General features: G+C 41.7%; 1 protein-coding gene across 1 annotated transcript; it reads left to right on the forward strand.

Annotated features, from left to right (window-relative positions):
• Positions 1-1,638: 1,638 nt before the first annotated feature.
• LOC140187005 (mucin-6-like) lies at positions 1,639-167,377 on the forward strand. Its single transcript, XM_072241866.1, has 37 exons — positions 1,639-1,891; positions 72,298-72,366; positions 73,465-73,693; positions 75,601-75,718; positions 76,736-76,814; positions 76,964-77,055; positions 78,751-78,946; positions 81,120-81,240; positions 81,344-81,482; positions 81,617-81,709; positions 81,796-81,868; positions 81,957-82,094; positions 86,734-86,889; positions 90,493-90,587; positions 92,583-92,709; positions 94,440-94,686; positions 94,769-94,848; positions 94,931-95,016; positions 96,167-96,324; positions 96,890-97,028; positions 98,965-99,069; positions 105,994-106,182; positions 109,702-109,941; positions 110,036-110,192; positions 113,862-113,987; positions 114,351-114,461; positions 119,889-119,939; positions 121,282-121,341; positions 134,277-134,336; positions 144,320-144,376; positions 154,645-155,054; positions 158,794-158,965; positions 159,241-159,473; positions 161,188-161,371; positions 161,481-161,685; positions 164,584-164,759; positions 167,304-167,377. The coding sequence occupies exons 1-37, from the start codon at positions 1,639-1,641 to the stop codon at positions 167,375-167,377; spliced, it is 5,298 nt and encodes a 1,765-aa protein (XP_072097967.1).
• Positions 167,378-212,571: the final 45,194 nt, after the last annotated feature.

The raw sequence follows: 212,571 nt of genomic DNA on the forward strand, positions 1-212,571 counted from the left end.
ATTCTGAAATCTGATGGCAGAGTGGAAGAAGGTGCTCCTGAATTGTTGAGTGCAGGTCTACAGGTTCCTGTATCTCATCCCTGATGGTAGTAATGAGAAGAGGGGGTATCCTGGATGGTGAGGGTCTTCCATGATGGATGCCATCTTCTTGAGGCACTGCCTATCGAAGATGTACGTGATGGTGGTGATTCTGCCCATGAAGGAGCTGGCTGCGTCTATAACCATCTGTAGCCACTTGCTGTCCAGTGCATTTGTTGCATTAGTGTCTCCATATTGGGCTGTGTCTACCGTACATTTATAGTAATCTACAGGCATCTTAGGGAACATACTTAATCTCCTCAAGCCCCTAACGCACTAGAGCAGCTGGCTTGCCTTCTTCATGATTGCATCAATGTGTTGAGCCGAGATCAGATCCTCTCAGATGCTTACACCCAGGAACTTAAAGCTGCTCATCCTTTCCGCTGCTGACCCCTCAAAGAAGATGCATGTTCTCCATCCTGAAATTGACAATCAATTTCTTGGTCTTGCTGATGTTGAGTGTAAGATTATGTTACAATATAAATCCTTGAGGTGCACCTGCATTGATTGCCAGTGACGTGATGTACAACAAAAGATGTTATTGCCAACCTGCACTGACTGTGGTCTCCTAATGAGGAGGTTGAGGATCCAGTTCCGGAGGGAGGAACAATGGCCAGGGTTTAGAAGCTTGGTGGCTAATACTGGGGTGTGATTGTATTGAACACCATGATCCAAAGCATTTGCTGTAGACCTGTCGTGGTAGTAGATGAAATGCAATGAGTCCAGGTCCTTTCTCAGGCAGGAGTTAATTCTAGCCATAACCAACCTCTTGAAGCACTTTATTATAGTAGATGTGTGGTACTACCAATTGATAGGCATTGAGGCAGCTCACCCTACTCTTCTTGGGCAGTGGTATGATTGCTGCCCCTTTGAAGCAGGTGGGACTCTCCATCTGCAGCAGTGAGAGGATGACGATGTCCTTGAAAATTTCAAGCAGTTGGGCGGCACAAGTCTTCAGCACCAAGCCAGGCGCTCTGTCATGGCCAGATGTCTCGCGAGGATGTTCCAAGACAGACGTCACAAAGTTGCCAGATACTGTGGGGATTTGCACAGATATAGTGTTATTCTCCCTTTCAAAACATGACTTTAAATTGATCGGGGGAGTGAAGCATCACAGGCAGTTCTGCTGTTAGGTTTCTCCTTATGAGAAGCAGTGGCATGCAAACCCTGCCACACCTGTTGCGCATCTGATTTTATCTCTAATTTCATATGGAATCACCTTTTTGCTGACTGTATTTCATGGTGCTCAGCTCCTCCGGTGCTACACACACAAATGTTGGAGGAATTCAGCAGGCCAGGCAGCATCTATGGAAAAGCGTAAATGGTCGACGATTTGGGCCGAGACCCTTCATCAGGACACCAGTGCCTGTTTGACTAGTTCCTGTGTTGGAAAATCTTGATCTGAGGTCCTTAAAGGCACATCATCTGCTTTTCAGTTCTGCTGCCATGTTCCAGATTGAAAAGGAGAGAACACAAAACCTGGGACAAGTCATTAGTTTGATGTGGCCAGGTGTTTCAGAGCCAAAAGAATAGAAGACCACAGCTTTGACCACAGTCATAATGCTCGCATCAACAACACCTTGGCAGGAGTTGGGACTTGTGCACTTGGGGAAAGGTAGTGATATTCTGCTACTCCATCTAAGACAGTTGAAATCTTCAAGTGGAACCGATGGACTAAGGAAGCGCAAGAGTTATATCAACATAAGCACTGATAGATCTTTTAACGTGGATCTGAAAGAATCACTTTCAGACAATTCCTGTTGTGAGCGCCACTCCGTGAAATTCTTTTTTATATATGCTGGTCCTTATCCAGGTAATTCAACTTTACTGTTCCTTTTGCTGTCATGTAAACCTTCATCTTTTGAGACACATCCAGTCCATTTCATGAGACTTCTTGGTGTTGAAATGATCCAAGTGGCTTCCCAAATCATGTTAGCAACTCAGAAACGTCCATCAGAAGCGATTGTATTTCTTCCATAGAGAGATACATTTGCAAACCTGAACAGTGACACTACCTGGTGACATTGAAAACACAAAATAATCTGCAGATGCTGGGGTCAAAGCAACACTCACAACGCGCTGGAGGAACTCAGCAGGTCGGGCAGCATCCATGGAAAAGATTGGTCGACGTTTCGGGCCGGAACCCTTCGTCAGGACTGCAGGGGGAAGGGGCAGAGGCCCTATAAAGAAGGTGGGGGAGGGTGGGAAGGAGAAGGCTGGTAGGTTCCAGGTGAAGAACCGGTAAGGGGAAAGATAAAGCGGTGGGGGAGGGGAAGCAGGGAGGTGATAGGCAGGAAAGGTGAAGAAGGAATAGGGGAAAACACAAAGGGTAGTAGAAGAAGTCGGAACCAAGAGGGAGGTGGTAGGCAACTGGGGGAGGAGACAGAGTGACATAGGGATAGGGGAAGGGAGGGGGAGGGAATTACCGGAAGTTGGAGAATTCTATATTCATACCAAGGGGCTGGAGACTACCTAGACGGTATATGAGGTGTTGCTCCTCCAACCTGAGTTTAGCCTCATCATGGCAGTAGAGGAGGCCATGTATGGACATATCTGAATGGGATTGGGAAGCAGAGCTGAAGTGGGTGGCTACTGGGAGATCCTGTCTGTCTTGGCGGATGGAGCGGAGGTGCTCGACGAAGCGATCCCCCAATCTGCGTTGGGTTTCACCGATGTTGAGGAGGCCGCACTGGGAGCACCAGATGCAATAGATGACCCCAACAGACTCACAAGTGAAGTGTTGCCTCACTTGGAAGTACTGTTTGGGGCCCTGAATGGTGGCAAGAGAGGAAGTGTAGGGACATGTGTAGCACTTGCACTTACAGGGATAAGTGCCGGGTGGGAGATCCGTGGGGATGGACGTGCGGATAAGTGAGTCGCGGAGGGATCGATCCCTGCGGAAGGCGGAGAGGGGTGGAGAGGGAAAGATGTGCTTAGTGGTGGGGTCCTATTGAAGGTGGCGGAAGTTGCGGAGGATAATGTGTTGGATCCGGAGGCTAGTGGGGCAGTAGGTGAGGACAAGGGAACTCTGTCCCTGTTGTGGTGGCGGGAGGATGGGGTGAGAGCCAAAGTGCGGGAAATGGAGGAGATGCGGGTGAGGGCATCATTGATCACCGTAGAAGGGAAACCACGATTCTTAAAGAGAGAGGACATTTGAGATGTCCTGGAATGGAAAACCTCATCCTCGGACCAGATGTGGCGGAGATGGAGGAACTGGGAATAGGGAATGGCATTTTTGCATGTAGTGGGGTGGGAAGAGGTACAGTCGAGGTAGTTATGAGAGAAAGTGGGCTTGTAGAAGATGTCAGTAGACAGTCTGTCTCCAGAGATGGAGACTGAGAGATCGAGAAAGGGGAGGGAAGTGTCCGAGATAGACCAAGTGAATTTGAGGGCTGGGTGGAAGTTAGAGGTAAAATCGATGAAATTGACGAGCTAAGCATGGGTGCAGGAAGCAGCACCAATGTAGTTGTCAATGTACCGAAGGAAAAGTTGGAGAGCAGTACCAGAATAGGTTTGGAGCACAGACTGTTCCACATAACCAACGAAGAGGCAGGCATAGCTAGGGCCCATGTGAGTCGAGGACCCCGACCCCTCGGACCTCGACTTCTCAGGCCTTCAGCAGGCTGAAGACCCATCCACCTCTGACTCTGACCCCGACCCAGAACCACGGCCTCCTGGACATGGGCACCAGCCCCCGGCGGGTCATAGACTCACTCGCCTCCGACTCCGACCTCAGCTCTGGGGCCCTGCAGGCTACAGGCTCCGCCACCCCCAGCTCCGGATCCAGCTCGGACCGAGATCCCGACCTTCTCTGGACTAGGACCGCTCTTACTGCCACTGGGTCTTACTGCCCGTCTGATTCCCCCACTAACCTCTTTCCTCCCCGCGACTCCCAACCTTCCCTCTACCCCTCATCACCCCTCCATTCCTCTGATCCCTCATCCTCCCCTAACCCCGCTTTCCCTGAACATCCCAACCCCCCTCTCCCTCCTGAGACCTCCCACTCTTCACCCTCCTCCGACCCCAGACCCAACCATTGCCGAATCTTTACCATCCCCCTGACCTTCCCCTCTCTGAGACAGAACGTTCTGTCCTTAGCAAGGGCCTCACTTTTGTCCCCCTCCGTCCATAACTCAGTGAGTTCCGTGCCTGCCATGACGCTGAACTCTTCTTCCGTCGCTTACATCTCCGAGCCTACTTCTTTGGCAAGGATTCCCCTCCCGCTACAGATCACCCCTTCTCCTGTCTTCAACCCTCCTCCTCCTCCTGGACACCCCGCCCAGGCCTTCTAGCTGTACTCGATCTTTTTATCTCCAACTGTCACCGAGACATCAACCGTCTCAACTTCCCCGCTCCTCTCTCCTGTTCCAACCTCACTTCCTCTAAATGCACTGTCCTCCACTCTCTCCGCACTAATCCCAACCTCACCATTAAACTCGCTGACAAAGGTGGTGCTGTAGTAGTCTGGCGGACGGACCTCTACCTCACTGAGGCCAATGGCAGCTCTCTGACACCTCCTCTTACTTACCCCTGGAACAGGACCCCACCAAAAAACATCAAGTCATTGTCTCCCATACCGTCACTGCCCTTATCAACTCCGGAGACCTTCCATCCTCAGCCACTAAACTCATAATTCCCACATCTCGTACCGCTTGGTTTTACCTCCTCCCCAAAATCCACAAGCCTGACTGTCCTGGCAGACCCATAGTTTCTGTCTGCTCCTGTCCCACCGAACTTGTATCTGCCTACCTGGACTCCATTTTGTCACCCATAGTTCAGTCTCTCCCACCTACATCCTCGATACATCCCATGCCCTCCACCTCTTCAATAACTTCCAGTTCCCCGGTCCCAATCGCTTCATTTTCACTATGGATGTCCAATCCCTATACACCTCCATTCCCCATGAAGAAGGCTTCAAAGCCCTCCGCTACTTTCTGGATAATAGACCTCACCAATTCCCCACAACCACTACCCTCCTCCGGTTGGCGGAACTGGTTCTCACACTCAATAACTTCTCTTTTGGCTCTTCCCACTTTCTTCAGACCAAGGGTGTAGCTATGGGAACTCGCATGGGCCCTAGCTATGCCTACCTCTTCGTTGGTTATGTGGAACAGTCTGTGCTCCAAACCTATTCTGGTACTGCTCCCCAACTTTTCCTTTGGTACATTGACGACTACATTGGTGCTGCTTCCTGCGCCCATGCTGAGCTCGTCAATTTCATCAACTTTACTTCTAACTTCCACCCAGCCCTCACATTCACTTGGTCTATCTCGGACACTTCCCTCCCCTTTCTCGATCTCTCAGTCTCCATCTCTGGAGACAGACTGTCCACTGACATCTTCTACAAGCCCACTGACTCTCATAACTACCTCAACTATACCTCTTCCCACCCCACCACATGCAAAAATGCCATTCCCTATTCCCAGTTCCTCTGTCTCCGCTGCATCTGGTCCGAGGATGAGGTTTTCCATTCCAGGACATCTCAAATGTCCTCTTTCTTTAAGGATCGTGGTTTCCCTTCTGCTGTCATCAATGATGCCCTCACCTGCATCTCCTCCATTTCCTGTACCTCGGCTCTCACCCTATCCTCCCGCCACCACAACAGGGACAGAGTTCCCCTTGTCCTCACCTACCACCCCACTAGCCTCCGGATCCAACACATTATCCTCTGCAACTTCTGCCACCTTCAACAGGACCCCACCACTAAGCACATCTTTCCCTCTCCACCCCTCTCCGCCTTCCGCAGGGATCGGTCCCTCCCCACGGATCTCCCACCTGGCACTTATCCCTGTAAGCGTAAGTGCTACACCTGTCCCTACACCTCCTCTCTTACCACCATTAAGGGTCCCAAACAGTACTTCCAAGTGAGGCAACACTTCACTTGTGAGTCTGTTGGGGTCACCTATTGCATCCGGTGCTCCCGGTGTGGCCTCCTCTACATCGGTGAAACCCGATGCAGATTGGGGGACTGCTTCGTCGAGTACCTCCACTCTGTCCACCACAACAGACAGGATCTCCCGGTAGCCACCCACTTCAACTCTGCTTCCCACTCCCATTCAGATATGTCCATACATGGCCTCCTCTACTGCCATGATGAGGCTAAACTCAGGTTGGAGGAGCAACACCTCATATACAGTCTAGGTGGTCTCCAGCCCCTTGATATGAACATAGAATTCTCCAACTTCCGGTAATTCCCTCCCCCTCCCTTCCCCTATCCCTATGTCACTCTGCCTTCTCCCCCAGCTGCCTACCATCTCCCTCTTGGTTCCGACTTCTTCTACTATCCATTGTGTTTTCCCCTATTCCTTCTTTGCCTTTCCTGCCTATCACCTTCCTGCTTCCCCTCCCCCACCCCTTTACCTTTCCCCTTACTGGTTTTTCACCTGGAACCTACCAGCCTTCTCCTTCCCACCCTCCCCCCACCTTCTTTATAGGGCCTCTGCCCCTTCCCCCTACAGTCCTGACGAAGGGTTCTGGCCCGAAACGTCGACTGATCTTTTCCACAGATGCTGCCCGACCTGCTGAGTTCCTCCAGTGCGTTGCGAGTGTTGCTGGTGACATTGACATTGTTCCATTTGTTGTGAGGAACCAGGCATCTAGATTTTCTGTACTTAGAGTCATAGAAAAGTACAGCACATAAGTAGGCCCTTTGACCCATCTAGTCCCTGCTGAACTATCTAAACTGGTTACTCCCATTGACCTGCTTGGGGACCATAGCCCTCCCTATCCCTACAATCAATGTGCCTATCCAAACTTCTCTTATACATTGAAATTGAGCTGGCAATAGAGTCTTTACTGTGATCATAATCCTCCAAAATATTTGTCATGGCCTTGAAAAAACAGGTGGACATGACATCTGCAGCCCTTGAATTATGTTCCAATCCCAAATCAGTATTACATCAAGGTAGACACAAGAGATTCTGCAGATGCTGAAAATCTTGATGAACACACACAAAGTGTTGGATGAACTCAGTAGAATAAGCAACATCTATGGAGAAGAATAAACAGTCGATGTTTAGGTCCAAAACCCTTCATCAGAACTGGAGAGGAAGGGGGAAGAAGCCAGAACAAAGGTGTGGGGTGGCAGGTAATGGGTGAAGCCAAGTGAGGGAGAAGGTATTGGGGGTAGAGGAGGAAGGATGAAGTAAGAAGCTAAGAGATGGAAGAGGTAACGGTCTGAAGAAGTAAGAATCAGAAAAGGTAGGACAGTGGATCATGGAAGGAGGAGGAGAATCAGAGGGAGGTGATGGACAGTTGAGCAGAAGAGAAGGGATAAGAGGGGAGCCAGAATGGGGAATAAAAAAAGATAGGAGGAGAAAGTACCTTAAGTTATAGATATTCATGCCATCAGGTTGGAGGCTACCCAGACAGAATTTGAAGTGTTGCTCCTCCAACCTGACAGTGCCCTCAACATGGATGCCATCGGCCAACATGTTGGAATGAGAATGGGAAACCTCACCTATTGTGGCCAACAGAGTGGTGATGCTCAAAGAAACGGTCTCCCCATCTACGTCAGGTCTCATCAATGTAGAGGAGGCTGTACTGGGAGCACAGATGCAGTAGATGAACAGGACAGACTCGCAGATGAAGTGCCACCTCAGCTGGAATGACTGTTTGGGGCCCTGAACGATAGTGTGGGAGGAGGTGAAGGGGCAGATGAAATGCTTCTTCTGCATTCTAACTGGCTGCATCACCGTCTGGTGTTCAGGGTTGGTGGCAACTGTACAGGATCGAAAGAAGCTCCAGAAATTTGTGAACTCATTCAGCTCCAATATGGACACTAGCCTCTGCAGAGCATCTTCAAGGAACGATTCCTCAAAAAGGCAGCATCCGTCATTAAGGACTCTCATCTCCCGAGACGTGCTCTCTTCTTATTATTACCATCAGGGGGGAGGTATCGGAGCCTGAAAGCACACACTCAATGATTCAGTAACAGCTTCTTCCTCTCTGCCATTAGAATTCTGAATGGACATTGACCCCATGAACACTACCTCACTATTTTTTTTGCATTACTAATTTTATTTAACTATAAACTGTAATTCAGTTTTTATTATTATGCATTATTATAATGTATAGTTTTAATAATTATAATAATAGTTATAATAATCATAATAATTGTCATAATAATTGTCATTTATATCAGTTTTAATAATAGTTTTTATTGTTATGTATTTCAACGTATTGCTGCCGCAGAAGCAAAATATTTCGTGACATAGGCAGGTGATATTAAACCTGATTCTGAATTTGATGAAATAGATCTGATAAGCTGCACTGGTGTGGGAAGCAGCTCCAATGCAGTTGTCAGCATAGTGTATAAAGAATTGTGGAGCATTACCTTTGTAGGTTTGGAACATGGACTGTTCCATGTAGTCGATGAAAAGGCAGGCATAGCTGGGGCCCTTGGGGGTACCCATGGATACACCTTGGGTTAGCAGAAAATGGGTGGAGCCAGAAGAGAAGTTGTTGAAGGTGAGAACCAGTTCTGCCAGATCGAGAAGGTGGTGGCACAAGGGAATTGTTTAGATCTGTTGTCCAGAAAGAAGCAAAGGGTTTAAAGGCTTTTTCTGATGGGGGATAGAAATGTATGGGGCTTACTACATCTCTATTGCTGTATTTTGTTCTTAATGCCAAGATACAGTCAGATCAATAGATAGCTTTGTGCTGAGTCAATATCTTCAAGCTCTAAAAGAATGCTTTTCTTACAAATGTATTTGTTTATATCGGGTCCCCTCCTTTTACCAGCCTAAGTTTCCACAAATAACGCACAATATATAAAGATATGGCCATAATAAATAATGGCAAACAAGAGAAAATCTGCAGATCCTGGAAATCAAAGTAATACACACAAAATTTTGGAGGAACTCAGTTGGTCAGGCAGCACCTAACATAACCTATTTGGAAAAAGTTAAGGGTTGTTGCATAGCATGACATATAATAATGAAATGCTCACCAATCTACTTTGAATTGGTTGCTATGTGATTCTGAGTTATCAACGAATTTTTGAAGAAAGCACAGAAAAATATGTGAGGCTCCCAGCCCAAAACGTTGACTGTACCTCTTCCTATAGATGCTGCCTGGCCTGCTGCGTTCACCAGCAACTTTTATGTGTGTTGCTTGAAATTCCAGCATCTGCAGATTTCCTCCTGTTTGAGGCTCCCTTAAATAGCATTGGTACCCAAAGGTGAATTAAAATACCACAATTTCCTACAGACATAGGAATATATTATAATGGAAGAAAATGTAAAAGAATCAGCAACTTAGATCAGTGTTTGATTTACTTCTTTATGTGGAATTGCTTGCATGAATCCCATTGTTGACCCATTAACTTTATTCTTTGAATCTGCCTTGCTGCTACGTCTCCAACAGTATTTTTTTGCCTCACCCCTGTCAGTACTTGTAGTTGCTCACCTGACACAATGATTAGACCACTTTGGATTCATCTCCTCTCTAGACAAAAGGCAACTATCTCTTGAAGTTGTTCCACCCTGTGTTAATATTAGACATTGCTTAGAGTCACATTATTGCTATCAGAAATACGAGGGGTGATTGATAAGTTTGTGGCCTAAGGTAGAATGAGTCAGTTTTAGAAAACCAAGCACATTTATTTTTCAACATAGTCCTCTCCTACACACTTAGTCCAGCAGTCGTGGAGCATACGGATCCCTTCTTTGTAGAAGTGGTCCACGGCAGGGGTGATTGATAAGTTTGTGGCCTAGGGTAGAAGGAGGTGAGTTATTAACTTCAAACATTCTGCATTAACACTCAAAGAGTTGAACTGCACGTGCATGTAAGGAGAGCTGTATAACTCATCTCCTTCCACCTTAGGGCACAAACTTATCAATCACTCCTGCTGTGGACCACCTGGAGGTCCAAGACGCTCTCGTTACATGCATGTGCAGTTCAACTCTTTGAGTGATAATGCAGAAAGTTTGAAGTTAATAACTCACCTCCTTCTACCCTAGGCCACGAACTTATCAATCATCCTTGCTGTGGACCACTTTCTGGAGGTCCAAGACACTGACTTCTACAAAGCAGGGATCCGTATGCTCCACAACCGCTGGTCTAAGTGTGTAAATATAGGGAAAATAAATGTGCTAGGTTTTCTAAAATCGACTTCTTCTACCTTAGGCCATGAACTTATCAATCATCCCTGGTATCTTTTGTTGGAATAGATCATTCATGATTAAAGTAATGGTTATATATTATGCTGGTGGGACTGTTTGTCCCATCAGGGAAGAGGCCACACAACATCCACATCAGGACCACTAGACTACTTCCCCCAAGCTGTTAGGCTGATGCCACACATTTTAATTCCACGTCCCACTCCCATTCTGACATGTCTATCCACGGCCTCCTCTACTGTAAAGATGAAGCCACACTCAGGTTGGAGGAACAACACTTTATATTCCGTCTGGGTAGCCTCCAACCTGATGGCATGAACATTGACTTCTCTAACTTCCGCTAATGCCCCACCTCCCCCTCGTACCCCATCCGTGATTTATTTATATACAAACATTCTTTCTCTCTCTCTCCTTTTTCTCCCAAACACAAAATAATCTGCAGATTATTTCTCCCTTTTTCTCCCTCTGTCCCTCTCACTATACCTCTTGTGCATCCTCTGGGTTTTTCCCTCCCTCCCCCTTTTCTTTCTCACTGGGCCTCCTGTCTCATGATCCTCTCATATCCCTTTTGCCAATCACCTGTCCAGCTCTTGGCTCCATCCCTCCCCCTCCTGTCTTCTCCTATCATTTTGGATCTCCCCTCCCCCTCTCAAATCTCTTACTAGCTCTTCTTTCAGTTAGTCCTGACGAAGGGTCTCGGCCCGAAACGTCGACTGTACCTCTTCCTAGAGATGCTGCCTGGCCTGCTGCGTTCACCAGCAACTTTGATGTGTGTTGGCTGATCAATATCTCCACCCATTACCCAACTCCACTACTACATACAGTACACACAAACTAGCGCTTCAACTAGGTGCAATCAGTCTATTTATAAAATTGTTACTTTTTTATATTTAATGAGTTTTTCATTTTTATTGTGTTTTTATACTGCAACAGATCCGGAATAACAATCACTTTTTTTCCCTTTACACTCATGTACTGCAGAATGACAATAAACAATCCTGAATCTTGAATCTTGAAAATATTAGAACATTTACCAAACCAGGGGGACATATTCTTTTGGAAGACCTTTCTCAATAATCTTACCTTAAGCACCTAAAAGACTTGTGTTTAAATATGACCTGGTTTTATTCTTGAGTCTAGACTCTGGATTGTGGAGCTTGCAATTGCCCAGCCAACATGACCAATGTTTGACAAAACAGTAATTCAAGAGCCCCATTTGAACAAATGAGGGAGATACTCACTCATTGTGAACTCATTTGTCATATCAGGTCCCTTGTGGGCTTTATAGTCCTAATGAAGTTATTCAGCAGCCTGATGTGTGTTTATCGGCTATTACCCATTCTACCTATAAAAGAGAGGTAGAAGAGTAATGCATTACTATTCTCTGTCTACAGGTGTCGTACTTTACCTATTTGCCTCACTTATCTTTCTTCTGGACTGCTGGGAGATATATAAACATATCTGTTATGGTAGTAGGGCATAGAAATACTGACTTGGAGAACATACCTGTTCTCATATCTACTAATTTGTAATTCAACATAATATTCCTGCAAATTGAGAAATGCATTCTCATTGTGTGCATCCATGTGAATAGCCATATTTTTTGTCTAAAGAGCAAAGAGTTGTCATACAAGGAAACAACGACAATTTTTCATTTTATCTTAATGTTGATGGTGTGGATCTCTGTCAACAGTAGGTCAATATAACTAGTTTTAACTACTACCTTGGGGAGTACAGAAAAAGTCCGATTCTAGGAAACCGGGTCACAGTGACCTCATAAATATAATTGCACTGTTTTATGAATCGATGGTAAAATGTGCTCCAGAAAGCAGAGATTATTCACCACTTCCTGATAAGGCTCCTTACACCAAAATATATGAAATCGAGCAGGTCACATGGCTCCTTCGGTCTTGGTTAACAATTCAATCTGATCATGACTGACGTTTTATCTCACATCTTCACTCAAGCCTGTTCCCATATCCCTTATGATTCCCAGATGTGTCCTGCTATACTACAACAGGGAATTGTTAAAATATTCCTTTTCCCTATTGTTGCCATAACTTTGGAAATTCTGGGCAGTTTTTCAGTCTTGGTCTCATACATGACACATGCTTGGTCTAAGTGTTACGTTTATTCTGTTTTGCAAATTGTATTCCATTTCTAAAATTTTTGTAAGTTTGATACCTGTCATATTTTGGATGAACTTCTGGTTTTTCACAATGAGTTTTTTCAAACAAGCCAGAAAGATTTCAGCAGGCAGTGAATAACTTGGAGAGTTTCTGGTGAGTTCGTATTGGTGCGCAGAAATAGCCAGTACCACAATGTGCTCCTCAGATCAATTTAAATGAAAAATGTATGTGGTGGAAAGTTAATGGTTTACAGCAAGTTCCGCAAAATATGTGGTACTCTTTCAAAGTCTTCTGCACTTCCCAAGGAAAGGAACATTTGTGAAGTTTATTTCATTGGTCTTGAAAGGAACCAAAAACTCTTTCTCTTAAGCCCTCCTCAGGCAGATCCCCATTAGGTAATAACTTGACCCCAATTTTTCTCTGAGTCTCCCTCTATCCCTGGTAGAGGATTCTGAATCCCCATACTCAGCACCCATCTGACCTTCTGCACCTTCTGATCTGCTAACCTGGCTCATGGTTGGTCTTCCGCCGAACCTTCTCATTACCTTCCCTGCTGTCGATCATTGACCATCCTACCCAACCTTCTCCCCTGCACCGAACATTGACGTTATTCCTACCTCCTCACCCTGCACTGTCCAGGGAATCATCCCTTCTATTAATAGGCTTGACCTCTTTATTGTTGCTACCTATCAAATATCCTTGTCCCACACTTTCTGACCGATCCTCCTCACTCCTAACCTTTTGCCTCTCTGCTTTCAAATACCTAGACACAGAGACGAATTAGCTGTCAGAAGGGTGAGGTAAATTGCTAAATTATATTGGTAAATTGGTTTACTATTGTCAAATGCACTAAGGTATAGTGAAAAAGACATTGTTTTTCATGCCAGCCATACAGATCATTCCATCACATCAGTGCATTGAGGTAGTATGAACAAAAAGCAATAACAGAATGCAGAATTAAGTATTATTGTTGCAGTGAAGGTACAACGTAGGTAGACAAAATGACGTAACACCATGACAAGGTAGATTGTGGGGTCAGAAGTCCATCTTATTGTACCGTACAAGGGAACTGTCAATCGAGCCAGGTGTACTTTCAGGCTTTTGTATCTCCTACCTGATAGTGTGGACTTTTAGAAACTATAAATTACAAGAAGTATATATATAAAAATTATGTTATATTTAATAAGTAGTGCAAAAAGAGAGAGGGAAAATACTGAGGTAGTGCTCATTCAGAAAGGTCAAGGGTGGGTGGGTCTTTGATTATATTGGCTGCTGTACTGAGGCAGTGAGAAGTAGAGACAGGGTCTGTAGAGGGGCCGGTGTTTTTGCTGTCGTGCAGAGCTGTGCCCACAATTCTGTGCAGTTTCTTGCAGCTGTGGGCAAAGCAATTGTCATGTCAATTTGTGATATTTCCGGATAGGATCTTTCTATGACGCATCCATAAAAATTGGTGAAGCTCAAAGGGGACATAACAAATTTCTTTAGCCTGCTGAGGAAGTAGGGCTCTTCTTTGGCCATGGCATCTACCTGGTTGGATCAGGACAGGCTGTTGGTGATGTTCACTCCAAGGAACTTGAAGCTTTCAATTTTCTTAACGTCGTCAGAACCATGTGTACCATCCCACTTCCTGCTCTTTTGCTTTGCTGACATTGAAGGAAAGGTTTTTGCGGTAATTATTGCTTGTAGTTGAAATGGGATATGGGGTAGGGAGTGGGAAGCTGACGATGAATTGGTCTGGCAAGTAAGAGAAACTGGAAGCTGATCTTGAATAAAACATAAAGTTTTGGAGATAGGCAGCCGGTCAGGCAGCATCTGTGGAGAGAGAAACAGAGTCAGTGTTTAAAGTTGATGACCTTTCATCAAAATTGGTTTTCTTCCCAAGCCTCTCTAGGACGATGTAAATTCTATCCAGTGCACAAGATGGACTTCCTGTACTGCAAGCAGCCAGGAATTCTGGGTCAGGACTGCTAACTCTTTATAATTTTCCAGATGAACACATGAGAGCCATTCAAAATATTAAGGGCTTGGATGAGGTGGAATTTGTGAAATGTGTCCAGGAAAGTTTCCTGAGTCAATACATAGAGATCACTACTTGGGACAGTGCAATACTGCATCTTCCCTTAGGAACAAGGCAGGGCATGTTACAGTCACGGAGTCTGGGCCCTCTTGAAGTAGCTTGTTGATTGGGAGGGGTGTGGCCCAGAGGAACGTTCTTGGGTCCTAGATCAACATATCCTGACAAGTCTTTCATTTGGGACTTCCAGTGGGCACAGGTCAATGGCGCCTTGGGAGCAGCATCTAGGTCACAACTGCAGACACTGCTGCGGAGTCTGGGTGTTCTTGCTAGTGGGCAGCTGAAAGAAGACGGCAATCACGCAAATGAGAATGCACAAATTCCAGGCAATTATGGCTTCTTTGTAATTGTATTTAACCCTCTTCCTTTTGTTTCAGTCTTGTTAAGTCTTGATCGAAGCATAGTGACGATAACACTCCCTGCTTACCTTAGTCCACATTCCAGGCAAAAAGATTAGTGACTTCGATAGATGCTGTAAAAGGAATAGTATTCATTTAGTTCTAGGTTACTGCTTTCAAGCCTTGGTGGCAACTTTATTTTTTAGTTAGTTTGAGAGTTTTTAGTTAGCCGCCCTGTTGACCTAGTGTTGATTATTTCCCCAGTTCAGTAGAGTTCTTATTAAAGTCCAGTGAACTGTTCACTCCCTGTCTGTGTCTTTCCCTCTGCACTTGCACCATCACTGAACTCTTGTTGGGACAAGTTAGTGAAGTTACGGTCTGGGGGCACTTTGGTTCTAGCGACCATTATTCTCTTAGTTTTAAGGTAGCTATGGAAAAGGACAGGTCCACTTTTAAACAGAAGCAGGGCTAATTTGGTGGAAATTAGGCAAGATCAATCAAGTGTTGACTGGATGGGCCTGTATGAAGGGAAAAGAACAAGCGTCAAATGGGAGGCTTTTCAGAGTGTGATATCAGATGTCCTGGAGCCCGCTACTGTACCCCTGTTAGGGTGAAGGGTGAATGCGGTAGGTTTCGGGAAATTTGTCTGTTGAGAGATAATGAAATTTTGTTCAAGAAAATGAAGGAAGCATACGTTAGGAACCTGAAGGGTAACTTTTTCACACCAGGAGGGTGGTGAGTACATGGAATGATCCCCAGTGAAAGTGGTTGTACAGGCTGTACAATAGTATCATTCAAGAAACACTTGGATGATATGTGGAGGAGCAGAACTTAGGGGAATATGAGCCAAATGAAGGAAACTAGGGCCAGTTGAGTGAACGCTGTGGTTAGCAAGGACTCGTTGAGTGGAAGAGGGTATAATCTTGTTGTTTTGTTCTATGACTCCATGAGACCTTCACAGTTTGAAGGATGTGCCAAAACGTAAGAAGGAGAAAGGCATTTTATTAAGGCACAAAAATCACGTGAATTGCTTCCTGCCGGATTTTGTTGCCAATGAGTTTTTTGCAATGTTAATCACAATACAAAGAGAGGTGGGTTGGAGTCTAGTTATGTTCAGAGGTATGTAGTGTGTGGACTTGATGTTTTGCGATTTTAATGAATTGTGACTCAGGTGCATATTTTGTTTCAGATGCCAGATTACAATTGAATAAACTTGCAGTTTGCAGGTTGATTATCTGAATGGTTGAGTCTACTACATGATCCATGGCTGCTTATAATGTTGTGGTTCATAATGACAACCCTCAGACTGCATCTATTGTATTTTCAGTTTTATACAAATGATGCGTCATGAATGGAAAATATCCTTAATATGTAATGGTTCATTGGACATGGACTATGTGAGTTTCACACCCACTCACCTGCCTATCATACCCACAAATAAGCTCCATTTAAAGGGTTATGAAAGATAGATGATAACAGTCTTTTCCATTGGGTGGGGGAGACCAAAAGTAGAGGGCATACATTTAAGATGGGGAGGGAAGATTGATAAGGGACCTATGGGGCACCTTTCTCATACAGGAGTGCTGAGCGTATAAGAACAAGCTGCCAGAGGAAGTGGCACAATCTCGATTTCTCTTTCTGGTTAAAAAGAAAATTTCCTCCCCCTCCCCTCTTCTATTCTCCAATCTGGCTCTTACCTCTTCTCACCTGCCTATCACTTCTCCTGGGTCCCCTCCTCCTAATCTCCTGCCCTATCAGATTCCTTCTTCTTCAACTCTTTACCTTTCTCACCTGCCCAACTTCACCTATCACCTTCCAGCTAGACCTCACCTTTTTGTTCTGATACCTTACCCTTTCCTTTTCAGTCCTGAAGAAGGGCCCCAGTTCGAAACGTCAACTGTTTATTTATTTCCATAGGTGCTGTCTGACCTGTTGAGTTCCTCCAGCATTTTGTGCGTGTTGCTTCATCTAAACAAGGTATGAGGCACCAAGTCCTTGTCCCATTTTATACATAAGATCCAAGCTGCCTGTATTTGATTTCACTGGTAACTTAGCAACCAGCTGCTAGAGAGTTTACTTAGCAACTGCAGAAAAATTAACCATCAGAAAATTGGTCTGAGCATGTCTGGGTGTAATCCACTCGAGCATGTCCTATGCTCTTTCAGAGTTAAAAGTGCTTTGGATTCAGATTAACCTTTTGTCATATGCACCATGTTACAATGAAATTGCTTGCTCACAATAAGCACACAGTGCAAACATTATACATGGTAATAACAAATACAATAGATACTGTGACAAACACAAAACAGAATGGTGTCAAGATTATTGTCAATCTGAAAGTACTGCAAAATTAAATACTAAGTGAAAATTGCAGAATAACTAAGTGAGGTAGAATTAAGAGCCTGAGAATGAAGCAGCACCACTAGGAAGGTGATGTGAAAGAGACGATTGTTTCAGAAGTCCAATAGCAGTGTGGAAGAAACAGTTCTTAAGTCTGATTATCTGGACTTTCAAGAGTCAGGATCTTTGGATATGACCCAAGTGCGGGGGGTGGGGGGAGGGAGGGAGAGAGAGAGAGAGAGAGAGAGAGAGAGAGAGAGAGACTGAAGTGGGTCAATAGATCAGTGACTTTAATGTGAACTGTTGCAGAATTTAAAGGAAAAGAAAAACACTAAATGCTCGGTCAACAGGGCCGTTAACTAAAACTTGCAAACTGAAAGTTAAACGCTAACACTGCAATTGGAGGCAATAACTAAGTACAAATGAACATAACTTTCTCCTTTACAGCGTCAGTGAAACAGTAGTCCCCTTTCCCGGGACGAGTAAGTGGGTAAGCAGGAAAGGTAAACGTTGCTGTGCTTTTGGTCAAGTCTTGATAAGGCTACAACAAAATGGAGGGAGTTAAATCCCATCATAATGAAACAGTGAGCTATCTGACGAGTACAAGTGCTGAACCTGTTGCACAGCCCACCTGTGGAGGCACGCAGACTTTGCAGCTGAGTCCGTGGCTATGACAGGGCTCTCCCTCTCGAGGTGCCACAGACCTGTGTCTGCTGCAAGTCCTGGATGAGAGATTTGGCCAGGATGCCACAGGCCAGTATCCAAGTACGTCCCTCAGGACCATACCCACGAGATACTGGACCTTGTCCTGCACCCAGCGGGATGCCAGGAGGCACTACGAAGTATAGACCAGGGAACCATCCACCAAGAGGGGAGGAGGGGGAGATGGAGTGACTGGAGCCGGTGAGGAGGTAGTAATTGGTTTGAGCTGGGAAGCATGGGTCACTGGGCAGATATGGCCAGTACCCTGAGGTCGATCATTCAGGGCATTGACATTGATCTTTTCTCTCAATTTCTGAGTTGGAACTCCCCATCTTTGAGCCAAAGAGATGTAAATGAGATTCCCAGCTGCCCTGGAGTCAATAAACGCCCGAGGTTCATGGGTACAAGACGTCCACGACAAGGAAGCTAGGAGCATCATTCCGTGGGGGGAAGCCGATTGCAGGGTAGAGCCAACCCATCAGGACTCCTCCCCTTGCTGACAGTATCCTCTTTTACTGAAAGCTTAGGACATGATGCCTGGAAATGTCCTGCATCCCCACAATAGAGGCAGTAACCAGCTCTCCTGCACCGATCTTGTTCTTCCTGAGATAGGTGGAGGTGGATGTGGCCCTCTTGCATAGGCTCTTTCTTGGACTGAGTGCTGGGTGGCGAGGGAGAGGGTGGAGACAGACTGTGAGTCAGCCAGTAGGATGTTTGGGCCATTCTTTTCCCTGTGCCACTCAGTTACCCAGTCATCAGCTCAAATAGCCAGATTAATCAGGTCATCCAAACTGTCCTGCTTGTTGTGCACTGTGATCGTGCGCCGGACCCCTGCACTCAGTCTGTGCTGGAAGGCAGTGATGAGGGATCCCTCATTCCATCCAGTCTTTAGCACAAGACTTGCTGTAAAAACGTTCAGATGTGGCCAACGTGAACGGAGAGGGAGATACTGAAGTGGTCAATAGTTCACCAACTTCAATGAGAACTGTTGCAGAATTTAAACAAAAAGAAAAACAATAAATGCTCTGCCCACAGGGCCGTTAACTAAAACTCACAGACTGAGAGTTAAGTGCCAACACTGCAGCTGGAAGCAATAACTATATACTAACTGAATACCGCTCCTTTACAGTGTCAGTCGAAACGGTGGTCCTCTTCCCCGGACAACTGAGAGAGTAAGCAGGGAGAGTAAATGTTGCTGTGATTTTGGTCAAGTCTAAGCAAGGTTACAACAAAAAGAAGGGAGTTAAATATCACCATAATGAAACAGTGATTAGCTGGAGTCTGCATACTCATGATCACGAGTGCAATTGCTGAACCTGCTGCGCAGCCCGCCTGCAAGGATGCGTAGACTTCTACGCATCAAGCTCCTGTATCCTTTTCCGGATGGCAGTAGAGAAAAATGAAATAGACAGTATGATAGGCATTCTTGGCAATACTAGCTGCCTTCCAGTAAATATAATACATACAATTACAAAGTTAATAATTAGGATGGAAAGTAAATTGAATCCCATATTATGTAATTGTTGGCCATGCAGTGGTAGCTGTATGTGCTCCACAGGGACAGATTGAGATTACTTCATAAAAGTAATCTGGCTCTTTAAAATGCTAGAACCACTGTTTGGATGCATACACAAAATTATCTCCATAAATCTCCAGCGTCATAGAACACAGAGAAGTAGCCGCCGAAATAGGTCAGCAGGCTTCTCAAGCTTGCCCCATCCAACACAATCATGGTCGATCTACCCTGGTTCATCTCCCTCCTAATGCCACTCCCACATAGCCCTCAGTTCATCGATCTGTCAAAAAAAACTACCTGCCTCCGCTGTAAACACCTGCAGTGATCTGTACTGTGACAATGATTTCCAGAGATTTACCATCATCTGCAAGAAAGAATTTCTACTGAGCTTTAATATTAATCTAACATTGATCACTCAGTAAAAAATCTATGCTGTGCAACAAAGCTATTCATTGTTCATAATTCTGTTGAGTAAAAGACACCTTCTCAGTTATCAAATCTGTTTAAATGTTTAATGGCTTTGCTGACAGAGGGAATAAAACAAGACACGCTTGATGTAGTTCACAAGTTTCTAAACCACTTGTCACTTATAAGGCCGTCAAACAGTTAAAGTTCAAAATAAATTTAGTTCACTATGTACAACTTGAGATTCCTTTTCTTATGGGTATCCTTAATAAATAGATAATAGAGTAATATTCACAATAGAATCCATGAAAAACCACTCCAACTTGAACGTTCAACCGGTGTGCAACAGACAACTGTGCAAATAAATAAATAAATAAATAAGCAATAATTATCGACAACATGAGAGTCCTTGAAATTGAGTCCATTGGTTGTGGGAACATTTCAATGATGGGGCAAGTGAAGTTGAATGAAGTTATCCCCCTCAATTCAAGAGGCTAATGGTTGAGAGGGAATAACTGTTTCTGAACCTCAGGACTCACACAACCAAGTTCAAGAACAGTTACTACTCCTCAGCCATCAGGCTCTTGAACAAAAAAGCATAACTACACTCATCTAGTGAGATGTTCCCACAACTAATCTTACTTTAAGGACTCTTTATCTAGTTATTTCATGGTTTCGTTATTTATTGTGATTTATTTTTACTTGCATTTGCAGTTTGCTGTCTTCTAGGCTCTGGATCTTTCATTGATCCTATTTACAGTTACTATTCTATAGGTTTGCTGAGTATGCTGCAGAAAAAGGAATCTAAGGGTTGTGTGTGGTGACATGTATGTACTCTAATAATAAATTTTACTTTGAACTTTTCTACATTTTTCTTCCTGATGGCAGCAGCGAGAAGAATGCCTTCTGGTGGGTGATTGGAAATGTCACTCCACTCTCTAAGAAGGAAGGAAGGCAAAAGAAAGGAAATTATAGGACAATTAGCCTAATCTCAGTGGTTGGCAAAGTGTTGGAGTCTATTATTGAGGATGAGGTTTTGAAGTACTTGGAGACCAATGATAAAATAAGTCAAGGTCAGCATAGTTTCTGTAAAAGGAAATCTTGCGTGACAAATGTTAGAGTTTTTTGAGGAAGTAACAAGCAGGGTGGACAAAGGAGAGGCAGTGGATGTCATTTACTTGGATTCTCAGAAGGCATTTGATAAGGTGCCACACATGAGGCTGCTCAACAAGATAAAATCTCAATGGCATTACAGGAAAGATACTGGTATGGATAGGGACTGGCTGACAAGCAGGAGGCATTGAGTGGGAATAAAAGGGACCTTTTCTGCTTGGCTGCTGATGACTAATGGTGTTCCTCAAGGGTCGGTATTGGGACCGCTACTTTTCACACTGTTTGTCAGTGATTTAGATAATGGAATTGATGGCTTTGTGATAAAGTTTGCAGATGATGCAAAGAAAGGTGGAGGGGTAGGTAGTACTGAGGAAGCAATGCGATTGCAGCAGGACTTAGTCAAATTGGAAGAATGGGCAAAAAGTGGCAAATAGAATACAGTGTTGGGAAATGTATGATAATGCATTTTGGTAAAAGGAACAATAGTGCTGACTATTATCTAAATGGGGAGAAGGTTCAAACAGCAGAGGTGCAGAGGGTCTTAGGAGTCCTCGTGCAAGACTCTCACAAGGTTAATTTACAGGTTGAGTCTGTGGTAAAGAAGGCAAATGCAATGTTGGCATTTATTTCAAGGGGAATAAATATAAAAGCAAGGAGATAATGTTGAGCCTTTATAAGACACAAGTCAGGTTGGACTTAGAGTATTGTTAACGGTTTTGGGCCCCATGTCTCAGAAAGGATGCTTTGTCATTGGACAGAGTCCAGAAGAGGTTCACAAGGTTGATTCCGGGAATGAAGGGGTTAATATATGAGGAGTGTTTGGCAGCTTTGGGCCTGTACTCACTGGAATTTAGAAGAATGCTAGGGGGGTGGGAACTGATTGAAACCTACCGAATGTTGACAGGACTAGACGGGGGGATGTAGAGAGGATGTTTCCTATGGTGGAGATATCCAGAACTAGAGGGCATAGCCTCAAGATTGAGGGATGACCCTTTAGAACAGAGGTAAGGAGGAATTTTTTTTAGCTAGAGAGTAGTAGATCTGTGGAATACTCTGCTACAGACTGTGATGAACGCCACGTCGGTGCATATATTTAAGGCGGAAGTTGATCATTTTCTGATCACTCAGGGCATCAAAGGATATGGCGAGAAGGTAGGTGTATGAGGTTGAGTGCTCAATGGTGGGGAGGACTTTACCCATGATGGACAGGGTCCTAACCAGGCAACACACACACAAAATGCTGGAGGAACTCAACAGGCCAGGTGGCATCTATGGAAAAAAAGTACAGTCAACATTTCGGGCTGAGCCCCTTCGGTACAGTACTTTTGTAGGACAACATGGAATCTTTCTGTTTCTGAAAGTTTTAGGGCATCCTGTACTGGAACTTCCAAGAGCTTGCTGATACAGGTGTTCCCCGCTTTTTGAACGTTCGCTTTACGAAACCTCACTATTACGAAAGACCTACATTAATTACCTGTTTTCGCTAACAAAAGGTGTTTTCACTGTTACGAAAAAAGCAGCGCACACCCCGAGCAGCCGCTGCTCCCCTGGATTCGGAACTGCATTCTAGCCGGCATTGTTTAAACGCGTGCTTGTAAGCAGCCGTTAGCAAGATGAGTTCTAAGGTATCGGAAAAGCCTAAAAGAGCTCGTAAGTGTGTTACATTTAGCATAAAACTAGACATAATTAAGCATTTCAATCGTGGTGAACAAAGCAAGGACAAAGTGAGTTTGACTTGTGGAAGTTGATGAAGATGATGTTGAAGAGGTTTTGGCATCCCATGACCAAGAACTGATAGATGAAGAGCTGATGCAATTGGAAGAGGAAAGGATAACCAGATAGCCAGAGACTCATTCCACCGAGATGCAACACAGAGCGTCATAGGAAGTCATTCCTGCCTGTGGCCATCAAACTTTACAACTCCTCCCTTGGAGGGTCAGACACCCTGAGCCAATAGGCTGGTCCTGGACTTATTTCCTGGCATAATTTACATATTACTATTTAACTATTTATGGTTTTATTACTATTTAATTATTTATGGTGCAACTGTAACGAAAACCAATTTCCCCTGGGATCAATAAAGTATGACTATGACTATGACTATGACTAACAATCGAAACCGAATGCAGTAGCGAACAGACCGAAAGTGAAGTTGTCCAGGAACTGAACGTGAAGCAACTGCGTGAGATTTTTGCTGCAATGATAAAGTACGACTTTAATTTTAATTTTGAAAGGGTATGTCAGTTGAGGGTATATTTGAGTGCTTACAAAGAACTGTATGATAGAAAAATGCGCGAGGCTAGCAGTCAAGCATACTGTTATTTTTCAAGCCTTCCACATCAGCCACAGCAGACGACGAACCTCAACCTTCGACATCGAGGCAGGCAGGCATAGAAGAAGATGACCTGCCTGCCCTGATGGAAACAGACGACGATGAGATGACACCCCAGTGTCCCATCACCCCAATTGCTGATTGTGTTGCCTCTGATCTGGGCCGACATCTACGTGCCGGGCGGCACCTAATTAATTAGCTTGTTTATTTCGGCTTTTTTCGTAAAGATGTGCTGGGTGCGTCCTGGCCACCACTGTACCCCTGCATGCTTCGCAGATCGGTATCGGTTTGCTGCCCAGAGGGTGAGGGCCACTGCACCACCCCAACCTCTGACGACTCAGCCTAACGCACCATCATCAGACAGCTTGGCGCTGTCTTCCCAATTCCGGTAAGTGATACTATACCGTAAGTACATTATTTCTACTTTATATAGGCTGTGTATTTTTATGCGTTATTTGGTAGGATTTGGCAGCTTCATAGCTTAAAGGTTACTGGAGAGTGTTTCTGCTGAGAGCACTTGTGCCGTGTTTTTGCCGAGAGCGCTTATGTGAGATTTTCGCTACGGAGAACAGCGCAAGCAATGATTGTAGAGAAGTATTTCTACTTTATATAGGCTGTGTATTTATCATATCATTCCTGCTTTTACTATATGTTACTGTTATTTTCAGTTTTATGTGTTATTTGGCATGATTTAGTAGGTTACTTTTGGGTCTGCGAACCTCACAAATTTTTCCCATATAAATAAGTGGTAATTGCTTCTTCGCTTTACGATGTTCCGGCTTACGAACTGTTTCATAGGAACGCTCTACCTTCGGATGGTGGAGAGAAACCTGTATTGCAACAACACCGACCCACTCTCCTGGACTGGGCACATTACTCATTTACTCACAGTCCTGACAACCAACATCAAACCCAGCGCTGCTGTCAAGGAAACCCTAGTGGTGCATTATGTCATTCATGCATTTTGCTAATGAACACAATTATACTTAAACAGTTACACTTAACTAATAAATGTACATAAAATAAGCTATTTGACCTTGAAATTCCGCATGTAGAAACATTTGAAGTGGTAGTTTCACGAGACTCATGGGGAAATGTGAGAATCTTGAGTTATAGGGTTTCCGTTACGGGGTTACTAAATGATTGAAGGTCACTTTAAAATTCTTGTTATGTTGGGCGAAGCCTGCTGTGTGATCCTTGCCACTTAAAAAAGGTTTTTGAATGATGCTTTAAATAGTGGAAGTGCAGATTTGTCCCTGAGTAGCAGATCAAAGTTCAAACTAAGATTTATTAACAGAGTACATATATGTCACCAAATTCAACCCTGACATTTTTCTTCTGTGGGCATACTTCACAAATCTAACTGTAAACTGTAAACAGCAGGAACTGTTAACTGTAAACAAACTGTGTAAATGTAGATATAAATAAATAGCAATAAATAACGAGCATGAAATAACAATATAACAGAGTCCTTAAATAAGTGTAGTTATCCCCTTTTGTTGAAGAACCTGATAGCTGAGGGGTAGTAACTGTTCTTGAACCTGGTGGTGGGAGAACTGAGGCACCTGCTGCTTTTCTACGGTAACATTTCATGCAGACGTGCTCGATGGTTTGGAGAGTTTGACCCGTAACATACTGGGCCAAATCCACTACCTTTTGTGTATTTTCCGCTCAAAGGCATTGATATTCTCATACCAGGCTATAATGCAGCCAGTCAGCACACTTTTCACCACACATCGATGGAAGTTTGCCAAGGTTTTTGATGATATGTCAAATCTTCACAGGCTCCCGAGGAAGTGGAGGTGCTGTCGTGTTTTCTTTGCAATCACAGTTACATGATGGGTTCAGGATAGGTCCAACGAAATGGGTGACAGGGATGAGTTCATGTCCCTAACATGAAAACCGAGACACTGATTGCCAGCATTAGGGCACCCCAGAATTACAGTCTCTGCCCATGTGTTACTAACAGATTGGCATAACCACAATGTCTCAATTTTGCCCAAACTGGCAAAATATCTGAATCCGGGTGTTGTGTGATTTGGGGTGGAAACTGCAAGTGGTGGTGTTCTCCTGTACCTGTTGCTCTTGCCCTTCTTGACAGGTTCAGGAGGTGGTGAGATGAGTAACTGTTCCATTTTGTAAGTGGCAGCCATTATATGTTGGGAGGGAAGACAATGAACTGTTTAGGATAACGTTAAGTGTAGGCTAATGTAACTGCTGCAAGTTACTCTTGAGTATTGAACCCACTGCTGAGTTTGCAAGTCACTCAATTATCTGGTCAGGTTTGGGTGTTTTCTGAATTCCTTATAACAAGCAGGCAGCATGAACTTATAGTCAAACATAAATTATTTGCACAATATTCTAGATTTCAGGCCTAACTGATGCACCCAATATTATAAGATGAATATATAACACTGAAGTGTGAAGTAAACAGCATGACCTTTGTAAAGAAGATATGTTTGCAATTCAAGTGAATGAATATAATAGCAGAAACAATGTATTCTGAAAACAAAATGTATAATTGAGGATTGAACCCCCTTGGTTCAGTTCCTTCCCACCTACATCCACAATACTTCTCACCCTCTTGATCTTCCCAGTAACTTTCAATTTCTGGCGCTGACTAGTTGGAGGCAACATCAGATGTACGACAACTCTGGCAGGGCTTGCAAGACATTACTTCCTATAAAGCGAAACCCAATAGCATGAATGGCAGTGATGCTTTTCTACCAGATGAACTCAACACTTCCTTTACCCGCTTTGAAAGGGAGAATATAACTACAACTGTGAAGATCCCTGCTGCACCTGATGACCCTGTGATCTCTGTCTCAAAGGCTGATGTTGGGCTGTCTCTAAAGAGTGTGAACCCTCACAAGGTGGAAGGTCCCGATGGGGTACCTGGTAATGGCTCTGAAAACTTGTGCCAACCAATTGGCGGGAGTATTCAAGGACATTTTCAACCTTTCACTGCTACGGGTGGAAGATCCCACTTGCTTCAAAAAGGCAACAATTATACCAGTGCCTAAGAAGAATAATGTCGGCTGCCTTATTGACTAATGCTTTGAGAGGTTGGTCATGATTAGACTGAACTCCTGCCTCAGCAAGGGCCTGGACCCAATTCAATTTGCCTATCGCCACAATAGGTCAATGGCAGATGCAATCTCAATGGCCCTTCACACTGCTTTAGACCGTGGACAACACAACCACCTATGTCAGGATGCTGTTCATCAACTATGGCTCAGCATTTAATAACAGCACCGGATCTCAAGAGAGAGAATTTGTAGAATGTCTGCAAGATGGATTTTTAGAACAGCTTGTTGTTGAGCCCACTAGGGGATCGGCTGTACTGGATTGGGTATTGTGTAATGAACCGGAGGTGATTGGAGAGATTGAGGTGAAGGAACCATTAGGAGGCAGTGATCATAACATGATTGAGTTCACTGTGAAAATAGAAAAAGAGAAGCTGAAATCTGATGTGTCGGTGTTTCAGTGGAGTAAAGGAAATTACAGTGGCATGAGAGAGGAACTGGCCAAAGTTGACTGGAAAGAGACACTGGCGGGAAAGACGGCAGAGCAGCAGTGGCTGGAGTTTATGCGAGAAATGAGGAGTGTGCAAGACAGGTATATTCCAAAAAAGGAGAAATTTTTGAGTGGAAAAAGGATGCAACCGTGGTTGACAAGAGAAGTCAAAGCCAAAGTTAAAGCTAAGGAGAGGGCATACAAGGAAGCAAAAATTAGTGGGAAGACAGAGGATTGGGAAGTCTTTAAAACCTTACAAAAAGAAACTAAGAAGGTCATTAAGAGAGAAAAGATTAACTATGAAAGGAAACTAGCAAATAATATCAAAGAGGATACTAAAAGCTTTTTCAAGTATATAAAGAGTAAAAGACAGGTGAGAGTAGATATAGGACCGATAAAAAATGATACTGGAGAAATTGTAATAGGAGATGAGGAGATGGCAGAGGAACTGAACAAGTATTTTGCATCAGTCTTCACTGAGGAAGACAGCAGGATACCGGACACTCAAGGGTGGCAGGGAAGAGAAGTGTGCGCAGTCACAATTACGACAGAGAAAGTACTCATGAAGCTGAATAGGCTAAAGGTCGATAATTCTCCTGGACCAGATGGAATGCACCCTTGTGTTCTGAAGGAAGTAGCTGTGGAGATTGCGGAGGCATTAGCGATGATCTTTCAAAAGTTGATAGATTCTGGCATGGTTCCGGAAGACTGGAAGATTGCAAATGTCACTCCACTATTTAAGAAGGGGGCAAGGAAGCAAAAAGGAAATTATAGACCTGTTAGCTTGACGTCGGTGGTTGGGAAGTTGCTGGAGTCGATTGTCAAGGATGAGGTTATAGAGTACCTGGAGGCATATGACAAGATAGGCAGAACTCAGCATGGATTCCTTAAAGGAAAATCCTGCCTGACAAACCTATTACAATTTTTTGAGGAAATTACCAGTAGACTAGACAAGGGAGATGCAGTGGATGTTGTATATTTGGATTTTCAGAAGGCCTTTGACAAGGTGCCACACATGAGGCTGCTTAACAAGATAAGAGCCCATGGAATTACAGGAAAGTTACATACGTGGATAGAGCGTTGGCTGATTGGCAGGAAACAGAGAGTGGGAATAAAGGGATCCTATTCTGGTTGGCTGCCGGTTACCAGTGGTGTTCCACAGGGATCAGTGTTGGGGCCGCTTCTTTTTATATTGTGCATCAACGATTTGGATTATGGAATAGCTGGTTTTGTGGCTAAGTTTGCTGACGATACGAAGATAGGTGGAGGGGCTGGTAGTGCTGAGGAAACGGAGAGTCTGCAGAGAGACTTGGATCGATTGGAAGAATGGGCAGAGAAGTGGCAAATGAAGTACAATGTTGGAAAGTGTATGGTTATGCACTTTGGCAGAAAAAATAAATGGGCAGACTGTTATTTAAATGGGGAAAGAACTCAAAGTTCTGAGATTTAACGGGACTTGGGAGTCCTCGTACAGGATTCCCTTAAAGTTAACCTCCAGGTTGAGTCGGTAGTGAAGAAGGCGAATACAATGTTGGCATTCATTTCTAGAGGAATAGAGTATAGGAGCAGGGATGTGATGTTGAGGCTCTATAAGGTGCTGGTGAGACCTCACTTGGAGTACTGTGGGCAGATTTGGTCTCTTTATTTAAGAAAGGATGTGCTGACATTGGAGAGGGTACAGAGAAGATTCACTAGAATGATTCCGGGAATGAGAGGGTTAACATATGAGGAATGTTTGTCCGCTGTTGGACTGTATTCCTTGGAGTTTAGAAGAATGAGGGGAGACTTCATAGAAACATTTCGAATGTTAAAAAGCATGGACAGAGTGGATGTGACAAAGTTGTTTCCCATGATGGGGGAGTCTAGTACGAGAGGGCATGACTTCAGGATTGAAGGGCGCCCTTTCAGAACAGAAATGCGAAAAAATTTTTTTAGTCAGAGGGTGGTGAATCTATGGAATTTGTTGCCACGGGCAGCAGTGGAGGCCAAGTCATTGCGTGTATTTAAGGCAGAGATTGATAGGTATCTGAGTAGCCAGGGCATCAAAGGTTATTGTGAGAAGGCGGGGCAGTGGGACTAAATAGGATAAAATGGATCAGCTCATGATAAAATGGCGGAGCAGACTCGATGGGCCGAATGGCCTACTTCTGCTCCTTTGTCTTATGGTCTTATGGTATGGTCTTCTCACAATCCTGATTGAGAAGTTATAGAACCTGGGCCTCTGTACCTCCTTTTGCAATTAGATCCTCAACTTCCTAACCGGAAGACCACAATCTGTGCAGATTGGTGATAACACCTCGTCCTTGCTGACAACCAACACTGGTGCACCTCAGAGGTGTGTGCTTAGCCCACTGCTCTACTCTCTCTATACTCATGATTGTGTGGCTAGACATAGCTCAAATACCATCTATAAATTTGCTAATGATACAATCATTGTTGGTAGAATCTCAGGTGGTGACAAGAGGGCGTACAGAAGAGATATGCCAACCAGTAGAGTTGTACTGCAGCAACAACCTGGCACTCAACGTCAGTAAGATGAAAGAGCTGATTGTGGACTTCAGGAAGGGTAACATGAAGGAACACATACCAATCCTCATAGAGGGATCAAAAGTGGAGAGAATGAGCAGTTACAAGTTCCTGGGTGACAAGATCTCTGAGGACCTGGTCCCAACATATCGATGCAGTTATAAAGAAGACAAGACAGCTACTATATTTCATTAGGAGTTTGAAGAGATTTGGTATGTCAACAAATACACTCAAAAGCTTCTATAGATGTACCATGGCAAGCATTCTGATAGGCGGCATCACTGTCTGGTATGGGGCGGGGGCTACTGCACAGGACCGAAAGAAGCTGCAGGGGGTTATAAATTTAGTCACCCCATCTTGGGTACTAGCCTACAAAGTACCCACGACATCTTCAAGGCAGCGTCCATTATTAACAACCTCCAGCACCTAAGGTATGCCCTTTTCTCACTGTTACCATCAGGTAGGAGGTACAGAAGCCTGAAGGCACACACTCAGCAATTCAGGAACAGACATAGACTTAGACATAGACATACTTTATTGATCCCGAGGGAAATTGGGTTTTGTTACAGCTGTACCAACCAAGAATAGAGCAGAAATATAGCAATTCAAAAACCACAAACAATCAAACAACAATATGCAAACTGTGCCAAGTGGAAATAAGTCCAGGACCAACCTATTGGGTCAGGGTGTCTGACCCTCCACGGTAGGAGGTGCAAAGTTCGATGGCCACAGGCAGGAACAACCTCCCATGATGCCCAGTGTTGCATCTTGGTGGAATATGGCCGGAGTCCAACAGCAAAAAGTTCAATATCCGGGCTACAAACAGGTTCCTCGATCGTAATATGACCAGGATTGCACCATCCGTTGTTAACCAGAACAGCAAGCCCCCTCTCCTTTACGCTTACCGCTCTCAGTGCACTTCTGGTCAGCCCGAACAGTCTGGAACCCCTCCATAGAAACGTTTTGGTCGGGTATGTCCTCGTGCAGCCACGTTTCTTCTCCTTTGCCATCCGATTCCTAAATAGACATTGAACCCGTGAACACTACCTCAGTTTTTTAATATATATTATTTCTGGTTTTTTTGCATGATTTTTAAGCTGTTCAATATACATATACTGTGATTTATTTATTTATTCATTTACTTATTATTATTGTTGTTATTTATTTATTTATTTATTTATTTCTTCTTCTTCTTCTTCTGTATTATGTACTGCATTGAACTGCTGCTGCTAAGTTAACAAATTTCACGACACATGCCGGTGATAATAAACCTGATTCTGATTTTCATCTTGGATGTCCAGTCCCTTTACACTTCTATCTCCTGTCCAGAAGGTCTCAAAGCTTTCTGCTTCTTTTTTGACTAAAGAACCAACCTATTCCCTTCCACCACCCTCCTCCATCTGGCAGAAAGGGTCCTCAGCCTCAACAATTTTTCCCTTGGCTTCTCCCACTTTTTCCAAACTCAAGAGGTAGCCATGTGTACCCACATGGGCTCAGTTATGCCTGCCTTTTTGTTGGCTATGTAGAACAGTCCCTGTTTCAAGCCTTCTCTGTTAATACTCCCCAATATCCCTCCCGCGCACTGATGACTGCATTGTTGCTGCTTCATGCATCCATGCTGAGCTCATCAACTTTGTCACCCTGCCCTTAAATTCACTGGTCCATGTCTAACACCTTCCTCCCCTTTCTCGATCTCGCTGTCTCCATCTCTGGAGACAAGCTATCAACTGGCATCTTTTATAAACTTACCAATTCCCATGGTTATCTTGATTATAGCTCTTCCCACCCTATCTCCTGGAAAAATGCTGTTCCCTTTATCCAGTTCCTTCGGCTCCACCACATCTGTTTCCAGGGCATCGGAGGTGTCCTCCTTCTCCAAAGAATGGGGTTTCCTTTCCTCCACTATTGATGCTGCCTTCATGTGGATCTCCTCCATTTCCCGAACATCTGTACTCACCTCATCTTCCTGCCGCCTTAATAGTGATAGTTCCTCTTGTCCTTACGTTCCATCCCATGTGCCTCTGCCTCCAACACATCATTCTCTCAACTTCTGCCTTCTCCAGAGTGATCCTACCACTAAGCATATCTTTACTGTCACCTCAATCCCGCACCCCTCCCCCCCCACATTTTCCACATAGATCGCTCCTTCCATGATTTCCTTGACCACTCGTCCCTCGCCACTCATCTCCGTCCTGGCACTTAATCCTGCAAAATGGCCTAAGTGCTACACCTGCCCATTCACCTCCTCCCTCAGCTCCACTCAGGGCTCTAGATGAGACAACTCTTCACCTGCGAATCTGCTGGGGTGGCCTATTGTGTCCGGTGCTCCTGATGTGGCCTCCTCTACATTCTCATTCATATTTAATTACCTAGATCGCTATCCCAATGCACTTCTACTAGCTTTAGAAAAGAGATAATTCAAAACACACGGCGAAGCCTATGTCAAAATTGCTGGTGAATGCAGCAGGCCGGGCAGCATCTCTAGGAAGAGGTACAGTCAACGTTTCGGGCCGAGACCCTTCGTCAGGTCTCAGCCCAAAACGTCGACTGTACCTCTTCCTAGAGATGCTGCCTGGCCTGCTGCGTTCACCAGCAACCTTGATGTGCGTTGCTTGAATTTCCGGCATCTGCGGAATTCCTCGTGTTGGCGAAGCCTATTCACTTTTTGCCCTTCACTTCCTCTTGTATACAGGCTCTCTTTCAATCAAAGGCTCAATTTAAAAGCTGTTCCTTTTAATTCCAAATCTAGACAAGTTTTTTTTTAACCAGAGTAATCATCTGTTGCCAAATAAGCTTCAGATTCTGCACCCTTCCAGTTCTAACAATCTTGGCCCTGTATTGGCTTAATCCCTTATTGGTGTCTTGATCATAAACTCTGGAATTCCCTCTTTAAATTTCTCTGCCTTGGGACCTTCCTTTTCCCACTTAAGCTGCATTCCAAAACTTATCTCTTTGACTGAACAGTTTATCTATCCCAGTTTCTCTGTATCATTGTTTGATAAGATTACTGGAGAATATGTTTTTGTGTCATGCTATATTGCAATATAAATGGGTTATTTTTCTTCTTGCTCTTGGGATGTACACGTCTGCTGTCAATCAAGCTCTTTGCCCGTTCCACATGAATTTATCAACCTTATCAAAATTACGCTGGTAAGTCAGCACAGTAAGGAATTTCTTTGAACTGCTCTTTAAAATAAATACACATTGAATGTGATTGGTTCAGAGTAAATAAATAGCATTGAGGAGATTGAAGATCGAGAACGTCATCTCCTGTTCTTGATATTTATTGCTTATTTGTTTATTTTTTTTCCTTTTGTATGTATTTGCAGAGTGTGTTGATTTTTGCACATTGGTCATTTACCTGCCTTACATTGATTCCAGTGTTGATTTTGGAATCACTGAGCACACCCACAAGAAAACGAATGTCAGGGTTGTATATGGTGACAGTGATTTGATGATAATAAATTTACTTCAAACTTTAAAAAAGAAGATATATCATTTATGTTTCAGTAATGATCGTCAGAGGAACGGACCCAGGTACAGAGTAAACTCAGGATTTGATAGTAGAAATTAACTTTGAAGATTTATTCGGAGAATAATACAAGGAATAATCAAACTGAGAGCTCGCTTACTTGGCATTAGAGCACGCATAACTTGAATCCAGGACCCAGTGATGAGCACTAGTCCAGAATAACCTTAAATAGTACATTAAACACAGGAAATCCGTACGGGTTGAAATCTAAAACTAATTGCTTAAGAACAAGATGCATAAGGAAACTGTATTCACATTAATGAGTGTCACAAAAGACACAGTGACCGCTTAATAATAAATGCGGTCAGTAAACAACTCTAATGAACTCAGATGAATGACGTTCAGGTGCATGGGGACCTGTCGCTACCGGGTGCCCCTCGCTGGTCTGAAGAGTTCATAAAATTTTCACATTGGCACCAGATTTTTTAAACCACCAACTACATTGTTTTGTTGCCCCAAGAATCTTGGTAGCTATGCATACCAGGGGTACTAGCTTGTTGCCATGCTGAATTAAAACTACCTGATACCATTGAATTGGATGATAGGTGTCTGAGCTGACCTGACTGAAACAAGGAATGCCCTAAAATATTTATATTTGCCAAGGTTATTCAAAAAATATATTCACAAGCAAGGAAGCACAATGTTTCTACCACACCTTTCAATTTGTAAAGAAAAAGAAAAGCATTCATGCACAGCCGAGGAGCCCCAGTGATAATTTGATATAATCTTAATTTTAGCTCACGAGATACTTTCCATTCTATGCTTCTGAGAGTAGTTGTCATACTCGATGAATCATCATGTCTGTAAAAAAAACCCTTGCTGCGACACCAGACCACAGATCAGGTAGAATAGACAAGAGAACAGTACAACACAGCACAGACCCTTTGGCCCACAATGTTGAGGTAGCATTTTAACCTATTCTAAGGTCAATCTAACCCCTCCCTCCCACTTCGCTCTCCCTCCATTTTTTTTCATCCTTGTGCCTATCTAAGAGTCTCTTAAATGTCCATAAGGGTCTGAGATACTGAAGCAGAATTAGGCCATTCAGCCCATTGAATCTGCTTTTCATTTGAACATGACTAATTATCAACCCTATTCTACCCATAACCTTTGATACCCTTACTAATCATGAAACTATCACCTTAACTACACCCAATGACTTGGCCTTCACAGCTGACTATGTCGATGAATTTCATGGATTCACTACCCTCTGGCTAATGGCTGGATAATGGACTACCTGACTGGCAGACCACAGTTTGTGCGGCTTCAGAGATGTTTGTCAGACATGGCTGTATGCAGCACTGGGGCCCCATAGGGGACTGTACTGGTTTCCTTCCTGTTTACTCCTTATACCTTGGACTTTAGATATAACACTGACTCATGTCATCTGCAGAAGTTCTCTGATAACTCAGCAGTAGTTGATGTATAAAGGGAGGACAGGAGGATGAATACAGGGCCCTGGTGGAAGACTTTGTCAAATGGTGCAAGCTGAATCATTTGCAGCTCAACATCTGTAAGACATAGGAGATGGTGATGGACTTTAGGAAGACCAAGCCTGCACTACTTTCTGTTACTATTGATGGTGAGGATGTAGATGTGCTGAGGCTGTGTACAAGAAGGGCCAGAGTCACCTCTACTTTCTGAGGAAACTGAGGTCCTTTGGAGTATGCAGGCCTCTCTTTCCCATATTCTACCAGTCTGTTGTTGCCAGTACAATCTTCTATGCAGTGGTGTGCTGGGGCAATGGCATCAACATGGGTGATGCCAATAGGTTCAATAAACTGATTAGAAAGGCTGGCTCTGTTATAGGAGTCAAACTAGACATATTGGAGGTTGGTATAGAGCAAAGGGCCCTCTGGAAAATCCTGGCAATTTAGGACAATGTTTCTCACCCCCCTGCATGCCACCTTGGCTGATCAGAGGAGCATTTTCAGTTAAAATCTAAGACAACTGCACTGCTTCAAACAGTGCTATATGAGGTCATTCCTACCTTCAGCCATCAGGTTCTATAATGAGTCAACCTATTGCTGGGGAAGTGATCTTGTAATCTTTGAGTTATAAATCTTGTATATCTTATTTTTAAGGTAACTTATTTTTGATCTTTCTTGCTTCTCTTCTAATATTCGTATATCTATGCACTCGTAATTCTTCCGTGACACTGTAATTTCCTTTGGGGTCAATAAAGTATCTATCTATCTAGCTAAAGAAATTCCAGCACATCTCTGTTTGAATGGGACATCCTTCTATTCTGAGGCTGTGCCCTCTGGTCCCAAACTCTGCCAATAATGGAAATAATCCTCCCCACATCCACTCTATCTAGGCCTTTCAATATTCAGTAGGTTTCAATGAGATCCACATTCATTCTTCTAAAATCCAGCGAGTACAGGCCCAGAACCATCAAAAACTCCTCGTTCATTAAACTTTTCATTCCCAGGATCATTCCTGTGAACATCCTCTGGATTCTCCCCAGTGCCAGCACATCCTTCCTTTGATAAGGGGCCCAAAATTGCTCAAAATACTCCAAGTACATCTGATCAATGCCTTATACAACCTCAGCATTACATCCTTGTTCTTATATTCCAGTCCTTTTGAAATAATTGCAAAATTGTATATGCCTTCCTCACTTACTCAACCTGCAGTCACCCTTTAGGATAATGGTCGCCAACCGGTCGATCACGATCAACCAGTCGATCTTTGAGACTTTCCCAGTAGATCCTGAAAAAAATGAAAACTAAATACATAAATACTGTTGTAATGTGAGCATTATAAAAATAAGTAATACTAATTAGGAAAATTTTAATACAGCAGTACTTCCGCTACTGAAAGCTGTTTGTAAAGAGAGATTGCTTCCGGCTTGCGGGATGTTAGTTCCGTTCTTTCTGCCCAGTGCGCATGTGTATAGCTCCCCCGCCATGCACCGCGGTAGAAAAGACTGGAAGTAAAACCCCGCAACCTGGAAATGTTTGTACTATCATAATTAGTATTACTTATTTTTATAATGCTCACATTACAACACCTTTAAATCTATGTTTCATTATTTAATTTTATTTCAACACGAAAAATAAATGAATAAAAATTGACTGTTGCACTCAGTGTGATGGCTGGGGCTGAATACTTTCTGCTAGTTCCCTGAAATTTGGCTCATAACTGCAGACAACCAGTTTGAGACAGCCTGTGAGGTGTCTGTCAGTAAGTAGGGTTGCCAACTGTCCCGTATTAGCCGGGACATCCCATATATTGGGCTAAATTGGTTTGTCCCATATGGGACCACCCTTGTCCTGTATTTCCCCCGCTAAGGTAGAGTGTTCCGATGAAACCATTCATAAACCAAAATGGCGTAAAGCGAAGAAGCAATTACCATTAATTTATATGGGAAAAATTATTGAGCATTCTCAGACCCAAAAAATAGCCTATCAAATCATACCAAATAACACATAAAACCTAAAATAACACTAACATACAGTAAAAGCAGGAATGATATGATAAATACACAGCTTATATAAAGTAGGAATAATGTATGTACAGTGTAGTTTCACTTAACAGATTTGGGAAGATTAAGCCAAAACCAATTTGTAGAAAAAAATTGGCATGTACACGCATGCGCACACAGGTGCCCACGCAAAGCTTCATGGCCATGGTAGTCTTCCTCGGGGTAAACACAAGTGTCCTGTATTTGACTACTACTTTTGTCCCTTATTTGGGAGTGAGAAAGTTGGCAACCCTATCAGCAAGACAGCTCCTGTATTTAGATTTCATAATTTTCATCTGTTGCAGCACAGCACCCTCGCAAACCTGCTGACAGACTGAATATTTGAATGGACAGTTTCCTTTGTTGGACTGAATGTTGAATCGGCCACGTTTTTCAGGTATTTTGTTTTGGTAAACTGTTACTGAGACATTTGTATAAGTTTCAGAGGTAGGCAAGATAATGACACCACTGTTTTTTGTTTCCTAGTTCTTTTACATTTGGGGAATGTTGGAATTTAAAGGGGGATAAGTGTTGTAATGTGAGCATTATAAAGATAAGTTAATATCATTTAGGATAATGGTAATATAGCAATACTCCCGCTACGGAAAGCTGTTTGTAAACAGAGGTTGTTTCCAGGGTTGCGAGGTTTTACTTCTGGTCTTTTCTGTGCATGTGTGTATAAGCCCCTCCACCGCATTGGTTTTGCCGTCCCAGATAAAGTTGTTCCTTTGGACATGAAGTTGTTGATTGGTCCTTTTTCAAAGTAGAAGTTACTACAAAAGGTATGAAGTATTGTAATATTCTTAAAGAAAGATAGCTATGGCCTGTTTGATATGCTAGTTACAGTGTTTTCTTGGTTGAATTAATTTGAAGGTTTGACAAAAACATTTTATGTAATTCAAAAACAATTAGCTCAAATAAAAGGCCTCAAATTGGAAATACAATCTGAGTTGTTCTTTTCTCTAAGTGATTTAGTGGGTAGATATTGCCTTTCACTAAGGCCGAAGTAGAGGATCTTGGGCTTAAAAAGGTTGGCGACCACTACTTTAAGGAATCCTGCACAAGGACTCCCAAATCGTTTTTCACCTCTGCTTTCTGAATTTGCGCCATACTTAGAAAATGCTGTATGCCTTTATTCCTTCTACAAAACTGCATGACTACACACTTCCCTATACTCTATTCCATCTGCCACTTCTTGCTCATTCTCCTTATCTGTCTAAGTCCTCTTGCAAACTCCCTTGTTCCTCGACACTACCTGCCCCTCCACTGATCATTGTATGGACTGCAAACTTGGCCACAAAGACATCAATTCCATCATCCAAATCATTATCATATAACATTAAATGTAGTGGACCCAGACCAATCTCTGCACAACACCACTACTCACTGGAAGCCAACCAGAAAAAGTCCCCTTTAGTCCCATTCTTTGCCTCCTGCTTGTCAGTCAATCTTCTATCCATGCTTATGTCTTGCCTATAATACCATGGGCTCTTATTTTGTTTCACAGCCTTATGTGCTGCACTTTGTCAAGTGCCTTCCGAAATTCCAAGTAAACCACATCCATTGGTCCTTTGCCTATCCTGCTTGTTATTTCCTCAAAAAAATTCCAAGAGATTTGTCAGGCAAGATTTAACCTAAGGAAACCTTGCTGACTAGCCCTAATGTACGTATCTATGTCCTTAATGTCTCTACCATCAGCCCTGGCAGTGTGTTCCATAGGCTTACCACTGTTAGTGTATATAGCCGATCTCTATCATCTCCCTATACTACCCTCCAATCTATATCTCTTGTAATTTAAGACATTCATATCAAGTTGCCCCTTATCCTCCTTTGCTCTAAAGCAATGGTTCCCAACCTGGGGTCCATAGAGCCGTTGGTTAATGGTAAGGGTACATGGCATAAAAAAGGTTGGGATTCCCTGCTCTAAAGGAAAAAAATCCTAGCTTTCTCAGCCTTTCCTTGTAAAACATATTTCCTAATTCAGACAGCATACTGGTATATCTCCTCCGCACACTCTCTAAAGCTTCCACATCCTTTCAATTATGAGGTGACCAGAACTAAACACATTACTCCAAGTGTGGTCTATCCAGAGATTTATAGAGCTGGAATGTTAGGACATAGCTCCTGAACTCAGTACCTTGACTATTGAAAGCCAACACTCCATATACCCTCTTATCCACCCTATCAACTTGTGTGACACCTTTGAGGGATGTATGGACCTGGTCCCACTAACCTTCTACCCTGCCTTCAAGTTTGACCTTCCAAAGTGTATCATTGGACTGAACTCCCCATCTGCCACTTCTCAGCCCAGCTCTGCTTACTGTCAATGTCCTGTTGTAACCTATGACAACCTTCTATAGTAGCAACAACACCACCAATCTTCATGTCATCTACAGACTTATGAACCTACTCTTACATTTCCTCATCCAAGTCATACATAAAAATCACAAAGAGCAGTGGTCCCAGAACAGAACCCTGCTGAAGACCACTAGAAACAGACCTCCAGGTACAATACATACCATCTACTACCACCCCCAGCCTTCTGTCAGCAGCCAAGTTTCCACGGACCCCATGCCTCTTGACTTCCTGAATGAATCTACCATGGGGAACCTTGTCCAACACCTTACTAAAATGCTTGTATGCCACATCCACTAATCTACCTTCATCAATTTGATTTGTCACTTCCTCAAAGAACTCAATCAGGCTCCTGCAGCACAATCTGTCCCTCACAAAGCCACGCTTACTATCCCCAATCAAATATGCTTCTCCAAATACTCATTGCCTCTAAGAATCCTCTCAATTTGCCCACCACTCATGTAAAACTCCCTAGACTATAATCCCAAGATTATCTGTAAAACCAACATACTGGAATACACTACGCACTAGATTACATGAAGAAATGGAGAACTGTGCCCCTGTAGTTGACAAACTGAAAACATTCAGTGTGGTGGATTTATGGGTGAAAAAATATGTTGAGAGTTGGAGATATTAAAAGGTATGCAACACATACACACAAAATGCTGGAGGAATTCATTAGGCCAGGCAGCATCCATAAAAATAAGAGCACACCCTCCAATAGGTCTCGGCCTGAAACGTCCACTGTATTCTTTTCCATAGATGCTGCCTGGCCTGCTGAGTTCCTTCAGCATGTTGTGTCTGTTGCTTGGATTTCCAGCATTTGCAGATATGATCTTGTTAGGTATTGAAAGGTGTACTTAGATTTGCTGCTCTTGAGAAGTTACAAAACCTTGTTTTACAATGAAGGCATGTCCTGAGAGTGAAACTCAGGACAATGATCCTTTCAGCTAAGTACTTCCATTCACACCTCATAAACTTGTCCTTGTAGGAACGTTGTGTATCACAAGAAAAGATCGCCCCTGCCTTCCCTTGATTTCCTTTGTTAAAACCCCCATGGAGGTATGTAGAGCTATTAAGGTATTGCAGTCTGTCCTGATGAAGGGTCTCAGCCTGAAAGGTCAACTGTTTACTCTTTTCCATAGATGCTGCCTGGCTTGCCTGCTGATTTCCTCCAGCATTTTGTGTACATTGCTTTGGATTTTCAGCATCGGCAGATTTTGTCGTGTTTGTGCTGTCCGTTCTTTCAGCTTTCAAGAATCGTAGAACAATACATTAAGCTCTCTTTGCAAAAATTAATTTTACAAAAGATGGTCAAGTGATTCTGGAAATGCACGGGCTTCCTTTTATCTCAGTAAAAACAATAGTACACTTAATGGTTGGCCTGTCCTCCCCGATGAATGTGCCTTGAATCTACGGCGCTTAATTAAATTGGACAGTTAATCATTTCACTTTAAGTGCGGCTTGGTTACTTACTTTCAGAAGGTATGGAAACTTCTGTAGTTTCTTACTACAGGATAAATAGGCCAATTGTACATTACAACATATTTTAATAAATCATTCATTGGTCTTTCAATGATTTTTCCAGTGAAAGTGTTTGCAGTATAAACCATTTTGAAATGTTTATGCAGAGTATACTTACTTCTTTCTGGCTGACATTAATCGTGCACGCTTGAAAGAAATTCTCTCTGTTTGTCTCCAAACCATAGAAAGACCCGTGAGGCATAAATAGGTGTAAAGAAAATTCCAACAGAAGTATTTTGCTTTTGACAGAATGATTCACTTGCAAATAATGGGAATGACAAACTATGTGCCTTTCAGTGCCTATGAACACACCTTGTGAACTTTTGCGCAATACTATGAAATTCCTTTTATTGTAAGTTTGAGTCAGAGGACAATACAACACAAATAAGTCATTAGGCCCATTGTGCCTGAGTGTGAACATGAAAATCTGGTAATTCTGTCAAGCACAGAAAACCTTGCCTTTGGGAGAATAGGACATCCACAATTCATCAGTGTGAACAAATTCAAACTTTTGAGTATTAGTATGTCAGAATTAGGCTTGACTTTATTATTACTGATATATGTTGTGACTTTCAGAATCAGAATCAGATTTAGTATCACCGACATTTGTCATGGAACTCATTAACTTTACGACGGCAGTACAATGAAATACATGATGAATAAATTTAAAGAAAAAACTAAATTAAGTAGAAATAGGTCTATTAAATAGTTAACTTAAAATAAGTGGTGCAAATAAAAAGAAATAAAAAAGTAGTGAGGTAGTGTTAAGGGGTTGAATGTCCATTTAGAAATTGGATGGCAGAGGGGAAGAAGCTGTTTCTGAATCACTGAGTGTGTGCCTTCAGGCTTCTGTACCTCCTTCCTGATGGTAACAGTGTGAAGAGGGCATGTCCTGGGTGGTGGGGATTCTTAATGATGGACGCTGCCTTCCTAAGGCACCACTTCTTGAAGAAGTCTTAGGTCAAAATCAGAATCAGGTTTATTATCTCCCGCATGTGATGTGAAATTTGTTAACTTAGCAGCAGCAGTTCAATGCAATACGTAATCTAGCAGACAGAGAGAGAAAAAAATAATAAATAAAATAAAACATAATAATAAATAAACAAGTAAATCAATTGTGTATATTGACTAGATTATTAAAAATGTGGAAAATCAGAAATATTGTATATTAAAAAAAGTGAGGTAGTGTCCAAAGCTTCAAAATCCATTCAGGAATCAGATGGCAGAGGGGAAAAAGCTGTTCCTGAATCACTGAGTGTGTGCCTTCAGGCTTCTGTACCTCCTACCTGATGGTAACAGTAAGAAAAGGGCATGCCCTGGGTGCTGGAAGTCTTTAATAATGGACGCTGTCTTTCTGAGACGCTCAGGGGCGGCGCTAAGGTGGTGCTCGCTGGTGCTATAGCCCCAGCAGAAATTGCAATAGCACCACCATTGCACCACCAAGAAATTAACTGCAGCTGCTTTGCTTTCTCTGTATAGTTTTGAATACAGCTTGTTTCTCCAGTTGATCTAGTGAAACAGCACCCCCAATTACCATAGCACCCACGTAGCAATAAAGTTATAAACTCTCTCAGATCCACTGTACACTTCTGCGTATTCGTCCGTTGTCAATGTCTTGCTGTTGCGGTCCTCAGATCAGTTAAGCTGCTCTAAGGTCACTTAAGGTGGTGACATCACTCACTCTCACTCACGCCAGAGATTGATAGTATACATCCAGGCGCAGATCCGTGGTCTCGCGAGACTAACGGAAGCTGCACGCACACATTGTGCTTTTACAAGCGAGTGTGGGCCTGGCAAATGCATTATTTTGGCTGGCGTGAAAAATGGATCGATTTTTAATCAGAAAACGACCTCAGCCAGAGGAATCAGTGGTGTCTCAGCCTGAGCCTGTCTTAATTGAAAGTGACATGCAGAAAGAAGTAAGTGGGGATGAGGACGACAGCAGTTCATCGAAGGAGCGTGAGGGCGAAGCAGAGGAACAAGAAATGGAGCAGGATTCGAAAGAGAACGTGGATGAAGCTGCTCTTAGTGCGAGTGGAAATACTGTTAGCGATGTTAGCCAGCAGCCTGAGGAAGGACCCCGTCAGCCAGCATTGGAAGAGTACCCTTCGCAACGGTTTGGCAATCAGCAAAGGAGTATTCATAGCTGGTTTGACCTGTACTCCTGGTTGGAATATTCAATCGCAAAAGATGCTACATTCTGCTTCGCATGCAGGCATTTCCTGTGTGGAGGACATGGGTTCCATTCTGAGTCTACCTTCACTGTCACCGGTTACCGCACCTGGCGGAAAGCTACAACACCTTTCAAAATCCACCATGTAAGTGCAGCTCATAAGTTTGCTATGGAGGCATGGGCCAAATTCAGATTGAGAAAACAAGACGGTTCAAGATTGGGAAACATGCTTGATAAGGGTCATGCAAAGATTGTCCAAGAAAATCATGAGTATATGTGAGCAGTGGTTGAGTCTCTACACTATACTGCGTGCCAAGGCATTGCCCAGCGAGGACACCGGGAGAATGATGGATCTGGCAATAGGGGAAATTTTGTTGAGTTGCTCAGTGTAATTGGGAAGTTTGATAAGACTGTAGCTAAAAAGAAAAATAGAAGACAATCCTGGAAATGCAAAAAACACCCATCACGATATCCAAAATGAAATTATGAGTATTATGGCAGATATGGTCAGACGTCTAAATAAGTGCATAAATCAAGGAGGCTGGATATTTTGCCAGCGTGGTGGATGAAAGTAAAGACTTGAGTAAAAAGGAGCAAGTATCAGTGGTGGTGCGGTATTTGAATAACGAAACAGTGCTTGAAGAATTCTTGCACTTCTCTCCAGCAGAAGGGTTGGACGCAGAGTCGCTTCTTAAAAGCATTGAACAGACACTCGCCCAGTGTGTTATTGATAAGAACGCGTGTATAGGTCAGTGTTATGATGGGGTGGCAGTGATGTCCAGGTGCAATAACGGGGTACAAGAGAGGTTCAGGAAAGAGGTCCTGCAGGCATTATATATACACTGCCATGCTCACAGACTTAACCTTGTTTTAGTGGATATTGTGAGCAATGTACAACAAGCGGGCGGGTGAGTTTTTTGAAACTGTGCAGCTGCTTTACAACTTCTTTTCAAACTCTGTTGCCCACGATCTTTTCATGAAGAAACAGAGAGAACTGGAATCAACTGCACAGTCCGTGGAGTTGAAGAAATTGTCAGATACACATTGGGCATGGCAGTATACAGCTTTGTGGGCTATAAGGAAATCACTCCCTGCCATTCTAGCTACACTACAGGATATTATGGGTCAACCAAATGCACGGAGGAAAATGGAGGCCAGAGCTTTAAATGGACTGATTGACGAGCTGTTTGCTTTACTTCTCATTCTGTTTGAGGATTTATTCCGAGTCACCAAGTTCATGTCAGACCAGCTACAATCTCCCAGTTTGGAGCTTTCATCCGCTGTGGACTTGGCTCAGTCTGTTTTCGATGCACTCTCAGCAAAACGGGGAGAGGGATCATGGAGTGAAATTCAGACAAGAGCTAGGGACCTGTGCGTCAAGGCTGGTATACAGAGCAGAATACATGAAAGGAGACAGGCCCAGCCACCCCGTTGCCTACATGATTTTGTTGTTGAGGCCCAAACTGAACGCACACCTGTCACATCCTCTGATGACCTTTGCAACCACTGTTTCTATCCAGTTATAGACAGACTTCTGACTGAAATAAAAAGACGGTTCTCAATTGAGACTGGGGATGTTCTGACTGGAGTCTCAGCATTGAGTCCCAAACACAAGTTCTTCCTAGACAAGAATTGTCTTTGGCCAATGGCCCAATACAATGGAGTGACTGAAGTGAACCTGACTGCAGAGCTACATCAGGTTCGGCGTCTGCTGGAAACAAAACAAAAGCAAGGACAGACAGTGAATGACACAGTGGAATTTCTAGCTCTAATGAGACCCTACCACGATGCATTTATAGATTTATACAAACTAATCTGCATATCACTGACTCTGCCTGTTACATCTGCCTCATGCGAACGGAGTTTCTCTTGCCTCAGACGCGTCAAAAACTACCTAAGGAATCGCAGCAGTGATGCTCGGAACAGCAACTTGGCCCTGTTGGCCATAAACAGCCGGAGGACCAAAGCACTTGACATCCAGAAAATCACTGATGCTTTCGCCACCAATCACAACAACAGACGGATTGTGCTTCTCTGAAAACATCAATGGTGAGTGCAGTTGATTTTTTAAAAATTTAGGCTAAGACTAATGCTGATTATTATTATTATTTTGTGGTGGATACCCCATAGTCCTTATGTTTCCTGCAGATCCTAAAATATTACATTTACTGTTATTAAGCCTACTTGTTTTGCTTAGACTTCCAAGCGGTGATTCTGTTGATTTTTGTTTTAAATTCAATATTTGAATTAATTGAGGTATTGCATGGTCAGAGTACGATTTGTCCAACTCCTGGTAAAGCCTTGCATCTGTTGTTTGCCTTATTTGACTTTAATAATGGTATATCTTTTGGCATTGCTATCTACGTAATGCGAATAGCAGTGGGTTCATCTTGTGTTTTTCAGTTGAAAAGCATGCATTTGACGCTGATTGCAGGATTGGTGCATGATTCACGTTGTCCGCTGTTGCTCAGATGCTCTGTTTGATTTTTTTATTTATGCTCCGTGTAGCCCAGGTTGTCTCTGATGCTGTTGACACTGCAACAGTTCACTTCTATATTAGATCTATCAATTGCTTTTGCTTGTGAATCAATAGAGGCATTTACAGTAGGCACATAATGCTTGAAACTGACTTTTTAACGCCACACGTCTGGCCTTGCGAATACAGTGTATCCCTCAGCACCATTACTGAATCATTCAGCCCCTCCGTAGCACCAGCAAGAAAAAATCTCTGGTGCCGCCACTGGAGACACTGCTCCCTAAACATGTCCTGGGTACTTTGTAGGCTGGTGCCCAAGATGGAGCTGACTAGATTTTAAACCTTCTGTAGCTTCTTTTGGTCCTGTGCAGTAGCCACTCCATACCAGACGGTGAAGCAGCCTGTCAGAATGCTCTCCTTGGTACAACTATAGAAGTTTTTGAGTGTATTTGTTGACATGCCAAAACGCTTCAAACTCCTAATAAAGTATAACCGCGGTCTTGCCTACTTTATGACTACCTCAATGTGCTGGGACCAGGTTAGGTCCTCAGAGATCTTGACACCCAGGAACTTGAAGCTACTCACTCTCCCCACTTCTGATCCCTCTATGAGGATTGGTATGTGTTCCTTCGTCTTACCCCTCCTGAAGTCCACAATCAGTTCTTTCATCTTACTGACGTTGAGTGCCAATTTGTTGCTGCGACACCACTCCACTAGTTGGCATATCTCACTCCTGTATGCCCTCTTGTCACCACCTGAGATTCTACAACAATGGTTGTATCGTCAGCAAATTTGTAGTTGGTATTTGAGCTATGCCTATCCACACGGTCATGTGTATATACAGAGTAGAGCAGTGGGCTAAGCACACACCCCTGAGGTGCGCCAGTGTTGACCATCAGCAAGGAGGATATGTTATCACCAATCCTCCCAGACTGTGGTCTTCTGGCTAGGAAGTCGAGGATTCAATTACAGTGGGTGGTACAGAGGCCCAGGTTCTGCAACTTTTCAATCAGGATTGTGGGAATGATGGTATTAAATGCTGAGCTATAGTCGAAGAACAGCATCCTGACGCAGGTGTTTGTGTTGCCTTGGTGGTCTAAAGCCGAGTGAGGAGCCATGGAGATTGCATCTGCTGTTGACCTATTGTGTCGATAGGCAGATTGCAATGGGTCCAGGTCCTTGCTGAGGCAGGAGTTCAGTTTTGTCATGAATAACCTCCAAAGCATTTCATCACTGTAGATGTGATTGCTACCGGGTGATAGTCATTAAGGCAGCCCACCTTATTTTTCTCAGGCACTGGTATAATTGTTGCCTTTTTGAAGAAAGTGGGAACTTCTGCCTGTAACAGTGAGAGGTTGAAAATGTCCTTGAGTACTCCCGCCAGTTGGTTGGCACAGGTTTTCAGAGCCTTACCAGGTACTCATTTGGGACCTTCCGCCTTGTGAGGGTTCACTCTCTTTAAAGACAGTCTAACATTGGCCTCTGACAGAGATCACAGGATTGTCAGGTGCAGCAGGGATCTTCACAACTATAGTTGTGTTCTCCTTTTCAAAGCGTACATAGAAGGCGTTAGGTTCATCTGGTAGTGAAGCATCGCCGCCATTCATACTATTGGGTTTTGCTTTGTAGGAAGTCATGTTTTGCAGTCCTTGCCAAAGTTGCTGTGCATCTGATATTGCCTCCAACCTCATTCGAAATTATCTCTTTGCCCTTGAAATAGCCCTTCGCAAATCATACCAGGTTTTCTGGTACAGGCCTGGGTTGCAAGACTTGAATGCCACAGATCTAGCCTTCAGCAGATGATGTACCTCCTGGTTCATCCGCGGCTTTTGGTTTGGGAATGTACAGTAAGTCTTTGTAGGCACACACTCATCCACACAGGTTTTAATGAAGTCAGTAACAACTGCAGCATATTCATCCGGGTTTGAAGAAGAATCCCTGAATACAGTCCAGTTCTCTGATTCAAAGCAGTCCTGCAGGTGCTCCTGTGCTTCTCTTGTCCAAACCTTCTTGGTCCCCACTGCTGGTGTTGCAGTCTCCAGTCTCTGCCTATACTCAGGGAGTAGAAATACAGCTAGGTGATCAGACTTCCCGAAGTGAGGGCATGGAATAGCATGGTAGGCATTCGTGATAGTATTATAACAGTGGTCCAGTATGGTCCAGTGTGTTGTTTCCCCTGGTACTGCAAGTTATCTGTTGATGGTAATTGCTTAGTGAGTTTTTCAGACTGGCCTGGTTAAAATCTCCCAAAACAATGCTGAAGATGTTAGGGTGCGCTGTTTCGTGCATGTTGACCCCATTGCTCAGATCATCTAAAGCCTGCTGGACATTGGCCTGAGGTGGAATGTAAACTGCTACCAGAATAACCCCAGAGAAGTCCCATGGTACAAAGGCTCATACCCTGAATGGAGCTGACTAATTTTACAAGCTTCTGCAACTTATTTTAATCTTGCGCAGTAACCCTCCCCCACACCCCATACCAGATGGTGATGCAGTCAGAGCCAGTCAGAATGGTCTCCATGGCACATTTGTAGAATTTTCTGAGTGCTTTAGTTGACAAAACAAATCTCCTGAAGCTCCTAATGAAACATAGCTGCTGTCTTGCCTTCTTTATAGCTGCATCGATATGTCGCTTCCAGGTTAGGCCCTCAGAGATATTGAAACCCAGGAGCTTGAAGTTGCCACTCTGTCCACTTCTGATCCCTCTATGAGGATTGGTTTCTGTTCCCTCGTTGTATCTTTCCTAAAGTCCACAGTCAGCTCTTGGGTCTTGCTGACATTGAGTGCAAGATTGTTGCTGCGACACCATTCAGCTAACTGACTTTGTGGTAGAAGTACTGTGCAAGATGTAAACATCATCAAGAGTTACACTAAGTAAACAGTGCAAAAGAGGAATATCAAGGTAGAGTTCATGATTTCATGGACCACTCAGAAGCCTGATGACGATGGAATAGAAGCTGTTCCTAAAACCTTGAGTGTTGGTCTTCAGGTTCCTGATGGATGCAATGAGTAAAGTGCATGTCCAGATGGTGAGGGTCTTTAATGATGAATACTGACTTCCCGAGGAACTCCCTTTTGAAGATGCTCTTAATGGTGAGGAGGACTGTGCTCATGATGGAGCTTGCTGATCTACAACCCTCTGCAGCCGTTATCAATCCTGCACATTGGAGGCTTTATACCAGGTGGTGATGCAACCAATCAAATGCTCTCCACCACACATCTATAGAAACCTAATAAAGTCTTGGGTGACATACAAAATCTGCTCAAAGTTCTTGTAAAATACAGCCACTGGTGAGCCTTCCTCAGGATTGCTTCAACGTGTTGGACCCAGGATAGATACTTGGCGATATTGATGCCCGGGAATTTTTTTAAAGAAGAAAAAAGATTATCTTTATTTGTCACTTCTGGGGTGCCTAGGGGTGACTGGTGTAGCAGCAGAACTCTCAATAGATACGATTAAATACTCTCGTTTCAGCCTGATACAGCCAAGATGCACAACTGCTTCCAAGGTCAGTACAGTCAACAAAGCTGTCTTAATGTGTTTAAATGAACTATTGCTCCTTAAAACTGACAGAAAAAATACTGATTGTGGACAGGTTTGTCTTCATAGGATTCCATTCAGGAAGCATGGCTGCAGGTCGGGGATGCATGTGCATTTAAGGAAACACAATACCAACTATCTTGCTGGCAAACGTGCAGTCTCCGGTGAATAAAATCAATGATGTCAGAGCTAGGGTGCTGAATCAGAGGGACATTAGGACCGTGTGTGTCCTTTGTTTCACAGAATTCTGGTTAACCCCTCCCATACCGGATACAGCGATTCAGATCGATGGGTTTACTATACACTTTAAGGATAGATCTATAAAGTCTCTCAAAAACAGAGATGGAGGAGTATGTCTCATGATGAACTCTTCTTGGTTCACAACATATCAGTGCTGTCCCAATTCTGCTCATCAGACCTGGAATATCGAGCAGTAAACTGCCATCCTTTTTACCTACCATGGGAGTTCTCTGGGGTTATTTTGGCAGCAGTTTACATTCCACCTCAGGCCAGTGTCAACCAGGCTTTAAATGATCTGAGCAATGGGATCAACATGCATGAAACAGCACATCCTAATGCCTTCACTATCATTTTGGGGGATTTTAATCAGGCCAGTCTGAAAAATCACTAAGCAATTACCATCAACACATCACTTGCAATACTGGAGGAAGCAACACACTGAACCATTGCTACACCACCATCAAGAATGCCTACTGTGCTATTCCACGCCCTCACTTCGGGAAGTCTGGACACCTGGCTGTACTTCTACTCCCTGAGTATGGACAGAAACTGGAGACTGCAACAACAGTAATGAGGACCATGAAGGTTTGGACAAGGGAAGCACAGGAGCACCTACAGGACTGCTTTGAATCAGAGAACTGTACTGTATTCAGGGATTCATCTTCGAACCTGGGTGAGTATGCTGCAGTTGTTACCGACTTCATTAAAACCTGTGTGGATGAGTGTGTGCCTACAAAGACATACCGTACATTCCCAAACCATAAGTCATGGATGAACCAGGAGGTACATCACCTGCTGAAGGCTAGGTCTGTGGCATTCAAGTCTTGCAACCCAGGCCTGTACCAGAAAACCTGGTATGATTTGTGGAGGGATATTTCAAGGGCAAAGAGACAATTTTGAACAAGGTTGGAGGCCGCATCGGATTTACGACAGCTCTGGCAGGGTCTGCAAGACATGACTTCCTTCAAAGCGAACCCCAATAGCATGAATGGCAGCGATGCTTCACTACCAGATGAACTCAATGCCTTCTATGCATGCTTTGAAAGGGAGAATATAAATAGAGCTGTGAAGATCCCTGCTGCGCCCGATGACCTGGTGATCTCTGTCTCAGAGGCCGATGTTAGGCTGCCTTTAAAGAGAGTGAACCCTCACAAGGCAGAAGGTCCCGATGGAGTATCTGGTAAGGCTCTGAAAACCTGTGCCAACCAACTGGTGGGAGTATTCAAGGACATTTTCAACCTCTCACTGCTATGGGCGGAAGTTCCCACTTGCTTCAAAAAGGCAACAATTATACCAGTGCCTAAGAAGAATAAGGTGAGCTGCCTTCATGGCTATCACCGGTAGCACTCACACCGACAATGATTAAATGCTTTGAGAGGTTGGTCATGACTAGACTGAATTCTTGCCTCAGCAAGGACCTGGACCCATTGCAATTTGCCTGTCATCACAATAAGTCAATGGCAGATGCAATCTCAATGGCTCTTCACATGGCTTTAGATCACCTGGACAACACAAACACCTATGTCAGGATGCTGTTCATCGACTATATCTCAGCATTTAATACTGTCATTCCCACAATCCTGATTGAGAAGTTACAGAAGCTGGGCCTCTGTACCTCCCTCTGCAATTGGATCCTCGACTTCCTAATCGGAAGGCCACAATCTGTGTGGATTGGTGATAACATCTCCTCCTCGCTGACAATCAATATTGGTGCTCCTCAGGGGTGTGTGCTTAGTCCGCTGCTCTACTCTCTCTATATCCATGACCATGTGGCTAGGCATAGCTCAAATACCATCTATAAATTTGCTAACAATACCACCACTGTTGGTAGAATCCCAGGTGGTAACGGGAGGGCGTACAGGAGTGAGATATGCCAACCAGTGGAATGGTGCCGCAGCAACAACCTGGCACTCAAAGTCAGTAAAACGAAAGAGCTGATTGTGGACTTCAGGAAGGGTACGACAAAGGAACACATACCAATCCTCATAGAGGGATCAGAAGTGGAGAGAGTGAGCAGCTTCAAGTTCCTGGGTGTCAAGATCTCTGAGGATCTAACCTGGTCACAACGTATTGATACAGTTATAAAGAAGGCAAGACAGGGACTATACTTCATTAGGAGTTTGAAAAGATTTGGTATGTCAACAAATACACTCAAAAACTTCTATAGATGTGCCATGGAGAACATTCTGACAGGCTGCATCACTGTCTGGTATGGAGGGGCTACTGCACAGGACCGAAAGAAGCTGCAGAGAGTTGTAAATTTAGTCAGCTCCATCTTGGGTACTTGCCTACTAAGTACCCAGGACATCTTCAGGGAGTGGTGTCTCAGAAAGGCAGAGACCATTGTTAACAACCTCCAGCACCCAGGACATGCCCTTTTTTCACTGTTACCATCAGGTAGGAGATACAGAAGCCTGAAGGCTCACACTCAGTGATTCAGGAACAGCTTCTTCCCCTCGGCCATCCGATTCCTAAATGGACATTGAACCCTTGAATACCACCTCAATTTTTAAATACATATTATTTCCGTTTTTTGCACGATTTTTAATCTATTCAATACACATATACTGCAATTGATTGCTTTATTTATTTACTTATTATTATTTTTTTTCTTCAATATTATGTATTGCATTGAACTGCTGCTGCTAAGTTAACAAATTTCGCAACACATGCCGGTGATGATAAACCTGGTTCTGATTCTGATTCACCTGTTCATCAAAACATTGAAACCTGTTGTCAATGACCAACACAATCTGAGGATATGCTGTGGGCAGCCCACAACTGTTGCCATACTTCTGGTGCCAACATAACACGCTTAAATTTTACTAATCTTAATCCGCGTGTCTTTGGAATATGGGAGGAAACCAGAGCCTCTGGGGAAAACCCCATGAAGTCATGGGAAGGACGTGCAAGCACCTTAAAGGCGGCGGCAAAATTGAACCCAGGCCGCTGGTGATGCAATAGCTTTACACTAACCTGAAGCTGCTCATTCACTGTTGACCCCTCAATGAGCAATGGTGCTTGTTCTCCCATATTCCCCTTCCTGAAGTCCACAATCAATTCATTGGTCTTGCTGACATTGATGTTGCAACACCACTCAACCAGCTGATCTGTCTCACTCCTGTACACTTCCTCATTGACATCTGAGATGACAGATGAGTCATCGGTGAAGCTAGAGATGACGTTTGAGCTGCGCCTCGCTATCTGGACATGAGGGAAGAGAAGTGCACTGGTGTTGATTATTATTGAGAAGGAGATGTTATTTCCAATCTGCACTGATTAAGGTCTTCTGATGAGGAAGTCATAGATTCATTTGCAGAGGGTGGTACAGAGGCCCATGTTTTGAAGCTTCTTGATTAATACTGAGGGGATGATAGTGCTGAACACCGAATTGATAAAGATCGCACTGACATCTGTATTGCTATTGCCTTGGTTTTCCAAAGCCAAGTGGAGAACCAATGAGATGGCATCCGCTGTAGATCTGTTGTGGGGATAGGCAAACTGCAGCGAATCCAGGTCCTTGCCCGGACAGGAGTTGATTCTAACTATGACCTACCTCTCAAAGCACTTCATCGCGGTAAACCTGAGTGCTACCGGGCAATAGTCGTTGAGGCAGTTTGCCCTGCTGTCTTGGGCATTAGAATGATTGATATCCTTTTGAGGCAGGTGGAAGCATATTGATGTAGCTGTGAGCGATTGAAGATGTTCTTGAACACTCCAGCCAGTTGGTTGGCACAAGTTTTCAGAGCCCTGCTAGGTACCATTAGACTTGACGCCTTGTGAGTGTTCACCAACTTGAAAGATATTCTGACAACGTTTTCCAAGACAGAGATCACAGGGTCATCAGAAGCTGTGGGAATTCACACAGGTTTAGTTTTACTCTCCCTTTCAAAGTGTGCCTAAAAGCTGATGAGCACACCGGCAGTGAAGCATGGCTGCCACTTATGCTGTTAAGTTTTGCCTTATAGGAAGTAATGTCATGCAGGCCCTGTCACAGCTGGATATGATTGTGTCTCTAACTTTACACAGAATTTCTATTGCATAATCGCAAACAATAGATAATGAGTGTCTTTCAGAGTAGGTTAACATTGTGTTCATTTTTAACTGACACACACTAAAAGGCAGAAGTGAATGGAAAGTGCCTCCAAGCAGTCCAATCAGCACAGTTGTTAATAACATAAAAGAGGGAGATGTTTCCTTGTATTGCCAGAGGAAATGTAAAGAGTTTAGAAAGAATTCCAGACATATTCATTTGTGTCTTTGATACTGCTTTTACTCCATTACATAGGTGATCTGATTCCTGCAGTTCTCACAACTATGTTATCTCCTTCATTTTTCATCAGAGATTTGCCATGAAGTGATGTTAGTCATTTGTTGATGTACTGAGTAATATGAAAGCTTGGGGACCTGAACAATTGCTTTAAACTACACCTGAGCTTGTGCAATATGCTGTGTCTTCTCCCTCTTCTCCCTCTTTAGCAAACCACATTGAATGAAATGTCATGACTGCACTTGTTCCTTTTTGAGGAAGATTACAAGCCCAACTTTCATAAACCTTAAACCAATTTACCACAAATCAGCCAGCTCCATTCTTAGAGGACAATGACAGAGCAACTCTTCATTCTGAAGTTTCTCATGTCCCCATGCTGATTGGTTGGATGAATGAAGCACAAAGATGGTGATTGATTTTAATAGTGGTTGTGACATGGATGAACCGATCAATTGGTGGGGCTAAAGGTCATGTCTAAAACCATGATTTTATGGGTGAGCTGCAAAATGCAATGACCGTGGAAAAGATCAGTCAACGTTTCAGGCCGGAACCCTTTGTCAGGATTGTAGAGGGAAGGGGCAGAGGCTCTATAAAGAAGGTGGGGGGAGGCCCTATAAAGGAGGTGTTGTGCCTCCCTCCACCTTCTTTATGGAGCCTCTGCCCCTTCCCTCTACAGTCCTGACGAAGGGTTCCGGCTCGAAACGTTGACTGATCTTTTCCACGGATGTTGCCCGACCTGCTGAGTTCCTCCAGCGTGTTGTGAGTATTGCTTTGACCCCAGCATCTGCTGATCATTTTGTGTTTACAAAATGCAATGAAATTTCAGTTTTTCAACAAGAAGTAAACATGACTCCCCAGAGTACTTAAAAGTCTTACAGTGATCACTGCCTGCCTATTCCAAAAATATACCCCAGATAGATATGACATGCAAAATTTTCAACAAAAGAACAAGGTAAAAGAAAATTCCTACACAGACAACATGCTACCTGATTCTGCAAAGTTTATTGACCCTTACTGAAAGAAGAATATTTGCACCACACCTTTCCTATTATATCAATAAATAGGTGAAAAATGTAAACACCTTTTATTTTGCACAGCATGTTTCAGTAGAGCATACGTATCTGGAATAACCAGTAAGATGCATGGTCCTGCAACCTGTTCAATGATCATTGAAACTTAACCAGCATAGAAAATATCACACAAAATGCCGGAGGAAATCAACAGACGAGGCAGTATCTATGGAAAAAGTAAATGGCCAACATTTTGGGCCGAGACCCTTCATCAAGACATGAGCCAACTGTTCACTCTTTTGCATCAATGCTGGTTGGCCTGTTGAGTTTCTCCAGAATTTTATATGTGTTGCTTTGGATTTCCAGCATCTGCAGGTTTTCTCATGTTTGGGATAGAAAATACCACGAGATTCTGCAGATGCTGGAAGTCCTGATGAAGGTTCTCTGCCTGAAAAACCTGTTTATTCCCTTTCATAGATATTGCCTGATTTGTTGTGTTCTTCCAGCATTTTGTGTATGTTACCCTACCTATTGTGTGTTTATGAAGTTACCTACTGTGTTGTTAACTCTTGTGGCCAAACTTCCAGCCAAAAGAAAAGGAAAGAAATATAAAAGAGACGTGTGCAAATTTAGAGGCTGCTGCACTGTCGGCCGAGATAGTCAGACAAATCCATGCTGATGGAGGTAAATGATCCATTTTTGAATTTCTGTGTTTCTGTGGTATCCTAACATTATTCATTGACTAAATCACTTGAGTGGATCTTTGATGTGTTAACTTACTGTCGTTTGTGAAGGGACGTCCCCAACGATACAAGATGACTACACTTCAAAGTACGTCATTAGTTGGAAAGCATTTTGGGAAATACTTAGATTATTATGGAAGAGGGTGTATACATTTTGTTTACATGGTTACATTTTGTTTTATGTGTATTATTAAATGGTAGGAAGTTGTCTTTTAAGATTGTTTTTTTCAAGTTTGGAGTCTTTGAACATTTTCTCAATCTAGTCACCTCCACTGATTATTTGAACAGTCAAGGTGAACCTATTCCAAAAGGTATTAAGTCAATTCATGATAATTTAAAAAATCTTTATATTTAGAGATACAGCACAGAACAGGCCCCAGACTATAGCCATCCATACCCCTACTACCCATGTACCTATCAAAACTTCTCTTAAACTTTTAAGTTGAGCTTTTTTACACCAGTTGCTCTGGCAGCCTGTTCCGCACTCTCACGACCCTCTGAGTAAAGAAATTTCATCTCATGTTCCCCTTAAACTTTTCACCTTTCACCCTTAACACCTCTAGTTGTAGGCCCACCCAATCTCAGTAAAAAAAAAGTCTGCTTGCATTTACCCCTCATAATTTTGTATACCTCTATCAAATCTCCTCTCAGTCTTCTACGTTCCAAGGAATAAAGTCCTAACCTAGTCAATCTTTCCTTGTAACACAAGTCCTCCAGTTCCAGCAACATTCTTGTAATTTTTCTCTGTACTCTTTCAACATTATTCACATCTTGCTGTGCCCCCTTCCAGCTCTGCTTCCCTTCCTAATGAGCTCAATTACTTCTACGTTCACTTTGACCGAGAGAACAAGGAGGTCACCCTCAAAGCAGATCTCCCACCTGGTGAACTGACTCTCTTACTTTCCACTTCCGACATGTGCACCACCCTGAGCAGGATGAATGTATGGAAGGCAGCTGGTCCGGATGGAATTCCTGGCCGTGTGCTCAGAGTCTGCGCGGGGCAGTTGGCCGGGGTCTTCATGGACATTTTTAATCTGTTGCTGGCCCAGGCAGTTGTCCCCACAAGCTTCAAGATTGCCACTATCATGCCAGTGCTGAAGCATTCCACTGCCATGGGCCTGAATAACTTCCACCCAGTTGCACTCACCCCATCATTGCAAAGTGCTTTGAGAGACTGGTTCTATCACCTCTTCCGTACTCCCTTTTCACCTGTACATGGTTCTAACTCCATAATCAAGTTCGCAGATGACACCACGGTGGTTGGCCTGATCAGAGGAGATGACGAGATGGCCTACAGCACCTGGCTGCGTGGTGTGCCGATAACAACCTGGCCCTTAACACCCAGAAGACCAAAGAGATCATTGTGGACTTCAGGCATGCTAGGAGCCACACTCACGTCCCCATCTACATCAATGGATCTGTAGTGGAGCGTGTATCAAGCTTCAAATTCCTTGGTGTCCACATCTCCGAGGATCTTACCCGGTCCCTAAACTCCTCCATCCTGATCAAAAAGGCGCAACAGCACCTTTATTTCCTGTGGAACATCAAGAAAGCTCACCTCTGTCCCAGGATACTGAGGGACTTTTACCGCTGTACCATTGAGAGCATACTCACCAACTACATCTCAGTGTGGTATGGCAATTGTCCCGTATCAGACCGCAAAGCACTCCAGTGTGTGGTGAAAACTGCCCAGTGGATTATCGGCACCCAATTGCCCACCATTGAGAACATCTACCATAAATGCTGCCTGGGCAGGGCGAAGAGCATTATCAAGGATGCATCTCACCCTAACCATGGACTTTTTACTCTCCTCCCATCCGGTAGGCGCTACAGGAGCCTCCGCTCCCGCACCAGCAGGCACAGGAAGAGCTTCTTCCCTGAGGCTGTGACCCTGCTGAACCTCACATCACAGCGCTAAGGAGTATTGCACCCGTATTGTACTGTCTCAGTACTTTTATATTGGTGTGCCGTAGCACTTACTTTTTATTCACAGTTATTTTGTAAATAACACTAATCTTTGCATTTCTGGTTAGATGCTAACTGCATTTCATTGGCTTTGTATCTGTACTCAGCACAATGACAATAAAGTTTAATCTAATCTAATCTTTCCTGTAGGTAAGTGACCAAAACAGCACATAATACTCCAAGTTAGGCCTCACCAAATCTTATAGAATTTCAACATAACATCCCATCTCCTGTACTCAGTAATTTGCTTTATGAAGGCTAGTATGTCAAAAGCTTTCTTTATGACCCCATTTACCTGTATCACAACTTTCAATGAATTATGGACCTGTATTCCCAGATCCTTTCTACCGCATTCCTCAGTGCCCTGCTATTCACTGTGTAAGACTTACCTGCATTGGTTTCTACCAAAGTGCAACACCTCACACTTGTCTGCATTAAATTCCATCTGCCATTTTCCTAGTTTGTCCAGATCCCACTGGAAGCTCTGATAGTCTTTCTTACTTTCCATACACCTTTAATCTTGGTGTCACCCGTAAATTGGCTGATCTAGTTTACCACATTATCGTCCAGATTGTTGATAGCGATGACAAACTATAACAGACACAGCACCAGTCTCTGTGGCACTCCACTAGTCACAGAAGCAACCATCTACTACCACTTCCTGGCTTCTCCTACAAAGCCAATGTCCAATCTATTTTACAGCCACATCTTCAATGCCCAGTGACTAAACTTTCCTGACCAACCTCCCATGCGGGACCTCATCAAATGCCTTGCGAAAGCCCATGCCGACAACATCCACTGCCTTGTTTCAGCAACTTCCCTGGTAACTTCCTCGGAAAAACTCTATAAGATTGATTAGAAATGACCTACCGTGCTTAAAACCATGCAGACCCGAATCAGTCTCTGTCTATCTAAATATTTGTATATCTGGTCCCTTAGAATACCTTCCAATAACTTTCCCACAGCCTAATCACAAGGTAATTTACAATGATCAAATAACCTACTAACCGGTATATCTTTGGAGTGTGGGAGGAAATCGGAGCACCTGGAGGAATCCCAAATCAAATGTCTTCCAGACTCCATTGGAATTGAACTTGAAATCCATGCACTGAGCTGTAATATTGTCACGCTAACCACGATTATATAACGCTACTATAATGTAGTATAAATCTAATTGAATATAAAATGTAATATAAATCTAATATAAACTTAATAAGTATAAATCTGAAATCATAAAATAATACAGGTGCAGTTATGCAAAACATATTAGTAATTGCTGCCAACCAAAGTACTTTCTGAAACACAGTCTGAAGAATGAAATTCATTATTGAGAACCGGTTACATCTGGAATATTTGCAATAATCAATCTGTAGACCTTTAACTCCCCCAAGTCATTCATGTTGGAGCAACAAAAAAAATCTCTCATCATTCATTTCCAGCTATTCCTCCCTGCTCAGGGCCTATTGAACATTAACAATGAGAGCCTTGCACACATTGTATAATAAGGTGAATTACTCAAGGAGTTGGTAAACATGATGTTCAGCTTTATTCATTTTGATTGGCTGAACTGCAGAAGGCAAATCAACAAGTTGAAAGAGTGAATTGCTACCCTGGGTCAGTAGGGCTGTACACTACGATTGTTTTGGGATATCGAAGAACTGCTAGGCTTATGAAGAAAACCACCTAATTATCTTTCAATTAATTGCTTTGAGTAAAAAGGCCAGCTGCTTCCTTTACAGGCAGACACGTCAAACAATCCTATAAATAATAGCTCCAGCAAGCTGATCCAGGGGATACTTTCTGATATTTTTCTTCAACTTTTTAAAATGTTTGTGGGTAACCTAGCAACATTTACTCTTATTACTCATGCACAATTGTCATTGACAATGTAATGATCAATAAACTAATTGTCTGGAACGAAATGCCCTTGCCTGATGTCTCAGGGGTGGGTGTGCCCGCACCTGCACCTGCACCATCCCCTGCCCCTGGCACTCCTTTTCTGCCACTTGTCCCACACCCCGCCTGTGGCTCTACACCCTCACTATTCCCCACATCTTTTGCTCCCAGCAGATGTACAATCTTGCTCTCCACTCCATGTTGACAAATAGAGTACCGCGCAAATGTCTTAGGCAGCCCAGCTATGAAAGTCCTTTGCACAGCATTTTATTTACATAGAGTTAGCCACAGATCAACGTTGATTTTACGAAAAGGCACAGCAGAAGGGAAAGGCAGATTGATTAGTTCTGTCTTCATTTCCTGAAAGTTATAATGTTTGACGACGATATGTGAAACCTCATTGATTAGTGAAATTCAGAGTTTCAGTTTTATGTTTTGGAGGTTCAAAGGTTTACTTTATTGTCAAAGCATGCATGTAAAATACATCCCTAATATTCCTCTTCTTCAGATAGCCATGAAATGCAGAAAAACCATAGGAGTTGTTGAAAAGAAAAGCCATCACACCCCCCCCACTGACATGAAAAATAAAAAGAAACAAACTTGCAAACTCCAAAACCTCCAAATGTTCACACTGAAGAAGAAGAGAGCATTGGGAAGCACTTGCTTAGTTCTCGCTTTTGAGTTAATATATGTATGTGAGCTTCAGTGCTGCCACAGTTAAAGTCTATTTCCCAAAGGAATGAAGTTCAACTTCCTTTATTACAAAAAATCTGTCATTTCTGTATATACTTTCTTCACTCAGAGAGTGGTAGGAGTGTGGAACGAGCTGCCATCTGACGTGGTAAATGTGGGCTCACTCTTAAGCTTTAAGAAGAAATTGGATAGGTACATGGGTGGGAGAGGTCTGGAGGGTTATAGACTGAATGCAGGTCAATGGGACTAGCAAAATAATGTTTCAGCACAGACTAGAAGGGCTGAATGGCCTGTTTTCTGTGCTGTAGTGTTCTATGGGTCTAATAAATAAGTAATTTTTATGATCAGATAGTTATATCAGTGACACTGGCTAGAAGGAGACCATTCAGCCCATCCATACTTGGCAACTCCAGGAAGAGTAGTCCATTCTCCCTCACCTTAACCTGTAACCAGTTATCCCTCCCATGTTGATCAGCTCCCCCTTTGATTCATGCCACACACAAGGAGTAAATTTTGGGAAGCAATTAACCTAAAAGGATGCCTTGAGGCTGTGGGAGGAAGCTGGATGGAAGAACAAACGAACAAGCTCCACGAGGATAGCACCAGAAGGCATGTTCAAACTTAGGGCCCTGGAGTTGTGAGACTAACCGTTCAAGTAATACATTGTCCAAGCTTACAGGTGATGTGGAAGAACCTGCTGTTCAAGTATGAAGCTGTCATCGTGCCTTTGCACAGAAAGCCCAGAGAATTTCTATTCTGTTTTCTTAATCTATTAACCACAACTATTTTGTTGGTACAATCCCAACAAATCTACCCACTCTCTTAACAACATGAATAGGCAAAATAATTATAGGAAAGCACGAGTGATTCAAAGGCATCAACCTGTAGGTTTGTTAATGGTGCCCTAAACTAGCTTCACACTGCTGAATGAACAGTCGGCCATCTGTGATTAAGAAAGGACTATAGGTGAATGTCAGCGTCATGAAGATGACAATCAATATTGCAAGCTGATTGGCTCCAAACCTACTAACTTTGGACCTTGTGGTGGACAGCTGCTGCTGCACGTTTGCTGATGTCTCTCCATTATGACATCTTGTTCTGTGGACATCATGTTTGAACTCTGAGGAATCGTAAGAGAAGGTGCAATAGAGTAAATGGCTTTGATATACAGTAGGATAACGACATACAGAAAGACTTTGGACTGCAAGTCCACAGCTCTCAAAAAGTGGCAAAATAAGGAGATATCATCAACGTTATGTGCTGTGTCGTAAGATGTGGGCAATCATGGTGCATATGATTATGATTGTTCTTGGCAAATTTTTCTACTGAAGCGGTTTGCCGTTGCTGCCTTCTGGGCAGTGTCTTTACGAGACAGGTGACCCCAGCCATTATTAGTACTCCATCCTACCATCCAAATAAGTAGATAGGGTGGTGAAAAAAACATTTGGTGTGCTTAATTTTGTAGGCCGAATCACTGAATATAAGAGTTGAGATATCATGTTGCAGATGTGTAAAGCATTAGTTAGACTGCTCTTTGGCCATTGTGTTCAGTTCTGGTCACCACACTACAGGACGTGTATGGTAGCAATAGAGAGAATACAGAAGTGATTCAACAGGATGTTGCCTGGAATGGAGGCCTGTAGTAATAAGGAGAGATTAAATTAGCTGGGCTTATTCTCATTGGAATGTAGGAGGCTGAGGGGTGACTTTATTGAGGTTTATAAAATTATTAGTGGAATATATAGGATAGATAGTCAGAATTGTTTTCCCATGGCAGGGGAGTCTAGAACTCGAGGGAATGGGTTTTAGGTGATGGAGAAATTATTAAGAGATCTGAGGGATAAGCTTTTCACTGAGAGTCTGGTAGTTATCTGGACAATCTGGTAGTGGCAGATTCAATTGCAAAGTTTAAAAGGTATTTTGACAGGGAGACAGGAAAGGTGTGGAGGAATACAAGCCTAATACAGACAAATAGTGTTAGTGTAGATAGGTATCACTGCCAGCACGGACGAGGTAGTCTAAAAGGGACAGTGCTGTGCTGATCAATTCTATGATTCTTTGACTTCTCAACTCAGCTGCCCCTTTGTTGTGGGGTTGTACCTTCGGAATAGGGCTGTGATCTGAAATAGGTTGAAAGTGAGGAGTTTGCAATTAAGGAGCCCATTATGTCCAAAGCAGAGTCATTGGCCAATTCCAGTACCAGCTTTGGTTCCTTGTTCTGTGAGTTCACGATACATCAAGCAGTAGCCAGTTAATGTTTTAAGTGAAGTTCTAATGTGATCCCAAGAATTGTAAACTTTCTTTCTGCCCCTTTAACGGCATTTACTACTTGTCTTGCTACATTAATAGAGCTATGGAGATGAATGGTAAATGGAGTGAACCAACGTTAACTAATGACAACAGCAGTATAAAGTGAAATGGAGCAAAATCTGGACTGAGGGAGCTTGGTGGAAGGACTGTGGGCTTAACCCCAAGAGATCGGAGAGGTACATCGATGCATCCGGCTCTCGAAGGAGCAATGCAACCAAAGCCTCGGGTTTTCCCAGGCCGTAGTGAAAGAATTCTGCTGTATTTTATGGACACTACACCCACAGGCCTGGACAGTTCTGCCTGTGGGGGTATAGGTTACTCCCACCCTTTGCTCTCTGGATCAATCCATGTAGAAACTTCTCATCTATGCCAAGTAATTTGGACACCCGGATTTGCCAGGACTGCAGTTGACCCACAGGTTCAGAGAGTGACAGACTATATTCAAATGGTACTCCGAAGTGCCAGATTCAGATTCACAGTTCTTTATCACATGTACATTGAAACACAGAGTGAAATATGACATTTGCATTAACAAGAAATACATCTAAGGAGCCTGCAAGTGTCGCCAAACATTCTGGTGCCAACATAGCAAATCCAAAATGCTCGACAAAACAACACAGAACACAACAAAACAGAATATACCAAACAACAAAGCAACAATAGTGAAACAAGCCTCGTACCCACCCACCCACCCTGCACATGCACAGTCCTCTAATCCCAGAACAGGTTGTCTTCAGCCTCCAGCCCCCAGTGGACTCACTGGGCCCTGTCTTCCCCAATGGACTCACTGAGATTCGCAGACACATGTTAAACTTGAGCTCTTCAAGATCCATAAAAGCTAGTCTTTCCTCATTGTGTAGATGAAATCCTGATGAAGGGTCTCAGCCTGAATCCTCTCTGTTTATTCCCCTCCATAGATGCTGCCTGACCTGCTAAATTATTGCAGCATTTTGTGTGTTGCTCATTGTGCAGATGGTGTTTCACATCAGCAGTAAACACAGCTGGCACAGGGCACTTCCATCTTCAGCAGGCTCTGAACATACCATCATTTAGTCACGGTTTAGTACGTAAAGATCGTCTCCCCCAGCAGTTGAACTGAACTAGTTTAAAACCATGTTGGCCTCATCTGGAGTCCGAGCTATCTGTCTAATTTTCAAAGGGCAGTTAAGAGTTAATCACACCTATGGTTCTGGAATCCCATATTTGTCAAATTGGGAAGGGCAGCACATTTCCTTTTTTGAAGGGCATAAGTGAATCAATAGCTTTTTAATTCCAAGACGCCTGGATTAATTGCTCAGTTGCTTAGCTGCCACTGCTCCATTCACATCTCTAGCTGTGTAAAGATTAGGGTGTCTTCCATGTATGTGTGCTGCTGAAAACCCAGGTCATCCTCTGTTGCTTCCTGGTTGAGTCCACACCTGTTGACATGGGGTTGGCTGCTGTTGTAGTGTGAACAAAGTCACTGGAGAGATGCTGCTGGTCGATGTGAAGTAGTCTTTTATTTGGCAAAATGGGACACAACAGGCATCATATTGAGACCCTTTCGGAGGAAGAGGCCTGTTTGACCCAACATCACGTGACGTTTTGTATGCTAAAAATCAAAGGACAATTCTACAGGTATATTTACAATATCTACAGTGCTTCCTTTAAATTACATACAACTTTCACACCTCCTTCTTCGCACCCACACTACTGAAACCCAAAATGAATGTTAATCAACACTGTCTGGTTTTTCAATTAGCTGCAGTTCACAGCTCCAGGAACCTATTGTCCAGAGATGCTTTTCAAATTTAATCTACAGTCCATGTTCAGGTGTAAAGATTGGTTGCTGAAGTAATGCTAGGCACCCTAGGCCCAGAATATGCTCTAACACCTGCCACTTCCCCAGTGGAAAGGATGGACCTCAAGATCCATATAAAAATGTTTGAGCTTGAACTCCCATGTTTCTAGATATTTCATGCAGGTTTTCACTGGGCTTGACATTGTTCCAAGCACCTCATCATGCATTTGCACCAGCCTTTCTTCCCACTGAAATCTACATCTCACACCTCAGGAGGTTAAAGAGGTTTGGCTTGTCACTGAACACTCTAAAAAACTTCTACATATGCACACTAACCTAATCACGGAACAATTTTCAACATCTAATTAATCAACCCCATATGTCTTTGGACTGTGGGAGGAAACCAGAGCACTCAGAGAGAACCCACGCATTCCACAGGGAGAATGTACAGAGACTCCCTATCTGGATTGAACTTTGAGATCGAATTGTAAGCTGTGATAGTGTTGCACTAACTAACCGCTACCCTATGATTGGGTTGGGCGGTGGTTGATCAGATATGAGTTTACCACCAACTGTAGTGAACCTCCACTGCTCACGGGCTTAATAACAGCCAAACTAAGATCATAAGCATTCTTTCCTCCAATTAACAGCAATTGGCCTTGGGAGGGAGCATACTCAGTTGTCAATGCAGTTGCTCATTGTGAGAAATTTCCTCATATTGGAGGGAGGGTGAAGAGTGTGAGTGGTTGGCCTTCTCTCTACATGTGAATGAGGTGGCAGCCCACCAGCGTGCAAAATTTGTGCAAGTTGAAGCACCTATAAGTGCTTATGTTGGTAGCTGGGATGTTGGCACTCTCACTAATCCTCACATAAACATCATATTGAACACCTCATACTTACCTTTCAGGTCGTTTTTTTAAAATTTCCTCTACATCTTGTGTGTTAGGTGGGGAATGGGGGGGGGGCGGGAGTGTGAGTGGAGACTTGTGCTTAGCTGGCGTGCAAGATCAGTGCCTGAGTGTGGATGTTTCTGTTGACTATGTCTAAATTTTCATCCAAAATCCTGGAATACTCTCTTGTCCCTGTATGTGGCTGTTTGAGGTTTTGTTTGAGATACTGTACAATAAGTCTAAATGTGTGATTCAGTGGCCAGCTTCATTATCAGAACACAAACTTGATGACAGGCCTTGTATTTGTCAAATTACCCAATTGTAATGTGGAGTGAAGGGAAAATCGATATTGTTCATGTTTCCAATGTGCATATGACCCTGCAAGCGAACATCCTTTCTGTAAAGCAATGGGAGACATAAGCATGGTTCTCTCAAGCAGCACCATTCAAGTTGAGAAGATTGTTTGATGACATAGGTTTAGAGCTTCTCACCTGTAATATTTGGTGAGTTTTGAAAGTGACTGTAATCACGGGGGACTTTAGAGCAAATTCCAGGCCATTCTCACTGAAGGTTGAGCATGCGGACACACAAAATCAGACCTACGCACAGACCATATTGGAGCCTGTACTTACCGCCTGAAACGTCTCAGAAACAGATCACTTTGGAAGACATTTGATTACCTGCAGACCAATCAACACAAATTGGAGGTACAAAGCATTTTAAATTTGAAATATGGCCTAAAACATTACATTTCGGTTCCTAGCAAAGCTTTTACCATTGGGGGAGGATTTGGACTTTTTGGAAGAGAATGTTAAGAGGAGGAGAAAATGATGGATGAAGTTACTTCGTTTGTGTGGAGTCTCACATTCTTGTCACATGGGGCTTTATAGTACAAGGATTGAAGCATGCTGTCTCCACATAACTCTTCTGAAGTGTACTACTCATAAGGGTATATAAATACTATCATAGAAGCACCAATTGCTCTATTTTCCTGAATTTCCTGTGTCTGTACAGTGTTGGTGCTCTAACACTCCTATTCGGTAGGGAACTCCTGATATCTTGGCCAATATTAAAGAACAAACAGACTAATTTGATACTCTGGGTGGGATGAAATGTCTATTTCCACCCCTTAGTTACTGTGCATTTTATCTCTCAATATAAACATATCTGTGGAATGTGAAGTATTTATTTTGTTTTTTGCATTTGCATCTGAAAAAAGCAAGACAATTCCAATTTAGGAATCACGAGGAGGGTTAGGTTAATCTTGTTGTTAAGTCATTGGTTAAGTCTCCATTGTCCCAGTCTCTTATATTCATTGCTCGTATGTTACTCAGTAGGATGTGGCCATTGATGGAGGTTGGAAGGGTTAATTTAGAAATCCACTTGTAAGCAGCAGAATTTAACAATGAATTAACCATGGATAGAAAGTGGTTCTATATCTGTGTGTAAACTGTAAAATAAATTAATGTAACTGGTACTTAACTTCTTGAGGCGTTTTGTTTTGCTGTCCTTTGCAAGAAAGAATCATACATGTTTAAGAAATTGGAATGCTTCGGAACTCAAAAGGTTAACTTCACCATAACGGTCAAAATATTCAGCAAGCGAGAGATTTCAACTTCCTTGTTCTATTCAAATGAGCTAAGGAGAGCAGCTATATAAGTGGATGTCAGAAAGATTCTCTCCACTAGAATGACCTGAGTGCCTAGTACAATGTCAAAGTTTGTGTTGATTGTCCTCTGGGCTTTATCCTTCCACAGAGGTAAGAGAGTTTCACACAGTGAACTATTTAAAATGTTATGCTTTATATGTGTATGTGTGATTTTAGATTTTGTTAGCTTTTAATATGTGATTCAAAACGTAAAAGTACTTCTGTGCAAAAATACTTCAATATTTGTTAGTTGCATGAATGAGGATGCAGTCACTGGGGGAAGCCCACAAGCACTTAGGGTGATGATTCCCAGCTCGGCTAGCTCTATCTCCATAATCCACAAGTGGCTCAACTTGACTCTCACATGAGATGTCTGCTCAGGTTTCAATGGGCAGCATCCTTAGGTCACACGTTAATTTTTCCCACTGAAGCTAACTATACACGCAAATACTGGAGAGAGAATATTGTCCTGAGATTGAATAGAAACATTCAAGGTGCATTAATTAGATCATACACGGTGCCCAGTGGTAGTTTAGTTCAAGGACCCGGTGCAGCAGGATCCAGGAATCCACTGAGTACATATCTTACACCATTGAACAGGCTAGAAACTCTAGAAGGCTATTTTTTTATGTAGTTTATCACTGGTGTGCGCACGCGCACACACACACACACACACACACACACACAAAATTCAGCTGTAGATACAAATTCTGGGGTGGAAGGGATGGATTATGGATGGGTGATATTGCAGTATGAGGTGACTCATTGTGGTATCTAATGGGGTTATCTGGAACACCTGGGATCAATGGGACAGTTGGACAGGAGATCAGGAGGAGAGTGAGCATCCAGAAGACTGGCACAAGGGTCAGTTAGAAAAAACAATGGGTTTCTGTAGGATGAATCTCAGGAGTTAGGAAAGAGGTTGAAAAGCAGTGTAATCTCTTGATTTTTCTGTGCTACGTGCAAGTGAGGGGAACAACAGGAGGATAAGACTGATGAATGTGTGGCTGAAAATTTGGTGCAAGGGGCAGGTTTCAATGTTTTGGTTCACTGGGATTCCTTCTAGCATAGAGATGATCTACAACAGAAGGATGGGTTGTACTTTCACTGAAAAGTCCAATATACTGGCGGGCAGATTTGCCAGTGTTATTGGGAGGGTTTAAGCAGGATCGGCATGGGTTGGCACCAAAGCAGAAGTGTGGCAGATGAGGGGATGGAAGTTGAGTCAGAATTCAATAATAGTAATGTCAATAGAGAAGAGAGCAGAGTAATTCTACAAGGTACCCAAGATGATTATGAGAAACCAGAAAAGAAATTGCAGGAGCCCTGGCTGAGACATTTACATAATTGTTAACGATGAGGGAAGTGCCAGAAGACTGGAGGGTGGCTAATAGTGTGTTCTTTTTAAAGAATATTTGCAAAGAAAATCCTGGCACTATAAATAAGCCTAATATCTAATGTACTGACAGGTAAGATAGACAAGAATTTGGAAAACAGAAGAGTTGATAAAGATAGTCAGCATGGCTTCGTGCACAGGAATTTGATTGAGCTTTCTGAAGAAGCAATCAAGGAGGCTGATGAAGACAGGGTGGTAGACATGCCCATATAACCAGTAATATATTTTTAAAATCATGAGTGTTATAGAGATGGACAATGCACACTGTCTTTTACTCAGGGTTGGAGAATCAAGACTGAGGGCAAAGATTTAAGGTGAGGAGTGAGAAATTTAACAGGAACCTGAGTGTCAACTTTTTCACCCAGAGGGTGGTCATATATGGAAAGAGCTGCCAGAAGAAGTGGTTGAGGCAGCTACATTTAGAGGATAGGAAAGGTTTAAAGGGATATGGGCCAAAATGGGTAAAAGAGACTAACTAGGGAATTATGGTTTACATGGATGATTGGGCCAATGGATCAGTTTCCATGTTGTATGACTCTACATCTCTATGACTTTGAAATACTGTCTACTGGCTTACAAGTCAAAGGAATTTTCTACTATTTTCTATGCCCTCTGAATTTTGGCCCTTCAGTTGAAGGAAATCCATTCTCACCACTTAATCCATCTGTTCCCAATACAATTTTATATACCTTAACTAGAAGAATCTTATTTCCCAGAGAAAACAGCACTGGGTCTTTCCTCCCTGAACAAAGATTTCCAGTCCTATCAACAGCTCTGCAAATCTCCTCAGCGCAACCTTCAGTACAGCTGTCTGGACTACTCATAATGTACTTAATCAGTTTTCATTATCTTCTCAGGATAAACATTTCAATAAGTTCTGTAATCATTTCACCCGAGATAAATTTGAGTGAAAAGTTAAATATTAAAAAATTAATCTAATTTCTCATAATCTTGACAGCATGCAACATGGATATTTACACAGATGCTTCTTCAATATATTCTGATTTAGCTGATTATTTGTTGGAATAATCCCATAATAATTATGTTGCCTAATTCTCTGCTAACAGTAGAGACCTTTTGTTTGAATAATTACGCAGTTTTATTTAAAAATGTGAAAGGACTACTCCCTAGAGAATACCATTCCAACATCTAACTGTTCTTCATGCATACACATTTCATCCCACTTCTCTCAAGTTAAGAATTTAAAAATATGAAAAAATAAACTTTATACCTGAACAGTCACTAAGACAATACAACCGGAAGCAATATTTTCTCAAGGCTGAAGATAGCCCAGCATTTATGAGTACACTGCTCAATGTTAACTTCATATTCAAGAACAAGCTTATTTCTGTTTAATATCAGTCGATGCTGGTGAACAGAAGAAAATGGAGAGCAGTAGCTATCACATCTGGAAGGCTTGAGCTTTCATTTCCATGTTAGAAGAGTGCATTTATCACAAGTTTTCTTCCACTGAAAGCTACTTCTCCACTTCAACAGCTCACCAGATATACTGACAAACAGAAATGTCATTCTGAAATGACCTGTTATGACATTTCCAGAATGAAATTTTAACCAACAAAATATTTTAACTGTAGTTTGACATTTTAGAGCAGTATATGGAGGGATGCTGTTTTAGTCAGTCAGTGAAGCTTCCTGAATAGAAGGTTGTATGTTTTGAGGTATGTCACTTACATTTCTAGATTGTAAAACTCTGTGCTTCACTATAGCAGATTGTCAGGAGCTATGCAATGTCGAACTTGCTTGACAGCCTGATTCACTTCACCATCTATCCCTTTGAAACCTAATACCTGAAATATTTGTTCCCATTATTTCCAGCCCACACCCAGCCGCTGAACATAAGAATAGGAGCAGGAATGGGTCCTCTGGCCTCTTGAGCCTGCTTCACCATTCAGTGAAATGATGGCTGATCGGACAATGGACTTAGCCCCACCTGCCTGGCTCTTCTGCGTAACCCTGCTATTTAAAAATCTATCTGACTGTGTTTTCAGTATATTTAATGATTGAGCCCCTACTGCTTCCCTGGGAGGAGAATTCCACAGATTTATTATTCTCTGGCAAAAGCAGATTCTCCTCATCTCCATCCTAAACTTATTCCCCAGAATTTGAAATTATGTCCCCCCGCTCTAGTCTTACTTGCTAGTGGAAGCAACTTAGCAGCCCCTAACTTATCTATCCCATTCATAATTTTACATGTTCCCATAAGATCCTTTGTATGGTAACTTGTTATTTTTTGTTCTTTTTACTTTTCTAATATTTATATTTGTGCACTTGTAATGCTACTATGACACTGCAAATTCCTTTGGGATCAAGAAACCATCTATCTATTTAACTAATTCTTCTGAATTCCAGCAAGTTTGGTCCTAGGTGACTCAATCTCCCCTTATAGGCTAATCCCCTCATCTGTGGAATGAACCTGGTGAACCTCCTCACTGCCTCAATAGCCAGTATAACCTTCTTCAAGTAAGGAGACCAGAGATGCACGCAGTACTGCAGGTGTGGCCTCACCAGTACCCTGTACAGTTGCAGCATTACCTCCCTGCTCTTAAATTCCATCTCCCTAACAATGAAGCAAACATTCCATTTGCCTTCTTGATAACCTGTTGTACCTGCAAGCCAAGCTTTTGTGATTCATTCACAAGCACTCCCAAGTCCCTCTGCACAACAGCATGCTGCAATCTTTCACCATTTCAGCAATAATGTGACTTTTATTTTTTCCTTCTGAAGTGGATCTACCATCTGCCAGACCCTTGCTCACTCACCCAAATTATCTATTTCTCTCTGCAGACTCTCCACATCCTCTACACAATTTGTTTTTCCACTCAGTTTAGTGTCATCAGCGAATTTAGATATGCTACACATAGTACCCTCTTCCAAATCATTAACGTATATAGTGAATAGTTGTTTGCCTAGCAGTACTTCTCTCACTACTGAATGCCAACCAGAGAAATACCTACTTATCCCAACTCTCTGCCTTCTATTGGTTAACCAATCCCCTATCTATGCTAACACATTACTCCTAACGCCACGCATCCTTATTTTATGGATGTATTTTATGTGGCATTTTATTGAACACCTTTTGGAAATACAGGTATACAATTTTGACCTGATCCCCTCTATCCACTGCACTCATTATATACTCATTATAAACTGTCAAGATGCAAAATTAAACTCTTCAAATCTCAAAGTGCTAATATGTGATCAGTAAAATATTAATTCATTTATCCCTTCTGTTCTGTATCTTTTTATCCCATCTAAGAATCTTGAGAGCCTGAGATACCACTTTGTATCATATAGATTTGTAAGATAGTGTGTTTCATTTCCAGATATTCATGGGAAAATTAAAAAGCTTTTCTATGATATATTTAACTTATTAGTATGTTTCAAAGCTTTTCATAGGAATGCCATCAGATAAGATTGGTCAATGGGCATTGGGAAAGTAACCAAGGGTTTGGTCAAAGAAATGCGTTTTAAAGAGGGAGCTTAGCAGCAGATGAATTTCGGAGTTTATGACTTGGACAGTTGATGCCGTTTCTATTAAAGATAGAGTGAAGAAAACCAGCATTGAGCCGAAGGTCAGATTTAGAGAATTTCAGATAAAGACTTAAGACTGGCTCAAGGTCGGAAACCAGTGTTATAGGGAATAGGTGTCTCTTCTCATTTCTCTCTCTGATCTTATTAACCCCGTGCCAATTTGTACATAGCCAAGATATCAATATGGAAATTATTACCTTTTTCTTCCTTTGTGTTAATTTATCCATAGTCGCTCAACTTCCCTCACCAGAACCATTTTTCTTGTTTGTCCTACCACATGGATCATGACAATTGAATCTTTCCCCTCGATCCTGGGCACTAGGCAGACAACACAACCATCGGGACTTTTGATCCTGGTGACAGAGAATTGTGTCTATTCCCCTAATTACCAATGACTACACCATCCCCAAATTACAACTAGATTTCTCTTGAATGACTCTCTGAACCATGGTGTCACAGTTAGGATGCTCATCCTTACTACAGCCCCCACTCTCATCCTCATAGGGAGCAGCAATGTCAGAGCTGTTGGGCAAGCTCAAGGACCGAGGCTACTCTAGCACTACCTTTTGAATCTCCTATCTGCTTCACCCACAGTAAAGCCCTCTTTTCGCTGGTCACAGACCTAATTTGAAGTAGTTAATCTAATGACTGTCCCCTGAAACAGCGTCCAGTTAATTTCTCCTTCCATGATGCATGGCAGTGTTTGAAGCTCAGATTCCAGGTCATCAATTTTGATCCTGAGTCCCTCAAGCAGATGTGCTACACTTGCTACAGATGTGATCACCAGGAATCACAATAGGGTCCACCAATTCTCACATCATGTAACTACAACACACTGCCTGGTCCTGCTTCCCTAATTTCCTTAATTTGCTGTAATTTGGAATGTTTTTAGTTAATTACTATATTTAAAGAAAATCTTTACCTGTTCTTACCTGCTACTCACCTGTGCCTCTTTGCCAAAGTCTCAGATATTAGACTCCTCCACTGGCCTACTCACACAATGGTCAATCCAAAATGGCCTCCAGGATCTTGGGTTCTGTTTCTTGAGTCAAACTCTGTCCACTCAAACAATGACCAGTCCCTCAATGGCCACTCCGCTTAAACCTCATTTCTTTTATTGGCCTAAGTGAAACTCACACACTACTAGATTTGCTCTTTTCAATGATTCATGTTCTCATAGAGATCTCCAAAGGCATAATTTTAAGATGAGAGGTAAGAGTTTTAAAGAAGATCTGAAGGGTAAGTTTTTTTTTTACATAGAGCTGTTGATATTGTGGGGGGGAGTAGGAAGGGCATTGGAGTTCTAATGTTTTTACTGTCACTCATTCTTTGGGACACTCTTCTGTTTTCACGGATGTCTGCGAAGAACAAGAATTTCAGGATGTATTATTGTGTACATTCTCTGATATTAAACAGAACTATTGAACTATTGAAATCTGGAAAGTGCTGCCAGTAGAATCAGATACAATTACTAGGTTTAAGAGTCCTATAAACAATTATGCACGGCATAGAAGGATATGTCCTAACAGGCAATCAGAATTAGTGAAGATGGGCATGGATATGGTGGACCAAGGGCCTGTTTCTGTATTCAACAACACTATGACTCTTAAACTAAGCCAAATCTAATCTTACTTTTTGAACCAGGTTTGGAAGGTTTATCTTCAGAACTAGTTGCTAGATCTTTGGAGGAAACATCAACAGCCAGAGACAAAGGTAAATACACATTTGTCATCTCAGAGATGTATGAACCCTTTTTCCCCCCAAAGAAGAATAGTATAATGTTTGTTATTGCTTGGAAATGGCATGGTTGTCCTCATTGAGAAACTAATTAGAAACCTCCCAGAATCAGAATCAGGTTTAATATCACCAGCATATGTCACAGAATTTGTTAACTTAACAACTGCAGTACACTGCAACTAATGATAATACAAAGAAAAAATAAATGTCAATTACAGTAAGTATATATATATTAATTAGTTAAATTAAAAATAGTGCAAAACAGAAACAATATTTAAAAAAAGTGAGTTAGTGTTCACGAGTTCAGTGCCAATTTAGGAATTGGATGGCAGAGGGGAAGAAGCTGTTCCTGAATTGCTGAGTGTGTGCCTTCAGGCTTCTGTGTCTCCTTTCTGACAGTAACAATGAGAAGAGGGCATGTCCTGGGTGATGGGGGTCCTTAATCATGGGCACCGCCTTTCTGAGGCATTGCTCCTTGAAGATGTCTTGGATACTCCGGAGGGTAGTACCCAAGATGGAGCTGACTAATTTTACAACTTTCTGTAGCCTCTTTCAATCCTGTGCCATAGCACCCCACCTCCCCCACCCCCCCCACCCCGCAACATACCAAATGGTGATGCAGCCTGTCAGGATGCTCTCCACGTACATCTGTGGAAGTTTTTGAGTTTAACATAACACAACAAATACTTACATTCTTGCGTTGCCAAGAGTGACAAGGTGCCGAGATGAGAGGAGCAGTGGTGTTGGAGGAAGCACAGGAGCGAGGCAGGAATTGCAGAACACTTTGTAGTCCCGAATCCAGACAGGAGAAACAAAGCCATGCTGTGAGGGGAGGGGAAGGTCTATCTGGTGGTAACGTTGCACTATAAATCCAATAGAATGATTAACCAGAGTTATCACCTCATTGTCTGGTGTGACCACTAGCAAAATCATTCATATTTTAAGCTTAGCAACTGATTCTTTCACTGCAGTATTGAGTTACTCTGCTCTCTCTGGACTTTCTCAACAAAGATGGAACAGATACAAGGCCATTTCCCTCACTCATCATCTCTTGCTGTTCCAACCTTCATTCAGGGCTTTGCAGCACTTGGGGAAGCGGAGCATTCAGGACCTTTGATAACTCATTTTACTATTTTACATCAACCTGCAACTACATTCTGAGTCGCCATTGCAAGGGTGTCACAGAAGATTTTAACATCCAAATCCGCCGAGGGCCCGCTGGTAACTTGGAGCACGTATTCATCCAGATAGAAGGTGTCAGTGTTCTTATAGTGAAAGCAACAATCACCGTACAAAATGTGTTGTAAGTTTTGTCAGCATCTGTTTTTAAATTACTGTGTTTTGCTGTTCTTCATCTCATTTACCAACTAGCCATTTACTGTTTCAACCCATTTGCATTAGTGGTTATATTAAATTAGCTTTCTGGGGAAAAGAACCATGAAATTATAAAACAGAACTGACATCTCTGTCCACCAGCTTTTGTCGGAGCTATTGAATTCATGGCACTCCCCTGCTCTTCCTTCATAGCTAACTCTTGTTTTGAGTGGTTTCTAATGCTCTTAACCATTCTGCTGTTGAATCTGCTTTCATCACTTTTCACTATATTCCAGTTCACAACCTACGATGTGAGGAACATTTTCTCATGCTGTCTCATCTTCTGCCACTCACTTCCTTCATGGAAACAGTTTCTCCTAGCTTATTCTATCAAAATAATTTGCAGTTTTCAAAACCTGTTAATATTCTCTGTTCTATTGTACATTATTCTCTTTATAAAATCAAAGGCTCCACATATTTAAAAGCCTTTCACCAATGCTTGCAGCAGACTTGTGCATATACTGTACCTCAGTGTGTACATATTACTCAGTTTACATATTACTATTTAATTATTTATGGTTTTATTACTGTTTAATTATTTATGGTGCAACTGTAACGAAAACCAATTTCCCCCGAGATCAATAAAGTATGACTATGACTTTGACTATCTGTCTTTTTGCTCCCTTTAAAATTTTACCTTTTAGCTTGTATTGTCTTTTTCATTGTTTCCACTAAAATGTACCACACCACACTTCAATGCATTAAATTTCATCTGTTACATGTCTGCCTATTTCTCCAGTTCTTGAGTACAAATCAAACAAGTCACTTTACCTCCAATTCTTTGGGAACATCACCATACTATCCACTAGTAGCTTCACCAATATCCTGATTTAAGTTCCTTAACCAATTTTGTATTCACGTCTCAATGCCCTGGTAAATCACTTTGCCCCCTTTTTTCTTTTATTTATTTTTAAATTTATTTTATGGTGTATACAGCATGGAACAGGGCCTTCCAGCCCTTCAAGCCATGACTCACAGCAACACCTAATTTAACCCTAGCCTAATCACAGGACAATTTACAACATCCAACCTACCAACCAATATATCGTTGGACTGTGGGAGGAAACTGGAGCACCTGGAGGAAACCCACATGGTCATGGGGAGAATATACAAACTCCTTCCAGATATAGGTGGGAAATGAACCCAGGTCACTCACACTAAAAGGTGTTGTGCTAACCACTATGCTACTGTGCCATCCCAGAGAGATTTCCTCTGACTTGTCTATTCTCGATTTTTATTATTGTTTATCTTAATTACATAATTTATTCATTTTGACAAACATAATGGATAAGAAGCAAGCTTTACATGAATCAAATATTATATGGAAATATTATCTTTTATAAAAATTACTTCAGTGCCTTTAGACAAACATGCTTCTTTTACAATGACAAAGTTACCTTGAGTGATCAAGTATCATTAATTGCAGACAAGAGAAAATCAGCAGATGCTGGAAATCTGAGCAACACACACAAAATGCTGGAGGAACTCAGCAGGGCAGGCAGCATCTATGGAAAAAAGTTATACTTTATGATATAATATTATTCAAACAGCACCTACTCAAATAAAAACTTAAACCTCAGCAGAATTCTTGCATCTTACCCGTCCTGTTCATCTGGTTTGCTGATGTTCTTTAGAGAAAGAAACCTGCTGCTTTTAACCTGGCCAGACTTACATTTGATGTCAGGGCAACGCTAAAGTGCTGAGCTGTGCTGATGTGCTCTGGTTTTTAGGCAATTTGAAGACATCTTCAATCATCCAAAACTGAAATTTAAGATGTGTATCATCCTGTTTTATCTTAAAGTAACAATTTCATTCAACATTATCTTTCTTTCCTAGAGTAAGCCTGCCGTATAACAATAAAGTAATTAACATCTATAAACATGGAGTTAACACCAGACTTTCAAACAGGAAGCATACTATTTCAGTAAACTGGAATGATGATGATGCATTATGGGTAAGTGAGCTTTATTTAATACTTTCATTCCTAATTTTAGTTTTTTTTTAAATATTTATTTATCCTGTGACATAAATATTGGGATCTTCTTCAACTGGAAAACAATTACTTTCTTTTGATAAGAAATACAGATTATTACATGGCAACACACACAAAATGCTGGAGGAACTCAACAGGCCCGCAGCATCTTTGGAAAAGAGCAGGCAGCTGACAGTTTGGGCCAAGACCCTTCATCAGGATTGGAAATGAAGGGGGAAGGAGTCAGCTTATTATTACAGATGACTACATTCTATATACCAAATATTTTCATAGTCTGGATTGATTCTGGTTAACAGGTTTTGAATGAAGTAACAGATATTTTGGATGCATTTCTTAGTCAGATCCCTTAGGTGCATCCAAGTGTGTGCTGGCTCAATCTTTGAGAAGGCTGCTCTATTTTAGGCACCAAAGTGCTAAATACAGTAGATTTTGTCTAAATCTGTCCTGTTGATTAATATAACTATGAGTTTTGGTGTTTATTGTTTGTGACTTCCATCCAGAATCATTGACTGTTTCCAGACAAGTAGTGTGATAAACAGAAGTTTTGCTGCTCGAGGAAGGGAATACATTATAATGTCCGGCAAGTTTCAGGCACAGAATGCGTGAAGGCTAATTCATCTTGAAATGGGGAAACTTTTACGTCTTAGCTTAGAATGTCTTTGTACATCTATTAAAATGCTTTTGTTTCTGACCTGGGAAATAAAACATAATTCTATTTCGATTATGACCATCAAGTGTTCTCAGATCAAACTAAAATGGAAACCAGAGCTCTTACTGTCTGGATTGGTTCAGAGGTCTTTCAATTAGTAGTATTTTCCACTTCTTTATCAATCAACCTATTTATATTTGATTAAGATTGTCAACCTCATAGAAATAAGGACTTCAGAGATGGAAGTCAATAGTTTCTACAATTTGAAAATGTCAAACCATGCTGCTTCAAACATTTGTCTAACAATATGAATTTACTTTCATTTCTAGGTAAATGTTGATGAGAAGTATCAAGGACAATTGTGCGGTCTTTGTGGGAAGTTTGACAAAAAAGGCAGCTCTGTTTATGGTAAAACCTATAAAAATGGTTACCTTTCTCGCTAGAAGTGTTTTTATTAGTATAACTCTCCAAATTGTAATCTAACAATCTCGATATAATTGCTGACTATTTTGGTTGGTTTGTTTTAAAACCATGACTTCATTTTTAAAAAAATCTAGATTTGACATTCTTGGACAACAATAAAATGGATGTTCTGGGTCACGTATGTTACACTACCATGCCTTCGGAGTCAACATGTAATGAAAGCTCTGTAAGTTTATAACAAGTAACTTGATTTAAAAAACAGATGTTATGGTCAGCTGTATATGTTTCACTGTTGCCAACATTAGTGTATACCTCTCATTTCTCTCCTTGCCCACTGACCTCTGAACAGTTGGAAAATACTTTGACACCTGACAGTCACATTCTCTGGTTACACCATTTGTCTGATCTGTAAAAAAATGATCATTAAGAAATGAGTATTCCAAAACTGTTAAAATTAATCAAACAATTAAATATTTTTACATTTACTTCAAAATCAAAATTAATTTTTAAAAAATTAAGTAATACTTCACGTTTAGTGTCACTTGCAGATCACCTTCTCCATTGAAATGAATTGAGCAACGGTTGCGATTCTGGGTCTAGTTTGGAACAGACTCAACAGCAGACCCTGTCATTTGGCATTTGAAGCAATCATGAGACGCTCGCTTTGGGAAACCACCTTCTTTGAGTGACCAACATATTTAGAACTTGGCACCACCTATTTGTAGAAATGCTTGATGTTTTGTGCTGGGCTATCACTATTTCTGCGCAAGTTCTGCACCATTGCTGCTAGTCATAGTCATACTTTATTGATCCCAGGGGGAAATTGGTTAAGCAAGATAGATAGGAAAATAAACAATTGCCTGCTTTTGTAATGCTAATTCCAGCTGATCATGAAGTGATGATATGAACTTTACTTTCAGAAGATCTCCCCTCTTTCACATGTGGAGTTTTCTGCTACCTCTGTCTTAGGGCCAACAACTGAAGCAGAATTTATTGTTAATGCATTCTGCCTTAGCTGTGCTAGGTATCCACAATATGACCTTGCAGTCATGTTCAAATTCCTAGTTTAAACACCTGCGCAAGGGAAGTGCTGTAGGAAAATATTTAAACACATTGAGATTTAAAGACCCGGATTTCCAGGGTGAGTAATTCCATTGTATATAGCAGAGCTGTGCTCATCCATGCTGCTCTCACGCCTGCCAGAGTTTACATTATCACTTGGCAGCATGACCTCATTTCATGAGTATATTGGGGCAGGGGAGAGGGGTACTGGAACTTGGGACTTGCCTTGCCTGCATTAGTGCAGGCTGCCCTCTCATTTACAGGAGTTTCACAGCTCCCTCTTCACTCTGACATTTGGCACTTTGTCAAGTGTGATTGTGGCTCTAAAAGCTCAAAACCTTGCTATCCACATTAACAACCCCAAGTCAGAAGACATTACTGTACTCTCACCGCAACACGACACCTCACCTTACCAACATCACTTGCACCCAGTAAGTCTTTTTGATCTAATTCCCCCACGGATGATTGACCAGACAGTGCTCTGAAAATGAATTCTGTCCTTCATGTTATTAAATATTAAGAACAGATGGGCACTTATCTTGCTGGAATTTACTGTGAAATTTTGTAACTCCAAAACATAGAAACAATTGCAAGAAAAAGGCAGGAGTTCGGGAGAACAGGTCTTGATTTGTTCTTTACATCAGTGAAATGCGCACGTATGAGGTGGTGGTGGCGTGATAACATATACCATGCATGTACTTTTACATATAACCCGTGATAAATTATTTAAACAACAGAGAATGCTTAATCATGCAACATTACTCAAATATTGCTGAAATATTAAATACACAACACTTAAAAATCAATTGGATTTTGTTTTATTAAAATTATTTCTTTCATTCTAATTTTTCATCCTTAGGAATGTCTGCCAATTATATCATTCTTTGCATCTTATGTTGAGAACTATTCGCAAGATTACTACAAGATGTGTCAGGCAGATGTCTGCAGCTGTAAAAAGACAAACTGCCAGTGTGATTCTTTTGAAGAAGTAGTACGACAATGTAATAAAGCAAAAGATGCAAAGTGGAAGACCTGGAGGGAAGAGACAAAGTGTTGTAAGTATTTTTCAACCGGCAGTTTTGAGTGGATGTGGTGTTATTTTATAACTCAATGGCATTTTGTATGATGGAGGAAGTAAAAATAGCAACTTTCCCTTTTCAGCACCACCCACATGCCCGAAAAGTCAGATTTATCAGGAGTGTGATTCTGCCTGCATTCCAACTTGTACTGATCCAAATCCTCAAAGGCAATGCGATCAGTGTGTGAGTACGTGTGTCTGTCCGGAAGGTGAGATAGTACCAATTATATTATTTTTCTGATATTATACTGTCAGTTTATTTTACCCATTTTTTACTTTGGAAGGGTCTAAGAAATCTAAACTTGTTTAGATTGGAGGAGGGCAACAGCTCAAAAAATAGGGAAGGGAATCGATGGTGTGAAACCACGTCTTTAGTTCAAAGCAGGAATCTAAAATCCAAAGGAACAATGAATGAAAGAGAAGTCAGTGCCAACATAAGTCGAAGTCTGGAAAACCTTCAGATACACAGCAACATGAATGTTGATATAATATCAGATGATTTCTCAACTAGTGTTCTCAGGTTTACTGGAACAGTACATCATTGCCAGGACCTATTTGGACAGAGAATAAGGAGGCATATTGGTTCTATTGCTAGACTTTTATTTAGAGGTGTGAGGTTGTTGATCTGAAATTGAGAGTTCAAATCTCCTGATTAAGATGGGAAAATTATATTCATAATAAAAATCTTGGCTGTTGGTATTTGTAATTGTGTCTATAAAACAGATAGATTACCGTAAGGCTTGCTGGTTTACAAATGTCCTTTTGGAAAGGAAATCTGCTGACCTTATCTGACGTGGACAAAATATGACCATAGACCCTCATAGAGTGGCCTTATTGTAGCAAAACAGGAGGCCATAGACTGACATGTTGGAACGGGAATAGAGGTAAGATCTAAAATGATTGGGCTCTGGGAAATTCTGCTTTTGGTGGGTGGAGTGGAGGTGCCCGACAGAGCAGTCCGTCAACTTACGTCAGGTCTCATTAATGTAGAGGAGGCCACATCAGGAGCACCAGATACAATAGACGACCTCAACAGATTCACAGGTGAAGCGTTGCCCCACCTGGAAGGACTTGTTTGGGGTGTTGAATTGAGAAGAGGGAGGAGGTGAACGGGCAGGTGAAGCATTTCTGTCACTTGCATGGAGATATACCAGGAGAGAGACTACTGGGGAAGGATGAATGGACAAGGGAATCATGGAGGGAATGATCCCTGCTGAAATCAGAGAGTTCGGGGAGGGGGTGGTGTTGGAGGTAAAGATAGGTTTGGTGGTAGGATCCCATTGAAGATAATGGAGGTTGCAGGGAATGATGTGTTGGATGCGGAGGCTCATAGGATGGTAGGTGTGGACAAGGGGAGCTCTATCCTTGTTAAGGCGATGGAAAGATAGGGTGAGTGTGGATGTCTGGGAAATGGAGCAGTGTGAGTGAGGGCAGGATCAATGGAAGAGGAAGGGAAACTCCATTCTTTGAAGAAGGAGGACATCTTTGATGTCCTAGAACAGAAAGCTTTATCCTGAGAACAGATGCAGCTGAGATCAAGCTGTGTTGCCATTTTCAGGGAGCTGTGGTCTTGGTATCCATTTACATTTGTCCCCCTAATACTCAGGCATTTACTTTTTATGTCATACTAGAACTTGACTTCCCAAAGTGCATTACCTCATACTTGCCTGGTGATTCAGGCTGCAAGTATTACTTACATACACAATAAGCAACATCGTTTCCTACTACTCTGCTGATAAAATTTCAATGTCAATTTCACTGGACGTTCAACCAGTTTTGCCAACTGGTTGACAGCTCAAGTTGATGGGGCCTTTCATTGATTCTGTTATGGTTATTAACCTATGGATTTTTTGAGTATGCCCACAAAAAATGAATCTCGGAGATGTATATGGTGACATATATGTACTTTGATAATACATTTACTGTGAACTTTGAACTTTAAAGATTGGCACTAATCTTTGCACTAATTTGTCTGACTTTGTTTATTTTCTATAGATAGCACTTACAAGAACAATATTTCATTTTCAACATTATCTATGTTAAAGTAAAGCCAGAATGGACCTGTTATAAATTCTGTCACTTTGAATGAAACCTATGTACTCTATCTTAGTGTAAAATAGTGCTCATAAATATTTATATTTTAAATTAAGGCCATCTTCTTGATAACATAAGGGGTAATAACAGATGCATCGTCAAAAGTGAATGTCCTTGTGAGTACGGTGAACAGTTTTATCAATCAGGAGACATCAAGAATACAACTTGCCAGTCATGGTATGATTTGATGATTATAGATGACTTTTGTACAGCTGTAATTTCTGTTATTTTTCTTGCAACATTCATTGTTTTAAATTGTTGATCTATCGTCTCTTTGCAGCATTTGCAAAAGTGGAAGCTGGTCATGTTCTTCTCGTAGTTGTCCTGGCACATGTGCAATTGAAGAAGCAACTTATTTTACAACATTTGACAACAGATACTATAGTATAACGGGAGATTGTTCATACTATGCTGTGGTTGTATGTGAGATTGTATCATCTTAACTATCTTGAAATAAATTTGTTATCTTATAATGCTAAACATAATCATATCTCTTCTGGAATTCTCAAGTTTAAAATTCTAGTTCATTAACTTTGTTCCCCACCTGAAACAGACAGACAACTGGACCGTCATGGTTGAGATTCGCCAGTGTCAAGCAGCTTTTAAACAGACTTGTTTACAGCGTGTGACGCTAGCTACAAATCAAGTGAGAATTTGTCAAACATGTTTGTTTTGTTTGTATTTTATTTCAGTCCACATGTATAACGATACACATGCATAATTCTCTTATAGATGTCTTATGTGTTCAGTAATGATGGCAAGGTATATTTTAATGGGCAAGCAATTGGAATTCCAGTGAAAACAGGTAAAGATTACCTTCTTTTGTTCTATAAGGGTGGCTAAATGCTTCATTAAAAAGTTGAGCTGAAGCATTTATTTTTCTCTTTAAACAGGTGAAATAATAATATTTCAGCAGTCTTCTATGTACATTCAAGTTGCAACAACATTTGGACTGAAGATGCAAGTGCAGATAGCACCTCTTATGCAGCTTTATATCTCACTGCCTGTGAATGCAAAAGGAACCACAAGAGGTAGGGCCGAAATGCAGTAAATTGGACAAAGGCACATTTCCTACATCAAAGCACATCTGCGATCTGGCGAGTTTCCACTGGTAGTTACTGTTATGGCTTTTCTTTTCTCTCTGAATGAGATTCCTATACTACTTACAGAGTTATTCTGCTTCTGATTTCTTTGCTCACTACTAAACTTACAAGTCTATAACTATACACAACAAACTTTCAAATCCTCCATGCTATTTGCATTGGCTGGTCAAACACAATTATATATTTCTGGTTGCAAATTATAACCCGTGTTTAAGCTGCAAGTTTCTGTTATTGACATCTTATTGAAAATCCTCCTATAATATTCTGCTTCTGGACTATTAAACCTTATCTGCAGCTTCCATCTTCTTGCCTCAGGTCCTTCATAAAATAAGATTAACACTAGCTTTGTTTGTCATCTGCGCATTGAAACCTACGGTGAAATACATCAAAATCAAATCAGCAAGGAATGTGCTAGGCAACCCACCAGCATCGCCACCCTTCCACCGCTAACACAACATGCACAGAATTCACTACCGTTGCTGTGCATCTTTGGAACCTGGCAGGAAACTGGAGCACCTGGAGAGAACCCATTCTGTCACAGGGAGAATGTGCAAACTCCTTACGGCCAGTGGAGGAATCAGAACTCAATCTTATAAATGTACACAAGTGTGCCTCCTTGTTTCCTGCCTCCATAATCATGATAACAAAACCAAGTCCACTAAGTCTGATTCACTAGGGGAAGTACCTCTCTTATTCCTCAATAACTTACAACAGATGACGATCAACCTTCGATTTATAGTTAACTATTTACTTACAAATCAGTATTAACATTGAATACTCTTGCGGGGGAGGGGGGAGTGTGGGAGGGCTAAGTGACCTTTCAGAAACCAGCACAAGTAGCTGGGTTAATGGCACTGTGCCTGGCTCTGAGACAAGGAAGGGAATAATGAAGTCAGGCAGAGAGATAGTGATAGGGGCATTCAATACTAATGGGTGCAGATAGGCATTTCTGTCATTGCCATTGTATGCCATGTCATATGACGTGGGCGATCGTGGTCACATGACTGTCATAAGGAGGTGGCTGGGAACAGACCCAAGTGCAAGACACAGACACTGAAGTACTAGGGACAGGACTAGGATACAGGCTGAGGGCAAGGACATGGACACGAAAACCGGGAACCCGGAACAGGACTGGACAAGAGAGCTCGGAGCCTGGGCTTGGACTCCGAGGGAGAGACTGGACAAGGACCCAGTACCTGGGTCTTGCCTCTGGCTCGGACCCCAGAACTAGGCAAGGATGAGGCTTGGCAGGCAGGCAGGCCGAGGCTGGAGTCTTCAGGCTTGAGGCTAGAGGCGAGGCTTGGCAGGAGGCAGGAGGCTGAAGTCTTCAGGCTTGAGGCTAGAGGTGAGGCTTGGCAGGAGGCTGGAGTCTTCAGGTTTGAGGCTAGAGGCGAGGCTTGGCAGGAGGAAGGAGGCTGGAGTCTTCAGGCTTGAGGCTAGAGGTGAGGTTTGGCAGGAGGCTGGAGTCTTCAGGTTTGAGGCTAGAGGCGAGGCTTGGCAGGAGGAAGGAGGCTGGAGTCTTCAGGCTTGAGGCTAGAGAGGAGGCTTGGCAGGAGGCAGGAGGCTGGAGTCTTCAGGCTTGAGGCTAGAGGCTAGAGACGAGGCATGGCAGGAGGCTGGGGTCTTCAGGCTTGAGGCTAGATGCTAGAGACTTGAGGCGAGGCTTGGCAGGAGGCAGGAGGATGGAGTCTTCAGGCTTGAGGCTAGAGGCTAGAGACCTGAGGCGAGGCTTGGCAGGAGGCAGGAGGATGGAGTCTTCAGGCTTGAGGCTCCTCCTGGGCAGGGCGTGGATCACCACCAGACGGAGGCAAGGGACAGGAAGGGACAGAATCAACCACAGGTAACGGCAAGATGGCCTGGCTTACCTGGGCGGAGGCAAGGGACGGGAAGGGAGCTAGGTACAGGGTGGCTCCAGGACAAGACTGCAGGCAAGATGAGGGGAGAGTTACCAACAAGACAAGGCAAGGCTTCAGGCAATGCAAGGTGAGACGAGAACTTCAGGTGAGGTGAGAGTTACCGGCAAGACAAGGCAGGACTTCAGGCGAGGAAACAGAAGGCAGAGGAAGGGATCCAAGGAGTAAGGACAAGAAAAATCCAGCAGCCACACCCTGGTCTCTGAAGGTATTTATGTAGCCAGCCCCAACGAGCATCAGCTGCCTCAATTAGAGCTCAATAAGAACAGAAACAGGGTAGACAGGAAAACCTGGAGCAAGGGTCGATGGACCAGACTGTGAACCAGAATACAGACTTGACGGACCGGACCATGACAATGACATTTTTTCTGCAGAAGTGGTTTGCCATTTCCTTCTTCTGGGCGGTGCCTTTACAAGACGGGTGACTCCAGCCATTACCAATACTCTTCAGAGATTGTCTGCCTGGCATCGGTGGTCACATAACCAGGACTTGTGATATGCATCGGCTGCTCATACGTCCGTCCACCACCTGCTCCCATGGCTTCATGTGACCTTGACTGGGTGGGGGGGGGGGTTGTTGCTAAGCAGGTGCTACACCTTGCTCGAGGGTGACCTGCAGCTAGCAAGGGAAGAAGTGCCTTATACCTCCTTTGGTAGAGACGTACCTCTACACTGCCACCCATGGCATTTCTGTGGCTGCCACCAAGACTTCAGGATGCTGTGTTGCCTGACAGGTGCAATGGTTAGGAATGTCTTGCACTGTGTAAGGAACATTCTGAAAGGAGAGGATGAATAGCCAGAGATTATGGTCCATAGATACCAATGACATAAGCAAGAGCAGGGACAACATCCTGCACAGGGATTTTAGGGAGTTAAGTAGATAGGCTGAGTTTCATCAGTCCAAGCATTGATTATTGGAGAGGGAATTCTACACTTCAGTTGTACAGGATGTTAGAAAGGCTATGGTTTTTTGAGTACAGTTTTGGTCACCCTATTTAGGAGCCTCATTAAGCTGGTGCGGGTTTGCCGGTATTGTAGTGGATACATCCCAGTCCATCATGGGTAATACACACCCCTCCACCACTGAGCACATCTACACAGAGTGTTGTTGCAGGAAAGCAGCATCCATCATCAGGGACCCCCACCACCCAGATCATGCTCTCCTCTCGCTGCTGCCATTAGGAAGAAGTACAGCTGCCTCAGGACTCACACCACCAGGTTCAGGAACAGTTTTAAACTCCTCAACCATCAGGCTCTTGATACAGAGGGGATAGCTTCACTCAACTTCACTTGTCCCATCTCTGAACTGTTCCCACAACAAATGGACTCACTTTCAAAGATTCTTTATCTCATGTTCTCAGTAGTTATTGCTTATTTATTTATTATTATTGTTATTATTATTTCCTTTTGTATTTGTAGTTTGTTCTTTTTGCACACTGGTTGTCCGCCCTGTTGGTACAGTCTTTCGGTAATTCTATTATCGCTATTGGATTTGTTGAGTATGCCCCCCAAAAAAATTAATCTCCGGGTTATATATGGTGACCTATATGTACAGTACTTTGACAATTAATCTACTTTGAACTTTGAGAGCCTGAGTTATTAAGGGAGGTTGGGCAGGCTGGGACTTCATTCCTTGGAGCATAGGAGACTGAGTGGTGATCTTGTAGAGGTGTATAAAATCAAGAGGTGCATATAGTGTATGCACACTGTCTTCTTCCCAGGGAACGGGACTCAAAAGTGAGAGGCCATAGGTTTAAGGTGGGAGGGGAAGATTTAAAAGGGACCTGAAGGGCATTTTCTTCACACAGAGGGTGGTGCATATATGGAATGAGCTGCAAGAGAAAGTAGTTGAGGCAGTTACAATAACGTCATTTGAAAGGCGTTTGGATAAGTATGTGTATAGCGAAAGGTTAGAGGGATATGAACCAAAGGTAGGCAAGTGGGTTTAGTTTAGGTGGCCATCTTGTTCAGTGTGAATGAGTTGGGCCTAAAGACCTGTTTCCACACTATTATTTTATGATTCTGTTGTAACTTGAACAAAGTCACCGGAGAAACGCAGCTGGCAGTTATAAAGTAGTCTTTTTATTTGATACACACGCTCACAAGTAGGCTGACAGACTTTTGGAGTCACGCACGTGCGCGCGAGGAAAAGGGACTACAGCACATTTTTAAATGTTAAAGAACCAAGGTAACAGGAAATTTCAATAATTGCAATTCCCTCATAATGCTTCTTTTGAGTTACATGTAACAGTTTCAAATGCCTGGATCTTCCCACCAACACACCCAAAGCAAGTGTTAATTACTATCATATTCATGCAGTGGGGCGTTGATTGGATTCATGCATATACAGTTAATTAAGCACCTGTTTCCTAGTCTGTCTAGTCAGCACTTTACTTCTCTGTACTGCATTTTAAATTTAATCTACAATCCATATTCAGATCTGAAGTCAATATTCCCTATATGTTTTAACTCCCAAGTATGCTCTAACAACAGAATGATCACAATATGAACACATCTATGTATTCAGAAAAAAACAGCACATAGATTGACCCAAGATATTGGATGATGTTTGAACCAGGTCAATGCTTTTTTCTTTAGAATATCGAGTGTACAAGCCATGTTATCTTCTCACCTGTATGGTCCTTTTCCTTCAGGTTTATGTGGCACTTTCAATGGTGAAGCAGAAGATGACTTTCTGTCTGAACAAGGCATTGTGGAGAGCACACCTATTACATTTGCTAATTCCTGGAAGACAGAAGATCATTGCCTCGAACCAACAATACCAGCCCCCTGTGTCAGCTCAGAAAATGGTAAAAAGCTCACAGTAATATTTCTTCTAAATACCCGTTTTAGATTGTGGTATGCTTTTATTTTCTAAGTTATTAAAATAAATCATATAACATCCAAGGGAAAAATCTTTACACTTTGTTCTTAAGTATGTCCTTTTACCTTTGACTTTGGAGAAACAACATGTAACCTAATACCATAAAGGTCTTCCTGCCTGCTTGGGCTCTCTAATTTTAACTAATGCAATATATAACAATACATAATTTAAGGCACAGAGTGGAAAACTACCTGCACTTTTTCATTCACTGTCTAAAGATCAGCAATATCATCATAGAAGGTATTTAAATTGCTCAGATTGGACATGTATGGAGAGTTCTCTAAAACAAAGGCCAATGCACGTTGCTGGAACAACATAAAGTTGCCATAGTTGGTGGTAGCAAGAATGCATGAATTCAAGAATATAATTTGCTGCATTCATGGAAATATTTATTTGCAGTGTTTCATGGGAATGATAATTAAGATATAGAATATTTCATCACAAGAACACAGCAGAGCAGAAACAATCTCTGTTAAATTGAGACAGATTTGGAAAAATATCAAACTCAATTAAAGTACGCCTTAACATCCTTCAGTAATCTGCAGTGCCAAGTGGACTATTTTGACCAAATCATTTTTTCAAAACAGAGATAATTGGAGGCAGGGCATGCACGTTGAGAGTAGGAATATTATTGGAGATGAGTAGAGAACTGGGTGAATTGGATGTCAGGGGCATTGGAAGCAGTAGTAATTAGTGGGGATGTCACTTCTAAATGTTCATGTGCATCCAGAAGGAACTCATTGTCCTCTTGAAAAGGAAATTGATATTTGATGGATAGGAAATAAGCAATCCAGAATTGATTTTTCCCTCGTGGGCTCAATCACAAGTGGCTCTAAAAAGTCATCATGTAGGCGTTCTAAAAACTCCTTCTATTGGGACCCAGAACCAACCTGATTTTCCCAATCTACCTGTATATTGAAATCCCCCATGATTGTCACAGCATTGTCCTTTTTACACATCTTTTCTATCTCCCATTGTAATTTGTAGCTCACATCCTGGCAACTGTTCGAAGGTCTATATATAACTCTCTTCAGGGTTTTTTATTACTCATTCAGTTTTTTAATTCTACCCATGAGGCTTCTACATCTTCTCATCCTTTGTCACCTCTGTCTAAAGATTTAATTTCATTTTGTACCTACAGAGCCACCTTACCTTCTCTGCCTTCTGCCTGTCCTTTCAATACAATGCATATCCTTGGATGTTACGCTCCCAACTATGATCTTCCTTCAGCCACAACATCATACCTGCCAATCTCTAACTGCACTACAAGATCACTAACCTTATTTTGTATATTGTGTGCTTTTAAATAATACCTTCAGTCCTATATTCATAATCCTTTTCAATTTTGCCCCATGTTACAGGAAGTTAAATTCTTATCGTTTTCTAAAGAACACACTGCATCCACTTGTATACCAACTACCCTGTCCTCTGCCCTATCACTCTGGCTCTCAGTTGCCTGCCAAATTAGTTTAAACCATCTCAAATAGCTCTAGCAAACCTGTGTACAAGGATATTATTCTCCCCCAAGTTCAGGTGTAACCCATGCCTTTTGTGCAGGTCATACCTTCCCCAGAAGAGATCCCGATGATCCAGAAATCTGAAACACTGCCCCTGCACCAAGTCCTCAGCTATGCAATCATCTGCCAAATCATCTTATTCTTGCCTTCACTGGCGTATGCCACGAGCAACATAGTTTGCTACCCTTGAGCTCTTGCTTTTCAGATTTCAACACAGCAACACCCTATATTCTCTCTTCAGGACCTTATCCCCCTTCCTGCCCATGACGTTGGTACCAATATTTACCATGACTTCTAGCTTCTCTCCCTCCCCCCATGGAATATTGAGGACATCTCAGACCCTGACACCTGGGAGGCAACATACCATCCAGTGTCTCTTTCACATCCTCAGAATCTCCTTTATGCTTCTCTAACTATGAATCCCCTATCATCACCTCTGAAAGCCTCTTCTCCCCCCTTCACTTCGAAACCACAGAGCCAGACTCGGTGTCACAGACATGGCTGCTGTAGCTTTTCCCTGCTGGGCCAACCCCCCAGACTTGTTCTTGAGGGGAACGGCCACAGGAGTACTCTGTACTACCTGCCTATTTCTATTCCCTGTCCTGACAGTCACACAGCTATCTGCCTCCTTCAATTTACAGGTGGCTACCTTCCGTCAGCTCATATCTATCATCTCCTCATTCTCCTGTAAGAGCCGACTATCTTCCAGCAGCAGCTTCAGTTCCCTAACAGTTTGAAGGAGCAGCAGCTCGATGTACTTCATGCAGATGTAATTATCAGGGAGACTGGAGATCTCCCAGAGTTCTCATGTCTCACACAAAAAATATACCACTGACCCTGGACTCATTCTCACCGCACTAGCTATGTACTAACAAATAATGAAAGATAAAAACTTACCAAAAATTTATTTTGGCCTTTGCCTCTTCTCGCGAAAGCCTCTTGAGCCTGACCATTCCAACAGTGCTCACTCAAACATTGGCCACCCCCACAATTGTTACTCCACTTACACCTTTAATGGCCTTTGCTAAATGGCTTAATGGATCATTACGATTGAAACCTACTGAAAAGTGCTAATAGGCTCCAAGTCCTTTTTAAACCTTGCGCTCTCTCACCAATTGCTTGCGATGATTGAAGCTTACTGAGTACAGCCTGCAGTAGCTGCAGATCCTCAGGATAAATCAATCAGCATTATTATCTCAAATAGGTATTAAATTACTTCTCCAAAAACTAGTCAAATATTTGTAAGCATCTCCACCAATTCTTCCATACATGATCACACCTTCGCTGACAATCCTTTTAATATATCATTGTAAAAATCTCACATTTTTAGAAATTTAGCACGATTTTCACTAATATTCCACCTTGCATTTTTTTTGTTTTTATATGTCATCTACATTCTCTTATATCTCTCTAAAGCATGTATCGAGTATGTTTGCTTCATAGATCTCACTGATCTGGAATGTATTAAAGTTGCATCCTGTCCATTTAGTCATTACATAACCATGGTTTGCTGCTTGATCTGCTATCTAGCAAACTGAATACTCTGTTTTCATCTGAGTCTAACTCTTGTATCTCTTTAGCAACACACACAAAGTGCTGGAGGAACTCAGCCCATCAGGCAGCATCTATGAAAATAAATAGTCAACATATTGGGCCAAGATGCTTCTTCGGGACTGGAAAGAAAAGGGGAAGATGCTAGAATAAAAAGGTGGATGGGGAGAGGTAGGTGCTAGGTAAAGCCTTCTTCTCCAGCCCACCCACCTGGCTTCAGCTATCACCTTCCAGCTAGATTCCTTCCCCTCCTCCCCACCCTTTTTATCCTGGCATCTTTCCCCTTCCTTTTCAGTCCTGAAGAAGGGTCTCGGCCTGAAACATCGACTGTCTATTCATTCCCATAGATGCTGCCTGACACACTGAGTTCATCCAGCATTTTGTGTGTATTGCTTTGGATTTACAGCATCTGCAGACTTTATTCATCTTTATTCATATCATTCTATAAAATTTGATTACAGAAAACTACGCCAAGTTACATTGCTCTCCGTTAAAAGACCCAGCAGGTGCTTTCTCCATTTGCCATTCCACAGTGGATTACTTGAAATATTATCAGGTAAGAGTTCTGAGCAAACGTTACAACTTGTCTTTCATAATCCTGTTGTAGCATTTCACCTGAATTCGAAGATGGTGAATTTGAACTTGGGTCAGAAAACTGGGTTTAACATTAATCTTAATAATTCACTGTGGTACTGAAGTAGTACTTATGTGCTAAAGGTGCCACTATTTAGTTAAGGACACACCTACCCTATTGATGAAAACAAAAGGGTACTTGGAGACACAAGAGAGACTGTAGGTACTTGAAATCTGAAGCAATGCACACAAAGTGCTGGAGGAACTCAGCAGATCAGGCAATATCTATGGAGGGAAATGAACAGTCGATGTTTGGGGCTGAGAACTTTCATCGGGATTGGCCTGCTGAGTTCTTTCAGAGTTTGTGTGTGTTGATACCAAAGAGAACTTGCTGCTCTGTCCAATCCAGAGACTATGACCAATGTCACTAAATCAAAGAGTCTGATCATTTGCAATAGAGTTTGTGAGAGTTTATTGAGCACTCTTTCCCGAGCACATTTTCTGCAAAGCAACACTTGATTGATCTGAAATAATTTGGAATGTCCTGAGGCCTTAAGCGCTAAATTTTTAAACATTATTTAAAAGCATTATCCCTCCCTGTTACTGCAGTCTCTGTTAATGATCGAAAATCAACTCACCAGATCATCTGCGCAAAGATCAAATCTACTTTCTGCATCAAATATGAAATTTCTGCAGGGATTATTCCCTGTGTAACTCCCTTGTCCATTTGTCCCTCCCCACTGATCTCGCTCCTGGCACTTACCATTGCAAGTGGAACAAGTGCTACACCTGCCCATACACCTCCTCCCTCACTACCATTCAGGGCCCCAAACAGTCCTTCCAGGCGAGGTGACACTTCACCTGTGAGCCTTTTGGGGCCATATACTGTGTTCAGTGCTCTTGGTGTGGCCTTCTGTATATTGGTGAGACCTGACGCAGATTGAGAGACCGCTTCACCGAGCAACACGCTCTGTCCGCCAGAAAAAGCAGAATCTCCCAGTGGTCACCCATTTTAATTCCACTTCCCAATCTCATTCCAACATGTCAGTCCTCTACTATCGTGATAAGGCCACACTCAGGTTGGAGGAGCAACACTTTGTATACCGTCTGCGTAGCCTCCAATCTGATGGTATGAACATCAATTTCTCGAACTTCACCATTCCCTATTCCCATTCCCCTCTCACCTTATCTCTTTCCCTGCCTATTGCCTCCCTCTGGTGCTCCTCCTCTTTTTCTTTCTTCTGTCCTCTCCCATCAGATTACCCCTTCTCCAGCCCTGTATCTCTTTCACCAATCAAATTCTCAGCTCTTTACTTCACCTCTCCACCCTCCCAGTTTCACCTATCACCTACCACTTTGTACTTCTTCCTCCCCTCCCCACACATTCTTATTCCGACTTCTCATCTTTGTTTCTAGTCTGATGGAGGGTCTCGTCCCGAAACGTCGACTGTTTTAACTTTTTTCCATAGATGCTGCCTGGCCTGCTGAGTTCCTTCAGCATTTTGTGTGTGTTGCTTGGACTTCCACCATCTGCAGATTTTCTCTTGTTTGAGATCAAATCTATTGAACACTACAGGCCCACCTTACAACGACCTGATTTCGGCACCGCCTATATTTACGAACGAGCATTTGGGAGACCAGCAAGATGAATTGGTCGGTTACTGCAGGGCAGCAGGCATCTTTTGAGAACTTGGTTCACTATCTCATTTCTGACTTGTGATCTGTTCAAGATACAGAAAGTCACAGGGACACAATGCTGTCATTCCCAAAGAGATGATCAAGAATAATAAATAGATTTCCATAAAAAAACAGTACTTATAAACCTGCAATATAGTAATTTGTTTTAAAATTCTTTCTAGATTTGTTTTTGTACATTATTAAATGACATTGAACAAATCTGCTGTGGATATATAATAATTACATTACAGACAGCATTTTCAAAGAAACCTCACAAACGTTATCCATAATATTTATTTAGATGTGTGTGGCTGCTACCTGTGCCTGTGAGAACATCAACGACTGCCTGTGTGCAGCATTGGGAGCCTATGTCCATGAGTGTGCTGCTAATGGTGTCATCGTGAAAAACTGGACAAGAGACATTTGCAGTAAGTTTTGTCATTTGTTGCTTTTCAGTAAAATAAATTAAGAAGAATTGAATTGAGCTTGTCAGGTAAGGGGATATTTCTTGTCCTACACCTATAATTAATGGACTTGAATGTAATGCAAAATGTGTTCTGAGCACCAACTTGTCTGCATCTGCCTGACCAATACAATAATTGCTCTCTGACATCTTCAGTTAGTCAGTGCTAATCTAGGTCACAGGGACAATGCATCAGCTATAAATCATTTTACCGTCCACTAAAAGCAGCCTCAGTCAATGTTAGGAATTGGCCTAGATATGGGAGCTGATGAGTGTCAGCCTCCATCACACCAATTGTAGACTATCCAAGAGGTTCTCTGCTAGGCTATGGGGAGGTGGGGGGAGAGAATTTCCAGATATCGAATCCACTCCTATTCTTCTGTACTTCAATCTTTTATCCCTGATTCCACCTGGTTAATTCAACTTCAATAATAATTTTAACGCCTTATTTACACCATTGGTAATCCAGTGGAGAGTTTAGTTAAAGGCTGATGTGGATTCTTTTGCCTCCTATCTACCCATGCATCCATTCCTCTGAATGAAGTGGTAGCCGTGTTTACCCTATCATACTGTACATTTCATATATGAACAAACTTTCATCGATAATAAAATCTGTATATAGAGAGACCAATAAAGATTATTTTATCTTTGTTCATTAAATGGGCTGGCAAATCCTCCAGGAATGTTTCTTCAAATGTTTTTATTTCTGGATTTCACTACATGTTAGTGTGAATTGACAGCAAAGAAAACTAGGTGCATGAAGTATCATTTCAGAACAAGTCAACACATTTTCTGATGTAAAATATCACAAAGTTGCTACTAATGTCTTTTTAAGTTCCAGTTGCATAGGATTAACTATTTGAAGCATTAAAATTTCTCTCCAGTATCATACTTCAAAGATTCAACGATTCAAAGCTTTGAATCCTTGAAGAATTAAAATGTCGTGAAATGTTAATGGATTGTAACTGTGATTGTGAAATGAAGACAAAATTATTTGAAAAGGATCTTGTACTTTCCTGGTGGACAATATATAATGAATAAACGCTTCTCGGGCTTCTAGCCGAGTAGAGGTATTGATTATAATTGATGTTTTGAACACAAACTCTGCCACCTTCATCATGGGTGATGCCTAATGATTTAGCTCACAGCCAAGGTGTAAGGATTTATAATTTTAAAGGCTTTATTTCTTTTATTTCAATACAGATTGCTTTTTGTGTGCTAAAATAACTGGAAGGGTCAAATAATTAAAATATAGAAGTCAATTTCAGTAAAGTTTAGTATATATATATCTATAAGGACAGCTTCCCCCCATCTACAAACGTTTGTATTTTCCCACTAGTTTGCTGAGATTTACATTGAGATGTATTTGAAGTCTCATTTTAAAGTTATCATTTTAGTGATCTTGATTTCCTCTGAAACTTAGCTCTATTACATCATTCCCTTTATCAATTAAACCATTTGACCTTTTGAACCTCAAACCAATCAACCTCCTCTTTTGTTTTTGCAAGCCCATTATTTCTCCGTTTCTTGTGGCAAATTGCCACAAATCAAATACTTTGTAATTTCTGTCCCCCGATTTACCATCAGCTCTGATCACTTTCTTGTAGAAGAGTTTATAATTTTACAGGAGAAAAGAGATTTGTTGGATTTTATCATAACATACAATTCCGATGAAGGTATTGGTTACTTTTGCAGGAAAAATATGCGTCAACACTCAGGTCTTTGAAAATGACATGAGAGTCTGTAACCGTACCTGTAGATCACTAGCAGAGTATGATTACACGTGTGAAGTCAAGGATGTTCCTGTGTTTGGCTGTGGCTGTGCTGAAGGAAGGTACATGAATAGCGCTGGAACGTGCATTGATAAATCAGATTGCCCTTGTTATGCTGGTGAACTGGTTATCAATAAAGGACAAAGTACAACAATAAATGGTAGAAATTGGTAAGTACCCTCAGAAAATTCTACAGACATTCATTAAACAACTAAATATCTGTCATAATATTATACTCTTTTTCTCCTTCAGTGAGTGTGAAAATGGGAAATTTTATTGTACTGCTGAACAACCAGTAGATGGAGCAACCAGTTCTAGAGCAACCAACAAAGGTGAGTAACTGCTTTATTTTTATTCCAGTGTGATTAGCATGAACAAGTAGAATGTTGTTTTTAAATACGTTTTCTTACCTAGAATGTCCGAATGGAAAACTGTACAATGATTGCTCCCAGACGTCTGGAGGAAAACAGAGGTCATGCAGAACTCTGAATATGAATACTGTGAGTGATCCTCCTCTCTTTACCCTTCTATATTTTTTGGACTTTAATTTACAGCAATTAGGACTGAATAATTGCTGTAAGTTGTTTATCTGGCAAGTTTTGCAGTTCTAAAGTACTTTATGCCAACAAGATGTAATCTGGAAGTAAATCAGTGTAAATTGGCGGATTGATTCCACAACTGCATGAGACTGGCTGCAGCTCAGTTCAGGGTCTCATATTTCCTGAGCTTTGCAAATGCAGTGAAACTTATGTTTGAAAATCAAATTAGAACAGTTCTCTGGAGGTAAGGCAAACATTCCAGTTTCAAGGAATCTAAGTTTTGTAGCCGTACTCCTCCAAGGATGTTTAACAGCATCTCTGTGTCTGGGCAGAGTTCTGTCTGCCTTTGACTCTACAATGGTTCAATTAAAATCATCAATATATAAATCCAATTCCATAAATTCAACTAAATTCACTGATGGATACAAATAACTTTGCTCACTATAAAAATTACATCTTCTTCCTCATAAAAATAATGACTTTGCCAGAAACCTTGCAGATTGAAGCCATGGAAATCTGCACTGTTTGCTTCTCAAAGCACCTAATTACATGGACCACCCTCATTAGGTCACCCTTAGTGTGGAGGAGCGTCAACTTAAATTCCATTTGGGTAGCCTTCAACCTGATGGCATGAATATTGATTTCTCTTTCCAGTAAACAAGTTTCCTCCCCCCTTCCCCCACCTTCAACTCCCTCTCCATCTCCCTTCCTCTGTTCCCCACTCTAACTCTTACCTCCTCTTACCTGCATATTATTTCCCTGGTTCCCCTCCTCCCCTCCTCCTTCCCTTTCTCCTATGGTCCATACTCCTCTCCTATCAAATTCCTTCTTCTCCAGCCCTTGACCTTTTCCACCCACCTAGCTTCACTTATCACCTTCCAGCTAGCCTCTTTGCTCCCCCTCCCCCCACCTTTTTTTATTCTGGCATCTTCCCTCTTCTTTCTCAGCCTTGAAGAAGGGTCTCAACCAGAAACATCGACTGTTTATTCATTTCCATGGATGCTGCCCGACCTGCTAAGTTCCCCCAGCATTTTGTGTGTGTTGTTTTGGAAATTTTTTCCAGCAACTGCAGAATTCCTTGTATTTATAACTATATGAAAACTTGATTTAGGTAAAGACAAATCACTCATGTACTGCTGGCTGTGTCTGTCCTGATGATCTTGTGGAAGACGAGAATGGAAGATGCATCCCTGCTGAGCAGTGTCCCTGTCTGTTTGGAGGAGAAAATTATCCTTCTGGAAAAATAATTGACACAAACTGCAAACAATGGTGAGTCAAAAATTATTCAAAATTTAGAGAGAAAATCACACAACTATTTTGAGATTGTCCAAGGAGCAAATATCTGATTCCGTATCCACTCTCCTGACTCCATTCTGCTTGTGGCAATAACAAATAAAAGTTCTCTGGTGCCAAAAATGTTGTAAAGATCAGCAGTAGGTCGAATCACAAGCTGAAATACCCAGTTCTTGGCTGGGTTTAAAAATAACAATTCATAATTGGATTTTCAAAATATTGAAAAGATGGGTGGCATGGGTGGCAGGTTAATTAGTCATGATTAGGCTAGGGTTAAATCGAAGGTTGCTGGGCAGCGGGGCTCCAAGAGCTGGAAGGGCCTTCTCTGTGCTGTATCTCAATCAATAAGAGAAATAAATCTATTCCATTGAGGTGGAGCATTGCTACACTGCAACAGTGAAGCAAAACAGGTGGATTTATGTAATAGGCTCCAAAAGTAGGGCTACCATTGGCTGACAGAAACATTTTCCATATATTCAGCAGCCAATATTATAATACTTAGTTTATCAAAATATTATTTCTTATGTTTATTCTATTACAGTACATGTGAAACTGGAAAATGGAAATGCACTGCAAACAAATGTCTAAAGACCTGCCAGGTGTATGGAGATGGTCAATATATAACCTTTGATGGAAAAAGATACATGTTTGATGGCAGTTGTGAATACGTGCTTGTTCAGGTAAACAAGAATAAATGTGACTGGAAATGCTGTTTTAATGATCAATTGCATCTATTAAAACTATTTAAGTGCTTCTCTTGAACTATTGAAATAATTTGTAGATTAGATTAGATCAGTTGATATGCATTAAGCATTTCATCTATGTACAGATTTGCTTTTACTTCTCAACCCAGTGGCAACGTATTCATTAGACTAATATTTTCAATTTAGTTAATTTCTTGGTGACATCTTCTTAACTTGTACTTCTCTCCATTGATTTTGAGTTTGGAGTGTCAAGGTAGAAATAAGCCACGCACATGGGATTTAAGACAAAGTGAAAGTTTACCAGACAACCTATTCACAGGCTCTTTGCAAGAACTGCCTGATAATGGAAAAGAATCTGGCATACATGACGAATAAACTCTTCTTGGGCTTTCAGATATCGATTGTAATGAACGTTTCAATGACAGACTCTGCCATCTTCATCAGGACAGGATGCACGGTTGAAACCCACTTCAAGGAGCACAGGAGGTCTATACATTTGGGTTACCTGTACAAAACAGTGGTAGCAGAACATTGTACAATTGACTTTGATGGCACAAAAATACTGTGCCATGCTAATGACTTTTGGGATTGCCTGGTAAAGGAAGTCTTTGAAATAAAACTAGAGGAGAAGAATTTTAACAAAGACGAAGGTCTTACTCTAAGAACTAGAATTTGATTGCAAACAAGGTGAGAGGGTGGAAACCTGATTCGATGAGGACTATCCAATCAGGAGGAGCAGACTATGGGGTTATAAGTACCACCAGACTAGACATGCATTATCCCTGATGAAGATGGCAGAGTAAGTCATCAAAACATTGGTTATAATCGATACCTGTAGCCGGCTGGAAACCTGAGCCATACTTTTTTGTTCATTTGCTCATCTCTTCCATGCAACCTCTTCATCTCTTCTCCCATTGTATTCTTCTGTCCCTCTGGTTTTCACACTGTGTTCTGCAAGTCATTCTTCCTGTTCTGCTTATTTTACCCTGCTGGTTAATGAACTAAACGGGTTTCACTTCTCCAGGTGATTCCAGTGATATTGACTGGAAATCTTGGCTTGCTGAGAATTTGCATTTGATTTCCCATTTTAACTGTAGACCAGACAACTTGTGCTGGATGAGATAAAATTTGAAGAAATGAATGAGCAGATACTGGTAGAGTACAGGGTACAAAGTTACTAATAACAGTTCACATTTGTACGTTGGGGAAAAATGGGCAAAAATTGCAAAGAAGATTCAGATTTTTGACTTTTTCTATCTAGGCAATAAACACAAACTGCTGAAGGAACTCAGCAGGTCACGCAGGATCTATGGAAAGGATTAAACAGTTGACATTTCAGGCCGGGACCCTTCATCAGGACTGGAAAAAAAGATGAGAAGTTAGAGTAAGAAGGTGGGGGGAGGGGACCTTGTACTTCTTCCTCCCTCCCCCCGCCAACTTCTTACTCTGACTTCTCATCTGCTTTGAAACATCAACTGTTTATTCATTTCCAGAGATGCTGCCTGGCTTGTTGAGTTCCTCCAGCATTTTGTATGTGTGCCTTGGATTTCCAGCATCTGTAGATTTCTTTGTGTTTATGATTTTCTTTGTGTGTTTTTTTTGTTTTTCAACATTCCAGTAAATCCTTGGCAATTTAGCAAGGTGAGGGGCCACTGGGTATAAAAATAACATTGTGGTAACATATTCTTAATACTTATTTCTTCAACTTAGTTCATTTTTTGGTGATATCTTCTCAGTGTCCTTCTCTCCATTGATCTACATGGGATCAAACTGATGTGCAAATGCTATTGGTTAAAATAAGGCTTTTGGGGAAACTATTCACTTCAGAAGCAAAACACTCATTTCTATGGTTCCTAGCAAACAGGCATGAAAGCCTTTCTTCTTGAATATTTACTTGTATCTTTCTGTTTAGGACTACTGCAATCAAGGAGAAGGAATATTCCAAATTTTAACAGAAAGTGTTCCATGTTGTGAAAATGGTGTGACGTGCTCAAGAAACATCAAAGTTTTATTTGCGGTCTGTATCTTTAAATTTAACTTTGAATAATTCATACCCATATATTTGTGTCTAAAAAGTCATGAGGCTGTGACGAAAAAGATGTCAATAGATCTGTGGGGTTTGAAGTTTTCATAGAAACATAGAAAACCTACAGCACAATACAAGCCCTTTGGCCCACAAAGTTGTGCTGAACATGTCCCTACCTTAGAAATTACTAGGTTTACCCATAGTCCTCCATTTTTCTAAGCTCCATGTACCTATCCAAAAGTCTCTTAAAAGACCTTATCATATCTGCCTCCACCACCGTTGCCGGCAGCCCATTCCACACAATCACCACTCTCTGCGTAAAAAAAACTTACCCCTGACATCTCCTCTGCACCTTAAACCTGTGCCCTCTTGTGGCAGCCATTTCAGCCCTGGGAAAAAGCCTCTGACTATCCACACGATCAATACCTCTCATCATCTTATACACCTCTATCAGACACCTCTCATTCTCCGTTACTCCAAGGAGAAAATGCCAAGTTCACTCAACCGGTTTTCATAAGGCGCGCACCCCAATCCAGGCAACATCCTTGTAAATCTCCTCTGCACCCTTTCTATGGTTTCCACATCCTTCCTATAGTGAGGCGACCAGAACTGAGCACAGCACTCCAAGTGGGGACTGACCAGGGTCCTATATAGCTGCAACATTACCTCTCGGCTTCTAAATTCAATTCCACGATTGATGAAGGCCAATACTCTGTAAGCCTTCTTAACCACAGAGTCAACCTGCACAGCTGCTTTGAGTGTCCTATGGACTCGGACCTCAAGATCCCTCTGATCCTCCACACTGCCAAGAGTCTTACCATTAATACTATATTCTGCCATCATATTTGACCTACCAAAATGAACCACCTCACACTTATCTGGGTTGAAATCCACCTGCCACTTCTCAGTTTTGCATCCTATCAATGTCCCGCTGTAACCTCTGACAGCCCTCCACACTATCCACAACACCCCCAACCTTTGTGTCATCAGCAAACTTACTAACCCATCTCTCCACTTCCTTATCCAGGTCGTTTATAAAAATCACAAAGAATAAGGGTCCCAGAACAGATCCCTGAGTCACACCACTGGTCACTGACCTCCATGCAGAATATGACCCGTCTACAACCACTCTTTGCCTTCTGTGGGCAAACCAGCTCTGGATCCACAAAGCAATGTCCCCTTGGATCCCATGCCTCCTTACTTTCTCAATAAGCCTCGCATGGGGTACCTTATCAAATGCCTTACTGAAATCCATATACACTACATCTACTACTCTTCCTTCATCAATGTGTTTAGTCACATCCTCAAAAAACTCAAATAGGCTCGTAAGGCATGACCTGCCCTTGACAAAGCTATGCTGACTGTGCCTAATCATATTATACCTCTCCAAATGTTCATAAATCCTGCCTCTCAGGATTTTCTCCATCAACTTATCAACCACTGAAGTAAGACTCACTGGTCTATAATTTCCTGGGCTAATTCTACTTCCTTTCTTGAATAAAGGGAAAAATATCCACAACCCTCCAATCCTCCGGAACCTCTCCTATCCCCATTGATGATGCAAAGATCATCGCCAGAGGCTCAGCAATCTCCTCCCTTGCCTCCCACAGTAGTCTGGGGTATATCTCATCCTATCCCAGTGACTTATCCAACTTGACAGTCATCACTACAATCACCAAGATCCTTTTCCATAGTGAATACTGAAGTAAAGTATTCATTAAGTACCTCTGCTATTTCCTCTGGTTCCATACACACTTTCCCACTGTCACACTTGATAGGTCCTATTCTTTCACGTCTTATCCTCTTGCTCTTCACATACTTGTAGAATGCCTTGGGGTTTTCCTTAATCCTGCCCACCAAGGCCTTCTCATGACCCCTTCTGGCTCTCCTAATTTCCTTCTTAAGCTCCTTCCTGTTAGCCTTATAACCTTCTAGATCTCTAACATTACCTAGCTCTCTGAACCTTTCGTAAGCTTTTTTTATCTTCTTGACTAGATTCACTACAGCCTTTGTACACCACGGTTCCTGTACCCTACCATCCTTTCCCTGTCTCTTTGGAACGTACCTATGCAGAACTCCACACAAGTATCCCCTGAACATTTGCCACATTTCTTCCGTACCTTTCCCTGAGAACATCTGTTCCCAATTTAAGCTTCCAAGTTCCTGCCTGATAGCCTCATAATTCCCCTTACTCCAATTAAACACTTTTCTAACTTGTCTGTTCCTAACTCTGTCCAACGTTATTGTAAAGGAGATAGAATTATGATCACCATCTCCAAAATGCTCTCCCACTGAGAGATTTGACAACTGACCAGGTTCATTTCCCAATACCAGATCAAGTACAACTTCTCCTTTTGTAGGCTTATCTACATATTGTGTCAAGAAACCTTCCTGAACACACCTAACAAACTCCACCCCATCTAAACCCCTTGCTCTAGGGAGAAGCCAATCGATATTTGGGAAATTAAAATCTCCCACCACGGCAACTCTGTTATTATTACACCTTCCCAGGATCTGTTTCCCTATCTGCTCCTCAATATCCCTGTTACTACCGAGTGGCCTATAAAAAACACCCAGTAGCATTATTGACCCCTTCCTGTTCCTAACCTCCACTCATAGAGACTCCGTAGACAATCCCTCCGTGACGTCCATCTTTTCTGCAGCTGTGACATTATCTCTGATCAACAGTGCCACGCCCCCACCTCTTTTGCCTCCCTCCTTGTCTTTTCTGAAACATCTAAAACCCGGCACTTGAAGTAACCATTCCTGTCCCTGAGCCATCCAAGTCTCTGTAATGGCCACCACATCATAGCTCCAAGTACTGATCCACGCTCTAAGCTCATCTGCTTTGTTCACAATACTCCTTGCGTTAAAATAGCACCTGGGATTGACAAGTGATATGGAACCTTTTAGTCAAGAGGGATAAAGAAAACTATTTAAGGTTAGGAAGCAAGGATCAAACAGGGCCACAAACAGGGCCGCATTGGTCTGAGTGCGTCCCTTCTCTATCATCTGCCTACTGCCTATCCTCTCTGTCTCCAAGCTTTCTCTATTTGTGAGCCAAATGCCTCTTCCCCAGTCTCTTCAGTTTGGTTCCCACCCCCCAACAATTCTAGTTTAAACTCTCCCCAGTAGCCTTAGCAAACCTCCCCACCAGGATATTGGTCCCCCTATTGGTCACACCTGCCCCAAAAGAGGTTCCAATGATCTAGAAATCTGAATCCCTGCCCCCTGCTCCAATCCCTCAGCCAGGAATTTATCCTCCACCTCATTCTATTCCTATACTCAGTGTTACGTGGCACAGGCAGTATATCCCGAGATTAATACCTTTGTGGTCCTGCTTCTCAACTTCCTTACTAACTCCCTATAGTCTTTTTTCAGGACCTCTTCCCTTTTCCTACCTATGTCATTGGTACCAATATGTATCATGACCTCTGGCTGTTCTCCTTCCTACTGCAGGATATCGAGGTATAATATGATTAGGACCCTGGCACCTGGGAGGCAAACTACCATCCAAGTTTCTTTCCTTTGTCCACAGAATCACATGTCTGACCCCCTAACTATAGAGTCCCCTATCACTGCTGCCTTTCTCTTCCTTTCCCTACCCTTCTGAGCCACAGGGCCGGACTCTAAGCCAGAGGCACGGCCACTGTTGCTTCTTCCAGGTAGGCTGTCCCCCTCAACAGTACTCAAACAAGAGTACTTATTGTTCAGGGGTATAGCCACAGGGGTAGTCTCTAGTACCTGACTCTTCCCCTTCCCTCTCCTGACTGTTACCCACTTGTCTGTCCCCTGTGGCCCTGCTGTGACCACCTGCCTTTAACTCCTTGCTATCACCTCCTCGCTCTCCCTGACCAGATGAAGGTCATCGGGCTGCAACTCCAGTTCTCTAATGTGGTCCCTTGGGAGCTGCAGCTCAACACACCGGGTGCAGATATGGCCGTCCGGGAGGCTGGGAGACTCCAGAACTTCTCACATTTGACACCGAGCACAGAACACTGGCCTCACACTCATACTTCCACCTTTCCGCAATTAACACACGTAAACCTACCTCGCCTCGTCCCGTTACCGCCAAAGCCCTATTACTCTGCTACCCTCTCATTCTACTGCCCGCTGGATATGGCAGTCTTCTTTTTAACTTTTCCCACTCTACTAGTTGACGTCACGTGCCTGCGCAGTCTTGCCTCTCTTTATCCCTGAGTAGAAAAATGCCTCCTCTCCGAAAATCCTTAGCTGTTCCTCTCGCAGCCTTCTTGCTTCGAATCTAGTTGGGTGCAAATGTTACTGAAGTTCTTTACTGCTTATCACACTTGTACAACTGTCACAAGCTAAAATTCAGAAGGATCCTTTTCATTTTAAAAGAGTAAATGGTTGCAGTCTGTTGAGAAAACAATTGCAGTCACACCTCTCAAGAAATACCCATCATATCACCCCCAAAAATTAACTTTGTAGCATGTTGCTTTCCAAACCAATCAATTATTTCCTTGATCATTCTAATGCTCATTTGCTACATAATGATCAGAATTATTATCACTGTCATTTCTGATATGAAATTTGTTGCTTTGCCGCAGCAGTGTAGTGCAAAGACATAAAAATCAGAGAATTACAAAAACAATAAACTGTGCTAAATAAGGATGAATGAGGTAGTGTTCATTGGCCATTCAGAAAACTCATGGTGGAGGGGAAGATGCTATTTCGAATCGATGAGTGTGGGTCTTCAGGCTCCAGTACCTCTTAAAGATGTCCTCAATGGTGGGGAGGGTTGTGCCCATGATGGGACTGGTTGAGTTTACCACACTCTGTGATGCTGTGCATCGGCCCACCATGCCAGTCTGTGATGCAACCAAACAGAATGCTCGCCACTGGACTTCCATGGAAATTTGCAAGTCTTATGCGACATGCCAACTTGCCTCAAACTCCTAATGAAGTGAGCCACTGATGGACGCTATTCAGGATTGCATCAGGTACTAGGCCCAGGACAGATCTTCTGAGATTTTGACACCCAAGAGCTTAAATCTGCTCACCCTTTCTACCGCTAACCCCTCAATGAGGACTGCTGTGTTCTCTTGACTTCCCCTTCCTGAGGTCTGCAATCACTTCCTTGGTCTTGCTGAACTTAAATGCAAGGCAATTGTTGTGACACCACTCAACCAGCCAATCAATCTCTCCCCTGTATGCTTCCTTGTTGCCATCTGCAATTTTCCAACAACAGTGATGTCATCAATGAATTTATAGATGGCATTTCAGCTGTGCATAGCCACACAGTCATGAGTGTAGAGAGAATAGAGCGCTCATCTTGAAGTTGCCCCGGTGTTGATTGTCAGTGAAGAGGAGATATTACTGATCCTTACTGATTGTGGTTCCCTGATGAGGAAAATGAGGATCTAATTGCAAAGGGTGGGACAGAGGTTCATGTTTAGAAGCTTGAAGATTAGTACTAAGGGAATGATGGTATTGAATTCCAAGTTATAATTGATAAACAGCAGCCTGTCATATGTTTTGTTGTTATCTTAGTTCTCCAAAACAGAGGAGAGCCAGTGAGCTTGTGTTTGCCTTTTGCAGCTGTAGGCGAATTTCATTTGGTCTAGGTCTTTGCTCAAGCAGAACTTACTCCTGCCAGCACCACCCTCAGGAAGCACTTCATTATGGTAGATATGAGTGCTTCTAGTTAATAGTCGCTGAGGCAGCTCGCCCTACTCTTCAAGGCACCAGTGTAATTGCTGCCCTGATTGCAGCGGGAACCTCCAACTGCAGCAGTGAGAGGCAGAAGATGTCGTTGAACACCCCAGCCAGTGCACTTCTTTTTCTTCAGTCCCGATGAGGGCTCTTGGCCCGAAACGTTGACTATATTCTTTTTCCATAGATACTGCCTGCCCTGCTGAGTTCCTCCAGCATCTTGTGTGTGTTGCCTGAGTTCCCCCAGCATCTGAGTTCCACCATTCTCTTGTTTGTGATTGGCCAGTACATGTTTTCAGTACCTAGCCAGGTGCACTGACAGGGCTTGGCACCTTGTGTGAGGACTCACCCTCTTGATAAATTATATGATAAAACCTTGGAAAAAAAACATAAACCTAGACATGTTAGAATAGCCTCCATTAGATTTTCAGGTTACGCCAAATTCAGTAATACCTCGCAGCATTGTGAACTCTGATGAATTAGAATTCCTGCTGGACTGCTGATCAAGAAACAGTGTTTCTGAATAGAAATACTGTCTACTCTGTTTGGTCAGAGTGGTGCAATCTGAAAAATATTCTGAAATTCAGTTATGTATTTCTGTATGTACCCAATTGAAGCAGGAACATTTGAGAAGTTTGAGGCATTTGTGCTTGATACAATTAATGCAAAATCGCCTATTCACAACAGACTCTTCAGCCTTTCGTCATCCATGCTCTGCTATTGAGTCAAGGAATTTTTTTAGAACATCCACCCTGGTGAATCCTCCACTGTGTCCCCAGACTGCAGTCCTCTCCTCCTCGTCCGGTAGACTTGAACTTGTCTTGGCATTCATGCACTTCTTGTAGGTTCAATGACAGCTTCCCCTCCAGCTGGCTAGATGATCTACAATTTGCCTTTGCATATTGACTACAGAACCTAGGATTGTGAAAAGGCACAAGCTATAATATTCCAATGTGCTTAAGAAACTGCAGAGAGAAATAAAGACATAATGAAGAGAAAACTAAATCAATAAGAATTGCAAACGTATGGAAAGATTTCACCTCCCCCAAATGAAATGGATCAGAAAAGACAGCATAACAGGTGTGAGGAGGATCTGTATTCTTTGTAAATTGTACGACAGTACATGAACAATGCTAGTTATGAAAAAATGCGAGTACTTTTGTGTTAGAATCATCTTAATTTGTACATCATTGTTAGCACGCCAAGAATGGATTGTGACTTCTTATCTCTTATCTTCAGGAAGTAGAGTTTCTTCTTATAGATGGAAGAGTGATAAGGAGAGATAGGTCTCGTCAAGCCCAGTGCCAAGATCATTCTTACTCATTTCACACTGTTGGACTCTATTTAATCCTTTCTTTTTCAAATGGAATCACTGTGATATGGGATAAACACACAAGGCTTTCGATAGCATTGGACACAAGATGGAAGGTAAACAGTGGAGATTAGATATTAGACTTTTCATTATTTTAATATGTTTAACAATAAATAAATAAATATATTATGAACCTAATCACTTGCCAAAGTAAGTATGTGTTGTATACTACAATAAGTTTTATTACAGCATTTTATTTATAATAATCTTAAAACAACACATAGCATATAAATACAGCAAGTAATCTTGCTTGTTCTTGATATAGTTGTGCATTGGTTACTGAACCAACTTAAGACCATGTCATAACTTATAGAATATATGTTTTTGAAAATTGTAGCAAAAATAGATATAACTCCTTTTTGAAATATAAAACAAAAAGTGCACTTGCTGAAATTTAGCTAATAAGAAACCATCTCCAGAAATATGAATTGTTTCCCTTCCTTAAATGTTGGCTGACCTAAAGATTTAAATCATTTTTTGTTTTCATTTATGACTCTTTTTGTAGGGCCAATTGACTTTAAATTTCAAAGCTAATTTAATATAAAAAGAATTTTGATAATTCATTTTAAATTTATTCTCTTTAAACAGGCAAAGTTGCAGGATTTGGGGAGAAAATGCAGTTCTTGACAGTGTAAAGGTTCAAAGTACATTTTGTTATCAAAGTACATATATGTCACATTTTTCAACCCTGAGATCCATTTTCTTGTGGGCATACTCAGCAAATCTATAGAATAGTAACTAGTAACCAGTGTTCTAAAGGCTTTTCTCAACCAAAAAAGGAGAGCCTTTAGATCAGGAGACAGGGAGGGATTCACATATGTGCAGGGGGAGCTAAAGGAGAAGATGAAGGTGGCTAAGGAGGAATACAGGAGAGAGCAGGGGAAAAAGTTTGGGCAGAGTAGCACATGGGAGGTGTGGAGAGGCATGAAGAACATCACCTAGCTGTAGAGCACTCGAATGCAGCTGTAAATGGGTTAATGAGTTAAACCAATTCTTCAATAGGTTTGACAATCGCCCTCCTATTCAGACCCCTTTCAACATACCAGCCCAGGTGCTGAGGCATCTAATGCTCCGTTGGCACCAACACCTCCCCTCCTCTCTCCCACCTCCTCCAGTTCAACACATGGATGAACAACACAGGCTACTACTGCCTACATCCCCTCTTTGCCCTGCCCCCACCATCCACACCTCCACACCTCCACATACCAACTGCTATTGTCCTGATCTTCACCTCCCCCAATCCCCACCTTCCAACAAATCCTCAGTCAGCATGGACTCACCTTCACTGCTGAGCAGTCTCTGGGGAAAGCCAAACATGGCAAAGCATTGGGGACCGGATGGTGTGAACCTCAGTTTACTGAAGGAGTGTGCTGAGCAGCTGTGTGGAGTTCTCCAGGCATCTTCAAACTGAGTCTCAGCCTGGAAAGGGTCCCAACTGTGTGGAAAATATCATGTGTGGTCCCTGTCAGGAAGGGCCAACCAAAAGTCTTGAATGACTACTGGCCAGTGGCCCTGACCTCACACATCATGAAGGCCCTAGAGAGACTGGTTCTGGCTCATCTCTGACCCCTGGTCAAATCAGCCCTCGATCCTCTGCAGTTTGCCGACCAGGAGCACACTGGAGTTGACAATGCTGTCATCTACCTGCTGAACAGAGCCTATTCCCATCTGGATAAGCAGGATGACACTGTGAGGATCATGTTTTTTGATTTCTCAAGTGCCTTCAATACCACACAGCCCTCATTGCTGGGGGAAAATCTCTGTTCATTGCAGGTTGGCACTTCCATTGCATCCTGGGTAGTGGACTGCTGACTGTATGTGCTGCTTCAGAGCTGTGTGTCAGACATGGCTATAAGTAGCACTGGGGCCCCACAGGGGACTGCGTTGACTCCTGTCCTGCTTACCCTATATACCTCGGAATTTAGATACAACACTGAGTCATGTCATCAGCAGAAATGCTCCAATGACCCAGCAATAATTGGGTGTATAAAGGGAGGACGGGAGGATGAATACAGGGCTCTGGTGGAGGACTTGCCAAATGGAGCAAACCGTATCATCTGCAGCTCAACATTAGTAAGTCAAAAGGGATGTTGATGGACTTAAGCCTGCACTGTTCCCTGTTACTACTGATGGTGAGGATGTAATGTGGTGAGGACCTACAACTACCTTCAGGTGCACCTGTATGTCAGACTTGAGTGGAACACCAGCACTGAGGCTGTGTACAAGAAGGGCCAGAGTTGCCTCTACTTCCTGAGGAGACTGAGGTCCTTTGGAGTATGCAGACCTCTCCTTCACATTTTCGACTAGCCTGTTGTTGTCTTTACAGTCTTCTACGTGGTGGTGTGCGGGAACAATGACATCAACATGGGTGATGCTAACAAACCGAATAAACCAATTGGAAATGTTGGCTCTGTTATACGAGTCAAACGGGACACACTGGAGACTGTGGTAGAACAAAGGACCCTGTAGAAGATCCTGGAAATTCTGTACAATGTTTCTCTCCCTCTACATACCACCTTGGCTGAACAGAGGAACATTTTTAGTAATAGACTAAGACAATTGCGCTGTTCCAAAGAGCGCTATATGAAGTCATTCTTGTCCTTGGCCATTATAATGAGTCAACCAATAGCCAGGGAATTGATGACCCCCTCCTGTTAAGACTATTTGAGGAATTTTTTTTTCTTTCTTGCTTCTCTTCTAATATTGTATATCTGTGCATTTGTAATGCCACTGCGACACTATAATTTCCTTTGGGATCAATGAAGTATCTATCTATCTATCTATCTATCTGTAACAGGATCAGTGAAAGATCAGCCAGGGTGCAGAAGACAACAAATTGTGCAAATGGACATAAATAAATAGGAATAAATAACGAGAACATGAGATAATGAGATGAAGAGTCCTTGAAAGTAAGGTCATTGGTTTTGGGAACATCTCAATGATGGGGCAAGTGAAGTTGAGTGTAGTTATCCCCTTTTGTTCAAGAGACTGATGGCTGAGGGGCAGGAACTGTTCTTGAATCTGGTGGTGGGTGTCCTGAGGCACTTATGCCTTGTACCCAATGGCAGCAGCAAGTAGAGAGTATGACCTGGGTGCTGGGGACCCTGATGACGGATGCTGCTTTCCTATGATAGCGTCTCATGTTGTTGTGCTCACCAGTTGGGAGGCCATTACCCATGATGTACTAGGGGGAATCCACTACTTTTTGTAGGATTTTCTGGTCAATGCATAGGTGTTTCCATACCAGGCCGTGATGCAACCAGTTAATATACTCTCTCTGCTACACATCTACAGTAGAGACAGAGAAGTTGTGAAATACATAACTGTAGTAATCCAAGGTGATCATTGCCAGGAGGGGAACTCATGTGACAATATGAAATGTGTTTTTTTTTTTTGGTCACCGCATAAAATTCCATTTGAGCTCTCCTGGGCAATTTAAATTCAATGTGGCTCTAGTGAAAAGTATCATTCCTTTTGTTATTTCTTTGTTTTCTCTAGAATTTATAGCTGCACATTAGAATTACCATGTAGAACTTCAGAGTCAAAACAATGTAGTGATGTATTTTCACTTACAGAACAAAGTATGCGGTCTGTGTGGAAATTTCAATGAGGATATCGCAGATGACCTAACAACAAAGGAAAATTCTTTGGTGACTAACATCGCAAGGTTTGGAAACAGTTGGAAATCTTCACTGCCTTGTTCATATACATTAAATCAGACATTTCCCTGTGACAGAAACCCATACTGCCTAACATGGGCTCAGCGGAGGTGTAACATACTGAAGGAGGATGTTTTTCGAAAATGCCACAAAATGGTGAGAAATATTATTTTGAAATAAATAAATTTAAATCCTTGTTAAGCTGTTTGCAAAACCTTTTTTTTAATACTGTGATGATGCACTTTATTAGGTAGACCCAATCCTATACTATGAAGCTTGTGTCCAAGAGGCTTGTGCCTGTGACATGGAAGGCAAATATCTTGGTTTCTGCACTGCTGTAGCTGTGTATGCAGAAGCTTGTACTAAAGCTGGAATTTGTATTAATTGGAGAACGCCAGACCTGTGTCGTAAGTAATAAGCGCTGTTACAATAACTGAGAAGTAATTATTAGATATACTGGTTCAATGCATGCACATTGATTACACATTGCAAATTCTGTTCTGGAATTTCTTTGAGAAGTGATTATATAAAGGACACTGAAGGAAAATTGCTGGCAGCTGTACATCATTTTACTTTAGAGACCTACTTCTCTCCTTTGTAACAGGGGTGCAGCTAATACTCTCTCAATGATGAGTTATTACTGGAAAGTAGGGACTGGACATTCTTGTGTGTAAGTGGGAGCCAAAGAGGAAAAGAGAATTTCTCCAGTTATCACAAAAACTTGGATCACTTCCCCAATGGGTTCCTTCATGTACATCAGATAGCATAAAACAATGCCTCAGATTTTATAGTCAACAGGAGAGAAGGAGCATCAGGAGCCATTCATTATACTTGCACTTGCTCTGGGACTTTCCCTGGAGTTTTGCACTATGGTTGACAATGATTTGATAACCATTACAGCTGTTTAAAGTTATACTGGGATCTGGGTAAGCAGACAAAAATCACCACGTGTCTTTAAAGTAATCAGATTAAGAATTCCCCTTCATGACATTGAGATGAAATCAGAAAGTCTCATTCAACATAAAATCCTGTACAGAAATCAAACACAAAGGATGGGATTGGAATAAGGGACAGGTTTAAAAATCAAAATTGTCTTTACATCTCTAACTGGAGCAAAAGCTTGGTGGAGGCCAAATAAACTTTATTTCCAGTGCTACTTATGCATAGGCTCTGTTTCTCATGAGTTTTCTGGCTATCCAATGGATAAACAACACCAATACTCTTGGCAAGAGAAACAGTTAATATTTCAAATAGAAGACTTTTCATCTGCAAAAGGTGATCCCTCAAAATGTACTAATTTCTCATTGGCTATTTCATTTGCTTTAAAATACTATTCAATTTGTTCAGTATACAAAATCCGGTTATCTCTTGTGCAATCAAACATGTCAATCATTCCGATGTAGCCAGCTATTTCTATTCTTTTTAAAATAATATTATCATCACCTGGTACTTACTGTTTATGAACCCATGAATTTGTTCATTTTCTATCTTTTCTTTTAAACTCAAATCACTTTCTTCCTCTTGCAAAGAAAACAAAACTTGTTGCACTGTTTTAATTTTACTTGACTGTTTCTTGCTGCACTTTTTAAAAAACACAAATATCTCACTGTTCTTCAATGGGTAGGTATTCATCTCAGGTTTGTTTAAGAATTCCTCAGTGCCACTGTTATGTTCAGTAACTCCAAAATGAATTGGAAGTACTGGAGAACTTGTATGCTTTGTTTTTACTTTAAGCAAGGCCCACATATATGATGTATGCCATATATGTACTTTTATATAGAACCCATAATTAATTAATTAAACAAAAAAGAATGCTTAATCAAACAATATATTTAGAGTATTACTCAAATATTAGTGAACTATTAAATACACAACACCAACCTGTATATACATGTTTCTTTTTGTAATTTGTCATTTTAAAAGTTATGTATTGCATAATTCAGACAGCTGGGGCTCATCAGCCATACTTGGCAGCTCATCTAGGAGAGGGAAAACTCTGATCTCAAACCTGCGCTGCTTTGCGGCTCTAGCCATTCATGGGGAAGGTGCTGGGAAAAATCTGGACCTGGAGTCCCTAAGGCAGTCCTTCATCGAGTCCCACATTTGGCAACTCCTGAGACACCGCTTGTGTCAAACTGTATCAGTCTCCGCCGTTCCTTTGTTGCAACGAATAAGGCGAACCCAAGCGCAGGACACAGGCACGGAGGATATGTTAGGATGCAGATGCAGGCTTGAGCATTGAATGGCAAACAGGAGAGAGTACAGGAAGGCAGGAGATAGGCAGAACTGATCTTGACATGGAGCGACTGAGTTTTATGGGTAAACCTCGGAACTGGAGTAGAACTTAGAAAACTTATCCTGACACGAAGAGAGAGTTTCACAGGTAATTCTCGGTACTGAAGCAAAACTTAGAACACACAATCCTAAGCAGCTGGGAAACGTTAATTACCACACAGGCAAAACCAATGATCTGGCAACTAGTGGGTGAAAAGCTGGGGTTCTTATGCTGCAGGTCTTGATGAAAACCACATGTGCTGTCTTCAAAGGGAATTAGGAGAAAATGGGGAATTAACGGTCCGAACCGTGGCACAATCAAAGGGAATTGGGAGAAAATGGGGAATTAATGGTTGGGACTGTGACATGCTTTGGATTCATCAGCTGTGTGGAGAGGGGAGCCTACAGCATGGGCAACAGCTTGCTCTCCATATCGCACTGCCCTGATTGGCATACTGGCTTGCATATCGTGTAGACAACAACGATGCAATATCCAAGGTTGATCCCACCCAATGGAGGGCCTCATCACTGCAATGGTATTGCTGTCACAGAACAACAGGTTTCCTGACATATGCCACTGATATTTGGGTGGCAGGGTGGAGATACGTCTCTACCAAAGGAGGTGTAAGGTGCTCCTTCCTTCCACTAGCCTGCAGGTTACTCTTGGACAAGGTGTAGCATCTGCTTGACACCTCCCCTCCCCCCCCCACCCCTGGATCAGGGTCACATGAAGCCATGGGAGTAGGTGGTGGATGGCTGTATGAGCAGCTGGTGCATATCACAAATCCTGGTTATGCGACCACTGGCCTCAGGCAGACAATCTCTGAAAAGTATTGACAATGGCTGGGTCACCTGTATGGTAAAGACATTGCCCAGAAGAAGGCAATGCCAAGCAAGTCCTGTAGAAAAATTTGCCAAGAACCGTCGTCGTCATGATCGCCCACGTCATGTGACACAGCACATAACAAATGAGCCTGTGATAATAAACCTGATTCTGATTCTGATCAGGACTGGGAGGGAGACAAAAGAAGCAGGTAAAAATGCAGGGAGGGCTGGGGAAGGGAAATGTCCCTGATGTGAGGATAAGCTGTAAACAGGGTTATCAAGTCAGTGAGAGAATGGGAGCAGTCACAGACAAAAGAAGCTGCGAGTTGCGAAATGTAAAGCACTAAAACGTGCCCAGGTGGTCAGGCCCACTCTCAGAGAGAGAGGAAAAGGAACAATAGGAGGAGAGAAAACAAGCATAGCTAATGTCACAGATGGAAGAATATCAGACAGAGAAATCAAATTAATTAAAGCTGTAGAATTCAACACAGATCCCAGCAATTTACAACGTGCTCAGGCAGAAGATGAGATGATGTTCCATAAGATTTCATTACTGTTACTATAAAAGATTCTGTGGGTTTGGAGACCAGAAATCCATGTCGAGAGTTGGGTCTCATTTTAATAGTTTTGGAGAGCACAGGCCAAAAGGAGATCTCCTCAACATTGGAGAAACGAAACACAGATTGGGTCACGATTTTGCTGAGCACCCATGTTGAGTCCGTAGAGTCAGCTCTGGGCTTCCTGTTGTCTGCCATCCCACTCCCACTCTGATTTGTTGTGAATGTTGTTAGTTTTTATAGCAGCGCACTATTATTCATGTCTCTACCTATTGTTCTTATCACAAGATTCAAGCTATAGGCTGACTATTGGCAACAGAAGAGTAAATCCACCAATCATGTGTAACATATTTCATGGATTATAAAATTTGAAACAACTCCCAGATAGTAATACAGAACTATTCCTGTTTTACATTGCAGCTGTGTACTGTGACTATTATAACTCCCCCAGTGACTGCAGTTGGCATTATTATCCCTGTGGAACAACAATGACAAAAACATGCTCTGGCCACTCCACTGGAAAGAACTATTCTGCATTTCTTGAAGGTTGTGCTTGAACTTTGCCATTATTAGTCTTTATTTGCCCTATAGATTTTAAGATTGATTTTGTAAATGGTAATTATCTTGACTTAATATTTATATAGTTTTTACATACATAAGATATTGCACTTATGCAGTAGAATTTTCTTTGTTAACCTCTGGTAGGCATTTGAGATACTTTAGAAATCATAGTTTTAGAAAGTCTGTTGGAGACATGGCAAGATAAGATAAAATAATATGGACTGTTTTATATATAAATGACAATGAAATAGCTTAAAATATGATGCAGCTGTTGGAATGTTTATTAAACCAAAGTGCTAATCTGTCTGGTCAATGCTCTATTCTTATCATCTCTTCTATTTACTGCAGGTTGTTATGCAAGATGTTCTGAGAATGCTCCTTATCTGGATGAAAACAAAATGAAATGTGTTAACTTATCTGACTGTACTTGTTATTATAATGGAAAAATCTTGCAGCCAGGCAATAAAACAAGGAATGATTGTGAAGAATGGTATCTATAAAAGCATCTTCTATTCTATGTTTTTGTTGATATCAGCAATGTGTTATTATTTTTTACAAAATGGTTTACCTATAAAAAGCTACTGTATTTCAGGGAAATGTTTACAGTTGCCATTACTGTCACTATAAAAGATCTTGTAAGATTGGAGACCAGAAATAGATGCCAAGAGTTGTATTCCTTCCCTGTAAGAATTGTTAACAAGAGTAGTGAATTTCCTAAGACCACTAGTGGTGTTTGATAACGATGAAAAGGACAGCTTTGTCTGCCACACAGAGTACAATGGGGAGGGGAATATTGCAGGGATGACATGGGATGGTTGGTTGGTTGGTGGGTGGTGTTGTAAGACTGCAGATGAGGCACTTCTGCATGTATAACTTTCATCTGAAGCTAATAACAAACGGAAACTAATTATCTTGTTTACTTTTTAATTAGGTTACTCATTTATTTCTAGAAGTTTTGAAATAAGCATGTAATGAAATTTGCATTGCAGCAGCATTAAAGTTTGCTTTCATGACAACAGACATTGCCAAAAATAGTAACAAACTGTCAAAGCAAAATTTTGGGTGGTAATTAGATGCTGAATAAGCAAGAGCCATATTATCCAATTCTTTCAATAATCTAAATCAATCTTTTGCAGTGAATGCAAGAATGGAAAAATCACGTGTAGAGGTTTGTAAATATTATTTTAATTACTTACCTAAATAATAGATACTGTTGCAGCATTCTTATACCACTGTGTTGATGGCATACATATGGGACAGCCACCACACAGACAAGACCTGGCATACATATGGGACAGCCACCTATGTTGTGAAGTCATTGGTACTGCTTGGATTGTATGAAATGATGCCAAGAAGAATCATGGTTATGGAAAGATCATGATCGGCCACGCCATCCGACATTACAGGTGACGAATGAGCCTGTGATATTGACCCTGATCCTGGTTCTGATCAGGACTGCCAGGGAGACAAAAGAAGCATGTGAAGGTGCAGGGAGGGCTGGGGAAGGGAAATGTCCTTGGTGTGAGGACAAGCTGTAAACGAGGTTATCACGTAGGTGAGTGAATGAGAGCAGTCTGAGTGAGAACGTAGACAAAAGAAGCCGCGAGTTGTGAAATGTAAAGCAGAAAAATGTGTCCAGATGCTGAGGTCCACCCCCAGAGAGAGAGGAAAAGAAACAATCGGAGGAGAGTAAACAAACGTGGCTAATGTCACAAATGGAAGAATAACAGACAGACATATCTGGTTAATTGAGCTTTAGAAGGATCATCTCAAAATTTTTAATTTCTTTTGAGATCCAGGCCTGATTTGCTCACAGATAAGAGGCACTGAAAAAGATAAACATAACCAAGCTGTTTGTCAATCATTAAACAATAGCTAAAAGATCAATTTAGGGCTGCCTTCCCCATGGTACTCTAAGACTTTTGAATGGTCAAGCTGCCCAAAGGATGTTTCTTAAGAAGGCCCCTGAAAGTTGATATTGCAGAGGTAAGCCTATTTTTATAAACTGCCTTCATATAGGGCTTGGCAAAGCAGGAGTCCTTGGCACCTCTGTGGCATAATGGCCACCTGCACTAGCTCCCTCCATTCAGTCCTATTCTGCAGCATAGCTGGGGTAGATGTTGGTGAGGTAGCTGAGCCACACCAATTCCCTAGAGTCCAGAAAATAAACAATATGAAAACCATGGGTTAATCTTTAAATTATTATAGTCAATCACCTGTTACATACCAACCACATCCCTTCTTTGCTTTGCCAAGATGGAGTCAGAGATCACATCCCAATGCTGCCTTGTCGGGTGGATTATGGGAATTCAAAAACAATGGATTTGTGATTTTCTCATTTAAGATTTTTCAGTAATGATTATTAATGTTGAATAATGAAAATTATCTTCCAATATGCTATTAAAATTATTAGAGTAAAGATTAGTGCTTGAGAATTTTTATAGCTACAGTTTGTCCTTGTAAATCAGGCCAGTGTGGTGAATTTTCTTAGTGAACATTGGATGGTAAAATTTCCAATTAACCTTACAAGCAAATTTACCTAAATATCTACTAATTCTTATTTTAAGGCATTTGTTAGTCTTGCGAGACCACGGATCTGCGCCTGGAAAGTCTTCACTCTCCAGGGCGCAGTCCTGAGCAAGGTTGTATGGAAGATCAGCAGCTGCCCATGCTGCAAGTCTCCCCTCTCCACGACACCAATGTTGTCCAAGGGAAGGGCATTAGGACCCATACGGCTTGGCACCAGTGTCGTCGCAGAGACACTGTGACTTAATGTGATTAAGTGCCTTGCTCAAAGACACAACACGTTGCCTCGGCTGGGGCTCGACTCACGACTTTCAGGTCGCTAGTTCCTTAACCACTTGGCCACATGCCCACAATTCTTATTAACCTGGAGCTAATGTTAAGGGCATTAAACAGCTCTGTTCTCTCTATTGAAATAATTTTACGGACTAGAGTGGACTGTAAGGAAATAGATTTTAGTTGTACAACTTCGGTGCTTGGCTGCATGCAGCAGATAATTCTTTAAAGCTAAAGCAAGCTCAAAATACCAGTTTGCAATGATGTTGGTTAAAGTGTTCCTTTTGCTTTATAGAAATAGTATTAACAGAGAAACCAACTACAACCACACCGACCACTATTGGTACACCTGATAAGTGACAGCAATTTATACCTTGTATCAAATTGTCTCTAGAATTGCATTTTCTCCCGATTTGGATTAGCCCTTGACAATCCACAGCACTGTGCAAAAGTCCTAGGCACATATATATACTTGGGTACCTAAGACTTTTGCATAGTACTTTAGTAAATTAATGTATAGCGCTGTACTGCTGCCGCAAAACAAAACAGATTTCATGACATATATGAGAGATGATAAACTGTCCTCAAGTTAGGACAAGAGCGTACATCATCAGAAAACCTGTCTACTTAAAGGGCCAAAGCAGCTTCCACTATCTGCGTGATGATTCAGTAACCGGCAGTATATGTCACGAGGCAGCAGGGGGTTGGGTCAGTGACGTAGTTTTCTCAGGTCCCTTCAGGGGCTGAAACATGGCTGGTGAGAGAGCACTGATTTTCAGTGGAAGGACGCTGCGGTACCTTGAGATATTGTGTTGCGGTGCTCTGGATCTTGAAGGCCGAGCTGTGGTTCAATAATGGAATTATTGGCAGGCAGAACCGTGTTAGCATCTTATTTACTTTACACTGAAGATAAAAAGCTTGATGACGCTTCGCAATTCCCACACCAGTTTTGGTGAATTCCCAAATATAGCCATCCTGACTTTGGAGCAGAAATGGATCAGTCTTAGGGCTAGACCATAAAAGCTTGATGTGGTGTTTTTATTCTCTAGAAATAATAACATCAACAGGGCTGCTATCTACAACTGCAATTAAAAAATACATGGTTGTGTACTTCAAGAGCTGTGATCTGCAGGGATTTAAACCTAGTACTGGAGGCAGGATTAGGCTGCCTGGCTCTTTGACTCACTCCTTAACATAACATGGCAAATAGCCTTATGCCCCTTTTTTTTATATATATTGTTCCACATCTCATTGCTTCTCTGTATCCCAGTCAGGTATAAGGGTCAGGACATTCAAGTGCAGGACTTCAAGTAGTGTTATAAGGAGGCCCTACTCCTGACATACTCTAACCATTATACTGGGCCCTAACTGTCTTTGACAATCAGCTTTACACACTGAGAGTAATATGTAAAAGAAAAAGAAGTTAAATAAAGCCTTCTAAAAACATTTAAAACTAATTGAAGTATTGTCCAAGCAAAATTTTAATCCCAGTTTTCTTTTTTTCCCACCTGCTCCCCATTGAAATCAATATGCAGAGGCAAATTCTTTTCCTTATCTGGAGACCTGGTAATGCACAGAATTGTCCTGTGATTAGGCTAATGTTAAATAGGTGGGTTGCTGGGCCGCTTATTGGGCCTGAAGGGCCTATCATAACTAAAATCTGATCTTTATTTTGCAAATGTGTTTGTGATTGCCATAAAATTTATAACAGCTGTTATGCCCTTGCTTGACAATCTACTGAAGATTGTAAGAAATTCTTTATCAAAGGAAAGCTAATACTTTAAAGTCTATTCTCACTGCAAATGAATGTGCAAATATGGTGATAGAAGTTCCTGCAGTAAATATTTAATTGATAGGATCTTTCATCAACCCTGGATACGTCTGTGCAGGTCAGCCCTGGAAGGATAAGAAAACTGAACATCTTCAATGGGACCTCCTCCCACACTCCACTTTCTGCAGGGATTGCTCCCTCTGTGACTCCCTTGTTCACTTGACCCTCTCCGCTAATTTCCCTCCTGGCACATGTTTCTGCAAGTGACCAAAATGCTACACCTGCCCAATTACCTCCTCCCTTACCGCCATTCAGGCCCCCAAACAGTCCTTTCAGGTGAGGCAACACTTCACCTGCAAATCTGCTGGGGTCATCTACTGTATTCAGTGCTACTGACTTGGCCTCCTCTACACTGGTGAAATCCGTCATAACCTGGGGGCCCGATTTGTCAAGCAATTCCACTTCATCTGCCAAGAGTGGAATTTCTTGGTGGCGAACCACTTTAATTCCCACTCCTGTTCTGACATGTCAGTCCATGGCCTCCTCTTGTGCAACCTCAGGATGGAGGAGCAACACCTCATATTCCGTCTAGGTAGACGCCAATCTACTGGCATAAGCATCGATTTCTCCGTTTGGTAAGTTTTTCCCTCCCCCTTCCCTCTTCCTCTATTCCCTGCTCTGGCCTCTTATTTCTTCTCCTCACCTGCCTTTCACCTCCCCCTGGTGCTCCTCCTTCTTCCCTTTCTCCTCTGTCCACTCTACTCTTCTATCAGATTCCTTCTTCATCAGCCCTTTACCTTTCCCACCCACCTGGCTTCACCTATCATCTTCTAGCTAGTCCTCCTCTCCCCCCCATCACCTTTTTATTTTGGCATTTTCCTCCTTCCTTTCCAGTCCTGAAGAAGGGTCACGGCCTGAAACATCGACTGTTTATCCATCTCCATAGATGCTGCCTGACCTGCTGAGTTCCTCCAACATTTTGCCTGTGTTGCTAAGAAAACTGACACTTGTATACATGCCAGGAATGCTGCCAGCTCCTTGTCTAATGCTAAGGTATATCTGGATGTATGTTAAATGAACCTCACTGTTAGAAGGAGTGTGAATATTACCAGTAACATTCCCACCAGTCAATATTAGCAAAATTAGCAATATTAGCCTGTATACTCGGTCCAGTTGTATTCTTCCCTCAGGGAAACAGTTCAGATGTGCAAATGCTAAGAAAGAAATCTATAAGTGATATTGATGCATTTTTGTGTTTGACTACATGTACCTAAGAACTAAGTATTTAATTAATTTGAATTAATTTCTTTGAGCAGAAACAACCGAGAAATCAACCACTGCGTCTGCAACTACCAGCTACAAATTGGGTAAGTGAGAGGAATTTATACTTTGCAACAGGTTTGTCTCCACATTATTTTTGTCTCTGTGTGTTTATCCTTAAATAGGAACCTAATTATGTTATATCTAAAGTTTATCTTCTGAACTGCCTTTGAAGCCTTCATATAATTGCTACTAATGGAAAGCTTTCAGGAAATTTTGATCCCGGCAAAGTTTGAACCACAATCATTAAATATGAATCATAAAATAACAGCAAGAGGATACATTGATTACTGAAGATTGATCTATTTTAGCTTATTCAAAATTTCTAGACCTTAATTTGTAGTCAGAATCAGCTTTAATATCAGTGGCGTATGTCATGAAATTTGTTGTTCTGCATTGCAATATGTCATGAAGATTGTAACTTACAGTGATAAGTATGTATAAAATTAAAGAAGTGTTGCAAAAAGAGAAAAGAAATAGTGAGATAGTGCTTGTACATTCAATGTCCATTCAGAAATCTGATGGTGGACAGGAAGAAGCTGTTCCTGAATTGTTGGGTGTGTTACTTCAGGCTCCAGTACCACCTCCTTGATGATAGCAATGAGAAGAGGGCATGTCCTGAGTGATGGGGGTCCTTAATGATGGATGTCATCTTCTTAAGGCATCTCTCCTTGAAGATGTCCTGGATGCTGGGGAGGCTAGTGCTCATGATGGAGCTGGCTGAATTTACAAATTTCTGCAGCTTATTTCGATCTTGTCCAGTAGCCCCCCACACACCCCATACCAGATCCATGGTACATCTGTAGAAATTTGATGAAATACCAAAGACACCCGGTTATGGATCTTCAAATGCTTGTTCAAGTATATTTGCAATGCAATGAGGGATAAAGCCTCTCTTAACCTTTCAGGCAGAGAATTCCAGACACATGTTAATCTTTGTTGGGGAAAGGCGATAGGCAGAAGGAGATAACTGATCTCCCAGGGGATAGGGCTGTGGAGACAGAAAGGAGGAGGGCAGGTCAGGAAAGTGATGAGCTTGTAGGGAGAGATGGAGAAGAAAGTTGGGGAGAGGAGGCCCATGGGTTGAAGGGGAGAAACACAGGAAAGACGCTGGGAGAGGATAGAGAATATTTAAGTTTGTGGGGTTTACCAAAATTAGAGAACTGATGTTCATGTCATTGGACTATAATCTCAAAAAATGGAAAATAAGGGCGGCCATTCCTCAAATATTTATCTGGCTTTACCCTGGCAATTGAGGAACCTGTGGACTGATATATCGGAGTGGGATTGGAATGGAGAGCCAAATTGGCTAACACCTGGGATTTCTAGATGGTTGTTGTGAACAGAACACAAGTTATAATTAAATGTTTGTTTTTCCCTGCAATACAGAAACCACGTCACCGGCAGAAGAACTGATTATGACAACATCCACCAACAGCAATATACCTGGTGAGTGAATGCAGTTTTTAACGTTGCACCGTGTGTGGCAAATCAGGAATTGGACACCAATCGACAAATTAATTTACATAAAGCTTCACAACCAAATTCTTGACACATGTCCAAAAAAAGAAGCTCCAAGTGTAAATAAAATGTTCCAGTTATCTGAAATAATTTACTGTTAGTACCGAGGATGTATATCAGTATCAGATAATAAGGGAGGGTAATCCAGTCAATCCATTGACTCTATCATGTGGATTCAATTGTAGATCTCTGACTGTTACTCATTGTTTCTAGTGGTGGTTTAGGCGCCTAACTATTTGTTTTGTTGACCAGGAGAATATCAACATACTTCCCATCCATCCCTCTCACTGCATCTTAAATCGACTGCAGCTCCTCTTCTCTCTTTCCCAGTTAAGGTGAATGGATCTTGACTTGAAATATTAAGCTTTTTCTCTTTCTGCACATGTTCTCTGACCTGCTAAGTTTTTCCAAAATTTTCTGTTCTTTTTTTCAAATTTCTTACTTATAACATCTGTAGATTTTAACAATTTAATTAAACCTGAGGATTGGGAAAAATTCAGATTTCAGCAAAGAAGGATCAGGAAATCGTACAGGAAAGGAAAAGTAGCATGTGAGATTATTTTAGTAGCAGCTTCAACAGATGGTTTTAAAAAAACTTCCTTGATACCTCCAAAAGAAAAGCTTTTTCGGAATCCTTTCAGGTTGAGGTAGGAGATATCATACGGAGACACAAAGAAATGACAAGTAAATTAAAGAAATATTACACATATTTCTTAACAGAACTAAGAACCCAGACTGCATGTTGTGACCTTTATTGCAAGGTTTTCAGTACAACCATAATTATGTCTAGTGGCACCTAAAAAATTTGTGGAGAGGCCCACTTCCCTACCTGAACAAATGTACTGGGGGTAATGTCAACAAAGAATCACCAGGTTCATTTCTGCTATGATTGGGGAGTGGGGCAATTTGTCCCCTGGATAAGACCTGTATGGTCTTGAGTTCAGAAGAATGAGGGATGATTTCAAAGAAACAAACAGAACTCTTATAGGATTTAACACAATTGATAAAACGATGAACCTTCGTATTGGAGGCATTGAGAAACAGAACTGAGGCATCACTACTTCAAAGTAAAGCATTGATTATTCAGAACTGAGGTGGAAAGAAAGGTCACATAAAGGTTGTAAATCTTTAGAATTCTTCCTTCGTAGGTGCTGTAGGTACTCAGTCATTACGTGTACTTAATGCATGTGTCGATAAATTTTTAGTTATGAAGAGATGTGGGTTTAGTGCAAGGAAGTGGTGCTGAAGTTAAAGATATTACCTAATGGTGGAGTGGGGATGAGGTGACAAATGTCCTTCCCCTACTTCTCATTAACACGAGAAATTCTGCAGATGCTGGAAATCCAAAGCAACAGCCGCAAAATGCTGGAGGAACTCAGCAGGTCAGACAGCATCTATAGAAATGAGTAAACAGTCAGCTTTTCAGGCCGAGACTCTTCTTCAGGACTGGAAAGGAATGGGGAAGACACCAGAATGAAAAGGGTGTGGGGTTAGGGGAAGGAGGATAGTTAGAAGGTGATAGATGAAGCCAGGTGGGTTTTGCTTTCAATGCAACATTTCTTCTCTCTTCTATCAGTTACCCTTTCTTCATTGTTTACTCTTAAAGTACATTCTGTATATCCGTTGGTACAGAAGGGGGAAGTTGAAAGGTGAAGTGAGGGGAAGTTACTTGCACAGGTTCCTGAAAAGGGTTACCAGGGGCAGTTGTAGAAGCAGACAGATAGGTGTAGTTTAGGGGGGTGTTATGACACTAGAGGGTGAAGGGAATGGTGGGATATGAACGATACACAGGAGGAGGACATTTAGTATAAATTGGCATCAGGAGTGGCACAAAATCATGGGCTAAGTATCCTACCCACTGCTCTACTGTCCTTGTCTCTCTCTCTGGGTAGAACTTTAACTTACAGGGCAACTTTAACAAACTTTGTTGCTGACATTGTATTTAGTGGGTTTGGATTTGCAATAGGAATTAAACACTGTTGAGATCTGTGTCATTTTGAATGGCTATCAGATTGGAGGCTTCCAGGACTGTTTAGTACTTCAGGATGTGGTGGAACGATTCTTGACTGATGGAGATTGTTGTTAGATGAACGATAGACGTAACGAATTGAACATGGCTGAAATCCAGTGATGCTGTTCAGATATCACATATAGAAAATCTAAATGTCGAGTTGTTCAAATAATGCATTTAGAAGATCTGCTGATTACACCTAAGAATGGAACTTCTTGTCCTATTTTACATCAATCCTTGGGGCTACATCTTTTGCATTGCCTTGCAGGGTTACCTCCAGATTTTTTCTAAAATGTACAAGCCCCTCCCCCATCATCTGTGAGTACAATGTATATCTTCTCATTCAACCCTAGTACATCAAGACCCAACACAATATCCAGCTACTTTGCAGCACTTTTATCCCTAAGCTTTGCTGATTTCCCAGAAAGCCTTCATCAGGGGAACTCCAGGCATTTTGCTGGTCCCTCTCAAAGGAACTTTTGAGCTTTATGCTGTGGAGTTTAGCCTCATCTGGAATGAGCTTCACCCAACATTTAACTCTGCTGATCCATTAGTCTACGACCCAATCACTTGCCACAGAATTGCAGCCAAAATGAGACTACTTAGTAACCAGCACAATGTTGGTCTGCTTGTTTCAGTCTTGTTTACACAAGAACTCTGTGTTCTAACTCATTTTTCAGACAGCAGCAGACTAAAACTTTCACTGATATGACCAGATATTCCTTTCTAATAGTATGTTTTAGTAATAATCTAGTACAGAATACTATGTTGCAAATGCCAGGCAATTAGTTGAGAATTATATTTCTCAGTCTGGTTCACGTGCATTTGTTACCTGTTGGCTGATTGCTCAGTGATGTCCATGAGTTGCCAAAAACAATATTCACGATATGTATCTGTAGAAAGTTATGTCCAAATAATAAGGGTTATTCTTCTGCTTATTTTGATTAAAAAGCATATTCTCAGCTTTGAAAATGGTTGTCATTTACTGCTGAGGCAGTGGACCCCGATAGTGAGCAAGTCGATGTGGTCAGTAGCGTCAGGAGTGGAGCCATGGCGACCCGCCTTCAAAGACAAGGTCCAGAGTGTCTGCAGTTTGGGAGCCACACATTTTCACAGCAAAGGCACAATTAACCAGGTTATCACAACATTACAGAGGCTGATTATGGGTGGTCAAGTGTCTGTGTTGTTGGGAGCAGAAAACTTCATCTGGAAGAGGTGTGTGGGACCTGGCTTTGAACAGCTTCATGGGGAGGGGTTAGGTGACTGTAGTCCTTTTTAGACCCAATGATATCATGATGCCATAGGCCTGTACAAATGAGCTTTGAAATTAGCATCATGAGAGAAAAGGCACCTTCGGAAGAAAGGCAAGTAGCTTAATGTCATCTCATTACAGCGCTGTCCTGGAAAGCTTAGTGGTCACAACAGCTCCTAGTGCTGGTTCCTCCAATGTATGTCTTCCCTTGTAATCCTCCAAAAGATGGTTTTGCACAGGAAATAATGAACAGCATTTGTGTGTGTTGCACAGGAAATGATGTAACATGGAGACAATACCAGACCCACAAGTGCAGTCCATAACAGGAAGTGTCCCCTGTTGTGAACCAGCAGCTATCATTACCGTAGGAATGCATCAGCACTTATAACATGGATTTCACTGGGAAATGTGGTTGCTTAAGGGAAAACTGAGATACAGGTAGTTTTCTGGAAACACAACTCCTCCCTAATGCTGGGATTACTTGTAATTCCCCAGGGCAATCTCACTTACAACGCACTAGGCACCAACTGCTGCATCCACAATGCAACTCCATTTTCAGAAGTGCAGGCTGAACAGAATAGCTCACTTGGGCTGGCGCAGTCTCATCTTGGCAGTTGTATAACAGGAGAATTCTGGATACTATGATCATGATCAGTAAAAGGTAGCATGTCATTTGGGTCTGCTGTTGGGTCTGGGAGGTTTAGCCCTTGGGAACATTGGGTGTCGACAAAAATAACTGCAGCGCTGGTGACACCTACACCCTGAAAATGAAAAGTTGAACCGAGAGACATGGTGTGCATTAGAACTATCTGAGACATCTTATCTGATATATAGAAACAACCTCAACTACTGAGGCGCTGTCTTTCTCAGATATGCCTTTCTAATAATTGCTTCAAAGATGATTGCAACTGTGAGCTTTCTGTTGTAAATCATAGACTACTTTTAAAGGGTTGTATTTCTGGGGCTGTTTTAAACAAGAAAGCACAAAGCAGGAAAGTGAATCCAGTTAATGGAATACAGTATTTAGGAATGTGTATGGTGAGCACAAACAGTCTCATGATTAGAGAGGCTGCAGAGACTGCAGATGCTGGACTCCGGGGGCAACAACCTCCTGAAGAAACTCTGCAGTTGAGTGGAGTCTGGGGGAGGAAAGGAGCTGTTGATGTTTCAGTTCAAAACACTGAAACCTGAGCCTGGATGCAGAATTTCAACCTGAATCATCAGTAAGTCTTCTCCTCCACAGATACTGCTCAACCTGCTGAGTTTCTCCAGCAGATTGCTTGTTGCTCATGATGACGTGCTTCCAGAACGTGAAGTGAGAAGGTGTACTGCTTAGAATTTGCTTCCACAGAACACTTTAGAGGTCAAATCACTGAATATATTTAATAGAACAGACAGACTTCTTGTCTCAAAAGTGTCCAGAGGGAATGGGGAGACCAGCCCTTATCATGTTGAATGGTAGAGCAGACACAAAGGGCTGAAAGGCCTATGCCCACTCTTATTTCCCACGTTTCCAGGTGATACAGACGATGATTTCTTTCTGCTTGGAAATGTGGACTTCTTCCTCTCTGGTAAATGGCAGATGGAATTTAATGCATAGAAGTGTGAGGTGTTGCACTTACAAAGGTCAAGTGAGTGTAAGACTTACGCAGGGGACAGTAGGTCACTGAGGAGTACAGCAGAAAAGGGGGATCTGGGAATCCAGTTATATAATTCCTTGAAAATGGCATCACAGTTTTATGGGGTTGTAAAGAGGGGCTTAGACATATTGGCCTTCATAAATCAAAGTATTGAGTACAGTAGATGGAACATTATGCTGAAGTTGTATAAGATGTTGGTGAGGCCTAATTTGGAGTATCATATGCAGTTCTGGTCACTCACCTGTAGGAAAGATATCAGTAAGACTGAACGTGTATGAAGAAAATTTACAAGGTTGTTGCCTGGACTGAAGCTCCTAAGTTATAGAGAAAGGTTGACCAGGTAAGGACTTTATTCTCTGGAGTGTAGGATAATGAGGAGAGGTTTAATTAAGTTAAAGTTAAAGTCTGTCCCGAGCCTTGTGGCCCATCAGGCCGGTGTTTTTGCCGGTTTGTGTGGTGTGAAGCGACTGAGCGTTCGAGACTCCCCCGCCTCCCCCCCAGATAAGATGCCAGTCTATCACAAGGTTAACCCCCAGCATTTGCCAGTACCCATTTTCAGCTGGGTGGACTGGAGCAGTGTGTGGTTAAGTACCTTGATCAAAGACACAACACATTGCCTTGGCCGAGACTCGAATCTACGACCTTCAGATCGTGATCCCAATCCCTAACCACTTGGCCATGTGCCACACGAGAGATTTAATAGAGGTATACAAAATTGGATGACATAGATTGGGTAAATGCAAGCAGGTGTTTAACACTGAGGTTGAGTGAGATTAGATCTCGTTTCTACCCATTTCTACCTCCTACCCAAGATCCACAACCTGCCTGTCCAGGTAGACCCATTGTTTCTGCTTGTTCCTGCCCCACCAAACGTAAATCTGCATAGCTAGACTCTGTTTTGTCCACCCTGGTTCAGGCCCTTACTACCTACATCCATGATACTTCACACACTCTGGATCTTTTCAATGACTTCAAGTTCCCTGGCCCCAGTTGTTTCATTTCCACCGTGGATAGCCACTCCTTATACACCTCATCCCCTATTGGGTGGGCCTTAAGGCTCTCCACTTCTTTCTTGACAACAGACCCATGCTGCTCCCCTCCACCACCGTTATCCTCTGCCTGGCAGAACTGGTCCTCACTCCTTTGGCTCCTCCCATTTCCTTCAAACCAAAGGTTTAACCATGGGCACTTGCATAGGTCCCAGCTGTGCCTTCCTTTTTGTTGGCTACGTGGAACAGTCTATGTTCCAAGCCTATGCTGCTATCACTCCCCGAATTTTCCTACTCTACATCAATAGGTGCATTGCTTCCTCTTCCTATAGTCATAGTCATACTTTATTAATCCCGGGGGAAATTGGTTTTTGTTACAGTTGCTCCATAAATAATAAATAGTAATAGAACCATAATTAGTTAAATAGTAATATGTAAATTACGCCAGTAAATTATGAAATAAGTCCAGGACCAGCCTATTGGCTCAGGATGTCTGACCCTCCAGGGGAGGAGTTGTAAAGTTTGATGGCCACAAGCAGGAATGACTTCCTATGACGCTCTGTGCTGCATCTTGGTGGAATGAGTCTCTGGCTGAATGTACTTCTGTGCCCACCCAGTACATTATGTAGTGGATGGGAGACATTGACCAAGATGGCATGCAACTTAGGACAGCATCCTCTTTTCAGACACCACCGTGAGAGAGTCCAGTTCCATCCTCACAACATCACTGGCCTTACGAATGAGTTTGTTGATTCTGTTGGTGTCTGCCACCTTCAGTGTGCTGCCCCAGCACACAACAGCAAACATGATAGCACTGGCCACCACAGACTCGTAGAACATCCTCAGCATCGTTCGGCAGATGTTAAAGGACCTCAGTTTCCTCAGGAAATAGAGACGGCTCTGACCCTTCTTGTAGACAGCCTCAGTGTTCTTTGACCAGTCCAGTTTATTGTCAATTTGTATCCCCAGGTATTTGTAATCCTTCACCACGTCCACACTGACCCCCTGAATGGAAACAGGGGTCACCGGTACCTTAGCTCTCCTCAGGTCTACCACCAGCTCCTTAGTCTTTTTCACATTAAGCTGCACCCATGCTGAGATCGTCAACTTCATCAACTTTGCCTTCAGCTTCTGCTTTGCCCTCAAATGTACCTGGTCCATTTCTGATACCTCCCTCCCCTTTCTTGATCTCTCTGTCTCTTTCTCTGGAGACAGCTTATCTACTGATATCTTTTATAAAACTGCTGATTCTCACAGCTACCTGGACTGTACCTCTTCCCACTCTCTCAGTTTCTCCATCTTCATCTCATCTTCTCTCAGGATGAGGCTTTCCATTCCAGAACTAATGAGATGTCCTTCCTCTTCAAAGAAAGGAGCTTTCCTTCCTCCACTAACAACGCTGCCGTCACTCACACCTCTTCCATTTTGCACATGTTTTCCCTCACCCAATCCTCCCACCACCCCTGCAGGGATAGGGTTCCTCATCCTCAACTACCACCCCACCATCCTCCGCGTCCAGCACGTAATTCTCCACAACTATCGCCATCTCTATGGGATCCCATCACCAAGCACATCTTTCATTCTTGTCCTTTCATCGGTCCCCACTGATCTCCCTCCTGGTACTTATCCTTGCAAACGGAACAAGTGCCATAGCTGCCCCTACACCTCCTCTCTCACTACCATTCAGGACCTCAAACATTTCTTCCAGGTGAGGTGGCACTCCATCTATGATTCAGTTGCGGTCATATACTGTATCCAGTGCTCCCTATGTGGCCTCCTGTATATCGGTGAGATCCGACATAGATTGGGAGATTGCTCTGCTGATCGCTTACACTCCGCCCACCAGAAAAAGCGGGATCTCCCTGTAGCCACCCATTTTAATTCTACTTCCCACTCACATTCCGACATATCACCCTATGACCTCCTCTACTGCTGCATTGAGGCCGCATTCAAGTTGCGGGAGCAACACCTATACTCTGTCTGAGTAGCCTCCGTATGAATATTGATTTCTTGAATTTCCAGTAATTGCCCCCTCCCCACCTTTATCATTCCCCATTTCCATTTCCCCCTCTCACCTTATCTCCCTACCTGCCCACCACCTCCCTCTGGTGCTCCTTCCCCATCCCTTTCTTCCATGGTCTTCTACCCTCTCCTATCAGAATCCCCCTTCTCCAGCCCCTTATCTCTTTCACCAGTCAGATTCCCAGCCCTGCACTTCACCTCTCCCACTTTCCTAGCTTCATCTATCACATACCACCTTGTACTTCTTCCTTCCCTACCCTTCCCACCTTCTTGTTCTAACGTCTGATCTGTTTTTTTTTCCCCAGTCCTGATGAAGGGTCTTAGTTCTGGCCTGTTGAGTTCCTCCGGCATTCTGTGTGTGTTGCTAGGACTAGGGGTCATGGGTTATGTCAAAGGTGAAATGCTTAAGGGGAACATAAAGAGGAACTTCTTCACTCAGAGGGTGGTGTGAGTGTGCAATGAGCTGCCAGTGGAAGTGGTGGATCCAGGTTTATTTCCAACATTTGAGAGAAGTTTGGGTAAGTACATGGATGGGAGGTTTATGGAGGGCTCTGGGACAGGAGGTATCAATGGGACTAGGCAGAATAATAGCTCAGCATGAACTAGATGGGCCGAAGTGTTCCATGACTCTCTGTAGCTGAAATGTAAGCCTTTGAATGATGCGAACTCATAGGATCTCACCATCTCCTATTTTTTTTGCTCTTTGGAAACAACTCCACAAATAGAAATATTGGCCACACATTATCTACCACCACCCACATAGCAGGTACATAATAGTGGGCTTCTAACTCTTACACGTTCAGCCTCCAAGGGTGCCTGATTTATTACTACTTTCAATGAGCAGGTAATAAAATATGGCTATGATTCTGTGTCAGATTATTCTCTGTAATTGATTGCTTTGGAAAGAATGATATCATTAGAGCAAAGTGGAAGTTAAAGGGCTGTATTTAGGAATTCTCATTGCTACCATGACATTGAATGGAATGGGATGCAAGTTGGGAATTGAATGGGAGTGCAGCAAGTTTTAAAATGCCCATTTATTCCAATGAACAAGTTTCCCATATGATCCTTCAATACACAAAGCTCTGAACGAGTATTGCGTCCTCAAGAAATTTCAGTCTATATTAGGAAACTGTAGGATGTGAGGTTCGTTGTACTATTTTAAAAGTGTGATAAAATTGGGTATTGATTCTGACTGAAACTGAATGTTGGCAGGTGAATGCCAGGGATGTGGTGAAATGAGCAACACCTCAAGCTGGCAGTGCATTTTGTACAATATCACTCAATTCTAACCCTCTGTCTCGACTGATACCCTCATTGATGCTCCAGCTGAACTTGGCTATTCCATTAGACACTTGGTTGACCACACTTGTTGCTTCGCCTGCAGTATTGTGATTATCCAGAATTCTCCTGCTTGGTTTTCTAAATTACATAAGGTGACAGCGTGAAGATGTCCTGGATCCTACGAAGGCTAGTGTCCATGATGGAGCTGTCTATGTTTATAAATCTCTGTAGTTTATTCTGCTCCTGTGCAGTCTCTCCTCCCCACTCCCCATTACCAGATGCTGCTACAACCAGTTAGAATGCTTTCCATGGTACATCTGCAGAAATTTGCCAGTGTCATTGGTGACATACCAGATCTCCCCAAATTCCCAAAGAAATATAGCTGCTGTTGTGCCTTCTTTGTAGCTGCATCAATATGATACCCAGGAACTTGAAATTTCTTACTCTCTACACTTCTGGTCCCTCTATGAGGACTGGTATGTGTTCCCTCATCTTACCCTTTTGGAAGTCCACAATTAGTTCTTTGGCCACTATATGAGTACAACCATCAATTTATTTGTCATTTTAAGCGTGGCTAGATATAGCAGGAAAAATAAATCAATAAAATAATACAAACTCTTGGAACCTCCAGCAAGAAGTGTTAGAGTATTCATTATATTCTGCAATGCAGAATTGACTTCACCATCAGAGATGCTGACAGTAGCCATATCCACTACCAGCTACATAGCAGCCAAAGACTGCCATTTATACTTGCACTAAGTTGGTTTCCAAAAATGTTTATTTGTTCTGTTCACTCTGTATGGAACAAGTAACAAATTGGAACTTTAACAATTAAATCTCAACTTTATTCCATTTGGTTTTGCATTCATAGGCATCATCTTGTATCTTCTTAAATAGGTTTCAGAAAATGACTTTCCTCTTACCTCATTATTTGGAACAATTAATACAAATTTATCAGCAAACGAACAATTGCTTGCAATACATGTTAATTTCCACCACTAAGTACCTGATACCTGCCCTGAAGATTTGAAGTTTTCAGGCATTAATCGGATTATTTCTGAATAGCCGGTATCCTGTGCAAGCATGGGGAGATGAATCTTGAGCAGTGCTAGATCTCTGTGGGATTTGTGGAGCACTTGGTTGTTTGAACTCTTATCACCAGAGACCATTGGTCATTGAATGCTGGGGTGCAGTGAACTGGGCTGTGCCAAAGTTAAGAATTGACTTTGGACTACCCTTCCGACGTCAGTATGTACATGCGGTTTGACTGTACATCCACACCAAAGCCCTTTGCCCTTTACATCTCTCCTGCCATGGATACCCATGAGACTACAGATGCTAGAATCTGGAGCAAGAAACAAAATATTGTACAGAATCTGGAGCAAGCAACAAAATATTGTACAGCATCTGACCCACTGAGATCCTCCAGCATCTTGTTTGCTACCTCTCCTGACATGCTTCCCTGCATTTCACTCTTCTGGGATCTCTAAACACTCCAAACATTCTTCAGCCATTATGTTGACCACACCTCTTTCTAAAATAAACCTATAACTTCCCTCTTTGATAGTTTGACCTAGTCCTGACATTCCCCTCCAACTGCACCCCATCCCTCCCATTGCACCTCTAAGTTCAGCCTTCCCCAAGGAACCACTCCTGTACTTTAACTCATGTTAGTGCCAAACTGTTGATAATATTCTTAACTACCCATGTTAATCATTATTGTTAGCGGTTCTATCTGGGCAGTTCAGAAAATTACCAAGAGTGCCACAGAGGGAAGCTGCTAGATTGTTCACATCTGAAAATGCAGCAGAAGAGGCCAGAACTGAAAATAGTGCATGGGGAGATGGATTGGATTAGAATAACAAACTGAAAAATGAAGGAACGTGCAATGACAGGAGAATGGGATCCAAGAACAGCAAGGAAAGTGCTGGGCTTGAGGCAATGTAACAACTTAATTAAACCGCTGATCATTAACTTATTAGACCAGAACTTACTGTCATCAGTAAACTGCCTATACATCCAGTTGGCTCAGGTAAATGGGACAGTAACAACCTGCAAGGTTAAGCCAGCTGTACTTGTAATGGAAAAGTGCAAAGTAGGTAGAGTGTGTGCGTGTGTATGTATGCTTGGAGAGACAGGACAATTAAATGTGATATCTCCCAAAAATAATCTAAAACCCACTGTCAGCTAGCTAAACACTTTCTCCGGAATATCAAAAGAATAATTATTTCTGTGTATTAAATACATAAAAGACATTTTAAAAGAAAGAAGTACTATCTTAAAATATTGAAACTAATAAGAATTTCAAAATATATACTGTATATTCAAATATATATTTGAATATATATTGTGGCTCAGAAGGGTAGGGAAAGGAAGAGGATGGCAGCAGTGACAGGGGACTCTATAGTTAGGGGATCAGACAGGCGATTGTGTGGATGCAGGAAAGAAGCGCAGATGGCAGTTTGCCTCCCAGGTGCCAGGTGCCAGATGTTTCTGATCATGTCCACAATATCCTGAAGTGGGAAGGAGAACATCCCGAGGTTGTGGTACATATTGATACCAATGATATAGGTAGGAAAAGGGAGGAGGTCCTGATAGCAGACTACGGGGAGTTAGGAAGGAAGTTGAGAAGCAGGGCCTCAAAGGTAATCTTCTTGGGATTACTGCCTGTGCCATGTGACAGTGAGTGTAGGAATAGAGTGAGGTGGAGGATAAATGCATGGCTGAGGGATTGGAGCAGGGGGCAGGGATTTAGATTTCTGGATCATTGGGACCTCTTTTGGGGCAGGACTGACCTGTACAAAAAGGACGGGTTGCATTTGAATCCCAGGGGGACCAATATCCTGTTGGAGAGGTTTGCTAAGGCTGTTGGGGAGAGTTTAAACTAGAATTGCTGGGGGGTGGGAATCGAACTGAAGAGATGGTGGAAGAGGCGGTTGGTTCACAAACAGAGAAAGCTTGGAGACAGTGCGAGAGAGAGGATAGGCAGGTTGATAGAGAAGAGACGTGCTCAGACCGATGGTTTGAGATGTGTCAATTTTAATGCAAGGAGTATTATGAACAACACGGGTGAGCTTAGAGCATGGATCAGTACTTGGTGCTATAATGTTGTGGCCATTACAGAGACTTGGATGACAGGCCAAATGGCCTGCTTTTACTGCTGGTCCTTTCAATCTTTCGCTCAACACAATACTGATTTCACTCCCCAATCTCATCCTTTTTTTCTTCCTTGTTTATTATTACAGTACATGCTTCTCTGGATGATATTTTTAAGCTTCTGGGGCAACTTATATAAAAGCTTTTTTTTGCCGTCATTATAGAAAATGAGTTGGGATGCAAGTGAATTTGACATTTTGTTCATTCACTGACAATAATTATTTCTGCATTATATACATTAAAAATCTGTTTGAAAGCCCAAATCCTGTTTTAAATTTACCTTAAGCATTAAGAATTTTGAAAGTAAATATTTCAAATATAAGAACTTTTATTTCTAGAATAAAGAGAAACCAGAAAACCTGTTTTTTTTGTAGATTTTTCTCAAAAAATTTAATTATGTAATTGATTATACAGAACAGAATTATGTGTTCAAGCATTTTATAGATTTGTAAGATAGCCATGGTCACAGTTTAAGCAGTGTAAACAGAGTAAGTCTTTCTCTTCTATAGAAACAATGTTGCCTCCAGAGACACCAACAACAACTTCATCAACCACCAGCCGCATCCCAGGTAAGCAATACATTACACCAGGTATGTCTCCTAATGAGCACTGGACTCTAACTCCACATGGTCCATCATCGATTATTCAACTGGAATAGATGTCAGCTTTTTTTTTTAACATTGAAGCATTTTCTACTTTATGCAGTGTGTAACCCACTGAATGTAATGGAGGAATCTCAACCCCTTTATTTATCCAGTTTTTACTGCTTACTTAGATGGAATGTGATATGGTATAGAAAGTACAGATAAAAATAAAGAAATTCTGGAAACTCTAAGGTTCTTCAACCTGAAGCATTATCTCAACCTGCAGCCTAATCTGTCGAGTATTTTCAACATTTTCTGTTTTTTAAAAAAAATTTCTGACATTTGCAGCTTTTATGTTTTGTATTTTGAACAATAGATTGATAGCCATAGAATGCTGTAAATTGACCTGTGCCTATGTCATGTGGTCATTTGGAACTGAATTTATTGACCTTGACATGATATCAGTGAACTTGTTTTAAACACTGCAGATTGGCCTCTAGCAATACATCCAAGGAGTGAACAGGGTTGCTGGCTATGACAATGTGGTGATCACTATCACTGGCTGGCAGTTCAGAGTTGCTGAAATGTGTATCACTATCACATCAGAATCAGGTTTAATATCACAGGCATATGTTGTAAAATTTGTTGTTATGTAGCAGCAGTACAATGCAATAGATAAAAACTGTAAATTACAGTAAATATATATTCATTAAAACCCAATGCCCCTCTTGTGGTTTTTCAAAGTCTTCATCCAGATGATTGGCAATTATCTATGCACTGTTGTAGCTGAAATACGTATTTGTCCTGATGAACAGTGACATCAACAAAGGTGTTCACTGCATACAACAACAACCTAACTGAAAACCACCTCCAATTTATACCTTCCACATGTCCTGTTGTTCCTTTTCACGCTTTTTACAAGCTCAATGGTCACCCCAGCACCAATGGAAAACGTGCAAGGGGCTGGCTGGATTCGAACTTGGCACCATTTACCTCTAAGTCCGATGCTGATGCCACTACACCACCGTCTTAACATGTCTATGGATTACTAATTCCATCTGATCTATCAGTAACCTGGTAACAAAGTGCTGCCTTCAGTTTTCAGTGTTAGATATTTCATTCAAATTGTACTACTTGAGTATGTCTTTCGCTCCAATTGAAACCTTGCATGTTATTGGGCAATGCCCTTTGTGTGAGATTTAATAGGATGGAGTGCAAATCAGGAATTCTGCCACCTGTTGACATTATTTTGCAAGATGCATTAACTTCTTTGACTATATTCAAAGATTCAAAGTACATTTATTATCAAAGTATGTATGCACATACAACCCTGAGATTTGTCTTATCCGCAGACAGCCATGAAACAAAGAAGAACCATGGAACCAACCTGTTTAAAAAAAAATCAAACGTCAACCTCCTCCCCCACACATAAAAAAGTCTCGCGCAAATGGCAACAAAAAAAAAGCAAAAATTACAGAACATAAAACACAAAATCAACTGGCGTATTTCAGTTCAATTCAGCTCAGTGTTCAAAAGTCACCCAGAAAAGTAACAAAAAAGAGCAAACAGAACTCGAGCTAGAAACAAGAACACATCATTAAAACTGAATTAGAGCCAAAATCTACAATCCGTGTTGATTAAACCTTGCACCAACAGCATCAGGGGAGTGAGATTACTCTAACATAAGGACTCTCACTCAGCGACAGCAAGTGAGAGGCTGGTTCCCTGTAAAAGGAAGTTCCAAGCAAGATGGGTGTTTTAATTAGAGTGAAAAAGCAGGTTCTGGTTTCTGATACAATTGTCCTTCGTGATGCACACAAAGCATGAAATTTAGATTGAGAAATAACAGTGATACAGGTTCAACCATCATACAGGTTCAACTATAAATCCTTATCTGATTGTTGCATATCATTGTGTTATCAAGTGCTCAACACTTTTTGTTCTGATTACCACTGGATAAACTTGTCAAGTGGTGTCGGTCTTGTCGGTTCTTTTCCAGATTTTCACCTCCTCTGATCAGATCCCTTCCCAACACCTCTGCCACCATGATGTAAATTTATCCTCTATCCTTCAGATGAGAGATGAAATATATTCCTCATCCAAAGTGGATACCTGTAACAAGTTGACAAAAGGAAAAGAGGACAGGTCATTACAAGTTATAATCAGTGATCCAAAGACAACTTAATTGCTGCACTTGTTATCCTTCATCTTCCTCGCCATTCAATGCTTTCTTCAAACACACGTGCTAATAATTTCCACATGTCCTGTAATAGGTAACTTTAGTTTTCAGCCGCACCTCAGATGAAAGCTTATCATATCTTTTGTAACATCATTCCCGATTTTTTAAAGTTCTTTTCTCTGTTCACCTCTCATTCACCCATTCTCCTGTGCCTCCTGCATTGCACTCTGTTAGGAAATCTTCTGTCCCAAAGCCCCTTTGTATTATTCTCCACAGAGTCGGGGGTTCCCAGCCTGGGGTCTGAGGACCCCTTGCTTAACGGTGTTAGTCCACGGCATAAAAAAGGTTAGGAACCCCAGGTTGCTTCCTCCTTAACTGAACATGCAGCTCCTCTGACACCTAAAGGGACAATTATACATTTGTTCCCACATCCTGCTGGGCAGGAACTCAGCTGGTCCATTGTCTTCTCAGCACTGGTTAGGATCAAAGCTGGGTCACTGGAGCTATATGGAAGCAGCACGATAGTATTCAGAGGAGATGATCTGATTGACATAAGCAAGTAATAGAAGTTCTCATGGGCCTTGACACATTAGATGAAGGGATGATATTTCCCATGGCTGAAGTATTCAGAACCAAGCACCGTGCCTTTAAAATAAAGGATTACCTGTTTGGACTGAGATGGGAAGTAATTTCTTCACCCAAGAGGTAGTGATAGTCATTGAACAATGCTGAACTGCACTAAAATGAATAGTACTGGCCTCCTGATTTAACGTTCAATATTTTGTGAGTAGTTGACTCGCTTTTTGCCATTCGCACAGTTTGTTCTTTTTTCACGCGTTGGGTGTTTGATGTTTTCTTTGAACGGATTCCATACTTTTTCTTTATTTCGTGGCTGCCTTGGGGAGGACAAATCCCAGAGTTGTATTCTGTATACATACTTTGATAATAAATGTACCTTGAATCTTTGAATCTTTAGTCAAGACAAAGATCAATAGGTTCTTGATTATTAGGGATTGAAAGGATATAGCATACAGGAAAGTGATGCTGAAGTGAAAGATTGGCCATGATTGTACAACAACCAAGAGGACAAAAGGCATTTATACTCAGTGGGTCCAATAAAGATCACGTAAAGCTGAATCGGCTTTATTACTTGGCTGTATGCAACTGGAAGCAGTTTAAAACCTTGCACGTGGCCTGTCTCTGGGATGTACAATTTCCTTCGTTTGTGCTCTCTGTCACTGATCAGGTTTCAAAATACGGCCCTGGTTCTGTGTCAAATTATACTTTCCTAATGCTTGCTTTGAAAACAATAGCAGTATTGTTTTAACTTAAAAAGGGTTTTAGAGCCTTTTTCAAGATGATATTGAGTAGAATGGGATACAATTCATGGTTTGCATGGAAGTGACGGTAGTGCTTAAAATGCCTATTAACTTTTTGGGTGGCAGGGTGGAGATATGCCTCTACCAAAGGAGGGGTAAGGCACTTCTTCCCTTCACTAGCCTGCAGGTCACCCATGGGCAAGGTGTAGCACCTGCTCAGCTCTCCCGATCAGGGTTGCATAAAGCCATAGGAGCAGGCGGTGGATGGTCATATGAGAAGCGGATGCATATCACAAGTCCTGGTTGTGTGACCATAGACGTCAGGCAGACAATCTCTGAAGAGTATTGATAATGGCTGAGGTCACCGGTCTTGTAAAGACACTGCCCAGAAGAAGGCAATGGCAAAACACTTCTGTAGAAACATTTCCCAAGAACAATTGTGGTCATAGTTAGAGAAAAGTTTAAGAAGAGAAGTATGATTGGGGTCTTCCCCACAGGCAACAATCCAATTAAGTCAGATGGAAGCCCATGATCTCCCATGTTGTACAAAATGCCAAATAATGATGATGATGATTAACTTTAATGTCCTTGTTAATATGCATGTTACTCTTACTTGCAAGCAAATAAGCAGTGTCTTTATGGATCAGCATCATTAGATAGGAAACTGTGGGATTTGAGGCCTGTTGTTAGAGGATGCTAATTTTACTAGTTGAGACAGAATCTCGGTGGTTGAATGTCAGGGACATGGTGAAGTGAGCAATGCCCAGGGATGGTTGTGCACTGTGTTCAATATGATATTTGAAGATGCATTTACTGATATTGACTTCCTTGTTGAGATCATTCAACAATTTTTGCCGCAGCCACCAAATCCCTGGGTGGGTGGTGCTGACTTTGACATTCATTCTTTTATTACCTTTCTTAAACAATTCCTCAGGATCAAGGATGACTTACTTTCACTCTGGTTGTGTGGGTTCTGAACTAAGTGATAAGGCCAGTATGGAAACCACAGGCAATTGATAGGGGCCCTCTAACAGGGTGGGCAGATAAAGCTTCCTAGGTCATGTGTTTCTTTAGCTGATTATACAAGGTATCTGTGTGTCCCAATTTATAGTCTCGAGGTTATCAGTATCATTCCAAATACTCTTTCTCTCAGGTGATCATGCACCAGGAAGTCAGTGATATTGATATTGCTGATAATTGATATTGAAGTCAGAATGATGAGTAAATTCGATATGCTTGACACCTGTTTTGAGACCAATGAATTTTAGCTTCTTGGGAACTCCATTTGATTGTTAACTGCCTCCCCAGTACTGGAGCAATTAGGAACTGGAATAAACACCAGTACTGCTGGCGATACCCACAGTGTAAATTAATTTAATTCAATTCATTAACTTTGTACAGAATGAAGGGCCCTATCTGCATTATAACCATCCAAGTTGCTCTTTTCCTGCTCTACAGAAACAACAGCAGAGATAATGACTACAGCATCAACTGATAAGTGACAACTCTATAACTCATGTTCTCAGTATTACTTATTTTCTATTTTTTGTATTTCCACAGTCGACTCCTTTTGCACAGTAATTGTTTGTCAGTCTTTTTTCTATGTAGTTTTTCAATCGATTCAATCGTATTTCTTTGTTCTACTGTGAATACCTGCAAGAAAATGAATTTCAAAGTAACATATGGTGACATACTGTATAAGTACCTTTCATAATAAATTTATTTTGAATTTGAATCTGACATTAATGCACAATTATGGAAATCTCCACATGAATGTTATTTGCTTCCTTCACATGATAAGTCTTTGAATAGGTGTAAATTGCAACATACACAAAATGCTGGGGGATCTCAGCAGGACAGGCAGCATCTATGGAAAAGAGTAAAGTCATTGTTTCAGGTCAACGCTCTTCATCCAGACCATTCATGAGCCCTGCTGCATTCCTCCAGCATCTTGTGTGTGTGTTGCTTGGATTTCCAGCATCGGCAGATTTTCTCGTGTACGTATAAAATGCAGCTTTTTTTTTTGTCCCTTCTTAAATAATTCTTCCAAATGATTTGCATTAGACGTGCTTTCCTCTGTTACACTCTGCCTTATCCTGTCCTCAACTTCAAGTTAGTTGATTGCAGGTTTTAACCTTGCAAGACCAATCTCCACAGGTGTATTGTTTTATAAATTTCTGCACACTAAAGTGAGCAGGCAACAAAATACAACTTTCATGGTCTGACCTCAAGAATTTCTTTATAATTAATTTTTTTGTAAATGCTTTTACTCAGGTTGTTTGCAATATGCATAACTTCAATCCTCACATTCCTGACTAGGGAAGCTTCAAGCAAGCCATTCTTTCATTGTGTGGTTGCAAGCTATCAGATGTGAGGCATGATAAATATGTGAGGGTGAGGTAAAGCATATTGGTACTGAACAGAAATCCTGATTGACAAAGTTTGTTGGAGCATGTAATGGATTATTTTACAGCCATTACATGCTCCAATGAACTTTGTCAATCAGCATTTATGCAGTGGATAGGATGGCCTGGGGTAACTACTAGAGCTGCTGTCTCCTAGCTTCAGCATTCGGAATAATCCTGACCTCTGGTGCTGTCTGTATGGAGTTTGCATGTTCTCTCTGTGACCACATGGGTTCCCTTTGGGCCCTTGTTGGCACGGTAGCATAGTGGTTAGCACAGCGCGTTACAGTACAGGAGACCCAGGTTCAATTCCCGCTGCTGCCTTTAAGGAGTTTGTATATTCTTTCCCTGACTGTGTGGGTTTCCTCTGGGTGCTCTGGTTTCCTCCCACAGTCCAAAGACCTACCAGTTGGTAGGTTAATTGGTCATTTTAAATTGTCACATGATTAGGCCAAGATTAAATCAGGGGTTGCTGGGCAGCATGGCTCAAAGGCCCAGATTCCTCACAGGCTCTCAATCAATCAGTCAATCAATCAATCAATCACCTCCTACAGCACAAGGAGATAGTACATTAGCTGGCCACTGTAAATTGTTCTAGTGTGTAAAGAAGTTGTAGAATTGGTGGTCGGAGGTGGGGTGGTGTGTGGGATGCTGATGGAAACATAGGACAAATATAAATGGATTATGGTAGAATTATTGAAGAAATGAGTACTGAATGATTGGTGTGGACTCTGCGTGCTGGAGGGCCTGTTTATATGCAGAATATTTCCATGAAACCATTGCTGAATGCACGATAAAGTAGGGCCTAGAACTTGAAGCTGCGTTCACCGACCTTGACCTCTTTGTGAGACCATTGATCTTCTGACAACCGTATTAACCTTTTAACCGTGTGCAGTGCCCAGTCACTGTTTGGGGCAGCATGGTAGTGTAGTGATTAGTGCAACGTCTTACGGTACAGGTGACCAGGTTCAATTCCCATCGCTGCCTGTAAGAAGTTTGTACCTTCTCCCTGTGACTGCGTGGGTTTTCTCTGGGTGCTCTGGTTTCCTCTCACAGTCAAAAGAAGTACCGGTTGGTTAGGTTACTGGCAATTGGTTATTATAAATTGTCCCCTGGTTAGGCTGGGATTTGTGACAAGAATACACATAGATAAGATGTTAGCTGTCCTCTGTGATCAGCAGTTGGTCTGCCACCTGTCTTCAAGAGAGAGATAAGGAACACAATGAAACAGCATCTGGAGATGTGTAATGAAGGGACGGGAGAGAGAGAGAGCTGTCTGGAGTGGCTCCCCCTTTGAACCCTGAACTGTTTGAAGTGATGGACAGGCGATACCCCAGCAGGGGGATAAAAAGGGACAGGTTCGCTAAGGCAGGACACGACACCCGAGGTAACGAGACCCTGGAAGCGGTGCGCCTCTCACGAGTCGGTGGGAAGTACCGGACAACGCACAGGGTGGAAAGGTACGATCAGCGGGAACCCAGTGTGTGTCCGCCCTTGCTTGGGTGCCGGGTTCACTGCAGAGGATCGACCGCATCTGGAAGAGGGGTCACAGTCGGTGACCTCAGGTGACGTCACCAAGGACCTGCCCAAAAGCTGCTTGTGAGCAATTATCGCCGGTCTGTGAGTGGAAGCCGTTTCTGAATGATCAGTCGTTCCCGTTCTCTCTCTCTCTCTCTCTCCCCCCACGTTGTCCATCGCCATGGCAACGATTACTGCGAACTGAACTACTAAATTGGACTGAACTTTGTGTCACTTTGAAAATGGTCATTTATCCCTAGACAACGATAGAGCTTGATTGATGCTGTCATCTTAATTCTGTGCACATATGTGGTTATCATTGCTGAACTGTTGCATTTATTATCCTTTCGATTACTGTGTTGCTTGTTTCTTTAATAAAACTTTCTTAGTTCTAGTAATCCAGACTCCAACTGAGTGATCCATTTCTGCTGGTTTGGCAACCCAGTTACGGGGTACGTAACAGATTAAATTAGGGTGGGTGCCGTGGCTGGAAGAACTTATTCTGCACTGTATCTCAATTAAAAAAGGGAAAAAAAAATCTTGAGCTAAAGTTAATGATGTAGCTTCATATTTAAGCCAAGACAAGTCGCTTTTTATTGCCATTTCGACCATAAACTGCTGGTACAGTACACAGTAAAAATGAAACAACATTCTTCCAGGAGCAAGAAATAAATAAATGAAAATGAATGAAAAACACATTAACTTAAATGAGGCATGGCAAGACATGTGACATGTTGCAACTCTAGTGTCTGGGGGGTGCACAAATCATAATTGATGAGCTGGAAACTGAATTTTTGACAGTGAAGTGCATCAGGAAATGAGAAAGTTTCCTGGACAATTTGATCTAAGACGCAGATGGACTTAGATGATGTGCTGCAGAAACGCTCATTCAAGAGGAACAGCAGGGCAGATATGGAGTTAGCGCTGGTCGGGAGTCAGCATTGGATGAGCATAGGAGGAGTCTCAGTCCTTGTAATTATCACTTCATCACTAGATGGCCCAGAGCAAACAGGCACCTCCTCATTGATTCAAATAGGAGAACACTAAATTGACTATGATGCTAATATTTATTTGGGTTTAAGTTTAAATAATTTCAATTCTTTTTTAAAATAGTTTTGACTATCTCTTGGTTTTTGCCAATTTTAGAAACATAGAAACATAGAAAATCTACAGTACAGTACAGGCCCTTCGGCCCACAAAGCTGTGACGAACCTGTCCTTACCTTAGAAATTACCTGGGGTTACCCATAGCCCTCTACTTTTCTGAGCTTCATGTACAGTACCTGTCCAGGAGTCTCTTAGAAGACGCATCGTATCTGCCTCCACCACTGTCACTGGCAGCCCATTTCACGCACTCACCACTCTCTGCATAAAAAAACTTACCCCTGACATCACCTCTGTACCTACTTCCAAGCACCTTAAAACTGTGCCCTCTCGTGTTAGCCATTTCAGCCCTGGGAAAAAGCCTCTGACTATCCACACGATCAATGTCTCTCATCATCTTACACACCTCTATCAGGTCACCTCTCATCCTCCGTCGCTCCAAGGAAAAAAGGCCGAGTTCACTCAACCTATTCTCACAAGCCATGCCCCCCAATCCAGGCAACATCTTTGTAAATCTCCTCTGCATTCTTTCTATGGTTTCCACATTTTCTAAGTTGTAATGGATGACAGAACAAGTTATCACAGCTGCTCTCTGAGTGGGACTGCTATAGGTCCCCTCAAGGAGCCACCTATACTGCAGAAGGCTCTGTCGCTGTGCAGGGTCTGGGTGCTGGAAAATGGATGGATTCTTTCAGCAAATTAATGTTGTGGACCTCTGCAAGATAACAGTAACCTAATGTGTTCAGATGCTGAAAATCTGAAGCAGCACACACAAAATGCTGGAGGAACTCGGCAGGTCAGGCAGCATCTATTGAAATGAATAGATAGTCAACATTTTGGACCGAGACCCTTCTTCAGGACTGAGAAGGAAGGGGGAATGTGCCAGAGTAAAAGGATTGGAGGAGGGGAAGGAGGCTTGCTAGAAGGTGAAAGGAGAAGCCAGGTGGGTGGGAAAGGTCAAGGGCTGGAGATGAAGGAATCTGATAGGAGAGGAGAGTGGACCATAGGAGAAATGGAAGGAGGAGAGGACCGAGGTATAGGTGATAGGCAGGTGTGAAGAGGTAAAAGTTCAGAATGGGGAATAGGGGAAGTGGGGGCGAGGGAAATTATGTTTTCTGGGAAGAGAAATCGATATTCACGCCATCAGGTTGGAGGCTACGCAGACAGAATATAAGATGTTGCTCCTCCAGTAAGCTACTATTGTGGCTCATTGGTGATTATTCTGAACAAATAGTACTTTGAAATTAACACTGTCAAATATATTCAAGAGCTCCAGGATCTCTGCATTGAAATAATTTCTACAGAGTCAGGTTGTGGTTTAGCGATCTCACCTTTACAATTCTCCATTCAGTTTCTAAAGTGGTGTCTTCAAAACTGCAGGAGACAAGTAGAACCTTATTAGGGATCAAAAGGCATTGAAATGTTTTTTTTTCTTGCTCCATAGAAACAACAACGACAGAGGTATTGACCAGTTCCACAGCAACCACCAACTATGTACTTGGTAAGTGAAAGTAAAATTATATCATGCAAAGATACGAAGGCCTGAAAGCGTGATCACCAGGCTCAAGGATAGCTATTATCCTGCAGTTTTAAAACTATTGAATACTTCCCAAGTACAGATGGATTCTTGGCCTCACAATCTACCTCGTTATGACCTTTCATCTTATGCCTACCTGCACTGCACTTTCTCTATAAATGTAACACTAAATTCTGCATTCCATTATTCTCTTACCTTTTACTATCTCAACGTACCGCGGTGATAAATTGATCTGTATGCACAGTAATACAAGTTTTTCACTGTGCCCCAGTACATGTAACAATATTAAACCGTTTTACCAATTTAGTTTAATTTTGCAAAGCCTGTTTCTACTCATGCAAACTTACACTGGTCATTAAGTAATAAAATAGGTCTTTAATTTAATTTTTATTTTATTTGATAGGTCATTCTAAATAGGTCTAAATGTTGCCACCTTGTATTTGCTTATAGAATTTTTCTTGCTGATTCAACTATTAGTAGAACAGGGCCGAAATCATGAATATCCTTTCTCATAGTTCTGATTTATATCCAGAACTGAGAATGGTATGATCCTCATGAAGAACACACCTTCAGTATTTAAAAATATTTGTCCTTCAGTATTAACAACATTGCTATATTATAGAGTCATAGAATACTACAGCACAGAAACAGGGCCTTCAGCCCATCTAGTCCATACTAAACCATTGAAACTGCCTTGTCCCATCGACTTGCACCTAGAACATATCCCTTCATATCCCTCTCATCAAGGAATCAATGATACTATTTTCCTCCATCATCACTGTTGTTTCAGCCCATCAATTATTTTTCACTGTTCTGAATGCAAATATAGCAATTTTATTTTGTTTAATGGAGTTGGTTGGCTTCAAAACAGCAGATTCCTTCACTGAGCTTCAATTTTTCATCCACTTTCCAACACATGAAAAGAGGTTGAGCAGGTTGGATCAATACAATATCAACCACCAGCAACACACCTGGTACATGACTGCCGTTTGTATCTTGCACTGTCTACTTACACATTTAACCATATAACCATATAACAATTACAGCACGGAAACAGGCCATCTCAGCCCTTCTAGTCTGTGCCGAACTCTTACACTCACCTAGTCCCACTGACCTGCACTCAGCCCATAACCCTCCATTCCCTTCCTCTCCATATAGCTGTCCAATTTAACTTTAAGCGACAACATCGAACCTGCCTCAACCACTTCTGCTGGAAGCTCGTTCCACATTGCGACCACTCTTTGAGTAAAGAAATTCCGCCTCATGTTACCCCTAAACTTTTGACCTTTAACTCTCAACTCATGTCCTCTTGTTTGAATCTCCCCACTCTCAATGGAAAAAAGCCTAACCATGTCAACTCTATCTATCCCCCTCATAATTTTAAATACCTCTATCAAGTACCCCTTCGACCTTCTACGCTCCAAAGAATAAAGACCCAACTTGTTCAACCTTTCTCTGTAACTTAGGTGATGAAACCCAGGTAACATTCTAGTAAACCTTCTCTGTACTCTCTCTATTTTGTTGACATCTTTCCTATAATTTGGTGACCAAAACTGTACACAATACTCCAAATCTGGCCTCACCAATGGCTTGTACAGTTTCAACATTACATCCCAACTCCTATACTCAATGCTCTGATTTATAAAGGCCAGCATACCAATAGCTTTCTTCACCACCCTATCCACATGAGATTCCACCTTCAGGGAACTATGCACCGTTATTCCTAGATCCCTCTGTTCTACTGCATTCTTCAATGCCCTACCATTTAATATGTATGTCCTATTTTGATTAGTCCTACCAAAATGTAGCACCTCACATTTATCAGCAATAAACTCCATCTGCCATCTTTCAGCCTACTCTCCTAACTCGCCTAAATCTCTGCAAGCTTTGAAAACCTACTTCATTATCCACAACTCCACCTATCTTAGTATCATCTGCATACTTACTCATCCAATTTACCACCCCATCATCCAGATCATTAATAGATATGACAAGTACATTGGATCCAGTACAGATCCCTGAGGCACACTATTTGCATTATTTCTTTACACTATGGTGATTTTGAATTAAGGATTGAAAAAAGTGCCATCTTAGATTCCATCATCTTGGCTTTCATTTCAGAATTGAGGTATAATTGTATTAGCCGGCTGTGAGAAAGTATCTCTCAAAGTTATATGGAATTGTCACCAGGTTAAAATGCTATTAAGTCTTTACCACCATCCTGCTTAATTGAATTTCCCGATGAAACTCAAGGGTCTCTAAATAATCACGTTTGTTTGGGGTATGTTTGTTGTGTTTAGAATGCTAATTGGTGAAAGTTTGATAGCTACTAAAAATTGATGCAAGAACTGAAATACAGTGCATGGCTGCATGACAATTTCATGTTGCCTGGACATTTCATAGGGTAGCAAATTCAGTCAGCAATATTAATACAATTCATTGATAATCTGGAAGACAATATGATGAGTGGTTGGCGTCATTAAAATTTAACCTGTCAGGCTTAAAACAGTGCAGAATGCTGTTAATTTAACTGATTTCATAGCTCAGCAAAAAATCTGCATTCACATCAGTTATCAACCACACACCTGGTAAGTGACAGTGATTTACGTTCTACACCAAACCAGCTTGCACAAGTGCACAATTTATCATTATGTGCTTTGTAATTGTGTGCAGAAAAAAATTACTTATCAAGAATCCACTTCTATATTTCTGAAATTGTTTCATTTAACACTTTTGTTTTAAATTGCAGGTCATTATGTTGTTACTTATGAATCAGCTGTTGAAAAATTGTATTTCCAACAGAATGTTTAGTAAATTTGATAGAGTCAGGAACTGGATACCCATTGACAGAATATCCTTCTGTGAACTCTCATTTCCATACCACAATTGAATGTGTTTGCGTCTAGCAAGTAAACCTCCAAGAGTGAAGTGTACATTATGACCTAATTTCAATTACATTCTTTGAGATATTTAAATACTAATTACCCTAAAATCTTCTCAGGCAATGAAAGGTATCTGTGCAGACGAACAACACACAATCTGCGTCCTTTAGTCCTTGGGGCTATTGCTCTGTCGGAATGTGGATGTACGAGGGGTGATTGATAAGTTCGTGGCCTAAGGTACAAGGAGTCAATTTTAGAAAACCTAGCACATTTATTTTTCAACATAGTCCCCTCCTACATTTACACACTTAGTCCAGTGGTTGTGGAGCATATGGATCCCTTCTTTGTAGAAGTCGGCGTCTTGGATCTCCAGAAAGTGGTCCACAGCAGGGGTGATTGATAAGTTCGTGGCCTAAGGTAGAAGGAGATGAGTTATTAACTTCAAACTTGCTGCATAATCACTCAAGGAGTTGAACTGCACGTGCATGTAATGACAGCTGTATAACTCATCTCCTTCTACCTTAGGCCATGAACTTATCAGTCACCTCTGCTGTGGACACTTTCTGGAGGTCCAAGATGCCGACTTCTACAAAGAAGGGATCCATATGCTCCACAACCACTGGACTAAGTGTGTAAATGTAGGAGGGGACTATGTTGAAAAATAAATGTGCTAGGTTTTCTAAAATTGACTCCTTCTACCTTAGGCCACAAACTTATCAATCACCCCTCGTGTGTTTTGGGGTGATTTAAAACATTTAAAACATTTAAAACATTTTGATATCTATTGGAAAATACATTTGAAACACCTGGAGACATGAATTCTAAGTATATAATTCCATGTGAATTTTAGCACTGTAGGCAGTTGAAAATCATCGTCAAGATCCTTCTGAAAGGTCAGTCGCCCTACTTTCATTCACAGGTTCTCCTTCATCCACTCCAGGAAAGTTATCCAGCCTGATCTCCCTTTATCAGTCCATGTTGATTCTAACTTGTTACTGCTTACCAAATGCTGTGCTGTTATTTCTATGCATTTTTGCATTTTCCCCACTACTGATAGCAGGTCTATAATTCCTGTTTTCTCTTCTTCCTTTTTAACATTAGTTACTGTCAATCAGGAACTGATCTAAAGAACGTTCGAAGAAGACCACTAATCCATCCAATCAAGGGTCTCAGCCCAAAACATCGACTGTTTATTCCCATCCATAGATGCTGCCTGATCTGCTGAGCTCCTCCAGCACATTATGTGTATTGCTCTAGATTTCCAGCATCTGTAGTACCTCTTGTGCCACTGGTCCATCCACTGTTTTTAGGGGCGCTTACTCAAGTGCTCTGTGTGCAGACCACTGGATCAATGGATTTGTTGGTGTTCAATTCCATTAATTACCCTAATATTATTTCCCTTCTAATACTGATTTTCTTCAGTTCCTCCCTCTCACTAGATGCTAGAATACCTAACATTCTGGGAGGATACTTACATTATCCTGAATGCAGATAGACCCAACACAGCTGTTCATTTGTTCCATCGTTTCTTTGTTCCTCGTTAAATCTTACCCTGTTTCTGACTGAAAGGGTCTTCATTCATTTATCTTTACTCATCCTTTTTGCACATCCTGACTTGCACATGAGTTTGATTAAAGTGAGGGAGAGTAGAGCAGGTCGTCAACCTCACCCTCTCATCCTAGTCAATGTGGATCCAGTGGCAACACAAGAGTCAAGACGACTGGAGATAGGTCAGGATGCAGTCGATGACCAGGGCAACCTACATGTCTTGCTGTGCTCTTCGCGCTCCACGATGTATGCTGGGAAACACCTTCCTGCTCATTGAACCAGCTGGTGATTTCCTCCGCACAGTACGCCAAACCTAGTCTTCACTTGCTTTGGGTAGGCAAGGCCAAAGTCACCGAGGGTTCATAAAAACCCTGATGCCTACTCCTAATTATGCAAAAAATATCCTTTTTGCATACTAATGCAATAAAATGTCACTTAAGCTTAGTGTTCTATAACCATAATTATAGGATAATTAGAATTTATCTCGTGATTGTTTAGAATACATTTTCCTTTTAGCATCCTCTGGGCTAACATGGAGTTCCGCCACTGGAAATCAATATGCTTTCTATGCTCATTTCCAGAAAGTCGATGATAATTATGTTAGGTGGCTTGTTATTTAATCCTATTCCCACTGATATTACGAACAGCAGTAAACATGTGTCTGAATAGAGAATAGTGGGTGAAATGCAGTTTGTGATTAACTGGACCTCCCACCAGCACTGTATGCTCATGAGAGATCTGTGCTGGACAGACGTGCTTACTTTGACCCTTAGCTTACATAAATGCCAGGATTGTTTCTTGGATGTTTTCAAAACCACCTTATCCAGGTGGCGATGAACAACATTTTGATCATTGACACAGAGAAGATATCTTTCCCTTACTTTTAGCACTTTACCCTGACCTTGCAACGGATGTAACGTTTCCTATTAATCTTCGCCATCCAGGAATGAAACCAGTCCTTTCAGGTGAGGCAAAGGTTCACATTCATCCCCTCCAACCTTTTCTATTGCATGTGCTGCTCCTGATGTGCCTCCTCTGTATCAGTGGGACCAAACACGGACTCTGCGATCATTTCATAGAATATCTACGCAGTCCACAATGGCTGTCCTGAACTCCCAGTTCCAGACCTTTTCAACTCTCCTTCTCATTCCCACACTGACCTGTCCATCATTGCCAGGATGGAGCCAAATGCAAACTGGATGAGCAACACCTTACATTCCGTCTGGTAGTCTAGAACCTAATTGCATCAATATTGAGTTTTCCAGTTTTAGGTAACCCTCCCCCACCATCACACACACACACACACACACACACATTTTTCTTGTTTCTCCCTAGCTCTTCCCTTCTCCTTCGGATTCTGATCCCTCAGTCCTCCCCTTTTTGTTCCCCTTTGCACCATCTCCCAGTCCGCCCTCCAGCTCTCTTTGTCCCCTTCCCGCTCCTGGCTCCATCTTCTCACATAGGTTTACCCCCTCCCTCATCTGGTTCCAGCTGTTGTTCACCTCTCACTTCTCCCCTAATGGGCCCTGGTCTTACCTCCTTTATTTATCCAAATCCAGCTCTGATAGCACTTTGTGTCCCTCTTTATCTCCCAGGAACTTTCTGAAAAGACCTTCTTACCTGGGTTGACCACACACAATTTGTACACTGTCTTTGCCTGGATATTAACCCTTGCCTTGCTGTGACTTCCACAACCTCGTCTCTCCACTCTTAGCCCTGATGCAGGCTTTTGACCAAAACACCAACAATTTCTTACCTCCCACTGATATTGCTCAACCCTCTGAATTCTTCCAGCGGATTACTGTTCTGGACTCCAGCATCTGCTGTTTCTGGTGTCTCCTGTTTCTTTTTTTTTCGGTCTAAATGATCGTCATGTATTAAATTGTTGAGGCTACCCAGGACATTATAACCAGATGAACAGACTGCCACACACCTTGTTGTGCACTCACTGTAGTAAGGAGGATATGTTGCATAGTGAGATGCTGCTATCTGCTGGATATGTTTTAGTTTAAGTTGTTATTCGCAATGAGACAAAAACTCCAGATTAAATTAGCTTAAATTTGTGACAGAGAAAGCACGCTTGTGAAGGACAGAATAATCTCTGAGTAATGGTGATTGACAGACCTGGATTGTCCAGCAAATAGCTTCACAGATTTGTTGTGTTTTTAGCTCTTGTTAGAAACAGAAGTAATACAACCACGTCAAGTACCAGCTTTGTGCTGATACCGTTCCTGCAGGTCTATTATTTCCCAGCTTCAAAGTAAGAATACATGAATTTCCTTGATCTATTTAAGAATTTGTTCCTGATTTGTGTCAGCAATCATTACGTTGGAAAATTATTAGGCAACTTTACATGCAATTACTGCAATTAAAATCAGGATTGTGGCCGCATTATTTGGTGAGATCCTGCAATCTCTAGTGATTTGGTTAAATTTTGTGGCTTATATTTCATGCACAGGGACAAATGGGCTCTAGAAATTCTCATAACTTTCTAAAATATATTGGATGGCACTTTCTCTAGGTATCAAAATATTTTTTTCTCAGAATGCTAACAGTGATGATGTAAACAATAATCTCGTCCATACGGATGCGGGGCAGATGAAAATGCAGTCATTTAGCTGAGCCAGTTTAAAAGAAGTGGAAAACACTATGTTACAGACATCAGTTACTTGTATGGAAATTGACTTATTTAGTAATTTTAGGGAAAAAAAAATTTAGATAGAATTCAGGTAAAATCTTCCTAAAATGGATGTGTAAGCAGAGTCTTTGAATTTTTGGAAGGTAGAATAGGATAGATATTTGATAAGAAAGGCACTAAATAATCTTTCCTGCAGTGTGCATCCACCCTTTGCTCTAACCTCCTTTATCTCCCTGCAGCCTTTACATCCACCCATCCTTTCTCTGTCCCATCCTTCCTGAGAATTGCTGCAGGCATCCCTCTCCATTTCTTTCCTTTGGGTCCCTAATTGTCCCCTCTGTAACTTCTCTGCAATCGCTCAAATCCATTTCAAGTCTTGTTTTGCTCTGCGGTCCTGAGTAAAATCTCACGGAAGTATGTTGTTCACATTGAATTGAAACATGGAGTAATTTTTCAAGTGTTTTGGTGGAATCTCAAGTTGCTGATCTGGATGAAGACAGCTCCTGTCCGCACGGATCCCCATAAGGAACACACCAGGAATGGATAGTCTTCCCACAGCACACTGGGAACTTCACCTTGTCAGCTAACCCTCTACTAACGTCTACCCTTTCTGGGCTACACTTCCCTGAGATCAGAAATCTACCCTGATATCTTTACGCTGTCCCTAAAGTGTTCATTTTTAAACCATTAGACATAAAGCTGGATGTTGTGTTGAGAATATTGATGAATAATATTGTGTAAATAGGACAACAACTTCTGCAGTTCACCTGCACGGTTAAAAACGGAATAATTAAGTTACTGGGCCAACTCCTCTAAACGTTTCTCTACCCAGTATTTTGCTGATAAATCCATATAAATGTAGGGTGTCAGATTAAAATAAGTCGGGTTTATTGTCACAAGTACAGTGAGGTACAGTTACAATGAAATCTTGCTTGTAGCAGCATAACAGACAACATATGGAACATAAAGTATACAAGACAGTGAAGAAAAAGACTTTGTAAAATAAGACATAATACAAACATAAACCCCACAAACAGGTAGTGTTCCGTAGCTGGGATAGTATATTGCTGTAATTATCCACTATTAAATATTAAATAAACAAGGCAGAATTAAATTCATATATTCAAGTGGAAATCACTTTATAATGGCACAATGAGGAATAATTATTTCTGAACAAGCTGCTTGACACTAAGAATTGAATGTCACAAGTTTCTCATTCCTTTCTGTTATAGTTATTCTATCATGGATTTATTGAATATGCCTGCAAGAAAATGAATCTCTAGGTTGTGTCTGGTGACATATATGTACTTTGATAATAAATTTTCTTTGAGCTTTAGAATTTAATTTTAATTGCAGGTCTTTTGTACTTTTTTTTGCTTCTTTTATCTGTTTATAAGTAATGCCATTTTTTCTGTTTTAATTCCTTTACATAAACTGTCGTCTCTGCACATCGCAATGAGGAATCTTCACTCTGATTGACTAGAGTCATGTTGATTCTTTACCTACTCATGCACACCACGGATCTCTGGTAGTAGATAGTGTAATGGAGTAAAAACTTGTGGAAAGCAAGTTACTATAAAAGCCCCCGGAAATCTATAAGATTCATAATCAGCCATCCTTATGACTTGGGAGTTGAAATTGGGCAGCTGGCAATGGGGCCTTCCCAACATCAAGCAAAGAGATGATCTCTCCATTTTGGCTCAGAGTTTTGTTTGTAATCTGGTCAGTAAGCAACCAGCATGAAATGATAACTCAAAGGCAGGAAGGTGGGGAGGTTACATTTGACTGGAAAGCAGTTTTACCTTAAAGAAGAGCACCAAACTTTACCATTGATTTTCAGAATGCACAGGAGAGGAACAAATGTGTATGGCTCAAAGTCCATTGTCATCTGTAAAATCAACCGGTTAATTCAAGATGCATCCATGAAATTATTACTTGAAAGTCTTTTGAAATTTTTGGCTTCACTTTCTTATGTCCACAGCTAATTGATAATTATGTGCTCTTTCAGGAAGTCATACAACAATAATAACAAATGGGAGCCAACCAGATAACACAAACACTACTGGTAATGGCTACTGTTTCACATATGAGTAAGGTCATTTGTTGTAATTTTAAGTATTTGGGCAATTTCACTTAATCAGCTCTACTGACGATGCAATGAGGTCCCGGAAGGTTGTTGCCATGTCTCTCTTCCAACAGGCATCTAATTGGCTGGTGATAATGTTTCTTTGATTGCAATTAACTTTTCAGTTTTCTATTTAACTCCTGACCACTCCCCTGCAGGAAACACTATGAGTGTTTATGTGGATGAGCTGACATCAGATGTGTAAAGTTCAAGCAGATTGGTTCATTATGAAAGAAGGTCAAATTTGCTGGTCCCTTCTACTTCAAATGGTCCAAATGCTCAAGTTAAAGTCAGGAGAATGTATACAGTATACAACTTGATCTAGAGTCCATCAAAGATTCCAGTCCATATCATAGCACTTCAGTATCTCAAATGAACCAAATCTGAAAGGTTACAGGGAGAAAGCAGGAGAATGGATTTGGAAGGGGTAATAAATCAGTTATGATTGAATGGCAGAGCAGACGTGTTGAGCCAATTGGCCTAATATTGCTCCTAAATCTGAGGGTCTTATAGTCTAAAACATGCCTACCTCTGAAACTATTGTCCTCATTGTGCAACAGCAGGTGAGTATTTAAGCTCAATGCATCACTGAATCATTTAAAATATTCCAGAATTCAAAGCACAGCTTTAGATTCTTTGCACCTTGCTTAGTCATGTACAGTCTGTGAATGTTTATGTCAATGCTCCATCCCAACCCAACAGCATCCCATTTCTGCAGTCTTAGGAGAAAAGAAACTTCAAAACCAAATGAAATTTCTGCTGCCTCTAACATGCTCCTGACATAGTGGAGTACACTTGGCAATTTCCTGATCTTTCAGCAGTGTGCAATTCTGTTCTGTGAATTTAGTCACTTTAAGAATTGTACTGAGACTGCCTGATTTATGTATCATCCTGACATACAGCGAGAAATGAGCCATCTCTATCTAGATTAGACTCAGAACAGGTTCTGAAGTGAAAAACAGGATTCCATGCATCACAATATTCTACTGTGTGCATATACCAGTGAGGAAGTTGAAAGGCTCTTATTTTTATTTTGCAGAACCGTTTTGCAATGGAGTATGGTCACGCTGGATTAATAAAAATACACCATCATTTCCTGACAGAATCGATGTTGAACTATTGGAAGAATTGCCATCAGATGCATGTCCTTCCGCCTCCTACAACATCAGTAACATTCATTGCGAAGCTGTCAGGTTCCCAAACCAACCAATAAATAAATCAGGGGACATTGTGACTTGTGATTTACAGAAAGGACTTGTATGCCATATTACTAAGGATAGTTTCCCCCTGTGTCTGGACTATAGAATAAGGGTGTGCTGTGAGCTGATACAAACCATGCCTACAACTGCTGCACCTCTAACAACTTCCACAATTGATGAGCCCAAAGTGAGCCAGGTCACAATCGTACCTCCGGAATCATGTTGGTGCAATTCTAACCCACCACGGAAGGTAAGGAAGTTTGACTTGATTCTTGGAACATTGATAATGTATTGGTGTCATTCAGCATGACTAATCAAACTTAGCCACGGTACCAGCCAGCAGGTGGTGTAGTGGTGTTAGCACCGGATTTCGAGGTGAATGGCCCCGGGTTTGAATCTGGTCGGTTCCTTGCACTGCGTGCTTCCGTCTGTGTGGCTTGAGCGTTGCATTACCAATGCGGCCTGTTTAAACAAAACAGACAAAAGCGAAGGAAATGCCATAAAATACCACCTGATGCAACACAAGGCATGAAAAGGAACAACAAAAATGAGTCACGGTAATCATCACCAGTATATACAACACATTTAAGTTGGAAGTTCTCAATCATTGCTGAATTTCCTCATTTTCAAAAATTACATTAAATTACTCTTAACATTTTTGAAAAGTCCCTGCAGAAACTGAATATGTCACCAGGTTCGGACCAAGGTGGAGTGAGAGACACTGAAGTGGGTTGAAACGTAGCCTATACTGCGACGGAAAAGAACAACTAAGAATAAAATGAATACCGCTAGTCTTCAGAGTCAGTTGACTCAACAGTCCAGTTTCTCAGGCAAGGCTGAATGCAAGCAGGCAATGAAGCATTGCAGTGTCCAAGTCTCGACAAATACTATGACGGAATGAGTGGAGTTAAATACCATCACAATGAAATAATAATTAGCTGACATGTGCATATTCACAAGCGCAATTGCCATATCTACTGTGCTGCTGAATCTGTGGTTGTGACAGGGACCCCCCCTCTCTAGGCGCAGCCCCTGAGGCACCACAGACCTGTATCCACTGGAAGTCCAAATGAGTGACTTATCTAAGATGTCCTTCAGTGATGCTGGTAGACAAGTGCCATGGTGTGCATTGCCAATATCGGAGCCTAAGACTTCCATGTAGAGACAGAAACGAGCTTATACAGAGGTAGCTCGATCAAGTGACACTATGAGACGAATCATTCTCAAAATGAGGACTCTCTGATTGGAGCTCATCGAGCACCTGCTTCAAGAATAAAACTAACATAGAATCTCCGAGCCTATCAAAGTAAACTTTACAAACTTAAGCAGAAAGCACCAGGAAACGGCATTACAAAGAGCGAGTCACTCGAGAAAAAGACAAGAAGCTTTAAAACCATAATAACTGTTAAGCAACAATTAACCAACTTAGGTGCTCTAAAAACCTCAGAGACCAAATGCTGTCTGATGCCCTGCACAGGCCGGAAGAAGTCAGTACAGGACACCCCTCCCTATAAGCTGGCACTTGATGGTCCTGGAAGGCTTGAAAACTCAAGATCTATGGAAGGCTCGGGAGACCTGGGGAACTTGAGAGGGAGGCATGGGGAATTAGAGAGGCAGGGAGACTCGGGGATCCAGAGAGACTGAGAGACCTGGGAACCCCAACAGACAGAGAGACCAGGGAACCTCGAGTGAGATCAAGAAACCTCAGGCGGGGCCGAGAGGGTGGCTTGGGAGTCCTCGAGATGGGGAGGACATTGAAAAACTCTGCTAGCGATGGTGGTGGAGGCAGTTTCAATAGGGTCTTTTAAGAGACTCTTAGACAGGTAGATGGAACTTAGAAAAATAGAGGACCATGCGGTAGGGAAATTCTAGGCAGTTTCTAGAGTAGGTTACATAGTTGGCACAACATTGTGGGCCTGTAATGTGCTGTAGATGTCTATATTCTATGGAATCCAATAGATTCCCAAACTGGTGCACGGACAGAGAATCTGTACAGCTCTGGGGAAATCCAAATCTTCTGAATTCATGTGGAACTATAGCTTTTCTGCCCATGATGCAGAACTCCTGCAGTGCTGCCTCCACAAGGCTCCGTTAATGTACACTGATATTTTTACGTAGCACTCTGCAGGTGTTAATCTGAAACTTAGCTGTAATACGTAGAGAACATGGCATGTCTTCCTAACCTTGGTCCTGGTCCTCTGTATTCATTACCCTTATCATTAGAGAAAAATATACTTTTTAATTTCCCATTAAAGCGGGGGTTCTCAATTTGGTGTCCACGATCCCCTTGGTTAATGTTAGGGGTCTATGAAATAAAGAAGGTTGGGAACCCCTGCATTAAAGTATCCATGTGTCAATGTTGTAGCAATCAAATAATCAGTCACTTATAACATGTTCAAAATGCTGGAGGAACTCAGCAGGCCAGGCAGTATCTATGGAAAAGAGTACAGTTGACTTTTCAGGCCTAGACCCTTCTGCAGGACTGGAGAAAAATAGATGAGGGGTTGGAGTTAAAAAATGGGGGCTGGGGGGTTGGAAGGGAGAAACACAAGGTGATAATAGAATCTCCTCCACCAATCCCCATCTACGTTTCCCTCTCTCACCTTATCTCCTCACTGACCCATTGCCTCCCTCTTTTCTTTCTTCCATGGCCTTCTCTCCTCTTCTATTAGATTCCCCCTTCTCCAATCCCGCATCTCTTTCACCAATCAACTTCCCAGCTCTTTACTTCACCCCGTCCCCCTCCCAGTTTCACCTATCGCTTTGTGTTTTTTCCCTCCTCTCCTCCCACCTTTTAATTCTGTCTCCTATCTTTTTTCTCCAGTCCTGCTGAAGGGTGTCAGCCCAAAACGTCGACTGTATTCTTTTCCATAGATGCTGCCTGGCCTGCTGAGTTGCTCCAGCATTTTTTGTTTGTTACTGGGATTTCCAGCATCTGGAGATTTTTTCTTCTTAATCATTCATTGGTAATTCTATACCTCTTACTCAAAAGGACTATTGTTGCCAAGGCAGATTCTAGCTATCAGATTTGTTGTCCTTTGTTTTCTCATAACAATTAAAATGTCATCTTTACAGTGCCCCTAAATGTTAGACATTGATTTGCTGTCTAAGTACACAACATTGTGGATGCTTGATTATATTTAGATTTTAAAGAGGATGACAGGATATGAGGCTAGTGCAGGAAAGTGGTGCAAAAGTATGAGATCAATTATATGATTACTGAATAGCCTTTCTTTCCTACCCCTCCACTCTTCTTCTGTTCCGTACTCTGGCCTTTTACCTCTTCACACTTGCCTGTCACTTACCCCTGTGTCCCATCCTCCTTCCCTTTCTCCTATGGTCCACTCTCCTCTCCTATCTGATTCCTTCTTCTCCAAGCCTTGACCTTTCCCACCCGCTTGGCTTCACCTATCACCTTCTAGCTATCCTGCTTCTCCTCCTATTACCTTTTTATTCTGGAATCTTCCCCCTTCCTTCCCAGTCCTGATGAAGGGTCCTGGCCCGAAACATCGACTGTTTATTCATTTCCATGGATGCTGCCTGACCTGTTGAGTTCCTCCAGCATCTTGGGTGTGTTGGTCTAGATTTCCAGCATCTGCAGACTTTATTGTGTTTACAACTGTTTCCACATTACATTCTTGGATTGTTTTTCTTGCATCATCTTGGTTCAGCAGCACATTGCACCTGTAAAGCAACATTCGTGATTGAATGAGGGAAATAATCAGATTTAAATGCAAGCAACACACACAAAATGTCGGAGTAACTTAGAAGGCCAGGCAGCATCTCCAGAAAAGAGCAAACAGTTAATGTTTCAGGCCAAGACTCTTCATCAGGACCGGAAAAACAGATGAGAAGTTAGAGCAAGAAGGTGGGGGGGGGGAGGGGAGGAAAAAGTACAAGGTTCTGCATTCCCCAAGATTCCCAAGACCTTCCAATCCAGATATTAACTCAACAAGTTTTACTTATTTTATAAATACTATTTTTTCTAGTGCTTGGACTCGTGGAATGAAAACTGCACAAAAGTTACTTGTATTGAAGGAAATCGGTATGAAAGGATTCCTATTGTCTGTCCAAAGCGAGATAAACCGACATGTAAAAATGGTATCGAGCCTGTGAAAGTTAGCAGTGAAGATGGATGTTGTGAAGAATGGGAATGTAACTGTAAGTATCCCTGATCAGTTCAAATTGATGCCACATTGAAATTGCCTTCAGTACTGGGGAGGGCTCTCAGCTTTGGTTGGGCAATAAAGCAGATGTTAATGGGTTGTCATCTATGCTGCACCAATTTTATTTTGTTGGAACTTGCAAGGTGTTAGTGAGGAGTAAATGATCCCATCCTGCCTGTTTTGCAATCCCGCCGCATTCCCTGCAAGGTGGAAGATCCACCCCCTGGCACTGATGACTTTTTTTGATATATTGTTCTCATTCATTTTTAGGTGAATGTCTAGTATGGGGAGATCCACATTATCAGACATTTGGTGGTGCGAGATATGACTTCTTTGAAAATTGCACATATACACTTGTGGAAGAAATAGTTCCAAAGTACAATTTGTCGATCCTGTTGGATAATTATTTTTGTCTCTCCTTTGTAAAAAACTCTTGTCCAAGGGGCCTAATTATCTATTACAAAGAAAATGTTGTCCGTATTTCAACTGGGGTCAAATATTTGGTGAGTTCCTCTGTACATACTGTATGTGTTGCTTATGTTCTAAGTTAGAAACATGAAGACAAGTGTGGGCAATTTGGTTCCTCTATCTTGATCCAAACCCAAGCATATCAAAGCTGATCTGTTAACTAACTTAATTTATCCACATTTCCCTCACCTCCCTCAAATCAATACTTGTAGTTAATAAAACTCCATCAACTTTGGAATAAGACTTCATGACTGATTTCACATCAATAGCCAATTAGATGGTCCAAACTTTTATCACATTCTATGTGCAAATATATTTTCTAAACTCACTCCTGAAAAGTCTGACTTGATTTTTCTACCGACACTAGACACTCCATCTGTCTGATTGGGAACAGAACAGTGAAATTTATGTAATTACTTGTCATAATTTAGCCTCCTGGAGTCTAAGTATCAATTTGATAAATATATAATGCGTCAATGTATCTTTCCGAATCCCAAGTGACTGGAAATGCTCACAGTGCTCCAGATGTGGTCTAGCCAAGGCATAGTGTTCATTTTTAAAATTCCTTTTTTTTGGGATGTGGTCATTGTTGTAGCTCTTCTCAACACTGGCAAACTTAGCCTCCACATGGAGAGAAACTTGCTTACTTATGTTCATTTTGGGTTCCACTTGGTTCACTGAGCTTCAGACCATATTATGACCTCAGCCCACAGATGAGGTGAGAGTGAGTGACTTTAATGTTTGGGTGGCCCAGACAAATTGATAGAAAAAATTATGTCAAGAACTGAGAATCTACTTGAGGATGACTTCTTTATGAATCCTCATAATTTTTCGACCATTTGCAAGGCATAGTGAAGGATATATACTGCTCCAACAGTATATAAAATCAACAGGACATTGTCCTGTTGGTACCCAATACACCGCCTTTACTATTCACAACACCAGGCAGTGTGTACCATGTACAAATGTACAGAAGTAACTTCCCAAAATCCATCCCAAACCTGTACCCAGCCATGATGGCTATGCTGTTAAATATAAGTTTCCTCCGAGTTGCACATCGTCAATACTTGAAATAGATCTCTGTTACTTCATTGTCAAAGTCCTGAAACATGCTTCTACCCAACATTGAGCAAACACCTTTGGCCCATGAAACACAGCAGCTCATTAAGATTATTGCCACCTTCTTGATAACCAAAGTTCATCTTACCTTGCAGATTAATGTAAAATATCAAATGTGATTCACCTGCCTTGAAATTTATATACTAAAGCTGGCACAGTAGCGTTGTGGTTAGCATAACACTTTACAGTGACAGTGACTCAGGTGCAATCCCCATCGCCGCTTGTGAGGAGTTTGGAGGTTCTCTGCGCGGGTTTCCTCCGGGTGCTCCGGTTTCTTCCCACAGAACAAAGATGTACTCGTTGGTAGGTTAATTGGTCATTGTAAATTTCCTATGCTTAGGCTAGGGTTAAACCGGCAGTTGCTGGGCAACAGAGTCGAAGGTCCAGAAGGGCCTATTCCACACTATATCTCAATAAATAAGTAAATATTCTAATCATAACCATATAATTTTTGAGCACATTACCTCCAGAGCTGTTTTATAAACTGTTTAAAGTGGCCAATGTAATAATCTTCTTGTCAGAAGTGATTTTGTAGTGGATATTAATTGTATAACATGTCACTAATAGATATATAAAACGTACAATAGCCCTTGGGATAGATTTTGACTTATTATATTTTTCTTTTTACAGTTAACAGTTGACGGATATAATGTGAGCCTTCCCTATTCTTCAAAAACATTGCACATTACTGAACTGGACACCAACACACACATTTATATTCCTGACATTCGAACAACAATTATTGCTTTCCGCTTTGGCTTCGAGATCACAGTGCCTGAAAAATACTTCTTAAATAACACCAGAGGCCAATGTGGTATGGACTCTAAGACTGTATATAGTCATATAAAATTATGAATTGCAATATTAATTTTGGTAGTGATTTGGATTTTGTTTAGAACTTAAAGCACTTCTTCCTATTTTAGGATCTTGCTCCTCGAACAAATGCATGAGAAAAAATGGCAAGGTTGAGTCTTTGGACTGTTGTAGTGAAACTGCATATGATTGGATAGTTTATGATCCCAGTAAACCTCACTGTCAATCAGCTCCTACTGATGTGCCTTGCACTTCAGCTCCTCCTAAAAAACCATGCAAAAATAAGAGTTCAATCTGTGACATCATTCGAGAAGAGTAAGTATCTGGACTCATGCCATTTATTTTCTTTCAGAATAAGTGACTATGATGATGCATGTCATCTACATTTTCTCTCTGTTCCTCTCTCTACCTACCTAGAGATCAGTGAGTATAATTCTAAGTCACAGGCAACAGTATAGTATCTACATTGCTGAGCTGAAGGAATGTTGCATTTCGGATAAGACTTTTCTCTTATTTTCACTCATTCATGCCATGCATTCAGCTGCTTTGATACTAGGACTTAGAATTTTTTTTACCCAAGGCCTTGCATCTTTCAATCTCTTCTTTAGAAGTTACTTACAAGTTACTACTTTAATCTTTTTAGTTATCTGTTTTTAAGTTATCTCCTGTTGCTCAGAATAATTTTATTTGGTAAAATCCTTGTGAAGTATTACAAGATACTAACTGTAATTGTGGTATATAATTGCAGGATGTTATTGTAGTTTGCTACAAATGGGTATTATTCCTATTGCCTATGCAGCGTAGGTCCCTAATAGCTGTTGTCAAATTGGGTTCAAAGGTTCATTTTATTATCAAAGTACAACTGAGATTTGTCTTCTCCAGATAGCCATAAAATAAGGAAAAAAACTTATGTCATTGAAAGAAAGACATCAATCCCTCCCACATGAAAAGAAACAAAAACTTGTAAACGCCAGCCCCTACCACTCCACCCCTCCCTTGCACAAACTAACAGATCACCTACATGGAGAAACAATAACAAACCCCAAAGTCCCAACCCAACCCACCAATCGGCAACAAGAAAGAATGGGCAAGAGCACGAAATAAAAACGTAGAACTATATAGAAGAAAATATAGAAGAGGCCATATGAATCACAGTCCAATCCACAAATCTCAGAATTTTGATAACACCTCCAAGAGCATTGGGACCCAGCTCCGAGGGCAGAGACTCGAACCCAGCAGCTTCTTGGAGAACCACTCGGTCTCCTCTGCGTTTGCCTCTACTGAGCTGCTTTTAAAACCTTCAGCAAAGATGTAAATCTGAAGCTGCCACTACATACAGCTGCCCCTGGCTCTATGACTAAACTCCTCTTCACTGTGCAACCCCTGGAGATTTGTATTACCACCTCTAACAGTCGGCATGGTGCCTCCGATTTGCTTTATCTTGTGGAACAAGTGAACGGTCACTGGGGTTCGAGTTGAGGTCCTAAGCTCATCTATATACCACAAATAAGGCAATTTGGCCAATTTCCTCATGCATGTGAAGAGTTCATTGTACCCGAAACCCTCCTGGCGCAGAAATTGATGCAATTTTTGAGCTAAGTCTTTAGAAATATGCAAGCTGTGAAACAAATTAGTCATAGTAGTAATAGTCATACTTTATTAATCCCGGGGGAAATTGGTTTTTGTTACAGTTGCTCCATAAATAATAAATAGTAATAGAACCATAAATAGTTAAATAGTAATATGTAAATTATGCCAGTAAATTATGAAATAAGTCCAGGACCAGCCTATTGGCTCAGGATGTCTGACCCTTCAAGGGAGGAGCTGTAAAGTTTGATGGCCACAGGCAGGAATGACTTCCTATGATGCTCAGCGCTGCATCTCGGTGGAATGAGTCTCTGGCTGAATGTACTCCTGTGCCCACCCAGTACATTATGTAGTGGATGGGAGACATTGACCAAGATGGCATGCGACTTAGACAGCATCCTCTTTTCAGACACCACCGTGAGAGAGTCCAGTTCCATCCCCACAACATCACTGGCTTTACGAATGAGTTTGTTGATTCTGTTGGTGTCTGCCACCTTCAGCCTGCTGCCCCAGCACACAACAGCAAACATGATAGCACTGGCCACCACAGACTCGTAGAACATCCTCAGCATTGTCCGGCAGATGTTAAAGGACCTCAGTCTCCTCAGGAAATAGAGACGGCTCTGGCCCTTCTTGTAGACAGCCTCAGTGTTCTTTGAGCAGTCCAGTTTATTGTCAATTCATATCCCCAGGTATTTGTAATCCTCCACCATGTCCACACTGACCCCCTGGATGGAAACAGGTAATTAATAGGTAGATTATCAAAAATCTGCTAAAAAACTGCATATAGCTTATAAATCTGAGATAAATCTAGAAACATATTTCAATCTAATTTATAGGCTGAGCAAATTATAGATCAGTAACATATAGCCAAAGAACTAAATACATAAATTAAAATTGCTATCAATTTAAAAAAATCTCAATGTTCAAGACTGTATATCCTAAATTGATTAACTTAAGCTAAGCATTTTAGGAACAGCTTCTTCCCCTCTGCCATCAGATTTCTGAATGGCCTATGAACACTACCTCAGTACTTCCTCTCTTTTCACAAAACTTGATTTTTAAAATATTTATTTCCTATTGTAACTATGGTAGTTTTTTTAATGTATTGCACAGTACTGCTGCTGTAAAACAACAAATTTCATGACGTATATAATTTTAATTGATGGGGTTTGAGGACTGCACTCTGTAGATCATAGTATGATGTGTTTATGGTTTCTGGTTGCTGCTTCTCGTTGCCATTTCCTGTGACATTGATTAGCTCTGCGGCCTGCGGTCAACGAACAACACAATGCTTGATTGAACTGAACTGAGTTAAACATTCCTTGAATTTTTCGTTGACTTTTCCGTTGTTTTATATTCTGTGTTTATCGTATGGTGTGTTTTTGCTGTTTGCACCATTTGTTCTTTTTTTTTGTGCATTGTTTTTCTTTGAACGGATTTCATGGTTTTCTTTGTTTCGTGGCGGTCTGTGAGAAGAGAAATCTCAGGGTCGTATACTGCAGGCATACTTTGACAATAAATGTACTTTGAATCTTTGTCAGTGATAATACATCTGATTTTGATACGAAATGATTGTGATTTTATTGGATTTTCAGAACACATTTTTTAAAAATCATTATTTAGGCCCTTTGAAAAATGCAGAAGCAAGATCAGCCTTGATGATTTTGTGGAGTCCTGTACCTTTGACGATTGTACTATGAATTCCACCGCTGATTGCAGCAGCCTGTATGCTGCAGCTTTGGCCTGTGCGGAAAATGGTGTGTGTGTGGACTGGAGAAATTCTACAAATGGAATGTGCAGTGAGTATCACAGCTCAGATACTTCAAAACACACATGTATAGATACAGAGGATACACAACAAAATACAAAAGCAGTGTCTCAAACTAAATTGATTTATAATGGAAATGATAACATAGCTGTTATTGAGTTTTTGTGAAGATATATGGTTTGGAATTTCTAGAGAAGTGGTGAAGAAGATATTAATATGAACAAAACTGTTAAGAGTAGATGACTAGTTGTGGTTACATAATCTCCACAAGTATCTTGAGATGAAACTTAAAAATAAAGCTGTTAGGACATTGTAAAAGTGGATAGCTTGCTTTGTAACTCCATTTCATGAGACCTAATAGATCTTCTGCAGGTATTTTTCTATGCAGAAACACATGGCTCTCAAATGGTCATAATACTCAAGAACATAGTTTCTGTAACAGGGTAATAGATATAACAGCATTGCAAAATTACCCACTTGAATTATTTTCAAAATACTTGCGTGCATTCTCCTCAATCTGCTCCATTAGCTGAGTTGTATCATGGTCGGCTGGTGGCGCAGTGAGATCAACGCCGGGCTCGAGAACAGAGTTTCCTGAGTTCGATCCGGTGACAGACCGCTTCCGAGCGTGCTCTCCGTCCGTGCCGGGTTGATGCCGAGCTCGCAACACGACCTTATAAAAAAAAACACTGCCGCCTTCAGTTTAAATTCCCACACGGAATATTGTGGAGGATCAAATACCCATACCCATATGATGATCTGCTATTCTCTGCCAAAATATTTTTGTGATTTGCAACATTATCCAGTGTTCACTTCAAACATACAGTTGGTTCTGGTGGATCAGGCTTGGGGCTTGCATAATTCCTGAATACAGCCACTCAAATATATCAGGTACAGTTATTCTACTGAGAGTGATTCCTTTGAATGACCAAGAATTAGACGCTAAGAATTGCATGGAAATTTGACCGCTCCAACCCTGCAGTTTTTTGGTAGCTTTACCATGACCTGTTAATGTTGGGGCGGCATGGTAATGTAGTGGTTAGCACAGAGCTTTACAGTGCAAGTGACCCGTGTTCAATTCCCTCTGCTGTCTGTAAAGAGCTTGTACGTTCTCACCGTGAACACCTGGGTTTCCTCTGGGTGCTTCAGTTTCCTCTCACAGTCCAAAAGACGAACCGATTGGTAGCATTGTAAATTATCCCATGATTAGGATGGGCTTAAATCGGAGGATTGCTAGGTGGCCCTGGCTTGAAGGGCCAGAAGGGCCTATTCTGCGCTGTCACAACAAACAAACAAACAAATAAATAAATAAACAGCTATTGCAGCTCTTTAGTCCGCATCTTGTGTGCTCCATAACGACCCAGCCTTGCTAAAGTTGGTATCCTGTTTAATGACATCTTTAGAAATGAATCAGTTACAATTAATACGAGTACTATGTTAAACACTCTGATGGTCACAGGCTTCCTTTCTTATTACAGGAAAGACGATCATTATTTGTCTGCCTAAGTCCATGTTGCTTCTCAACAATGAAATCCAGTTTTCTCCCCGCTTATTTCCTCCCTGTTGCCCTGCTACTTATTCTCTCAGTTGCCCATCAATTCTCTTTGATTCTCTTACCAGTTACCTACACTAGGAGTATTTAACAGCAGTCAGTTAACCCAACAGTACACTGTAGAGATGTGAGAAAACATGAGCACCTAAGGGAGCCCATGCAATTACACAGGGAGAAAATGCAAACTTGGTGGTCAGGATTGAACCCATTATGAACTGGCAGGTCAGTGTGCTGCAATCTGATCCTAGTGCTAGCCAGCAACTTTAATCATACTTATTTCAAAATGCGGAATATTCCAATATCATTAATTTCTATTCTTTCAAGCTATCTGATCCTGATTCATCCTCCAGGGAAAACCATTTAAAAAATAACTAGTGTAACAAAAGTGAAAGCTTTTATTGGACCAACAGAAATAGCTCTAGGAATGTTTTATTCCTTTGGGACTTGATACTCAGAATCTATTTATCTACACTTAATTGAGGATCCATATTGTCTGGGAACCTGTTTTGTAAAATCATTCATTAAAGATTTTACATCCTATCTGGGACAAAAGTGGTGAAAGTGAGATTCTAAATTTGTGGAAGATGAAAATTTGGATTTTATTTTATTTTTGTGGACCAGCATATATTTACTCATCACTCACTGCCTTCTTGAACAACTACAGACCTTGAAGTGTGGGTATATTACAATGATGTTAGGGAGCGAGTTCCTGGATTTTGACCCAATGACACTGAAGGAATGGTGATATCTTTTTGAAGCCAGGATGTTCTATGGCCTGGAAGGCAACTTCCAGGTTGCAGTGTTCCCCTGCTTTTGTCTTTGTAGCTGACAGTGGGTTTGGAAAATGCTGTCTCAGCACTCTTGGTGAACTATTACAGAGCATCCAAATTGCTGCTAGATTTTTGCCAACATGACATATTATATTTATATTATACATATAATGTTAATACTTAAATTTCTTTATACCTCGTCACTGTCCAAATTTGCATATTTGTACTAATGCAGTTTTCTTTACTACTTAAGACTACACCTGTGAGCAGGGTTTAGTGTACAAGCCATGTGCAACCAAGGCCGATGACCAATGTGAAAATAAGTAAGTATGTTATTAATGTATTCCAACCTAAAATTCTCCTCTCAGTTATTCTTGGAAGTTAACTGCCAAGAACCAATCCATTTCTGACATAATAATGTTCAATTAAGACCTTGTCTTGAGTCTCTGGACTATTAAATCATAGACTCTGTTCCTTGTTCCAGTAAGGTGAAAATTGGAGAGGCGCTCAGCAAAATTGAGGAAGGCTGTTTTTGTCCAGACGGTTTGATTCGTTCCAAAGGCAAATTCAAATGTGTTCCCTCTTGTGAAGGTAGGTTTATTTAATTTTCATTCTCAATTGGATCACCACAGTCTTTGTTCAAATCATTAGGTACAGAGGAGATATCAAGGGTAAGTGTTTTACGCGGAGAGTGGTGAGTGCATGGAATGGGCTGCCGGCGGCGGTGGTGCAGGCAGAAACGAAAGGGTATTTTAAGAGGCTCCTGGATAAGTACATGGAGCTTAGAAAAATAGAGGGCTATGGGTAAGCCTAGGTAGTTCTAAGCCTAAGGTAAGAACATGTTCGGCACAGCTTTGTGGGCCGAAGGGCCTGTATTATGCTGTAGGCTATCTATATTCTATGTTCCATGCTTCTAACATCTTGTGCAGGAACTAAAAAAAGGCAAATTTTCAGAGGGATGCACATGCCCTTTAAGTTATAAAGTGAGAATTTGTACATTCTTTCATTATCACTGCACCTTTTCAGATAATTATTGAAAACACCCCATCCCTCTGCCTATCTCTTACCTTATCCTTGAGTACCTCCCTGTAATTCACAATAATATTAACACATACAGTAGCTCTAATAGATTATATACAAACCAAACAAAATCAAATTGATAAGCATATAGTATACTGCAGAAGGATATGTTGCCGGCTACTTCTTGCCATTCGTTACCTTATACAGTTAGTAATGCTGTTTGGTGAAGACACCCTGGAGAAATATTTCATATGACTCATTCTCAAAACAGACACTCACTGAAGCTGCTGCTAGGAATCTCTTCAGTTGATTTCCCAAATTTCACGACACCTTTACAGCCTGTAGCAGCTGAAAATTTCTTTCCTTTCAGGCAACGTATCTTGATTTGGATTACTATGTATACAATTATATTGATAGGATGCAAGGGTCTTGAGTTTGGATGTATGGCTGAGTTTGACAAAAATAGTACATGTGGCATATTGAGCAAAATTTCATAATCATAGTCATAGTCATACTTTATTGATCCCGGGGGAAATTGGTTTTCGTTATATTTGCACCGTAAATAATTAAATAGTAATAAAACCATAAATAATTAAACAGTAGTATGTAAATTATGCCAGGAAATAAGTCCAGGACCAGCCTATTAGCTCAGGATGTCTGACCCTCCAAGGGAGGAGTTGTAAAGTTTGATGGCCACAGGCAGGAATGACTTCCTATGACGCTTTGTGTTGCATCTCGGTGGAATGAGTCTCTGGCTGAATGTTCTCCTGTACCCAACCAGTACGTTATGTAGTGGATGGGAGACATTGTCCAAGATGGCATGCAACTTGGACAGCATCCTTTCTTCAGACACCACCATGAGAGAGTCCAGTTCCATCCCCACAACATCACTGGCCTTACGAATGAGTTTGTTGATTCTGTTGGTGTCTGCTACCCTCAGCCTTCTCCCCTAGCGCACAACAGCAAACATGATCGCCCTGGCCACCACAGACTCGTAGAACATCCTCAGCATCGTCTGGCAGATGTTAAAGGACCTCAGGTCCTCAGGAAATAGAGACGGCTCTGACCCTTCTTGTAGACAGCCTCAGTGTTCTTTGACCAGTCCAATTTATTATCAATTCATATCCCCAGGTATTTGTAATCCTCCACCATGTCCACACTGACCCCCTGGATGGAAACAGGGGTCACCGGTACCTTAGCTCTCCTCAGGTCTACCACCAGCTCCTTAGTCTTTTTCACATTAAGCTGCAGATAATTCTGCTCACACCATGTGACAAAGTTTCCTACCGTAGCCCTGTAATCAGCCTCATCTCCCCTGCTGATGCATCCAACTATGGCAGAGTCATCCGAAAACTTCTGAAGATGACAAGACTTTGTGCAGTAGTTGAAGTCTGAGGTGTAAATGGTGACGAGAAAGGGAGACAAGACAGTCCCCTGTGGAGCTCCAGTGCTGCTGATCACTCTGTCAGACACACAGTGTTGCAAGCACACGTATTGTGGTCTGCCAGTCAGGTAATCAAGAATCCATGACACCAGGAAAGCATCCACCTGCATTGCTGTCAGCTTCTCCCCCAGCAGAGCAGGATGGATGGTGTTGAACGCACTGGAGAAGTCAAAAAACATGACCCTCACAGTGCTCGCAGGCTTGTCCAGGTGGGCGTAGACACGGTTCAGCAGGTAGAACGGTTCTTAGTGGCAGAAAGTGGAATGTTGCCCATCCTAATATCAAGGTGCACATTAGAATATAAAGAAAAGGGGCAGTTCTTCTGCCTAAACATGGCAGGTAAGTTCACACTTACCACCCTTTTACATGTTTAATTGGCAGGACTCTGATAGGCAGAGTGATGTCGCTCGTCAGCTCCCGGTGAATGCCAGTCTTGAGCTGCACTGATGGAATCCTTATGGAATTCTGCAAAATAACAAGAATGTCCTCAGATATCCCTTCATCTGGGCTAGGAAATCTGCCCAGTGGCTCAGGACCAGTTCAGTACAGCTCTGGTGAAAAGGAAAGAAATGCCATCTAGGTGTATGATTTAACTGAGTGATTTAAAATATATTTAGTTAAATGGTGCAAATGTCTCTTGGGGTTTTGATTTTGACATTTTAAACAGATAAATTCTGACACGTCTTTCATAAGACAGTAAGACTATAAGACAAGGGAGCAGAGTTAAGCCATTCAGCCCATCTAGTCTGCTTTGCCACTCCATCATGGCTGATCCCAGAACCTACTCAATCCCATACACCGGCATTCTTGCCATTTCTTTGATGCCCTGTCCAGTCAGGAAATGATCAATTTTTGCTTAAAATAGACCCACGGTCTTGGCCTCTACAGTTGTCTGTGGCAAAGCATTCCACTCTCTGGCTAAAAAATTCCTACTTACCTCTGTTCTAAAGGGTCACCCTCTCCACTACAACCTATCTAGTTCTTTCAACATTTGGTAGGTTTCCATGAGATTCCCCCCCCCACTTTCTTCTAAATACCAGTGAGTACAGGCCTGAAGCTGCCAAATGCTTCTCATATGTTAACCATTTCATTCCTGGGATCATCCTTGTGAACCTCCTCTGGACTCTCTCAAATGACAACACACCCTTTCTGAGATGAGGGGCCCAAAACTGTAGGCAATACTCCAAGTGTCTTATAAAGTGTCAGCATTATCTATTTGGTTTTATATTCTATTCCCCTTGAAATGAATGCCAACATTGCATTTGCCTTCTTTACCACATATTCAGCCTGCAAGTTAACCTTCTGGGAGTCTTGCATGAGGACTCCTTAATCCCTTTGCATCTCTGATGTTTGAATTTTCTCCCCATTTAGATAATAGCCTGCACTTTTGTTCTTTTTACCAAAAATGTATTATCATACATTTACCAACACTGTATTCCATCTGCCACTTTTTTGCCCATTCTTCCAATTTGTCTAAGTCCTTCGCGATTGCATTGCTTTTTCAGGATTACCTACCCCTCGACTTATTTTCATATCATCTGAAAACTTTGCCACAAAGCCATCAATTCCACTATATAAATCACTAACAAACAATGTGAAAAGTAATGGTCCCAATACTGACCCCTGAGGAACACTACTTGTCACTGGCAACTAACCAGAAAAACCAACGTTTTATTCCCAGTCGCTGCCTCCTGCCTGTCAGTCATTCCTCTATCCGTGCCAGTATCTTTCCTGTAATGCCATAAGATTTTATCTTGTTAAGCAACCTCTTGTGTGGCACCTTATCAAATGCCTTCTGAGAATCCAAGTAGATGCCATCCACTACCTCTCCTTTGTCCACCCTGCTTGTTACTTCCTTAAAAAACTCTAACGGATTTGTCAGGCAAGATTTCCCTTTACAGAAACCATGCTGACATTGACTTATTTTATTATTAGTCTCCAAGTACCCCGAAACCTCATCCTTAATAATAAACTCCAACACTTTCCCAACCACTGAAGTTAGGCCAGCTGGCCTATAATTTCCTTCCTTTCGCCTCCCTCCCTTCTTAAAGAGTGGAGTTGCAATCTTCCATTCGTCCAGGACCATGCTAGAATCAAATGATTCTTGAAAGATCATAACCAATGCATCTGTTATCTCTTCAGCAACCTCTTTCAGAATTCTGGGGTGTAGTCCATCTAGTCCAGATAACTTAACCACCTTAATACCTTTGAGTATTCATAGCACTTTTTTTCCTTTGTAATTGCAAAGGCACTCACTCCTTCTCTCTGACACTCACAAACTTCTGGCACAATGTTAGTGTCTTCCACAGTGAAAACTAATGCAAAGTACTTGTTAAATTCATCTGCCATTCCTTTGTTCCCCATTACTCCCTCACCAGCATCATTTTCCAGTTGTCCAATATCAACTCCAACCTCCTTTTTACTCTATATATAAATGGAAAAACTTTTAGTATCCTGCTTTATATTATTGGCTAGCCTGCCTTCATATTTTATCTTTTCCCTTCTTACAGCTTTTTTTAATGCCCTTTGTTGGATTTTAAAAAATTCCCAATCATCTGACTCAGCTTTGCTACATGCTATGCCCTTTCCTTGGCTTTTATGCAGTCCTTAACTTCCCTTGTTGGCCACAGTTGCCTACCCCTGTCATTTGAGAACTACTTCTTCTGTGGGAGATATCTATTCTGTACCTTGTGAACGATTCCCAGAAACTTCAGCCACCTTTTCTCTATCAACATTCCCATCAGTATCCCCCTCCAACAAACCTGGGGAAGGTCTTCTTTCATGCCTCTGTAATTCCCTTTATTGCATTGCAATACTGATACATGTGACTTATGCTTCACCCTCTCAAATTGCAGTATGAATTGAATCATATTATGATCACTGCCTCCTAAGAGGTCCTGTATGTTAAGCTGACTAATAAAATCTGGGTTATTACACAACACCAAATCTAAGATGGTCTTTCCCCGAGTAGGCTCAAGTACAAGCAGCTCTAAAAAGCCATCTGAATGGCATTCAAAAAATTCTCTCTCTTTTGATCCAACACCAACCTGATTTTCCCAATCTCCTTGCATATTGAAGTCCCCCATTACAATTGTATCATTACTCTTATTGCATGCCTTTTCCAGCATCCTTTGCAATCTCAACCCCACATCTTGGCTACTATTTGGAGGCCTATATAGGATTCCCATAATGGTTGTTTTACCCTTTCTAAACTCCACCCACAAAAATTCAACATTCTCTCACCTTATGTCACCTGAAGACACACACTCAGCGATTCAGGAACAGCTTCTTCCCCTTTGCTATCCGATTCCTAAATGGACATTGAAGCTTTGGACACCACCTCACTTTTTTTTAGTATACAGTATTTCTGTTTTTGCACATTAAAAAAATCTATTCAATATACGTAATTGATTTACTTGTTTATTTATTATTATGTTTTATTTTATTGATTTTTTTTTCTCTGCTAGATTATGTATCACATTGAACTGCTGCAGCTAAGTTAACAAATTTCCCATCGCATGCTGTTGACAATAAACCTGATTCTGATTCTCTTTCTAAAGACGTAACTTCCATTTCTTACCAGCACAGCCACACCACCACCTACGCCTTTCTGCCTGACTTTTCGATGCAAAGCATATCTTTTGATAATAAGCTTCCAGCCATGACCTTCTTTCAGCCATGACTCAGTGATGTGCACAATGTCATACTGACCGATCTCTAATTGCGCCACAAGTTCATCCACCTTATTCCGAATGCTATGTGCTTTTAAATACAGTACCTTTAGTCCTGCATTCTTCGCCCTTTTGTATTTTGCCTCTGCGATACAGTTTAACTCTTTGCACTATCTACATTTGTACTCAGTCACTGGCTTGTCCTTCCTTACGTTCACGTTACACCCATCTTCTACTTGTAAACCTGCTGGTTCATCCTCAGCTCTATCATACTGGTTCCCATCTCCCTGCATTTTAGTTTATATGAGGCTGAGCATTTATTGTGTCTCTGTAAATGTCTGACATACTGATAAATATTCAATCTCAATGACATCTAAAACTGCCTGTGAGCATAGAGGAGGGTCCTGCATGGCAGCCAAAGCCATATTCTGAAGACATTGTCAGGCCACTAGGACTGGGAGAAATCTTGAGATATGCTGGCCATGCTGGCCACCTGAGGGGAAAAATGTAACCCAGCACCATACTGGACAAACACAGTTCAAATGCAGGTGACCAGCGATTTTGGTCCATTCATTAGTCATGCGACCCACTTCACTTTGCAGCATCTCTTCCTAGTTGAGAATATTGATACATCTGGCCACAGCAGACATATAGAAGCCTAGAGCATGAGCTATAAATTACTCTGCCTAATATTCATTGCCATCAGGCAGGCAGGGGGCCCAGAAAAATATCGCATCGTTATCATTAGATTAAAGAAAATGTCTTTTCCATGTGTTAGACAATAACTTAAATATGCATCTTCAATCGGAGATTAGCCACAATGCAAGAAACAATAAACCAGAGTGTAATTTCAACTCTGATGCTCTTACATTATCCAGAGTTATTGTTTTTTTTTGCTGCTTGGTAATACATGCATGAGAATGTGTTAACTGTCAGTGGCTCTGGATGCACCACACTAGAAAATCCTACGAAACGTGGCAGATTCGGCTCAGTACATCATGGGTAAAGCCCTCCCAACCACTGAGCACACCTGCATGAAAAGCTGTCATAGGAAAGCAACATCCATCATCAGAGATCGTCAACACCCGGCCATGCTCTTTTCTTGCTGCTGCCACATCACCAGGTTCAATAACAGTTACTACCACTCAACCATCAGGCTCTTGAACCAAAGGCGATAACTACACTCATCTGTTGAGATGTTCCCACAACCAATGATCTCACTTTAAGGACTCTTTATCTTGTTATTTCATGTTCTCGTTATTTATTGCTTTCTATTTATATTTACATTTGCACAGTTTATTGTCTTCTATGCTCGACTTGAACTGTCATTGAGCCCACTTGTAGCTACTGTTCTATAGATTTTCTGAGTGCACCTGCAGGAAAAATAACATCAGCTCATGCTCTAGGCTTCTATATGTCTGCTGTGGCCTCTATGTACACTGATAATAAAATATACTTTGAACCTTGAACATTGTATGCCAGTGCTTTGTATTCTGCAATTGAAACTCAGTTCCATTCCTTCAATCAAGGATGAGTATTTAGGCAATCAGTTCTTAATGACTAATTGAAGATCTCAGGCTGTTCATTGGCAGGTAACTTAAAATCAAGTTTGCTGTGAAGATACTGTGAAGAGCATGGATATGTTGCATATGTGTTAATAAGCAATTCTCTTGGCTTTCCTGCAGCTTGTCATGACTATTCAGGACGGCCAAGACAGGTGAGTGTTCAAATAAGTTTACACCGGTAAGAGATCAGGAAATAATTCAGATTTTTACTGATCATCTTTTGAGGTCTGTTCTGTAAAAAAAAACTAGTAATGAAAAAAACAATTAAAAATTAAATAAGTTGTTAGTAAGTGAATGTTATATATTCTACTGTTTGAGAATAGATATAGACTCACTTTCTGGGACTCTGCAGCTCATGTTCTTTTTGTATTTATTGTTTATTTCTGTTTATTATTTGCATGATTTATTCTCTTCTGCTCATTCATGTTTGTCCGGTTTTATGATGTGTGTTTTTTCATGGGTTCTGCTGTGTTTTTTCTGTCTTGTTGGTGCTTGCCAGATGATGAATGTTGATTATATATGGTATATACACGTTGATAATAAATTTTCAACATTTGAACTTTGATATAAACAGCCACAATTTTTTTTGTTTTTCTGCTCAAGTCAAAACTTGGCATTGACAACAACATGGATTGATCAGGTCTTGTCAATGATAAATTTCCACTCAGAAATCACACCTGAACTCTCTGTTAGTAGCTTTGTTTTGCTTGTTTACATAGAAGAAAGTGGAATTAAGGGAAACCCGAGAGGAGATATCAAAAAGTATTCCTTCTTGAAGCTGAGCATGTTGGTCATCTTTTCTCCTGACAGTCACCTACCAAAAACAATATTAAAAGCAACCTGATTGCAAAATCCTAGATAAATTCAAATTAGATAAATTTAATTAGGCAAAAGCAAATTATTATAAACACTTCTGTTAATTAAGAACAATTCAGAACATTAAAAAGTATCTTAACAAGAGAACCTTTGCTTTGCTTCCTCATTTACAAATGTAGAACTTCTAATGCAGTTTTCATGTTCTGTATCCCAATTGGGCAAAAAATGTGTGTTTCTTTAAATGACTGGAAAAACGTATTTGGAATTTCTTTTCTCTCAGTAACATGCACTAAATGCATTATGAATACAAGAAATTCTGCAGATGCTGGAAATCCAAAGAAACACACACAAGATGCTGGAGGAACTCGGCAGTTCCAGCAGCATCTATGGAAATGATGTTTTGAGGCGAGATCCTTCTTCAGGACTGGAAATGAAGGGGGAAGAGTCTGGCCTCTTACCTCTTCTCACCTGCCTATCACCTCTCCCTGGTGCACCCCCTCTCTCCCTTTCACCTATAGTCCACTCTCCTCTCCTATCTGATTCCTTCCTCTCCAGCTCTTTACCTTTCCAACCCACCCAGCTTCACCTATCACCTTCTAGGTACCCTCCTCCCCCCTCCCCCACTGCCCACCATTTTATTCAAGCATCTTCCCCCATCCTCTCCAGTCCTGAAGAAGAGTCTCGGCCTGAAACATCGACTGCCATTCATTTTCATGGATGCTGCCTGACGTGCTGAGCTCTTCCAGCATTTGGTGTGTGTTATTCAATTGCATTATATATGTAGCACTTGGGTGTTGCACTTTCAGCTGGTAATTCCTGATGTAGTGACTTCACTATGTCACTGTAGATTTCACTTACAACATTCAATCGAGGAAGAATTTCATTGCCACTATATGTTATTCGAGTTCAGTCTGAGGTTGTTTAGAACCTTCCAGCCTTCTTCCCACAATGACAGAGGGGCACTGACATGTGGAGGAATTCCAAGAAAATGATCCTGGTCCTCTGCTAAAACAGTTTGCTGGATCAAGAGAAACCTGGTAGCCAGGTGTATAATAGCTCCCCCATACCTAAGCCGCCTTCTAGATTAAAATGTTCTTTTTTGTGTGGACAAATAGATTACAAAATAGTATCCATAATTCTCTGGAGTAGATACAAGGCACACAAAAACCTGAGGAAGTATTCTGCTTATTTTAAATGGTTTAAATGTGTCAGCACAGATTAAATGGGCCAAAGGGCCTGTGTGAGTGCTTTTCTATAATAAACAAGAGAAAATCTGCAGATGCTGGAAATCCAAGCACCACACACAAAATGGTAGAGGAACTCAGCAGGCCAGGCGGTATCTATGGAAAAGAGAAAACAGTTGATGTTTCAGGCTGAGATCCTTCATCAGGACTGGAGAAAAAAGATGAGGTCAGAGTAAGAAGGTGGGGGGAGGGGAGGAAGAAATACAAGGTAGTAGGTGATAGGTGAAACTGTGAGAATGGGAGGGGTGAAATAAAGAGCTGGGAAGTTGATTGGTGAAAGGGATAAAGGACTGGGGAAGGGGGATTCTGATAGGGGAGGACAGAAGGCCACGGAAGAAAGGGAAGAGTGATGAGCTGAGAGGGGAACTAGGAATTGGGATTGGTGAGGGAGAGGGGGGCCATTACCAGAAATTCAAGAAATCGATGTTCATGCCATCAGGCTGGAGGCTACCCAGACGGAATATAAAGTGTTGCTCCTCCAACCTAAGTGTGGCCTCATCGCAGCACTAGAGGAGGCCACGGACTGATATGTTGGAATAAGAATTGAAAGTGGGATTAAAATGGGTGGCCACTGGGAAATGCCGCTTTTCCTGGTGGACAGAATGTAGGTGCTTGGCAAAGCATTCTCCCAATCTATGTCAGGTCTCACAGATATACAGGAAGCTACACCGGGAGCACTGGATACAGTAGGTGACCCCAACAGACTCACAGGTGAAGTGTTGTCTCACCTGGAAGGACCATTAGGAGCCCTGAATGGTTGTGAGGGAGGAGGTGTAGCACTTGTTCCACTTGCAAGGATAAGTGCCAGGGCAGTGATCAGTGGGGAGGGAAGAATGGACAAGGGAGTCACGCAGGGAGTGATCCCTGTGAAAGGCAGAAAGTGGGGGAGGGAAAGAGTACTTGGTGGTGGGATCCCACTGGGGATGGCGGAAGTTATAGAGAATTATGTGCTGGATACAGAGGCTGGTAAGGTGGTAGTTGAGGTCGAGGAACGCTAGCCCTGTTGTGGCAGAGGGAAGATGGGGTGAGGGCAGTTGTGCGCGAAATACGTTTGTAGAAGAGGTGTGGGTGAGGGCGGTATTGACGGTGGATGAAGGGGTGGAGCTGGGGAATGTTGACTCAGACCATGAGAGGCCTGTGTCGGGCATTTTCATGCCTTACAAGGCGCAGATTGGAAGTCCGTGTGGGGCGCCATTCCTCGCACAGACTAGAGCAATGTGTGATTAAGTGCCTTGCTCAAGGGCACAAACACACTGCCACAGCTGAGGCTCGAACTGGTGACCTTGAGATAACTAGACGAACGCCTTAACCCCTTGGCCACGTGCCCAACACTAAATGTGTTGGATGAAGGGAAGTCCCTTTCATTGAATAAGGAGTATATCTCTTTAGTTCTGGAATGAAAAGCCTCATCCTGACAGCAGATGCAGTGGATATGGAGGAATTGAGAGAAAGGGATGACATTTTTACAGGTAACATGGTGGGAAGAGGTACAGTCCAGATAGCTGTGAGAATCAGCGGTTTTATAAAAGATATCAGTAGATAAGTTGTCTCCAGAGAAAGAAACAGAGAGATCAAGAAAGGGGAGGGAGGTATTGGAAATGGACTAGGAAAATTTGAGGACAGGTTGGAAGTTGGAGGCAAAGTTGATGAAGTCGACGAGCTCCACGTGAGTGCAGGAAGCAGCACCAATGCAGTCGTCGATGTAGCATAGGAAAAGTTGGGGACGGCCACCAGTGTAGGCTTGGATCATAGACTGTTCCATGTGGCTGACAAAAAGGCAGGCATAGCTGGGACCAATGTGGGTGCCCATGGCTGCACCTGTCTTTTTGAAGGAAGTGGGAGGAGAGGAAGGAGAAATGATTGAGAGTGAAGACCAGTGCCGCCAGATGGAGGAGAGTGGTGAAGGTGTAGTCTTTTGGGGTCATCTACTGCATCCTGTACTCCCAGTATGGCCTCCTGCATATCGGCGAGACCTGGTGCAGATTGGGAGACCGCTTCGCCAAGCAGCTACCCTCCATCTGCCAGAAAAATCGGGATCTCCCAGTGGTCACCCATTTTAATTCTATTTCCCGTTCCCATTCTGACATGTCAGTCCATGGCCTCTTCTACTACCGCGATAAGGTCACACTCAGGTTGAAGGTGCAACACCTTATATACCATCTGGTAGCCTCCATCCTGATGGTATGAATATCGATTTCTCGAATTTCCGGTAACGGTCCCCCTCTCTTTCACCATTGCCCATTCCCATTTCCCTCTCTCACTTTATCTCCTTACCCAACCATCACCTCCCTCTGGTGTTCCTCCCCCTTCCCTTTCTTCCGTGGCTTTCCCCCTTCTCCAGCCATTTACTTCTTTCACCAATCAATTTGCCAGCACTTTACCTCACCTCTCCCCCTCTCCCGGTTTCACCTATCACCTACCACCTTGTATTTCTTTCTCCCCTCCTCCCACCTCCTTACTCTGAATTCTCATCTTTTATCTCCAGTCCTGATGAAGAGTCTCAGCCCGAAACGTTGATTGTTTACTCTTTTTCCATCGATGCTGCCTGGCCTGCTGAGTTCCTCCAGCATTTTGTGTGTGTTGCCTGTACTTCTCTCTGACTGTACCTTGTGTTCAGACCATGGTGGAGAAAATTTAGGGCTCATAATATTTTTACATTTAATCAAGCACAAAATTTGCTCCATAAGTTTTCTGGGTGATATTTTATTACATTTTTACTGTAGTGAGACCATAAAAGCAATTTATTTTTCCCACCAACATTGAGATAAAATAGTTGGACATGTGTATTTTTAATAGTGATGAAATATCCAGCATGTAATCTCACTGACCTGGTTTTGTTCACAGGATGGTGACTCATGGGATGATCCGAACAATCCATGTATTTCCTATTCATGTACTCAGTATGGAGTTTTAATCAATAACAGGTCTTGCACTCAGAATGAAAACTGCCCTGAGGTAAGTGGGAGAACTGCTGACATAAGAGAGGACAGATGCTGGAATCTGGAGCAGCGCACAATCTGCTGAGAGAACACAGTGGATCAAGCAGCGTTGCTAGCAGGAAAGAGATGTCAACATTTTGAGCTGAAATCCTGCCTCCGGACTGAGAGTGGAGGGGCCAGATGGTCAGCATAGAGGGGATGGGAGGTCAAGAACCGACTCCAAGGTGATTGGTGAACTGAGCAAGGATTTAAAATGACAAGCAGGTAGTGCCAGGTAGGGGCTGTAGTTGGAAGACTGTGAATGACGAAAATGATGGAAATAAGAGGAAACAACAGATGGAGCAAGGTGGGAGGTGTGAAGGAGTGTGAAGGTAGAAGACAGCTGCTGGAGAGAGATGAGCAAGAACACCAGTGCTGAATTCTGACAAGCAAAGAAAGTGAAAATGGGAACCATTAGAGGAAAAGGCAGAGATGGATGGCATTGGAACCAGATAGGACATGCTGGTGGGGGAATGGTTGGCAGCGTGAAGTTGGTGGATAGAAGAAGGAGGAGGGGACTAAGTAAGGTGAAGGAGGGCCTGGGGGTACAATGTTGGGGTAAAAAGAATGGGTGAAGCGAGGATGAAAAAGTAAAGGGTGGGAAGGGGGGATCCTCCTATATTTGTCCCCCTTCTCCACTCTTGAGGCAGGCTTTCGGTTGGAAATGTTGACATTTTTTTCCTGCCACCAATGCTGTAAAGTTGTTACAGCAGATCGTGTGAGCTGGTGTTCAGTATAAGCATGTCAACCTCAGTAAGACAAAGAATGAACCCTATTTGAATCAACTATGGGTGTAGTGTTTAATAATAACCTAAGCATTTTAAATCTAATTATTTCTATTTATATGTTTACAAATTAATAAAAGCAGATGCCATTCCACATTTTTAGAATCTCATAAATATTTTACATCTGATGGGATTAATTTATTTTAGAAAACATGATATAACATTTGATCGAAGAGTAGATTAAAATTACATCTCAATTAGAGATGATTACCAGTTATTTATTGCTTCACAGGGAATTACTTATCCTCTGAAAACAAGCAATGGTTCCCAACCTGGGGTCCAGGGACCCCTTGGTTAATGGTAGGGGTCCATAGCAAATAACAGGTTGGGAAACTATCCTTTATGGTATTCAAACATAAACAAGCCACTGAAGCATGAGGCTGGAATTTGTGTTTAGAATGACAACAAGGTTATCATGGGTTTACTGTGCAAGTCATAGAATTATTGAGTCACAGAACAATACACAACACAGAGGCCCTTTGAGCTAACTCAACCATGTCAACCAAACTACCCAGATGAGCTAGTTTCTTTTCCTGAATTTGGCCTATAATACTTCTTCTGTCCATGGTCCTATCCAAAAGTTTTTTCAATAAGTCATACTTGTACACCCCCCTACCACTTTCCTGGCAGTTTGTTCCATTTACATGCTACCCTCGATGTGAAAATGTTGCCCCTCAGGATCCTATTAAATCTTTCAGCTTTCCTTTCAAACCTATGACCTCTAGTTTTGAACTCCCCTGGGCTAAAGACTCTCTATTCACCTTATCTATGCTCCTCATAATTTTATAAACCTCTATAAAGTCACCTCAGCCTCTTTGCTCCAGGAAATATGTCATGGCCTATATAGCCTCTCTTTATATCTCAAAGCATAAGGCGTAATGATCGCAGTGGATAGAGGAGAACAGGTGGACATTATTTACTTGGATTTGCAGAAGGCGTTCGATAAGGTGCCTCATAAAGACTTATCCATAAGATAAGCATGCATAGAGTTGAGGGTGACGTAGTAGCATGGATAGAGGATTGGTTAACCAATAGAAAGCAGAGAATTGGGATACATGGGTGTTACTCTGGTTGGCAATGAGTGGTGAGCGGTGTGCCATAGAAGTTGGTGCTGGGCCCGCCACTGTTAATGATATACATTAATGGTCAGGAAGAGGGGACCGAGTGTAGTGTATCTTAAGTTACTGATGATACTAAATTGAGTGGAAAAGCAAATTGTGCAGAAGATATGCAGAGTCTGCAGAGAGATATAGATAGGTGAATGGTCAAGGGTCTGGCAGATGGAGTACAATGTTGGTAAGTGAGAGGTCATTCATTTTGGAAGGAAAAATGGAAGAGATGATTATTATTTAAATGGTAAATGCTTGCAGCATGCTGCTGTGCAGAGGGACTTGGGAGTACTTGTTCATGAATCACAAAAGGTTGGTTTGCAGGTGCAGCAAGCTATCAAGAAGGCGAAGAATGTTGGCCTCCATTGCTAGAGGGATTAAGAGCAGGGAGGTTATGCTGCAGTTGTACAGGGTGTTGGTGAGGCCACACCTGGAATACTGCATGCAGTCCTTGTCTCTTTACTTGCGGAAGGATATACTGGCTTTGGAGGCGATACAGAAAGGATTAACCAGGTTGATTCCAGAGATGAGGGGGTTAGACTATGAGGAGAGATTGAGTTGCCTGGTACTGAACTCACTGGAATTCAGAAGAATGAGAGGAGATCTTATAGAAACATATAAAATTATGAAAGGTATATATAAGATAGAGGCAGGAAAGTTGTTTCCGTTGGTAGGTGAGACTAGAGCTAGGGGATATAGCCTCAAGATTCAGGGGAGTTAATAACATAACATATGCACAGCAACTGATGCTATTTAGAGACAGTTTACTTTAAGCGCAGGACACTGTCTAAAGGTATCTAAAGTGCATGGTACTGATGCTAGTTAGAAACTGTTTGGTGAAAGTTTCCTGTCCCAAGTAAATGGCATAGTGTCCCAAATAAATAAAGGGAATCCTAGCTGTTTTCCCACTTAGCTTTTATTCTTTAAAGGTTGTCCCAAATAAGTGGCTGCCCTGATTAACTGATCATCCAATTAGCTGTACTCCAAATGATCTGAGCAATGCCTCATAAAGGCTTTGCATCCTTGTTTTTATTTTCTAGTCCTCTCAAGATTAATGCTAACATTGCATTTACCTTCCTACCAACTCAACCTACAAGTACATTTCTACAGAATCCTGCAATAAGGCTCCCAAGACCCTTTGCACCTTCAATTTCTGAATTCATTCCCCATTTAGAAGATAGTCTGCACATTTATGCCTTCTACTGAAGTGCACGGCCCTTTCACGCTTCCCTACACTATATTCCATTTGCCACTTCTTTGTCCATTCTCCTAATCAGTCCAAATCCTTCTGCAAACTTCCCGCTTCCACAGCACTACCTGCCCCTGCAGAACTCCACTAGTCACTGGCAGTCAACTGGAAAAGGCCCTCTTCCTTCCTACTCTTTGCCTTCTGCCCATCCTCCAATCTTTTATCCATGCTAGTATCTTTCCTCTAATATCATGGGCTCTTATCTTTCCTTCAGTCCATCAGAAAGCCCCATTGTCTGCTGCTCACCACAAAGTCCAAGCCATTGTGAATCTATATAAATTTCATCAGACTTCCGGGCCTTGATTCATTTCAATAAGGTATTTATTCCAATATGGATATTAAACCTGCAGTAAAATAACAATCTATTGCTATCCGTCTGGTGAAATACTGAGTACATACATCTATTGATGCTTCTGGACACATCTTCAGTGATGTTCCTGGAATCATTGGGTGTTTCAGGTCTTTCAACATCATACAACCTCCTCCAGGTGACCCAGCCGGGGCTGATCAGACTCCAGTTTATGTCCAGATGGCTAGCTACTTATGACTCCATGGCTCCCCTCTTTTGAGCCACAGCCATCTTGAGGCCCTCTCTGCCGCATCGATGGTACTGCAGATGGCTCTCCTCTTCCTCTCTCCCTCAATGCCCAAAATGCTGAAGGCTCTAACTAAAGAACAGGCTATGAATCTCCTACAACCAACCTCCACTGGGAGACACCTCGCTCTCCATCCAGCCTGCTGACAGTTGCTGACCAGTCTTGCGTACTTGGAGAGCTTCCTTTCAAAGGCCTCCTCCAAGCGATCTTCCCATGGGACTGTCAGCTCCAGCAGCACCACTTGCTTAGTAGACTCAGACACTAGAACAATGTCTGGTCGCAGGGTGGTGGCTGCGATATGGTTAGGGAACTTCAACTGCCCTTCGAGGTCCACCAACAGCTGCCAGTCGCTTGCAGAGGTCAGAATGCCTGCAGATGTTCTTTTGGCAGGTATTGGCTGCTCCCCAGTCTTTATTTAACAAAGCTTATTATGAAGAAATATGTGATAATTTTATAGCATACAATTGAAAATAATAATTCTTTGAAGTAAGATTGTGCATTCATTAAAAGTTGTTCACAAATAAAGATCAATATTTACTATATTGTCTAATTAATATTTCATTACTTATAGTCTCACAGAATCTATATTGATCGTTGCTGTTTTAAGTGCAATGAACTAGGTATGTTTTTAATTCTTTTACATAGACATTAATAGTTTGTTACAAAATTTATTTAAAACTTTTAATACTATTGTAAAAATTGAGCAGTGGAATACTTAAACAAGGACTCACACTTTTATTGATTGGGAGGGAACTCTCAGACTGATTTCAGTCAGCTGGTGTAATATGATGAAAACCTTTTGCCAATCTTTCACATGAATTGCAATATTCATGGTATTCCAAAAATCCATGATGAGCACCAGATGTGCTATTCGTTTTAATTTATTTTTTAAAGAATGGTTTGGCAGTCTATGTTTCTATGTAACGATTTCAATTTTTTTGGCTTTCTAATCCAAGTAAATCCTGTTCCTTTTTTTGTTAAAAAGGATTTTTTTTCATTACAATTTCAGAGCTAGGAATATAGGAAAGCTACAGCACAATACAAGCCCTTCAGCCCACAATGCTGTGCCGAACAAGTACTTACTTTACCTTGGGTTACCCATAGCCTTTATTTTTCTAAGCTCCATGTACCTTTCCAGGAGCCTCTTAAAAGATCCTATTGTGTCTACCTCCACCACTTTCACCAGCAGACCATTCCATGCACTCACCAATCTCTGTGTAGAAATCTTACCCAGGACATCTACTCTGTACCTACTTCCAAGTACCTTAAAACTGTGTCCTCTTGTATTAGCCATTTCAGCCTTGGGAAAAAGTCTCTGACTATCCACATGATCAATACCATTCATCATCTTGTACATCTCTATCGGGTCATCTCTCATCCTCTGTCGCACCAAGGAAAAAAGGCCGAGTTCACTCAACCTACCCTCATAAGGCATGCTCACCAATCTAGGCAACATCCTTGTAAATCTCCTCTGCACCCTTTCTTTAGCTTCCTAAAGATGATATGTACTTTCTGGGAATGGACTCACTACCTCTCTCTTCCATAGCATCTTATTGAAGTTGAGGTATTTCCTATTGTGAATCAACACAGTGTATTTGTATGGTTATTGGAAAAGAATTTAGCTGCCTCAGCAACAATGCTGAGGCCTTTGAACATCATGAGCAAAGACCTAAGGATCCTACCACTAAATACATTTTTACCTCCACCCCCTCTTTCCGTTTTCTGCAGGGATTGCTCCCTCCATGATTCCCTTGTCCATTCTTCCCTCCCCACTAATCTCCCTCCCGGCACCTTTTTATTCTGGCATCTTCCCCCTTCCTTTACAGTGCTCTCAGCCCGAAACATCGACTGTTTGTTCATTTCCATGGATGCCTCCTGACCTGCTGAGTTCCTCCAGCATTTTGTATTTTTGGAATGCATTTTTTTTCTGTTTTCTTGCTAACTTGCTGATAATAAAATCATGATTTCGTTTGACATTTTTGACACAGAGATCTTTTCGATTATGTTCATTCTTGTGTTCAGTCTTAGACTACAGTACTACATCTGAATGCATTGTTAACTTATTTTCTAGCTTACTGCCAATTTTGTGATTGTGGAAAAGAAATAGGTTATGAATTTAAAATCAAGTAGAAGCATACAAATTTGTTGAGGCGTCGAAGTGCTAAGATGGACAGTAGGTTTTGATGGACGTTAGATCACAGTCTTTGGGAGTTTGCTATGGTGGGTGGTGGGAGGACCGATACTTTTGCTTAGGTAAATGGGGGGAAGGTTGATGCTCTTCCTGCTGCTTGTGCATCAGTGGGAGGGGGGCTAATGTTCTTTTGTCATTCATTCCTTGTTTTTTTTGTCTCTGTTTCATTGATGTCTGTGAAGAGTAAGGATTTTAGGTTGTATACTATATACATTCTCTGCTATTAAATTGAATCACTGAACTACTGAACAGTGTGATTTGTGTTTTCCCTTCCTCAGAACTCTGCAGACTCAGTAGCTTTAATGAAACAATAACATATGAAAAATGCAATGCAACATTTTTAGCACAACAATGTTCAGGGCATTGTTCATCAGCAAGTAGGTAAGTGAGTTTCATTAAATTTTAAGTATAAAGCTTTATTTGTCACGTATACATCGAAACATACAGCGAAATGATTTGATGTTTGCGTCAAATCAAATTAGCGAGGACTATGCTGAGTGGCCCACACTTCTGGCATCAACATAGCATGTCTACAGTTCACTAATCCTAACTGTGCATCTTTGGAAAGTGGGAGGGAACAGAGGCACATGGCTACAGGAAGAATGCAAGTTCCTTACCAGAAGTGGTGAGAATTGAATACTAATCTTACAGCTGGTGCTGCGGTAATATTACGCTAAATTAGCTTAAAAAGGTTAAGATCGGGGGTTGCTGCGCAGTACAGCTCAAAGAGCCAGGAGTCCTATTCCTCACTTTATCTCAATAAATAACAAAAAAAAAACAAAAATCTGTTCCATAGGTATTACCTCTGTTGAACACCTCAAACTTCACCATGTTTATCCACGCCTATCACCGAAATGTTCCTCAAAATTGTAATGCAATCTGTTCTACACTTAACAATCTTCCCTGATAGTAACTATTGTAGTCTGTAATCTGGTAATACTCACTGCAAGAACTCGGGGTAAATTTTACTAATTTAAAGGTGGAGTAGAGATAATTGTATGTATAACTTCACCAAGTACCTTCTATTTGGATGCCTATTCTAAAACCAGACCTTTCAAAGCTGCTTACATGAAGAATTTAAGATGAGTACAGTACTGTGTAAAAGTCCTGGGTACATATATATAGCTAGGATGCCTAAGAGTTTTGCACAGTAGTATATTTGTCAATGTGGAGCAGAGGGCAAGTTTGTAAATCTGACGGGAGCAAAGGATGTTGGGAATCGTGAGGGTGGAGCATTATGGGAAAGGAGTGGGTCAGGTGGCAGAGGAGTGCCGGGATAGGGAGAGTGGCACAGGTGAAGACACACCCAGCCCTGAGACATCATGCAAGGTCATTTCCTTCCAAACAATTGGTTTGTTATTTCTTTTTAAATCTTTTTATTAATTTTCCAAAATTATAAACAGAATAACAATGTTGATACAGAGAGATTGGAATAATCTTATTGTTGGTAAGCATATACAGAAAAGATTTCAAATAATATAAGTATAATAGCCTTCCAAACTCTTGATATAAATAATCATAGAGTAAAAAGAAATAAAAAGAAAAAAATACAGAGAAAACCCCCAAAAAGAAACAAATAAAAACTAAATACTAAACCCCAAAAAAAAAAGCAAATGGAACAAAACAAGGCTAGACCATTATCTTAAATCAAACACGTTCAATAATGTCGTCAACTCCACTCCTCTATTCATATATTTTAAGTTAATAAGAAGGATTCGGAAAGATCACAGTTGGTTTGTTGATCATTACAGGATGTCTCTCTGGTGCTTCGCACTCCCTCCCCTCTCCCTTCCCCTTTTCCCAACCATGATTCCCCTTTCCCTGCCCCCTTCCCTCTTTCAGTCCACAGTAGAGACCCACATCAGAATCAAGTTTATCATCTCTTGCATGTCATAAGATTTGTTTCTTTATTGCAGCAGCAGTACAGTGCAATAAATAAAACTACTGCAGTACTGTGCAAAAATCTTAGGCACTCTAGCTATATATATGTGCCTTAAATTTTTGCACAGTACTGTAAAGTTTGACTGACTGCTGTTTGACCCATTGAATTTGTCCAGCATCTTGTTTGTAGCTCATTGTTGACCACAGAATTTTCCTTAATAATTTTGTGGTAAAGTAGTGTTTCTGCACCTCAGGCTTTCCTTCACCCTTGACTGTAATTTTCCGCATAGCATCAGACTTACCGACTGAATCAAACTCGGAAGAGCGACATTAACAGGAACATTTTGGTAGCAGTTAAGAAACTAGAATACTGAAATAATGCAATTAAAACTATTCATTAATGGCTGTGCAACAATGGATTCATTTAACACTGTAATATTAATAAATTTGTTCTCCATCTTTTTTGTAACTATTTTTCAAGGTACAATATCAAAACCAACAGCATGGACTATTCATGCCAATGCTGCAAAGAAGACTTAACTGAAGAGGTGGAAGTGGAATTAAATTGTGGAAATGGAGACACCAAGACAATCAATTATGTTGAAGTCAAGTCCTGTAGATGCCAAGAGTGTAAACAAGTTATATTCTAGCTGCTACATATATTTATCTACCAAACCAAAGATCACCTTTTGAAAAGCTTGTAGAGAAGGAGTCCTAAGTCCCTTTGCACCTCTGAGTTTTAAATTTCTCCCCATTTAGAAAATTGTACCAAAATGCATGACCATACACTTCTCTGCACTACATTCCATCTGTCACTCTCATTCAACCAATCTGTCTAATTCCATCTGCAGCCTCTCTGTTTCTGTTATACTATGTCCCCAACCTCCTATCTTAATATTGACTGGAAATTTGGCCACAAAGCCATCAATCCTATCATCCAATTCATTGAAGTAATGTGAAAAGAACTGGTCCCAACACCACTAGTCACCGGCAGCCAACCAGAAAAGGCTCCCTTTATTCCTATTCTTCACCTCCTGCCAGTCATCCAGTCTTCTATCCATGCTAGTATCTTTCCTGCAATACAAAGGGTTCTTAATTTGTTAGCAGCCTCATGTGCAGCACATTGTAAAGGTCTTGTGAATATCGAAGTGAATATCCACTGAGTATCCTGCCTGTTATTTCCTCAAAGAATTCCAACAGATTTGTCAACAGATTTCTTCTTAAGGAAACCATGCTGGTTTTGGCCTACTTTACTATGTACCTCCAAGTAAACTGAAACTTCATCCTTAATGATGGACTCCCATATCTTCCCAAGCACTGAAGTCAGGCTAACTGGCCTATAATTTTCTGCCTTCCCCCCTTCTTAGAGAGTGGAGTGACATTTGCATTTTTCCAGTCCTCCAGAAACATTCCAGAATAGCGATTCTTAAATGTTTCCACAATCTCTTCAGTGACCTCCTTCAGAACCCTGGTACATTGTATATCTGGTGCAGGTGACTTATCTACCTTCAGACCTTTCAGCTTACTAAACACCTTCTACACTTGCTTCTGCCCTATGACACTGTCGAATTTTCTGCATGCTGTTTGTGTCTTCTACAGTGAAGACTGACATAAAATACTTATTAGGTTTATCCATCCATTTTTTTGGTTCCCCCATCACAGGTTATACCTTCCCCAGAAAAGATTGCAATGATCCAGAAATCTGAAACCTGCTCCCTGCACCAACCTCTCAGCCACATGATCTGCCAAATCATTGTATTCATACCCTCACAGCCATGTGGCACAGGGAGCAATCCCAAGATTACTACCCTGGAGGTTCTGCTTTTCAGCTTTCTGCCTAACTTCCTGTATTCTCTGTTCAGGACCTCCTTCCGTTTCCTACCAATATCTTTGGTACCAGCATGTAACATAACTTATGGCTGCTCACTCTTCCCCTTTAGGAATATTGAAAATGAAATATAGAAATTAATTTTGAGAAGTTATCTAGATGATAAACATATTTATGTTGATTATCCTAAATCAAACCTAATAAGAATTTCTTAAAAGCTGAAGATATTGTTTCCGATCAAGCTCCATTTTGGTGGTGGAATATTTACAGTTCTGTTATTGCGCGTGCATTTCAATCTTTCTGATCTGAAATGAGAATCAATAAACTTGTCTATAGAGGACAATTTCTCCATTAAATACTTACAAATGGAATATATTAGTATTCTTATAGAGTACGACCTCAAAGGGACAACAAAGTCACCTCTGTGTTGAGCTGGATGTCCGGGGCAAAGATGAATAATTGTGACCATCTTCAAAAAAAAATAGAAGGATAATGCTGATGTCTTAGTTAAAGAGGAAGGATGTGAAACATTGGGTCATCATACAAAAAAACAGAAGCATTACATGGTTTAATGAAGTTGATAAATCTGTGAAATGAGATGCTTCCAGCAAATTAAAAGAAGGGAGAGGGAATTGCAGAGGCTCTGAACATCAATTTCCAATCTACCCTAATGATACAAATGATGCCTTAGGATTAGAACACTACCATCTTTATATTAATGTTAAAAAAGTGAGATGGGAATAAACTGAGTAATTACAGGCCAGTTAGTTTAACTAAAGTGTTTGAGCAAACTATTGGCATCAAACCTAAGGGACTGCGTAAGTCCTCATTTAGAAAGGGACAGCAAGTGTTTTTCAAGGTCCCAAATAGTAGGTTGGTCAAAAAAGCAAAAACCCATGAAGCCAAGAGAGAGTGACAAGCCTGATCAGAATTTAGCTCAGTGGAATGATGCAATGTGTAATAACTAATTGGTGAATTTTAGACAGTTTTATGTTACCGGTAGGGCTCCGGGGGACTTCTGCTTGATTATTAATTATGGTAGAGTCTGGTTAATTGGGATCAGTACATTTTGACCCGATTAACTGGTAATAGTTAAAAAGGCATGAAAAAGATAAACTGCTGTTTAACTGAGAAACTGATTATGTATTCAAATGAAATACAGAACAAATTAGAACACACCAATGCTACTACAGTATTATTAAACTGTGTATTAGCTTCTAATAATTATCGATGGGGGAATTCATTTAGTGTACGCTGCCGTGCACGGGGTGTTCACCTCCGGTGAAGGAGCTTGTCATGTCCATTCTGGGGCAGCTCACCCTGCTTTGGTCCCCACCGGACACCCAGCTTTCATCTGTGGCTCCAAATAGCTGTTCGCATGCGACAGTGGCCACACGCTGGTTCTCGGCTTGAACAAGTTAGGGTTGCCGGTGGGCCTTATACCCCCAGTGAAGTAGGGACCTGCCGATCCTAGCATGTGAAGTCAGTTCTGGCGGACTGGGCAGATGAGAATTACAATGAGATCCAGCGGCCAAAAAGACATCTCTGTGATACTTCGTGGAGAGTGAAGGGCATTGCAAGGCACGGAAGTCATAGTTATCCACTGCAACTAAGGATGACTCCAGTTTGTGACGACCACTCAAACCTCTGAACCCGGACTAAGACTGAGAGAGTGGAACTGTCCTACTGTAATGGCTTTTCCACTTTCAAAATTCTCCTGCACGGGATATCATCAGATCAACTACCAACATGCTGTCATTTTCTTTTGATTGACTATTAATTAGCTTCACTGTTGGAAGTGATTTAAGTCAACAGAGACATAGGTACCTACCTCAGATAAATCAAATGCAAAGGTTCAAAGGTTCATTTATTATCAATGTATCCATATATAGCTCTGAGATTTGTCTCCTCCAGATAACTACGAAAGAAAGAAAGAACGTGGAAGTCGTTTTCAGGGAGAAACATCATACCCACAGCTAAAATGTTAGAAAATAAGATTTTCTCAAATCTCGCTTTTGATGTGTTCTTGCAAAAATATGATATAGCCACACTGTCACAGGAATGTAAAACATAGCGTTGCACAAATATAAGAGGGCTTACTTTGCCAAGACTAATAAACCATGCTAATTGATTCTCAGTTGAGCTTCTTATTAATTTAACATCCACTGAATCAACCTACTTCCACATCCATAATGCCTGTTCTGTCTCAACCCCAGCCAGATGTTGAAATCCTCTCAACACCTTTGTTGCCATTGGATACAACTCTTTCAGACTTCTCCTCATCAATCACTCATCCTTTTGGCTTTTTCAGTTTTAAGTTGTCCAATCCTATCATAGGATTTGGGTCTTTTACTAAGAATGCTCGAAATCTGCAATAAAAACAGAAGAGGCCAAAAACAGCATCTGCACAGGGAAGATAGTTTGTTCGAGTTGATGGCATGATGCACATAATCCATCCTGCACCAATTTCCATCACCCAGTGTCCTTAGTGAGCTACACTGGCTCCTCCCTGCCTTTTACAGTCTAAATATGGTTTCACATCTGGAAATTTTCTGTGGGAGCTCGTGTGTCCGTAGGCTTACAAAACTCATTTCCCTGTTTGCTCCCAGTTGTCAAGACCCTGTATCTGGTTCACATCTGTGGAGTCAATGGGTTACTAAAAATGAACCACCTTGCCCAAATTATGAGAACCACTTTGAAACACTCTTAAAGGAAATACTGGTCAGGAAACAGAGTGGGAGTAGATTGAACATATACTGGTTGGGATATTAAATATTGCAGGAATCACAGTGGGATTTAGGCTGGGAGGGGATATTAAAACTACAGGGCTTGGTCTATGGAGAATTAGACAGGAGTGGATTGAATGAGATATACACTCAGACATCACTTTATTAGGTACATCTGTTCACTTGCTCATTAATACAAATATCTAATCAGCCAATCATGTGGCAGCAGCTTAATGTATACATGCATGCAGACATGGTGAAGAGATTCAGTTACACAAGAGATTCTGCAGATACTGGAGATCCAGAGCATCTCTCTCTCTCTCTCTCTCTCTCTCTCTCTCTCTCTCTCTCTCTCTCTCTCTCTCACACACACACACACACACACACACACACAAACCCAATTGTTGTTCAGACCAAGCATCAGAAGGGGTAAGAAATGTGATTTGAGTGACTTTGACCATGGAATGATTGTTGGTGCCTGACTGGGTGATTTGAGTATCTCAGAAACTGCTGATCTCCTGGGATTTTCTCACAGAACAGTGTAAGGGGGTTTCGACTTTTATGTTACTGCGGAGGCTAATTAAAATGGTGTCTTTGTTATATTAATCTGGGGAATGCGGCTTTGTTGTGTTAAACACTGAGAAAGTTTGCGCTAGCAGCTTGTTTTTGCTTTAGAGTCTGATAAGAGAGTGCTATTAACCAATTGGGATAGTTGTTATGGTTTTGGTGTATTTGAAGATACTGTATGCGCGGGGTTTTGGGGCAGAAGGCGGGAGAGCGAGATAGAGGATGGACGATGTGCTGTGATATCCGCTAATGGGGTCGGACCCCGAGGAGGGCGTTCGGCGAGGAGACGGAGACGGACTCGAGTGGAGGGTCTGGTTGAACACCGTCGTTGGTCCCAGGCGGCTGGTCGAGGTGTTCCAAGGGGTTGCAGGGTGAAGAAGAAGGTCTTTGAGCTCCAACGGTTTTTGTGCATGAAGAGATTGAACTTTGATAAGTGTGGTGTCTTTTATTTTCCTTTTATATTTTATTCTCTCTTAATTATATAGTTCCAGTAATATCTATAAACTGTAAATCATTTAATTGTATCTGGTGTATTGTCTGTTATTTGGGCGGCGTGGGGTACATCACACAGCATCCACACAAACTAATTACCCAGTTTGGCGGGGCTGAGGCTGTTTCCCAAGACGACAGCGAGCCGAGCGACCCTGAGGGTGGCCAGGGGGGGCTGCACAGTCCTTAGAGTTTACAGAGAATGGTGCAAAAGTCATCCAGTGAGCAGCAATGCTGTGGGGTAAAAATGCCTTGTTAATGAGAGAAGAATGGCCAGACTGGTTCAAGGCGACAGTAACTCAAGTAAACACACATTACAACAGTGGTGTGCTGAAGAGCATCCCTGAATGCACAACATGTTGATCCTTGAAGCGGATGGGCTACAGCAGCTGAAGACCATGAACAGACACTCAGTGGCCACTTTATTAGGTACCTAATAAAGTGGTTACTGAGTGCATTTGGATTATACACTATATTCTAATTCAATTCAGGGAGTCTGTAATGAGAGAAAGAGGAACTGAAGCAGTGCAGAACCACAGAACACATCCACCCTATGAAGATGGTTCCAATGGGCCTTCCACTGTGTCCAGCAGTGTCCTGTCTGTTTCGATTTTGTGCTGGAATGCCAAGCCAAACTTCACCAAAAGCTTTTCATCTGCTGAAATTCTATCACAGCAGTATAAATAAAACTGCCATGGTGCAGAATTGATAACCTGTTCCCAACTTTGTTTGAGGTTGAAATCTTTGCTAAAGTAAATTATTACTTAATAGACCATGCAGTTCAGATACTGCTTACTCGCTCACAGAATCTACCACATTAAATATCATTCAAATGAAGGGACCAGCAAGCCCCTGACTAGATTTTGTTTTATTTTAGGGATGTAGCACCAAGTAGGCCTTTCTGGTCACCCCGCCCCAGGAACCCCTGACCTTCCGGCCCTTCGAGCCACAAACCCCTAACAGACACGATTGACCCTCACCTACTGTAAGCATAGTTTACAATGACCAATTCACCTACATGGTACATCTTTGGACTGTGGGAGGAAACTGGAGTACCTGGGGGAAACCCACATATTCCACAGAATTGAACTCCAAACTTCGGAACGCCCCATCTGCAATGGTGTCGCACTAACTGCCACGCTATCGTGGCAAACTATGCCCAATATTTTTTAATATGTGTGACTTTATCACCTATAATTCCACCTCAAATTTCCCCATTTCTATTATGGCTTATGCCCTTCCATAGTATTATGCTAACTAATGAATGAGGAATTCCAAAGAAAGGAAAACAAACTTTTAAATGTTCCCATGAACATCATGCTGAATTACTTGCAGCAGTCATCAAGGCATTAACACTGAATTTCTGAAACACTCCCAGATGCACTCTGTAGTCATTTTATTAGCTATCTCCTGCATCTAATAAAATGGCCACTGAATTAATGAACGTGGCCTTCTGCTGCTGTAGCCTAATGTCTTCAAGGTTTGACATTTTGTGTGTTTGGAGATGCTCCACTACACACCACTGTAACGTGTAATTATTTGAGTTACTGTCAACTTCCTGTCAGCTTGATACAGTCTGTCGATTCTCACTAACAAGGCATTTTTGCCTGCAGAACTGCCACTGACTGGATGTTTATTTTTGATTTTTAACTCCAGAGAGTGTTGTGTGAAAATGCCAGGAGATACTTAAAGCACTCCATTTGGCAACAACGATCATTCCACGGTCAAAGTGACTTCGACCGCATGTTTGGTTTGACCAACTGAACCTTTTGACCATGCCTACATGCTTTTATGCACTGAATTGCTGCCACATGATTGATAGATATTTGCACCAACAAGCAGGTGTACCTAATAAACGAGAGTGAATTTCTACATTATAATAAATAAGATAATATGGGAAAGATGAACTTGGTGTAATTTAAACAGTGGTGGTAGAGCAAAGGAAGACATTTAAATTCACAAAAGTGATTGGTACCAATTGGATACTGCCCCATACCAATAATATGAATGGACTCCAGAATGCAGAGTAGTTATTAGACCATATGACCATTCATGCCTGCTTCATCACTTAATAATTAATTTGACCTTGGCTGCACATCACTTTCCTGCTCCCCATTAGGACTGAATTCTCTTTAGAACCAAGATCCATCTTAGTCTTCGATATACTTAATGATTCATCTCCACTGAATGCCAAGGAATGACAGCCCCCTGAGATCTCTTATTCTGAAACTTATGTAGTTACAAATTACCCCAACAGGGAAGAAGTCTTTTCAGCAACCATCCTGTCATGTTCTCTCAGAATACTGGACATTTCCATCAGACCTCTTCTCATTCTTCTGAACTTCAGTCAATGTGCAAACAACCTGGTCAATCATTCCCCACAAGACAGCACACTTACCACAAGGATTAACTTTGCGACTTTCTGTATCCTTTTTTGTAAATGCATCTCTCCTTAAATATAGAGATCAAGGTATCCTCCATGGCTCAAGCTGTTATTTCACGGACCCCCTAGTAAAACTTCCCAAACACATGAACCAAGAGACAGCAACTCTCTTAACAAATTGCTGTGCCTGAACGTTAATTAACTGATTGGAGAACAACAGATCCTTTTCTAAAACTACAACCCCATTCCATTCAAATGATATTCTGTCTTCCTCTTAAAGTGCACTACAAGAGGATACATACTTTAACCGTGTTCCCTGTTAGGCCCCTCAGAATCTTATGCTTCAGTAAGAGCACCTCTCATTTGCCTAAATTCTAACTAGTGTTATTCCCTCCACCACTCCATCATTCCTCATAAGAAAACTCCATCACTCCAGGAAGCAACTAAGGGACCCTTCTCCGAACTTTCTGCAAAGCAAGTATATGTCTTTAAATAGGACCAAAGGCATGCGCAGTATTCCAAGCAATGGTGTGTAAAGTTCCAGGCCCATTATATACTCCAGAGCATGAGCACCACGATAGTATAGTGGCTAGTGCAAAGCTATTACAACTCAGAGTGTTCAGGAGTTTGGAGTTCAATTCCGGTGCCATTCTGTAAGGAGTCTCCGTTGGTGTTCCGGTTTCCCCACATAGTCCAAAGATCCACTGGGCAGGTTAATTGGTCTTTGTAAATTGTCCCGTGATTAGGTGAGGGGTTAATCAGGGCTGTGGAGTTGCTGGGGCCGCATGGCTCAAAAGGCCATAAGGGCCTACTGTGCACTGTATTGCCAAATAAAATAAAATAGAATAAATAGTTCAACAGTTCCACTTACTATCTGAGAAATGCATTAAATATGCAACCTGAAATTTGTGTTCTTCACAGACATCCACGAAAACAGAGGAGTGCCCCAAAGAATGAGTGACAGTAAAAAAGTAGGAAACCCCATGCCCCCGCTCCCTTCCCGCGCATAAGCAGCAGTGAAGCATCGACCCTCCCCCTCCCCCACTTGCTTCAGCAAAAAGCATCAGCATCTTCCACCCAACAAGCTCTCCAAGAATCAATCTCTCTCTCTCTCTCTCTCTCCCTCCCTCCCTCTCTAATAAAGGTGCAGAGAGGTCTGTTTCACCCATGAGAAGACCCAAGTCCTTTTGTACAGCACCACTCTGGTTATCGCTCTTTGAAAGCATTTTGTTTTCCTGTTTCTATAGCCAGAGTGAATGGTTCATATCTCTCTCCATGATACACAGCACACCAACATTTTTCTTAATTTAGCTAAATCTATTTGCTATCTTAGTGTCCACCTTGCCACTTGCTTTTCCAGCTGAAATGAAGTACAGATGGTCAGATGCTCAAACCTGAAACAAAATCTCAATCTGTAGTGTGGTCTGTGGAATGAAAAGCCAAGTTAGGTTTTAAGCTCAATGACCATAACTGAGGTTGGAGAAGCTAGAAATGAAAAGTTGTAGCGAAAGGGAGAATGAAGGGAAATCAGTGATTAGACGAGATTGATTGACAAATAGTAACAATGGCGCTGGAATTAGTTTTTTTAAAATCGGAGTGGGTTAATGAAATAAGAAATTCGAAGGGAAAAATGCTTAAAATTTGACATCACAAACAAAATGCTGTTGGAACTCAGAAGGTCAGGCAGCATCTATGAAGGGGAATAAACAGTCTGTGATTCAGGACTTTAAAACGTCAGGCTCTTGAACAAGAGAGGATAACTACACTCACTTGCCCATTCATTGAGATGTTCCCACAACCAATTATCTCACTTTAAGGACTTTCTTTATCTTGTTATCTCATGTTCTCGTTATTTATTGCTATTTATTCATATATTTGCGTTTGCAAAGTTTGTTGACTTCTGCACGCCGAGTGACCTTTTATTGATCCTGTTATAGTTACTATTCAATAGATTTGCTGAGTACGCCCGCAGGAAATTGAATCTCAGGGTTGTCTATGATGACCTATATGTACTTTGATAATCAAATTTACTTTGAACTTTGAAGTATCTCCGTGAAGAAGAGATGCTGGTCCTTGCCCCTACATTTATCACGTCAAAGCTGCCCGTTTGTCTTCACTCCAGCTTGTTTGACAAAACTTCCATCCCACCCCGTGATAGCGCTTCGGCTTTTTTGAGGGGAGGGGCGTGGCGTAGGGGGAACGTGCTCCGCGGCACACAGCTGGGAGTCAGGTGATTGGTCTGTGTCAGCTTTTCGTCATAGAGTACAGGGCGCTGATTGGGTAGGGTAGGGAGGCGAATGAGGACTGGGCGGGGGAGGGTGGTGGTTCTGCAGACGTGAAGAGCGACAGGGGACTTTTGTGAGTCGTTCCTCTTCAGCCGGGTCAGTAGCGATAATGGGCAGCTTGCGCATCTGAACTGACCCAGCTAAGGGTCTGGACACAGACTATTACAGGTGTTGTTACCTTCGGTGGGACTTTGCTGCGGCTGAGATTTGTGCGTGTATTTGTACAGTGCTTCAAATGAAAAACTTAAGTGCTCGAAATGTACCGCTTTACCGAAGCAGATGTTAGGCGATCCAGACCAGGCTGCTAATATCCTCACCAGGGCTGCCAATTATGCTATCCATTCTTGGGAAAGCGAGAACTGGCGTGCTCCCTGGAATATGCTTGGAGAGTTGTCTTCATGCCTCTATGAAGAATAAAACGGGGAAATTGGTGATGTGACATGAAGCATAGACTGGTACAGGAATGTTTTTTGTTTGGACCGAAGGGGAGTGGACCGAAAAAAAAACCCACGGATTGAGATGAGGATCACTGCTTTTCTTAATATTTTGATGATTTTGGAGTGGGTGTCCAAGGACACAGTTTCTAATTTTGTGGATGACACAATCAGAGGTGGAATGGACTGCGAGGAAGATAGGCATAGACTTCAAGGAGACACAAATAAATTGATGGGATGTGTGGATATTTTGCAGATGCAATTTATTTCTGTGAAATATACAGTTGTATAAGATTGAGGACACATTCTGAAAGTGATACAAGAACAGAAGGTTAACAGTGTAGATGTGCAGTTTTTTTAAAGTGACTTCGTACTTTGAGAATGTATCAAAAGAAGCATAAGGGATCGTGAAGTCTATAAGAAGTGAAGTTAGAAACCTCGCATGTGGGACATCATTTGGCTAAGGTGTCTCAGCTTAGAGCAATGAATGTTGTATATTAAGAATTGGATTTTGCATCTTTCCACTTTTTTAAGGGTTGCATTTAACCAAAATATTTATGACAATTGCTTAAAAGAATTGCTGTTTGGTATTGGGGGTTCATTATTACTGATTAATTAATAAACTTGTGTCTGTTTACATTAACAGAATATTCTAAAGAATTGAATCAATCTTGGATTAGATTTGAACATGGTGGAACATGGCAATGGTATCTGGCTAACACTGATCAAAGCAATTACTGCCGGACAGAGACTGAATTTCAAAGTAGTCAAGTTATATATTTTTGGCATGCTATTGACACTTCTGACAATCTTCTTGGGACTAATAGAGATGTTACTTTTGACTAAACGACCCACCAATGAGAATGGTGATTTGGAAGCAAAGAAAATGTTTGTCAAACCATCAAGATTCACAAGAAATCCCCTTTTAACTGCAAAGAAAAACCTATGTAGTTTGCGTGCTTCTTAAAGAGTTTCCTTGCTTCAACTCAGTGTATATCATAATTTGGATTTGTATTTTTTAGCCACTATGGTGAAAACACTATGGTTTTAAGTGAATCATAACACTGGCTAATGCCAGTGTTTATTTTTAAGTCAGCCACAAGTTATTCAAAATACTGAGATTAAATGAGTGCTTTGTACTTGTGTCTAAAGTCTTACTTTGCTTTACAAAGGAAAAGCATTATAGAGATTGTTTATTAAATGTTATGGCTTACTTAATAATTCTTACAAATTTGATTTTCACATGAAGAATTGATGCTTTACAATTATTATTCACTAAAAATAAGTGAAATCAATCTTGGTATTCTCATTTTGATAAATTGTTTACTCCTGGTGTTGAAAGAATCTTGTTCAGTTCCATGATTGTAATAAGAGTGAATTATAGCACCTGGGTGCAATAAAAGATGCTGTTTCAATTTTGAAGTTAATTTTTGCTTCAGGTTGCTGCAACCAAGCTTTTTGTATGCTTGCCAAATATTTATTTATTTTGTTTTATTTACTCAGAGATACAGCATGGAATGGGCCCTTCTGGCACTTTGCACCACACTGCCCAGTGATCCCTGACCACTCCGCTTTAACCCTAACCTAATCATGGGACAAGTTACAATGACCGATTAACCTAGCAGATTCCAGGAAGATTGAAAAATAGCTGATAGAATAGCTAAAAGTAACATAAGACCTTAAGATATAGGAGCAGAATTAGTCCATATTCCATATTATTGTGAAACTTTGGACCAAAATGAGGTATGAATTGACCTCGCCTACCAATGTTAAATGGAAAACTGGCAGAAATATTCCCTGAAATATTTATGACAGCAAACCTTTGAGCATCATTTATCAATTGACTGTTCCCTAACCAAGATGGTCATCTTTGGTTAATTCAGTAACTTCTTCATTTCTTTTTTTAACTTTAACTTTTGTGTGACATCGCATTTCACCACAGTCCAGTTCCAGTCAAATCTTCCAGAAAAATTGCCCCCATGTAGTTTCTCAGTAGCCTTCCCCAATTGTAAATACAGATGGGTGCCAAATCAGTTTACCCATCAACTTGTATTTTAATTTAAAAGGCAGCACTAGGAGAGGAGGGAGTAAATGGAAAATTAATTGTAACGTTCAGGTTCACAGGTCATGAAAGGTCAGCAGATGAGGAAAATGGTACATGAGAGTCCACTTTCAATGAATGTACTTAACAATTTCAGATATAGACCATAAGACCAAAAGACAAGGGAGCAGAAGTCGGCCATTTGGCCCATCGAGTCTGCTCTGCCATTTTATCATGAGCTGATCCATTCTCCCATTTAGTCCCACTCCCCCGCCTTCTCACCATAACCTTTGCTGCCCTGGCTGCTCAGATACCTATCAATCTCTGCCTTAAATACACCCAATGACTTGGCTTCCACTGCTGCCCATGGCAACAAATTCCATAGATTCACCACCCTCTGACTAAAAAAATTTCTTTGCATTTCTGTTCTGAATGGGCGCCCTTCAATCCTTAAGTCATGCCCTCTAGTACTAGACTCCCCCATCATGGGAAACAACTTTGCCACATCCACTCTGTCCATGCCTTTCAACATTCAAAATGTTTCTATGAGGTCTCCCCTCATTCTTCTAAACCCCAAGGAATACAGTCCAGGAGCAGAGAAACGTTCCTCATATGTTAACCCTCTCATTCCCGGAATCATTCTAGTGAATCTTTGTACCCTCTCCAACGTCAGCACATCCTTTCTTAAATAAGGAGACCAAAACTGCCCACAGTACTCCAAGTGAGGTCTCACCAGCGCCTTATAGAGCCTCAACATCACATCCCTGCTGCTATTCTCTATCCCTCTAGAAATGAATGCCAACATTGCATTTGCCTTCTTCACTACTGACTCAACCTGGAGGTTAACCTTAAGGGTATCCTGTACGAGGACTCCCAAGTCCCGTTGCAGCTCAGAACTTTGAATTCTTTCCCCATTTAGATAATAGTCTGCCCGTTTATTTCTTCTGCCAAAGTGCATAACCATACAGTTTCCAACATTGTATTTCATTTGCCACTTCTTTGCCTATTCTTCCAATCTATCCAAGTCTCTATGCAGACTCTCCGTTTCCTCAGCACTACCGGCCCCTCCACCTATCTTCGTATCGTCAGCAAACTTAGCCACAAAACCATCTATTCCATAATCCAAATCGTTGATGTACAATGTAAAAGAAGCGGCCCCAACACGGGCCCCTGTGGAACACCACTGGTAACCGGCAGCCGACCAGAATAGGATCCCTTTATTCCCACTCTCCGTTTCCTGCCAATCAGCCAATGCTCTATCCATGTTTGTAACTTTCCCATAATTCCATAGGCTCTTATCTTGTTAAGTAGCCTCATGTGTGGCACCTTGTCAAAGGCCTTCTGAAAATCCAAATATACAGCATCTACTGCATCTCCCTTGTCTAGCCCACTGGTAATTTCCTCAAAAAATTGTGATAGGTTTGTCAGGCAGGATTTTCCTTTAAGGAATCCATGCTGAGTTCTGCCTATCTTGTCATAAGCCTCCAGGTACTCTGTAACTTCATCCTTGACAATCGACTCCAACAAATTCCCAACCAAGGATGTCAAGCTAACAGGTCTATAATTTCCTTTTTGCTTCCTTGCCCCCTTCTTAAATAACGGAGTGACATTTGCAATCTTCCAGTCCTCTGGAACCATGCCAGAATCTATCGACTTTTGAAAGATCATCGCTAATGCCTCCGCAATCTCCGCAGCTACTTCCTTCAGAACATGCGAGTGCATTCCATCTGGTCCGGGAGATTTATCTACCTTTAGACTATTCAGCTTGCTGAGTACTTTCTCTGTCGTAATTGTGACTGCGCACACTTCTCTTCCCTGCCACCCTTGAATGTCCGGTATACTGCTGATGTCTTCCTCAGTGAAGACTGATGCAAAGTACTCATTCAGTTCCTCTGCAATCTCTTTATCTCCCATTACAATTTCTCCAGCATCATTTTCTATTGGTCCTATATCTACTCTCACCTGTCTTTTACTCTTTATATACTTGAAAAAGCTTTTAGTATCCTCTTTGATATTATTTGCTAGCTTCCTTTCATAGTTAATCTTTTCCCTCTTAATGACCTTCCTAGTTTCCTTTTGTAAGGTTTTAAAAACTTCACAATCCTCTGCCTTCCCACTAATTTTTGCTTCCTTGTATGCCCTCTCCTTAGCTTTAACTTTGGCTTTGACTTCTCTTGTCAATCACGGTTGCATCCTTTTTCCATTCGAAAATTTCATCTTTTTTGGAATATACCTGTCTTGCACCTTCCTCACTTCTTGCATAAACTCCAGCCACTGCTGCTCTGCTGTCTTTCCCGCCAGAGTCCCTTTCCAGTCAACTTTGGCCAGTTCCCCTCTCATGCCACTGTAATTTCCTTTACTCCACTGAAATACTGACACATCAGATTTCGGCTTCTCTTTTTCAAATTTCACAGTGAACTCAATCATGTTATGATCACTGCCTACCAAGGGTTCCTTCACCTCAATCTCTCTAATCACCTCCGGTTCATTACACAATACCCAATCCAGTACAGCCGATCCCCTAGTGGGTTCAACAACAAGCTGTTCTAAAAAGCCATCTCGCAGACATTCTACAAATTCTCTCCCTTGAGATCCGGTGCCCACCTGATTTTCCCAATCCACTCGCATGTTAAAATTCCCCACAATTATCATAACACTGCCCTTCTGACAAGCTTTTTCTATTTCCTGTTGTAATTTGTAGTCCACATCACTGCAGCTGTTTGGAGGCCTATAAATAACTGCCATCAGGGTCCTTTTACTCCTGCGATTTCTTAGTTCAACCCATAAAGATTCTGCGCCTTCCGATCCTATATCATCTCTTTCTAATGATTTAATATCATTTCTTACCAATAAAGCCACGCCTCCCCCTCTGCCTACCTTCCTTTCCTTCCAATACACCATGTATCCTTGGACGTTCAGCTCCCAGAGACATGTATCCTTTAGCCAGGTCTCAGTGATGGCCACAATATCATACCTGCCAATCTGTAGCTGTACAACAAGATCATCCACTTTATTCCTTATGCTGCGTGCATTTAAGTATAACACCTTAAGACCAGTATTTGGTACTTTTCGCTTTGATTTCACTGCAACTTTATTGCACTGCAACTCATCCCAATGGCTACAAATTTGCCCCATCACCTGCCTGTCTTTCCTGACATCTTTACTGCTCACTATCTTAGATTTATTTCTGTTTTCCCCTTCCTCCGCTCTGTCATTCCGGTTCCCATCCCCCTGCCAAATTAGCTTAAACCCTCCCTAACAGCTCTATTAAACTTTCCCGCCAGGATATTGGTCCCCTTCGGGTTCAGGTTTAACCTGTCCTTTTTGAACAGGTCATACTTCCCCCAGAAGAGATCCAATTATCTACGAATCTGAAGCCCTGCCCCCTGCACCAGTCTCTCAGCCACGCATTCATCTGCCTGATCCTACTATTCTTGCCCTCGCTAGCATGTTGCACAGGTAGCAATCCTGAGATTACTACCCTGGAGGTCCTGCTTCTCAGCTTCCTTCCTAACTCCTGGAAATCTCTCTTCAGGACCTCCTCCTTTGGCCTATCTATGTCATTGGAACCAACATGTACCAAGACAACTGGCTGCTCACCCTCTCCCTTCAGAATATTCAGGACCTGATCTGAGACATTCCGTACCCTGGCACCTGGGAGGCAACATACTATCAGGCTCACAGAATCTCCTGTCCGTTCCCCTGACTATGGAATCCTCTGTGACTACCGCATTCCTCTATATAGGAAAGCAAACCAATATAGTTCTACTTTGGAGATAAAATGAATGATATTGAGTCTGTTACTCTCCAAGAGGGTCCTTCATTCATTCACTCTCTTTGCAGGTTGCCTAATCCTAAAAGAAAATAGGCCCCCTTTATTCATGATGAGGCTCAAGGACAAAATGATGTGATCCAGTCAACATACAGATTTTATCATGGTCATGTTTACTTAAAAAAAACTCGCTGTTGAGTGAGTTTTTTTTTGTATCGTTTGCAAAATTAAAATGTCTTTCTTTTCTTACCTGCCCATCACTTCATTGTTATGATTCCTCTGCTGTAATCTAGATTTTGGTATGTATCATTTTAAAATAAAATGTGAGCCAAGTGGAGCAATATAATTTCTACAACCTCAATCTCTTCCTGAATGTTATATACTTAAATATCCTTGAAGGGAGAGAAGTGTTCACAATTATCATAAAGATAATTTTAATTTTGCTTTAAGACAGCCGACGATGTAGTGTAGTGGTCACCAACCTTTTTAGGCCCAAGATCCCCTACCTCGACCTCAGTAAAAGGCAAGATCTACCTACTAAATCGTTTAGAGAAAAAACAGCTCAGATTGTACTTCCAATTTGAGGCCTTTTATTTGGGCGAATTCTATTTGAATTACACAAAATACTTTTGTCAAACTTTCAAATTAATTCAAACAAGAAAACACTGTAACTAGCATATCAAGCAGGCTATAGCTGTCTTTCTTTAAGAATATTACAATACTTCACACCTTTAATTCTAAGTTTCATTATTTAATTTTATTTCAACACGAAAAATAAATGGATAAAAATTGACTGTTGCACTCAGTGTGATGACTGGGGCTGAATACTTTCTGCTAGTTCCCTGAAATTTGGCTCATAACTACAGACAGCCAGTCTGAGACAATCTGTGAGGTGTAGGGTTGCCAACTGTCCCATATTCCCCCTGCTAAGGTAGAGCGTTCTTATGAAACCTTTCGTGCCACAATGCTTTATACCGAAGAAGCAATTGCCATTAATTTATATGGAAAAAAATTTTGAGCGTTCCCAGACCCAAAAAAAACCTACCAAATCATACCAAATAACACATAAACCTAAAATAACACTAACATATAATAAAAGCAGGAATGAGATGATAAATACACAGCCTATATAAAGTAGAAATAATGAAGATTAAGCCAAAACCGATTCGTAGGTAAAAAAAATCGGCACGTATGCACATGCGCATACAGGTGCCCGCGCAAGGATTAATGGTCATGGTAGACTTTCTCGGGGTAAACACAAATGTCCTGGGATTTGACTGCTACTTTTGTCCCTTATTTGGGAGTGAGAAAGTTGGCAACCCTAGTGAGGTGTCTGTCAGTAAGTCAGCTCCTGTACTTAGATTTAATAATTTTCATCTGTGAAAATGCAATTTCACATAGATAAGTTGACCCGAAGTAGGCACTGACCTTTAGTGCTATAAAACCAGAGCTTACACCACGCATTGCTCGGCCCCATCAGTAGTAATTGCCACCAGTTTATGAATGGGGATGTCATTTTCACGGACATATTTTTTTAAACTCATTGTAAATATCCTCACCGCTCGTTCTTTCCTTTAATTGCAAAAGAGTGAGGGAGTCCTCCTTTGTTGTAAAATCCCAGAAAGCCATTCTGACAAATATAACAAGCTGAGCTGTTTGCATTACATCCAGGGATTCATCGAACTGTAGTGAAAAAAATCCACATCCTCTGACGGTGACTCTACCCTCCCTGTCACTGTTGCAGGGCCAAGCGGTATATTATGTATTGCGGTTGTGATGCTAATTTTGTTTTTAAAGTCATTAAAAACAGTCTCTGCGGTAATGACCATTGCTTCTTTGAATAAATCACCATCTGTAAAAGACTTCTTGTGTTTAGCCAAACGGTGACTTACACGAAATGATGCTTCAATAGCAGCCTTATTTTGAGCAGCATGTTTTGTCAAAACGATTGCTGGGCCTTCAACCCCATTGTAGTGTAACCATTGCCACAGGACCATGGAAGAGTAACAGCACAGAACAGTGACATTCAGCCTATGCAGTCTATTTGAAGTCAATGGAAGAGCAATCCAGCTAGTCCCTCTCCCCATAACCCTGTACATTCTTCGGTTTTAGGTACTTATCTAACTTCTTTGTTAAGTTCTACAAGTGGTCCTGTATTCACTACTACCATTCTGCAGAATTTTAACAAAATCTCTTGTTGCTTTTATTTTGCCAATCACCTTCATTCAGTTGGCTGGTTTTTAACCCTTTGTCAATAGGAATAGTTTCTTCTTACTTTTCTCTTGCCCTTCATGATTTCAGAGACCTCTGTGAGATCTCCTTGCCACCTGCTCTGAAGAACAATGCTAGCTTCTTCAATCCGCCCTGATAACTAAAGTCCCTTCTTCCCAGAATCACCTTGGCAATTATCTCCACTAAAGCTTCCACATCCTTTGTGGCATTCAGAACTCCAGCTGTGCCCAATTGAGTGTTTTAACATCATCACTGATTTACTCTTGTATTATGAATCGATTTTTAAAGGCAAGGATCCTGTAAGTTGTATTTCTCACTTTTACCCTCAGTTCTCATTATTCCTGCCCCTCTTCAGAATTGTGCCCTCAATATTGTCTCATGCTCAGCGTTAAACTTAATCTATTACCCAATCCTGCAGCCTTTTGACACTGTCTATTCCCCTCAATTAGCTATTCCTCATAATGTTATCAATTTGTACATTTTGCCCTGTAATTTCACTTCAAATCATTAAAATGTTTAACGAAGTGGTAGCCATACTGCCAACCCCCAGGAAATTGTACTTAGTAGCACAGTAGTTAATGCTGCAGTTGAACAGCTTTAGAGTGTTGTGTTCAGTCCTGATCTTGGGTGTTGCCTGTGTGGCATTGGTACATTTTCCCTATGACCATGTAGGGGTTCCTGTTTCTATCCTTATCACAAATTTGTACTGGTTGCAAGGTTAGTTGGCAACAATAATCCCATTTTCTTTTCATGCAGCCTCATCAACTATCCTATAATTCTACAGGCACCCACCTATTCTTTGGCCAGTTAACCTGCCATCCAACACATCATTGTGATGAAGAAAGAAACCAGAATGATCACATTATTGGAAAGTGTATTTGCAACTACAATATGATCCTTTCCTCCAGTTCTAAAAACATCGGCAGTTTCTTGTTAGGGGGCCAGTTTTCCAGTTGTTTTTCTTATTTTGTGAACTTCACCTTTGATGAAATTCCTGTTAGAGTCATAAAGTTATACCACATGGACACATGCCATTTAGCCCAACTTGTCCACACTAGCCAAGGTGCTTGCCTGAGCTAGTCCATTTGGTCCATATCCTTCTAAACTTTTCCTATCCATGTCCAAAAGTCTCTTGAACATTGTAATTGTATTTGCCCCTACCACTTCCTCCTGTGGCTCCTTCTATATTGCCATTGTACTCTCCATGATAAAATTTGTCCCTCACGTCATCAGTAAATCTTTTCCCTCTTACCATAAACTTCTACCTTCTAGCTTTATACTCCCCACCTAGGGAAAAAGACAGTGAACATTCACCTTGTCTATTCCCCTCATGATTTTATCTACATCTAAGGTCACTACTCAGCCTCCTACACTGCAGTTAAAACAGCTCCAGCCCCAGTGTTTTGTTATAATTTAAGCTGTCTAATCCTGGCAACATCCTTGTAAATCTTTTCTGCACTTCCCCAGCAGCAAGGACACCTTCAAAAGATGATACCTCAAAAAGGCGGTATCCACTATCAAGGATCCCTATCATCTAGGACATGTCCTCTTCTTATTGCTACCATCAAGGAAAGGGTACAGGAGCTTAAAGAAATACTCACCATTTCAGAAATGGCTTCTTCCCCTCTACCATCAGATTTCTGAATGGACAATGAACCCATGTACACTAAGCAACACACACAAAATGGGGGAGGAACTCAGCAGGCCAGGCAGCGTCTATGAAAAAGTGTACAGTCGATGTTTCGGGCCGAGACCCTTCAGCAGCACTGAACACTACCTAGTTTTCTTTTTGCTCTCTTTTTGCACTACTTATTTACTTTAATTTGTAAGTTTTTAATCATTATGTTCGCAATTTACTGCTTACACCAAACAACAAATTTCATGACATATAGCAGTAATAATAAATTTGATTTTGATTCTGATTCTGATCGTGCCTCTAGGTTTTGTTTTACCACACTGCCCAGGGCTCTGCCATTTACTGTGTGATTCCTGCCCTGGTTATCTTCCTAAATGTAATATTTGCATTTGTCCAAGTTAAGTTCCATCTTCCAATTTCTAGACACGTTCCCAGTTGAACTAGATCATATTGTGATGTCAGATTACCTTCTTCATTGCCCACTCTACCTTCAAATTTGTTGCCACTCATGAACTTATTAACAACACAACCGACATTCTCATCCAAGTTGTTTATATTGATGACAAACAATAAGGGACCCTGAATAGATTTCTGCCACAAACCACAGGCTTCCAATCTGAAAAGCAATCATCCACTGTCACCCTCTAAATTCTTAAAAAAAAACGTTTTGTGTCTAATTGGCTAGCTTGCCCTGGATCCCATGGATGTAGTGTAATCTTTCAGACCAGCCTGCCATGTGGGATCTTAAGAAAAACTTTGCTGAAGTCCATGTAGATAACATCTACTACTATGCCCTCATCAATCCTCTTGATCACCTTTTAAACAAAACTCCATCAGATTTGTGATTCACAATTTCCCATTGACAAAGCCAAGTTGACTACTTATGTAGTGTAAACCCTGCAAGTAAATAGAATGAAGTGGTTTGTATTGACTCTCGAAATGCAGGTTGATCCTGTCGCTCATAAAATAAAATCCTGTATAGTACACTACAGGCCCTTCGGCTCACAATGTTGTGCTGACCTTTAAACCTCCTCTAAGATCATTCTAACCCTTCCCTTCCATATAGCCCTCCTTTTTCTTTCATCCATGTGCTTATCTAAGAGTCTCTTAAATGTCTCTAATGTATCAGCCTCTACCACCACCCTTTGACAGAGCATTCCATACAACCATAACACTCCCAGTGTAAAAAAAAACTACCTTTGATATTCCCCCCATATTTTTCTCCAATCATAGAATACGTCCTATGTTCATATATTTTTCTCAATACAAACCACCTCATTCTACTTACTTACAAGGTTTACATTATGTCAGCATGGTTGAGCCTAGAATATTGGCTTTAGACATTCCTGCTGTAGTGTTTTGGGTTTGGGATGATTGATTGCAGCAACTAGAACTAATTTTGTGCTCTGTGATTCTAGTAAAACTTGGATTTTTATTACTATTTAATTCCAGTTCTATAAGGTCTTCTTGCTGCATGGATATAAAGACCAGTCCCCTTCTCCTTCCCAACTGTTAAATATGCATGCCATCTACAAAATACAGTATGTGTTTGTTTCCCATCATACTGCAGTTGCTCATTTGCAGTTCAGGTGTCAAAAAATGAGCAATACAAATAACTGATGTTCTGTAAAGAAGGAGTAAATTCATATGCCTAATGGGAAATGCATTTAAAACTCTAGCACCAAATTTGCTGAGTTTACCACCCATGCAACAGACGTGTATAGTAGACATTATGAGCTCTGGGCGTTTTTTTTTGGAAGAAGCACACACCTATAATTTCTTTTGCAATAAAATAATACATTTTTAAAGCCTCTCTGGTAAATAAGTGCACTCATGAGTGCAGTGTTGTAGATAATTCATGATATCAGCACACCTGAATTGGAAAGAATATAGTAACACAAAATTTATTGCTGCTTTAGTGTGGTGAAGAGCTTTAAAACCTTAACATACCCAAACTTGATCACTATAGTTATTTGTTAAAAGTTAGACCTTGCTGTTTACAATTTTACAAGCTAGTGATCTAACATAAAAACAAGGATTTTATTGGGGGAAAATATTTTCAGACGGATAGGATTTTACGCACACAGAAATGCAGGGACCCATCAGGGATGGTCTGGTGTGGCAATTCAAAAATGCAGGAATGCAATAAGCAGCAGTGAGTAGTGTCGGCTGCCTAATACATCACAGACACATCCTTCCCCACCATTGGTAGGTTCTACAAGAGGCAGTACCTCAAGAAAGCAACATCTCTTAACAAAGATCCCCATCATTCAGGCCATGGCATTTTCTCGCTAGTTTCCACTAGGGAGGGGGTGCAGAAACCTGAAGACTCACACTAGGTTCAGCAATGGTTACTTACTTTCAATCCTTCTGTTCTTGAACCATTTGGTGACACCCCAATCACTACTGTTTAGCACAATGATAAAACTTTGATCACTTTACACTAAAACAGATTTCTCTTTGTTCTAATTGTAGTTTCTTGGAAAAAAGTATAATTTTATGCTTTTTCTTGTAAATGCTGCTTGTATGATGCTATGTGTCTGTGATGTGGCTACAAGTAAGTTTTTTATTGCACGTGTGCATCCATGAACTTGTGCATATGACAATAAACTTGACTTTGACATTGATTTTAAGATAGTCTGCATGGGTTGTAAAGGGGATGTTCAGCACATGAGCGATTTGAAGCTTTCAAAGGTATGTTGCTGGGAGAAGTCAAAAGAGAAAAAAACAGTGGAATTCAGACCAATTTGGTAAAATAGGTCTGAAATTTACTTAGTGAAAGGAGGCAGGGAGTGATAATTAAGAGCAACACACACACCATGTGGAGGAGCTCAGCAATTCTAAGAAGGGTCTCAGCCTGAAACATCAATTATCTATGCACTTCCATAGATGCTGCCTGACCTGCTGAGTTCCATCAGCATTTTATATTTTGGCTTTGGATTTCCAGCACCTGCAGACTTTCTCATATTTGTGATAAGAGTGGTCCTTGTTATCACAAGCTCTTGAACAGTTGTGTGCAACAGTGTTCAATGCGTGGGCATTTCCTTCTGTTTTTTGCATTAACAATCAAGATGGAAATTTAGGAGATATAAGTTGGTTCACAGATGACAGAAAGATTGGTGGTATCGCTGATAGTGAGAATGGTAGTTGTTGCTGATGAGCCATTTTGTTGGGTTGTTAAGATTGTGACAGGCTCCTGAATTACCCCTATGAACTGTGCTTTTGAAAAGAGAGAGAGTTATTTAACACCAACAACTTGTTTTTAAAAGAGAGAGAGAGAGAGAGAGAGAGAGAGATGAAGACTGCTGACAGGTTGTTTATACTTTCTTCAAGGACATTGCCTGCTTGCAATTCTTACACAGAAAGAGGAAAGAGGAGTTATTAGAATGACAGCTGGTATCCAGTATGGTGAGATAAATAGGAGGTCAGATGATAGACCTCAGGCACAGGTTTTGGACACTGAATGAGCTTTGTTGTGCCCGCAGAAAAAGTGGGTTTCTGGATGATCAATCAGGCAGATTGATCAGTGGCTCTTGCAGTGAAAAGGAAAGGGGTTGACTGGTGGGGAGTTGTCCATGTGTCCACCCTTGCCTGGGTGATAGCTCCACCACAGAAAACCGGTCCCCTTTTTTTTATTGTAGTCATAGTCGGTGACTTTTAAAGGATTTCGAAGGACAACGAGAAGATCGACGGTGTCAGCTCACCTGAAGACTCAAATCTCTCCCTCTCCCTCTCTCTCCATCACTACTCAACTCAGTACCACGAACTGAAATGAACTTTATCATCATTGTAAGACTGTATCTTTTTACCCCCAGACTTGAAGAAGCTTGATTTTCATATATATTCCACACTTACTTTTATATAATCATTGCTAACCTGTTTGATTTATCTACATTTATATTACTGTATTGCGTAGTTACTAATAAATATTATTAGTTAATAGCAATACTGGACTCCAAAGTGTTGTCTATTTCTGCTGGTTCTTTATTCCCATCACAGGGTATGTGACAAGATGAACAGAGAAATAGCAGATGATAAATCTGATGTATTTTAGGAGAACCAATGAGGCTAGGATACACACATTGGATGGTGGATCACTTGAGAAAACAGAGAGAAATAGGGGGATCTCGCAGAATACGTCCAAGGAAGACAGCAGTGCAGGAGGTTAAAGTGATTAGGAAGGCAAATGGAATTCTTGCCCTCATTAGCCAGGGCACAGAATATATGTGTTGGGAGGTTAAGGTATAACTATATTCATTGTTGGATCTTAGGTGGAATAATGTGTGCAAATCCAGTTGCCATACTAGAGGAAACTTGTGATAGCTGTGGAGAGAGTACAGAAGAGATTGACTGGAATGGAATATTTCACCTGTTGGAGAAATTGGATAAACTATGTTGGTTTTCATTGGAGCAAAGAAAGCAGAGGGGTGACATCATTGAGAAGATAATGAAAAGCTTGTCCATTAAGACCATAAGACCACTAAGGCATAGAGGAAGAATTAGGCCATTTGGCCAGTCAAGCCTGCTCCACTATTCAATCATAGCTGACTTAAGTATAGGTATTTATGACCAAAACTCA

The sequence above is a fragment of the Mobula birostris genome, chromosome 23 (assembly GCF_030028105.1).
Source record: "Mobula birostris isolate sMobBir1 chromosome 23, sMobBir1.hap1, whole genome shotgun sequence".
Taxonomy (NCBI): Eukaryota; Metazoa; Chordata; class Chondrichthyes; order Myliobatiformes; family Myliobatidae; genus Mobula; species Mobula birostris.

What these genes read in the sequence shown, in the direction of transcription:
- LOC140187005 (XM_072241866.1), top strand. Translation starts at nt 1,639, where the DNA reads ATGCTCGCATCAACAACACCTTGGCAGGAGTTGGGACTTGTGCACTTG. An exon ending in TGACGCTAGCTACAAATCAA is followed by an intron (nt 81,710 to 81,795) that starts GTGAGAATTTGT and finishes ATTCTCTTATAG; the next exon opens with ATGTCTTATGTGTTCAGTAA. An exon ending in GAGAACGCCAGACCTGTGTC is followed by an intron (nt 110,193 to 113,861) that starts GTAAGTAATAAG and finishes TTTACATTGCAG; the next exon opens with CTGTGTACTGTGACTATTAT.